The sequence below is a fragment of the Carcharhinus amblyrhynchos genome, chromosome 1 (genome assembly GCF_965287045.1).
Source record: "Carcharhinus amblyrhynchos chromosome 1, sCarAmb.v2.hapA, whole genome shotgun sequence".
NCBI lineage: Eukaryota > Metazoa > Chordata > Chondrichthyes > Carcharhiniformes > Carcharhinidae > Carcharhinus > Carcharhinus amblyrhynchos.
In genome coordinates, this window is record NC_137324.1 from 146382784 (window position 1) to 146671141 (window position 288358).

General features: G+C 44.6%; 3 protein-coding genes and 2 pseudogenes across 4 annotated transcripts; 4 read left to right on the forward strand and 1 right to left on the reverse strand.

Moving 5' to 3' along the window:
* The first annotated feature begins 10211 nt into the window (after positions 1–10211).
* Positions 10212–159143, forward strand: LOC145341565 (uncharacterized). The gene is made up of 38 exons (XM_080186569.1): positions 10212–10269; positions 11202–11429; positions 20156–20464; positions 20753–21064; positions 24695–25000; positions 27363–27389; positions 34656–34970; positions 39768–40079; positions 40778–41092; positions 45592–45906; positions 52004–52318; positions 53209–53514; positions 58906–59220; positions 60851–61165; positions 65369–65683; positions 69766–70080; positions 71149–71463; positions 72948–73262; positions 74726–75040; positions 78550–78864; positions 88038–88352; positions 94012–94326; positions 95260–95565; positions 98409–98723; positions 100156–100470; positions 106446–106760; positions 110373–110687; positions 111916–112230; positions 113715–114029; positions 118935–119249; positions 122079–122393; positions 126385–126699; positions 130198–130512; positions 130768–131082; positions 146289–146597; positions 149422–149466; positions 156964–157064; positions 158347–159143. Exons 1-38 carry the CDS (start codon positions 10212–10214, stop codon positions 158425–158427), a joined length of 10575 nt encoding a protein of 3524 aa, XP_080042695.1. The 3' UTR covers positions 158428–159143.
* On the reverse strand, positions 137916–142442 carry LOC145348393 (cytosolic Fe-S cluster assembly factor nubp2 pseudogene; annotated as a pseudogene).
* Positions 159144–206955: 47812 nt separating the features above from the next.
* LOC145350509 (interleukin-8-like) lies at positions 206956–213867 on the forward strand. The gene is made up of 4 exons (XM_080199708.1): positions 206956–207019; positions 211232–211367; positions 211474–211557; positions 213187–213867. Exons 1-4 carry the CDS (start codon positions 206956–206958, stop codon positions 213212–213214), a joined length of 312 nt encoding a protein of 103 aa, XP_080055834.1. The 3' UTR covers positions 213215–213867.
* A 20440-nt stretch (positions 213868–234307) lies between these two features.
* Positions 234308–247563, forward strand: LOC145350498 (alveolar macrophage chemotactic factor-like). Its single transcript, XM_080199700.1, has 4 exons — positions 234308–234371; positions 242221–242356; positions 244265–244368; positions 246887–247563. Exons 1-3 carry the CDS (start codon positions 234308–234310, stop codon positions 244353–244355), a joined length of 291 nt encoding a protein of 96 aa, XP_080055826.1. The 3' UTR covers positions 244356–244368; positions 246887–247563.
* Positions 247564–270860: 23297 nt separating this feature from the next.
* LOC145341703 (alveolar macrophage chemotactic factor pseudogene) lies at positions 270861–286453 on the forward strand (annotated as a pseudogene). The gene is made up of 4 exons (XR_013886447.1): positions 270861–270980; positions 275109–275244; positions 280075–280178; positions 286104–286453. The product of XR_013886447.1 is annotated as an alveolar macrophage chemotactic factor pseudogene (transcript).
* Positions 286454–288358: the final 1905 nt, after the last annotated feature.

The window sequence follows — 288358 nt, forward strand, 5'->3', positions numbered from 1 at the left end:
TTGTACTTGTGTATTTGCATGCCTACAGGTGTGCTTGTTTGTCTACAAGTATGCCTGTGCATTTGCATGCCTGCAGGTGTGGTTGTGCAACTGAATGTCTGTAGGTGCATCAGCAATTCTGTGCATCAAAATTCTGCCAGAGTGCTTGTGCTTCTGACTGTTTGCAGATGTGTTTATGTGGCAGCGTGGTGCAGGTCTGCATGTATGTTAGCATGTCTGCAGGTGTGCTTATGCGTCTGACTATCTGCAGGTGTGCTACTGCGTCTGACTGTCTGCAGGTGTGCTTCTGCGTCTGACTGTCTGCAGGTGTGCTACTGCGTCTGACTGTCTGCAGGTGTGCTACTGCGTCTGACTGTCAGGTGTGCTTGTGCGGTAGTGTGGCTATGGGTGTGCTTGTGTGTTTGAGCATCTGCGGGTGTGCTTGTGCATATGACTGTCTGCAGGTGTGCTTATGCATCAGCGTGGCTGCAGGTGTGCTTGTGCGTCAGCATGTCTGCGGGTGTTGTCGGGCGTCTGTGTTTCTACAGGTGTGCTTGTGCGGAGGCTTGGCTGCAGGTGTGCTTGTGCGTCTGACTGTCTGCAGGTGCACTTGTGTGCCTGAGTGTTTGCAGGTGTGCCATGCAGGTGTGTTTGTGCATATGAGTGTTTGCAGCTGCTGCTATGTGTACAAGTGTATGTAGGTGTGCTTGTGCATCTGAGTTTCTGCAGGTGCGCTTGTGTGTCTGAGTGTCTGTAGATGTGCTTGTGTGTCTGAATGACTGCAGGTGTGCTTGTGCATCTGAGTGTCTGCAGATGAGCTTGTGCGTACGAATGCCTGCAGGCGTATTTGTGCGCCTGAGTGTCTGCAGGTGTATTTGTGCGTCTGAGTGTTTGCAGGCGTATTTGTGCGCCTGAGTGTCTGCAGGCGTATTTGTGCGCCTGAGTGTCTGCAGATATGCTTGTGTGTCTGACTGTCTGCAGGTATGTTTGTTCGAAGGTTGGCTGCTGGTGTGCTTGTGCATCTGAGTGTCTGCAGGTATGCTTGTGCGTACAAATGTCTGCAGGCGTATTTGTGCGTCTGAGTGTCTGCAGGCGTATTTGTGCGACTGAGTGTCTGCAGGCGTATTTGTGCGTCTGAGTGTCTGCAGGCGTATTTGTGCGCCTGAGTGTCTGCAGGCGTATTTGTGCGCCTGAGTGTCTGCAGGCGTATTTGTGCGCCTGAGTGTCTGCAGGTGTATTTGTGCGCCTGAGTGTTTGCAGGCGTATTTGTGCGTCTGAGAGTCTGCAGGCATATTTGTGCGCCTGAGTGTCTGCAGGCGTATTTGTGCGTCTGAGTGTCTGCAGGCGTATTTGTTCGAAGGTTGCCTGCAGGTGTTCTTATGCATCTGATTGTCTGCAGCTGCATTTGTGCGTCTGAGTGCCAGCAGGTGTTCTTGTGCAGCAGCTTGGCTGCAGATGAGCTAGTGCATCTGAGTGTCTGCAGGTATGCTTGTGCGTGTGAGTGTTTGCAGGTATGCTTGTGCGTGTGAGTGTTTGCAGGCGTATTTGTGCGTCTGAGTGTCTGCAGGCGTATTTGTGCGTCTGAGTGTCTGCAGGCGTATTTGTGCGACTGAGTGTCTGCAGGCGTATTTGTGCGTCTGAGTGTCTGCAGGCGTATTTGTGCGCCTGAGTGTCTGCAGGCGTATTTGTGCGCCTGAGTGTCTGCAGGCGTATTTGTGCGTCTGAGTGTCTGCAGGCGTATTTGTGCGCCTGAGTGTCTGCAGGCGTATTTGTGCGTCTGAGTGTCTGCAGGCGTATTTGTGCGTCTGAGTGTCTGCAGGCGTATTTGTGCGTCTGAGTGTCTGCAGGCGTATTTGTGCACCTGAGTGTCTGCAGGCGTATTTGTGCGTCTGAGTGTCTGCAGGCGTATTTGTGCGTCTGAGTGTCTGCAGGTATATTTGTGCGCCTGAGTGTCTGCAGGCGTATTTGTGCGTTTGAGTGTTTGCAGGTGTATTTGTGCGCATGAGTGTCTGCAGGCATATTTGTGCGCCTGAGTGTCTGCAGGCGTATTTGTGCGCCTGAGTGTCTGCAGGCGTATTTGTGCGCCTGAGTGTCTGCAGGCGTATTTGTGCGCCTGAGTGTCTGCAGGCGTATTTGTGCGCCTGAGTGTCTGCAGGCGTATTTGTGCGTCTGAGTGTCTGCAGGCGTATTTGTGCGTCTGAGTGTCTGCAGGCGTATTTGTGCGCCTGAGTGTCTGCAGGCGTATTTGTGTGCCTGAGTGTCTGCAGGCGTATTTGTGCGTCTGAGTGTATGCAGGCGTATTTGTGCGTCTGAGTGTCTGCAGGCGTATTTGTGCGTCTGAGTGTCTGCAGGCGTATTTGTGCGTCTGAGTGTCTGCAGGCGTATTTGTGCGTCTGAGTGTCTGCAGGCGTATTTGTGTGTCTGAGTGTTTGCCAGCGTATTTGTGCATCTGAGTGTCTGCAGGCGTATTTGTGCGCCTGAGTGTCTGCAGGCGTATTTGTGTGCCTGAGTGTCTGCAGGCGTATTTGTGCGTCTGAGTGTCTGCAGGCGTATTTGTGCGTCTGAGTGTCTGCAGGCGTATTTGTGCGACTGAGTGTCTGCAGGCGTATTTGTGCGTCTGAGTGTCTGCAGGCGTATTTGTGCGTCTGAGTGTCTGCAGGCGTATTTGTGCGTCTGAGTGTCTGCAGGCGTATTTGTGCGCCTGAGTGTCTGCAGGGGTATTTGTGCGCCTGAGTGTTTGCAGGCGTATTTGTGCGTCTGAGTGTTTGCAGGCGTATTTGTGCATCTGAGTGTCTGCAGGCGTATTTGTTCGAAGGTTGCCTGCAGGTGTTCTTATGCATCTGATTGTCTGCAGCTGCATTTGTGTGTCTGAGTGTCTGCAGATGTGCTTGTGTGTCTGAGTGTCTGCAGATGTGCTTGTGTGTCTCAGTGTCTGCAGATGTGCTTGTGTGTCTGAGTGTCTGCAGGTGTGCTTGTGAGTCTGAGTGTCTGCAGATGTGCTTGTGTGTCTGAGTGTCTGCAGATGTGCTTGTGTGTCCGAGTGTCTGCAGATGTGCTTGTGTGTCCGAGTGTCTGCAGGTGTGCTTGTGTGTCTGAGTGTCTGCAGATGTGCTTGTGTGTCTGAGTGTCTGCAGATGTGCTTGTGTGTCTGAGTGTCTGCAGATGTGCTGTGCATCTGAGTGTCGCAGGTGTGTTTGTGTGTTTGAGTGTCTGCAGATGTGCTGTGCGTCTGAGTGTCTGCAGGTGTGCTTGTGAGTCTGAGTGTCTGCAGATGTGCTTGTGTGTCTGAGTGTCGCAGATGTGCTTGTGTGTCTGAGTGTCTGCAGATGTGCTTGTGTGTCTGAGTGTCTGCAGGTGTGCTTGTGAGTCTGAGTGTCTGCAGATGTGCTTGTGTGTCTGAGTGTCGCAGATGTGCTTGTGTGTCTGAGTGTCTGCAGATGTGCTTGTGTGTCTGAGTGTCTGCAGATGTGCTTGTTTGTCTGAGTGTCTGCAGGCGTGCTTGTGTGTCTGAGTGTCTGCAGATGTGCTTGTGTGTCTGAGTGTCTGCAGGTGTGCTTGTGTGTCTGAGTGTCTGCAGATGTGCTTGTGTGTCTGAGTGTCGCAGATGTGCTTGTGTGTCTGAGTGTCTGCAGATGTGCTTGTGAGTCTGAGTGTCTGCAGATGTGCTTGTGTGTCTGAGTGTCGCAGATGTGCTTGTGTGTCTGAGTGTCTGCAGATGTGCTTGTGTGTCTGAGTGTCTGCAGATGTGCTTGTGTGTCTGAGTGTCTGCAGATGTGCTTGTTTGTCTGAGTGTCTGCAGGTGTGCTTGTGTGTCTGAGTGTCTGCAGATGTGCTTGTGTGTCTGAGAGTCTGGAGATGTGCTTGTGTGTCTGAGTGTCTGCAGATGTGCTTGTGTGTCTGAGTGTCTGCAGATGTGCTTGTGTGTCTGAGTGTCTGCAGATGTGCTTGTTTGTCTGAGTGTCTGCAGGTGTGCTTGTGTGTCTGAGTGTCTGCAGATGTGCCTGTGTGTCTGAGTGTCTGCAGATGTGCTTGTGTGTCTGAGTGTTGCAGATGTGCTTGTGTGTCTGAGTGTCTGCAGATGTGCTTGTGTGTCTGAGTGTCTGCAGTGTGCTTCTGTGCCAGTGTATCTGTGTGTTTGCAGGTGTGCTTCTGTCTCTGTGTTTGCGGTTTGCTTGTGCTTCTGAGTGTTCTCAGATGTGCTTGTGCGTCTGAGTGTCTGCAGTTGTGCTTGTGCATATGAGTGTCTGCAGGCATGCTTGTGTGTGCGAGTGTCTGTACACCTGGAAGCATTCTGACAGACGGGTATGCACAAGCACAACTGCAGACACTCAGACACATAAATACACCTGATGACACTCAGAAGCACAAACACACTTGCAAACATTCAGTTGCACAACAACTTGTAGTTGTGCATCAGCATGGCTGCAGGTGCGCTTGCATGTCTGAGTGTCTGCAGATGTGCATATGGATATGAATGTCTACAAGTGTGCTTGCGTGTGCGAGTGTATGCAGGTGTGCTTGTGCGTAAGTGTGTCTGCAGGTGTTGTGCAACTGAATGTTTGCAAGTGTGTTTGTGCGTTAGCATGTCTGCGGGTATGTTTGTGCTTCTGAGTGTCATCAGGTGTGCTTATGTGTCTGAGTGTCTGCAGTTGTGCTTGTGCATACGCGTCTGTCAGTATGCTTCCAGGTGTGCAGTTATGGTTGTGTGATTATGTGTTTGCAGGTTTGCAGTGTTACCATTGGAATCCTTATAGAAGGGTGTTCCCTATAAAAGGGTGCAATGATTGATAGAATGGCCAGATGGAGTTCTGGACAAGCAGTACAGGGTTGTATTAGTGTCTGTGAACTGGTTGTGGTGACAGCTATCTGTATGTTGGGGCATCTTTTCACAATGTAAACATGATCTTACTCTTTTTCCAGGTCCATTGCCCCCCAGACTGCAAGGAGGTCCTGACTTGTGCTCGGGAAGAGTTGAAGTTTATCAGAATTCCTCCTGGGGCACCATTTGCAATCATAACTGGGATATGGTGGACGGCTCGGTTGTCTGCAGGCAGCTGAATTGTGGGGTTGTTGTGTCTGTGAACACTAGCTTTGCCCCAGGAGTAGATCCTATCTGGCTGGATAATGTGGAGTGTGTTGGGACTGAGGCCACCATCAGTGACTGCCTGGCAGGTCAGAGGAATATCACCAACTGCACGCACAGCCAGGATGCTGGAGTTATTTGCTCAGGTTAGTAGTGATGAGGCATGCTGCTGAAATGTTTGCAACATTCTTGCTCAGAGGATTCAGGAATGGCCCATACTCCATCCTCTGGTCGTCTTGAGTTAACTGATGAATCAAGAGGCTGAGTCGGTTCCTGCAGTTTCTGTGTAACAGGTTCAAGGGACTAAGCTTCTTCCTTTCCTTGTGTGAAAGTCTCAAAGAGCAGAATGGCTTCTTCCTTAGCTTTAGGTTCAAAAGTACCTCAATTTTAAAATTTTCCTAGTTCTGTTCAAATTACCCCATAACTCTTGCTCTTTCTTATCACTGTAACCTTCTCCAGCCAATAAACCTCAACTTCATGTTCAAATCCCTCTAGGACTCTTATACCCTTCCTATGCCTGTAATCTACTCCAGTTAATTAATGTTTCACCTCCAGTTTAAATTCCTGTGAGGCCCTCATTTCTCTATTTCCCTCTCCAGGACAGAGCAACTTTCTTGATTGACACCTCTTGTCCAGTTTAAATATTCTGTCCTTCTGTCACCAGTGCACAGTGGTAGCAGTATGTGCCACCTGGTGGTTTCTAAGCCACCTTAAACAGCACTTTTTCTTGCAGTCCCCTGTTGGCATTGTTCCTCCTTGAGGACAAGTCCGTCTTTTAACTGTAATTCATCCTGCTGGATATTGTAAGATGGGGTGTGTTCCCTCTAATATTTGTTTTAATTTCCTGCTGCTGCTTTGTGCTTGCACAAGATCCTCAGTCTTGCCCTGACTGACAGTGATGTTGTCTTCCGGGATGATGGTTGCCATGGCTCTTCTTCTCAGATGCCCTGCTTGGCCAATTTGTCTGCTTTTATATTTCTGGGGGGAAGTTCAATGGTGGGCCCTAACTTTAACAATGCCATACTCACAGCCATAGACAATCTGGAGGATATCTTTTAGTAGAGGTGCTGATGGTAAAGGTTTTCCTTCTGCCAAGACAAATCCTCTCACTTTCCAGAAAGTCTGTCACGCTGTTCCAGACATACATACTGTCTGAATGTATGTCTGCAGGTATCGAGAACTCATTGGCATAACTGATTACATAGGTTATTGTTGCTAACTTAGCAGCCTGGACAATGATTTTGCTTTGCAGCTTCAAAGCAAGCTCCACCACGGGTCTGCCTTTTTGGTCTTCCATATAATTCTTGCACTCTGTCTTTTATTTCCCTCTTCTACCATAAATGATCCAAAAATTTTTATTTTGCCTTCTTTGGTCCTCCCCACATCTGTTTTGGCACAAATGGTCTCTTAGCATCATTTGTTAGCACTATTTGGCAGTTATGGAACTCTACCATAATTCAGGTTGTTTGCTAAGAAGCTGGGCAATTTGGTTCATTTTACTTTAATGGTGTGGTCCTGAAGCATCAGAGTCCACCATATTATCTAGTTCTGGCTAACTGTGCCATCTTTAATTCATCTGCCCAGTTGCAACTGTGCGTTCTATTAATGTAGCGAGGGGATTGAGACCAGTGATGTAGGCAAAGTGAACCACCCAGAAAGTGCCAGGGGGTGTGTCTTTCACACCGAGAAACTCTATTCTACTGGGGATAAGAGCCGTGAGGCATAGACCTCTGGTCCGAGTCTCCTGTGACATTTTTGGAGAACTTGTTGCATCCATGGTGGCAACTTCTGATGCGTAGGGTAGTTGTGGTTCTGGCACCTGTGTAGTGCTGGAGTTTGCCAGGGCTCGTTTTAAATTAGAGAAACCCGTGTGTGCTGCTCTGTCCAGTTCCATGGGGCAGTTCTTTGTTAGCAATTCCGGTAGTGGGGAGACTTTGATGCAAAACCGTCAATGTGGTTCCTACAATATCCCACCAATCCTTGAAAGGATTATAGTGAGCTCACGTTTTTGGGCCAGGGCAATTGGGTTGTTGTCTGTATTCGCTTCCTTTCAATCTGGTGTTCGCCATAGGTCACCACAGTCCCTAAGTATATGACTTGTGGCTTCATGATCTGAGCCTTATTGGGATTGATTATTAACCAAGTGTTGTAAGGAGGGTCAGTAATTCATCGAGCAATTTTAAATGTGCCTCCCAGTATCTGTCTATAGGAGGAGGTCATCTATTTATTGAATCAGGCATTCTGGTCGGGAAAGGCCTTTAGCCCTTTGGCTAACTTTCGGTGGAAAATGGACGGGGAGTTGTGAATCCTTGGGCAAGCAGATCCATGTGTACTGTTGCCCTTGGACTCTAAAGGCAAATTTATATTGGTACTGCTGGTTTAAAGGCATGGACCAAAACCCATTGCTGATATCTGGAACGGTGAAATGTTTTGTCTGTGGGACTTGCCTTATTTTAGTCACAGGGCTGGTGCTACTGTTGGTGCTCTTAGTGTGGTTGTTTTATTCAGTTCCCTATAGTCAATTGTTAGTCTCCAAGAGCTGTCCGGTTTTCTAATAGGCCAAATTGGTGAGTTGTTTGTCGAAGATACCACGGATAAGACTCTCTGTTGTAGTAGTTGGTGGTTACCTTTGCACCCTTGTTCTTGGCTTGTTTTGGAAAGCAGTACTGTTTTTTGGGGTTTTGAATCAGGACCCTCTACAACTACTTCCCCCAACATGTGGTCACAGTCATGTTTGAGTGCTGTGAGTATGTGCTTCACAGTAATCTCCTGTGCACCAAACCATTCGTTATATCTGCAGGGTTTATCCATAATTCTCCAGCTGTACAACTGTCTGTATATCTCCCTGTAGCTACCTCAGTTGGTGCCTCACCTGTTTGGAGCATCAGCCAGACACAACAGTTTGTTGGGTCAAATGACAAATTACATTTACGCATGAAATCGGAGCTGAGGATATGTTCTGCTTCTGGGTGATGTTCACGAATATGGCTGGGTGATAACACATTATGTCCCCTTTCCTAACTTCTAATGTGTCTGTCTCCAATCCTTCCTGTAAATGCCCAGTGAACCCACTTAACATGATGGTTCTCCTGGTGTGACATGATGCACCGATTTCTGTGGATGTATTCAGGGTAGTGTGGAAGCTTCCTGTGTCCCACAGGAATTCGGTGGGGTAGCCTCCCATCTTGATGTCCAGCAGGGGTCTTCCTACATTGTTCCACCTTGTGTTACAAACCCAGATCGATGTTTTCTGGCACTGTCATGCCATTTGTTCAGTGTTCAGCTGAGGGTACAGGGAGAAGGGACACTTGGTTTCTTCCACCATGGCTATGGGGGCTTATCACACTGGTCCTTCTCGTGGCATATATCCCTGCTCTGGTCCTGTTCATGTGGATATTGGCAGGGTGCCCTGCATTCTCAGGCATGGTGGTCAGCTAGGCCATAATTGTAGCACCACCCGTGTTGTTAGCTGGAGTTCCCCTGGGGCTGATCTCTGCTTCCTCTTGCACAAGGAGCATATGAGGGTTAGTGACCTCTACCTCTTCCTCCATCCCCCCACTCATTCCTCTATACAAGGTTTGGCCCTTTTACTGGGAATATCTTTCTACCCTTATTTGCCTTAGACTTATCTATTTCCTGAACATTTCTCTCAAGCTCGGGCCATTCTCCCTAACACCCATGCCCCCATGTGGGTATTACCTGCGGGATCAAAAGTTTCACATGCCTTTCTATTCTCTTCAGTGGCTATTGTATGGAATCAGGCACAATGGGATGGAACACTTCCTGGATCAATGCATCTCCAGTGATTGATAAGAAGGAAATGACAGGTGGAATGAACAAATATTTTTCCTTCCATCTACATGATGGAGGATAGAAAAAACAGTAATAGATGTCGATCAGGAGGTGAAGCAGAGAGGAACTTGGTGAAATTACAATCCTAGGGAAGTGATGCTGAACATTTTAATTTTCCAAAATTCCCTAGATTTGGTAAAGTTCCATCAGAATGGAAAGTTGCAAATATAACTCCTCTATTTAAGAAAGGAGGGAGGCAGAAAGCAGGAAACAATAGGCCAGTTAGCTTGATATCTATTGCCGATCATTAAAGAGGCTGTAACTGGGTACACTCAAAGTAATCATGCGGAGTCCAGCATATTTTTGTGAAAGGGGCATCATGTTTAACCATGTTCATCATAATTAGTGTTCTTTGAAGGAGTAATATGTGCTGTGGATAAAGGGCAGCATGTAGATGTCCAGTAATTGGATTTCCAGTCGGTATTTGATAAGATGCTCCATCAAAGGTTATTGCAGAAAATAAAAGCTCATGGTGTAAACATTAACATATTAGCATGGATAGAAGATTGGCTGGCTGGCAGACACCAGACAGCATACATAAACGGATCTTTGTCTGATTGGCAGGATGTGACAAGCAAAGTCCTGCAGCTGTTTGTGCTGGGGCCTCAACTTTTTACAATTTACATCAGTGAATTAGAATATTTCTTAAATGGAGAATTATTGCAGAATTTATGCGTACAGAAGAAGCTAGGGGTTGTAGTATATGTGTCACAATAAGTTAGTAGTGCAGGTACAGCATATAACCAAAAAGGTGAATGGAATGTTATCCTTTATTACGAGAAGAATTGAACATAAAAGTGAGAATATTATGCATCAGTTATGCAGGGCACTGATGAGATGCATCACGAAGACTGCATGCAGTTTTGGCCTTCTCACTTATGGAAGGCTGTAAATGTGTTGGAGGCGATTCAAAGGAGGTTTACTGGATTGATACCTGGAATGAGCAGGTTATCTTACAAGGAGGGGGTAGACAGGCTGGGCATGTTTCCATTGGTGTCTTGAATAGTTGAGGGTAACTTGCCTGAAGTATGTAAGATCCCGAGCAGTATTGACACGGTGGATATTGAAATGATGTTTCCACTTGTGGGTGAGTCCAGAACCAGGAGACATTATTTTAAAATTCAGAGTTGTCCTTTTAGGACAAAGATTAGGGTAATGTTTTCGTCTGAGGGTTGTGTAACTCACAGAGCATTATGACAGAAAGCAGCTAGCAGAGTTAGCCTGGAAAGGTGTGGGAAGACAATTGTTGATATGCCAGCAACCTGAAGAAGGATCCAATAGGGTGGTCAAGGGAAAGATGGAGAATTGTGTAGCGAAAAAGCTAATGAATGAACATCTCATAGAATTCGATATAGGTGGGTTTGCGGGAGTACTAAGGAGAAGTGAAGTAAATTCGGGAGGGCTGTAGCATTACTTTTGGTTGATCCTAAGCAAAAGTGAATGAACTTTAGGTTTCGTAAGGTAAAGGAACCCTTACATCTAAGTGAAAAGCTAAATTGAGTTTACAGAATAAGTCTTGATATGCTGTAGCGTTGTTAAGTGTATTTACTTTAATCTTTTTTGATATATGATAAGGTTTGTTTTTGTTTAAAAATGTGAAAACTTGTGGTGTAGTTCTGTCAGTTAATTGCTGCCTGTTTATGTTCAGATTTCTTCTTTAAATGTTAACAGTGCCAAATGCAAATTTAATTGCCAAAATGTTTAGTTCCAGATTAGAGAAACACCATGCCAATGAGGTGTACTGGAATTTTCTGCACTGGGGCTCCTTCCTACCTCACCCTCAGCCAAATCCTCCAGTTGCTGCCCCATTCCTCCCCCACTCATTAATTTTCCAATCTGGATTCACATTATTTGATGTGGCCCTGTCATTTGTGCATGCTCTTGAAGGTACTCTCCCCTCATTCGCTCCCAGCAAACCAAGGGTCAGAGAAAAATAACGAGGTGTGCTCACGGCAAGGACTCATGCTGCCTTTGTAGAGCTCATTTCTTGCCCTCCACTAACAATAAAACAGACCAGACCAAAAAGAAAAACAAATACACACATTATGGGGCCTCAGAACTGGTCCCAGCGCTTTCCCAACAGAGTCTCCCTCAACAGTTGCCATTGCTGTTTGAGGGCTTCAAATCCCAATTGCTTATCCTGTGACCTTATCGGGGTCAGGACTCACAATTTGGGAACCGCTGGACTTGAAACTGTGGCCTTCTGACTCAGAGCTGAGAATGCAGGTACTTAGTATGACATTGGAGTGTGGAAAATGAAGAGTTATTTTTGTTTGTTCTGTTCCAGGAGCAGAATTGGTGACATTGAAAGATGGAGACAACATCTGTGGCGGGAGAGTGGCGATTTTTCACGACTCTGTTTGGGGAACAGTTTGCAGCGATTACTGGGACTTATATGATGCACACGTGGTGTGTCGACAGCTCAACTGTGGGAGGGCAATTCGGGCTACTACTGGAGCATCCTTTGGGCAGGGCAGTGGTCCAATCTGGTTAAATGAAGTGCTGTGTGATGGGAGTGAGTCAAGGCTTGATCAATGCATTGCAGCACCCTGGGGCGTGAATAACTGTCAGCACAGCGAGGATGCAGGAGTTCAATGTTCAGGTAACAGTGTTCTAACCCATTGATAATTAATACTCTCAAGATACTGCAAGGTATCACATGGTAAGTTGCTGCATAAGGTTAAATGTCACAGGATCCAGGGTGAAGTATCTAAATGGATACAAAATTGGCTTCTTGACAGAAGTCAGAGGATGGTTGTAGAGGGTTGTTTTTTCAAACTGGAGGCCTGTAACCAGCGGTGTGCCTCAGGGATCAGTGCAGGGTCCACTGTTATTTGTCATTTATATTAATGTTTTGGACGAGAATATAGGAAGCATGGTTAGTAAGTTTGCAGATGACACTAAGATTGGTAGCATAGTGGACAGTGAAGAAAGTTATCTCCAACTGCAAGGGATCTTAATCAATTGGGCCAGTGGGCTGACGAATGGCAGATGGAGTTTAATTTAGATAAATGCGAAGTGATGCATTTTGGTAGATAGAACCAGGGCAGGACTTACTCAGTTAATGGTAGGGCAGTGGGGAGAGTTACAGAACAAAGAGGGATACATGTTCATCGCTGCTTGAAAGTGGAATCACTGGTGGACAGAGTGATGAAGAAGGCATTTGGCATGCTTGGTTTCATCGGTCAGAACACTGAATACAGGAGTTGGAATGTCTTGTTGAAATTGGAATACTGTATACAGTTCTGGTCATCCTATTATATTATTAAACTAGAAAGAGTGCAGAAAAGATTTACTAGAATGCTACGAGCACTTGATGGATTGAGTTATAAAGAGAGACTGGAAAGACTGGGACTTTTTTCTCTGAAGCATAGGAGGCTGAGGGGGTAACCTTAGAGAGGTCATAAAATAATGAGGTTCATAGACAAGGTACACAGTCAATATCTTTTCCCAAAGGTAGGGCAGTCTAAAACTAGAGGGCATTGGTTTAACGTGAGAGGGGAGAGATACGGAACTGCCCAGAGGGGCAATTTTTTCACACAGAGGGTGGTGAGTGTCTGGAACAAGTTGCCAGAGGTAATAGGAGAGGCGGGTACAATTTTGTCTTTTAAAAAGCATTTAGATAGTAACATAGATACGATGGATATAGAGGGATATGGGCCAAATGCAGGCAATTGGGATTAGCTTAGGGGTTTAAAAAAAAGGGTGGCATGGACAAGTTGGGTCGAAGGGCCTGTTTCCATCCTGTAAACATCTATGACTATATCACAGTCAGATAGCATTGGATAAAATCATATAGAAACTAAGAGGAGTAGGCAGTATGAGGGAATGACTCCAGGTCTGTGCTGAGTTGGTCAAATTTGCTTATTGTGGTACAGGGCCTTACATGCACACAGAATTGAAATGGTTCAGGTTCAATCCCCACCCATGGCTGAGTTCCATAATTCCAGCCAGGATAGACAGTAAGGGGGCTGTTATTGGGCATTGGTAACTCCTTTGCTAGATATGAATGCAAATCAACCAAGGCTGCTGCTCCTGATGACTGTCTTGTGACCCTTTGGTTAGAGAGAGAGGGAGAGGGAGATAAATCAGTCAGGGTTGTGCTATGATAGTGCTTTAATGTAGTGCTGAATATATTTTTTAACTCAATTTATGGGATGTTGGTATAACTGGCTAGGCCAGCATTTATCACGCGTCCCTAGTTGCCCATGAGAAAGAGGCGGTGAACTGTCTTAACATCGAACATAAAACATAGAACACTACAGCACAAACAGGCCCTTCGGCCCACAAGTTGTGCCGATCATATCCATACCTACCAGGCCATAGAACTATCTATAACTCCCAATCCCATTAAATCCCATGTACTCATCCAGAAGTCTTTTAAAAAACCCCAGCGATTTCACCTCTACTACCACCGATAGCAGCCAATTCCACTCACTCACCACCCTCTGAGTGAAAAACTTACCCCTAACATCTCCTCTGTACCTGCTCCCCAGCACCTTAAACTTGTGTTCTCTCGTAGCGACCATTTCCGCTCTGGGAAATAGCCTCCGAGAATCCACCCTATCTGTACCTCTCAACATTTTATAAACCTCTATCAGGTCGCCTCTCAACCTTCGTCTCTCCAGGGAGAAGAGACCTAGCTCCCTCAACCTAACTTCATAAGGCATGCCTTCCAATCCAGGCAACATCCTTGTAAATCTCCTCTGCACCCTCTCAATAGCTTCCACATCCTTCCTGTAGTGAGGCGACCAGAACCGTGCACAGTACTCCAAGTGGGGCCTGACAAGGGTCTTATAAAGTTGCAGCATTACCTCCCGACTCCGAAACTCAATCCCTCGATTAATGAAGGCTAGCACACCATACGCCTTCTTGATCACATCCTCCACCTGCGAGGCCGATTTAAGAGTCCTATGGACCTGGACCGCAAGGTCCTTCTACTCCTCAACACTGCTAAGACTCCTACCCTTGATATTGTATTCCTTCATCCCATTGGACCTGCGAAAATGGACCACTACACATTTATCCGTGCTGAAGTCCATCTGCTACTTCTCCGCCCAGTCTTGCATCCTATCTATGTCATCGGCGAACTTACTAACCCATCCCTCCACTTCCTCATCCAGGTCATTTATGAAAATGACAAACAGCAAGGGTCCTAGAACGGATCTCTGGGGCACTCCACTGGTGACCGACCTCCATGCAGAAAAAGACTCATCCACAACCACTCTCTGCCTTCTGCAGGCAAGCCAGTTCTGGATCCACAAGGCCAAAGCCCCTTGGATGCCATGCCCTGTCACCTTCTCAAGAAGTCTTGCATGGGGGACCTTATCAAAAGCCTTGCTGAAGTCCATGTAAACCGTATCCACCGCTCTTCCTTCGTCAGTGTGTTAGTCACATGCTCAAAGAACTCAACTAGGCTCGTAAGGCACAACCTGCCCTTGACAAAGCCGAGCTGACTATTTCTGATCATACTAAACTTCTCTAAATGCTCATAATTCCTGTCCCTCAGAATCCTCTCCATCAACTTACCAACCACTGAGGTTAGACTCACCGGTCGGTAATTTCCCGGGCTATCCCTGTTCCCTTTCTTGAAAATAGGAACCACATCCACAATCCTCCAAACCTCCGGAATCTCTCCCGTCTCCATCGAAGACGCAAAGATCATCGCCAGGTCTTCTTGAACCATTGCAGAAACCTGAGGTGTAGGCACACCTACAGTGCTGTTATGGAGGAAGTTCTGGGATTTTGACTCAATGACAGTGAAGGAACAGCGATATATTTCCAAACTAGGATAGTGAAAGACTTGGAGGGGAACCTCCAGGTGATGGTGTTCCCATGTAACTGCTGTTCCTGTCCTTCTAGATGACTGCATGATTTCAAAAGTGCTGTCTCAGGAGCCTTGATGAGTTGCTGCAGTACATCTAGATGATACACACAACTGTCATTTTTTTTGTCGGTTGGGGAAGGAGTGAATGTTTGCATACCAATCAAGCGGGCTGCTTTGTCCTGGATGGTATTGAGTTTTTTGAGTATTTTTGGAGCTGCACTCATCCAGGCAATTGGAGCGTATTCCATCACTCTCATGACTTATGCTTTGTAGATGATGGATAGGCTTTCAGGAGAGAAGAGATGATTTACTCACCACAGTTTTCCTGGCTTCTGACCTGCTCTGTGGCCACCATATGTGAATATTTTAGTATATATCATAAAAGGTAGTGATGCAAACCAACATGGTACAGCTTTTGGAGCAGGTCAGCAACAGATCTCTTGAATCTTATTATTCTTTAAGAAAGAACCTTTCATTTAGTGCCACCAATCATTATTACATCATTTGATACATTGTATTAAGAGCAATAAAGTAACATTGTGGCAGCGAAGTAGATGTGCATAATGTGTTAGTAGTGGTGTTAGGAGTAATAATAACGATCACAAGTATGACGTTATGGACAATAGGGAAGCCAAAAAAGCCTGGGACAACACTGAAAATGGCTGGAAGATTTTGGACCAAATTCAAAAGTCAGACTCGAGAATCAGTAGTCTGAGAGTGATAAATTGAATGTGAAATTTCTCGGAATGGTAGGATCCGATTCCGAAAGTGGAATTTATTGGAACGATAGTTGACACAAAAAGCAGTTTTATATTGGCAATGTACTGTAAATGCAGATCCAAATCAGAACTGCAAGACTGCAAACCCATTATGTGTCTTGTGTTTTCCCACTAAAAAGACCTTGTGGGTGGAATTCACTATATGCAAGATGCTAAAAATCCAATACTGTATCCACAGAGCTCAGAAGTGGCAGAAGTCCATTAATGCAGTAGACTTGCATTCTTTTCCTTGACAAAAAATCGTTAAAGGAAGGGAAAAACCCTGGGAAACAAAATTTGTAAGAAAGAAATTTGGTCCTAAATCTTCCAGCCCAGGATTTTGTGACTTTTCCAATTGTCTACAATGTTGTATTTATGGTTGCTGTCACTATTTCAGACACCACAGCTAACACATTCTGCATGTCCTTATCTCTGCTGCCTTGTTACATTATTGCCCTCAACACAATATATCAAACAATTTAATAATGATTGTAATACATTTTGAAGGCAAAACAGCAATATATCTTACTCTGAATTCAAACGTTCAGGATATGGGATTTACTGAGTGTTGTGGGAAATTACCACTTCGGAGTCAGACTAGGGGTGCAACAATACAATTTCATTTAACAAAGTTTTGTGAAGAAAAGGCACTGGCACTCCGCAGTGCTGGGCAGCTATCTTCTCTCAATGATACAATAGGAGCAGTCCATCTTTGTACCCTTTACACAATAGGTGGACTGGACAACATTAACACATCGTTGTAATCAAGTAGGTGAACAATCATTTAACACATTGTTATAGACAGATACAGGCATGAACATTTCAATATCGCATTGTTCCATGAATGAATACATTTCTTTATCAATTACTTAGTTTCGGTCTATTCATACAGTATTTGGTTTTCCTGCATTTATGTATTCCCGTTCCCATTTGTGGCTAATCTCTCTATCAGACTCCATTGTCCCAGGACTATTTTTATCTTTTAAGGTGCCTGGCTTCCTGCAGTATTTGTTCCCTGTATGTTTAATTCAAATAATTGTCTGTCCTCTATATTTGAATTTCAAATAGTTATCTGCATTAAAAGTCAGTGCCTGCTTAATGTCTTTTAACCCTTCATGTGCCGGGGAACTATTTTATGTCAGGTATCCATCTTTATGATTTTTTTCCCCATCACACTGATCAACATGCCATGTGTTTTGTCATGGCCCACCATTGGCTGACGGCAGGAATTTTGGGTCCTGCCATTGTCAACAGGAATTTATCCCACGCCACTGAGCAACCTGAGGCAGGGGTGTGCTGTCGGTGGGACCGGAGGATCCTGCCAGTGTGAAGAGCCAGAAGGTTCTGTCCTCAAATTCCAATAATTTGGTGGCACAGTGGTTAGCACTGCTGCCTCACAGTGGCAGGGATCCGGATTCAATTCCAGCCTCGGGTCACTGTCTGCGTGGAGTTTACAGATTCTCCACCTCGTCTGCGAGGGTTTCCTCTGGGTGCTCCGGCTTCCGCCCACACTCCAAAAATGTGTGGGTTAGGTTGAATGGCCATGCTAAGTTGCCACTTAGCATTAGGGAGATTAGCAGGGTAAATATGTGGGGTTTACAGGGCCTGGATTGGGATGGTTGTCGAAGCTAAATGGCTCCCCTCTGCACTGTGTGTGGGGGTGGTGGGGGGGTGGGCAATCGCTCACTGGTTGGTGGGGGGCAGATGGATCTCCGGTGGGAGTCAGATGGCTCTCTGGCGGGGGAGCAGGGGGGTCCGCAGCCACTCTGGCACCAATCGGTGGGTGGGGGTGGCAGGGGTGGCGATCAGTTAGGGTAGTGGCGGGGGTGGGGTGGATAAAGATGACACAATGTGTGTGGGTAGTTGGGGGGGGTGGATATGGGGGACAGTGATGTGTGTGTGCACCATCGTTCCTGCTTTCTCTGCTTTCTGCAGCCTGGGAACAATCTGACATGGGCGCGCTTTTTCAAATTTTTTTCTAACTGTGCATGCGCAGTTCAGAGCACTGATCGTTTTGGCCGCGCTAACCTCGCCCACAGTGCAAATGGGACTGGAAATGTTTTTTTCAGACTGAGCATGAGGGGCGCCTGAAAGCAGATTTCTAAGTCGGATCTGCATTACGCCCAGATTCAGCACTTAGAATGAAAATGGTAAAATCGGGCCCACTGTGAGTTCATTTACTTAGACTAAGCAACATTTATACAAAGGTGGAAAGCTGAAAGAGATCAGCACCAGAGTTGTCACAGGCAAAAGTGAAACTAAAACTGGATCATATACCATCTTCCTTTCTAGTGATGTCATGCAGCTACCTCTTGAAAGAAGCAGCAAATATCTATCTACTCTGACCAGACCTCTCATGAATACCTCTATCAAATCGCCTCTCAACCCTTTTTTCTCTAAGGAAAAAAGTCCTAAATTCTTTGTAGTAGTGTTGATGAGCAGAAGGATCTTGGGGTCCGGGTCCACAGGACTCTTAAATCGGCCTTGCAGGTGGAGGAGGTGGTCAAGAAGGCGTATGGTGTACTGGCCTTCATTAATCGAGGGACTGAGTTTAGGAATCGGGAGGTAATGCTGCAACTTTATCAGACCCTTGTCAGGCCTCATTTAGAGTATTGTGCGCAGTTCTGGTCGCCTCACTACAGGAAAGATGTAGAAGCTATTGAAAGGGTACAGAGGAGATTTACAAGGATGTTGCCTGGACTGGGAGGCATGCCTTATGAAGTTAGGTTGAGGGAGCTGGGACTCTTTTCCCTGGAGAGACGAAGGTTGAGAGGCGACCTGATAGAGGTTTATAAAATGTTGAGAGGAATAGATAGGGTGGACTCTCAGAGGCTATTTCCCCGGGTTGAAATGGTCGCTACGAGAGGACACAGATTTAAGGTGCAGGGAGGGAAGTTCAGAAGTGATGTTAGGGGTAAGTTTTTCACTCAGAGGGTGGTGAGTGAGTGGAATCGGCTGCCGTCAGTGGTGGTGGAGGCGAACTCGCTGGGGTCTTTTAAAAGACTTCTGGATGAGTATATGAGGTTTAATGAGATTGAGGGTTATAGATAGGTCTGTAGGTTGGTAGGTGTTGATGTGATCGGCGCAACTCGTGGGCCGAAGGGCCTGTTTGTGCTGTAGTGTTCTATGTTCTATGTTCTATGTTCTTCAGTCTCTCTTTGTAACTGAAATTCCTCATCCCTGGAATAATTCTCGGAAGTGTTTTCTGCACACTCTCTAATGCCTTCACATAATGCCTAATGTGTGGTGCCCAGAAGTAGATGTGATACTCCAGCTGAGGCCGTACTAGTGACTTCTATAATTCAACATAACCTCCTTGCTCTTGTACTGTATGGCCTTATATAAAACTCAGGATACAATGTGCTTCATGAACTGCAATCGACGGGGGGAGGGGGTACAGGTCCATGAGCGGTCTGGGCGATGGGGGGAGGGGTCGGGGATGATCGATTGGGGCTGTATTTTGGGCCATGGGCCCCCACGATTGAAGGGGGGGATACTACAGGCTGCTGCACTAGGCCTGTGATGTTGCATTGCTAATACACATGTGCATCATCAGAGGCCTGCACATGTGCAGTACCTCTTACAGGCTTCTGCAGCGATCAACAGGTTTGCTCAGAATTTTGCAGGCAGAATGCATATGGTGGGGGCCTAAAAACGCACCCAAAAGACAGATCTGAAACTCTAATTTAAGTTGTTTTAACTTGGTTCAGTACTTAGACAGAAAATGATAAACTCGCCCTCAAAGTGTTCACTTAGCACCTCAACTGTGCACTTTACCTTGATGTGGGAAGACCTTTGTTAGTCTTAATATGCTCGGCTCTCCTTTCAACACTGTTTTACTACTTATGAGATTTGAGGATTCTTTTTATGTTGGCTGCCAGTCTCTTTTCAAACCCTCTTTTTGCTTTGAACCAAGATCCCTGGCGCTGTGAAACAGCAGTGCTAACCACTGTGCCACCGTGCTGCCCGTGTCAGAGCTGATTAACCCTTTTTGATGGTCTCCTGGCAGCCATTGGTTTAATAAAGTTATGTCTTTTTACAGAAATGCTGACTTTATAAGTCTTGTCAGTTTTCTTGACAGTACTGGTTATCTGGGATATCCCACCAACAGTGTGTTTGTAGGTGTGCTTGTGTGTCAGCATGCTTACGGTTGTGCAATTGTGGTTGTGTGATTGTGTATCTGCAGGTGTGCAGTGTACCATTGGAATCCTTAGGATTATAGGCCAACATAAAAAGAATCCTCAAATCTCATAAGTAGTAAAACAGTGTTGAAAGGAGAGCCGAGCTTCTTAAGACTAACAAAGGTCTTCCCACATCAAGGTAAAGTGCACAGTTGAGGTGCTAAATGAGCACTTTGGGGGCGAGTTTACATTTTCTGTCTAAGTACTGAACCAAGTTAAAACAACTTAAATCAGAGTTTCAGATCTGTCTTTTGGGTGTGTTTTTAGGCCCCCACCATATGCATTCTGCCTGCAAAATTCTGAGCAGACCTGGGTGTTCTCTATAAAAGGGTGCAATGATTGATAGAATGGCCAGATGGAGTTCTGGACAGGCAGTACAGGGTTTTATTAGTGTCTATGAACTGGTTGTGGTTTCAGCTATCTGTATGTTGGGGCATCTTTTCACAATGTACGCATCATCTTATTCTTTTTCCAGGTCCATTGCCCCCCAGACTGCGAGGAGGTCCTGACTTGTGCTCGGGAAGAGTTGAAGTTTATCAGAATTCCTCCTGGGGCACCATTTGCAATCATAACTGGGACATGGTGGACGGCTCGGTTGTCTGCAGGCAGCTGAATTGTGGGGTTGTTGTGTCTGTGAACACTAGCTTTGCCCCAGGAGTAGATCCTATCTGGCTGGATAATGTGGAGTGTATTGGGACTGAGGCCGCCATCAGTGAATGCCCAACAGATCAGAGGAATATCACCAACTGCACGCACAGCCAGGATGCTGGAGTTATTTGCTCAGGTTAGTAGTGACGAGGCATGCTGCTGAAATGTTTGCAACATTCTGGCTCAGAGGATTCAGGAATGGCCCATGCTCCACCCTCTGGTCATCTTGAGTTAACTGATGAATCAAGAGGCTGCAATCAATCAGCTCCTGCAGTTCCTGTGTAACAGGTTCAAGGGACTAAGCTTCTTCCTTTTCCTGTGTGAAAGTCTCAAAGAGCAGAAAGGCCTCTTCCTGTTTCTTAATGGATTGAGGAGATTAAAGCCATAGCAGGAGATTGATCCAATCTTGTTTCTTCCTTGACAGGATCTTTCCCTGTCAGACTGACGAATGGGAGTAACATATGCTCAGGGAGAGTGGAGATCCTTTACCAATCCACCTGGGGGGCAGTCTGTGATGATGGTTGGGATCTCATCGATGGAAACGTTGTCTGTCAGCAGCTGAAGTGTGGGAAGGCTGAGTCGATATCTGAGACTTACCACGGCCAGACAGATAGGGAGGTCCTGCTTACTGGTGTCAGCTGTAAGGGGATGGAGCGCTCCCTGGATCAATGCATTTCCAATCCCCTCGGTGCTAACCGCAGTGCCCAGTGTAAGCATGCTGGGGTCACCTGCTCAGGTAAGTCAGCAGCTTTCACTGCACTTATAATCAAGCAAATTGGTGTTGTGCACATCTCCCATCAATTCCCTTTCTCACTCGACCCTGTACTCACTGACCTACATTAGCTTTAGGTTCAAAAGTACCTCAATTTTCAAATTCTCCTAGTTCTGTTCAAATTACCCATGACTCTTGCTCTTCCTTATCTCTGTAACCTTCTTCAGCCAATAATCTTCAACTTCATGTTCAAATCCCCCCAGGACTCTTATACCCTTCCTATGTCTGTAATCTACTCCAGTTAATTAATGTTTCACCTCCAGTTTAAATCTCTCTGAGGCCCTCATCTCTTCTCTATTTCCCTCTCCAGGACAGAGCAACTTTCTTAATTGGCACCTCTTGTCCAGTTTAAATATTCTGTCCTTCTGTCAGCAATGCACAGTGGTAGCAATGTGTGCCATCTGCTGGTTTCTAAGTCACCTTTAACAGTGCTTTTGAAACCTGCGACTTCTGTCACCTGGAAGAAAAAGACATCAGAAACATGGCAGCATTACCAAGTGTCTATAGGTGTGCTCATGTGTAGGAGTGCTTGTGTGTCTAGGTGTGCAGATTTGCATGTGTGCCAGTTCAAGTAAATATAAAATCAGACACCCAACTCTAGGGAAAGGGGGCAGTGAAGATTGATAAAATGGGAATTTAGAGTTTTAGATATACCGTCATAGAAGGGATATTAGAATTATTGAAACGAGGCACTGATTGATCGAGTGGGAGAGTTCTAAAACAATATTATGGGATGGCTATCAGAGCCAATGAATTCAGTGTGATGACAGCTTTCTGTATGCAGTGATATCTGTTCACAACGTAAATGTTGTATTGCAGCTTTTTCTAATCCAAAGCCTCTCAGAATATGACAAAGACCTGACTTGTGTTCAGGAACAGTTGAAATTTTACAGAGACTTGGAAATATATTGGCTGTTCTTGTGGTACTGCTGGGTCAGATTCCTGGAATTCACTCCCTAACAGCACTGTGGGTGTGCTTGCACCACATGGACTGCAGCAATCCAAGAGGGCAGTTCACTAACCACTTCACATGGGTAATTCAGGTTGGACAATCAAAGCTCTCCCTGTCCGTGATGCCCATATCCCATGAATAGATAAAAACGTCATTGTAGATATCACATCAACTGTTACCTTGGTCTTATCGTACCAGATGTTACATCTGGAAACTTCTAATTCTGTTGTTCATACAGTTCTCTTTGAATCAGAAAGGTTCTGAGATCAATTTCTACTGCAGAGCATGAGCATGAAAAGAGTGGCTGGTTCCTCAGTGCAGTATTGAATAAGAATTAATGTTCAAGATCCAGACTTTTGGACAAGACATTAAATTGTTTGCTCTGGTACATAGAAACAGAAACCTGACACAATTTTGTAAAAGTATTCCTTGATGCAATTTCTGAACAATATGTATCAACAATCAATGTCACAAAAAGCAAATTACTTAGTCATTGCTATTTGTAAATAAAGGTAACGTTGCCATAGCCTCAGATGACCATAGACTGCTTCACTCTTTGAAGGAGAGAGCTGACTGGTGGTGATTTAATCTGAGGGTCACCACACTTCAGGCGAGGTGAAAGATTGAGAAGGCAGGCTTTTATGAATAACCTTAGCCAGTACAGGAATTGACCCCACACTGTTGGCATCACTCTACACCATGAACCTGTTGAAGGCTGAGCTGTAGTCAATAAATAGAGTCTGGCATAGATGTCTTTGTTATCCAGGTGTTCCAGGGTTGAGTGTAGGGCCAGGGAAATGGTGCTTGTTGTGGCGATAGGTGAGCTGCAGTGGATCCAGGCAAACTGAGAGGCTGGAATTGACTTGTGCCATGACTAACCTTTCAAAGCTCTTCATAAGGTTGGATGTCAGAGCCATTGGATGATAGTCATTAAGGCATGCTGCTCGGCTTTTCTTTGGTACTGGGATGAAGGTCATCTTCTTGAAGCAGATAGGGACCTCAGATTGGTGTAAAGAGAGGTTACAGATGCCTGCGAATACTCCTCCCTGCTGGTCCGCAGATCTGAGTGCTCGTACGGGTACCCCATCTGGGCAATTGCTTTTTGTGGGTTGGCTTTTGAGAAGGCTGCTCTGATGTCAGATATGGGTTCAGCTGAGGCTTCCAGGATGGAGGGCCTTCCAGGATGGAGGGCATGCTTTCGCTTACCTCTTGCTCAAAACTAGTATAGAATGCACCAGTGAGGGTGCATTGTTGCCAGCGATTGTACATGCCTTCATCTTTAGCCTGTTGTGTCTTGTACACTTTGCCATAGTCGATGAGAGTTTGTGTGGCTAGCTTGGGCCTCTATCTTGATTGTTTGGCATCTTTAATGGATCTCCGTAGATCATATCTGGATTTCTTGTACACCTCATTGGCTGTAAAGTACTTCGCTATGTCCAGCGAAAGTGTGATTTAAATGCACATCTTTTTTTCTTGACCTGATCATCACTGGCATTTGTTTCTCATCACCCTAATTGCCCTAGAGAAGGAGGCCCACAGCCTTGATCTGCTGGAATCGTTTTGGTGTAGATATACCAATAGTGCTGTTAGGAAAGGATTTGACTCAGCAAAGATAAAGGAAAGGCAACATAGTGCCAGAGCAAGATAGTGGATGACATGGATGAGAACTTGTATGTTGTGATGTTCCCATAGGTCTGCTATCCTACTAGATGGTAGAAGTTATGGGTTTGGAAGATGGTGTTACAGGAGGCTCGGTGATTTGCTGCAACACATCTTGCTGCAACTGGTGGGGGGAATGAATTCTAAAGGTGGTGCATGGGGAGCTGATCAAGCAGCCTCCTTTGTGTTGGATGGGGGTCAAGATTCTTGAGTATTGTTAGAGTTGCACTCATCCGGGCAAGTGGAGTGTATTCTATCATTCTCCTGACTTGTAGGTGGTGGACAGACTTTGGGGAGATGGGTGATGAGTCACTTGCTGCAAAATTCCCAGTCTCTGAACTGCTCTTGTAGCCACAGTATTTATATGGCTAGTCCAAGTGATGTTTTTGATCACACCAAGATGTTGATTGTGGGAGATTCAGCAATGGTTTTGTCGTTGTATGTGAAAGAAACGTGGTTAGATTGTTTCTTATTGGAGATTGTCATTGTGCGACATTTGAATGGCACAAATGTTACTTGCCACTTGTTCAAGCCTGAAAGTTGTTGAGGTGAACTACATCAGCACCTAAGGATTTATGAATGATGCTGAATGTTATGCATTTGTCAGTGATCATCCCCACTTCTGATGCTATGATCAAGGAAGGTTGCCGAAGAAGTAGCTGAAGATAGCTACATCTCTGCAAATAACATGAGGAATTCCTGCAACAATGTCTTGTAATAACAATCTGATTGTTTCATTGTCATCACAATTGAGATTGATATTTAATTCCAGAATAATTAATTAATTGAATTTAAATTCCACCAACTGTGATGATGGATTTGAAACTGTCTACCCAGAGCATTAACCTAAGTCTCCAGTCAAATTACCATGAATGCCTACAATTCTCTCAACGTTTTTAAGTTCATTTTAAAATTGACAGCTTTCTATAGATTATTTCAACCCAGTTTAATCATATTGTCCAATGTTCCCTTCTCCATTCCAGGACCAGTGCCCATACGACTAGTGGATGGTACCAACATGTGTTCTGGGAGAGTTGAAGTCTACCATAAATCCACCTGGGGAACGGTCTGTGACAATGGCTGGGATGTCAACGATGCGAACGTGGTTTGCAGAATGTTGAACTGTGGGACAGCCCTGTCAGCAACAAAAGGAGCTTACTTTGGTGAGGGGAGTGATGACGTCTTGTTGGATAATGTGAGGTGTAAGGGGACGGAGCCTGCTCTCGCTCAGTGCTCTTCCAACCCACCTTATTGCACACACAGGAAGGATGCTGGAGTGATCTGCTCAGGTAAGTGGAGTTACCCCTTCATTGAATCTGTTATTTTTTTCACAATATAGTTCTATAATGGCAGAGATTCCTGAACTATACATATTTCCACCCAAAGGCTAGAAGATAGTGCGGGTGTGCAAATTGTCTGACCAATCAGTTTGGCGAACATCACTTGGGGGTGGGGAGGGCATAGAATCTTAGAAGGGGGGGTGCATAGAATCCCTATAGAACAGAAAGAGATCATTTGGCCCATCAAGCCCACACCAATAACAATCCAATCCAGGCACTATCCCTGCAACCTCACACATTCACCCTGTTCATCCCCCTAACACTAAGGGACAATTTAGCATGGCCAATCAACCTAACCCGCACATCTTTGGACTGTGGGAGGAAACCGGAACACCCAAAGGAAACCCATGCAGACACAGGGAGAATGTGCAAACTTCATACAGATAGCCACCTGAGGCCAGAATTGAACACCAGTCCCTGGCGCAGTGAGGCAACAGTTCTAACCACTGTACTGCTGTGCCACCCTCATCTTCCTACTGAGAGGTTGAATCCTGGTCCTCAGCTTATACATGCCCCTGCTCGTGTTTTATTGTTGGAGGGCAAGCTTTTAAAACTTTGTCTGATTGTCCTCCACCTCCTAAAATGCAGCCTAGGAAAGAAGTCAGGGCCAAGGAACTGAGTTTGTGGCGGTCTTCAGGACATTTAGTTGAAGGCAATTTCTATTCATTCAAAACTGGAAATTGGACAAACAATGTGACAAACCAGACTGTATTTCCATCCCTATTCCAGGTCCGGTACCCGTACGATTGGTGAACGGTAACAACATGTGCTCCGGGAGAGTCGAGATCTATCGTAACTCTGCCTGGGGAACTGTTTGCGACAATGGCTGGGATATTAATGCAGTGAGTGTGATCTGCAGAGTGTTAAATTGTGGGACAGCCCTTTCAGCAAGGACTGGAGCATTCTATGGAGAGGGTACTGGTGACATCTGGATTACGAAGTGTCTTGGGACGGAGCCTGCCCTTGATCAGTGCCTTGTCAGCCCTGGGGTGGTGAAGAACTGCACACATAGCCAGGATGCTGGAGTGACTTGTTCAGGTTGGTGGGCTCACATAGCATGCTATTCTCTACTCACTCCCTGGGCCCAGGGAAGGGGGTTCTAATTACCAGGGCTTGTGCCTCGAGGGGAGCCCAACTCAAAGACCATGTAACCTGTCAATCAGGATGGCCAGCGTCTAAGGCAGCCAATCCGACTCATTGACCATCCCAGTTGATCGGCTAATTGGTCAATGATTGCTGTTGCTATGAACAAAAGCACTCATTGGTCAAGCAGTAGTGTGTGCCAAATTCCTTACTTACTTACCTCGCAGACTTCTACTTGCATAAAATTGTTCAACCCCACTGTGCCTACAGTTCCCAATCCTGGGGACCCAAGGATGTTGGGGGAAGGGCTAAAGGCAGGAATTGGGTGAGATAACAGAGACCTGGAAGCAGCAGAAACACAAGGCCCATGATTTCAATACCTTGGTCTGCTCACTTCCCATAACCTATAAGATCCTACCTAGTCAAGCCTCGCTTTCCTACTTGCATGTATCTTCAGTATCCTATCTAGACTGATACCACTCTTCCCTTGCTCCCTGTACTCATTAATACCCCACCCAATCTAATCATGTTTTATGATGTCGTTCTTTATACCTTTAATATCCCACCCACTTGAATCCAACTCTTCTGCTCATACTTTTAACTCATCCTCCTCAATGTTACTTTCCTGATCATTCCCCATATCCTTTAACATCCCACTGAGTTTAATACTACTTTCCCGCTCACACCTTGCACCCTATATTATCCCACCCAGTCTAATTACACTCTCCAATGATCGTAATAGAACATAGAACATAGAAAACTACAGCATAAACAGGCCCTTCGGCCCACAAGTTGCGCTGATCATATCCCTACCTACTAGGCCTACCTATAACCCTCAATCCCATTAAATCCCATGTACTCATCCAGAAGTCTCTTAAAAGACCCCAACGAGTCCTCTTCCACCACCACCGATGGCAGCCAATTTCACTCACCCACCACCCTCTGAGTAATCTTCCCTTGGTAATACCCAGTAATCGCTGTTCTTCATCAATCTTTTCTGACCTCTTGCTGCCCTTACTAACATGCAGTGAATCTGTGCCCTGTTTTTACTTTTTTGATAATAGTATAATGTGATGTATCCCCAATTTTCCAACCACGGCCCAACCTGAAATTCAAGTTCAAACAAACTTCATGAGTCTTGAAGCCTTGTGGAAAATCCAGACATGGAGCCCAATGGAAGTGCAGGTAATCCCAGAAATGTTGAACCTTGTCCCTTTCTCTTTTCCAGGTCCAGTACCCATACGGCTGGTAAATGGTAACAGCATGTGTTCTGGAAGAGTTGAGGTCTATCATAACTCTGCCTGGGGGACAGTCTGTGATAATGACTGGGATGTAAATGCAGCAAGTGTGGTCTGCAGAGTGTTAAATTGTGGGTCAGCCCTGTCAGCACAGACTGGAGCTTATTATGGAGAGGGGACTGGGGACATCTGGTTAGATGATGTGAGGTGTAATGGTACAGAACCCACCCTCGATCAGTGCTCTGCCAACCCTTGGGGGGTGAATAACTGCTCACATAAGGAGGATGCTGGGGTTACCTGCTCAGGCAAGTACAACACTTGTTCTTGTTCATGTTATATTGTCTTGTATCTTTGAGAGATATTTGCCAAGACCACAAGCCTTTAGTGCCGAGCCAACATGTCTATAGCAGGGTGCGGGGTGGTAAACTTAGATTGTGATTTATACAGGCGTTGGGTAGACAGCTGTACAGTGAAATAGTTTGGTATTGATACAGATCTATGGGAACAGCATTGGACTGTGGGAACAGTTTGGGACTCATATAGGCATATGGGGAAAGGATGGCACATGGGATTAGTTTGGGATTGAGATTGGCCTATGAGGAAAGAATGGGTGCAGGAATTAGTTTGGGACACTTACAAGGCAATGGGATGAGATTAGGTCAGTTGAATTGGATTGTGGTTTGATCCTGGCATGTGCAGATGGTATGGGCAGTGAAATTAACAAGAAGAATATATTACTCTTATACACCTTTACTATGGTAATATGTCCCAAGGCAATTCACAGTAGAGATTTTCAAACAAAATTTGACCCGGAGATAAATGAGGACATTAGGGCAGTTGAACAAAAACTTGACAAAATGGCAGATTTCAAAGAGCACTGTGAAAAGAAGGGAGTGAGGTAGAGAAGTAGTTGAGGGAAGTAATGGTCAGGTTTGGTACAAGCTGAAAGCCCAGCAGCTGTTGGTAGAGCAATTAGAATCAGAAATACGCAAGAAGCCCAATTTGGAAGAGTGTCGAGATCTTGAAGGATTGTGAGTTTGGAAAAGGGCAAAGAGCTAGGAAGGGAATCAGGTCCATGAAGATCGTGAAAGCAAAGAAGCATAGGTTTGGAGGCTACAGAGATGGGGAGCAGGTGTTGAAGGCCATGGTGAGATTTGAAGAAAATAATAGTAGGGCTGTAGGAAGCTACAGGCATGGGGAGGGGTGAAGGGTGAGGGCCATGGGGGAATTTGAAAACAAGGCTGAGAATTGTAGAGTTGAAGAAGATTACGGAAATAGAAAGGGTAGTGAGGCTAATAGAAATTTGTAGACTTGAAGGAGGTTTCAGATACAGGGGCCTTAGAATTATGGAGGGCTTTGAATAGAAAGGTGAGAATTTTGGAAGTGAAAAGTTGTTGGATAGGAGCTAATTGGTCACTGAGCACAGGGGTATTTGATGTGTGTTAGAACATGGAATAGCAGAGCTTGGATAGCTGTTTCAGAGGGTAGGAGTCTGAACAGGAGAGTTTTAGGGACCAAATCAGAAACTCTTAAGTTAGGCTATACCCTAACTATTTTTGATTTTGGTATTAGTGTGAGCATAAGACGTTTCACTCCTGGAGCACATCACAGCAGTGCAGAGGGAGGATAAAATGGAGGAGTTAGGGATTGAGTTGCTGTGGGTGGAGTTGAGGAATAAAAAGGGAGAGATTATGATGCTAGGGGTACGACAGATCAGCCATGATCTTATTGAATGGCGGGGCAGGCTCGAAGGGCTAGATGGCCTACTCCTGCTCCTATTTCTTATGTTCTTATACTATCGGCCACCCAACAGTCCGAGGTCAGTGGAGGAAGGTATTTGCAGAGGCATTTTAGATAGGTGCAGAAAGAATAAGGTCGTTGTAGTGGGTAACTTTAATCTTCCTGGAGTGGATTGGAAGGTGCCTAGAGCTGGAGGTACAGATGGGGAGGAGTTTGTAAAATGTGTGCTGGAAGGGTCCTTGGAGCAGTATGTAACTAGCCCGACTAGGGAGGGGGCTATACTGGATTTAGTGTTGGGTAATGAGCCGGGGCAGGTGGTTGAGGTTGAGGTAGGCGAACATGTGGCTAACAGTGACCACAAGTCTGTCTACTTTAGGATAAAAATGGACAGGGATGAGTGCCGTCCGAAGGGGAGGGTGCTGAACTGGGGGAAGGTGAGCTATAGCCGGATTAGGAGGGAGCTGAAGCACACTGATTGGGAGGGGTTGTTAGCTGGCAAATCCACGGTTGGTAAATAGGAGGCTTTCAAGGGCAAACTGATAATGTTGCAGGAAAGGCATGTGCCGGCAAAGAGAAAGGATGGGAAAGGCAGGATTAGAGAGCCGTGGATTACAGGGGGTATTGAAGACTTGGCCAGGAAGAAGAGAGAGGCATATGTTAGGTCGAAACAACTGGGAACGGAGAGAGCGCTGGAGGAATATAGAGAGAGTAGGAAGGAGCTTAAAAGGGGAGTTAGAAGGGCAAAAAGAGGGCATGAAATGGCTTTGGCTGATAGGATTAAGGAAAATCCAAAGGCATTTTACTCTTATATTAGGAGCAAGAGAGTGGTTAGAGGGAAAATTGGTCCTCTTAGGGACAAAGGAGGGGAGCTATGCATCGAGTCTGAGGGAATGGGGGAGATCCTGAATGAATACTTTGCATTGGTATTCACGAAGGAGAGGGGTTTGGTGTCGTGTAATGTCTTGGAGGGAGCTGCAGATCATTTGAAGGAAATATCCATTACGAGGGAGGAAGTGCTAGGGTTTTTAGATAGCATAAAAACGGATAAAGCTCTGGGGCCTGATGGTATTTATCCTAGGCTGCTTAGAGAGGTGAAAGATGAAATTGCTGGGCCTCTGATGCAAATCTTTGTCTCTTCTTTGGACACAGGTGAGGTCCCAGAGGACTGGAGGGTAGCTAATGTGGTACCGCTGTTTAAAAAGGGTAGTAGGGTTAACCCTGGTAATTATAGACCAGTGAGTTTGACATCGGTGGTAGGAAAATTATCGGAAAAAATTCTTAGGGATAGGATGTATAAGCATTTGGAGCGTTGCGATCTGATTAGGGATACGCAACATGGCTTTGTTCAGGGGAGGTCTTGCCTTACGAATCTGGTAGAATTTTCTGAGGAGGTGACAAAAACGGTTGACGATGGGCGAGCAGTTGATGTCATCTATATGGATTTCAGTAAGGCGTTTGACAAAGTCCCTCACGGTAGGCTGGTAGAAAAGGTTAAGGCACATGGGATACAAGGATAGGTAGCTAGATGGATTGAAAACTGGCTGGGCAATAGGAGACAGAGAGTAGTAGTGGAAGGGTCCTTTTCTGGCTGGAGGTCAGTCACCAGTGGTGTGCCGCAGGGCTCAGTACTGGGACCTCTCCTCTTCGTAATATATATAAACGACTTGGAAGAGGGCGTACGTGGTGTGATCAGCAAGTTTGCAGATGACACCAAGATGGCAGGATTGGCGGAGAGCGAGGAGGATTGTCAGGTGACACAGCAGGATATAGATAGGTTGGTATATTGGGCAGATAGGTGGCAGATGGAATTTAATCCTGACAAATGTGAGGTGATGCATTTTGGAAGGAATAATGCAGGGAGGAGTTACATGATAAAAGGTAGACCGATTAAGAGTATAGAAATACAGAGGGACCTGGGAGTGCTAGTGCACAAGTCCCTGAAGGTGTCAACACAGGTGGAGAAGGTTGTGAAGAAAGCTTACGGAATGCTAGCCTTTATAGGAAGGGGTATAGAGTATAAGAGCTGCCGTCTAATGCTTCAGTTGTACAGAACGTTGGTTAGACCGCATTTGGAGTACTGCGTCCAGTTCTGGTCACCTTACTACCGGAAGAACGTGGAGACCCTGGAGAGAGTGCAGAGGAGGTTTACCAGGATGTTGCCTGGTATGCAAGGACTGAGTTACGAGGAAAGATTGGGAAAACTGGGGCTCTTCGCCTTAGAAAGACGGAGATTAAGGGGGATCTGATAGAGGTGTATAAAATAATGAAGGGAATAGACAGAGTCAACAGTGGCAGGCTTTTCCCTAGATTGGGGACAACTATTACGAGAGGTCACGATCTAAGGGTGAGGGGGGAGAAGTATAATTTCGATACTAGAGGAAGGTTTTTCACGCAGAGGGTCGTGGGGGTATGGAACGCGCTACCAAGTAAGGTGGTGGAGGCAGGCACATTGGACTTGTTTGAGGTTTACTTAGATAGACACATGAGTGAAACAGGGATGGAGGGTTATAGTAGACGGTATTAAAAAGGGTCAGAGCCTCGGGACGACACTGGAAATGTAATACTGCATGTTAATGTTTTGTCTCTTTTAATCCACAGGTGTCGGTCCACCTTGTTGTCAAACGAGGGGCATGCACATGGTGGGTCGTGCGTGGGCTGCTCTTGGAGGTTTCGAGAGTGGCCTAGTACTTCGTGTCGTTGTGTGTGCTTAATCCTGGACCAGCAGACGGGCACCACAACAGCTCAGTGACTATCACTGCTAGCTGTGCAGATACATGGATTTGGGCCTGTGTCTGTGGGAGTTTGTGCATTCTCCCTGTGGTTGCGTGGGTTTCCTCCGGGCGCTCCGGTTTCCTCCCACACCCCAAAGATGTGCTCTTAGGCTGATTGGTGTACCAAATTGACTCTACACTATTCTCCCCTGAATCTGGCTACAGTGGGGGTACCATTTGCATACACACGGGGCAAGGTAGGTGTAGGAAAATGCTTTGTTGAAATGGCGGCACGGGCTCGTTGGGCCGAAGGGCCTGTTTCCTGTGCTGGGTTGTTCTTTGTTCTTTGTTCCAGGTGTGATTCTATTGACCCAGTAGGAAGTTTTTATGAAAACAAACTTGATTTAACAATACAGTTTAAATGTAGGAAAAATTACATAATCTTTACCATGTGTAGTACTAAAGTATGACACAGTATGATTCTTAACTGCTAGCTGTCTTTATTACATCCAATTTAAGTAATATTCCAGATAGATGTAAACGCCTCATCAGAATCACTTAGCAAAAACACACAGGCTTACATGAGTTGCCAGTCCTTAAGCCTTTTAACCCCTCTGCACACGGAGAGAGAGAGAGACACCTATCTTCTGACTCTCATACAGCAGCCTTCAGAGAAAGGCCTGTTTTCAAACAGAGAGAGGGAGAAAACATCTTTTGCCATTTGCAGACTTCTGGAAAGAGATAGGTATTTTCTAGCAGATCCCAGACTTTAATTTCCAGGGAGAGAAAGAGTTGCTGCTTCTTTTAAATTTAAACGGTAACCACCTACTTGTCTCCCTGTAAGCCTCCCTCCATTCACATGACTCTACTTGTCAAGCAGTCTAATTAAAGTTCTGAAATTCCAGGAGGCAACCCTAAAAATAACAAAACTGCATTAATTCAAATTAAAACAAACACCCCAATAATTAGGAGCAATTACTCTTCTGCAGGCTCAGCATGTGGGCTGCCACTGTACACAATCAGCACCGTAATCAGCTGTAGTATAAAACAGTCCCTTCACAAGAAACATGACACAAGTACATTTCTTAAAGGCACAGTATCTTCACAAGAACGTCAAGTCTAGATGTGACAAAGAGCAAATGTGTGGATTTTGACTGAAAGAGTTAGTGTTGAACTGGAGAAACAGTACCACCCAAATGATATAAGAGAGAGTCACATGACTGGAAGGCAGGATGCAAAAAGCTCATGCTTTGGACTAAGTAAGATCTCTAGTCTTGAGTATCTATAAATAGTTATATTCTTCCAATAAACAATTATTGCTCAACTATGTCTCTGAAGCCAATCACAAACAACATACACCAGATTTTAGTAGCAGATGAGCTGAGGCTGGAGCAGGGGTGACTGGTGTATGTGGGTTTGATGATGGTGAGTTTTTGGGATTGGAAGTTCTTCTCAGGATCAAACAGGGTGATGGGGCTGTTTTTGTTTTGGCATGAATGTGTCTCAGGGTGATTTAATTGAAGCATATGAAATTATAAAGATCCTAGAAAATGATTTGATTTATTATTGTCACAATTATTAGTATACAGTGAAAAGGATTGTTCCTTGTGCACTATACAGGCAAAGCATAGTGTACATAGAGAAGGAAAGGAGAGTGTGCAGGATGTAGTGTTACAGTTATAGCTAGGGTGTAGAGAAAGGCTAGAAAAGGCACATTTCCATTACCAGAGAGTTAACTATTAATTTAATTTATTTATTAATGTCACAAGTAGGCTTACATGAACACTGCAATAAAATTACTGTGAAAATCCCCTCGTTGCCACATTCCAGCGCCTGTTTGGGTACACTGAGGGAGAATTTAGCATAGCCAATGCACCTAACCAGCATGTCTTGCAGACTGGGGAGGAAACTAGAGCATCTGGAGGAAACTCAAGCAGATGTGGGGAGAATGTACAGACAATGACCTGAGCCAAGAAACAAACCCGTGTCCCTGGCACTGTGAGGCAACAATGCTAACCCAAATAATCGGCGTGATAAATTTAAAGTAATTGAGAAAAGAATTGATACATTTTTTTTAAAAAAGGAATGTTTTGCTAAATTTAGACATTTAATCTGGTTGCCTGTAGCCTTATTACTGGATCCCAAATGAACATTTAAACTGTTTTAGTTCAATGGAAATAGGTATAATCTGACTTTCATTAACCACCTAATTAATTATTTATTCTTCAATTACAGAGTAATTGAAGTCCTTCTAATAATTATCTGTTGCTGGCTGTTACACTAGCCACTAGTACTATAAAATAGTATGTTGCATTGTTTTGTAGTAGGTCATCAAATCACAAAATGACTTACTTTTAGATATGGTCTAAGTACAAAGCGGCAACTTGACCTTGTTAGCCTTTTGCTGAAGACAATTTTTCAAGGCTGTAAAGTTAAGCAGGCAAATGAAATCTGACTAAAATAAATGACAAAACCTAGGTCATTTTATGGAATAAAGAATTGAGGAGCATTTTTTTTCAGTCAGTGCTGGTGGGGGTCTGGGACTCGCTGCCTGAAAGGATGGTAGTGCAGAATCCCTCATCACGTTTAAAGAATATTTGAATGCACATTCAAAATCTGTAAACTGCAGATTTGTGGAGCGAGTGGCCTCCTTAAATGCTATAAATTTCAATGATTCTGTGAAAAGTATTGTCCAGCTTCAACATGAGGGATGGATTCTTGATTGACTGATCTTCAGTCTTCCTGATATTTAATGGAGGGAAATTACTGCCCATAACAGGATGTTGAACAAACAGTGACAAAGCAAAGGACATGTTATCATTTCTATTTCAGGTCCAGTACCTATACGACTAGTGAACGGTACCAACATGTGCTCTGGGAGAGTTGAGGTCTATCGTAACTCAGTCTGGGGGACCGTTTGTGACAATGGCTGGGATATAAATGCAGTGAATGTGGTCTGCAAGAACTTGAATTGTGGGGCAGCCGTGTCAGCACTGACTGGAGCTTACTATGGAGAGGGGATTGGAGACATCTGGTTGGATAATGTGAGGTGTAACGGAACAGAGCCAGCCTTTGATTTGTGCTCTGCCAATCCATGGGGGCAGAAAAACTGCACACACAGCCAGGATGCTGGAGCAAACTGTTCAGGTGAGTGGGCACGCTCAGTATACTACCTTTTATTATCATGCCTGGCCTCATCCCACTCTTCTGCTCATTCCCCATATCCTTTCATATCCTACCCAATATAATCCCACTCTCTTGCTCACTCATTTGCTGTCTATGGAATTTGCACTTTCTCCCCCCTGCCTGCATGGCTTTCCTTTGGGTGCTCTGACTTTCTCCCACAGTTCAAAGATGTGCAGGTTAGGTGGATTGGGCATGCTGAATTGCCCCTTGGTGTCCCATGATGTTAGGTTAAGAGGGTTAGAGGGCTAAAAGCATGGGAGTATGGGGATAGGGTGGGGGTGGGCCTGGGTAAGATCTCTTTTGGAAAGCTGATGGAGACTCGATATACCAAGTGACTTCTTCTGCACTGCAGAGATTCTATGACCTAATGATATTGAGAGGGATGAGAAGCAGAAAGTGATCCTGTTGACAGTCTGCAAGGTGCCGAACTTCTGTGTACCCAGATGTCTGACCTACTCAGATGTCCCTAACTCCAAAACCTTTAATGAATTGATGGATTGTGATTAAAGGCCATTATAATACTCCAGTGATACCACTTTAACATAGCAAGGAGAACTCCTGGGGAATCTGTCAACAAATTTCTGACCAGGTTACAAAAATTGGCAGAGCACTGTGAATTTGGGCCAGCCCTGAATAACATCTTGCACGATAGACTGGTCTGTGGAATTAACAATGTGATCGTCCAAAAAAAATTATTGACATCCAATTTGTATGTAAAGAAGGCTATTGTGATAGTTCTATCATTGGAGAATGCAAAGAAAGGAGCTTAGGAACTACAGGGGATGTCAGACAGCAGGGTCCTGGGGCCTCATGCAATGTCTATCCCTCAACAGAGAGCAGTGGTATTGATAAAATATCACAGAATCCCTTACAGTGGTGGAGCCCAAGTTGCATCACCAGGCAATTAAGGAAGGGCAGGAGACAGCTTTCAGACTCATAGGGAAAATATTCCAGAAGATTGTAGATGATGAGCTATTACAAGTGCTCTGGAAAACCACAATTGAGGGAAAGACACAGGATAGTCAAATGTGTGATATTTTGGAAAAAAAAGCAAAGCCAGTATTGGACCATGTAGAAAGCCCCATAACTACGAACAGGAACAATGCAATTAAATTGCATCACCATGACAATGGTTGCCTCTATGATGGTGGAATTGTTAGTGAATGGCACTCATTAAAAATGGAAGTGGATGCAGGGACTGAAGTTCTCCATGTTCCATTATAATAGAATTGAATATCAGGTACTGTGTATAACATGGGACTGACTGTTTTTGGCTTTGGCCAAAACAAATTTTTAAATGTTCCAAACGGAATCCCTTGGAATTAAGGGAGTAATTTGGGGGCCATACCAGGACAATGTCCAGGTGAGACAGAGTCATAATGTTAATGGAGAATGGTGACATCAAAGAATCATAGAGAATTATAGAATCATACCATGCAGAAGAGGCTCTTTGACCCATCCAGTCTCACTGACATGTGAAACACTTGATCTCTCACCTAATCCCATTTACTAGCAGTTGGCCCATAGCTTTGAATGTTATGATATGCCAAGTGCTCATCTAGGTACTTTTAAAATGTGAAGCAATTCACCTCTACCACCCTCCTAGGCAATGGATTCTAGGCAATCACCATTCTCTGGGTAGAAAGGTTTTTAGTCACATCCCCCCTAAATTCCCTGCCCCTCACCTTGAACTTACAGCCCCTTGTAACTGACCCTTCAATGAAGGGGAACAGCTGCTCCCTATCCACTCTGTCATGTCCCTCATAATCTTGTACAGTGTGATCAGGTCACCCTTCTGTCTTCGCTGCTCCAATGAAAACGATCAAAGTTTATCCAGCCTCTCTTCAGAACTTACATGTTCCATCCCAGGCAACATCCTGGTGAATCTTTTCTGCACCCTCTCCAGTGCAATTGTATCCTTCCTACAATGTGGTGACCAGAATCACACACAGTACTCCAGCTGTGGCCTCACCAAAGTTCTATACAACTTCAACATGACTTCCCTGCCTCAATTGGTAAAGGCAAATCTCCCATATGCCTTTTTCACCATACTACCAACATGCCCTTCCGTTTTCAGAGGTCTTTGGACAAACATACCAAAATCCTTTTGTTCCACAAAACTTCCTTGCGTTGTGCTATTCATTGAATACTTCCTTGTCAAATTACACCTTCCAAAGTGTATCATGTCACACTTTTCAGGGTTAAATTCCATCTGTCACTTATCTGTCCATTTGACCATCCTGTCTATATCATCTTGTAGCATAGACACTCTACCTCACTGTTAACCATTGGGCCATCTGCAAATTTACTAATCCTATCCCCATGTAGTTATCCATGTTGTTTATATAGATGACGAATAATAGTGGACTAAAACACATCCCTGAGGTACGCTATCAGATACTGGCTCCCAGTCAGTAAAGCAGCCTTCTGTTATCATCCTAGCTAATTTTGAATCCACTTTGTCAAAGTACCCTGTATTCCATGTGCATTTACCTTCTTTATAAGTTTCCCAAGTGGGACCTTGTCAAGGGCTTTGCTGAAACCCAGATAAACCACATCAACTGCACTAACCTCATCTACAGATCTGGTCACCTCCTAACAACATTCAATCAGATTTGTTGACGTGATCTCCCTCTGACAAAGCCATACTGATTATCCTTAATCAAGCCATGCCTCTCTTAGTGCAGATAGATGCTCTTCTTCAGAATTTTCTCCATTAGTTTCCCTACCACTGATGTACGATTTGCTGGTCTGTAGTTACCTGGCTTATCTCTACAACCCTTTTTAAATAAGGAATTACATTAACAGTTCTCCTGTCTTCTGGCACTTTCCTGTGGCCAGAGAGGATTTAAAATTTGGGTCAGAACCCCTGCAATCTTCTCCCTTGCCTCCCACAGCAGCCTGGGGCACAATTCACCTTGACCTGGAGATATATCCATTTTTAAGTCTGCCAATACCTCCAATACCTTGTCCTTCCCAATGTAAATTTGCATAAGAACCTCAATTTCTCTTCCTGAATTCCATATCTTCATTCTCATTCAGTTGGGTGAGGACAGACGTGAAGTATTCGTTCAACACTCTATCAGTGTTCTCTGGCTCCACCCACAGGTTCCCCCCTTAGTCCCTAATGGGCCCTATCCTTTCCCTGGCTATCCACTTCCCATTGATATATTTATAGAAGGTCTTGGGATTTTTCCCACTTTTATCAGCTAGAGCTCTCTCATATCCCTTCTTTGCTTTTCTAATTGTTTCTTGAAGCTCCACCCTACACTTTCTATACTTCACTTATGCCTCTGCTGATTTGCTTGTCTTGAACCTACCAAAACTTTTTCTTTTGCTTCTCATCTTATTGTGAATATCTCTGGTCATCCATGGTTCTCTGGGCTTGTTATATCTTCCTGTCACCCTAGAGGGAGCATATTGGGCTTGTACCCTTTCAATTTCCTTTTTAAAAGTTCCCCTGTTGATGTGCTGTAGATTTCGCCATAGTAGCTGTTCCCAGCCTACTTTGGCCAGATCCTGTCTTATTCTATTCAACTCTGCTCTCTTTCAATCCAAAAACTCATTTTGAAAATCCTCTGTCTTTGTCTATAATGAGCTTAAATTGTACCAAAGGTGGAGGTGAAGGTTCGCTTGAACAGTTTGGTGGCTACACAAATATTGTGTTGCATCAGGCCAAAAGCTAAGCAGTTGGAAGAGGAAAGTGCAGTTATAAGTGAAGTGGGCAAGTTTTTTCCGGGGTTGACACTGTAAATAGTACGGTTGGGACGTGGAACAGTGGTGAGCAATACAGAGTTTACATATTAGCCCAAATCTTTCAATTAGCATTGGAAAAGTTCTGACACAGAAAATAACACACACTTACCTGCCAGCCTTTTTCAGATCAGATTTCACATGTTGGCCTAAGACCTCCATCATAGAAAACCTCAGCATAGTGCTGGAGAGGTCAATCCACGCGTGCTCACCTCACCGCCTCCCCCGCCCAACCCCCACTTTTTACAACACTAGCTACCTTCAATGTTTGTGTCTCAAACCTGTGTTCTAGGTATGTTTCACATTAGAAAATGTTTTTTTATTCCTTGGATAGTGATTTAAATAGCTTTTGTCGGATGGTTCCCAGCCCAGATCAGAGGAAGTTAGCATTTCTGGGCAATGGCCAGGTAAACTTCTACATGGGAACTTTTTAGAAAGATTCTCAAGTGCATCATTGGATTACCACCCCAAATGCGATGCTGGGGCTCCTGGATGTTATGGGCCATAGACTAGGAGGCCTTGTGAGATGGCAGGATTGCATGGATGATCATGAATATATGTGAGGGAGCTTATATTGAGAGGGGGATTTAGGAAGGACAGGAAGACAGTGAACTCATGAAAGAGAACATGAAGAATGAGATGAAAATTGAAATTACAGAAAATGCTCAGTGCAGAGACAGAGGAAAGCAGTGAAGATATCTCAGTGATGGCGGGTGGTGAAGAATGAGGATTTTAACAAGAGGTAAGAGGGTAGATCAAGGTGAAATGCTGAAATGAGTAGTAGAGGGAAAGAACAAAGTGGGGTTTCTTTCTAAGAAGTACACTGCCACCGTGGTAGTCTTGGCAAGGCAAGCGAAGGAATGCTAGGCAGGGAAGCATCATTTACCCGTTAGTTTAATCTTGTCAAGTCTGTGATACCAATGCAGTCATGTACAATAAACTCAAGAATGACGAGGCCTTTTCTGTTCTGTGTGCAATTCTCAGCTAGAATTTCCTTATTCACAGGGCTTTTACCAATCAGACTGACTGATGGGAGAAATATGTGCTCCGGGAGGGTGGAGATTCTTTACAAGTCTGCCTGGGGGACAGTCTGCAATGATGGATGGGACCTCACTGACGGGGATATTGTCTGCAAGCAACTGGACTGTGGGAAGGCCTTGTCGGTAACTGGGGCCTACAAGGGACAAGGGATTGGAAAAGTGCGGTTGAGTGGTGTGCGATGCAGTGGAACTGAACCTTTCCTAAGCCAGTGCCTTGCAAACCCCTGGGGGAAAAGTACATGTTCCCACGCACGGGATGCTGGCGTCAGTTGCTCAGGTAAGACTAGTCTCCTTGGTAATCTTCATTAGTTCCCCAAGCAGGAATCTGTGCACTGGGCTCCTCCAGTCTGCAGAACTCCCAACCAGCTGGTGGAGACAGCATAAGAAGGAGGTGACTCAGCTCACCATACTTGCGGAACAACTATCCAGTCAGTTCCACTCTCACTTCACCGTTGTTATACTTGCCAATTTTTATCTATTTCCTCATTTAAAAGATTCTATTGAATCTGCTTTCATTGCCCTTTCAGGCACAATACTCCAGCAGGGTCAAACTGGTGATGGCAGCTGAAAGGAGGAACAGCATTTACTTAAATTATTGAAGGAGTTGATAGGTTAGATGGAAATAAACTATTTCCTCTGGTGGGCGAGATTCCAGAACAGGGTCTATGGTCTTTAAGTTAGCACTAGGCTGTTCATAGGTCCAGTCAGGAAGCACTTCTCCACTCACAGTGGAGGAGAAATAAGGAACCCTGCCATCAGAAAAAAAGCCTGTTAGTGCTGGAGGTCAGTTGGAACTTTTAATGTCAAGATAGATGATCAATATTGGATATGGAGCAAAAGCAGCTAAATTGATATTGAATGACAGATCTAATTGAATGATGGAAGATCCTAGTGGGCACAAATGGACTCCTCTTGTTCTTACATTACTCCTGTTGATAAATTCACAGATTAACAGTGTACCTATCTCTATTTCAGGTCCGGTGCCTTTGCGTCTGGTGAACGGTTCCAATATGTGCTCCGGGAGAGTTGAAGTCTATCATAACTCCAGCTGGGGCACCATCTGTGGTGATGGCTGGGATGTTAATGCAGCAACTGTCGTCTGCAGAATGTTGAACTGTGGGATGGCCCTATCAAAAGGGACTGGAGCCTTCTATGGAGAGGGGACTGGGGACATCTGGATGCATGATATGAGGTGTAGTGGGACAGAGACTGACCTCAAACAGTGCTCAGCCAACCCATGGGGAAAGAATAACTGTACACACAGGGAGGATGCTGCTGTGATCTGTTCAGGTGAGTGGGGTGCCAGCAAATAGGTTCAAAGCAGAGGAAATTGTAAAAAGACAACATTAAAGGTTCTTTAAGTGCATGTTTGAGGGAAAAAGCATGATTGGGTTGATGTCACAAATGCAAATAAATAGATATAATGTGATAGATTACAGAATATGGCTGCAAGGTAAAGGTGGCAGGAACTGATTATTTGGGGCTCCTTGATTTTGGAAGGGCAGTCAGAAATGGAAAGGAGGTGGGGTAACTGTTCATTAAGGATGAGATTAGCACAGAAATGAAAAATGGTATTGGTTCAAAAGAATTTGAACTCAAATCAATTCGGGTGGATACAAGAAATAGGAAGAAAAATAAGTAACAGATGGAAGCTATTCATAGCATCCCACCACCCTCTACAACAGTAGCTACAGTATAACAGAGTATTAATCAAGAAATAAATGTAATTTGGTACTGCAATAGCTTTGGGGAGTTTTAATCTTTATATAAATTAGGCAAGTCAAATCAATAAAGGTAATTTTGAAGATGAGTTCATAGAGTGCATTTGGGACAGTTTCTTTAAACAATCCCTTTGGTATACAGAACAGAACTGACCTTTTTAAATCTGATAGCGTGTTAACGGGATTAATTAATGATTCCATAGTATAGGATCTTTGGGGAAAGGATTATAATGTGATTGAATTTCATCTTCATTTTGAGGGTGAGAAACCTAAGTCTCAAACATAAATAAAGTATTTTACAAAGGATAAAACAAAAATAGAACATGCTGGAAAATCTCAGCAGGTCTGACAGCATCTGTGGGGAGAGAATAGAGCCAACGTTTTGAGCCTCGATGACCCTCTGTCAGAGCTCCTAATATCAGAGTTATTATGAAGACAGAGTTGGCTGAAGTGGACTGAGAAACTAAATTAAGATGTAAGACAGTAAATGAATAGTGGTAGACATTGAAAGAGATAATTCATAATTTTTGCATTTCATCGAGAAAGTATAGGGAAGAAGGAAGGCTAACTAAAGGTATTAAGGATGGTGTTAAATTGGAAGTAATTTGATGCTTCTAATATGTGTTGTGAAGAATAGTGGTACGACAAAAGGTAGAAATGTTTCAGAAATAGCAAAGGATGATTTAAAAAGAGAGAAAATTGATGGTAATAAACTAGCAAGAAATATGAAAGCAGATAGTAAGAGCTTCTGTAGCAAGTCTCTTCCTTTCTACGTAAATAATGTAAATGTTGGTCTCTTGAAAGATGAGACTGACAAACTCATAATGGAAAACTAGGAAATGGCATGGATGTTGAACAAATTTTCTTTCTTTACAATAAAAAACATTAATAACATCCCAATATTGGCAGAAAATCAGGGAGAGAAACAGAGAAAAGAACTTAACTATCATTATGTTAAGAGAAAAGTGCATGCAAACTAGTGGAACTAAATGCTCTTTAGCCTGATGGTCTGCCTCTTATTAAAGAAGAATTGCTGTAGAGAGGAGGCCTTTTGAAAGGGAATTCTCTTTTGGGTGCATGGTTGCACAGTGGTTAGCACTGAAGTCTCACAGCGCGAGGGGTCCAGGTTCAATTCCCGGCTTGGGTCACTGTCTGTGTGGAGTTTGCACATTCTCCTCTTGTTCTTCGTGGGTTTCCTCTAGGTGCTCCCGTTTCCTCCCACAGTCCAAAGATGTGTGGGTTAGGTGGACTCTCCATGCTAAGTAGCCCCTTAGTGTCAAGGGGGAACGAGATAGGGTAAAAGCATGGGGTTATGGAGATATTGCCTGGGTAGGATTGTGGTCAGTGCAGACTCAATGGGCCAAATGGCTTCCTTCTGCACTTGAAGATTCTATGAAAATCATGACTGAATCTGCCTCCACGATGCTCTTCAGAGTGCAGTCTAGATCTTAATGATTCACTGCATAAAAAGGGATTTTTTCATGTCAACTTAGATTCTTTCGGTTTATTCCGCCCAACTCAATGTCCTCTAGTTCTTGGCCCTTCTGCTAATGGGAATAGCTTTTCTCTATCTATTCTGTCTAGACCCCTCATGATTTTGAGCATCTCTATCAAATTTCCCCTCAATCTTTGCTTCTCAAAGGCAAAAAACTCCAACTTCTCCAATCTATCCATGTAACTGATGTCCCTCATCCCAGGAGCCATTTTCATAAATTTTTCCTACAGCTTTTGTTAATGCCTTCACATCCTTCCGAAAGAGTGATGCCCAGAATTTAACATGATAGTACTCTAGCTGACGCTGAAACAGTGTTTCATAAATGTTTACATAAATTCTTTATTTTTTCTCATTGCTTTGATTTATAAGTCCCAGATACCATACACTTTCTTAGCCTCTTTCTCAAGCTGCATTTACAATGATTTGTGCATATATACCACCTGGTCCCTCTGCTCCTGCACCCCATTTACTTTATATTGTTTTGCTTCATTCTCCCTACCAAACGTCACACTTCTCTGCATTAAATTTCACATGCCATGTATCTGCCTATTCCATCAGTTTGTCCACCTCCCTCAGAAGTTTGTCCTCCTCGCAGTTCACAATGTTTCCAAGTTAGTGTCATCAGTAGTTTTGAAGTTGTGCCCTGTACTCCTTCAAGTTTGACCCGGAGGTTTGGAAGCCCTGTTTGAAAGGTCCACCTCAATACAGAGCTGTTTAAAAGGCCCACCTCGATACAGAGGGACTTTGCATCCTAGTCATAGTAAATATTCCAGCCCTAACCTCTCACACCTCTTTACTCTCCAAACACTTCCCATGCCTCATCAATGCCACTTTATACCTCCCACTCAGCTTTATGGATCCTTGTGCCCCTCATGCCAAACTTCGTCCTTCCATACATCCTCTATAGTTCCCAATGTCAAGCTTTGACCTTCCACACATCTCCCACCCCAAAAGACCTAATGCCTCCCCATACCAAACTCTGTCCTTTGCACCACAATGCACTCGCATGTCCCCATACAGATTTTTGCTCTTCCACCTTCCCTATAGCCCCTCTGTCAAACTATGGCACTTCCCATGCTCATTGCCCCACTACACACCATCTAGAACCAGTGAACCCTACAGTGACAGTCGGATGCATAAAAAGGCTTTAAAAAAAGTAATTAATTTATAACTTACGGAGTTGGGGGTAAGGTGTTAGCGTGGATAGAGGATTGGCTGTCTAATAGGAAGCAGAGAGTTGGTATCAATGGGTGCTATTCTGGTTGGAGGTTGGTGACTCGTGGAGTGCCGCAAGGATCGGCGCTGGAGCCTCAAGTGCTTACCATTTATATAGATGATCTGGAGGAGGGGACTGAGTGTAGGGGACGAAATTTGCTGATGACACGAAGATGAGTGGAAAAGCAAATTGTGTGGAGGGTGTGGAAAGTCTGCAGAGAGATCTGGATAGGCTGAGCGAGTGGGCGAGGACCTGGCAGATGGAGTATAATGTTAGCAAATGTGAGGTTATCCACTTTGGCAGAAATAATAGTAGGAGGGATTATTATTTAAAAGGCGAAAAGCTGCAGCATGCTATGGTGCAGAGGGACTGGGGGTCCTTGTAAACGAGTCGCAAAAACCCAGTCTACAGGTGCAACAACTGATCAAGAAGGCGAATGGAATGCTGGCCTTTATAGCGAGGGGGATAGAATATAAAAGTAGGGAGGTATTGCTGCAACTGTACAGGGTACTGGTGAGGCCACAGCTGGAGTACTGTGTGCAGTTTTGGTCGCCGCACTTGCGCAAGGATATATTGGCCTTGGAGGGAGTGCAGAGGAGGTTCACTCGGTTGATACCAGAGATGAGGGGGTTGGATTATGAAGAGAGACTAAATAGACTAGGTCTGTACTCGTTGGAGTTTAGAAGGATGAGGGGGGATCTTATAGAGACATATAAGATCATGAAAGGGATGGATAGGGTAGAGGTAGAGAGATTCTTCTGGCTTAGAAAGGATAGCAGGACTAGAGGACACAGCCTCAAGATAAGGGGGGTGCAGTTTAGGTCAGAATTGAGGAGGAATTTCTTCACTGAAAGGGTGGTGAATCTCTGGAATTCTCTGCCCGTTGAAGTGGTGGAGGCTACCTCGCTAAATATATTTAAGTCACGGGTAGATAGGTTTTTGACAGACAAGGGAATTAAGGGTTATGGGGAGAAAGCGGGAAAGTGGAACTGATCCACTTCAGATCAGCCATGATCTTATTGAATGGCGGAGCAGGCTCGAAGGGCTAGATGGCCTACTCCTGCTCCTATTTCTTATGTTCTTATAACTTTCTGCTACATAGAAAAAAGGCATTTCACTACAAATTAATAAAAGTGTTACTAATCCCCCAGACCCTTTAAAATATCAATAATATAAACCACAAACTCTTGAAAAGACTTAAATCATGTAAACTGCTATTGTGAAATTGACAGTAGGGAGCCTAAGTTGCCAAGTTGGAGGGACTTGATATCCAAGCTAAAATGTCCAGGTAAACAACCCCATCAAGTGGGGCAGATTATCCCAAATCTGTTTAACCGTGTTCCCATCTCTAATCCAGGTCCAGTGCCTGTACGGCTGGTGAATGGTTCCAATATGTGCTCCGGTAGAGTGGAAATCTATTCTAACTCTACCTGGGGTACCATCTGTGACAATGGTTGGGATGTAAATGCAGCGAGTGTGGTCTGCAGAGTGTTGAACTGCGGGACGGTCCTGTCAGCAACAAAGGATGCCTACTTTGGAGAAGGAACTGGGGACATCTGGATGGATAATGTGAAGTGTGATGGTACAGAGACTGCCCTTGATCAGTGCTCGGCTAACCCACTGGTGAGGAATAACTGTTCACACAGGAAGGATGCCGGTGTAATCTGCTCAGGTGAGCAAATTTAACCCGGTCTTTATGTGTGTTTGATTTTAACTTGTCTGGTTATTCAAAATCTATCTTTCTGTGATACTGCCAGCCTCCAGATTAGTGATAAAAACCTTTCAATTCACTGTTCAGGTTTTTAGGTTATCAGGTTACACCTCGAGTTCAGGCCCCAGCATTATGTGTCCAGAGCCCAGTATTATGAGTCCAGAACCTTGGATTGTTAGTCTAGGTCTTTGGGTGACTTGGGTCATGAGGCCAGGCCCCTGTGCTGTGAGGCCAGGCTCCTGTGCTGTGAGCCCAGCACCTTGTGCTATCAGTTGCGGTCCCTATATATGAGTCCAGGTTTCTGCAAAGAAGGTGGAAATAGAAGGAAAGTAACCGAGTTCAAATTGTTGGAAATCAAATTGAGAGCTCAAGCTGCAAGCTTTGTTTTGTAAAAGAACAAACAATATATTAAAATGGCAACTTTTGATAACAAGAGTTCATTGATCAGAAAGATTAAAATTGGTAGGAGTTAGCATCTTTGGACATGGAGCTAACAATAGCCATTACTAAGCAGGTCGTAATTAAGATCCCAAGTAAAGACAAATGCAGGAACTCTTGAAAATGCTCGGTGAGCATTTTGTATACAGTCTAGAGTTATAACAGGCAGCAGAAGCTGAATTGAAACTAGACAAGTTCACTTTGGCAGAAAGAGAGGTGGGAAAGCTAAAACTGAGCTGGAGATTACAGACTGAAGAAAAGGAACAAGAGTTTCAGGTCCAGAAAGAAGGGGTGAATCCATAAACTCTGAAAGGAAAGAAAGAAAGACGAGCCTGAACTCATGCCAAGAACTGTCAACAAATTCACAGCAGGAACCCAAGCAAATGTTTCTGCAGTTCCTTTGAACTCTTGCCAGGAGCTGTAGGTGATCTGGGAATTCACATAGAAAACCCTTGCAAATGTTTATGGAATTTGAAAGAGTCAAATTGATTGATTTTGATCAATGGGTGCACACTCGAATGTACTTCCAATGGAATAAAAGTATTGGTGTTGTTACTGGAGTTCAGATATTGTCTTCCTCACAATATTAAAATATGCCTTTAGGAACAAAAAGCTACCTTAGCAAAGGCAACTGCCATGAGATTTTGAATTGATTCACAGACATCTGAATTACAGCAAATAGTCAAGAGTTTATATCTGTGGGAAAAGACCGGAAGGAGACAGAGGGAAAGGAATAGATCCTAAGGTAAAAGAGAAAAATGGGATAACCAATCCCAACCTTGGAAAGAAGTATTGTGGAAGGCAGAGTAGCGGAACCACACCCTGTCTGTTTTAATTGCGGCCATATTAAGGAATATATTTGGCATGCAAAGAAAACTGATGGGAATCTTCCAGCATAGCCTGTAACTGTAGTCACTAAAGCTATGACCAAAGTCACAAAAACCTATCAGAATTTTGTGTATAAAGGGGGAATGGCCGCTAGTTGTTCCAAAGAACTGGGAAGGGAGATTAACACTTTCTGGAATACTGGTTGTTTGTACACACTTTTAGCAGGGAGAATTGAAGATTTCCCATTCAGGAGCAGGACAAATTCCAAAATGATGGTTAAAAGTCTGACTGGTACAGACATTACGGTTGAGATCCACGAAGAGAGTGAACTTGTTACCAGGCTGGTGACAGTGGGTGCAGTTACAAGCTTGGCCATGCAAGCAGCCCAACTTTTACTTGGAAGGTGTTCCCTGGCAAAACTCAAAAACTGCAAAGAGAGGCTGAGAAAACTTAACAATTTCAGCAGCAAGAATCTGTAAAGTTGCAGACAACTGAAAAAGTTTCAGAAGCCTTACAGGGAGTTAGTTATACAATCCATGAAAGATAAATTGGCAAAGCCAGATCCCACAGACCTCAAGGAAATCCATAAGCAAGTCAAGAGACAGCAAGGGATGCACGCCATTTAGTCAGAGAGCTTGAGGGAAGTTACTCGTGTATTAAAAGGGCTGAAGACAAATCAAGTCAGGTGAAGGAGGCAGAAAAGGCATCAGCTAAAATGGCTGTCAAAAGTCACCTGACCTTTTACAACTTCAATATTTCTTCAGCGTTTAGAAAGCCTTAAAGTGAATTACAAGTGGATGTACCCCAACATTTGAAGTTCAATACGTATCTCCTGGGGTAAACAGAAACCCACTGACAATGATTTCACTGGGGGTATAAGTAGCTCTTTCCTATCTCTCAAAACTTGGAAGATTGGCAGCTATTTAATTCAAGCTGAGACATATAAAATGCTAATTATCTCAGCTAAAAGTCAATGAGGACTAGACCGCCTATCCAGGGTTAACCCAGTACTTAAGGGGTTAACATCCATTGTGGACCATAAGCTATAAGATCAGAATTAGGCCATTTAGCCCATCAAGTCTGTTCCACCATTCAATCATGACTGATAAGTTTCTCAACCTCATTGTCCCATCTTTTCCCCATAACCTTTGATCCCCATTGACATTCAAGAACCTATCCACCTCTGTCTTAAATATACTGAATGACCAGGCCTCCACAGCCTTTTGTGGCAATGAATTCCACAGATTCACCACCCTCTGCCTGATGAAATTCCTCCGCATCTCAGTTCAACGGGTTGTCCCTTTATTCTGAGGCTGTGCCCACAGATCCTAGTCATAAGAACATAAGAACATAAGAAATAGGAGCAGGAGTAGGCCATCTAGCCCCTTGAGCCTGCCCCACCATTCAATAAGATCATGGCTGATCTGTCGTGGCTCAGTTCCACATTCCCACCCTTTCCCTATAACCCTTAATCCCCTTGCCTATCAAAAACCTATCAACCCGCATCTTAAAAATATTGAGCGAGGCAGCCTCCACCACTTCAACGGGCAGAGAATTCCAGAGATTCACCACCCTTTGAGTGAAGAAGTTCCTCCTCAACTCCGTTCTAAACAGCCCCCCCTTTATCCTGAGGCTGTGCTTTCTGAGCGGGAAGAGCCTCTCCACCTCTATCCTATCCACCCCATTCAACATCTTATACGTCTCAATGAGATCTCCCCTCATTCTTCTAAACTCTAACGAGTACAAGCCTAGTTTATTCAGCCTCTCCTCATAGTTCAACCCCCTCAACCCTGGAATCAGCCTAGTAAACCTCCTCTGCACTCCCTCCAAGGTCAAAATATCCTTGCGTAAGTGCGGCGACCAAAACTGCACACAGTACTCCAGCTGCGGCCTCACCAGTGCCCTATACAGCTGCAGCAATACCTCCCTATTTCTATATTCAATCCCCCTCGCTATGAAGGCCAGCGTCCCATTTGCCTTCCTGACCACCTGCTGCACCTGCAGGTTGGGTTTTTGTGACTCATGCACAAGGACCCCGAGGTCCCTCTGCACCGTCGCATGCTGCAGTTTTTCGCCCCGTAAGTGATAGTCCTTCCATTATTCCTACCAAAGTGGACAACCTCACATTTGCCAACATTAAATTCCATTTACCAGTTCCTGGCCCATTCACCCAGCCTATCTAGATCCTTCTGCAGACTCTCCACACCCTCCGCACAATTTGCTGTTCCACCAATCTTGGTGTCATCAGCAAATTTCGACACCATACACTTGGTTCCCTCCTCCAGATCATCTATATACATGGTGAATAGCTGAGGCCCCAGCACCGACCCCTGGGGCACTCCACTAGTCACCAACCGCCAATCCGAATAGCACCCATTGACCCCCACTCTCTGCCTCCTATTTGACAGCCAATCCTCTATCCACGCTAACACCCTACCCCCAACTCCATGCCCCCTGACCTTCTGCAATAACTTCTTGTGAGGCACCTTGTCAAACGCCTTCTGAAAATCAAGAAAGGCCACATCCACCGGCTCTCCTCTATCCACCGCCCTAGATACATCCTCATAGAACTCCAATAAATTTGTCAGACACGACTTCCCCTGAACGAAACCGTGCTGCGTCTGCTCTACCAAACAATTCTACTCAAGATGCCTCACTATTTTCTCCTTGATCACGGATTCTAACATTTTTCCTACAACAGACGTTAAACTAACCGGCCTATAATTCCCCGCCTTTTGCCTGCCACCCTTCTTAAACAACGGCATAACATTAACCGTTTTCCAATCTTCCGGCACTTCCCTGGAATCCAGTGACGTTTGGAAAATAATGCATACTAATAGAAACATCTTCACATACTAATAATGCATACTAATAGAAACATCTTCGTCATGTCCACTATGTCCAGGCCTTTAGTATTTGGCTTGGGGTAGCAGCCATATTTGAGCTTTGACCTGTGGAAAGTTTGGTTGAGAATAGCCATTTTGTGCAGAGGACCTCCAGAAGTCAATTCCAACTCATAGCTCTCAGCTGAATTAATGATGAACTGCATGCAAGAGCTGGATTTTTCTCTTCCACGGGGAGTCACAGACCAAGTTGCTCAGAAATCATCACTAACACTCCTTATACATTTATGACTGTGTGGTCAAATTCCCCTCCAATACGATTTTCAAGTTTGCTGATGACACCACCATAGTGGGTCGGATCTCAAAGAATGATGAGAAAGAATACAGGAATGAGACGGAGAATCTAGAAAACGGGTACGGCGACAATAATCTCTCCTGCAATGTCATCAAAACAAAGGGATTGTCATTGACTTCAGGAAGCATAGAGGAGAACGTGCCCCGACCACATCAACGAGAACGAAGTAGAAAAGGTTGAGAGCTTCAGGCTTTTAGGTGTCCAGATCACCAATAACCTGTCCTGGTCCCGCCATGCCGACACTATAGTTAAGAAAGTCCACCAATGCCTCTACTTTCTCAGAAGACTAATTAAAGTTGGCATGTCAGCTACCAACTTTTACAGATGCACCACAGAAAACATTCTTTCTGGTTGTATCACAGCTTGGTATGACTCCTGCTCTGTCCAAGACCGCAAGAAACTACAAAAGTTCGTGAATGTAGCCCAAACCATCACACAAACCAGCCTCCCATCCATTGACTCTGTCTACATTTCCCACTGCCTAGGCAAAGCAGCCAGCATCATTAAGGACCCCATGCACCCTGAACATTCTCTCTTCCACCTTTTTCCGTGAGGAAAAAGACACAAAAGTCTGAGGTCACGTACCAACTAACTCAAGAAAAGCTTTTTCCCTGCTGCTGTCAGACATTTGAATGGACCTACCTTGCATTAAGTTGATCTTTCTCTTCACCCTAGCTATGACTGTAACACCACATGCCGCACTTTCTTGTTTCCTTCCCTATGAATGGTATGTTTTGTCTGTATAGCATGCAAGAAACAATACTTTTCACTGTATGTTAATACATGTGACAATAATAAATCAAATTGAATAATCTATTGGAAAAGGATTCAGAGATGTGCCATCTTTGATTGGCGAAGGGAGCTCCCACGACTTCCTTGGGTGGACTGTGGGGGGAGGGGTGGGGGAAGAGGAGGTTTCCTCAGGTTCCGATCGGGACACCCTGATAATTGAGCAGCTGAGTTTTGCCAGCGTGTTGTTACCCTGCCCCCCTGTATGACGCTGCAGAACCAGCCCCATTGATTTTTTTTCAGTAGTGTTGTAAGATCTGGAGAGAAAACCATTTGGTGGATTCGAGAGACAAACACACTGGTTTTCTCACTGGAAACAACATTCTGCCATTTTTCAGTAAGATTTCACTCAACATCTTCAAAGAATTTCACTTTTATAATTATTCTCCATCTTTATCTGCATTTTAAACTTTGTATCTGTATTTTTAATAAATTTATCACTGCTGCAATTTTCCGCAGTAGTTTAGCAATAAAGTTAACATTATCTTGTTTAAGAATAAAGCTTTGTCTGCTGGGTTAGGTTTAAATTGAAATACTCAAATTGAAAAAAGAGGGTGACAAACACATGTACACAAATTCTTAGCTCATGGATCAGTTCAAGGGAAAGCCTTTCTTAGGCTTTTTAATCAATGTAAAAGACCTGAACTGGTTGATTATATATGTAATATATTACACATGTATATTAATATATGATTATATAATTATCTGTGCTGTTGGTAGGAGACTGATAAATGGGCTAAAGTGTCCAGTTAATGAATCTAGTTAATCCAATAACAGTCCCAGCATGTTCTCATCTGTGTTCCAGGGCCAATACCGGTACGGTTGGTGAATGGTAGCAACATGTGTTCCGGGAGAGTTGAGATTTATCGTAACTCCATCTGGGGATCCGTTTGTGGCAATGGCTGGGATGTAAAAACAGCGAGTGTGGTTTGCAGAGTGCTAAACTGTGGGATAGCCCTATCAATAGAAAGAGATGCGTCCTTTGGAGAGGGTATTGGAGTCATCTGGTCTCATAATGTAAGCTGTGATGGGACAGAGTCTACCCTCGATCAGTGCACTGCCAACCCATGGTTGGGACCTAACTGCACACACAGACAAGATGCTGGAGTTACCTGTTCAGGTGAGTGTAGTTTTCTGCTGGGATAAGTGGGGTTCATAGAACAGTGCTGCATTTTTGGTGAGATGGAAATGGTTCCTTGCCAGCAACAGTGACAAGTTTCCTTGCTTAGGTGAGTTGGGGGGGTAGCTTTCACTGATTGGGTGAGTGCTCTGCTGTGGGTGGAGGTTGTTCCTGTGAGGGTGGCGGAGTTCTCTGCTTTGCATTTAATATGGCCTATGTGTGCACTGTTTGACAAACTAATTAGTTTGGAGGCCCTGTTTTTTCCCACATTCCCAACCAGGATTGGGGATTATCTGCCCTTCGTCTGGGTTACAAATTCATCAGTTATTTGCTCAATAAAATGTGTTGATCTTCGGGCAGATCCTGCGCAGATTCATCAGCAAAATACTGGGACTGGAAAGAGTTAAATTATTTAGACAGATTGTAGAAATGTGGCTTACGTTGAGTTATTTACAGAAAATTAAAGGAGATCTAATTGGATTTAAGGCATTTAATGGAGTAGATAGAAAGAATCAATTTCCACTGCTGGGAGAATCTGTAAAATAAGGGACTGAATCTCAGAGTGATGCAGCTCTGAAGGGGATGTCAGGGAGCATATCTTCACAGAAGGGAGTGAAATCTGGAATTAAAGCTTGGGATCAATTGGAATTTGCAAATTTTTGTTGGGAATGGCGGTTAAGGTTTGTGGAACAGAGCTGATAGTTGGAGTTAAGGTGAAGGTCTTCACCGATCCAATTGATTGTTGGGCAGACTTGAGGGGCTTGAAGGCCTATTCCTGTACTTAAGTAATCTCTTTGCTAAGAGTCTGCGCTTAGGCTCAAATGTCGTATTAATGACAGCAGTGTGAGTCAAGATGACACAAAAAAATTTAACCATATTTCCATCTCTAGGTCCTGTACCCATACGGCTGGTGAATGGTACTAACATGTGCTCTGGGAGAGTTGAAGTCTATCGTAATTCGATCTGGGGAACCATCTGTGATGATGGCTGGGATATAAAAGCTGCAAACGTGGTTTGCAAAATGTTAAACTGTGGCACGGCTCAGTCAGCAACAAGAGATGCCTACTATGAAAAGGGGAAAGGGGTCATCTGGCCTCATAATGTGAACTGTGATGGGACAGAGTATGCCCTCGACCAGTGCTCATGGGTGGGGAATAACTGCACATGCAGCTGGGATGCTGGAGTTATCTGTTCAGGTTAGTGCTTTTAGCATGTTCTTTGTGTGTATGGTAGTTTACAAGCTGACCTAGTGGAATTGAAGCTCTTGTTTTGTGTCTGAGTTAGCAGTTCAGGCCTCTGGATTACTGCAGTCCAGGCTGCTAGCACAGCCACTGGTCTCCTTGTCTAATAATGTACATTGACCTTTGAGGAATGTAGCACACATTCATCAGTACAATACTGGGGACTAAACTATAGAACCATACAATCCCTACAGTGCAGAAGGAGGGCAGTTGACCTATTGGGTATGCACTGACTCTCCAACAGAGCATCTTACCCAGGCTCACCCCACCCCCTCCCCTCTCCCTCCGGCCCTATCCGCCAAATCCTACACACTTATCCCACTAATCCCATGGTTGGCAAGTGGGAGGCTTTTAAGGGCAAAATGAAATGGTTGCAGGGGAGGTATGTTCCGGTTAAGCGGAAGGATGAGAAAGGTAGGATTAGAGAGCCGTGGATTACAGGGGGTATTGAAGACTTGGTCAGGAAGAAGAGGGAGGCGTATGTTAGGTCGAAACGACTGGGTACGGAGAGTGCGCTGGAGGAATATAGAGAGAGTAGGAGGGAGCTAAAAAGGGGAATTAGAAGGGCGAAGAGAGGGCATGAAATGGCTTTGGCTGGTAGGATTAAGGAAAATCCGAAGGCATTTTATTCCTATATTAGGAGCAAGAGAGTAGTAAGAGGGAAAATTGGTCCTCTTAGGGACAAAAGTGGGGAGATATGTATTGAGTCGGAGGGAATGGGGGAGCTCCTGAATGAATACTTTGCGTCGGTATTCACGAAGGAGAGGGGTTCGGAATCGTGCGGTCTGTTAGAGGGAGCTGAGGATCAGCTGCAGGAAATATCTATTACGAGGGAGGAAGTGCTAGGGCTTTTAGGTAGCGTAAGGACGGATAAAGCTCCGGGGCCTGATGGTATTTATCCCAGGCTGCTTAGGGAGGTGAAAGATGAAATTGCTGGGCCTCTGGCGCAAATCTTTGTCTCTTCTTTGGACACAGGTGAGGTCCCAGAAGACTGGAGGGTAGCAAATGTGGTACCGCTGTTCAAAAAAGGTAGCAGGGATAACCCTGGAAATTATAGGCCAGTGAGTTTGACATCGGTGGTAGGGAAATTAATGGAAAAAGTACTTAGGGGTAGGATGTATGAGCATCTGGAGCATTGCGATCTGATTGGGGATACGCAACATGGCTTTGTTAGAGGGAGGTCTTGCCTTACGAATCTGGTGGAATTCTTTGAGGAGGTGACAAAAACGGTTGACGATGGGAGAGCCGTTGATGTCATCTATATGGATTTCAGTAAGGCGTTTGACAAAGTCCCTCATGGTAGGCTGGTCGAAAAGGTTAAGGCGCATGGGATACGAAGTCAGGTAGCTCGGTGGATTGAGAACTGGCTGGGTAATAGGAGACAGAGGGTAGTAGTGGAGGGGACTTTGTCCGGCTGGAGGCCAGTGACCAGTGGTGTGCCGCAGGGCTCAGTACTGGGACCTCTCCTCTTTGTAGTATACATAAATGACTTGGAAGAAAGCGTAGGTGGTGTGATCAGCAAGTTTGCTGATGACACCAAGATGGCAGGGTTGGCGGGTACCGAAGTGGATTGTGAGGTGTTACAACAGGATATAGATAGGTTGGTGCAGTGGGCAGATAGGTGGCAGATGGAATTTAATCCTGACAAATGCGAGGTGATGCATTTTGGAAGGAATAATGTAGAGAGGAGCTATGTGATTAAAGGTAGACAAATTAGGAGTATAGAAACACAGAGGGACCTGGGAGTGCAGGTTCACAAATCCATGAAGGTTGCAACACAAGTGGAGAATGTTGTCAGGAAGGCTTATGGAATGCTAGCCTTTATAGGAAGGGGGATAGAGTTTAAAAGCTGCCGTCTAATGATTCAGTTGTATAGAACGTTGGTTAGACCGCATTTGGAGTACTGCGTCCAGTTCTGGTCACCTTACTACCGGAAGGACGTGGAGGCTCTGGAAAGGGTGCAGAGGAGGTTTACCAGGATGTTGCCTGGCATGGAGGGGCTGGGGTACGAGGAAAGGTTGGAGAAACTGGGACTGTTCTCCTTGGAAAGACGGAGATTGAGGGGGGACATGATAGAGGTATATAAGATACTGAAGGGAATAGACAGGGTCAATAGTGAGACACTGCTCCCTAGATTGGTAACAAATACAAGAGGACATGATTTAAGGGTGAGGGGGGAGAGGTATAATTTGGATATGAGAGGAAGGTTCTTTACGCAGAGAGTTGTGGGGGTATGGAACGCGCTACCGAGTAGGGTGGTGGAGGCGGGAACGTTGGACTCGTTTAAGGTTCAGTTAGATAGGCACATGAGTGAAACGAGGATGGAGGGTTATGGTAGGGGTATTAAATAAGGGTTAGAACCTCGGGAGACACCGGAAAGGCAGGCTTGTGATTAACGTTTTTGTCTTTTATTCCGCAGGTGGAGGTCCACCTCGTTGTCAAACGAGGGGCATGCACGCGGTGGGTCGTGCGTGGGCTACTCTTGGAGGTTCCAGGAGTGGCCTAGTACTTCGTGTTGGTGTGTGTGCTTGATCCTGGACCGGTAGAAGGGCGCCGCAACAGCTCGGTGACTAGCACTGCTAGCTGTGCAGATACATGGATTTGGGCCTGTGTCTGTGGGAGTTTGTGCATTCTCCCTGCGGATGCGTGGGTTTCCTCCGGGCGCTCCGGTTTCCTCCCTCACCCCAAAGATGTGCTCTTAGGCTGATTGGTTTTACCAAATTGACACTATTCTCCCCTGAATCTGGCTAAGTCAGGGGTTCTATTTGTAGACACGCAGGGTAGAATAGGTGTAGGGTGATGCGGCGGCACGGGCTGGTTGGGCCGAAGGGCCTGTTTCCCGTGCTGGGTTGTTCTTTGTTCTTTGTTCTTTGTTAATCCCCCCTAATTTACACATTTTGGGATGCTAAGGGACAATTTACCATGGCCAATCCACCTAACCTGCACATCTTTGGACTTGGAAGGAAAATGGAGCTCCTGGAAGAAACTCACTCAGATACAGTCACCCAAGGCTGCAATCAAACCCAGGTCCCTTATGGTGTGATGCTGCAGTGCTGACCACTGTGAGTTAAAAGATGAAGACAGATTGCAGCAACCTGGCTTGTATTCTGTTAAATGTAGAAAATCAAATATTTGAGATGTTTAAAGGATTTGATAAGTTAATAAAGAGAAACTATTTCAACTGGGAAGAGAATACAGAACAAGTATTTAAAATAAGAGGTCATTCAGAGGTGAAGTCAGAAATGACTTCACATGAAGGGGAGTAGAAATCTGGAATTCTTTCCCTAAAATAATTGATGATGCCTGGGACTAGTTGGAAATTGGTGCAGGGTCAAAGAGAGTGGAAATGATAAAAGGACAAAAAGCAAAAAATGTGCCTAGAGGAAGTGTGAATGGCAGAAACATGAACAATTGTGCTCTGAAAACAGAAGAGAAAAGCGAGCATAAAAGTGAACGCTGCGAAGATGCAGGAAATAAAATGCAGGATTTCTGATAAGAATTTGTTGAACCCAGTGTTGAGTCTGAAAGGTTGGAAGGCATGGAAGAAAGTTATTGGCAGTAATTGAGGAGAACATGGTATAGCAGAGTCAAAATTTTACAGCACTGAAAGAGACAATATTGTGATGATTTCTGCCTCTACCACCCTTTCAGCAGTGAGTTCCAGGTTCCCACCACCCTTTGGTGAGGTTTTCTCAAATCCCCTCTAAATTTCCTGCTCCTTCCCTTAAATATCTTCCCCTGGTCTCCCCTGGACTCTCTATCAAGAGGAAAAGTTTCTTCTTATCACCATCCCTCATAATTTTGTACACCTCAGCAATCTCTGCTCTAAGGAAGAGAACCTGAGCCTATCCAGTCTCTCTTCATAGCTGAAATACTCCATCCCAGGCAACATCCTGGTGAATTTCCTCTGTACCCTTTCCAGCGCAATCAAATCCTTCCTATGTGACAACCAGAACTGTACATAGTACTTAGCTGTTACCTAACCAGCACTTCATACAGCTCCATCATAACCACCCTGCTCTTATATTCTATGCCTTGGCTAATAAAGGCAAGTATCCCATATGCCTTCTTAACCACTTTATCTACGTGTTCTGCTGCCTTCAGGGATTTTTGGACATGTACCACAGGGTCCCTCTGGTCCTCTATACTTCTTGGTGTTCTTCCGTTCATTGTGTATTCCTTTACCTTGTTAGTTCTCCCAAAATGCGTACCTCACACTTTTCAGGATTAAATTCCATTGACGACTATTCTGCCTATTTGACCAGTCCATCCAAATATACCATCCTGTAATCCAAGTCTTTCCTCCTCGCTTTTTACTACACCACCAATTTTCACATAATCTGCAACATTACCTGTCATTCTGCTCGTCACATTATCGGAAGGATGTGATTGCATTGGAGTGGGAGCAGAGGAGATTTACCAGGATACTGCCTGGGATGGAACATTTAAGTTATGAAGAGAGGTTGGATAGTCTTGGGTTGTTTTCATTGGTGTGGAGATGCTGGCGTTCGACTGGGATAAGCACAGGCAGAAGCCTCACAACACCAGGTTAAAGTCAAACAGATTTATTTGGTAGCACAAGCCACAGGCTTTCGGAGCGCTGCTCCTTCATCAGGTGAGTCATGTGATGAAGGAGCAGCACTCCAAAAGCTTGTGGCTTGTGCTAGTAAATAAACCTGTTGGACTTGAACCTGGTGTTGTGAGGATTCTGTGTTTTCATTGAAGCAGAGAAGTCTGAGGGACAACCTGATCAAGGTGTACAAGATTATGAGAGACAGGGACAGAGTGGATAGCGAAGAGCTGTTCCCCTTCATTGAAGGGTCAGGCATGAGAGGGCATAGGTTCAAGATGAGGGGAAAGAGGCTTAAGGGGGGATGTGAGGAAAGCGTTTTTACCCAGAGAGTGGTGATGGTCGGGAATGTGCTGCTTGGGAGGCTGGTGGAGGCAGGTTGCCTCATATCCTTTAAAAGTACCTGGATGAGCACTTCACACATCATAACTTTCAGGGTTATGGGCCAAGTGCTGGCAGGGGGGATTAGGTGGGAGTTCAGGTGTTTCTAATGGGTTGGTGCAGATTGTTTTCTTTTGTTGTGTAAAGGTATGAAGGATGATGGAACCAAAGCAGATAGATGGAGTTAAGATTATGTTGAGTCATGTTCTGTATGAATGATAGTGGATACATGTGGGGATGGCCGGCCTCCTTCTGTTCCTAAGTCCTTGTATGTTCTCTGTGCTAACCCATATTGCTAGGAGACTCTCATTTGGGTTACGATGTGCTGGCAGTGACTCCATTAGATGTTCAGATAATCCCTGCCCATTTTAACTGTATAACCATGTCTATTCCAGGTCCAGTGCCCATACGTCTTGTGAACGGTTCAAATGTGTGTTCTGGGAGAGTTGAGGTCCTTCGTTTCTCCAGCTGGGGAACAGTCTGCGCAACTGGTTGGGATATTAATGCAACAGATGTGGTCTGCAGAATGTTGAACTGTGGATCAGCCCTGTCAGGAACACAAAGTACTATCTATGGAGAGGGGACTGGGAACATCTGGTTGGAAAATGTGACATGTGACGGGAGAGAGCTTTCTCTTGATCAGTGCCCTGCCAACCCACAGGTGGGAAATAACTGCACACACAGGGAAGATATTGGAGTGACCTGTTCAGGTGAGTAGAATGATTTACTTGGTGTCGAGTTGGTAACATGCTCCTTAAGTGTGTTTGTTTATTTCCCATTTCCTGGGCTACTAGCTGAGGCATCTGGCTTATTTGTCCAAAAACACTCTGACCTTGGAGGGGATGCAGCATAGAGTGAGTTGAATGATGCCAGGGACAGGAAGTCTTCAATTATAAGTACAGTTTACAGAGCTGACGTTTGGAATCCCCTGAATATGGAATGTTAAACAGTGACCTCATTGAAGTGTTGGTGAGTTTTAAGGATTTGCTACTGTTTATAGGGAAAGTTGGATTTTCATAGAATCATAGAATCCCTGTAAGTACAGAAACAGGCCATTTGGCCCATCAAGTCTGCACCGACCACAATCCCACCCAGGCCCTACCCCCATATCCCTACATATTTACCCACTAATCCCTGTAATGTATGCATCTCAGGACACTAAGGGCAAATTTAGCATGGCCAATCGACCTAACCCGCACACCTTTGGACTGTGGGAGGAAACCGGAGTTCCCATAGAAAACCCACGCAGACACGAGGAGAATGTGCAAACTCCACACAGACATTGACCCAAGCCAGGAATCAAACCCAGGTCCCTGGAGCTGTGAAGCAGCAGTGCTAACCCCTGTGATACCATGCTGCCCGTTGAGGGGCAGGAGATTTGAAGGGAATCTGAGAAAAGACTTCTGCATCCGGAGTGTGGTTGAAGTGTGGAGTGCACTGCCTGGGAAAGTTGCAGAGGTGGGAAACCTTACAATCTTTAAAACGTACATGGATGAGTTACTTGAAATGTCATAACATTCAAAGCTGTGGGCCAAGTGCTGGAAAGTGGGAATAGCCTAGATTTAATGTAGATTTGTCAATGCAAACTCAAAGGGCTGAAGGGTCTCTTCTATATTGTATGATTCTGTGACTTTAAAAGATGGATCTCATGGTTAGACCACCATTGTGGGGGAGAGTAGAAATTGCACAGGTCATTCTGAGGGCCCACCTCTCGGCAGTGAATCATTCATTGTCAGTATGAGCATCTGGAGGGTAACTGGAAAATACCAAATGTGGACAAATAGCCCAGTCAGTCCAGAATCCACCTTGCCTAAATCTCCAGCTCTGACCCCCAAAAAGCTATTCATGATGGGTATCAGATAGAAATTATAAAACTGTGTGTGATAGAGTCTTAATGGTTGAGGATACTCAGAATTACTGAACCAACATAGATAGATGGAGTTAAGATACAGATCAGCAATTACTTAATTGAAAAGCAGTGCATATTTGAATGGCTAAATGCCCTCCTCCTATTCTTCTGCTTTTTATGTTCTCTGTGCTAACAAAGAACAAGCAAAGAACAACCCAGCACGGGAAACAGGCCCTTCAGCCCAATGACCCCGCGCCGCCGCATCCTCCTACACCTACCCTGCCCTGCGTGTCTGCGAGTGGAACCCCTAATTTAGCCAGATTCAGGGGAGAATAGTGTCAATTTGGTAAACCAATCAGCCTAAGAGCACATCTTTGTGCTCAGCTACATCAGGAGGAGACTGATCCATAAAATACAGTATCCAGCTGAAATCTCTTGTGAAAATCCATGTGTCCCAGACTAGTTTAACATTGTTCTCAATTCTGTTGCAGGTCCAGTGCCTGTAAGGCTGGTGAATGGTAGCAACATGTGCTCTGGGAGAGTTGAGATTTACCGTAACTCTGTCTGGGGGACGGTCTGTGACAATGGCTGGAATGTAAAAGCAGCAAATGTGGTCTGCAGAGTGTTAAACTGTGGAACAGCCCTGTCAGCAGATCGAGGCACCACCTATGGAGAGGGAACTGGGGTGATCTGGTCATACACTGTAAGCTGTAATGGGACAGAGTCTACCCTCGATCAGTGCACTGCCAATCCAAGGGTGAGGACTAACTGCACACACAGCCAGGATGCTGGAGTTACCTGCTCAGGTCAGTATATTTATGTTATTCTTTGTTTGTGTTATTGTGCAAGTTGACTTTGTGGAATTGAAGCACTTGTTTTTTCATTAGGTTAGCACTCAGGCCTTTGGTGTGGCAGCTCTTACCCTGTATTACCAGCTCAGTGTCCTATCCCAGATTCAGAATTACTAGCCGAGGGTTCTGGGTCCCTATCCCAGGTGTTGGATTACACGCACAATTTTCTGTATCGCCCAGGGTCGGCATTAGTAGCTTTTGCATTTGTCCCAGTGTTTTGAATTATTAGATTTGCAGTGGAACCAGTGATGGAATTCCTGATGTGATTAAGGAAACTGACAGAGCATTACAAGTATGGCCCAGTGTTATTTGAAATGCTGAGAGACCATTTAGTATGTGGCATAAATTATTTAGCAACTCAAAGAAGGCTTTTAATAGACCCAAACCTGGACCTAAATAAAGCCATAGAAATAGTCATGTTTTGCAAAAATGAGGAGAAAGGAGCTGAAGAGCTGAAAGAGCCACAGATAACAATGTCCTCAGGCTTGGCTGAACCTCCTACCACAGTCCCTGGTCTCCAGTTGAATGTACTCACGTCCCCCAGTCTTGGATGAGGGTAAATGAGCAGAGAGAGAAACCAGGGATCCCCACAGTTCAAGAATGGCCAGCACACCAACATTGTGCATGCAGCCAGGGAGCCTGTCCCCAGCAAGGTTACGAAAACCAACAGAAATCAAAGGGTAAAGCCACCCCAAAATAGAACTTATCAGATAAGTCAGACTGAAGAAGAGCAACTAGTACAATAAATTGTATCCCACACCAAAATGCAGATCCAAGTCCAAGTGAATGGATACCCATTGAACATGGAGCAGTATCCATTGTAGGGGAACAAGAATTTAGAAGATTATTTTTGTAACCGATGGAGCAGCAGAATGGAACGTCTGATTGCATAAACCACACAAACATTTGCTGATGCAGAAAGAAGAAATGCACAGATTGAAAAGGAAGGTTTGGCAATAGTCCTCTTAGTGAAGAAGTTTCGACACTTCATGATCATTGAATATATTCAAGAGGTGGCTGGATACAGCACTTGGAGTGAATGGGATCAAAGGTTATGGGGAAAAAGCAGGATTAGCCTATAGAGTTGGACGATCAGCCATGTTTGTAATGATCTGTGGAGCAGGCTCGAAGGACAAAATGGCTTCCTCTGCTCCTATCTTCTACGTTTCTATAACAGACCACGAACCACTGTTGAGTCATTTTTCCGAACACAAAACAATTCCTCATAGCTTCAGTTCAAATACAGCAGCGGGTGCTATTGTTCAGCACTTATGAGTACATCTTGGAACATAGAACAGGGATACAGATAACCGATGCAGATGGTCTGAGCCTTAACACCAAATATGGACAAAGTTGGAATGGCGTTAAATTTTATGGATATTTTGTCAATCTCAGCCAAAAAAACTAAGACTTGGACATGGAACAGTCCCACATTGGCAAAATTAAGCCACATCATATTAAATATTTGGCACAAGAGTTAAAGCCATATGTGACAAAATACTAGGAACTAGGTCTCAAAGAAGGCACCATTCTTTGGGGAGCCTGGGTAGTTATCCCATGTCCCACCCAAAGGCCTAACCTTCAAAAGCTTCATAACAGCCATCCAGGAATCTTGAAAATGAAGATGTTAGTGAGAAGTGACATCTGGGGGCCTGGCATAAATGTGGGACATAGAGATGGTAAAGGCACATAGAATGTGCCAAGATGACTAGAGGACTCTATTTATGGGCTCAATGCTTCAGATATAATTGATGCCCATGCTTCGTAGATTGATATACACCGGATAGTGTCCTCCACATTATTTAACACGAGAAAAGGACATAGACAGTCTTTTAGCACTCATGGGATACCAGAAGTTTTCGTGACAGGCAATGCGACCCCATTTACCAATGGCGAAGTTAGGACATTCACGAAAACAAGTAGAATAAGACATGTCCATACAACTCCATATCATCCATCATCAAATGGCTTTGCAGAGCAAGCAGTCTCAAGTTTTCAAAAATAGAATGAAAAATAGACCAAGGGTTCTTTGGACACAAAATTGGCACAATTCTATTTTAGTTACAGGACAATGCCACATTTAATGACAGGTTTAATCTGGTACAACTACTGATGGGTAACGCCTGTGGAGCAATCTAAGCCTCACCTTCCTGAACTTAGTCAAACAATTGAAGAAAAGCAAGAAGCCCAGAAAAGGAGCCATGATGGACAAAAAGCTGATAGAATTATTTACTAGGAGACACTGTCCAAGTGAAAAAGTTTGGAGACTGCACCCCATGGATACCAAGAATGACCCTTTCAACAACAGGACCGGTGGCTTAAATGGTAAAAGCTGGGGACATGATCCGAAGAATATATATTGACCACCTACACTGTCGGGAGCTGTCAACAAAAGCAACTAACACAGTGAGCATGCCATCTGGGACACCAAGTATACCGATAGATTAAAGGATAAAGGAACTCAGCTAATGCGAGGCTCAAAAGTAGCATATGAGGATTCCACCTCCGAACTGGAAATGGAGGAAGCGGAACCTGAACCAAATATCATTGTTGAGAAAGATCCGCCTGCAGTAATACTTTGGCGGTCATCCAGAAAGAGACGCTCACTGACACGGTACATCCCACTTAACCAGGCGAAGCATGAAATGGAAAGAAGGTCATGAGCCAAAACAACAACTATGGCCCCGATGCCTTAAGAGTGAGGGGTGTCCTTGGAAATGGAGGAGCGGGAGTGTGTGATAACTTCCTGGACTTACATGGGGAATCCCTGATTGACCTTCCAGTCAAACTTGAATACAAATTCCCGTGGTGATAGGTATCTACCTAACAGGTGGAACTCATATTCTGAGCCCTGTATAAAGCAGGCTCCTGAGTGGATCCATTGTAGTATCATCCTGGATGGGACCTGTATGTGTTCACCACAGGCTTGTGGTTTTACCTTTACTTTGTGCAATAAAACACCGTTCCTGTATAGAGTCATGTAGGTTTACAGCATGGAAACAGGCCCTTCGGCCCAACTTGTCCATGCCACCCTATTTCTTCTAAACCTCTAAACTAATCCTAATTGCCTGCATTTGGCCCATACCCCCCTATATCCATTGTACCCATGCAAATATCTAAATGCTTTTTAAAAGATAAAATTGTACCCGCCTCTACTATTACCTCTGACAGCTTGTTCCAGAAACTCACCACCCTCTGAAAAAATTGCCCCTCTGGACACTTCTGTATCTCTTCCCTCTCACCTTAAACCTATGCCCTCTAGTTTTAGACTCCCCTGTCTTTGGGAAAAGATATTGACTATCTACCAGACTATCTACCAGACTAAACCTGTCATTATAGCTGACTCTTGAGTTATTACAAGAGGCATAGCTGAGATATATGGGAAATACATAGCCTTTTATGTGAAGCAAGTGAATTGAGTTGAAAGAAATGTTGTTCAAGTTGAGAACATGATCAATCAAGCTGAGAACATGTTCAGTAAAGTTGAAGAAGTTGGTGTGTGGTGGAAACTGCTAGGGCCGCCATTACAGGAAGAAATGGAAGCTGTATGTTGGGGAATCAAAATGCATTAAGATTGAATGATTCCGGTAAAAAGAAGATGGATCAGGAAATTGTTTTTCCATTCTTATTCAATTCACTTACCTAAAGCTTGACGTTTCTAACTTTTCCCAGTTCTGATGAAAGATCATCAACTTGTAACATTGACTCAGGCCAAGATCTTCCAGTCCCACTGAAAGTCAATGGAATTTCAACTGGTCCCATCCACAGCGATGCGGGAAAATCCTGGCCTCTGTTTTTCTCTCTACAGCGATGGTGTCTGACTGCTGAGTATTTTGTGCATTTTCTGTTTCTATGTCAGATTTCCAGAATCCACAGTATTATGCTTTTGATGTGGTTTTGTTGTGTAAAGATATGAAGGACAATGGAACCAAAGCAGCTGGATTGAGTTCAGATAGTATTTGATCATGTTCTAATTGCATGACAGTGGAGACACGAGAGGATCAGTGGCCTCCTTCTGTTTCTAAGCTCTCGTATTTTCTCTGTGCTAAACCATATTGGTTGGAGACTGGCACCTGGGCTACAGTGTGCCGGCAGTGACTCCATTAGAAGTTCAGATAATCCCTGCCCATTTTAACTGTATAACCATGTCTATTGCAGGTCCAGTACCCATTCGTCTTGTGAACGGTTCTAACATGTGTTCCGGGAGAGTTGAGGTCTATCGTATTTCCGGCTGGGGAACAGTCTGCGCAACTGGTTGGGATATGAATGCAACAGATGTGGTCTGCAGAATGTTGAACTGTGGATCAGCCCTGTCAGGACCAGAAAATACCATCTATGGAGAGGGGACTGGGAACATCTGGTTGGGAAATGTGACATGTGACGGGGGAGAGCTTTCTCTTGATCAGTGCTCTGCCAACCCACAGGTGGGGAATAGGTGTACCCACAGAGAGGATATTGGAGTGGCCTGTTCAGGTGAGTGGAGTAATTTACTCACTTAGAGTTGATAACATGCTCCTTATGTATGTTTGTTTGTAAACTCCTTTTCCTGGGCTATTAACCTAAGCATCTGGCTTATTTATCCAAAATCACTTTAACCTTGGAGGGGATGCAGTACAGATTGAGCTGAATGATGCTGGGGACAGTAAGTGTTCAATTACAAGTACAATTTACAGAGCTGACATTTCAAATCCACTGAATATGGAATGTTAAACAGTGACTCATTGAAGTGTTTGTGATGTTTTAAGGATTTACAATGGTTTATAGGGAAAGCTAGATTTTTCCTCCAACAGTGCGGAACAGAATTTGTCAATGGTGCCAGGTTTTGTCTCCTTCTTTGAGAGGAAACACTCATTAGGATATTCACGAAGGCACGTATATAATTGCTGTGGAAGATGGCGGGTGAACTATCAAAGCCGGAGCACTCTGATACTTTTGAACCCATTATGTATTTTAAAATGTTGCGTTGCCCCTAACATACATTGCGTACAAACATTGCAAAGCTCTCGAGGAACAGCAGGTTATGATGATTGCTAAGTAATAGGGAAGATGCTTCAAAATGGAGGCACTTTCTCATCAACATTTTTGTAGATTTTAGCTAACCAGGTGATTACTGACCAGTGAGTCCCATATCAGCGTAGGAAAACTATTATTCAAAATGTTGAAGGAAAAAAAATCTCCACTTGGAGAGGCAAGGTTTGATCAGGAATAGTCAGTATGGCTTTGTCAGTGAGATCATGCCGAATGAACTTGATTGAATTGTTTGAGAAGGTGACCGGGTGTGTAGATGAGGATAACGTAGTTGATTAAATTTATATAGATTTCAGCAAAGTTTTAGACAATGTGCCACAGGGGAGACTGATAAAGAAGTGAAAGCACATGGAATCCAGGCTAACTTGGCAAGATGAATCCAAAACTGGTTTAGTGGTAGGGGACACAGGATGATGATAGAAGGCTGTTTATGTGACTGGAGGCCAGTGTCCAGTGACGTACCACAGTGATCAAAATGAGGTCTGCTGAGGATGTGTTGACAGCTGATAATTAAGTTTGCAGAACGTAGAAACATAGTAATAGGAACAGAACTAGGCACATTCAGCCCTTCGGCCTGCGTCACCATTCAATCAGATCATGGCTGATCTCTTGTTGTTCTCAAATCCACCTGTTCCCCATATCCCTTTATCCCTTTTTTATGAGAAATATATCTATCTCCTTCTTGAAATCATTCAATGATTCAGACTCTACTGCGTTATGGGGCAGCAAGTTCCACAAATTCACCACCCTCTGCGAGAAGCAGTTCCGCCTCATCTCAGTTTTAAATCTACTGCCTCTCAATCTATGCCTGTGACCTCATGTTCCAGATTGCCCCATAAGAGGAAACATTGGGTCTACATTTACTTTATCAATCCCTTTTAAAATTTTATATACCTCGAACAGATCCCCTCTCATCCTGCTAAACTCCAGTGTGCAAGCCCAAACTGTTTAATCTCTTCTTATCTATCAACCCTTTCATCCCCTGAAGTATTTTGATAAACCTCCTTTGAACTGCCTCCAATACTACCACATCCTTCCTCAAATAAGGAGACCAAAACTGGACACAATACTCCAGATGTGGCCTCACGAACACCCTATATGATTGCAACAACACTTCTTTACCTTTATATTCTCGTCCCTTTGACACAAAGATTAGCAAGGTAGTTAATAGTGAGGAATAAGGCCTTACGTTGCAAGAAGACATAGACGGGTTGGTCAGATGAGCATATTGGGTGGGAGATGGAGTTAATCCTGAAAAGTGTGAGCTGATGCACTTTGGATGGAGTAACAAGACAAGTAAGTGAATGGCAGGACACTAGAAATGGTGCAATGGTGGCATAGTGGTTAGCCCTACTGCCTCATTGTGCCAGAGATACGGGTTCGATTTGAGCCTTGGGTGACTTTGTGTATGGAGTCTGCATGTTCTCCCAGTACCTGCAACGGATTCCTTCCACAGTCCAATGATGTGTAGATTGAGTGGATTGCCCTGGTTACAGGGATATGGAGGAGAGGAGGGCCTGGGTGGGATGTCTTTTTGAAGAGTCCGTGCAGACTCTGTGTTGGATGGCCTTTTTCTGCACTGTAGTGATTCTATGGTTCCATGGAGCTCACAGGATGAAAGTAATCTGGGTCATAGGCCCCTGAAGACAGAAGGAAAAGTTAAAGGATTAACTACCCTGCTCATCTTTGTGTCAAAGGAACTGGAGTATAAAAGTAGAGAAGTGTTGTTGCAATCATATAGGGTGTTGGTGAGGCCACATCTGGAGCATTGTTTGCAGTTTTGGTCTCCTTATTTGAGGAAGGATGTGGTGGCATTGGAGGCAGTTCAGAGGAGGTTTATCAAAATGATTCGGGGAATGAAAGAGTTGATTGATGAGGAGAGATTAAACAGTTTGGGCTTGTACTCGCTGGAGTTTAAAAGGATGAAGGGGGATCTGATTGAGGTAGATAAAATTTTAAAAGGGATTGATAAAGTAAATGTAGACCAAATGTTTCCTCTTATGGGCAATCTAGAACATGAGATCACAGGTATAGGTTGAGAGGCAGTAGACTTAAAACTGAGATGAGGGCGAACTTTTTCTCACAGAGGGTAGTGAATTTGTGGAACTTGCTGCCCTCTAGCATGGTGGAATCTGATTCATTGAATGATTTCAAGAAGGAGATAGATATACTTCTGATAAGAAAGGGATAGTTAAGAAGCAAACGGGACACTTTTCTTTTTCTGTTGTGACATAAATTATAAGAGCAGGGAAGTAATGTTGGTGCTGCACAGAACTTTATTTAGGCCACAGCTGCAGTGTTGTGTGCAATTCTGATCATCTCACTATAAGAAGGGTATGATTGCATTGGAAGAGGTACAGAGGAGATTCACCAGGATGTTGCACAGGATGGAGCTTTTGAGGTATGAAGAGGGGCTCAATATGCTCAGCTTGCTTTCTTTAAAACAGAGAAGGCTGATGAGGTGAATACGATTCTGAGGTATATAGATAGGAAGTAGTTGTTCCCCATAGTTGAAGGGTCAGTAACAAGGGGTGCAATTTTAAGGTGAAGGGCAGGAGATTTAGAGGAGATCTGAGGCAAGATTTATTTCACCTAAAGGGTGGTAGGAATCTGGAATGCAGTGCCTGAGAGGATAATGGAGGGGGAAACCTTATGGCCTTTAGAAATGATGTGGATGACACTTGAAATGTCATAATAATCATTTTTTTTTCTAAGCACTGCAAAGTGGGAATATGATGGATTTTGTGTAGATTTGTCAGCACACACTCGATGGGCTAAAGGCTTCTTCTGTACTGTACAACTCCATGACTCTAAAAGATAGATCTCACAGTTAGACTTCCACTGTGGGGGATGGTAGAGATTCCACTTGCCATTCTGGGGGCCCACCTCCAGGCACCTGAATGTTTCAAGGTCAGTATAAGCATCTGAAGGGTAACTGGTAAATTCCAGATGTTGGCAAATAGTCCAGTCAGTCTGGAACCCACCTTAGCAAAAATAGTCAGCCTTAAGAATGCCATTGTGAAAGCAGCTTGCTGGCTGGCACCAGCATTTCCAGGTGCCATCCACCTCTGTTCCTGCCTGTGGCCTGAAAATCTTGCCCAGCAAAATTAATTCCTCTGGTGGGAGCAATCTGGAATAAATGGATGCAATCTTTAAATTGGAGTCTGACCATTGATGGCTGAAGACAGGAAGCAACTCCTCACCCGCAGGATATTCAAAATCTCCAATTCTCTCCCCCAAAAAGCTATTCATCCTGATTTTCAGATAGAAATTTCAAAACGATGCATGATAGAGTTTTAATGGTTAAGGGTATTCAGAATTCCGGAGCTAATATGGGTGGATGGAGTTAAAAGCAGTTCAGATCTGAGGGGCTGAATGCCCTCCTCTAATTCTTCTGTTAGTTATGCTCCATGTGTTAACCCACATTGGGAGGAGACTGATCCTGGAAATACAGTATCCAGCTGAAATCTCTTGTGAAAATCCATGTGTCCCAGACCAGTTTAACATTGTTCTCAATTCTATTGCAGGTCCAGTGCCTGTAAGGCTGGTGAATGGTAGCAACATGTGCTCTGGGAGAGTTGAGATTTATCGTAACTCTGTCTGGGGGACGGTCTGTGAGAATGGCTGGGATGTAAAAGCAGCAAATGTGGTCTGCAGAGTGTTAAACTGTGGAACAGCCCTGTCAGCAGATCGAGGCACCACCTATGGAGAGGGAACTGGGGTGATCTGGTCATACAATGTGAGCTGTAATGGGACAGAGTCTACCCTGGATCAGTGCACTGCCAATCCATGGGTGAGGACTAACTGCACACACAGCCAGGATGCTGGAGTTACCTGCTCAGGTCAGCACATTTATGTTATTCCTTGTTTGTGTTATTGTGCAAGATGACTTTGTGGAACTGAAACAGCACCCAGCTGTCTGGATTAGCACTTGGGCCTTTGGTGTGGCAGCCCTTACCCTGTATTCCCAGCTCAGTGTCCAATCCCAGATTCAGCCGAAGGTTCTGGATTTGTTTCCCAGATGTTAGATTACTCACACAATATACTGGATTACCCAGTGTGTAGATTGCTATCCCACAGTTCGAGATTACCAACCCAGTATGTGTACTGGTAGCCCAGGCTTCTGCATTTCTATCCCAGAGTACTGGATTACTATACCAGTGCCTTAAATTATTAGCCCAGGGTTCTGGAATACTAGTCCAGGGTTCTGGATTACTACCAAATGTTCGGGTTAGTAGCCCAGTTTCAATTTGCAACCTGAGGGTTCTGAATTACTAGCCTAGTGTCATGGATTAGTGTTTAAATATCTGAATTAATAGGCTATTCTACATTTCTGTCAGAGGGTCCTGGATTACTACTGCCGAATTTGAGATTATTGGCCCTTGGTTCTCCCACTCCATCCTTTGCAGCTGGTCTCCTTGCCCAAAAGTGTTTAAAGTTTATTCATTTGTGTCACATGTCGGCTTACATTAACATTGCAATGAAGTTACTGTGAAAACCCCCAAGTTGCCACATTGCAGCACCTGTTCGGATACACTCGAAGAGCGTACCAGCTCTTCGAATATGTCCTCCTTTGCACAATTTTAATGAAAGGTGATTGGATTGTAACATTAATTCTGTTACTCTCTTGGCAGTTGTTGCCAGACCTGCTGAGAATTCCCTTCATTATCTGTTTTTATTTCAGATTTCCACCATCTACAATATTTTGTTTTTTCGGTTGTGTAAAGCTATTAAGGATGATGGAACCAAGTCAGGTAGATGGACACCCCATTCCAGAGCTCGTAAATGTTCTCTGCAGTAAACCATATTGATAGGGGATAGACACCTGGACAGAAATGTCCAGCTGATGACTCCATTGAATGTTTAATGAATCACAGATCACTTTAAACCTATTAACATCTCTGTTCCAGGTCCAGTGCCCATACATCTGGTAAATGGTCCTAATATGTGTTCCGGGAGAGTTGAGGTCTATCGTAACTCCAGATGGGGAACTATCTGTGCAAATGGCTGGGATCTTAACGCTACAAGTGTGGTCTGCGGAATGTTGAATTGTGGGTCAGCCCTGCCAGTAACACAAAATACACCCTATGGAGAGGGGACTGGGGACATCTGGTTGGAAAATGTGAGGTGTGATGGGAGAGAGATTTCCCTCGATCAGTGCTCTGCTAACCCACAGGTGGGGAGTACGTGCACACACACAAAGGATGTCGCAGTGACCTGTTCAGGTAAGAGGAGTGATTTGCTTGATGAAGATTTTTTTAATACGCTCCTTATTTGTGTGTGTTTGTAAGTTTCACGAGTGTATTGAAGCTTCCATTTCTGGATTATTAGCCCCGGTAACTCGGTTACTTGTTCAAATACCCGGTTGACTTTGAAGGGGGTGCAGCACAGATTCTGCAGAATGACATTGGGACAGGATGTATTCAATTACAACTGCAGTTTACAGAGGTGAGGTTTGGAGTTCACTGAATATGGAAGTATTGGAGTCGCCTCATTGAAATGTTTGAGGTGCTTAAAGTATTTGAAAGGTAAATAGAGAAGACTGGATTTTCTCTCCCACAACATGAACCAGAAGTTGGAACTGATTCTAATCCTGCCTTGGGAGGAAACGATTACTCATTGGGATTTTCATTGAGGTGCCCAACTAATTGGAATGGAGGGATGACATGTGACAAGCTGTAGACCCATTCAGACATCTACCAGTTCTGAAGAAACTGTAGGCTAAAATGTTTGCAGTGGAATAGGAAAGGCACTTCAATAATGACGCAACCTTTTCTCCAATTGTTTGAAAATTTCAAATAAAGGATAATCTCGCAGGTAGACCACCACTGTGGGAGAGGGGAGGATCTCAAAAGGATTTTTTGGGGGCCGACCTCCAGACTGTTAAACCATTCACTGCCAGCAGGGGAAACTGAAGACCAACTGGAAAATTCCAATCAGCTTCCTTTACTTGGAATTAATGAGCCTAATCATCTCCAAGTCCTATGGAGGTCAGCAGTCCAGCCACTCCTGAACCCACCTAGATTAAAATCTAAAATGGTTGGTATCAGGTACATCACTGGAACAACATCACGCTGGCTAGCACCATTGTTTCCAACACCATTCACCACCACTCCCAGCCCTGGCCTGAAAATCCTGTCCAGTTAAATTATTTCCTAAGGTGAGAAAAATTTAGAACAAGTGGACGTAATCTTTAAATTAGAGCCTATCATTGAGGGCTAATGGCAGGAAGCACTTCCTCACCCATAGGATAATAGAAATCTCCAGCTCTCTCTCCAAAAATTGTTTTGTGAATCAGTTGGAAAGTTCAAAATTAGAGCAATGAGAGTTTTGATGGTTTAGGATAGTCAATGTTACAGAACAAGGTGAGTGAATGAGTTAAGATAAATATCAGCTATTTTTAGTTGAAGGCCAGTGCAGACTTGAAGGGGGGAGTTTTCCTGTCCTTCCGGCCGTGGGAATTGTAGCGGGTAACGAGCCGACCATGCAAAGATCCTCGGCTGGATTTACTAGTTTTGGGGCGAGACATGCCGGAAAATCCCGCCCACAGAGCTGAATGTCCTCCTGTTCCATGTTATTAAATGTCCTCTGTGCAAAACCACAATGGGAGCAGACTGAAACTAAGCGACAGTGTCTAGCTGAAGGCTCTTGTGGAAGAAAGTCCATATAGTTCCAGACCAGTTTAACAGTATTCCCATTTCTATTCCAGGTCCAGTTCCAGTACGTCTGGTGAATGGTAGCAACATGTGCTCCGGGAGAGTTGAGGTCTATCGTAACTCCACCTGGGGGAGCCTCTGTGACAATGGCTGGGATGTAAATACAGCGAATGTAGTCTGCCGCATTTTGAACTGTGGAACAGCCCTGTCAGCAGATCGAGCTGCCTTCGATGGAAAGGGGACTGAGGCTATCTGGCCATATAATGTGAGCTGTAATGGGACAGAGTCGACCCTCGATCAGTGCACTGCCAAACGATGGGTGGGGAATAACTGCAGTCATGGGAAGGAAGCTGGAGTTATCTGCTCAGGTCAGGGCATTTAATGCAGTTTTTATGTGTGTGCGTGCATGCATCCGTCCCCTGGAATTCTAACGCCACCCCCTCAAAATATCGATGATTCTAGGAACTAACTGGAAATAGGTGTAGGTTCAAAAGGAATGGAAATGTTTAAAGAAGGACAGAAACAAAAGATGTCCAAAGGAGTTGTGAATGGCAGAAACATTTTGCATCTAAAAGCAAAAGCAAGAGAAGAAGAAGTATAAAACTGAACCCTCCAAAAATATATTAAACAAAATAGGAACAGTGTAGTTTATAAAGTACTGAATTAAAAAGTGAGTTGCTTTCCTCGAGCTCAAGTACACCGTGGTATAATGGAGAGGGCAGTCCCTTTGAAATATTAAAATGGTAGGAAGGAGTTGATGTGCTTGGTAATGGCTGAAAAGCCAGAGGATGATCCATTGAATATGGAAGCTTGTGTGGTGGAAAGCAAGAACAAGGGGAACCATCTCATGGTTCTGGGAGGAAGGGGAAATGAAGGAAATGGTGGAGTCCTGACAACCATGGTGGGGTGTGGGCCATTTTCAGAATTGCTGATATGATAGGTTGTATCATCAAATCCTGTGTGATGGAGATAGAGAAACTGAGTATAGAACTGTAGCCTTGCAGGAAGCAGGATGTAACAAAGTGAAGTCAAGTTGGTTGTAGGCTTCAGAAGACTTTTAATGGAAATTGGATGATTGCCTGTCCCAAAAAATGGAGACAGAGAAGTTGGGTAAAGAACAAGCTAGCGTTCGACTATGTGAATCTAATAGAAGGATGAAAATTGAAAACGAAATTGATGAAATGTTCCAGTTTAGGGCAAGAGCAGGAAGCAGACCTGATACAGTCAGCCATGTAGCAGAAAAGTGGGTGAGGAAGAAGGCCAATGTAGGACCTGACAGCTAATGTTTATCCCACAAAAAGATAAGGATCCTGTGATTCTTAATAGTAATGCCATTAATGTGAAGCAAGTGAGTTGAGTTAAAGAGATGTTGTTCAAGGTGAGAAGAAGACCAGCCAGCTGAAAAGGGTGGTGGCAATGGAAACTGTTTGGATTTCAAGGAAGAAATGGAGAGCCCTCAGATCATTTTATTGGGGAATCAAAAAATGGAAAGGTTTGATGTCCGTGGTTCAGGAAGATGGGAAGGATCAGGAAATTGTTTTCTCATTATCAACCAATTTCCTTGCTGAAAAACTGTCTAACATTTCCCAATTCTGATGAAAGGTGATTAGCTTGGCACTAACTCTGTTTTTCCTCTCTTCAGAGATGCTGCCTGACCTGCTGAGTATTTCTTGCATTTTCTGTTTTTGTTTCAGATTTCCAGTATTTTGCTTTCCATACATCTTTGATGTGTAAAATATTTGTCATAATCTAATTGAATGGCTGTCGTTCTACAAATATTTGACTGGCCTCCTCCTGTTCCAATGTGACCGTGGGTCCATCTGTATTCCAGGTCCAGTGCCCATACGTCTTGTGGATGGTTCCAACATGTGTTCCGGGAGAGTTGAGGTCTATCGTAACTCCAGCTGGGGAAGTGTCTGCGCAAATGGCTGGGATGTTAATGCCACAAACGTGGTCTGCAGAGTGTTAAATTGTGGGTCAGCCCTGTCAGTAACACAAAATACCCCCTATGGAGAAGGGACTGGGAAAATCTGGTTGGAAAATGTGAGGTGTGACGGGAAAGAGATTTCCCTCGATCAATGCTCTGCCAACTCAGAGGTGGGGGATAACTGCACACATACACAGGATGTTGGAGTGATCTGCACAGGCAAGTGGAGTGATTTACTCAACAAGGAGTATTTAAAAATACTCTTCATTCGTGTTAATTTGCAAATTTTCTCATGCGATTGAAACTTTTTTGAGGGTTCCCTTCTTCATCTGGAGGAGGGCAGCACCTGTGTAGCACAATGATACCAAGGACAGAAAATGTTCAGTTAGAAGTACAGTTTATAGAGACAAGACTTGGAATCCATTGAATACAGAGAATAGAATTTTACCAAAAAAAATTCTAATTCCAGGACAAGCGTGAAATAGGGAAGTTCTGACTTGTCTTTGGGTGAGTTCCAATCCAGTATTCAATTCACTTAGTGCAGGAAAAAAATGTCCAAACAATTCCTTGCCTGGAGGGGAAGGAACAGAGCTGAAGTCACCAGCAAACCTGCTGAAGCAGCAGAGGGCGCAATCCGCATGTGCGTATTTCTGTGGCTGCACATACATAATGGCAATGAGCAGATGCCTAACAGGTCTGAGAGACCTGTCAGGCCTCTGTTGCTGCAACCGGCCTCAACCAGCCCATCAACTCCCGCCAGCTTTTGTGAGCCCTGTGCCCCTGTGGCACTGTGGATGTCACTGCTGTCTCACAGCAGCAGGGATCTGGCTTCGATTCCTGTCTTGGTTCACCGTGTGGAGTCTGCATGTTCCCCCCATGTCTGCATGGGTTTTCTCCAGGCGCTCCGATTTCCTCTCACAGTCTGAAAAACATGATAGTTAGATGCATTGGCCATGCTAATTTCTCCTTCAGCGTACCCAAAGTCGCCAGAGTGTGGCAACTAGAAAATTTTCCTAGTAATTTACCTAGTCGCCCAAGTGTGGCGACTAGGTAATTATCACAGTAACTTCATTGCAGTGTTAATGTAACCCTACTTGTGATACTAATAAATCAATGTTAATTTTTAACTTTAAGCTTTAAATAAACCTATCCTGCCTGGAAATATTGCCGTCGTCCTCCCCTGCTGCCCAGAGCAATCAAACCACCCTCCTCCCTCTCCTACCGATTGCAACTGCCCCCTTCCCTTTCCCATTGACCAGCTCCCGGTAAGTGCCACCCCCAGAAGGTCTCACCGTACCCACCCCTCCCCCCACCCCCCCACTCAGGCCCCACCAGTTAACACTGCTCGGTGTGCAAGGGTACCTTGTGGGCAGTGCTAGGATGCCTGGTGGGCAGTGCCAATGTGTCAGGCTGGCACTGCCCAAGTGGCATCCCATCTTTCCCCCGACTTCCCTTGAGGATCCTGATTCTACCAGCAAAGCCGCCATCACTGGCCCACGTTGCTGGGAACCAGCTGTGATTCTTGCCAAAAAGAACCTCTCCTGGCAAGGCCACAGACTAAAGTGAGCCCAGATGACAGTGTGGTACTTGTGTGATCTTCCTGGCTCATCCCACTCATTGGCCAGTGGGGCACAATGGTAAGATAACCCCAGAATGATATCACTGAAGATGATATATTTAAACACATTTGATAAGGTTGGATTTTCCTTCCATCAGCAGGAAACAAACTTTGACATTGATTCCCAGGTTCCAAATCTTCCTGCAGGAGGAAACAGTCACTCATTTGGATTTACACTGAGACATCCGCCTAATTGGGAAGGTGGGAGCTGAACTACAGATGCATGGCTCTGGCTATAGATGAGCAGCAGCCTACGATGCTGAGGAATAGGGAATGTGCTTGAAAATGGAATCGTCCTCTCACCAATATATTGAAAATTTGAATTAAATGGTACATCTCACAGTCAAGTCACAGGTGTGGGGGATGGGAGAGCCTCAATAGGGCAACCTTGGGGCTCACCTCCAGGCCCCTAAGCTATCATCTCTGCCCAATCAGCGCATACCACATATGGGTGAACAGCCGAGCCAGTCCTAAACCCACCCAGTCAAAAATGGTCCAGGAGCGTCATTGGAAAGGAGCTCACTGGCTGGCACCAGAATCTGTTCCTACTCCTGGCCTGAAAATCTTGCCCAGAGAAATTATTTCCTCTGGTCAGATGAATCTAGAGCAATTGGGTGCGATCTGAAAATTACAGCTTGGGCCTTGAGAAGAAGCATTTCCTTGCCCATTGGATTGTAGAAATCTCCAACTCTCTTCTCCTTCGCCAAAAAACTGTTGATGCTGGGAATCAATTGGAAAGTTCAAAATTAAAGGAATAGGTTTTTCATGTTTAACGGTATTCACCGTTACACAATCATTTTGAGTTGATGGAGTTGAGATGCAAATCAGCCATGATCTTATTTAAGGGTTCTCAAACTGGGTTCTGCAGATCAATACAATTTAAGTTTTATGTGGTTTCGAGCTTGTCCAATCAGAATCTAGCTTCTTTTTGGGTGCACAAAAAATAGCATGAAACTCAATTCTACCAATCAAGGTGAGTGTGGACTGCGGAGCATAGTTGAGTGCAGGGCCTGCAGGGGAAGGAGAGAAGTTAGCAAGAGTGTGAGTGAGTGTGTGAGAATCTAATATTCCAGTTGAACCCATTTGAACCAAAGAAGCAGCAACACTCCACCCACAAAATTGACAAAAAGGCAAGAACTTTTTAATGACAGGAAATATATCCATATAAGAAATATAAAAAGGAAAGACTTGCATACGCTATGTTGTGTATGTTTCTACCTGTTGTGGGAAAACAATCAACTTTGTGGTTTGGTTCTTCAATGTCACAATGTTTCTCAGGAGTTCCTTCGGTATGCTTGAGAGATCAGAAGGGTTCCATGGCTGGAAATGTTTTGGGAAGCCCTGATCTAATGTAATCGAGGGATTGAGTTTAGGAGTCGGGAGGTAATGCTGCAACTTTATAAGACCCTTGTCAGGCCTCATTTGGAGTACTGTGCGCAGTTCTGGTCGCCTCACTATAGGAAAGACGTAGAAGCTATTGAAAGGGTACAGAGGAGATTTACAAGGATGTTGCCTGGACTGGGAGGCATGCCTTATGAAGTTAGGTTGAGGGAGCTGGGTCTCTTTTCCCTGGAGAGACGAAGGTTGAGAGGCGACCTGATAGAGGTTTATAAAGTGTTGAGAGGAATGGATAGGGTGGATTCTCAGAGGCTATTTCCCCGGGTTGAAATGGTCACTACGAGAGGACACAGATTTAAGGTGCGGGGAGGAAAGTACAGAAGTGATGTTAGGGGTAAGTTTTTCACTCAGAGGGTGGTGAGTGAGTGGAATCGGCTGCCATCAGTGGTGGTGGAGGCGAACTCGCTGGGGTCTTTTAAAAGACTTCTGGATGAGTATATGGGGTTTTATGGGATTGGAGGTTATAGATAGGTGTTGATGTGATCGGCGCAACTCGTGGGCCGAAGGGCCTGTTTGTGCTGTAGTGTTCTATGTTCTATGTTCTATGTAATGGGAGTTCAGACACGAAGGACTGAATGTCCTCTTACTGTTCGTATGGTCGTCTCGGTTTTCTGTGTTAACCTGCACTGGGGTGATTCTTGATCCTGAGCTCTTGTGAAACTCCCTTTCGGCCCACAACAGTTTAACAAACTAACTCTCATCTCTATTCCAGGTCCAGTGCCTGTCAAACTGGTGAATGGTAGCAACATGTGTTCTGGGAGAGTTGAAGTCTATCGTAACTCCATCTGGGGGACTGTCTGTGACAGTGGCTGGGAGATTAATGCAGCGAATGTGGTCTGCAGAGTGTTGAACTGTGGGACAGCCCTGTCAGCAGAAAGAGGTGCATCCTATGGAAAAGGGACTGGGGTCATCTTGCGGTATAATGTGAGCTGTGATGGAAAAGAGACAAACCTTGACCAGTGCTTTGATAACCCACAAGTAGGGACTACCTGCACACACATTCATGATGCGGGAGTGTCTTGCTCAGGTGAGTGCATTTATGCTGTCCCTTGTGCATGTGTTAGTTTGCAAGCCAACCTAGATAAATCAATGCTCTTATTTTTCAACTCAGATTTGCCAGCCCAGGGGATTCCTGGTCTAGTATTGCTGTCACCTAGCCCAGGTTTTTGATCACTGACTCAGGAATCTGGACTCTTTATCCAATAATCTATATTGGCCTTGGAAGGATACTGCACAGATTCAGCAGTATGAAGCTAGGGACTCTGAGTTTAATGATGCAGACAGATTGCTGCAATCTGGCTTGTATTCTGTTAAATATAGAAGGTGAAATATTGGAGATGTTTAAAGGATTTGATAAGGCAAAAGGAAACTATTTGAAAAGAGAATACAGAACAAGGCACCATAAACATAAGATGAGTGCCAGGTCATTCAAAGGTAGTGTCAGGATTTATTTCTTGACACAAAGGGGAGTGGAAATCTGGAATTCTCAACCCCAAATATTATTGATTAGTGAACCAATCGGAAATTGGTGTAGGGTCACAGGTAGCGAAAATGTAAAGGACAAAAACAAAAGTTGAGTGCAGCTCTAACAACACAAGAAACTCAACACCCTCCTGAACAGAGCAACTCACTTAATTGGCACCACGTCCTCAAACATTCACTCCCTCCAACACAAATGCACAGTGGGAGAAATAAGTACCATCGACAAGTTGCACTGTGGACACTTTCCAAGCTTCTCAGACAGCACCTTCCAAATCCATGATCAGGAACAAGTAATAAGGGCAGGTGACTCATAAGAACATAAGAACATAAGAAATAGGAGCAGGAGTAGGCCATCTAGCCCTTCGAGCCTGCCCCGCCATTCAATAAGATCATGGCTGATCTGTCGTGGTTCAGTTCCACATTCCTGCCCTCTCCCCATAACCCTTAATCCCCTCTCTTATCAAAAACCCATCAACCCGCGTCTTAAAAATATTTAGCGAGGTAGCCTCCACCACTTCAATGGGCAGAGAATTCCAGAGATTCACCACCCTTTGAGTGAAGAAGTTCCTCCTCAACTGCGTTCTAAACCGCCCCCCCCTTTATCTTGAGGCTGTGCCCCCTAGTCCTATTATCCTTTCTGAGCGGGAAAAGTCTCTCCACCTCTATCCTATCCATCCCATTCATCATCTTATACGTCTCAATGAGATCTCCCCTCATTCTTCTAAACTCTAACGAGTACAAGCCTAGTTTATTCAGCCTCTCCTCATAGCTCAACCCCCTCAACTCTGGCGTCAGCCTAGTAAACCTCCTCTGCACTCCCTCCAAGGCCAAAATATCCTTGCGTAAGTACGGCGCCCAAAACTGCACACAGTACTCCAGCTGCGGCCTCGCCAATGCCCTATACAGCCGCAGCAAGACCTCCCTACTTTTATATTCAATCCCCCTCGCTATGAAGGCCAGCATCCCATTTGCCTTCCTGACCACCTGCTGCACCTGCAAGCTGGGTTTTTGCGACTCATGCACGAGGACCCCAAGGTCCCTCTGCACCGTCGCCTGCTGCAGTTTTTCACCACGTAAGTGATAATCCTTCCTACCATTATTCCTACCAAAGTGGACCACCTCGCACTTGCCAACATTAAATTCCATTTGCCATTTCCTGGCCCATTCGCCCAGCCTATCTAGATCCTTCTGTAGACTCTCCACACCCTCCGCACAATTTGCCTTTCCTCCAATCTTGGTGTCATCAGCAAATTTCGACACCCTACACTCAGTTCCCTCCTCCAGATCATCTATATAAATGGTGAATAGCTGAGGCCCCAGCACTGACCCCTGAGGCACTCCACTAGTCACCATCCGCCAATCCGAATAGCACCCATTGACCCCCTCTGCCTCACCACCATCTGGAAGTTCCCTTCCAAGCCACTCACCTCCTGACATTGAAGTGTATCAGCATTAGCACTTTGTTAAGGGAAAGTAAGAATGGGCAATAAATGCTGGCCAAAACAATGAAGGCCACATTCCTAAATGAAACACTTGTCCAGAAGAGGTATGAATGGCAGAAACGTGAACAACTGCCATCCAAAAGCAAGAGAAGAGTGAGAATAAATCTGAACCTTACAAAGATACAGGAAAAGAAATGGGGACAGAGGTTCTGATCAGAATTTGTTGAACTTAGTGGAGAGCGTGAAAGGTTGTAAATTGCCAGATTAAAAGATGAGTTACTTTTGCTCGAACTCAAGTTGAGTTTCATTGGAACACTGCAGGAGACTGAGAGCAGAAGGTCATTGCAGAAGCAAGGTGAGAATTTAAAGGATGAATGACTGGAATTCAGGAGTATGGTTGTAGGCTGAAGGGAGGTGTTCTGAAACATGGTCTATGTTTAGTGTTACCAATGTAGAACAGGCCATGCTATGAACAGTGTAGATTCTATACAAATTAAAAGTATAGATCACCCGAAAGGAATATTATGATCTTGGACTGTAAGATGTGAGGCGGATGTTCCTCCAGCACTTTCATGCTAAGGGGTGATATAAAGAGCCTTTTTTATGAGTGATTAAGTCGGCCGTTAGGGAGGACAATTCATTCGGAATGGTAAAAAAGGAAGAGAAGGACAGGTGTGTTTGTGAAGACAAAGTAAAATTCATTGAATCTTGTGTCTGGTGTTGTGGATCATGAGCATATGGGGAACCCTATTATCATTCTGGGATGGAGAGAGTGTCAGAAGCCCTGTCATCCATGGGGCAGACTTTGGTTGAGAGGAAAAAAAGTCAATTCAAAAGAGCTGGCACGGAAAGTTGCGTCATCAAAATCCCTGAGGTGAAGAATCTGTGAGGGTGAACTTAGCTCCTTACAGGAAGTAGGATGCAAAGAAGTGTAAGGAAGATGTCTATAGGAAAGCAACAGTGATTCTCCGCCTCGGCACTGGGCTGTATTTGTGTTCGTCCCCAGAATTCTCCCCAGTGCTCCTTGAGTGTTGGTCTGTCTGAGAAGTAATAGCTGCCTGAGTGCTCACCTCTGATATTCCCCTCAGAGGTGATGGCACCAGGTCCACGCTTATGTAGATTTGTTGTAAATGGTGCCAACATGACCTCATGCCAGTGCCAGCTGAATATTGAGTGCAGCCTCAATATCTGGAGTGCTTGCTCACTTATGATATGCTGATGTATTTAGATGAGGTTCCTGCCTTTCCCCGGATTGTTTCACATCACTCCACTGGCGAGATTAGCTCCAAATCAGAAAATGTCATTTCGCAGGCGAGAATTATGTTTTCGGAACACTCTGCATTTTGATCCCATGCCGCCATTCTCGTGGACTGTGAAGATCCTGCCCAGTGGTTCTATCAAGCAACCCCAGGCTGCTGTTCAGGAGTAAAGAAACATCTTCAGAGGTCATTGGACAGCATCCTCAAGATGATCACGCACCAACATCATACAGGCATTCCTGTCTAGCAGTCGATGTCACTAAGGGAGAGCAATTTCCATTGCTCAGCATCATGCACGGGAAGAGTGGGAACAAATAAAGGAGTAATGTTCAACCTTAAAAATGTTAATGAAATAACACTGCTGGAAGCCACAAAAGGTGACGGTGACGATGAATACATAAACAAAAGCTCAGTCATAAAATGAAATGCAGCTGTGTGAAAAGACAGTGAAATAACTCACAAAACATACTTCCAAAATGCACAAATAACAACTTTCAATGCTAAAACATGAGGATAATCATGAGACTAGCAAGAACAATTAGCATGAGGTGACAACCTTTATGTTTAAGTTTATTAGTTAGTGTCAGAAGTAGGCTTACATTAACACTGCAATGAAGTTACTGAGAAAATCCCCAAGTTACCACACTCTGGTGCTTGTTCGGATACACTGAGGGAGAATTTAGCATGACTGATGCACCTAACCAGCACATCTTTGAACTGAGGATTTCCACGTGTTAGATGACTGTGCTCCCCAATAACTCATAGAAACACTGCTCTGTAAAGAGACCAACTCAGTGTAAAGAACAAAAGGGAAAGTCTGTGGTAGAGAACAAATAGAGTAACTGACACAAGGAATGATGGACATGGCAAATTGGTGTTGGTGATAGTGGAGTCTGGGTATTCTGGTGGTTCAGAGTCAATGCTTTCACTGCCACAGCCTGGGCTCATTTGTCAGTGATAAATAGTTAACTAAATGGAGAAACATTTCTTTTGTGGAAGGGACCAGGAGGAAGGCAATTGGTAAAGTGATGATGTTCAGTTGATTGGAAAAGTCACTTAGACGCTTTGATCACTTTGATACACAGATGCACTTATATATGTGTTGTCCTCCTAACATTCTCACATTGTGCCTTTGTTATTGTCACTCTTGTGGGACTAAAGATAAGATGAAATTGAGCAAGACTTCATGAAACTGAGGGATAGGATGGGAGATCATCAACGATGCTACTGTCGGGGTTGGGGTGGGGTCGGGGGAGGGGTATGGTGTGATTAATTTTTCAAACTTCCTACAGATGTCAGGGTTGTACTTTGATATAGTGGTAGGGATAGAGACAGCCTGCTAACTGCCATACATAAGAACAGAACATAAGAACATAAGAAATAGGAGCAGGAGTAGGCCATCTAGCCCCTCGAGCCTGCCCCGCCATTCAATAAGATCATGGCTGATCTGATAGTGGTTCAGTTCCACTTACCCTCCTGCTCCCCATAACCCTTAATTCCCTTATTAGTCAGAAATCTATCTACCAGTGACTTAAACATATTTAACGAGTTAGCCTCCACTGCGTCAATGGAGAATCCCAAAGATTCACTACCCTCTGGGAGAAGAAGTTCCTCCTCAACTCTGTTTTAAATTGACTCCCCCTTATTTTTTGAGGCTGTGCCCTCTCGTTCTTGTTTCCTTTCTAAGTGGAAATAATCTCTCTACCTCTACCCTGTCTAGCCCCTTCATTATCTTATGTGTCTCTGTAGGATCACCCCTCAGCCTTCTAAACTCCAACGATTACAGGCCCAATCTACTCAATCTCTCCTCATAAGCTAACCCCCTCATCTCTGGAATCAACCCGGTGAACCTTCTTTGCATTCCCTCCAAAGCCAATATATCCTTCTGCAAATAAGGGGACCAAAATTGCACACAGTACTCTCGTTGCAGCCTCACCAGTACCTTGCAGCAAGACCTCCCTGCTTTTATACTCCATCCCCCCTGTTGTCTGAGTTGACTCCAGAGGTCCATGACTTAGTGAGTCTTGGCTAAGAGTGTCTTGCTCAGGTCACAGGCAGAGGAGATTTGAAGCTGCAAGGCAACCTTTGGAGCTTCCGAGTGACGACCCTGGGGTTTCTGATTGACATTTCTCTTCACTCTGGGTGTCTGAGACCCCCCTCCCTGTCTCCTTGAAGAGAAGTCAGGAGGCCTGGAGAGAGGTCAAGGTACTCTATCCCTCTTGCCTAACTTTTATTGGAATACACCCATGTTCACCGTTCCCATGTTCAATTCCATTCCCATATGCTTTCACAGCAAATCTTTCAGAAACTGTTGGAACTAGGTCTCCAAGGCAGCCACCATCCTTTATACAGAGGCTCTGATGTGCTCGTATGCTAGAGCCATGACATTAATCAGAAATTGGATGGCCTCCTCCATAGAAAAACATAAACAAAGAAAAACAGGAATCATGTTAAAGCTAAAGAGGAAGCATGTAAATTGGCTTGAAAATGCAGCACACCTGAGGACTGGGAGAAATTTAAAACCCAGCAGGGAAGGACAAAGGGTTTACTTCAGAAGGGGAAAATAGAATACAAGAGTAAGCTGGCAGAAAACATAAAATCTGACTGCAAAACCTTCTATTGATATGTGAAGAGAAAAAGACTGGTGAAGCCTAATGTGCATTTAGAATCAGGTGAATTTATAATGGGCAACTTGGAGATGGCAGACCAGCTGAACAAATATTTTGGATCTGCCTTCACTGAGGAGGACACAAATAACTTTCTAGAAATACGAGGAGACATGGGTCAAGCACGAAGGAAGAACCAGAGGAAATCCTTGTTAGTCAGGAAATTGTATTGGGGAAATTGCTGGGATTAAAACCTGATAAATCCCCAGGGCCTGATGCTCTGCATCCCAGAGTATTCAAGGAAGTGGCCCTAGAAATAATGGATGCATTGGTCATCATTTTCGAGCATTCTATGCACTCTGGAAGAGTTCCAGTGCATTGGAGGGTAGCTAATGTAACCCCACTTCTCAAAAAAAAGGGGGAGAGAAAATGGGGAATTATAGACCGGTTTAACATCGAGGATGGGGAAAATGCTGGAGTCAATTATTAAGGATGTAATAATAGAATTTGGAAAGCGGTAAGAGGATCAGTTGAAGATAGCATGGATTCACAAAAGGGAAATTGTGCTTGACAAATCTTCTGGAATTTTTTATTTGATAAGTAGAGTGGACAAGGGTGAACCAATGCATGTTGTGTATCTGGACTTTCAAGAAGATTTTAACAAATTCTGACATAAGAGATTGGTGAGCAAAATTAAAGCTGGTGGTATTGGGGTTAATGTATTGACGTGGACAGAGAGGTTGGCAAACAGGAAGCACAGAGTGGGAATAAACAGGTCCTTTTCAAATTGGCAGGCAGTGACTAGCAGGGTTCCGCAGGGTTCAGTGCTGGGACTCCAGTTATTCACAATATACATGAATAATTTAGATGAAGGAATTGAATGCAATATCTCCAAATTTGCAGATGACACTAAGCTGGGGTGGCAGTGTGTGCTGTGAGGAGGATACTAAGAGGCTGCAGGGTATCTTGGACATGCTGATTGAGTGGGCAAATAGTTGGCAAATGCAATATAATGTGGATAAATGTGAAGCTATCCACTTTGGAGGCAAAAACAGAAGACTATTATCTGAATGGTGGCAACTTAGGTAAAGGCAAATTGCAAGGTGACCTTCGTGTCATGGTGGAACAGTCGCTGAATGTTGGCATGCAGGTACAGTAGGTGATGAGGAAAGCCAATGGCATGCTAGCTTTCACAGCAAGAGGATTTGAGTATAGGAGTAAGGATGTCTTGCTGCAATTATACAGGGTTTTGCTGAGGCCACACCTTGAGTATTGTGTGCAGTTTTGAGGAAGGACATTTTTGCTACTGAGGGAGTCCAGCGAAGATTCACCAGACCAATTCCTGGAATGGCAGGACTGACATATAAAGAGAGACTGGATCGACTGGGCTTGTACTCACTGGAATTTAGAAGAATGTGAGGGGATTTCACAGAAACATATAAAATCTTGATGGGACTAGACAGACTGAATGTGGGAAGAATGTTCCCAATGTTTGGGAAGTACAGAACTAGTGGTCAGAGTCTAAGAATAAGGGGTAAGCCATTCAGGGCTGAGATGAGGAAGAAGTTCTTCACTTAGAGAGCTGTGAACCTGTGGAATTCTCTACCACATAAAACTGCTGGGGTCAATGCTTTTGATGTGTTCAAGAGGGAGCTGGGCATGGCACTTGTGGCTAAAGGGATCAAGAGGTATGGAGAGAGTGGGAGAAGGATACTGAAAGTGCACAATCAACCATGATCATATTGAATGGTGATGCAGGCTCAAAGGGACAAATGACCTACTCCTGCACCTATTTTCTATGTTTATATATTTCATTCAAGTCTGTTGGCAACATTTGAAAACTTTGCCTGATGTTTCCCTCCCTCTCTTTGCATCTGCAACTTGTCTCAAAGGGCCAATTGTAGAGGCTTGTCATCAGACTTGGACACTGCAAGAACTGGTATCCAGCAGTCCTCCGAGTGCCAAGAGCATGACACCAATTGCCCTCTACCTGCTGTGCACAGGTGTCCATGAGGTGATCACCAGATTGTGAACTCTAGCCTCCAGAATTAGGACCCACTGAAGTGTGTGTATCTGCTCTGGCAGAAGGTGCCGGTAAACACAGTTTTCTACAGATGGATCCCATCAGAGGTGTATTGGAAGCTGGGCTGGGGCTGAGTCGCTGTCTGGAATTTAGCCCCTCATTCTCTCTCTTCCTACACAGGATGGTCCTCTTTTGCTTTGAATAGACCTCCCAGGCCACCAAGGCCAGGTGAGCCAGTCTCCTGCTCCCAGGCCTCTGAAAGAAGCCTCTTCTTGGTGGTCTGCAGGAGAATCTCCAGGGAGGCCTTGTTGAACCATGGAGCAGAGTGTTAATCCTTTTGGGTGTAATTTTGTGCATTGTCACAACAGCTGGTCTGCAGTGAGTGAATGTGTGTATGGGTGCTGTTCAAATATGTCACCAGGACCTTTGAACTAACGGCAGGGCAGATGAATTACAGGATGTAATTGTACAAATTCCTTGCTGATGCATTATTAATGAGCCGCAAAGCAGAAGATTTATTGTGAAAATCCAATCCACCGCCCAATGAGAATCGCACTGATTTTCAGGCCTGCCCCTGCATCTATTCTCCTAAACATTAAATTCCATTCCAGCTCTTGCTTTGGTCTCCCCTCCTGTGTTCCACTAGCCCACCCAAGACAAATCTCCGTTTTCCCACCTTCCCAATGGGCACCTGTCTTAGCCCAGAATCAGAGAAGCATGGAATTATCACAGCACAGATGTTAAAGGTAGCAGTATCTACTTTGCTTAGAATCATTGATGAGGTGAGGCTTACCAGCTGCATGCCATTTATATACAATTGTGGAATAGACTGTTCTAATTATCTGCTAGCAGGGCACTTAAAGGGAATGTGATTCCTGCAAGCTTGCCTTTTATTGAGCATTCATTAGATGCAAGTTAATGCAAATGTGGTTTCTGACATGTATCAGGAGGAAAATAACTCACCATCAAAGTTAAGAGAACAGAATTCCAAACACATTTTCTGATGGTGGAAACTGATTTTTGCAAACACTCCAAATATTGTGTCTCACCCGCCGTGCTTCTCACTGCTGGAGGGTGTGGAAAATTCCACCCAACATTTTAAGTCTAATATGACTCTCTTTGGGTAAGGCTAATAAAAGTTACTGAATCAAGGCAAGTAGATAGAATGATGGAACAGGTTGGAGGGGTGAAAAGGTCTCCATCTGTTCTTGTGTAACAGGTTTGAGGGGCTGACATGCCTCCTCCTGTCCCTAACTTCTTACGTGATCTTTGTGTTAACCAATATTGGGAGGGACTTGATATCCAAGCTAAAATGTCCAGGTAAACAACCCCAGTGAAGATCCTGATTATCCCAAATCTGTTTAACCATGTTCCCATCTCTATTCCAGGTCCGGTGCCTGTACGGCTGGTGAATGGTTCCAACATGTGCTCCGGTAGAGTGGAAATCTATTCTAACTCTACCTGGGGTACCATCTGTGACAATGGTTGGGATGTAAATGCAGCGAGTGTGGTCTGCAGAGTGTTGAACTGCGGGACGGTCCTGTCAGCAACAAAGGATGCCTACTTTGGAGAAGGAACTGGGGACATCTGGATGGATAATGTGAAGTGTGATGGTACAGAGACTGCCCTTGATCAGTGCTCGGCTAACCCACTGGTGAGGAATAACTGTTCACACAGGAAGGATGCCGGTGTAATCTGCTCAGGTGAGCAAATTTAACCCACTCCTTATATGTGTTTGATTTTAACTTGTCTAGTTATTCAAAATCTAGCTTTCTGTATTACAGACACAGCCTCCAGATTAGTGATGCAGACCTCTTGATTCATTGTTCAGGCCTTTGGATTACTAGCATAGGCCTCTAGGTCAGGCCTCAGGGTTACGAGTCCAGGGCTCTGTGTTACGTGTCCAGAACCTTGTACTTCTAGTCTAAGTCTTTGGGTGACTCGCCCAGGCCCCTGTGCTGTGAGGCCAGGCCCCTGTGCTGTGAGGCCAGCACCTTGTGCTACCAGTTGCGGTCCCTGTATATGAGTCCAGGTTTCTGCAAAGAAGGTGGAAGTAGAAGGATAGTCACAGAGTTTGAATTGTTAGAAATCAAATTGGAAGCTACAGCTGCAAACTTTGTTTTGTAAAAGAAGAAACATTAAATTAAGATGGCAAGTTTTGATAACAAGAGTTTATTGATCAGAAAGATTAAAATTGGTAGGAGTTAGCATCTTTGAACATGGAGCTAATAATAGCCATTACTGAGCAGGTAGTAATTAAGATCCCCAATAAAGCCAAATGCAGGAACTCCTGAAAATGCTAGATGAGCATTTTGAATACAGTCTAGAGTTATAACAGACAGCAGAAGCTGAATTGAAAATAGACAAGTTCACTTTGGCAGAAAGAGAGGTGGGAAAGCTAAAACTGAGCTGGAGATTACAGGCTGAAGAAAAGGAACAAGAGTTTCAGGTCCAGAGAGAAAGAGTGAATCCATAAACTCTGAAAGGAAAGAAAGAAAGACTAGCCTGAGAAAGAGAAAAGGAGCTAGGGGGACTGGAATTTCCAATAGAGAAGTTGGAATTGAAGCAGCAAGTATAGCAAGATAGAGACCAAAGACAGCTTGAATCTGCAGGGAAGACTGCAGTTTGTCTAATGACAGCCCAAACCCCGTAACTCCTGATACAGGCCTCAAAACACTAAAATTCTCCAAATGACTTTCCGAATTTGAAGAGAGGGATGTAGAATCCTTCTGAATGCTTTCCAAAAGTAGTAGCTCAGGTGCATTTACTTCAGGAAGTGTGGACACTGATAATACAGGGGCAGTGAACAAGAAAGCCCAAAGAAATCCTTTCCACACTGTCTCCTCAAATGATACAAAATGATTAAGGATATAATCCCAAGTGCTTCTCAACTCGTGCCAGGAACTGCCAGTAATCCGGAAATTCACAGCAGGAACCCAAGCAAATGTTTCTGTAGTTCCTTTGAACTCATGCCAGGAGCTGTCAGTGATCTGGGAATTCACATAGAAAACCCTTGCAAATGTTTTTGGAATTTGAAAGAGTCAAATTGATTGATTTTGATCAATGGGTGCACACTCGAATGTACTTCCAATAGAATAAGAGTGTTGATGTTGTTACTGGAGTTCATATATTGTCTTCCTTACAATATTAAAATGTGCCTTGTGAAAAAAAACCTCAGCAAAGACAGCTGCCATGAGATTATGAATTGATTCACAGACATCTGAATCACAGCAAATAATCAGAGTTTATATCTGTGGGAAAAGACCAGAGGGAGACGGTGGGAAAGAAAATAGATCCTAAGGTAAAAGAGAAAAATAGGATAACCAATCCCAGCCTTGGAAAGAAGTAATGTGGAAGGCAAAGTTGCAGAACCACACCCTGTCTGTTTTAATTGCGGCCATATTAAGGAATATATTTGGCATGCAAAGAAAACTGATGGGAATCTTCAGCTTGGCCTGTAACTGTAGTCACTAAAACTATGACAAAAGGCACAAAAATCAGGAAGTTAATGGAGAGATAGGATTTATGGCCATTTGGAAAGATGCAGTTTAATCCGGGATAGTCAGCACGGTTTCGTGAGAAGTAAGCCCTCCCTCACAAATTTGATTGAATTCTTTGAGGAGGTTACTAATTGTGTCGATGAAGGTTGAGCAGTTGATGTCGTATATATGGATTTTAGTAAGGCATTTGATAAGGTTCCCCGTGGTAGGCTCATGAGAAAGGTAAGGAGGTGTGGGATAGAAGGAAATTTGGCCAATTGGATAAGTAACTGGCTGTCTCCTAAAAGACAGAGGTGGTGGAGGGAAAATTTTCAGACTGGAGGCCAGTTACCAACTGTGTACCACAGGGGTCAGTGCTGGGTCCTCTGCTATTTGTGATTTTTATCAATGACTTGGAAAAAGCGGCTGAAGGGTGGGTTTGTAAATTTGCTGATGACGCCAAGATGGGTGGAATAGTGGATGAGGTGGAAGGCTGTTGCAGGCTGCAAAGGGGGATTGATAGGATGCAGAGCTGGGCCGAAAAGTGGCAGATGGAGTTTAACCCTGATAAATGCAAGGTGATTCATTTTGGTAGGACAAACATGAATGTGGATTACAAGGTCAACGGCAGGGTTCTGAGGAATGTGGAGGACAGAGAGATCTTGGGGTTCATATCCACAGATCTCTGAAGGTTGCCACTCAAGTGGATAGAGCCATGAAGATAGTGGATAGTGTGTTAGCATTTATTTACAGGGGGTTTGAGTTTAAGAGCCGTGGGGTTATGCTGCAACTATACCAGACGCTGGTGAGACCACATTTGGAATATTGCATTCAGTTCTGGTCACCTCACTATAAGAAGGATGAGGAAGCATTGGAGAGAGTGCAGAGGAGATTTACCAGGATGCTGCCTGGTTTGGAGGGTAGGTCTTACTAGGAAAGGTTGAGGGAGCTGGGGCTTTTCTTTTTTGAGCAGAGGAGAATGAGAGGCGACTTCATAGAGGTTTATAAGATGATGAGGGGAATAGTCAGAGTGGACGTGCAGAGACTATTTCCTCGGGTGGATGTAGCTGTTACTCGGGGACACAACTATAAGGCTCATGGTGGGAGATATCGGAGGGATGTCCGAGGTAGATTCTTCACACAGAGAGTGGTTGGGGTATGGAATGCACTGCCTGCTGTGATAGTGGTGTCAGACACTTTAGGAACTTTCAAGCAGTTATTGGATAGGCACATGGAGCACACCAGAATGATAGGGAGTGGGATAGCTTGATCTTGGCTTGGATGTAGCTCAGCACTATATTGAGGGCCGAAGGGCCTGTACTGTGCTGTACTGTTCTATGTTTCTATGTTTCTATGATTTGTGTATAAAGGGGAATGGCCGCTAGTTGTTCCAAAGAACTGGGAAGGGAGATTAACACTTTCTGGAATACTGGTTGTTTGTACACACTTTTAGCAGGGAGAATTGAAGATTTCCCATCCAGAAGCAGGACAAATTCCAAAATGATGGTTAAAAGTCTGACTGGTACAGACATTACGGTTGAGATCCACGAAGAGAGTGAACTTGTTACCAGGCTGGTGACAGTGGGTGCAGTTACAAGCTTGGCCATGCAAGCAGCCCAACTTTTACTTGGAAGGTGTTCCCTGGCAAAACTCAAAAACTGCAAAGAGAGGCTGAGAAAACTTAACAGTTTCAGCAGCAAGAATCTGTAAAGTTGCAGACAACTGAAAAGGTTTCAGAAGCCTTACAGGGAGTTAGTTACACAATCCATGAAAGATAAAACGGCAAAGCCAGATCCCACAGACCTCAAGGAAATCCATAAGCAAGTCAAGAGACAGCAAGGGATGCACGCCATTTAGTCAGAGAGCTTGAGGGAAGTTACTCGTGTATTAAAAGGGCTGAAGACAAATCAAGTCAGCTGAAGGAGGCAGAAAAGGCATCAGCTAAAATGGCTGTCAAAAGTCACCTGACCTTTTACAACTTCAATATTTCTTCAGCATTTAGAAATCCTTTAAGTGAATTACAAGTGGATGTACCCCAACATTGGAAGACATTTAGAATTCAATAAGCATCTCCTGGGGTAAACAGAAACCCATTGATAATGGCTTCACTGGGGGTATAAATAACTCTCTCCTATCTGACAAAAATTGGAATATTGGCAGCCATTTAATTCAAGCTAAGATATATAAAATGCTAATTACCTCAACTGAAAGACAATGAGGACTAGACACCAGTTCTGGGTTAACCCAATACTTAAAAGGTTAAAGACCATAGTGGACCATAAGATATAGGAGAAGAATTAGGCCATTTGGCCCAGTTCATCTGCTCCACCATTCAATCATGGTGGATAAGTTTCTCAACCTCATTCTCCTACTTTTTCCCCATAACTCTTGATCCCCTTGCCATTCTAGAACCAATCCATCTCTGTCTTAAATATACTGAATGAGCTGGCCTCCACAGTCTTCTGTGGCAATGAATTCCATAGATTCACCACCTTCTGACTGAAGAAATTCCTCCTCATCTCAATTCTAAAGGGTCATCCCTTTATCCTGTGCTATGCCCACAGATTGGAGTCGTGCCTACTAATGGAACTGTCTTCCCCACGTCCACTCTATCCAAGCCTTTCAGTATTCAGGCATAGCAGCCATATTTGAGCTTTGATCTGTGGAAAGTCTGGCTGAGAAGAGTCATTTTGCGCAGAGGACCTCCAGAAGCCAATTCCAACTCATGGCTCTCAGCTGAATTAACGGTGAACTGCATGTGAGAGCTGGATTTTTCTCCTCCACCGTGTACCACAGAACAAGTTGCTCAGAAATCATCACTGATCTATTGAAAAAGGAATCCAGACAGGTGCCATCACTGATCGGGCGGGACTGAGGGGAGCCCCTGAGATCTCCTTGGGTGGGCTGGAATGGAGTGTTGAGGGTGGGGGGGGGGAGCAGGTGGCAGGGGGGCGGCGGGGGGGCAGTGGTTTCCTCAGGTTCTGATAGGGACAACCTGATAACCGGCAGCCGAGTTTTACTGGCGTGTTGTGATCCTACCCCCCTGTATGACGCTGCAGAACTTGCCCCATTAATTTTTTTCGGCAGTGTTGTAAGATCTGGACAGAAACACACTGATTTTCTTACTGGAAACAACATTCTGCTATTTTTCAAGAAGATTTCGCTCAACGTCTTCGAGGAATTTCACTTTTGTAATTATTCTCCACTTCTATCTGCATTTTAGACTTTGTATTTTTGTAGATAAATTTATCACTGACCTGCAATTTTCAACAGTCGTTTAGCAATAAACTTACCATTATCTTGTTTAAGAATAAAGCTTTGCCTGTTTGGTTATTTTTAATTTGAAATACTCAAGTTAAAAAAGAGAGTGACAATCACATGTATACAAATTCTTAGCTCATGGACCACTTCAAGGAAATGCCTTTTTTAGGTTATTTAATCAACATAAAAGGCCTGAAAGAGTTGAAAGCAATAAACTATTTCCGGAGTTGAACCCATAACACAAGTCAATAAAATTAGAGAAAGGCCTTTCTATAGTGATGTCAGGAAGTATTTCTTCTCACAGGATGCAATGGAAATCTGGAACTCTTTCACCAAAAAGCTCTTTTTGCTGCAGTTGACTGGAAATTTCAAAATTGAGATTGATAGATTTTTGGGGTTTCGGTGTTTAAGAACTATGAAATTAGGCACATGAATGGACTGACAATACAGATAGCCATGACCTATAATGTATAGACACAAGAACTGAATAGTCTGCCCCAGTTCTAATGTTCTTAAATTTTTCTGTACTGTTGGTAGGAAACTAATACCTGGGCTAAAGTGTCCAGTTAATGAATCTAGTTAATCTGAGATCTTTCCAAACATGTTCTCATCTGTATTCCAGGACCAATACTGGTACGGCTGGTGAATGGTAGCAACATGTGTTCCGGGAGAGTTGAGATTTATCGTAACTCCAGCTGGGGGACTGTTTGTAACAACGGCTGGGATATAAAAACAGCGAGTGTGGTTTGCAGAGTGTTAAACTGTGGGATAGCCCTATCAATTGAAAGAGATGCGTCCTTTGGAGAGGGTATTGGAGTCATCTGGTCTCATAATGTAAGCTGTGATGGGACAGAGTCTACCCTCGACCAGTGCACTGCCAACCCATGGTTGGGACCTAACTGCACACACAGACAAGATGCTGGAGTTACCTGTTCAGGTGAGTGTAGTTTTCTGCTGGGATGAGTGAGGTTCATAGGACAGTGCTGCATTCTTGGTGAGATGGAAATGGTTCTTTGCCAGCAACAGTGACAGGCTTCCTTGATTGTGTTTGGGTGGGAGGGAGGGGGAGTGCAGCAGCTGAATGTGGGAGTGAGGTGGTTGGCTTCTCTGCTTGGGTGAGGGCTTTGTTGTGGGTGGAGGCTTTGTTGTTCCTGTCAGGGTGAAAGAATTCTCTTCTTTGCATTTAATGTGGTCTTTGTGTGTACTGGTTCACAAACTAATTAGATTGGAGGCCCTGTTTTTTCCCACAATCACTACCAGGACTGGGGATTATCTGCCCTTCGTCTGGGTTACAAATTCATCAGTTATTTGTTCAATAAAATGTGTTGATCTTGGGGCAGATCCTGTGCAGATTCATCAGCAAAATACTGGGACTAGAAAGAGTTAAATTATTAAGACAGATTGTAGAAATGTGGCTTACATTGAGTTAAATATAGAAAATTAAAGGGGATCTAATTAGATTTAAGGCATTTAATGGAGTAGATAGAAAGAATCAATTTCCACTGTTGGGTGTGCCTGTAGAACAAGGGACTGAACCTTAGAGTGATGCAGCTCTGAAGGGGATGTCAGGGAGCATATCTTCACAGAAGGGAGTGAAATCTGGAATTAAAGCTTGGGATCAATTGGAATTTGCAAATTTTTGTTGGGAATGGCGGTTAAGGTTTGTGGAACAGAGCTGATAGTTGGAGTTAAGATGAAGGTCTTCACCGATCCAATTGATTGTTGGGCAGACTTGAGGGGCTTGAAGGCCTATTCCTGTACTTAAGTAATCTCTTTGGTAAGAGTCTGCACTTGGGCTCAAATGTCGTATTAATGACAGCAGTGTGAGTCAAGATGACACAAAAAAATTGAACCATATTTCCATCTCTAGGTCCTGTACCCATACGGCTGGTGAATGGTACTAACATGTGCTCTGGGAGAGTTGAAGTCTATCGTAATTCGATCTGGGGAACCATCTGTGATGATGGCTGGGATATAAAAGCTGCAAACGTGGTTTGCAAAATGTTAAACTGTGGCACGGCTCAATCAGCAACAAGAGATGCCTACTATGAAGAGGGGAAAGGGGTCATCTGGCCTCATAATGTGAACTGTGATGGGACAGAGTATGCCCTCGACCAGTGCTCATGGGTGGGGAATAACTGCACATACAGCTGGGATGCTGGAGTTATCTGTTCAGGTTAGTGCCTTTAGCATGTTCTTTGTGTGTATGGTAGTTTACAAGCTGACCTAGTGGAATTGAAGCTCTTGTTTTGTGTCTGAGTTAGCAGTCCAGGCCTCTGGATTACTGCAGTCTAGGCTGCTAGCACAGGCCACTGGTCTCCTTGTCTAATAATGTACATTGACCTTTGAGGAATGTAGCACGCATTCATCAGTACAATACTGGGGACTAAACTATAGAACCATACAATCCCTACAGTGCAGAAGGAGGGCAGTTGACCTATTGGGTATGCACTGACTCTCCAACAGAGCATCTTACCCAGGCCCACCCCACCCCCTCCCCTCTCCCTCCGGCCCTATCTGCCAAATCCTACACACTTATCCCACTAATCCCCCCTAATTTACACATTTTGGGATGCTAAGGGACAGTTTACCATGGCCAATCCACCTAACCTGCACATCTTTGGACTGTGGAAGGAAAATGGAGCACCTGGTAGAAACTCACACAGATATAGTCACCCAAGGCTGCAATCAAACCCAGGTCCCTTATGGTGTGATGCTGCAGTGCTGACCACTGTGAGTTAAAAGATGAAGACAGATTGCAGCAACCTGGCTTGTATTCTGTTAAATGTAGGAAATCAAATATTTGAGATGTTTAAAGGATTTGATAAGTTAATAAAGAGAAACTATTTCAACTGGGAAGAGAATACAGAACAAGTATTTAAAATAAGTATCAGGTCATTCAGAGGTGAAGTCAGAAATGACTTCACACGAAGGGGAGTAGAAATCTGGAATTCTTTCCCAAAATAATTGATGATGCCTGGGACCAGTTGGAAATTGGTGCAGGGTCAAAGAGAGTGGAAATGATAAAAGGACAAAAAGCAAAAAATGTGCCTAGAGGAAGTGTGAATGGCAGAAACATGAACAATTGTGCTCTGAAAACAGAAGAGAAAAACGAGCATAAAAGTGAACGCTGCAAAGATGCAGGAAATAAAATGCAGGATTTCTGATAAGACTTTGTTGAACCCAGTGTTGAGTCTGAAAGGTTGGAAGGCATGGAAGAAAGTTGTTGGTAGTAATTGAGGAGAACATGGTATAGCAGAGTCAAAATTTTACAGCACTGAAAGAGACAATATTGTGATGATTTCTGCCTCTACCACCCTTTCAGCAGTGAGTTCCAGGTTCCCACCACCCTTTGGTGAGGTTTTCTCAAATCCCCTCTAAATTTCCTGCTCCTTCCCTTAAATATCTTCCCCTGGTCTCCCCTGGACTCTCTATTAAGAGGAAAAGTTTCTTCCTATCACTATCCCTCATAATTTTGTACACCTCGGCAATCTCTGCTCTAAGGAAGAGAACCTGAGCCTATCCAGTCTCTCTTCACAGCTGAAATACTCCATCCCAGGCAACATCCTGGTGAATTTCCTCTGCACCCTTTCCAGCGCAATCAAATCCTTCCTATGTGACAACCAGAACTGTACATAGTACTTAGCTGTTACCTAACCAGCACTTCATACAGCTCCATCATAACCACCCTGCTCTTATATTCTATGCCTTGGCTAATAAAGGCAAGTATCCCATATGCCTTCTTAACCACTTTATCTACGTGTTCTGCTGCCTTCAGGGATTTCTGGACATGTACCGCAGGGTCCCTCTGGTCCTCTATACTTCTTGGTGTTCTTCCGTTCATTGTGTATTCCTTTACTTTGTTAGTTCTCCCAAAATGCGTACCTCACACTTTTCAGGATTAAATTTCATTGACCACTATTCTGCCTATTTGACCAGTCCATCCAAATATACCATCCTGTAATCCAAGTCTTTCCTCCTCGCTTTTTACTACACCACCAATTTTCACATAATCTGCAACATTACCTGTCATTCTGCTCGTCACATTATCGGAAGGATGTGATTGCATTGGAGTGGGAGCAGAGGAGATTTACCAGGATACTGCCTGGGATGGAACATTTAAGTTATGAAGAGAGGTTGGATAGTCTTGGGTTGTTTTCATTGGTGTGGAGATGCTGGTGTTCGACTGGGATAAGCAACATAAGATGCCTCACAACACCAGGTTAAAGTCCAACAGATTTATTTGGTAGCACAAGCCACAGGCTTTCGGAGCGCTGCTCTTTCATCAGGTGAGTCATGTGATGAAGGAGCAGCACTCCAAAAGCTTGTGGTTTGTGCTAGTAAATAAACCTGTTGGACTTGAACCTGGTGTTGTGAGGATTCTGTGTTTTCATTGAAGCAGAGAAGACTGAGGGACAACCTGATCAAGATGTACAAGATTATGAGAGACGGACAGAGTGGATAGCGAAGAGCTGTTCCCCTTCATTGAAGGGTCAGTCATGAGAGGACATAGGTTCAAGATGAGGGGAAAGAGGTTTAAGGGGGGAATGTGAGGAAAGCGTTTTTACCCAGAGAGTGGTGATGGTCAGGAATGTGCTGCTTGGGAGGCTGGTGGAGGCAGGTTGCCTCATATCCTTTAAAAGTACCTGGATGAGCACATCACACATCATAACTTTCAGGGTTATAGGCCAAGTGCTGGCAGGGGGGATTAGGTGGGAGTTCAGGTTTTTCCAATGGGTTGGTGCAGATTGTTTTCTTTTGTTGTGTAAAGGTATGAAGGATGATGGAACCAAAGCAGATAGATGGAGTTAAGATTATATTTAGTCATGTTCTGTATAAACGATAGTGGATACACGTGGGGATGGCCGGCCTCCTCCTGTTCCTAAGTCCTTGTATGTTCTCTGTGCTAACCCATATTGCTAGGAGAGTGGCACTTGGGTTACAATGTGCTGGCAGTGACTCCATTAGATGTTCAGATAATCCCTGCCCATTTTAACTGTATAACCATGTCTATTCCAGGTCCAGTGCCCATACGTCTTGTGGACGGTTCAAATGTGTGTTCTGGGAGAGTTGAGGTCTATCGTTTCTCCAGCTGGGGAACAGTCTGCGCAACTGGTTGGGATATTAATGCAACAGATGTGGTCTGCAGAATGTTGAACTGTGGATCAGCCCTGTCAGGAACACAAAGTACTATCTATGGAGAGGGGACTGGGAACATCTGGTTGGAAAATGTGACATGTGACGGGAGAGAGCTTTCTCTTGATCAGTGCTCTGCTAACCCACAGGTGGGAAATAACTGCACACACAGGGAAGATATTGGAGTGACCTGTTCAGGTGAGTAGAATGATGTACTTGGCGTAGCGCTGGTAACATGCTCCTTAAGTGTGTTTGTTTGTTTCCCATTTCCTGGGCTATTAGCTGAGGCATCTGGCTTATTTGTCCAAAAACACTTTGACCTTGGAGGGGATGCAGCATAGAGTGAGTTCAATGATGCCAGGGACAGGAAGTCTTCAATTATAAGTACAGTTTACAGAGCTGACGTTTGGAATCCCCTGAATATGGAATGTTAAACAGTGACCTCATTGAAGTGTTGGTGAGTTTTAAGGATTTGCCATTGTTTATAGGGAAAGTTGGATTTTCATAGAATCCCTGTATGTATCGAAACAGGCCATTTGGCCCATCAAGTCTGTACCGACCACAATCCCACCCAGGCCCTACCCCCATATCCCCACATATTTACCCACTAATCCCTGTAATCTATGCATCTCAGGACACTAAGGGCAAATTTAGCATGGCCAATCAACCTAACCCGTTCATCTTTGGACTGTGGGAGGAAACCGGAGCACCCATAGAAAACCCACGCAGACACGAGGAGAATGTGCAAACTCCACACAGACATTGACCCAAGCCAGGAATCAAAGCCAGGTCCCTGGAGCTGTGAAGCAGCAGTGCTAACCCCTGTGATACCATGCTGCCTGCTGAGGGGCAGGAGATTTGAAGGGAATCTGAGAAAAGACTTCTGCATCCGGAGTGTGGTTGAAGTGTGGAGTGCACTGCCTGGGAAAGTTGCAGAGGCGGGAAACCTTACAATCTTTAAAACGTACATGGATGAGTTACTTGAAATGTCATAACATTCAAAGCTGTGGGCCAAGTGCTGGAAAGTGGGAATAGCCTAGACTGAATGTAGATTTGTCAATGCAAACTCAAAGGGCTGAAGGGTCTCTTCTATATTGTATGATTCTATGACTTTAAAAGATGGATCTCACGGTTAGACCACCACTGTGGGGAGAGTAGAAATTGCACAGGTCATTCTGAGGGCCCACCTCTCGGCAGTGAATCATGCATTGTCAGTATGAGCATCTGGAGGGTAACTGGAAAATTCCATATGCAGACAAATAGCCCAGTCAGTCCAGAATCCACCTTGCCTAAATCTCCAGCTCTGACCCCCAAAAAGCTATTCATGATGGGTATCAGATAGAAATTTCAAAACTGTGTGCGATAGAATCTTAATGGTTGAGAGTATTCAGAATTACTGAACCAACATAGATAGATGGAGTTAAGATACAGATCAGCAATTACTTAATTGAAAAGCAATGCATATTTGAATGGCTAAATGCCGTCCTCCTATTCTTCTGCTTTTTATGTTCTCTGTGCTAACCTACACCAGGAGGAGACTGATCCCTAAAATACAGTATCCAGCTGAAATCTCTTGTGAAAGTCTGTGTAGTCCCAGACCAGTTTAACATTGTTCTCAATTCTGTTGCAGGTCCAGTGCCTGTAAGGCTGGTGAATGGTAGCAACATGTGCTCTGGGAGAGTTGAGATTTATCGTAACTCTGTCTGGGGGACGGTCTGTGACAATGGCTGGAATGTAAAAGCAGCAAATGTGGTCTGCAGAGTGTTAAACTGTGGAACAGCCCTGTCAGCAGATCGAGGCACCACCTATGGAGAGGGAACTGGGGTGATCTGGTCATACAATGTGAGCTGTAATGGGACAGAGTTTACCCTCGATCAGTGCACTGCCAATCCAAGGGTGAGGACTAACTGCACACACAGCCAGGATGCTGGAGTTACCTGCTCAGGTCAGTATATTTATGTTATTCCTTGTTTGTGTTATTGTGCAAGTTGACTTTGTGGAATTGAAGCACTTGTTTTTTGATAAGGTTCGCTCTCAGGCCTTTGGTGTGGCAGCTCTTACCCTGTATTACCAGCTCAGTGTCCTATCCCAGTTTCAGAATTACTAGCCGAGGGTTCTGGGTCCCTATCCCAGGTGTTGGATTACTCGCACAATTTTCTGTATCGCCCAGGGTCGGCATTAGTAGCTTTTGCATTTGTCCCAGTGTTTTGAATTATTAGATTTGCAGCTGAACCAGTGATGGAATTCCTGATGTGATTGAGGAAACTGACAGAGCATTACAAGTATGGCCCAGTGTTATCTGAAATGCTGAGAGACCATTTAGTATGTGACATAAATTATTTAGCAACTCAAAGAAGGCTATTAATAGACCCAAACCTGGACCTAAATAAAGCCATAGAAATAGTCATGTTTTGCAAAAATGAGGAGAAAGGAGCTGAAGAGCTGAAAGAGCCACAGATAACAATGTCCTCAGGCTTGGCTGAACCTCCTACCACAGTCCCTGATCTCCAGTTGAATGCACTCATGCCCCCCAATCTTGGATGAGGATAAATGAGCAGAGAGAGAAACCAGGGATCCCCACAGTTTAAGAATGGCCAGCACACCAACATTGTGCATGCAGCCAGGGAGCATGTCCCCAGCAAGGTTACCAAAACCAACAGAAATCAAAGGGTAAAGCCACCCCAAAATAGAACTTATCAGATAAGTCAGACTGAAGGAGAGCAACTAGTACAATAAATTGTATCCCACACCAAAATGCAGATCCAAGTCCAAGTGAATGGATACCCATTGAACATGGAGGTAACACAGGTGCAGCAGTATCCATTGTAGGGGAACAAGAATTTAGAAGATTATTATTGGCATTTTACCACTTAAGTTAAGTGACAATAAGGCAAGATTGACAACTTATACAGCAGTATAAGAGTGTAAGTGTGTAATGGCATTACGCATAATAGGGACCATTGTAACCTTAGTCACATATGGGCAACAGTTAGATTGATGATGGCTCAAGGGCCAGGACACATCATTTTGGGATTTGCCTGATTACAAAAATCTGCTTCAATTGGCAGCAAATTTTCAGGATGGGTAATGGTAACTTATAAGAGGTAATAGATAAAAGGGTCTAGGGTAAACACTAATGTAGACCCAGACACCCAACCGAGATTTTTAAAGGCAAGACCAGTTCCATATGCTCTGCGAGCAAAAGTAGAGATCAAGGTGAAATGATTAGAAGAATTGGGCATTATTCAACCCATGCAATTCTCTGAAAGGGTTGAATCAGTTGTTCCGGTACTAAAGCCAAACAATACAATCTATCTCTGCGAGACTATGAAATACAGGCAGGATAGTTAGTGAGCTTTTGCAAGCCCAGACAAGTCATGGAGTTACAGACAATATGACATGAAAGCAAGATCCCGGTTGAGACCATCCTCATGTGTGTGGAACTCGGCTATCAGTTTCTGCTCAGCGATTCTGCGTTGTTGTGTGTTGTGAAATCTCACTAACCGTCTTGGCTGGAGCCAATACACATCTCTTTAACCTGTGCTTAACCCTCTCTCCACTCACATTGTCTGTACCTTTAAGACTTGATTACCTGTAAAGACTTGCATTCCAACCATTATTTTGTAAATTGAGTTTGTGTCTTCCTATGCCCGGTTTGTGAACAGAACTCCCACTCACCTGATGAAGGGGCAGTGCTCTGAAAGCTAGTGGCTTGTGCTACCAAATAAACCTGTTGGACTTTAACCTGGTGTTGTGAGGCTTCTTACTGTACTTATGCCAGTCCAATGCCGGCATCTCCACATCATGATTATAAAATGACAGTGGACAGATCATCTCGTCGGATGCTCAAATAAGGGATTTGTATGCAAAATTGTAGTGATGCCAGGTCTTCACAAACTTGGATATGAGCCATGTTTGCCTCCAATCAGATTTGGAGGTAAGCGTGGCTCATATCTAACTTCGGAAGGTGTGGAAGGCCTACAGGCCTGTTCCTGTGCTGTACTGTTCTTTGAAATGCAAGCGTCATCAAGAAAATACATGCCATTAAAACGCACAATGGGATGTACGAATACACTCGTCTACCTTTTGGTGTATCATTGGCTTGTACCATTTTCCAAAGAGTAATGGACAGCATACTGAGGGGAATATCCAGAGTCGCAGTTTATCTCGACAATATTCTGCTCACAGGAGCCACTGTCAAGGGACACCGTGAAAACTTAGAGGAAGTCTTGTGATGATTTTCGGAAGTCAGGAGCAGACTAAAAAGGGAAAATTGCACTTTCCAGGCATCTGAAGTAACTTACCTCGGTTATAGGGTCAATAAAGATGGCTTACACCCAGTTTAGCAAAAGGTAAGAGCGATAAAAGAGACTCCAACACCAAGGAACATGACAGAATTTAAATCATTTCTTGGCCTCGTAAACTATTATGGAACGTTCATTCCAAACTTGGCGACCTTACTGGCATCCCTATACACGCTGCGAAAGAAAGATCAGAAAGGGCATGGCAAGAACCACAGGAGAATCAAACATCAATGCATTGATAATGCATTTATCTACTACAGCACACAAAGAAGCCACTGGTTATTACATGTGACGCCTCTCCATATGGAATAGGTACAACGCTGTAACCGATGGAGCAGCAGAATGGAACGTCCAATTACACATGTCACACAAACATTTGCGAATGAAGAATGAAGATATGCACAGATTGAAAAGGAAGGTTTGGCAATAGTCCTCTTAGTGAAGAAGTTTCGACACTTCATGATCATTGAATATATTCAAGAGGTGGCTGGATACAGCACTTGGAGTGAATGGGATCAAAGGTTATGGGAAAAAAGCAGGATTAGCCTATAGAGTTGGACGATCAGCCATGTTTGTAATGATCTGTGGAGCAGGCTCGAAGGACAAAATGGCTTCCTCTGCTCCTATCTTCTACGTTTCTATAACAGACCACGAACCACTGTTGAGCCATTTTTCTGAACACAAAACAATTCCTCATAGCTTCAGTTCAAATACAGCAGTGGGTGCTATTGTTAAGCACTTTTGAGTACATCTTGGAACATAGAACAGGGATACAGATAACTGACGCAGATGGTCTGAGCCTTAACACCAAATATGGACAAAGTTGGAATGGCATTAAATTTTATGGATATTTTGTCAATCTCAGCCAAAAAAATTAAGACTTGGACATGGAACAGTCCCACATTGGCAAAATTAAGCCACATCATATTAAATATTTGGCACAAGAGTTAAAGCCATATGTGACAAAATACTAAGAACTAGGTATCGAAGAAGGCACCATTCTTTGGGGAGCCTGGGTAGTTATCCCATGTCCCACCCAAAGGCCTAACCTTCAAAAGCTTCATAACAGCCAACAAGGGATCTTGAAAATGAAGATGTTAGTGAGAAGTGACATCTGGGGGCCTGGCATAAATGTGGGACATAGAGATGGTAAAGGCACATAGAATGTGCCAAGATGACTAGAGGACTCTATTTATGGGCTCAATGCTTCAGATATAATTGATGCCCATGCTTAGTAGATTGATATACACCGGATAGTGTCCTCCACATTATTTAACACGATAAAAGGACATAGACAGTCTTTTAGCACTCATGGGATACCAGAAGTTTTCGTGACAGACAATGCGACCCCATTTACCAATGGCGAAGTTAGGACATTCGCGAAAACAAGTAGAATAAGACATGTCCATACAACTCCATATCATCCATCATCAAATGGCTTTGCAGAGCAAGCAGTCTCAAGTTTTCAAAAATAGAATGAAAAATAGACCAAGGGTTCTTTAGACACAAAATTGGCACAGTTCTGTTTTAGTTACAGGACAATGCCACATTTAATGACAGGTTTAATCCGGTACAACTACTGATGGGTAACGCCTGCGGAGCAATCTAAGCCTCACCTTCCTGAACTTAGTCAAACAATTGAAGAAAAGCAAGAAGCCCAGAAAAGGAGCCACGATGGACAAAAAGCTGATAGAATTATTTACTAGGAGACACTGTCCAAGTGAAAAAGTTTGGAGACTGCACCCCATGGACACCAGGAATGATCCTTTCAACAACAGGACCGGTGGCTTAGATGGTAAAAGCTGGGAACATGATCCGAAGAATATATATTGACGACCTACACTGTCGGGAGCTGTCAACAAAAGCAACTAACGCAGTGAGCATGCCACCTGGGACACCAAGTATACCGATAGATTTAAGGATAAAGGAACTCAGCTAATGCGAGGCTCAAAAGTAGCATATGAGGATTCCACCTCCGAACTGGAAATGGAGGAAGCGGAACCTGAACCAAATATCATTGTTGAGAAAGATCCGCCTGCAGTAATACTTTGGTGGTCATCCAGAAAGAGACGCTCACTGACACGGTACATCCCACTTAACCAGGCGAAGTATGAAATGGAAAGAAGGTCATGAGCCAAAACAACAACTATGGCCCCGATGCCTTAAGAGTGAGGGGTGTCCTTGGAAATGGAGGAGCGGGAGTGTGTGATAACTTCCTGGACTTACATGGGGAATCCCTGATTGACCTTCCAGTCAAACTTGAATACAAATTCCCGTGGTGATAGGTATCCACCTAACAGGTGGAACTCATATTCTGAGCCCTGTATAAAGCAGGCTCCTGAGTGGATCCATTGTAGTATCATCCTGGATGGGACCTGTATGTGTTCACCACAGGCTTGTGGTTTTACCTTTTGTGCAATAAAACACCGTTCCTATATAGAGTCATGTAGGTTTACAGCATGGAAACAGGCCCTTCGGAACAAGTTGTCCATGCCACCCTACTTTTTTTAAACCTCTAAACTAATCCCGCATTTGGCCCATATCCCTCTATATCCATCGTACCCATGCAAATATCTAAATGCTTTTTAAAAGATAAAATTGTACCCGCCTCTACTATTACCTCTGACAGCTTGTTCCAGAAACTCACCACCCTCTGAAAAAATTGCCCCTCTGGACACTTCTGTATCTCTTCCCTCTCACCTTAAACCTATGCCCTCTAGTTTTAGACTCCCCTATCTTTTGGAAAAGATATTGACTATCTACCAGACTATCTACCAGACTAAACCTGTCATTATAGCTGACTCTTGAGTTATTACAAGAGGCATAGCTGAGATATTTGGGAAATACATAGCCTTTTATGTGAAGCAAGTGAATTGAGTTGAAGGAAATGTTGTTCAAGTTGAGAACATGATTAATCAAGCTGAGAACATGTTCAGTAAAGTTGAAGAAGGTGGTGTGTGGTGGAAACAGCTAGGGCCTCCATTACAGGAAGAAATGGAAGCTGTATGTTGGGGAATCAAAATGCATTAAGATTGAATGATTCCGGTGAAAAGAAGATGGATCAGGAAATTGTTTTTCCATTCTTATTCAATTCACTTACCTAAAGCTTGACATTTGTAACTTTTCCCAGTTCTGATGAAAGATCATCAACTTGTAACATTGACTCAGGCCAAGATCTTCCAGTCCCACTGAAAGTCAATGGAATTTCAACTGGTCCCATCCACAGCGATGCGGGAAAATCCTGGCCTCTGTTTTTCTCTCTACAGCGATGGTGTCTGACTGCTGAGTATTTTGTGCATTTTCTGTTTCTATGTCAGATTTCCAGAATCCACAGTATTATGCTTTTGATGTGGGTTTGTTGTGTAAAGATATGAAGAATAATGGAACCAAAGCAGCTGGATTGAGTTAGGATAGCATTTAATCATGTTCTAATTGCATGACAGTGGAGACACAAGAGGATCAGTGGCCTCCTTCTGTTTCTAAGCTCTCGTATTTTCTCTGTGCTAAACCATATTGGTTGGAGACTGGCACCTGGGCTACAGTGTGCCGGCAGTGACTCCATTAGAAGTTCAGATAATCCCTGCCCATTTTAACTGTATAACCATGTCTATTCCAGGTCCAGTGCCCATGCGTCTTGTGAACGGTTCTAACATGTGTTTCGGGAGAGTTGAGGTCTATCGTATTTCCGGCTGGGGAACAGTCTGCGCAACTGGTTGGGATATGAATGCAACAGATGTGGTCTGCAGAATGTTGAACTGTGGATCAGCCCTGTCAGGACCAGAAAATACCATCTATGGAGAGGGGACTGGGAACATCTGGTTGGGAAATGTGACATGTGACGGGGGAGAGCTTTCTCTTGATCAGTGCTCTGCCAACCCACAGGTGGGGAATAGGTGTACTCACAGAGAGGATATTGGAGTGGCCTGTTCAGGTGAGTGAAACGATTTATTCACTTAGAGTTCATAACATGCTCCTTATGTATGTTTGTTTGTAAAGTCCTTTTCCTGGGCTATTAGCCTAAGCATCTGGCTTATTTATCCAAAAACCCTTTAACCTTGGAGGGGATGCAGTACAGATTGAGCTGAATGATGCTGGGGACAGTAAGTGTTCAATTACAAGTACAATTTACAGAGCTGACATTTCAAATCCACTGAATATGGAATGTTAAACAGTGACCTCATTGAAGTGTTTGTGATGTTTTAAGGATTTACAATGGTTTATAGGGAAAGCTAGATTTTTCCTCCAACAGTGCGAAACAGAATTTGTCAATGGTGCCAGGTTTTGTCTCCTTCTTCGAGAGGAATGTGCTACAGGGGAGACTGATAAAGAAGTGAAAGCACATGGAATCCATGCTAACTTGGCAAGATGAATCCAAAACTGGTTTAGTGGTAGGGGACACAGGATGATGATAGAAGGCTGTTTATGTGACTGGAGGCCAGTGTCCAGTGACGTACCACAGTGATCAAAATGAGGTCTGCTGAGGATGTGTTGACAGCTGATAATTAAGTTTGCAGAACGTAGAAACATAGTAATAGGAACAGAACTAGGCACATTCAGCCCTTCGGCCTGCTTCACCATTCAATCAGATCATGGCTGATCTCTTGTTGTTCTCAAATCCACCTGTTCCCCGTATCCCTTTATCCCTTTTTTATGAGAAATATATCTATCTCCTCCTTGAAATCATTCAATGATTCAGACTCTACTGCGTTATGGGGCAGCAAGTTCCACAAATTCACCACCCTCTGCGAGAAGCAGTTCCGCTTCATCTCAGTTTTAAATCTACCGCCTCTCAATCTATACCTGTGACCTTATGTTCCAGATTGCCCCATAAGAGGAAACATTTGGTCTACATTTACTTGATCAAAATTTTAAAATTTTATATACCTCGAACAGATCCCATCTCATCCTGCTAAACTCTAGCGAGTACAAGCCCAAACTGTTTAATCTCTTCTGATCCATCAACCCTTTGATCCCCTGAAGTATTTTGATAAACCTCCTTTGAACTGCCTCCAATACTACCACATCCTTCCTCAAATAAGGAGACCAAAACTGGACACAATACTCCAGATGTGGCCTCACGAACACCCTATATGATTGCAACAACACTTCTTTACCTTTATATTCTTGTCCCTTTGACACAAAGATTAGCAAGGTAGTTTCTAGTGAGGAATAAGGTCTTAGGTTGCAAGAAGACATGGATGGGTTGCTCAGATGAGCATATTGGGTGGGAGATGGAGTTAACTCTGAAAAGTGTGAGCTGATGCACTTTGGATGGAGTAACAAGACAAGTAAGTGAATGGCAGGACACTAGAAATGGTGGAATGGTGGCATAGTGGTTAGCCCTACTGCCTCACTGTGCTAGAGATGCGGGTTCGATTTGAGCCTTGGGTGACTTTGTGTATGGAGTCTGCATGTTCTCCCAGTATCTGCAACGGATTCCTTCCACAGTCCAATGATGTGTAGATTAGTGGATTGCCCTGGTTACAGGGATATGGAGGAGAGGAGGGCCTGGGTGGGGTGTCTTTTTGAAGAGTCCGTGCAGACTCTGTGTTGGATGGCCTTTTTCTGCACTGTAGTGATTCTGTGGTTCCATGGAGCTCACAGGATGAAAGTAACTTGGGTCATAGGCCCCTGAAGACAGAAGGAAAGGTTAAGGGATTAACTACCCTGCTAATCTTTCTGTCAAAGGGACTGGAGTATAAAAGTAGAGAAGTGTTGTTGCAATCATATAGGGTGTTGGTGAGGCCACATCTGGAGCATTGTTTGCCGTTTTGATCTCCTTATTTGAGGAAGGATGCGGTGGCTTTGGAGGCTGTTCAGTGGAGGTCTATCAAAATGATTCGGGGAATGAAAGAGTTGATTGATGAGGAGAGATTAAACAGTTTGGGCTTGTACTCGCTGGAGTTTAAAAGGATGAAGGGGGATCTGATTGAGGTAGATAAAATTTTAAAAGGGATTGATAAAGTAAATGTAGACCAAATGTTTCCTCTTATGGGCAATCTAGAACATGAGATCACAGGTATAGGTTGAGAGGCAGTAGACTTAAAACTGAGATGAGGGTGAACTTTTTCTCACAGGGTGGTGAATTTGTAGAACTTGCTGCCCTCTAGCATAGTGGAATCTGATTCATTGAATGATTTCAAGAAGGAGATCGATATACTTCTGATAAGAAAGGGATAGTTAAGAAGCAAACGGGACACTTTTCTTTTTCTGTTGTGACATAATCTATAAGAGCAGGGAAGTAATGTTGGAGCTGTACTGAACTTTATTTAGGCCACAGCTGCAGTGTTGTGTGCAGTTCTGATCATCTCACTATAAGAAGGGTATGATTGCATTGGAAGAGGTACAGAGGAGATTCACCAGGATGTTGCACAGGATGGAGCATTTGAGGTATGAAGAGGGGCTCAATATGCTCAGCTTGCTTTCTTTAAAACAGAGAAGGCTGATGAGGTGAATACAATTCTGAGGTATACAGATAGGAAGTAGTTGTTCCCCATAGTTGAAGGGTCAGTAACAAGGGGTGCAATTTTAAGGTGAAGGGCAGGAGATTTAGAGGAGATCTGAGGCAAGATTCTTTTCACCGAAAGGGTGGTAGGAATCTGGAATGCAGTGCCTGAGAGGATAATGGAGGGGGAAACCTTCTGGCCTTTTGAAATGATGTGGATGACACTTGAAATGTCATAATATTCAGTTTTTTCCTAAGCACTGGAAAGTGGGAATACGATGGATTTTGTGTAGATTTGTCAGCACACACTCAATGGGCTAAAGGCTTCTTCTGTATTGTACAACTCCATGACTCTAAAAGATAGATCTCACAGTTAGACCTCCACTGTGGGGGATGGTAGAGATTCCACTTGCCATTCTGGGGGCCCACCTCCAGGCACCTGAATGTTTCAAGGTCAGTATAAGCATCTGGAGGGTAACTGGTAAATTCCAGATGTTGGCAAATAGTCCAGTCAGTCTGGAACCCACCTTAGCAAAAATAGTCAGCCTTAAGAATGCCATTGTGAAAGCAGCTTGCTGGCTGGCACCAGCATTTCCAGGTGCCATCCACCTCTGTTCCTGCCTGTGGCCTGAAAATCTTGCCCAGCAAAATTAATTCCTCTGGTGGGAGCAATCTGGAATAAATGGATGCAATCTTTAAATTAGAGCCTGACCATTGATGGCTGAAGACAGGAAGCAACTCCTCACCCGCAGGATGTTCAAAATCTCCAATTCTCTCCCCCAAAAAGCTATTCATCCTGATTTTCAGATAGAAATTTCAAAACGATGCATGATAGCGTTTTAATGGTTAAGGGTATTCAGAATTCCGGAGCTAATATGGGTGGATGGAGTTAAGATATAGATCAGCAATGACTTAATTGAAAAGCAGTTCAGATCTGAGGGGCTGAATGCCCTCCTCCAATTCTTCTGTTAATTATGCTCCATGTGTTAACCCACATTGGGAGGAGACTGATCCTGGAAATACAGTATCCAGCTGAAATCTCTCGTGAAAATCCATGTGTCCCAGACCAGTTTAACATTGTTCTCATTTCTATTGCAGGTCCAGTGCCTGTAAGGCTGGTGAATGGTAGCAACATGTGCTCTGGGAGAGTTGAGATTTATCGTAACTCTGTCTGGGGGACGGTCTGTGACAATGGCTGGAATGTAAAAGCAGCAAATGTGGTCTGCAGAGTGTTAAACTGTGGAACAGCCCTGTCAGCAGATCGAGGCACCACCTATGGAGAGGGAACTGGGGTGATCTGGTCATACAATGTGAGCTGTAATGGGACAGAGTCTACCCTCGATCAGTGCGCTGCCAATCCATGGGTGAGGACTAACTGCACACACAGCCAGGATGCTGGAGTTACCTGCTCAGGTCAGTATATTTATGTTATTCTTTGTTTGTGTTATTGTGCAAGATGACTTTGTGGAATTGAAACACTTGTTTTTTGATCCAGGTTAGCACCCAGCTGTCTGGATTAGCACTTGGGCCTTTGGTGTGGCTCCCCTTACCCTGTATTCCCAGCTCAGTGTCCAATCCCAGATTCAGCCGAAGGTTCTGGATTTGTTTCCCAGATGTTAGATTACTCACACAATATACTGGATTACCTAGTGTGTAGATTGCTATCCCACAGTTCCAGATTACCAACCCAGTATGTGTACTGGTAGCCCAGGCTTCTGCATTTCCATCCCAGAGTACTGGATTAGTATGCCAGTGCCTTAAATTATTAGCCCAGGGTTCTGGAATACTAGTCCAGGGTTCTGGATTACTACCAAATGTTAGGATTAGTAGCCCCGTTTCAATATTGCTAACTGAGGGTTCTGAATTACTAGCCTGGTGTTACTGTGAAAACCCCCAAGTTGCCACATTGCAGCACCTGTTCGGATACACTGAGGGAGAATTTAGAATGGCCAATGCAATCAGTACATCATTCCGACTGTGGGAGAAACCCAGAGCACCCGGAGGAACCCCATGCAGACTTGGTGAGAACATGCAGACTCCACACAGACAATGATCCAAGCCAGGAATTGAACAGTATCCCTGGCACAATCAGGCACTGTCAGTCAAGCTGAAGAGGGTGGGGCCGATGGAAATCCTTTGGGCCTTCATTCATGGAAGAAATGGAGACCCTCTGACAGTTCTATTAGGGAAATCTGTCCATGGTGAAGAGAAGATAGATACGGTCTGGAAATTGTACTTTTTCTATTCTCACCAGGGGAATTGGTTCTGCAAGCTTCCATACCAGCTCTTCGAATATGTCCTCCTTTGCCCAATTTTAATGAAAGGTGATTGGATTGTAACATTAATTCTGTTACTCTCTTGGCAGTTGTTACCAGACCTGCTGAGAATTCCCTTCACTATCTGTTTTTATTTCAGATTTCCACCATCTACAATATTTTATTTTTTTGGTTGCGTAAAGATATTAAGGATGATGGAACCAAGTCAGGTAGATGGACATCCCATTCCGGAGCTCATAAATGTTCTCTGCAGTAAACCATATTGATAGGGGATAGACACCTGGACAGAAATGTCCAGCTGATGACTCCATTGAATGTTTAATGAATCACAGATCACTTTAAACGTATAAACATCTCTGTTCCAGGTCCAGTGCCCATACGTCTGGTAAATGGTCCTAATATGTGTTCCGGGAGAGTTGAGGTCTATCGTAACTCCAGATGGGGAACTATCTGTGCAAATGGCTGGGATCTTAACGCTGCAAGTGTGGTCTGCGGAATGTTGAATTGTGGGTCAGCCCTGCCAGTAACACAAAATACACCCTATGGAGAGGGGACTGGGGACATCTGGTTGGAAAATGTGAGGTGTGATGGGAGAGAGATTTCCCTCGATCAGTGCTCTGCTAACCCACAGGTGGGGAGTACGTGCACACACACGAAGGATGTCGCAGTGACCTGTTCAGGTAAGAGGAGTGATTTGCTTGATGAAGATTTTTTTAATATGCTCCTTATTTGTGTGTGTTTGTAAGTTTCACGAGTGTATTGAAGCTTCCATTTCTGGGTTATTAGCCCCTGTACCTGGGTTACTTGTTCAAATACCCGGTTGACTTTGAAGGGGGTGCAGCACAGATTCTGCAGAATGACATTGGGACAGGATGTATTCAATTACAACTGCAGTTTACAGAGATGAGGTTTGGAGTTCACTGAATGTGGAAGTATTGGAGTCACCTCATTGAAATGTTTGAGGTGCTTAAAGTATTTGAAAGGTAAATAGAGAAGACTGGATTTTCTCTCCCACAGCATGAACCAGAAGTCGGAACTGATTCTAATCCTGCCTTGGGAGGAAACGATTACTCATTGGGATTTTCATGGAGATGCCCAACTAATTAGAATGGAGGGATGACATGTGACAAGCTGTAGACCCATTCAGACATCTACCAGTTCTGAAGAAACTGTAGGCTAAAATGTTTGCAGTGGAATAGGAAAGGCACTTCAATAACGATGCAACCTTTTCTCCAATTGTTTGAAAATTTCAAATAAAGGATAATCTCGCAGGTAGACCATCACTGTGGGAGAGGGGAGGATCTCAAAAGGATTTCTTGGGGGCCGACCTCCAGACTGTTAAACCATTCACTGCCAGCAGGGGAAACTGAAGACCAACTGGAAAATTCCAATCAGCTTCCTTTACTTGGAATTAATGAGCCTAATCATCTCCAAGTCCTATGGAGGTCAGCAGTCCAGCCACTCCTGAACCCACCTAGATTAAAATCTAAAATGGTTGGTATCAGGTACATCACTGGAACAACATCACGCTGGCTAGCACCAATGTTTCCAACACCATTCACCACCACTCCCAGCCCTGGCCTGAAAATCCTGTCCAGTTAAATTATTTCCTAAAGTGAGAAAAATTTAGAACAAGTGGACGTAATCTTTAAATTAGAGCCTATCATTGAGGGCTAATGGCAGGAAGCACTTCCTCACCCATAGGATAATAGAAATCTCCAGCTCTCTCTCCAAAAATTGTTTTGTGAATCAGTTGGAAAGTTCAAAATTAGAGCAATGAGAGTTTTGATGGTTTAGGATAGTCAATGTTACAGAACAAGGTGAGTGAATGAGTTAAGATAAATATCAGCTATTTTTAGTTGAAGGGCAGTGCAGACTTGAAGGGGGGAGTTTTCCTGTCCTTCCTGCCGTGGGAATTGTAGCGGGTAACGAGCCGACCATGCAAAGATCCTCGACTGGATTTACTAGTTTTGGGGCGAGACATGCCAGAAAATCCCGCCCACAGAGCTGAATGTCCTCCTGTTCCATGTTATTAAATGTCCTCTGTGCAAAACCACAATGGGAGCAGACTGAAACTAAGTGACAGTGTCTAGCTGAAGGCTCTTGTGGAAGAAAGTCCATATAGTTCCAGACCAGTTTAACAGTATTCCCATTTCTATTCCAGGTCCAGTTCCAGTACGTCTGGTGAATGGTAGCAACATGTGCTCCGGGAGAGTTGAGGTCTATCGTAACTCCACCTGGGGGAGCCTCTGTGACAATGGCTGGGATGTAAATGCAGCGAATGTAGTCTGCCGCATTTTGAACTGTGGAACAGCCCTGTCAGCAGATCGAGCTGCCTTCGATGGAAAGGGGACTGAGGCTATCTGGCCATATAATGTGAGCTGTAATGGGACAGAGTCGACCCTCGATCAGTGCACTGCCAAACGATGGGTGGGGAATAACTGCAGTCATGGGAAGGAAGCTGGAGTTACCTGCTCAGGTCAGGGCATTTAATGCAGTTTTTATGTGTGTGCGTGCATGCATCCGTCCCCTGGAATTCTAACCGCTCCCCCCTCCAAAATATCGATGATTCTAGGAACAAACTGGAAATAGGTGTAGGTTCAAAAGGAATGGAAATGTTTAAAGAAGGACAAAAACAAAAGATGTCCAAAGGAGTTGTGAATGGCAGACACATTTTGCCATCTAAAAGCAAAAGCAAGAGAAAAAGAAGTATAAAACTGAACCCTCCAAAAATATCGCAAACAAAATGGGAACAGAATTTGTTGAATCCAGTGTAGTTTGTAAAGTACCGAATTACAAAGTGAGTTGCTTTCCTCGAGCTCAAGTACACCGTGGTATAATGGAGAGGGCAGTCCCTTTGAAATATTATAAAGGTAGGAAAGAGATGTGTTTGGTAATGATCGAAAATGATGTGGAGATACCAGCATTGGACTGGGGTACGCAGAGTAAGAAGTCTCACAACACCAGGTTAAAGTCCAACAGGTTTATTTGGCAGGACAAGCATTCAGAGTCTAAGGCTCCATCATCAGATGAGTGAGGAGTTCTGTTCACAAACATAGAAACATAGAGCATTACAGCACAGTACAGGCCCTCAATGTTGTGCCGAGCTATGTCCAATCCCAAGATCAAGCTATCCCCTCCCTATAATTCTGGTGTGCTCCATGTGCCTATCCAATAACCGCTTGAAAGTTCCTAAAGTATCAGAGCATATACAGACACAAACTCAATTTGCAAGATAATGGTTAGAATGCGAGTCATTACAGGCAATCAAGTCTTAAAGGTACAGGCAATGTGAGTGGAGAGAGGGCCAAGTGCAGGTTAAACATGTATTGTCTCCAGCCAGGGCAGTCAGTGAGATTTTGCAAGCACAGGCAAGTCAGGAGGGTTATAGAGAGTGTGACATGAGCCCAAGATCCTGGTTGAGGCCGTCCTCATGTGTGCGGAACTCGGCTGTCAGTTTCTGCTCAGCGATTCTGCATTGTTGTGTGTCGTGAAGGCCGCCTTGGAGAACGCTTATCGAAGATCAGAGACTGAATGCCTGTGACTGCTGAAGTGTTCCCCGACTGGAAGGGAATGCTCCTGCCTCGTGATTGTAGAACGGTGTTCATTCATCCATTGTCGTACCGTCTGCATGGTGTCCCCAATGTACCATGCCTCGAGACATCCTTTCCTGCAGCGTATCAGGTAGACAATGTTGGCCGAGTCGCAAGAGTATATATCGTGTACCTGGTGGATGGTGTTCTCACATGAGATGATGGCATCCATGTTGATGATCCAGTACGTCTTGCAGACATTGCTGTGTCAGGATTGTGTGGTGTCGTGGTTACTATTCTCCTGAAGACTGGGTAGTTTGCTGCAGACAATGGTCTGTTTGAGGTTGTGCGGTTGTTTGAAGGCAAGAAGTGGGAATATGGGGATGATCTTGGTGAGATGTTCGTCTTCATTGATGACGTGTTGAAGACTCCGGAGAATATGTCATAGCTTCTCTGCTTTGAGGAAATACTGGATGACGAAGGATACTCTGTCTGCCATGTTCCGTGTTTGTCTTCTGAGGAGGTTGGTGTGGTTTTTCGCTGTGGCACATCAGAACTGTGATCAATGAGTCAAGCGCCATATCCTGTTCTTATGAGGGCATTTTTCAGCTTCTGTAGGTATCCATTGCAATCCTCCTCATCTGAGCAGATCCTGTATATATGGAAAATTTGTCCATAAGGGATGGCTTCTTTAACGTGTTCAGGGTGGAAGCTGGAGAAGTGGAGCATCGTGAGGTTATCCGTGGGCTTGCGATACACTGAAGTGTTGAGGTGACCATCCTTGATGGAAATGCGTGTGTCCAAGAATGCAACCAATTCCAAAGATTAGTTCATGGTAAGTGTCCATCAGACACCACACAACCTTGCCATAGCAACTTCTGTGAGACGTACAGGATCATCGACACGGATGCCATCATCTCACATGAGAACACCATCCACCAGGTACATGGTACATACTCTTGCGACTCAGCCAACATTGTCTACCTGATAAACTGCAGGAAAGGATGTCCCAAGGCAGGGTACATTGGGGATACTATGCAGACACTACAACAATTGATGAATGAACACCACTTGACAATCATCAGGCAGGAGTGTTCCCCTTCAGACACGGAACACTTCAGCAGTCACGGGCATTCAGCCCCTGATCTTTGGGTAAGCATTGTCTGAGATGGCCTTCATAACACATGACAACGCAGAATCGCTGAGCAGAAACTGATAGCCGAGTTCCGCACACATGAGGATGGCCTCAACTGGAATGTTGGGTTCATGTCACACTATCTATAACCCCCACGACTTGCCTGGGCTTGCAAAGTCTCACTAACTGTGCTGGCTGGAGACAATACACACTTCTTTAATCTGTGCTTGGCGCTCTCTCCACTCACATTGTCTGTACCTTTAAGACTTGATTACCTGTAAAAACTGGCATGCCAACCAATATCTTGTAAATTGAGTTTGTGTCTGTTTCTGCCCTGTTTGTGAACATAATTCCTCACTAACCTAAAGAAGAAATGAGACTCTGAATGCTTGTGCTGCCAAATAAACCTGTTGTTCTGAGACTTCTTACAACGACTGAAAAGCCAGAGGATGATCCATTGAATATGGAAGACGGTGTAGTGGAAGGTGAGAACAAGGGAGACCATCTCATGGTTCTGGGAGGGAGGGGAAATGCAGGAAATGGTGGAGTCCTGACAGCAATGGTGGGGTGGGGGGTGTGCGGTAGACAGAGGGGAACCGGTGGATGTGGTGTTTCTAGATTTTCAAAAGGCATTTGATAAAAGGCCTCATAAAAGGTTGCTACAGAAGGTTAGGGTGCATGGAGTTGGGAGTACGGTGTTAGCGTGGATAGAGGATTGGTTGTCTAATAGGAAGCAGAGAGTTGGTATCAATGGGTGCTATTCTGATTGGCGGTTGGTGACTAGTGGAGTGCCGCAGGGATCGGTGCTGGGGCCTCAGCTATTTACCATTTATATAGATGATCTGGAGGAGGGGGCTGAGTGTAGGGTGACAAAATTTGCTGATGACGCAAAGATGAGTGGTAAAGCAAATTATGTGGAAGGTGTGGAAAGTCTGCAGAGGGATCTGGATAGGCTGAGCGAGTGGGCGAGGACCTGGCAGATGGAGTATAATGTTAACAAGTGTGACGTTATCCACTTTGGCAGAAATAATAGTAGGAGGGATTACTATTTAAAGGGCGAAAAGCTGCAGCATGCTATGGTGCAGAGGGACCTGGGGGTCCTTGTGCACGAGTCGCAAAAACCCAGTCTGCAGGTGCAGCAGGTGATCAAGAAGGCGAATGGAATGTTGGCCTTTATAGCAAGGGGGATAGAATATAAAAGCAGGGGGGTCTTGCTGCAACTGTACAGGGTACTGGTGAGGCCGCAGCTGGAGTACTGTGTGCAGTTTTGGTCGCTGCACTTGCGCAAGGATATATTGGCCTTGGAGGGAGTGCAGAAGAGGTTCACTAGGCTGATAGTGGAGATGAGGGGGTTGGACTATGAAGAGAGACTAAATAGACTAGATCTGTACTCGTTGGAGTTCAGAAGGATGAGGGGGGATCTTATAGAGACGTATAAGATAATGAAAGGGATGGATAGGGTAGAGGTAGCGAGATTCTTCCTGCTTAGAAAGGATAGCAGGATTAGAGGGGACAGCCCCAAGATAAGTGGGGGGGCAGTTTAGATCGGAGTTGAGGAGGAATTTCTTCACTCAAAGGGTGGTGAATCTCTGGAATTCTCTGCCTGTTGAAGTGGTGGAGGCTACCTCGCTAAATATATTTCAGTCACAGGTAGACAGGTTTTTGACAGACAAGGGAATTAAGGGTTATGGGGAGAAAGCGGGAAAGTGGAACTGATCCACTTCAGATCAGCCATGATCTTATTGAATGGCAGGGCAGGCTCGAAGGGCTAGATGGCCTACTCCTGCTCCTATTTCTTACGTTCTTATTTTCAGAAGTGCTGATATGGAAGGTTGTATCATCAAATTCTATGTGATGGAGATGGAGAAACTGAGTATAGAACTAGCCTTGTAGGAAGCAGGGTGTAACAAGTGTAGTCAAGCTGGTTGTAGTTTTCAAAATACTTTTAATGGAAATTGGATGATTGCCTGTCCCAAGACATGGAGACAGAGAAGTTGGGTAAAGAACGAGTTAGCGTTCGGCTATGTGAATCTGATAGAAGGATGAAAATTGAAAACCAAATTGATGAAATGTTCCAGTTTAGGGCAAGAGCAGGAAGCAGACCTGATACAGTCAGTCATGTAGCAGAAAAGTGGGTGAGGAAGAAGGCCAATGTAGGACCTGACAGCGAATGTTTATCCCACAAAAAGATAAGGATTCTGTGATTCTTAATAGCAACGCCATTCATGTGAAGCAAGTGAGTTGAGTTAAAGAGATGTTGTTCAAGGTGAGAAGAAGACCAGCCAGCTGAAAAGGGTGGTGGCGATGGAAACTGTTTGGATTTCAAGGAAGAAATGGAGAGCCCTCAGATCATTTTATTGGGGAATCAAAAAATGGAAAGGTTTGATGTCCGTGATTAAGGATGGGAAGGATCAGGAAATTGTTTTCTCATTATCAACCAATTTCCTTGCTGAAAAACTGTCTAACATTTCCCAATTCTGATGAAAGGTGATTAGCTTGGCACTAACTCTGTTTTTCCTCTCTTCAGAGATGCTGCCTGACCTGCTGAGTATTTCTCGCATTTTCTGTTTTTATTTCAGATTTCCAGTATTTTGCTTTTCATACATCTTTGATGTGTAAAATATTTGTCATAATCTAATTGAATGGCTGTAGTTCTACAAATATTTGACTGGCCTCCTCCTGTTCCAATGTGACCGTGGGTCCATCTGTATTCCAGGTCCAGTGCCCATACGTCTTGTGGATGGTTCCAACATGTGTTCCGGGAGAGTTGAGGTCTATCGTAACTCCAGCTGGGGAAGTGTCTGCGCAAATGGCTGGGATGTTAATGCCACAAACGTGGTCTGCAGAGTGTTAAATTGTGGGTCAGCCCTGTCAGTAACACAAAATACCCCCTATGGAGAAGGGACTGGGAAAATCTGGTTGGAAAACGTGAGGTGTGACGGGAAAGAGATTTCCCTCGATCAATGCTCTGCCAACTCAGAGGTGGGGGATAACTGCACACATACACAGGATGTTGGAGTGATCTGCACAGGCAAGTGGAGTGATTTACTCAACAAGGAGTATTTAAAAATACTCTTCATTTGTGTTAATTTGCAAATTTTCTCATGCGATTGAAACTTTTTTGAGGGTTGCCTCTCCAATAACCCTTATTCATCCAGAGGAGTGCAGCACCTATGTAGCCCAAAAATATTCAATTAGAAGTACAGTTTTCAGGGACAAGACTCGGGTCCATTGAATACAGAGGAGAGAATCTTACCGAAAGAATTCCAAGTCCAGGATGAGCTTGAAAATGGGAAAGTTCCTGACCTGTTTTTTTGGACAAGTTCCAATCCAGTATCCTATTTACTTAGTGCAGGAAAAAATGGACTAAACCAATCCTTGCCTGGGGATGAAGGGGCACAGCTTAACTCACCAGCAAACGTGCTGTTGCAGCAGAGGGTGCCATTGCGCATGTGCGTACTTCTGTGGTTACAGATACATGATAGCAACCAGAAGAGGTGTAACTGGTCTGAGAGACCTGTGAGGCTGCTTCAACCAGCCTAGAACCAGCCCCTTCCCCACCCCCAGCTGTCACTGGGGTTCACAGCAGCTTGCCTGGAAATATCATCCCAGTCCTCCCTGCCACCCAGGGCGATCTCTCCCCCCCTCATTCCCCCACCGATTGTATGCAGAATGACAACAGGGTCCCCCTACCTACTCATACCAATCACAACTTCCCCCGCAACCAACTGGCCCACAGTACACCTGGCTCCCTAAAGGTCCCATCCCTTGCCACCGCCTGGTGGGCAGTACCAGAGTGCCTGGTGGACAGTGCCAGGGTGCCTGGCTGGAACTGCCCAAAGGGACACCCTGCCTTTCCCCTGACCACCCCAGGGTTCCTCAATGGCTTCTGGTTCTACCAATGAGGCCATCATGATTGGCACATATTACTGGGGACCAGCTGTGATTTTTGTCAGAGTGAACCTCTCCTGGAGAGGCCACAGAGACAAGTGAGCCCAGAAGATAGTGTTCTGAACTTGCTAATTGCATATTAAGGATACGTACATTACATTTAAATAATTTATTCAACATGAAATGGGTGCAAGGCTGACCTTGCTGGATATCTAGTGCTGATAAGATCATCAGAGGAGAGAAATTGGGTATGAATCTGATTTATTGGCTTTCACATGATCTTACTGAATCACTCTGCCCATCAGCCAGCAGGGCACAGTGATAAAATAGCCCCAGAATGTTTAAAAGTGATGTCACTGAAGATAAGATATTTAAACAAATTGATAAGGTTGGATTTTCCCTCCATCAGCGGGAAACAAGCATTGGCATTGATTCCCAGGTTCCAAATCCTCCTGCAGTAGAAAACAATCACTCATTTGGAGTTACACTGAGACATCCGCCTAATTGGGAAGGTGGGAGCTGAACTACAGATGCTTGGCTCTGGCTATAGATGAGCAGCAGCCTATGATGCTGAGGAATAGGGAATGTGCTTGAAAATGGAATCGTCCTCTCACCAATATATTGAAAATTTGAATTAAATGGTAGATCTCACAGTCAAGTCACAGGTGTGGGGGATGGGAGAGCCTCAATAGGGCAACCTTGGGGCTCACCTAAAGACACCTAAACCAGCACCTCTGCCCAATCAGCACCTACCACATGTGGCCAAGCCAGTCCCGAACCCACCTGGTCTAAAATAGTCAGCACCAGGAGGGTCCTTAGAAAGGAGCTCACTGGCTGGCACCAGAATCTGTTCCCATTCCTGGCCTGAAAATCTTGCCCAGAGAAATTATTTCCTCTGGTCAGATGAATCTGGAACAATTGGGTGCGATCTGAAAATTACAGCTTGGGCCTTGAGAAGAAGCATTTCCTTGCCCATTGGATTGTAGAAATCTCCAACTCTCTTCTCCTTCGCCAAAAAACTGTTGATGCTGGGAATCAATTGGAAAGTTCAAAATTAAAGGAATAGGTTTTTGGAGTTTATGGATATTCACCGTTACACTATCATTTTGAGTTGAGATGCAGATCAGCCATGATCTTATTTAAGGGTTCTCAAACTGGGTTCTGCAGATCAATACAATTTAAGTTTTATGTGGTTTCAAGCTTGTCCAATCAGAATCCAGCTTCTTTTTGGGTGCACAAAAAATAGCATGAAACTCAATTCTACCAATCAAGGTGAGTGTGGACTGCGGAGCATAGTTGAGTGCAGGGCCTGCAGGGGAAGGAGAGAAGTTAGCAAGAGTGTGAGTGGGTGTGTGAGAATCTAATATTCCAGTTGAACCCATTTGAACCAAAGAAGCAGCAACACTCCACCCACAAAATTGACAAAAAGGCAAGAACTTTTTAATGATAGGAAATATATCCATGTAAGAAATAGAAAAAGGAAAGACTTCCAGACACTATGTTGTGTATGTTTGTCTTTATTGTGGGAAGCTTGTACATATTTGTGCCTATTGCAGGAAGGTTTGTGTATGTTTTTACCTATTGTGGGAAGGTTTGTGTATATTCCTACCTATTGTGGGAAAGTTTGAGTATGTTTATACCTATGATGGGAAGGTTTGTGAATGTTTGCATCTATTGTGGGAAAACAATCAACTTTGTGGTTTGGTTTTTCAAGGTAATAATGTTTCTCAGGAGCCCCTTCAGTATCTTCAGAGATCAGAAGGGTTCCATGGCTGGAAATGTTTTGGGAAACCCTGATCTAATGTAATGGGAGTTCAGACACGAGGGACTGAATGTCCTCTTACTGTTCGTATGGTTGTCTCGGTTTTCTGTGTTAACCTGTGCTGGGGTGATTCTTGATCCTGAGCTCTTGTGAAACTCCCTTTCGGTCCACAACAGTTTAACAAACTAACTCTCATCTCTTTTCCAGGTCCAGTGCCTGTCAAACTGGTGAATGGTAGCAACGTATGTTCTGGGAGAGTTGAAGTCTATCGTAACTCCATCTGGGGGACTGTCTGTGACAGTGGCTGGGATATTAATGCAGCGAATGTGGTCTGCAGAGTGTTGAACTGTGGGACAGCCCTGTCAGCAGAAAGAGGTGCATCCTATGGAAAAGGGACTGGGGTCATCTGGCGTTATAATGTGAACTGTGATGGAAAAGAGATAAACCTTGACCAGTGCTTTGATAACCCACAAGTAGGGACTACCTGCACACACATTCATGATGCGGGAGTGTCCTGCTCAGGTGAGTGCATTTATACTGTCCCTTGTGCATGTGTTAGTTTGCAAGCCAACCTAGATAAATCGATGCTCTTGTTTTTCGACTCAGATTTGCCAGCCCAGGGGATTCCTGGTCTAGTATTGCAGACACCTAGCCCAGGTTTTTAATCACTGACCCAGGAATCTGGACTCCTTATCCAATAATCTATATTGGCCTTGGAGGGACACAGCACAGATTCAACAGTATGAAGCTAGGGACTCTGAGTTTAATGATGCAGACAGATTGCAGCAATCTGGCTTGTATTCTGTTAAATATAGAAAATGAAATATTGGAGATGTTTAAAGAATTTGATAAGGCTAGACAGAGAAGCAATGGAGTTCGACTCGAAATGTCAGCTCTTCTGTCTCCTTACAGATACTGCCAGACATGCTGAGATTTTCCAGCATTTTCTCTTTTGGTTTGATTCCAGCATCTGCAGTCATTTGCTTTTATCCTTAGACAGCACCTTCCAAACCCATTATCAGTAACATCCAGAAAGACAAGGGCAGCTGACTCATGGGAGCACCACCATCTGGAAGTTCCCCACCTAGCCACTCACCTTCTGACGTGGACATATATCACGATTTTTCAAGGGAAATTAAGATGGCAGTAAATGCTGGCCAAGAAAACAGAGCTCACATTCCTAAATGAAACACTTGTCTAGAAGAGGTGTGAATGGCAGAAACATGCACGACTGCCATCCAAAATCAAAAGTAAGAAAAAAACGAGAATAAAACTGAACTGAAAAAATGGGGACAGAAGTTCTGATCAGAATTTGTTGAACCTAGTGTAGAGCATGAAAGTCTGTAAATTGCCAGATTGAAAGATGAGTTGCTGTTACTCGAGCTCAAGTTGAGTTTCATTGGAACACTGCAGGAGACTGAGAGTAGAAAGGTCATTGTAAAAGCAAGGTGAGAATTTAAATGATAGATGGCTGGAATTCAGGGTTACAGTTGTAGGCTGAAGTGAGGTGTTCTGAAACATGGTCCATGTTTAGAGTTACTAATGTAGAACATGTCTCACTGTGAGCTGTGTAAATTCTATACAAATTAAAAGTATAGATCATGTGGAAGGGATATTTTGGGTCTTGGACAGTAATGTGTGAGGCTATAAAAGGGCAGGTGTTACATCTCCTGCACTTGCATGGTAAGGGGCTACATAAAAAAATGTTTATGGGTGACTGAGTAGGCCATTGTATCGAGAGGACGGTCCATTCGGAATGGCAAAAAGGGAAGAGAAGGAAAGGTGTGTTTATAAAGACAAAGTAAAATCCATTGAATATTGTGTCTGGTGTAGCGGATCGCAAGGATTTGGGGAACTCTATTATCATTTTGGAATAGAGAGAATGTCAGGAGTTCTGCCAACCAGACTTTGGCTGATGGAGAAAAAAGGCAATTCAAAAGGGTTGGTTTGGAAAGTTGCATCATCAAAACCCTGGAGGGGAAGCATCTGAGAGGATGAACTTAGATCCTTACAGGAAGTAGGATGTAAACAAGTGTAAGGAAGATATCTGTAGGATTCAATGGGCTTATAGTGAGTATTGTTTGATAGCCTCTGCCCAGAAATGGTGACATAGAAGTTGGTTAAGGAAAGGTCGCTGTTGGGCCATGTCAATACAAGAGAAGGATGAAGTTAGGAAACAAAGTTGATGAAATATTCCAATTCAGGGTAAGGGCATGAAATATCCTGTTGTTTAAGGTGAGAACATATTCATTCAAGCTGGGAACATATTCAATCAAGCTGAAGAGGGTGTTGCTGATACAAACTGCTTGGACCTCCATTCAAGGAAAAAATAGAGATCCTCAGATCATTATGTTGTGGGAATCAAACTGCAGGGAGATTCTATATCCAGAGCATATGGCGGCACTGTGGCTAACACTCAGTGCCTCACAGTATCAGGAACCGGGTTTGATTCTGGCCTTGGGTGACTGTGGAGTTTACAAGTTCCCCCCGTGTCTATGTGGATTTTCTCCAGGTTCTCCAGTTGCCTCCCACAGTTCAAAGATGTACAGGTTAGGTGGATTGACCGTGCCAAATTGCCCTTGATGTTCCAAGATGTGTAAGTTTGAGGATTAGTGGAGTAAATGTATGAGGTTATGGGGGCAGGACAGGAGTAGTTCTGGGTAAGATTATCTGTCACAGAGCTGGTGCAGGCTCAATGGGCCAAATGGCCTCCTTCTGCACTGTAGAGATTCTGTGATTCTATGATGAAGAGAAAACAGGGAGGGTCTAGAAATTGTTCTTTTTTCTTTCTCACCTGATTCAATTGCTCAAAATCTGTCACTTTTTTAGTGGCGCGATAGTCTGATCATTCCCACTGGTGAGATCTTCCAGTCCTGCCAATGGTGACCTTCTGCCATGGATTCTCTGGCAGCAGAGGGTTTGAACAATGGGAAACTCTGTTGAGTGTGGTGAGCCACTTCCTTTGACAAGGTCCCACATGGGAGACTTATAAAGAAGACAAATGGGATACATAGTAATTTGCTAAAGTTGGTTCAAAGTTGGCTCAGTTGTAGGAGACAGAGAGTGATGGCAGAAGGATGCTTTAGTGACTGGAAACCAGTGTCCAGTGGCATACCACAGGGATCTGTGGTGGGCCTCTTATTATTCATCATTTATATAAATGACATTGATGGCTATGTGGATGACACAAGGATTGGACATGTGGGTAACAGTGAGATGAAGCGTCTTGGGCTACAAGAAAATATAGACGGAATGGTCAAATGGGCAGATAAATGGCAGATGAAATTTAACCCTGAAAGTGTGAGGTGATACATTTTTGAAGGAGTAATTTGACAAGGAAGTATTCAATGAATGGTAGGACACTAGGAGGTTCTGTGGAACAATGGGGCCTTGATGTGTTTTTCCGCAAACCTCTAAAATCAGAAGAGCACGTTACTAGGCTGGTGAAAAAGGCATACGGGACACTTGCCTTTATCAGCTGTGGCAAAAATTACAAAAGCAGGGAAATCATATTGGAGTTGTATAGAACTTTGGTGGGGCCACAGCTAGAATATTATGTACTGTTCTGGTCGCCACATTATTGGAAGGACGTGATTTCATTGGAAGGGGTGCAGAGGAGATTCACCAGAATGCTGCCTGGGATGGAACGTTTAAGTTATGAAAAGAGGTTGTGTAGGCTTGGGTTGTTTTAGTTGGAGCAGAGAAGACTCAGGGGTGACCTGATCAAAGTGTACAAGATTATGAGAGACAGGGACAGAGTGGATAAGGAGCAGCTGTTCCCCTTAGTTAAAGGGTCAGTCACGAGGGGACATAAGTTCAAGTTGAGGGGCAGAGAGTTTGGGGATGATGTGAGGAAAAACCTTTTTACCCAGAGGGTAGTGATGGTCTGGAAGGGTGGTAGAGGTGGGTTTCCTCGCACCCTTTAAGAAGCACTTGGCACATCATAAAATTCAGGGCTATGGGCCAAGGCCAGCAGGCAGGATTAGATGGGAATTCAGGTGTTTCTATTCTGTGGATTCGATGGACCAAGGGCCTCTTCTATGACTCCATGACTTCCGTCATCGCAAAACAAGCTGCAAAGAACACAGAAAAATCCACCCAAGGTTTTTCAGTTCTGAAGACAGATCATCAACTTGCTATGTTAATTCTGTTTTCCTCCATGCAGATGCTGCCAGGCTGGCTGAGCATTTCCTGCAGTTTTTGTTTTTATTTCAGAATTCCAGCAAATTCAGTATTTTACTTTTGATACATTTTTTGTTGCGTTAAAATATGAAAGGTAAGAGATCTAAGGCAGGCAAGAATTAAGGTACAGTTCAGTCATGATCCAGTGGAATGGCTGTTTTGACACAAGGGGCTGACTGGCCTCTTCCTACTTCTAAACACCGATGTATTCTCTGTATTAACTCATATTAGGAGAAGACTAAACGCCTGGGCTACAATGTCCAACTGAGCACTCCATTGAAATTTCAGTTAATCACAGATCACTTGAACTATGTACTCATCTCTGTTCCAGGTCCAGTGCCCATACGTCTGGTGAACGGTTCTAACGTGTGCTCCGGGAGAGTTGAGGTCTCTCGTAACTCCAGCTGGGGAACTGTCTGCGCAAATGGCTGGGATCTTAATGCTGCGAAGGTGGTCTGCAGAGTGTTGAATTGTGGGTCAGCCCTGTCAGTAACAGAAAGTACACGCTATGGAGAGGGGACTGGGCACATCTGGTTGAAAGATGTGAACTGTAACGGAAGCGCGATTTCCCTCGATCAGTGCTCTGCCAATCCATGGGTGGAGGATAACTGCACACACAGGCAGGACGTTGGAGTGATCTGTTCAGGCAAATGAAATGATTTATTTGGCTTTGATATCTTAACATGCTTCTTATGTGTGTTTGTTCACAAACTTCACTTGTGTGATTCAAATTTTCAATTTCTGTGTTACTTGTCCAATAACCCTTATTGATCCTAGAGAGATTGCAACACAAATTCAGCAGAATTATACTAGCGACCGTTCAATTACAAGTACAGAGACAAGGCTTGGAATCCATTGAATACAGAACATTATACAATGATCTCATTGTTTGAGATGGGTAAAGGATTTGATACAGTAGATAGAGAAGGCTGTACTTTCCTCTAGCACTGGGAAACACAAGTTGGCACGGATTCCAAATCCTCCTTTGGGAGGAAACCATTGCTCATTTTATGAAAGTGCCCACTTAATTGGCATGGATGGTGATCGGTGAACTCTCAAAGCTGGAGGGCCACTCAGAAACCTTTTAGCAGGCCAGTAGGCCGCAATGGATGCTAAAGAACATAGCTGAAACTTCAACATGGAAGCATCCTCTCAACAACTTTTTGACTGATGTAATTTTTATTTAAATCTCGCACTAGTGTACCACTGCAGGGGAGGGGAGAGTCACTACACAGCTGCTTGGGGCTAAATTGCTCAGTGCTAGTGAGAAACTGAGGCCAACTGGAAAGTTCCAGCTGGCATCTTTTTATTGTGGTTGATAAGGTTTTAAGAAGCCTAATCAGCTACGTGGCTTATGGGTATGAGCAGCTCTGTCAGTCCAGAACTTGCCTCCTCTAAATTGGTCAGCGTCAGGGAAGTCATTGGAAAGTACCATGATGGCTGGCACCAGCATTTTTGGGCACTATTCATATCTGTCCCCATCCCTGGTCTGAAAATCCTGCCCAGAAAAATTATTTCCTGTGGTGGGATGAATTGAGAATAAGTGAGCGTAAAATGAAAATTAGAGCCTGGCATTGAGGGTGAGTGACAGGAAACACTTCCCTTCTATAGGATAGCAGAGAACCCCAACTCTCTCACCCAAAAAGCTGTGATACTGACAATCAGTTGGAACTTTCAAAACTGAGAGTGATAGCTGGTTTATGGTTAAAAGTACTCATAGTTACAGTATGTTACCATTGGTTGTCAATGGAATGTACAGGGCCTTGATGAGACCATACCTGGAATACTGTGTGTAGGTTTGGTCTCCTTTTTTGAAAAGTGATGTAATTGAATTAAAGAGAGGATAGAGAAGGTTCACTTGCTTCATTCCTGGGGTGAAGATATTATCTTGTGAAGAAAAGTTAACCAGGTTGGGCCTGTACCCATTCGGTTTAGAAGAATGTGAGGTTACCTTATTGAAACACGTAGACCCCTGATGGGGTTTGATAGGGTAGATACTTGAGGAGGTTTCCGCTTGTGACGGAGACTAGAATTGGTGACAGTTTAAGAATGTGAGGTGCAGCATTTAAGATAGTGTTAGGAGAATTCATGTTCTCAAAGGATCATCAGTAAATGGAATTCTCTTCCACATTGTGGTAACATAGCCTCTTGAAGGGGGAGGTCCTTGAGGGCCACATGATCAGGCAGAACCCAATGGAGAGGCTGCAGTGGAAGCTGAGCCAATCAGGAGCAAGGGTCAGGGAGGAACCGTAGTTGGAGCCAGGGAGGAGAAGAGAGTAAATGTGTATTGTAATTCTGTCACACTCTTGATTCTATATATATGTATATTTATATAAAATCAGGAGTGTGACAGAACCACAATAAACATTTATAAATAAACATTGTTGTTAATAATTCAATTGGTGCTTGAAGCCACTATGAGTCGCCTTTGAAGACACTACACTGACGATGAGGAAAAACTTTGTTAGTCCATTGGGAGAACATAGTGTGCAGCTAGAGGGGGAAGAGAGTGAGCGTTGAAGCTATGAAGTGACAGGTACATACGCCCTTTCTTTCCCATCCATGACATCCCAGAGGTCTTAGCATCAGACAATGGCACAGCAATTACAGTGGAGGAGTTTCAAAGATTTGGTAAGTCAAACAGTATTTACCATGTTAGGTCCGCCCATTACAACCCAGCTTTTAATGGATTAGCAGAATAAGCTGTACAACTGTTCAAGTCATCAATTGGGAAAGCAAGTCCACAGGCCATTGATTTTATGTTTGACAAGATACTTGTTGTCTTACAATACCACACCGAATGCAACCACAGGGGTTGTGCCAGCTGAATTATTAATGGGATGCCATTTGGATTTGGTATTTCCGAAGGGTAGAGGGTAGAGGCTAGAATAACCTTCCAGAAAGAAAATCATGACTTGAGAGTTTTCCAAGTTAACGGTTTAGTTATAGCCAGGAACTTTGCAGCTGGACCAACATGAGCAGCTGGCAAAATTGTGGAAAGAGCGGTCCTGGTCTCCTATATTGTAGAAGTCCATGGTCGTTGTGCAAAAAAGCATGTGGATCATCTGAGGAAGAGAGTTGGACTTGATACAGAGAATCAATGGATGTGTCCTACTGCAGACTCATGTGTACAAATGGCTGAACCTGGATCCCAGATGTAAATGTGGAGCCAAGGCAACCAGCGGTTTCAGAAGCTGAGGAGGATGTCGACCCCAAATTGATGAGTTTGCCTTTTGCAAAGGACCACCTTGATTCTGTATTCATCAAAGTACCAGTACTGAAATAAGACATTCCTCCAGGGTCTAGAAGTCTTCTAACCAACTGAATTGTGATGAGTTTTTCCAGCTGTACCCATGATGTGTGGTGTGCCATGCATGTGTATGTTCACTGATGTTCCTTTTTGTTTCAGCCATATGTGGACTCAGGAGTTAGTGGGGAAAGAGTGTAGTAAAATGGCCCTTTGAAATAGGCGATCCTTGAGGACCAGTTGATTAGGCCGGACTCTATGGAGAAGCTGCATAGGGAGCTGAGCCATTCAGGAGCAAGGGTGCATGCCCTGGGTCAGGGAGGAACCTCAGTTGAAGCTAAGGAGGAGAGAGAGTAGACATATGTTATATTCTATCAGATACTTCAAAGTACATATATAAATATTGTTGTTAATAAATCAATTATTACTTGAAGCCACTATGAGTCACCTTTGAAGATATGACACACATGAAACAGTGGAGGCTGGGCTATTGAATTTATTCAACTCAGAGTTAGACAGATATTTGATATCCAAGGGAGTCAACAGTTAGGGAGGCAGACTGCAAAGTGGAGTAGAGACCACAGCAAGATCAGTCATGATCTCTTTAAACGACATCACAGATCTGTAAACCTGAATGGCCTACTCCTACATCAAAGTCCTATGTTCCTAAGAAAGGTCACTGGATGCATTTGAGATACAGATCAGCAAGGATCTACTGAGTGGCAGTATAAGCTCAAGAGCTGAATGTTCTCCTCCTGTTCGTACGTTTCTAGATGTTCTCTGTGCTAACCTGCAATTGCAACAGACTTAATCCTGAACTACAATTTCTGCTGATATCTATTGTGAAATGCCATCTGGTCCCAAACCAATTTAACCACGTTCTTATCTCTCTTCCAGGTCCAGTGCCTGTACGACTAATGAACGGAAGCAACGCGTGCTCTGGGAGAGTTGAGGTCTATCGGAATAACGTCTGGGGGACCGTCTCTGACAATAGCTGGGATACACATGCAGCGACTGTGATCTGCAGAATGTTGAACTGTGGGACAGCCCTGGAAGCAAATAGAAGTGCGTCCAATGGAGAGAGGACTGAGGTTATCTTGCTATATAATGTAAGCTGTGATGGGACAGAACCTGCCTTTTATCAGTGCAAAGCCAGTCCATGTGTGGGGAATAACTGCAGGAATATGACAAACGCTGGAGTGATCTGCTCGGGTGAGTGGAGTTCCTTGGGATGATGTTTGGTGGTATTTGGTGATATTTAGGTGTAGGTTAGTGTGAGGTTGATAGTGGGGTCTCAGGTGATGTTGGGAAATCTGGCACTCCCACAATGATATTGGGGGCGATCTATAGCACGAATGTGATAGAGGAGAACATAAGTATTTGTTCAAGGCAGACTGATATCTAGACCTGCTCTGTAACGCCACCCATTGTATGAACCAGTTTAACGGTGTTCCATCTCTGTTCTAGGTCCAATATCAGTGCGTCTGGTGAATGGTAACAACATTTGTTCTGGGAGAGTTGAGATCTACCAGAATTCCAGGTGGGGAACCATCTGTGACAATGGCTGGAGTGTAAACGAAGCGAGTATGGTCTGCAGAATGCTAAACTGTGGGACAGCTCTATCAGCAACGAGAAATGCCTACTTTGGAGAAGGGACTAATGACATTTTGTTAGATAATGTGAAATGTAAGGGGACAGAGCCTGCCCTTGATCAGTGCTCTGCCAACTCACAGTTGGGGACTAACTGCACCCACGGGAAGGATGCTGGAGTGATCTGCTCAGGTAAGTTGAGTGATCCCCTCAGCTTTTTCTAAAGTAAGGTAATTCCCTATGAATGTGCTGTACTGAGGTATAGGGATTGTCGCTCTCTCGCCACACCCCTTAAGAACCCAACCAACCTAACCTCCCTTTCCAGCTCAATCCCCACAGTGTGATTTTAAGAATTATTTTATAGGACATGGGAGTGGCTGGCTACGCCACCATTCATATTGCCCATCCCTAATTGCCCTTGAAAACGTAGTGGTGAGCTGCCTTTTTGAACCACTGCAGTCCATATGATGTAGGAGCACCCCTGGTGCAGTTTGGGAGGAAGTTCTAATTTTCCACCAGGCTAATCCCAGTCTCCACTTCACTCCCTACTCCTTCTATTGTCCTATTCAATCAAATCCCACCCTCCTACAGACTTCCTTTACTTTAATATCATAACTCCTGCTCAATCCATGCAACATTTAAAACCTACCCAATCTAACTTTAATGTCCCATTTGTTCCACACAAGCTTTAAATTCCCAGTTGGTCTAATTCCACTTTTGCACTCACTCTCCAATCCTTGAATATTCCACTCTGGCCTCTGCTCCATCCTCACATCCTGTGTAATTTTACTGGGCTACTGCGAGTGTGGTTGGTGATATGGGTGTGTGTAGGGACATCTTAATAGCATTTCCAATTTTTTTTTTGAGTACAAATAGTTTACTTTTTAATTGAACGTTTCGATGGATGCAACAAAAGGACATTACTGGTCCAGTATTCAAGTGTTTCCATTCTGGAAGAAACATTGAACATTGTGTTCTTGCATCTCAAGTGTAGGAGCTCTTTATGCTTTTATTTCGCAATTCCCCAACCCCAACAATTCAAAGTGCATACAAGCAATACTCAGGCAGGTACTTCCCAGTAGAATACTCACTCCGAGTGCCGATACCTCAGACACTCTACATTATGTGTCCCTGTAGAGCTCCCATATTGGGAAGCCTTAAAAGGCTTCAATTAGCGAACTCCTATTCCAGCAAGTCCAACTCATGGACCTCGTTGAAGACATTACAGCCTCCCCCTCTAGGTCTGAGGAATGGCGGCATATCTACCACCTTGCGAGATCTTTTCTGTATTTCAATCCTGGGTCTGGTTACTCCTGCTCAATCTCAGAAGTGATTGGGGAGTAATGGATTGGAACTCACCTTTTCCTTCGCAACATGAGTTCACTTGCTTCACAGGCAGCAAGGAGGTTGAGGCAGCTAAGTCGACTGTGTCCATTTCAGACTCAGAGGTTACCGTCAGTGGAGATAAAGAGCAGTAGCTGGAGATCCTGGAATTCCTTCTGAAGTTCCCAATGTGCTGGGTATTGATTGTTCTGGCATTGCTTGGGGTTTCATGTCTTTTAGGTGATTGAGGTATGTCCATAGGATGGCATCTCCTATGGACTTTTTAGGAAACTGGTTCTATTCTGTCCTCAACTGTGCTTTTTAACCATGCGGGTTTTAACCACACTGCCATAATCTTCCCCCCAGGTTCAGGAAGATCGGACTCAACCTGCTACAGAGTCATCTTCCCGGGATTTATTCTCTCTGCTGGTGGTGGTGGTGGTGGTGGGGTCTGCCAGGCTGTTAGATGATGGGTGGTATGGTGTTGTCCTAATATATTGAATTCCATTCGACTTCATGAAATTCGCAAATTCTTGGCTAGTGGAGGACCGTCCATTGTTGGAAACCAGCATCTCTGGGACCTTATGTGTCGCAAAAGAGGGGCAACTTTTCCCCTGTCACCCTTGTATTTGATTCATTTACCCTGTGTACATCCATTCATTTGAGTGAGCATTTTCCATTACCAGGAACATTGAACCCATGAACAGGCCAGCATAGTCGATATGTAGCTGAGTCCATGGCCTTCCCAGCCATTCTCAAGGGTGCAGGGGAGTTGCTGGTGCTAGCTTCTGCTCTTATTGGCATTGCTGACACTGCTCACGAACACAGCTATGTCTGTAAACATGCCTTGCCATCAGACATAGTTCCTTATGAGCATTTTCATATTTGTCACTCTGGGTGAAGTTTGGCCAGGGCTGTTGGCTCTGGTTCAGGATGACAACTCCAGAGGACATAGGACTATGCTGTCTTCCATGGTTAGCTGCTCTTTCCAACTCCAGTATGGGTGAAATGTAGTGAATTTGTTTCTCCCATCACTATTAGCTGTTTTAATTTTGCAAGGACTGGGTCTTTTTGCATCCATTACCGAATATTCTTCGCTGCTACTGGGAGTAAGTTCATTGTCATCACCAACTGGATACAACTGGAGGGGTGTCTGCTAATGGAAGCCAACTCAAAGCATCTGCCTTGGCTATTCAGCCTCCTGGACAGTGTTTCAATCAGTGATGATAAGCGGCCAGGAATAAGGTCCATTGTCAGATTCAGGCTGATGCTATTGGTGGTACTGCCTTGCCTTCCTTTAGCAGTCCTAGTAGTGGCTGATGATAAGTAGATATTGGTGAAATTTCTTAACCCCAATAATGACTGCCAACCCTTCTTTTTCAATATGGGTGTGTTTATGTTCTATAATAGCCAAGGTCTGGAAGCATTTGCAATTGGGCATTCATCACCATTTAGCCACCTATGTGCCAATACCGTGCCAATTCCATATGGGGACATACTGCAGGTCAGCAATAGTTCTTTCCTGAGACAGTAATGTGCCAGAATGTTCAATGAGGAAAGCTGTTGCTTTACTTTGCTAAAAGCCAAGAATTGCCTGGAAGTTCATTTCCAAGGTTGGTCTTTTTTTAGTAATTGATGTAATGGGGCTAGGATAGAAGCAAGGTTGGGTATAAATCTTCTGTAATAGGTTATCAACCCCAGAAATGATCTTAGTCCTGGATGGATGTGAGAGCTGGGGCACCTTTGATCGCCTGCACCTTGTCTTCCAACAGGTGTAGCTGAGACTTGTCTACTCCAAACTCTAGATAGGTCACTGGGGGACCTGGATTACACATTTTTCCCATGCCTGCTTTGGAAAATCACCTCAGGACTTTCTCTAGGTGTCCCTTATTCATTTTCCCTGTTATGAGGATGTCATCCGGATAAACAGCCAGAGAAAGGCCTTGTAAGATATTTTCCATCATTCAGGCTGATGATACCCCAAATGGCAATCTTGCATATTGGAAAAGTCCTTTGTATGTACTAATTATTAAATATCTCTGGGAGTTCTCATCTAGCTGTAATTCTAAGTAAGGCTCATATCATGTTTTGAAAATGACTCAGCTAACTTCGCACATAAGTCTTCCATCTAAGGAATCAGGTATTTATTCAGTTGCGAGAAATGGTTTATCATCTGTTTAAAATCTCTGCAAAGGTGACTGATCAATTCGATTTCAAAATTGGTACGACTAGTGCTGCTCTTTCCACAAGTCTCCAGGTTTCAGTTTCAACTTTTTCCCATAAGGCAAATGGCACTGGGCCTTGTAAAATCATAGAATCACTTCATGGTCATCATGTAATGTTGTCATTGTTCTTTCAATTGTCCCTAGGTCTTCTTGGAAAACTTCAGTTGTATTTAAATAGGCCTTCACAAGGCATTCACTATTTTAGCCAATTCAGGTGGATCTCTCGGAACCTATTTCGCCCCATTGTGCTTAGCTCCAAGCCCTCCACTACACTCATGGGTAACCGAGCCAGTAGCAGACAGGAGCAGAGGTTGTAGCCACAATTCACAAAACCTCCCCTGCATAGTTTCTCAGTCTTGCTGAGGTATTAATTAAAGTTAAGGGTTGGAGTCTAGAGCGAAATCTACAGAACACTGATTTTCTTGCCACCTGTCCATAAATGGACACCTGTATTGACCTCTATTAATAGCAGGTGTCTATTTATCAATGATGTTCTCTTAATTGGGTCCAATTTGGACAGCAAAATGCAGTTTAATTGCTTTAAGTCAGATGTAGGGGACCTTTTAAAGGTATGCACTTTCCTGGCTATCGGTCGTAGCCTCAATCTACATCTCGAAGGCCTGCTTTGCTGTTTTGCCTCAGCATGCCATCAGCAATTAAAATGCATTGCTGGGAGGGATTCTGAGGGGACTTGTCGCAGTTTTGTCAAAGCTTGGTTTTGCTTTGATGCTGGACTGTGGGCAGACATGGGTTTAAGTATATCTGGATACTCCCTGAGTGAGGCTATGTAATTGCCTGTGCTCAAGTGGTGATCTCTTAACTCAGTTGAACTGGCAAAGGTGTCCACTTCCCATGGGATATCTTGCAACTCATTTGCTCCATTTGCAGCATTTTCCAATGATAAGGCCAGTTGTTGTGCCTGTTTGAAGTCTAGTTGAGCTTCAGATAATTGGCATTTGTGAACAATTAGATTATTAATCCCACATACTAGACGGTCTCTAATCATCTTGTTAAGGGTTAACCTGATTTCACGTGCTTTTGCCAGGCACCTTAGCCTACTTAGGAAACCTGTAACTGATTTTTCTGGTTCTCTGGCTGCCGAATAAAACCAATAATGGCTCAGGATCAGAACATAGAACATTACAGCGCAGAACAGGCCCTTCGGCCCACGATGTTGCGCCGACCAGTTAAAAAAAAACAACAACAATGACCCACTAACCTAAACCAATCCCTTTTCGTCCATAAACCTGTCCACAGACCTCTTAAACGCCCCCAAACTAGGCGCATTTACAACTGCAGCAGGCAGGGCATTCCAATCCCTCACCACCCACTGGGTAAAGAACCTACCCCTGACATCTGTCCTATAACTACCCCCCCTTAGTTTAAAGCCATGCCCCCTCATGCTAGATTTTTCCATCAGAGGAAAAAGGCTATCACTATCCACCCTATCTAAACCTCTAATCATCTTATATGTTTCAATAAGATCCCCTCTTAGCCGCCTTCTTTCCAGCGAAAACAACCCCAAATCCCTCAGCCTCTCCTCATAGGATCTCCCCTCCATACCAGGCAACATCCTGGTAAACCTCCTCTGCACCCTCTCCAAAGCCTCCACATCCTTCCTGTAATGTGGGGACCAGAACTGCACACAATACTCCAAGTGCGGCCGCACCAGAGTTGTGTACAGTTGCAACATAACGCTACGACTCCTAAATTCAATCCCCCTACCAATAAACGCCAAGACACTGTATGCCTTCTTAACAACCTTATCTACTTGATTCCCAACTTTCAGGGATCTATGTACACATACACCTAGATCCCTCTGCTCCTCCACACTATTCAAAGTCTTCCCGTTAGCCCTATACTCAACACATCTGTTATTCCTACCAAAGTGAATTACCTCACATTTCTCTGCATTAAACTCCATCCGCCACCTCTCGGCCCAGCTCTGCAACCTGTCTAAGTCTTCCTGCAAACTATGAAACCCTTCCTCACTATCTACCACACCTCCGACTTTGGTGTCATCAGCAAATTTACTGATCCACCCAACTATACCCTCATCCAGATCATTAATAAAAATCACGAACAGCAGTGGCCCCAACACAGATCCCTGAGGCACACCACTTGTAACCGAACTCCATGATGAATATTTACCGTCAACCACTACCCTCTGTCTCCTATCCGCTAGCCAATTCCTAATCCAGTTCCCTAGATCACCCCCAATCCCATACATCTGCATTTTGTGCAGAAGCCTACCATGGTGAACCTTATCAAACGCCTTACTAAAATCCATATACACCACGTCCACTGCCTTACCCCCATCCACCTCTTTGGTCACTTTCTCAAAAAACTCAATAAGGTTAGTAAGGCACGACCTACCCGCCACAAAACCATGCTGACTATCTCCAATCAACTCATTACTCTCCAAATAACTATAAATCCTATCCCTAATAATTTTTTCCAAAACCTTGCCCACAACAGAAGTGAGACTCACCGGTCTATAATTCCCGGGGAAGTCTCTGTTCCCCTTCTTAAACAATGGGACAACATTCGCTAACCTCCAATCATCTGGTACTATACCAGAGGCCAACGACGACCTGAAGATCAGAGCCAGAGGCTCTGCAATCACTTCTCTTGCCTCCCAGAGAATCCTGGGGTAAATCCCATCCGGACCAGGGGACTTATCTATTTTCAGACCCTCCAGAATATCCAGCACATCCTCCTTATCAACTGTAACACTGTCAATTCTACTCCCCAGAGGTGGTATTCTCTAACTAGTTCAGTTAATTCTTGAAAGGTTTTTGTATCCAGTGCTTCAAATAACTCCGAATGACAGCAAATGCTGAAGCCAGGAGAATTACTCTTGATTTTCCTCTGCCACAATGTTGTTTGCCTTAAAAAATTGGTACATTTGTTCCACATATTGGGCCCAATCCTCAATGGCAGGGTCAAACAAGTCTATTTTCCTGAATAAAGACATGATGCGTAAGAATGGCTTACCCTAGCTTAGGTTGACTGTTGCAAGCAAGATCCTTAAGTATCATGCTTGACCATGTCACCACTAAAATAAATCCTGAGAGGCCAATGTCCCTTCACCAAAACTGGTTTATTTACAATGGTTTGCAATACTCAGGCAGGTACTTCCCAGTACAAAGTATTCGCCTCGAGTGCCAGTGACCTGGACACTCCACATTATATGCTCTGATTAGGCAGCTTTTCCAGGCCTCAATTAGGGAGCTCATGTTCCAGCAAGTCCAACTCATGGACTTCACTGAAATCATTACGCTTGGAAGGTTTCAATGAAATTGTGCCCCGCTTCCACTCTATGCAACAAGTGATATCTAAAGGGACACACTCTAAAACTGGAAGTCTAGATTGCTGAGCAAGTGCTTCTCTCCCTTCTCTGGAAAACACATTACTGCATTCTAAACAGCTGGGGCAAACAAAGGTACTCCTGTTTTTAATTATTACCATCACTGGTTATCCAGTTTTCTTGCAGGATGTCAATTCCCACCTTAGGTCTCCTGTAGACACTGTTTGAGGTATTGTAGCCAACAGAGCTCCATTAGTCTTAGACTGATAAAGCATTTCATGACTGAGATGTGTTCATCAGAGGTCCCAGGTAGCATGTCTACAATGAGTCGGCCAGCTCTCCCATGCCACATTGGAAATAAACTGCCTGGTAAGAATTGTTTTCTTCAGCGCTCTCCTTCCCACATCATCTTCTGGAGTCTCCAAGAGGAGGCCAATTTACAGCAAATACATTGTTTTATATACATCTAAATAAACTGGTACCAACCATCATCACATTGAAGTGCACTGCTGTTCAAAGCATTTAGCATCTGAGGGATGCACAGATCAATGTCCAGAGTTCCAACCCTTTTCCCGGCATTTCTTAGTGCAAGTGCTAACTCTGTTATTATGCTACTTTTCTCAACTCTTCCTTTGCCAGGAAGAACCAGCAGGGTATGGTCAACAGCTCAGTTAACTTTCCTGCCGTTATATTGTCTGCTTCTGCGCGACAGGCGCAGAGTGTTTTGAGATCTTTTACACATCTCCTCTGAAAGACAGCATCTCCTACAGCATAGTACTTCGTCCTGATATATCAGCTGCAATTTTTATGCTCAAGTGCTGGAATGGGATTTGAACCCATAACCCGGAGGCTTCAGAGGCGAGAGTGCTACCAACTGAGCGACAGCTGAACCAATGAACAGAGAGAGGAATTAGAAGATTACTCAGTAATCAAACCTGCACATCCTGCTGGCAGGTGAGAATTCTCCATGTGACAGGAGCCAAGGAAGGCAGTCTTCTCAATACGAAGTGGAAGGTCATAACATTAAGTAGTTAAAATGGCAATTAACTGTAATTAGTGATGCTTTTACAAATTGATCAATGGCAGATGGGAACAATAAGGCTTCAGGACACTGTGTAGTAAAAAGAGGCATCAAGGAGGTGAAAGTTCAGTGCTGCCTCTGTCAGCCAGCCACAGCGTGAACTAATGTAAAATGGAAGGGATGGTTGTGAACAGAGGACATTGTCAATTGATAGCAGATGTAGTTTAAAACTGACAGTAGTAGTGGAGCGGGATAGAGGTGTCAGCATTAATGGGGATGGCATGTAACATGACAGCACCAACAGAGGAGGTGGGCAATGGTGGCAAAACTACAGAAGGGGCATATAAAGGTGTCAGCACTCATGGGATATGTGCTGCAAGAGTGACAGAGTGGGCAGTGACACTTGTTTCTAAGGGACAAGATAGGAAAATGATTTTGAGGAGATAGGCCATGAAAAACAACAGAACCGAGAGAAAGCCCAGCTACAGTGGGCCTGATCCATCTAATCTGTGGTGACTACAAGGGCAGGTCAAAGGTTAGAAAGGCTGTGGCACGTAACTCACCTCCTGATTCTCCAAAGCCTGTTCACAGTATATTGATTTTGATTTATTATTGTCACCTGTATTAGTATACAGTGAAAAGTACGATTTCTTGTGCGCTATACAGATGAAGCATAACATATATAGAGAGGGAAAGGAGAGAGTGCAGAATGTTGTGTTACAGTCATAGCTCGGGTGTAGAGAAAGATCAACTTAATACGAGGTAGGTCCATTCAAAAATCTGATGGCAGCGGGGAAGAAACTGTTTTTGAGTCAGTTGGTATGTGCCCTCAGACTTTTGTATCTTTTTCCCGATGAAAGAATGTGGAAGAGAGTATGCCGGGGGTGGTGGGCTCTTTGATTATGCTGGCTGCTTCTTCAAGGTAGCAGGAAGTGTAGACAGAGTCAATGGATAGGAGGCTGATTTGCATGATTCACTGGACTTTGTTCATGATGCTTTGTAGTTTTTTGCGGTTTTGGACGGAGCAGGAGCCATACCAAGCTGTGATACAACTGGAAGGAATGCTTTGTATGGTGCACCTCTAAAAGTTGTTGAGATATTTAGCAGACATGCCAAATTTCCGTAGCCTCCTAAGAAAGTAGAGGTGTTAGTGAACTTCCTTAACTATAGCACCAGCATGGAGGGATCAGAACAGGTTGTTGCTGATCTGGATACCTAGAAATCTGAAGCTCTTGACCATTTCCACTTTATCCCTGTTGATGCAGATAGGGGCACGTCTTCCACTGTGCTTCCTGAAGTCGAAGACTATCCCCTTCATTTTGATGACATTAGGGGAGAGATTATTGCCTTCGCACCAGTTCACCAGATTCTCTATCTCTTTCCTGCACTCTACCTCATCATTATTTGAGATATAGAACATAGAACACTACAGCACAAACAGGCCCTTCGGCCCACGAGTTGCGCCGATCACATCAACACCTACCAACCTACAGACCTATCTATAACCCTCAATCTCATTAAACCCCATATACTCATCCAGAAGTCTTTTAAAAGACCCCAGCGAGTTCGCCTCCACCACCACTGACGGCAGCCGATTCCATTCACTCACCACCCTCTGAGTGAAAAACTTACCCCTAACATCACTTCTGAACTTCCCTCCTTGCACCTTAAATCTGTATTCTCTCGTAGCAACCATTTCAACCCGGGGAAATAGCCTCTGAGAATCCACCCTATCTATTCCTCTCAACATTTTGTAAACTTCTATCAGGTCGCCTCTCAACCTTCGTCTCTCCAGGGAAAAGAGTCCCAGCTCCCTCAACCTAACTTCATAAGGCATGCCTCCCAGTCCAGGCAACATCCTTGTAAATCTCCTCTGTACCCTCTCAATAGCTTCTACATCTTTCCTATAGTGAGGCGACCAGAACTGCGCACAATACTCTAAATGAGGCCTGACAAGGGTCTTATAAAGTTGCAGCATTACCTCCCGACTCCTAAACTCAATCCCTCGATTAATGAAGGCCAGTACACCATACGCCTTCTTGACCACCTCCTCCACCTGCAAGGCCGATTTAAGAGTCCTGTGGACCCTGACCCCTAGATCCTTCTGCTCTTCAACACTACTCAGACTTCTGCCCTTGATAGTGTACTCGTTCATCCCGTTGGTTCTGCCAAAATGGACGACTACACATTTATCCGCGTTGAAGTCCATCTGCCACTTCTCTGCCCAGTCCTGCATCCTATCTATGTCCTGCTGCAACTTTTGCCATCCTTCCAGACCATCCACAACACCACCAACCTTAGTGTCATCAGCGAACTTACTTACCCATCCCTCCACTTCCTCATCCAGGTCATTTATGAAAATGACAAACAACAAGGGTCCCAGAACAGATCCTTGAGGCACTCCGCTGGTGACTGACCTCCATTCAGAAAAAGCCCCATCCACAACCACTCTCTGCCTTCTTCAGGCAAGCCAATTCTGGATCCACAAGACCAAAGGCCCTTGGATCCCATGCCCTCTCACCTTCTCAAGAAGTCTTGCATGGGGGACCTTATCAAACGCCTTGCTGAAGTCCATGTACACTACGTCCACGGCACTTCCTTCGTCAATGTGTTCAGTCACATTATCGAAGAACTCAACTAGGCTTGTAAGGCACGACCTGCCCTTGACAAATCCATGCTGACTATTCCTGATCATGTCAAACCTCTCCAAATGTTCGTAAATCTTGTCCCTCAGAAGCCTCTCCATCAGCTTACCAACCACTGAGGTCAGACTCACCGGTCGGTAATTTCCCGGGCTATCTCTGTTCCCTTTCTTGAAAATAGGAACTCCATCCGCAATCCTCCAATCCTCCGGAACCTCTTCCGTCTCCATTGACGACGCAAAGATCATCGCCAGGGGCTCTGCAATCTCTTCCCTCGCCTCCCACAGTATCCTGGGGTACATCCCATCTGGTCCAGGCGGCTTATCTATGACCCACAACAGCGGTGAAAATCAAGTTGGAGGGGAATTTGGCCACAGTCATGGGAGTATAAGGGGCCGAGGACACAGTCTTGTAGGATACCGATGTTAAGGATGATCGTGGAGAAGGTATTGTTTCCTATCCTGACTGACTGCGGTTTGTGTGTTTGGAAGCCTAGGATCCAGTTGCAGAGGGAGGAGCCGAGCCCAGGGCCACAGAGTTTGGAGATGAGTTTTGTAGGAATAATGGTGTTGAAAGCTGAGCTGCAGTCAATAAAAAGGAGCCTGACATAGATGTCTTTTTAATCTGGGTGCTCCAGGGTTGAGTGTAAGGCCAGGGAGATGTTGGCTGCTGTGAACCTGTAGTGGATCCAGGCAATCTGGGAGGCTGGAATTGATTTGTGCCGTGACCAACCATTCACAGCACTTCATAATGATGGATGTCAGAGCCACCAATGATAGTCTTTGAGGCACGCTGCCAGGCTTTTCTTGGATACCAGGATGATGATTGTCTTCTTGAAGCAGATAGGGACCTCAGATTGGTATAAAGAGATGTTAAAGATGCCTGTAAATACCTCCACTAGCTGGTCCGTATGAGATACGAATCAAGAGTATGATCGAATACTCTTCTTTTGCCTTGAAGAGTGCAGCTCCAACAACAGAAGAAGCATGACACCATCTGGGACAAAGCAGCCTACTTGGTTGGCATTCCATACACAAACATTTACTCCCTCCACCACTGATGCTCAGTGCCAGCAGTGAGTACCATCTACAGAATGTACTACAGGAACTCATCAAGGCTTCTTAGGCAGGAGCTTTCAAACCCACGATCAATACCATTTAGAAGGACAAGGGTGGTAGATACATGGGAGTGCCACCATCAGAAAATCTCCTTCCAAGCCACTCATCATTCTGATTTGGAACTACATTGCTGTTCCTTCATGGTTGTTGGGTCAAAATCTTGGAACTCCCTCTCGACAGTTCTGCTGATGTACCTGTACCACAAGGTCTGCAGTGGTTCAAGAAGGCAGCTCACCACCACCTTCTCAGGGGCAACTAGAGATGGGCAATAATAGCTGGTGAAGTTAGCAATGCCCATGTGCCATAAATGAATTTTTTAAAAAGTATAACTGTAGGCAACAATCAAATGGACAAGTGGCCTTTTTCTGAGCTGTACATGCTCTGACACCATTCTAAGTTTTCTGAATATGATTGCCTTTCTCACAGTTTCTTCATCGTAGATTGTGACCTCTTTTGTAATTTACAACAGCATGACATCACTGAAAGGGAAATGTAGATTTCCAGAAGGCATTTGACAAGGTACCGCACCAAAGACTGCTGCATAAGATAAAGATGCAGAGTGTTACAGGTGATGTATTAGCATGGATAGAGGATTGGTTAACTAACAGAGAGCAAAGAGTGGGGGTAAATGGGTGTTTTTCTGGTTGGCGATCTGTGACTAACGGTGTGCTTCAGGGATCAATGTTGGGACCACAATTGTTTATGATTTACATAAATGATTTGGAGTTGGGGACCAAGTGTAGTGTGTCAAAATTTGCAGATGCCACTAAGATGGGTGGAAGAGCAAAGTGTGCAGAGGACGCTGAAAGTCTACAAAGGGATATAGATGATCTCAGTGAGTGGGCGAGGGTCTGGCAGATGGAGTACAATGTTGGTAAATGTGAGGTCATCCATTTTGGCAGGAATAACAGCAAAATGGACTATTATTTAACTGGTAAAAAATTGCAGCATGCTGCTGTGCAGAGGGACCTAGGTGTCCTTGAGCAGGAATCTGAAGGACTTGGTTTGTAGGTACAGCAGGTAATTAAGAAGGAAAATGGAATTTTGTCCTTCATTGCTAGAGGGATGGAGTTTAAAAACAGCGAGATTATGTTGCAGTTGTATAAGGTGCTGGTAAGGCCATATCTGAAGTATTGTGTACAATTTTGGTCTCCTTACTTGAGAAAGGATAAAGTGGCATTGGAGGGGTTGCAGAGGAGATTCACTATGTTGATTACAGATTGAGGGGGTTGGCTTATGAAGAGAGACTGAGTAGACTGGGACTACACTCAGAGGAATTCAGAAGAATGAGGGGAGATCTTATCAAAACATATAAGATTGTGAAGGGAATTCATAAGATAGAAGCAGGGAAGTTGTTTCCACTGGCGGGTGAAACTAGAACTAGGGGGCATAGCTTTAAAATAAGATGAAGCCAATTTAGGACTGAGTTGAGGAGGAACTTCTTCACACAAAGGATTGTGAGTCTGTGGAATTTCCTGCCCAGTAAAGCAGTTGAGGCTACCTCATTGGATGTTTTTAAAGCAAGACTAGATAAATTTTTGAACAATAAATGAATTAGGGTTATGGTGAGCAGACGGGTAAGTGGAGCTGAGTCCACTAAAAGATCAGCCATGATCTTATAGAATGGTGGAGCAGGCTCAAGGGGCCAAATGGCCTACTCCTGCTCCTAGTTCTTATGTTCTTGTGTGTCATGTAATCCCATCTTAGTTTCACTTTTGCTTTGAGAAGAGCGCTGACATCTTGCATCCTCATAGCTGTGTGTAAATGTTTTTATGTGCATCATCTTAATAGATAAACTCACAGTGTGTTTAAAATCGCAATGTGTTTACAGTATGAGTGATTGGTGCCTTTGTATCTTGTATAGTAAATAGGCTGAAAGTATTATATCATTATAATGACATGACAGTCAGTTGGTGCATGTCAACTAGAACATCCATGTTACAAGAAACTGTCCAGAGAAAAGTAAACTCCAAGAGGTTTAAACAGAATTTAAGGTCTGAATGTGTTCTAGTGAGAGGGAAGAACTGAGGGAGATCAGGATTAGTAGAGAAGTGGCACTGGGAAAATCGTTGGGATTGAAGGCGGATAAATCTACATCCCAGAGTACTTAAGGAAATGGCTCCAGAAATAATGAATGCTTTGGTGGTCACCTTCCAGGATTCTATAACTCTCTGGAACAGTCCCTGCAGATTGGAGGTTGGTGAATGTCATTCCAATATTCAAAAGGGAGATAGAGAGAAAACAGGGAATTATAAACCAGTAAGCTTAACACTGGTGGTGGGGAAAATTCTCAAATCCATTATCAAGGACTTTTTTGCAGAGCACTTAGAAGGCAGTGGTCAGATCAGACAGAGTCAGCATGGATTTATGAATTGGGAGATCACGCTTGACAAATCTGTTGGAATTCTTTGAAGATGTAACTAGTAGAGTTGACAAGAGGGAACCAGTAGATGTAGTATATGTAGACTTTCAGAAAGTGTTTGACAAAGTCTCGTGCAAGAGATTATCATGCAAGGGATTGGAGGAAGGGTATTGAGATGGATAGAAAACTGATTGGCAGAGAGGAAACAAAGAGTAGGAACTAATGGGTGCTTTTCAAGTTGGCATGCAGTAACTAGTGGGGTGCCACGGGTATTGGTGCTGGGACCCCAGCTATTCACAATATATATTAATGATTTGGATGAGGGGACAAAATGTAATATCTCAAAGTTTGCAGATGATACCAAGTTGGGTGGGAGGGTGAACTGTGACAAGGATGCAGGGATTCTTCAGAATGATTTGGATGGGTTGGATGAGTGGGCTAAACAATGGCAGATGCAGTATAATTTGGATAAATATAAGATTATTCACTTTGAAAGCAAAAACAAGAAGGCAGATTACTACCTGAATGGCTGTAAATTGGGAGAGGGGAGTATGCATCAGGACCTGAGTGCCCTTGTGCACCAGTCACTGAAGGTAAGCATGCAGGTGCAGCAGGCAGTAAAAAAGCAATTGGCATGTTAGCCTTCATTGCAAGAGGTTTTGAGTACAGGAGCAGGGATGTATTGTTGCAACTATACAGAGCCTTGGTGAGGCCACACCTGGAGTATTGTGTGCAGTTCTGGTCTCCTTTTCTGAGGAAAGATGTTCTTGCTCTTCAGGTAGTACAGCGAAGGTTTACCAGACTGATTCCGGGGATAGCAAGTCTGATGTATCAGGAGCGGTTGACTAGGTTAGGATTGTTTTCACTGAACTTCAGATGAATGAAGGGGAATCTCACAGAGACTTGTAAAATTCCAACAGGTCTAGACAGGATAAATACAGGCAGGATGTTCCCGATGGTGGTGGGCCCAGAACCAGGGATCACAGTCTGAGGATTCGGGAAGTAGTTGATGCCAAAATACTGAATGCATTCAAGTTGCAGCTGGATATAGTACTTGGGATAAATGGGATTAAAGGTTATGGGGAAAAGGCAGGATTAGGCTATTGATTGGCTGATCAGCCATGATCTTAATGAATGGTGGAGCAGGCTCAAAGGGCCAAATGGCCTCCTCCTGCTCTTATTTTCTATGTTTTTATGTTACAGAGTGGGTGGCCTAGATCTCAGTCTGTTCGCTAATGGCAACTTATGATGTTTAAATGCTCACTGATAACCTCACCCAAGCACATAACCCCCAAACTCCAAACCCATTCCCACCTCAGATCCATAATTACAGTAAACTCTAGATCGTTCTAGTCAAAACCAGAAAGGTTTCTAACATTTCTTGATCTCTATTCCAGGTCAAATACCCATCCGGCTGGTGAACGGTACTAACGTGTGCTCTGGGAGAGTTGAGATTTATCGTAAATCTACCTGGGGGACCATCCATGGCAAAGACTGGAATGTAAACGCGACAAATGTAATCTGCAGAATGTTGAATTGTGGGACAGCCGTGTCAGCAAATACCCAGTATGGAGCGGGGACTGGGTACACCTGGTTGAAAGATGTGAAGTGTGATAATACAGAGATTTCCCTTGATCAGTGCTTAGCCAACCCACAAGTGGAGAAAAGCTACAAGCACACACAGGATATTGGAGTGACCTGTTCAGGTGAGTGGAGTTCTCTGCTTGACTGAGTGGGTTCTCCTTTAGGAGAGCAGGATTCTCTTTTTGGTTGAGTGGCTCAGTTCACCAATATATACTGGAAAGCTGATGTCAGAGCAAGGAGCTCTCAGCTGCAGTACAATAATGGATTGTTCCAGCAGTTTTGATACTTTAAAATTCACATGTTTAAATCCATCCATGACCCTTTCTTCAAAGTTAATTTATTAGTCACAAATAAGGCTTATATTAACACTGCAATGAAGTTACTGTGAAATTTCTCGAGTTGCCATCGTTCGGGTCAATGCACCTAACCAGCACGTCTTTCAGAATATGGGAGGAAACCTGAGCATCCAGAGTAAACCCACGCAGACACCGGGAGAACATGCAAACTCCATACAGAAAGTGAGCCAAGCTGGGAATCGAACCCAGGTCCCTGGCGCTGTGAAGCTGCAATGCTAACCATTGTGCTACCATGCCATCCCCTCCTCTTTACTCTCTCCCTCTGTAACTTACACTGGATCTTTGATTCACATTCTACTGTCCAGATCACTCCAGGGCCCTCATCTATTTCCTACCTCCAATTGTATAATTCTCACCTTCCCTGTTCAAATGCTTCATTGACTCCTATCTCTCCCTGTCTTTGCAAACTCCTCCAGCCCCAGTGTTCCACATCCTCCTGTTCAAATCCCTTGATGGCCTTTGCCCCTGCCTGTCAGTAAAACCTCCTTTAGCCCTACAGCACTCTGAAATTTCTGCAGTATCAGGTACCTGGTCAGGTACAATGTCAGATACCTGGATCTTGCATTCTGGAATCACTTCCCCAAACCTTTCTTTCTCTCCTCCTTAAGATGCTCCTTAAAACAAGTTTTCTGAATCATCGACCGTTTTGCTGTTCCAGACCCTTCAACAGCACCAAATTATATTCATATAACAAGGCACTGTTCTTGACAGTGGTGTCCATCCATCCAGGTAAAGTGATGGACATGCGACAAATCCACTGGTAATGCAGTAGTTAGGAATATTGCACTTTTGCTGATGGTTGAAGAGAAGAATCTGAAAGAGGCAGGTTCTGCCACAAGTGCACATATGAGGCAGTTATTAGGTGGTATTGTGGGAGTGCTGTTTTTGGTATGGGCATCTGTTATCAATCTGCTGTTGCCCTGATCTGCATAGTGGTTTCACTTTGCACACAGGCCATGTCAGCACCACTCTCATTTGTTGGCTGCCATGAAAATTAGATTTCAGCTACAAATTACTTAAAGGCGTATTGAATATTTTAAAAAAGATGTGTTTTTTAAATAAAAATGCAAGACATTGAGCAAAAGATATCTGATAATGTAAAGTGACTCTTGAAGAGTCAAATTGTGTGTCACCATTGATTCAATGGAACTCAAATTTGCTAACCAATTTCAAAGTAGTTAGTTTAGTGTGATTGAGCCCTCGCCTTTATTAAGGCCCTTAGCTGATTACTTAATGGCCTTTCTCCATTCAGCCTCAATTTTTAGGCTGGTGGGTGCCCAATGACTGAGGGTAGGAAACTGAAAACTTCTCACTCTTAGTCTCAGATGGGGAGGGAGATGTTTGCCCCAGTCAGAAGTTGCATGAAATCCAGAAGCAGTGGAGGTTTGTTCTTCAACTCAGCGAAGTAGTTTTCTGGCCAGAAACCGGCTGAAGCTGAAAAACCAGAAAATTGAATTTTCTTAATCATAGCAGTATTGAACCTTTCACTTCCAATCCTTGTGCTAAAATGTCAGATGTGTTACATTGTAGGTTATGTACACAAGGCTGTATTCCTCAGGGGTGATCTAATTTAGATGTTTAAAACTATTAACATATTTGATATGGTAGGTAGAAACTATTCCCTGTGGTGAAGAAGACCAGAACAAGGGGATAGTTCCTTAAAATTAGAACCCAGCTATTCAGGGCTGATGAAACATGTCTTATACAAAGGGGAGTGGGGATTTGGAACTCTGTGATGCTTGGAATCTTCAAAACTGAGATTGATAGATTTATATTAACTAGATATATGAAGGTTTATAAAACTGTGGGTGGATGGAGTTAAGATACATATCAGCCATGATCTATTTGACTGATGGTGACTCAAGGAGTGGGTAGCTACTTTGTAACAGGCCTGATGGGCTGAATGACCTCCTCATGTTGCTGCGTAAACATGCTCAAGGTACTGATTGGACCTCCTCTCTTCCTGTGCATTATGTTCTATTAACTTCTTGTACTTACATAACAAACTTGAGGAGCTAAATGGTCCACCTCCTGCTCTTGTGTAACTGACTCAAGGACTGAGTGGCCTCCTCCTGTTCTTCTATAACCAATGCAAGGGACTGAATGGACCTCCTATTCCTGTATCCCTACCTTCCCTTTTCTCTTTCCTCTTCAATCACCTTCCTGTTGTTTTAGAAGCCCTAATGAACTTGGTTTCAGTCCATGAATCCCCTGCAATATTTCCTCCCAAATCCTCTCATTGGTCATCTTGTTCTACCACCACCCCTACCCCACCCCCCCACCATCTTCCAGAGCTCCTTTTTTTTGCATGCAGGTAAGATCCGCTAACTTCAGCTTTCCCTGGCTCTCTATCAGGGAGACCAAAGGTTGTGATGATGACGCTGACACTTTAAGAACAGGAAGCCTGGTTTCCTTCTGTGTCGGGAGCACACCAACTGAGATCAATTACTCAACATAGACTAGGGATGGCACCTCATTCTTTACTGGTGTGTGCGTGTGTATGTCAGCTGCTCATTGACTGGTAAAGAGTAATAGGAGGCATAGATTCTCAAAGGACATTATGTAACAACTTTTTCTTTCTGTTTTTCAGGAGTTCCCAGGACTCGAGATCAGAAAACTTGCCTTACCTCTGAAGGTGTGTTGAAGAAGAATAACATTTATCTTTCTATCAGGACCTGTGTGCCACTTGCTCCCTTCAGAACACCCACTCTGGGCATTTCTGGCAAGCAGGAGAGCATTGCTCTGCCCTTTGAATGCACGCAGAGCTGGTGATGTTTGCTGGAAGGGAGTTGAGGTACTGGCCACCATTGCATCTGGCCAGTTCCTTTAGAGGAATTAGGAGGCCACCTACAGGGAAAGGGTGTGTAGATAGTTTGAGTCATGTTGAGATCAAAAAGAAGGTAGTATAGGTGTTCTTGAGAAGCATTAAGATAGACAAGTCCCCAGGGCCTGATGGGATATACCCCAGAATACCGAAAGAAGCAAGGGAGGAAATTGCTGGGGCCTTGAGAGAAATCTTTGTATCCATACTGTACACAGGAGAGATCCACAGGATTGGAGAGTAACCAATGTTGTTCCTTTAAGAAGGGTAGCAAGAATAATCCAGCTAATTACAGGTCGGTGAGCCTGACGTCAGTGGTAGGGAAACTATTGGAGGAGATTCTTCAAGATAGGATTTAGTCCCACTCGGAAATAACAGGCCGTATTAGCAAGAGGCAGCATGATTTTGTGAAGGAGAGGTCGTGTCTCACTAACTTGATCGAGTTTTTCGAGGATGTGACGAAGATGATTGATGAGGGTAGGGCAGTGGATGTTGTCTACATAGACTTCAGTAAGGCCTTTGACAAGGCCCCCTGGTGCAGAAGGTGAAGTCATGTGGGATCAGAGGTGAACTGGCTCAGTTATGGAAGACAGAGGGGAGCAGTGGAAATGTGTGTTTCTGAATGGAGGGCTGTGACAAGTGGCATTCTTCACGAACCAGTGCTGGGACCTTTGTTGTTCATAATATACATATATGTGATTTGGGAAAAAATATAACTGATTTGGTTAGTAAGTTTGCGGACAACAGAAATGTTGGTGGATTTGCAGATAGTGATGAGGACCATCAGAGGATACAGCAGGGTATAGGTCAGTTGGAGACTTGAGCGGAGAGATGGCAGGTGGAGTTTAATCTGGACAAATGTGAGGTAATGCACTTTGGAAGGTCTCGTACAGATAGGAAATATAGAGTAAATGGCAGAGCCCTTAAGAGTGTTGATAGGCAAAGGGATCTGGATGTATAGATACACAGGTCTCTGGAAGTCGCAACGCAGGCATATGGCATGCTTGCCTTCATCAGCCAGGGCATTGACTTTAAAAATTGGCAAGTCGTGTTGCAGCTTTATAGAACCTTAATTAGGCTGCATTTGGAATATAGTGTTCAATTCTGGATGCCACACCACTGAAGGATGTGGAGGCTTTGGAGAAGGAACAGAAAAGATTTACCAGGATGTTGCCTGGTATGGAGGGCAATGGCCAAGAGGAGAGGTTGCAAAAATTGATTTGTTCTCGCTGGAATGATGGAGGCTGAGGGGTGACCTGATAGAATTCTACAAGATTTTGAGGGGCATGGACAGAGTGGATAGTCAAAAGCTTTTTCCCAGGGTGGAAGAGTCAATTACTAGGGGCACAGGTTTAAGGTGCAAGGGGCAAAGTTTAAAGGAAATGTACAAGGTAAGTTTTTTACACAAAGGGTGGGTGCCTGAACTCGCTGCTGGGGGAGGTAGCGGAAGCAGATTCGACAATGAGTTTTAAGGTGCGTCTTGACAAGTACATGAATAGAGTGGGAATAGAGGGATACGGTCCCTGCAAGGGTAGGGGAAATTTAGTTAAGTCCGGCATGGTCGATGCAGACTTGGAGAGCCGAAGGGTCTGTTCCTGTTCTTTATACTGCTGAAAGCATAATTAGTATAATGGGAAAATCTAGTACTGACATCAGGAGAAATGTCCTTGCTCAGAGGGTTGCGACTCTTTAGAATTTTCCACTCCAAAGGCCTTTGAGTGCTAAGCCATGCAATATCTCGAAGACTTGAGACTGATTTTCAGTTACTAAGGGGCTTAAGGAATATGGGAATCGGATAGGAAATTGCAGTGGTGATACAAATTTCTCATGATTGAATTGAATGGCCTCCTGTTCCTATGGTGTTTGACCCTGTATCTAACCCTGTGCTGAAACTTCACTGGGCAGTGTAGATCTTTACTCTGCATCTTATCTATGTTGTGCCTGTCTTGGAAGTATTTGATGCAACATTTCAGAGGAAGCTTTACATTATATCTGGTCCCTCACTGGGAGGGAGCAATATCGGTTGTGGGGGAGGAGGGGGAGGTGGGTATAATTTAAGCAGCCCTAATCGCTTCTCAAGCCACCTATCCATAAACTGGAAGGTTTGATGTGATCCAATTTCTATTAGTAACTCCACAGCAAACTCAAGCTGGGATGAATTCAAAGGGTTACTTTCAAAGGCAGAAGGAGGGTCACAATGTTGCCTCTCTTGTTGCATTCAGACAGTAAAAGAGGAATAGAGGAAAGGAAGATTGACACTGCAGAGATAATTGGGAAAACAGATATGTTTCCAGAGTCCAGAATCAAAGTCCTGTGAGTTATTCTTTCACGGAAAATGGGGTTCAGTTACATTTTTGGTGATGTTACTTCACATCCTGGAATAAGCATGCAGGATGAATCAGTCCTGTAGGCGATGGTACAGATTTTCCAGTAGAAGCTGTGTAGGTGGCCTGGTGTCTAATCTGGAGCGGAGTTTCTCATCTGCAATACTGTTGTTCATCCATCGTCATCGATGAGGACCTCAACACCATTAGTCATTTTAAGGCTGGTTGCGGTGTGTCCAAAGATGATTGATCAGACCAATTCGGACATGGAATGTCCTGGCACATATTGGACAGACTTGTGTAGACATTGTAGTTGTTGCGCTGGTGGCTTTAGACTTGTGTAGCTCACGCTTAAGTTGTGCTTCAGCAATACACCTTGCTTCGTGAGCTTGACAGCCTTTGTGGATGAGGCAGTGTCAGTTAGGGCGGTTTTGTGTCAGCATTTCCCAGGTGGTCGTGTCAATGTGAAGCGACTTCAGGGAGGCCTTGAGTGTGTCTTTGAAATGTATCTTCTGCCCTCCATGCGAGCATCTTCCAGCAGAAAGTTCCCCAAAAAGGAACTGCTTGGGTACGCACTCGTCTGACATACGGATGACATGACCTGCCCACCGGGTCTGCGCTCTCATCAGCGGTGTGTAGACTGATGGTAGACTTACTCTAGAGAGAACTTCAGTGTCTGGTACTTTGTCTTGCCAACGGATGTGTAATATTCTGTGAAGACAAGTAACGTGGAAATGATTGAGCTGTCTGTATGCCTTCGATACACAGTCCACGTTTCACAGGCATACAGGAGGGTAGTGAGTACCGCGGTGCTGTAGACCTTCAGTTTTGTTGCTGGGCTGATTCCTCGACGTTCCCATACAGTGGAGCACAGTCTACCGAAAGCAGAACTTGCCTTTGCTATTCTGCAGTTAACTTCTGTGTCAATAGTCACTGCTTGGGAGAGGGTGCTGCCAAGATAAGTGAACTGGTCCACTGCCTGTAGTTTCTGCCCTTTGATTGTGATTATGGGTTCTGTGTACGGTGTATGAGGAACAGGCTGGTGCATGACTTCAGTCTTTTTAATGTTGATGGTGAGTCCAAAGTTGTCACAAGCAGTGCAAAATTTGTCCATACTGACTTGCATCTCTGGCTCTAAGCCAGCATATAGGGCACAGTCATCGGCAAAGAGGAAATCTCTCAGAACAGTCTCTTTCACTTTGATAATAGCTTGAAGTCTCCTCAGGTTGAAGAGCTTCCCATCCACTCTGTACTTGAGGCTGATTCCAGCAACACTGTCCTGGAAGGCATCATTCAGCATGGCAGTAAACGTCATGCTGAACAGTGTGGGTGCGAGCACACAGCCCTGTTTGATGCCATTGGTGACTGGGATTGCCTCAGAGGATTCTCCACTATCCAGTACTCTGGCCATCATGGAACTGGCGTACTATCTGAATGAATTTGGGAGGGCAGCCGAACTTTGACACGATCCTCCACAGGACTTGTCGGCTTACTGTGTCGAAGGCTTTTGCGAGGTCAACAAAGGTTATGTAGAGCTCGCGATTCTGCTCCTGAAGTTGGCACGCAGCAAAAATCATGTCAGTTGTCCTGCGAGCTTTGCGGAAGCCACATTGTGACTCTGGAAGCAGGCCCAGCTCCAGATGAGTGATCAGACAATTTAGCAGGACTCTTGCAAGGGTTTTTCCTGTGATGGAGAGCAGCGAGATTCCTCGGTGGTTGTCACATACTTGCCAATTGCCCTTCGTCTTGTAGAGGTGTACGATGGAAACATCTTTAAATTCCTGAGGAATGGATCCTTGCTTCCAAAAGGACTGGAACAACTTGGTGAGCTTCTCGCTAAGTGCCGGGCCAGCAGCTTTATAGATCTCTGTGGGTATGGCATCTGCCCCTGGGGCTTTGCCATTGGATAGCTGCTGACAGCTTTCGTGACTTCGGCTATTACCGGTGGATCATCCATGGCACTGTTGATATCGACCTGGGGAATCCTGTCTATTGCCTCATCGTTAATAGATGACGGTCGGTTGAGGATGGCTTCAAAGTGTTCAGCCCATCTCTGCAGGATCTGAGCCTTCTCTGTAATGACAGTTGTACCATCTGTACTCAGGAGGGGGATCTCCTGAGAGATTGAGGTCCGTAGAGAGTGTTGAGGGCTTCACAGAACCGTTTCAAGTTGTTTCTGTCAGCGTATCCCTGTATTTCATCTGCCTTGGTGCTCAGCCAGGCATCCTGCATTTTACACAGTTTATTCTGGACTATCCTGCGAGCACTGGTAAAAGCATTTTTCTTGGCAGCTGATATTGGGTCATTCTGACAGGGCCGATGAAGATGGTGCTTTTCAACAAGTAGAGCCTGTATCTCCTCATCATTCTCATCGAACCAATCATGCTGCTTGCAGGTAGAGGGCCTGAGCATCTTCAGCGCAGATGTATGGAGAGCATCCTTAAACCTTTCCCAGTTGTCCTCAGCGCTGCAGGTATAGGTCATCAAGCTTGATTTCTAAGTCTTCAGCCAGTGTTGAAGATCTGCTGGGTTTCTTTAGCTTGGCCACATTGATTCTTTTCATAACCTTGCTTCCTTGTGGTCGCCTCTTGGGTCTGATGTGGAGCCTCATTTTGGAGACAATGACCCTGTGATCTGTCCAGCAGTCAGCACCACACATGGCCTTGGTCACTCTGACATCCTGCCTGTCTTTTCTCCTGACAATGACATAGTCGATAAGATGCCAATGCTTAGAGCGGGGGTGCATCCAGGAGGTCTTGTTACGGGTAGGCAGACGGAAGGTTGTGTTGGTGATGAGGAGGTTGTGTGCTGCACAGGTCTTCATTAAGAGTAGGCTGTTACTGTTACACTTGCCCACTCCATGTCTCCCAATGGTTCCCTGCCAGATTGCAGAGTCAAACCCTACTCTTGCATTGAAATCACCAAGCAAGATCAGCTTGTCGATACTGCTCACTGCTGATAGTAGGGCGTCTAGTTCTTCGTAGAACTTGTCTTTCATCTCATCCGGGTTGTTCATTGTGGGGGCATAGGTGCTGATCAGGGTGGCTTGACTTCTGTTCTGTAGCGGAAGCTGTAATGTCATAAGCCAGTCGTTCCCACCCTTGGGTAGACTATCAAGTTTCAGAACAAGGTGACTGTTGACGGTGAATCCAACTCTAGCATTACGACGCTCATCACTGCCGCGACCGCTCCAGAAAAATGTGTATCCATCTCCAGTTTCAGTCAACTGACCTACATTGGCAAGACGAGTTTCGCTCAGGGCTGCAATGTCAATGTTGTATCTTGCAAGCTCTCTGGCAACTAAGGCTGTTCTTATCTCTGGTCTGTCTGATGTAGGGTTGTCCAAAAGCGTGCGCACATTCCAAGTGCCAATGATGAGCGGTGTCACCTCATGTTTTATTTTGTTCGTTCGACTGCAAGATGGGATCCCCGCCAGCTGCGGTAAACTGGCCTGGGTATAATGAAGTAGGCAATGTTTAGGGCACCTTTTCTAGCCCTTTCCTCATTCTACGGAGCTGAGCAGTGCATTCCTGAAGAGGACTGCTCCGTCGCCCCGGTAGACGCCGAGTTCCACTGCTGCTTCGGTCAGTGGAAAACGACCATTAGACCTGAGCCGCCTGCGTGCAGGTCCGTGACTACAGCTCCCAGTGTATCCATACCTGCTGCTTCGTCGCTCGCCCATCGCCACAGGACTTCAAGGGTTGAACAGGACACTGATGATGATGATAATGGTGTCGAAACTCGCGCTTGATTTGGATTAAAGTGAGGTAGAGTTGCGCAGCGTCAGCCTCACTCTCTCTTCCCAATTCACATCTAGATCCAGTGGCAAGACATGAGTCAAGACAGCTGGAGGTGGGACTAGCTGCAGTGGATGACCAGGATGTCTTCTGTGTCTTGTCCGCTCTTCGCGTTCCACGACGCTTGCAGAGACTGCCTTCTTGACCGTTGGACCTTCCATTGGTCTCGTCTGCTCAATCCACCGGACTCTGTCTTCACGTACTGGGATAGATATCTCCCTATCTCACCAAGGGTTGAGACCCGTTGGCTACCCTCACCTGGTTTAGCCGGCTTGTCGAGGACATTGCCTGGGGTGTGGCCGCTATCGCACGCAAACAGCTGCGGGGAGCCACAGGTGAGAGCTGAGTGCCAGGTGGGGACAAAAGATGGACAAACCACCCTGAAAGGAAGCGACATGTTCCCCCACCAAAGATACTACCCCTCCCTGACACCCCATACACGCCCAATACTACCATTAGCTTGACAGTACATTGCAATACTACCATTAGCTAGATAGTACTTTGGCAAATTGACTTTTCAATGTAACAAGACAATATTATTGTTCCACATATCAGAGGTCCATGTCACATGACTCCCAGCTCTTCTCACTGTCTTTGACAAGAGATTTGTATTCCTCATCAGGTCCCTGAGATTGGTAAATTTCTCAACCATTAAGAATCAAAAGAAATGTGTGGGGCCCTTTGTCCTAGCAGACAAGTAGACTCTAGATGGTCAGTCTGGGTTATAAAATTCAGCTGGCCTTTGTATAACTCTCTTTGAATTTAATCTGTGCAACCCACAGAGGGGTCATTAGTGTTTCTTCAGAGATAATAAGAGGAATGATTTTCCAATCATGCCAGGTAACTCCCTTTTATTCAAATGTCACAGGCTAATAGGTACAGTTTTTGCAATATAAATGAGCATATCTTTATTTCATTTTTAAAAAAAAATGCAAGGTGAGGTCTTAATCCCCTCATCTGTGGAATTCCCTTCCTAAATTTTGCCACTTCTCTTTTTTTTAAGACATTACTTGAAATTTGCATCTGTGACTAAGCTTTTGATCATCTATCCTAATATCTAATTTTCTGACGAGGTGTCAAATTTCATTTGAAAATCAGTCTTGTGAATTCCTTTGAAATGTTTACTATGTTGAGGACACTATATAAATGTAAAATGTTTCCTTTACCACAAATCATTTCTTGTTTTCCAGATTTTGATCAGAAACGAGTTGGTGGAACAGTGCATTACTCTTTGACTGGTGGACATCTTTGTTCCTCTGATCCCAAGGTGATAGACACTCTGAAGGAAATGGTGAGTGTTACCTGTCCCTAGGAAACTGTTGAATTTCAATATCTGTCTTCTCCTGACTTATTAGGTTGTAGGATGAATGTTACTAATTGATCCCTGCGACACTGATCTAGTCTCAGCTGGATTTTTTTAGTGTCATAGAATTTTTCCGGGACAAAAACGGACGCTTCACCCCATCATGTCTGTGCCAGCCATCAAGCATCCGTCTATTCTACTTCTGTTTTCCAACACTTAGTTCTTGGCTTTGTATGCAAAAGCGTTTCAAGTGTTCATCTAAATGCTTCTTAAATGTTGTGAGAGTTCCTGCTTCTATCACCCTTTCAGGCAGTGAATCCCAGGTTCCTACCACCCTCTGAGTGAAAATGTTTTTCCTGTAAATCTCCTGCTCCTTACATTACATTTATGTACCCTCCCCCAGTCCTTTGGTTATTCACTCTTCTACTAAGGGGAAAAGTTTCTCCCTGTTTACTCTCTCTATAATACTCATAATTTTGTACTCCTCAATCAGGTCCCCATTCTCTGCTCTAAGAAAAACAATCCCAGCTTGTTTAGCCTCTCTTCACAGCTGAAGTTATTGGAAAAAATTCTGAGGGACAGAAATAAGGATTAATCAAGGATAGTCTGCTGCTTTCAATCCCGATTCTCGCGACCTTTGCGAGCATAAGGGGAAGATGGGAAGTTGTCTGCATCATTAATCGAGCACATTAATGTAATTAAGGCATTCATTAATTTGTGTTTTGAAGTAAAGAGATTTTTGGGTGATTGGCTGGCCATTGGGAACTGTGTAAAACTGAAAAGTTCTATCCTGTCAGGGACAGGGTCAGGCAGTGTTGAAAATGTTTTTTTTATAAAAATGGAGTTTTGATGAAAATCTACTGCACAGCAATGTAATTTTAATAACCTTGACACTTCCTATCTTATCCTGGGTTCCAGCTCTTTATCTACCTCAGCCAATTTGAAGGTGTAGATTGTTTCCTCTAAAAAAAAATGATTCACATGTGGCAGCCACAGTAATGTCTGAACCAAAGTCCACTTTCAGCCTCATCTGCAACACTCCTCCCACAGTAACTTCCTCTGCATGGAGTACTGAAGGATGTGGTCATTGTGATTCATGTATCCCTGGGACACTGGTCCACTCCAAGTGGTTGTCTCCCTGTAGGTATTGGAGGGCTGTGTTAGTGTTATTAATCTATCCACAAGGTCACATCTTACTCAAAATCTTTGGATTTGGTGAGCGGCTATAAACAAAAAATGTTAATATTTTCTTCTCCCTCTTCATTTGCAGATTATTTCAATTCTATCATCCATCCCCGGGAATCAAATTGTGAAAGCGGACGTTAACCCAAGAAGCAAATGCAGTCTGTGAAAATAAGTTTGGAAGTAGACAACAGAGTTGAAGCCTTCCGTTTTATAGCCAACTTTAACAAAATGACAGGAGAGGAAAATTGGAAGCTGTGTAGTCTTCAGATCTTGAACACTGTTTGCTAAACCCCACATGCGGACTATGGTGCATGGTCTATTTAATAACGAGGATAATTCTGTTCTCTGCACAACCAGCTGGCTCCTGCCTGTGATAAGCCACTTCAACCTCCACTCACTCGATAATCCTAACTATAATACTGGACTCTGTCTGAGGAGGAGAATTCAGAGTAATGGGCTAGACAGGTAGAAAAGAGTGGCTAGGTTGCAACTGTTAGTGATTCAACTATGTATTAATTTTCAGCTTTCACCTGTAAAGGGAGATTCAGCCTTAATCATATTTGTTTTATTTCACTAAAATAAATGCAGTGATGAGCAAGTTTAGATAGTGAAACTGAATTTCTTACATTGAAACAGTGATGACACCTAATAAAGCACTTTCTTGGCTATAAATTTGCCTGAGGTGGTGAAAGATGTTGAAACTGTACAAGTTCATGTCTCAGTGGAAAGCAGAGACACAGCTTCAGTGGACGATAGGAACAGAAGAAGAAATTAGTTTTATGGGCAATTTTGTGAGCAGCTTGAGGATGTTCACCACTGTACTTCAAGATTGTAACCTTTTTTGAATTTGATGCTTAATAAATTATGAATATCTACATTCAATGTTGTGAACCCTTTTGTTTATGGAATTACTTTATACATAGGCCATAATCCAGCCCACCTTCCCAGTGCCATTACAGACGAAATGTTGTTCTGTCAAAGAGAGACGTATACAATTTTGAATTTGATTTCCACAATCCAGCTCGATACTCACTAATGCCAGCACTGAGGGAATGCTGAGGGTCCCTATACTGTAGGACCTGAGCCTTATAATCCAGACTAACACTTCCAGTGACCGTGGGTATCATACAATAGAACTGCAGTCCTTCAGATGATGTGTTAAAGTAGTGTCCTTACCAGGACACTGCAACTTTCCCAGTATCCTTGAGATAATATTTATTCCCCAATCATCATCATGGAAATAGGAACCGAGGAATGTAGAATCATTAATAGTAGCCGACTGGTTAATAAGACCATTAAAATGGAAACTAGGCATTGCTTTAATTCACAAGGGATTGAATAGTAAAGTCACATGCTAAATTTTTTATCAAACCTTTTTTTAGACCACACTTGAGTAACTGCACTCAATTCTGTTCTCCATATGGGCAGCATATGGCACAGTGGTTAGCATTGCTACCTCAGTGCCAGGGACCCAGGTTCAATTCCGACCTTGAGTAACTGTGTGGAGTTTGCACATTCTCCGCAGGCTGCATGGGTTTCTTTGAGTTTCCTTCCACACACCAAAGATATACATGTTAGGTTGATGGGCCAAGCTAAATTGACAGTTTTAGGTGTAAGTGGAATCCTTAATGGGGTGGTAAGATTTTAAGTTGACATTAAGGCACTGTCAGGACTGGCAGCATTCAGTTAAATGACTTTTAAAATAAGTTCATGAGCCAACAAGAAGGAATTTACACATATGAGATGCAGTAATTGATTCAAACAAGTGATTATGATTGAAAAACATATGCTGATATTTTGAATGTATTATTGATTTAAAGGAATATTCACTTTAGTCAAAAAGTATTTTACTGCAAGGCATCATGGTGGAAGTCATTAGGGCAAAGCCATACTTTGGGAAAATATGCAAGTTTCATCAGTAAAAGGAGATGGGAGAGCATTTAGAATACCGTTATATTTCATGAAAATGGTTTAGTCAATGTCCAGGCAAGATGGATGGTGCCCAGATGTGGTGTTGTGAGTTAATGTGGTTAAACAGTTTAAAGGAACCCTTGAGAACATTTATTTGAACTCTGGGTTTTTGATTTGATTAGATTTATTATTGTCACATGCATTAACATACAGTGAAAAGTATTGTTTCTGCACACTAAACAGCCAAGGCATACCATTCATAGAGAAGGAAATGAGAGTGTAGCTAGGGCATAGAGAAAGATCAACTTCATGCAAGGTTGGTCCATTCAAAAGTCTGACAGCAGCAGGAAAAAAGCTGTTCTTGAGTTGGTTGGTCCATGACCTCAAACTTTTGTATCTTTTTTCCAATGAAAGAGAGAATGTCCGGGGTGCATGGGGACCTTAATAATGTTGGCTGCTTTGCTGAGGCAGCAGGAAGTGTAGACAGAGTCAATGGATGGGAGGCTGGTTTGCGTGATGGATTGGGCTACATTCATGACCTTTTGTAGTTCCTTGCAGTCTTGGGCAGAGCAGGAGCCATACCAAGCTGTGATACAATCAGAAAGAATACTTTCTATGGTACTTCTGTAAAAGTTGATGAGAGTCATAGCTGACATGCCAAATTTCCTTAGCCTTCTGCAAAAGTAGAGGCATTGGTGGGCTTACTTAACTATAGTGCTGGCATGGGGGGACCAGGACAGGTTGTTGGTGATCTAGATACCTAAAAACTTGAAGCTCTCGACCCTTTCTATTTCGCCCCCATTGATGTAGACAGGAGTATGTTCTCCTCTATGCTTTTGTTGACATTGAGGGAGAGATTATTGTTGCCATACCAGTTCACCAGATTCTCTGTCTCTTTCCTGTACTCTGTCTCATCATTGTTTGAGATCTGATCCACTACGGTGGTGTCGTCAGCAAACTTGAAAATCAAATTGGAAGGGAATTTGGCAGCACAGTCATAGCTGTATAAGGATTATAGTAAGGGGCTGAGAACACAGTCTTGTGGGACACCAGTGTTGAGGATGATTGATTGTGGAGGTGGTGTTGCTGCATATCTTACTGATTGCGGTTTGTGGGTTAAGAAGTTCAGGATTCAGTTGCAGAGGGAGGATCTGAGGCCCAGGCCATGGAGTTTGGAGATGAGTTTTGTGGACATAATAGCGTTGAAGGCTGAGCTGTAGTCAATAAAAAGAGTCTGATATAGATGGCTGAGCATTTTGGCTGCTAGATAACCAGGGTGTGGGGTCAGCCAAGCTTTAATCAAATTCTCATCCTGTACATGTCCTCCGCATGAGGTAATGAAACCTTGCCTGTTCCATGCTGTCATATAGTCATGAATTATGTATGGAGAAGAGAAGGGAAAATAATAGCACCAGAAGCAATACAGCAAACTCTGTTGAAAGTATAGCATTGACTAACCCATACAAGTAGAAATAAGATGATCAATGTAATTGGAAATTGTTGGTGGTGGAAAGGAATGAGGAAAATGATAGCGAAATTCTGTGAAAGATGTTTGCAGTGTGCCCTGGTGGAAACAGGTCATCATTGCAAGGTTAAAATGGCAACCAGCTGAGACCCAAAGGACTATGGGAATATCTGCAGATGGATTTTACAGGATCACTTCCTGGGGTGAAAGGGAAGACCTATTGTTTAGTCATTATTGATCAGTTTACTTGATGGGTTGAAGCATTCCCATGTAAGAGATGCCACAGCCAAAACTGTACTTTTGATATTGGCAAATGAGATAATACCTAGGTGGGGAATGCCTCTTCATTTAGACTCAGGCCACGGATCTCACTTCGCAGGGAGAACTTTAAGAGAAGTTTGTCGAATGTTAGGGGTAAAACAAAGATTTCACATACCATACCACCCACAGAGCTCAGGATTGGTAGAACGAATGAATCAATCACGGAAGAATAGTTTAGCCACTGCCATTTTAGAAGAAGGAAACAATAGGGTACAGGCTTTGTCTGCAATATTGTTATGACAGAAAGCTACTCCATCTTGAGAAACTGGATTAACCCCTTTTGGACTGATGACTTGTAGGGTAGGAGGTAGAGAACTTGAGATAGGCAGAGAAGCAGTGTTTCAGTGTATATGAGATTTGGTAAGCTATTTGCATTCGCTCAAAAAGCAGTTAATAACTCAACAACAGCTCAGACATTGGATAAAATTGGCAGAGGAGAACACTCCTAAGTTACCTGCCCCAGGGGATAAGGTAATGGTAAAACTCATGACAGACAACAAAGGGCTGGGAATCCAATGTAGGTGGGGGGGACCTTTTAACGTAATTGTCACAGGACAAACATGATGAGAAGCACAGTCCACGATGGTGACACTGGATACAGCTGAAACCATATCCTGATGAGCACTCCAGCAAGAACGAAATTGTCCCAGAGGGTGGATAATCTTGTAGAATAGCCTTTGTAGCCATATTACTGATGATAGGGTTAATTTGGATTTGCAGATGAGTTATTATGGCACTGGGAAATCAGGGTAATATTACAATAGGGGCAGTAGGGGCACTTTGTTTGTGTTTACTGAATTTGTATGAAGATATCCTGAGAACTTTACAGAACATAAGAGCCAACAATCAAGCCCCAAGATGGATTGTCAAGCTCAAGACTTGAAATTTAAGGCAACATAATCGTGTCATGGTTCCATAAGTGAATTTTTATGTTCTTTAACACTGACCAATAGCTGGGAGATATAAAAGAAAATTTTGAGATCAGCAGGTGATAATTATTAAAATGATTGTAAACTTCCCTATTCTTTTGTTGTTGACTTTATTATGTTTCAAACAGATAGTCCTTTGGGAATTGCTTACTAATAGTTATCTGCCAATATATCTGAATGTTGGATTTGCTTGCACATTCCTATACATGCTGAGGGATGAATAACTCTCCATCCAGTGCCTCTGTCATGGTCAGATTTAATTGTGTGAGATCAGCTTACTCAGTCTTTTCGAAATCATGAAATAGTGGCATCAGATTTTCCTAGAGATTGTGGTAGAGTAGACTTTTATGGAACTAGATCTTGTATAAGTGGGCCAGGTCACGTAACTAGTTCTTCATCTGTTTTTAACAAATCCAGTCCAGCATCCAGCCTTATTTTGAATGAAACAGATTCTAAACCAAGTGTCAAGAATAAAGAAGGTTCTGGAGGAGACTTGGGTGCAAGCAAGTGTCAATACTCAGTGGACTAATCTAAAGTTGCCATTTTGCTCAGTGCTTGGGAGTTGAAATAAGTGTGGGAGTTCAGGAAAGTGGGGGAAGGGGTACGGCTGTGTCTTTTTTTCAGTGCATCCACAGGTTAGTGGAGCCAGTTGCAGGAGGAATGAACATGCCTGTCTGACATCACAGGTAAGTGACTGGTAGGTGAGCCCTTCAGTCTTCTACCTTTCTGACTTTGGAAATGAAGATTGGGTAGGGGAACAGAAATTGTGGAAAGTAAAGATTGGTGATATAAGTAAAAACAAATTTAAGCAAAGGTACGAAATTATTTGATTTATTTCCTTTTAAAAAAAGTCTTCTAAAGTTTTAAAACATAAAAGGGTTTAGCCATGATAGGAGAGCGCAAAGCTGTGGTTTGCTCTTTTTGCTCTATGTGGGCAGCCAGGCACAACTCCAGTGCCCGGGGCCAGTATGTGTGCAGGAAGTGTGTCCAGCTGCAGCTCCTGGAAGCTCATGTTTCAGAGCTGGAATGGCAGCTAGGGACACTGTGGAGCATCCATGAGTCTGAGAGCAATGTGGATAGCATGTTTAAAAAGTGGCACACCACAGCCGAAGGGATCTGAGGAAGGGAGGGAATGGGTGACCACCAGGCAATCTAAAAAACAAACAGGTAGGTCAGGAGTCCTTTGGGATCTCGGTCACAAATCAGTAGTCTGTTCTGGAGGCTGATGAGGGCACTGGTTCCTCCAGAGTAAGGGCACAGCATCATTATATTAAAGCAATCAAGTCAAAGGGAGTGTAGTTGTACCAAGTTTCAAGGGAGTAAGGCAAGACTGGATTTGATTTGATTTGATTTGATTTATTATTGTCACAGAGATTAACATACAGTGAAAAGTATTGTTTCTTGTGTTCTATACAGACAAAACATACCGTTCATAGAGAAGGAAATGAGAGAATGCAGAACATCATAGCTAGGATGCAGAGAAAGATTAACTTAATGCAAGGTAAGTCCATTCAAAAGTCTGACAGCAGCAGGGAAGAAGCTGTTCTTGAGTCAGTTGGTACATGACTTCAGACCTTTCCCGACAGAAGATGGAAGAGAGAATTTCTGGGGTGCATGGAGTCCTTAATTATATTGGCTGCTTTGCTGGGGCAGTGGGAAGTGTAGCCAGAGTCAATAGATGGGATGCTGGTTTGCGTGATGTATTGGGCTACATTCACAATATTTTGTAGTTCCTTGCAGTCTTAGGCAGAGCAGGAGTCATACCAAGCTGTGATACAACCAGAAAGAATGCTTTCTGTAAAAGTTGGTGAGAGTTGTAGCTGACATGCCAAATTTCCTTAGTCTTCAGAGAAAGTAGAGGCATTGGTGAGCTTTCGTAAGAATAGTGACGACATGGGGGACCAGAACAGGTTGTTGGTGATCTGAACACCTAAGAACTTGACGTTCTCACCCCTTTCTACTTCATCCCTGTTGATGTAGACAGGGGCATGTGCTCCTTTATGCTTCCTGAAGTCGATGACAATCTCCTTCGTTTTGTTGACATTGGGGGAGAGATTATTGTTGCTGCACCAGTTCATCAGATTCTCTGTCTCTTTCCTGTACTCTGTCTCTCATTGTTTGAGATCCGACTCACGACAGTGATGTGTTCAGCAACTTGAAAATCAAATTGGAGGGGAATTAGGTGTATAAGAAGTATAGTAGGAGGCTGAGAACACAGCCTTGTGAGGCATTGGTGTTGAGGATGATTGTGGAGGAGGTGTTGTTGCCTATCCTTACTGATTGAGGTCTGTGAGTTAGGAAGTTCAGGATTCAGTCACAGAGGGAGGTGCCAAGGTCCATGCCAGATGAGTTTAGTGGGAATAATAGTGTCTACTTAATAGTAGGGAATAATAGTCCCTACTTTAATGCCAGGAGTTTGGCAGATAACATGACTGATGTGTGGAATTGTAATATAGTAGCCATCACAGAGACATGGTTGAGTGAAAGACAGGATTGACAACTCAACTTCCCCGGATATAGAATCTTCAGGAGAGACAGGGGAGGGGATAAAAGGGGAGGAGGCATTGCATTATTAGTTAAGGAGTCAGTTACTGCAGTAAGGAGAAATGATACCTTGAAGGGGGCAGCGAATGAAGCTTTGTCGGTAGAGCTTAGGAATAAAAAGGAGCAGCCACATTGCTAAATGTTTATTATAAACCCCCAGGCAGTGAGCAGGAAATTGAGGAACAATTATTTGCCAAATTTGCGGAGGTATGTAAAAATAATAACAAAAGGGTAGTTATAGTATGTGATTCAACTTCCCCAGCATTAACTGGGATAGATGACATGTTAAGGGTTTGGTTGGAGTGCATTCCTTGAAATGTGTACAGGAGAACTTTTTAGGCAAACATGTAGAGGGTCCAACATGGGAAGGATCTGTGCTGGACCTAATTCTGGAGAATAAAGCAGAACAGGTGGTTGAGGTGGTGGTGGGGGAGCATTTTGGTGATAGTGGTCACAATATGGTACAACTTAAGCTTGCTATGGACAAAGGAATAGACAAGCTGCAAAAAAATGTTTTGGACTGGGGAGAGCAAAGTTTAATAAAATAAGGCAGGATCTGGTCAAGGTAGACTAGGAGGAGCTTTCTGTGGGGAAATCTACAGAAGAGAAGTGAGGGACATTCTAAAAGGATATGGAGAGGATGTAAGCCCAGCATGTTCTGTCTAGGGGGCTAGGATTGAGTAACAAGCCCAGGGAAAATTGGATGACTAGAGATATTAAGGATGAGAATGATATGATGAGAAGGAAACTAAAGGATTTTAGCAGGTCCAAAGGGACCAAATCAGCAGATACATTAGTGAAATACAGAAAGTGAAGGGTGGATCTTAAGAAAGCAATTAGGAAAGCAAAGAGGGAAGATAAAAAAGCCCTGGCTGGTAAAAGTAGGGAAAATCCCAAGATATTCTATGAATATTTCAACGCAAAGCAGATAACCAGGGAAAAAATAGGACCCATTAGGGGCCAAAGAGGAAATCTGTGGGTGGAGCCAGAGGACATTGGTAAAATGTTGAATGAATGCTTCACCCAACAGAATGAAGATGATGCTATGGAATTTAGGCAGACTGCGAGGTTCTTGAGCAAATTGCCTTAGGAAGTAACAGGGTATTGGAGGTGTTGGCAGGCTTTAAAGTAGACAAATCTCCAGGTCTGGATGAATTGCGTTCCAGGCTGCTATGGAAGGCAAGGGAGGAGACAGCATGGGTTCTGACCAAAATCTTTAATTCCCCTCTGAATTTCAGCAAATCATTTGACAAGGTCCCACATGGGAGACTGAGAGACTGAAGAAGGCAAATGCATGCTAGATACAGGGTAATTTGATAAAATGGATTCAAAATTGGCTCAACTTTCAGGAGACAGAGGGTGATGAGTAAAGGCTGCTTCAGTAACTTCAAGTCAGTGTCCAGTGGAGTACCATAGGATCTGTGCTGGGTCTCCTATTCATAGAATCATAGAAACCATACGGTACAGAAAGAGGCCATTTGGCCCATCGAGTCTTCTCCGACCACAGTCCCACCCAAGACCTACCCCCACATCCCTACATATTTTTACCTACTAATCCCTCTAATCTACACATCTCAGGACACTAAGGGGCAATTTTATTATTCATCCTTTATGTACGTAACATAGACAATTTTGTGAGGAGAGGGGGCGGGAGGTAGAGTTAGTAAATTTGTGGATGACACAAAGATCGGCCGGATGGTTAACAGTGAGGCTGAATGTCTCAGGAGTAATTTGACAAGAAAATAGTCAATGAATGGCTTGACACCAGAAAGTTCTGTAGAACAAAGGAATTTTGGCATGTTTATCCATCGATCTCTGAAGACTAAAGAATATGTTTGTAGGGTGGTGAAATAGGCATATGGGACACTTGCCTTCAGCAATCGAGGCATGGATTACAAAAGCAGGGAAGTCATGTTGGAGCTGCATAGAACTTTACTGAGGACACAGCTAGATTAATTATCCTCAGAGAATCAGCATTAGATCTCTAATCTCACCCATTGTTACAGTCACTTTGTCTGCTGCATGCAGGCGTAATGAAAGAAAGACAAAACCGACATTCATACAGCACCTTTCACAATGTTGGAAATCACTTTAGAACTAATCAAATACTTTTGAGTTAGTTATTGTGTGACGATACTGTGCCTTTAAGAAATGTAGTTGTGTCATGTTTCTTGTGCAGGATTTGTTTTACCAGTCAGTTTTATTATTGGTGCCATTTTTGTCTGTGAGTGGCAGCTCCTGTTGATACTGTGGAATTATAATTGCTCCTAATTGCTGGAATGTTTGCTTTAATCTGGGTTAATGCAGTTTGGTTATTTTAGTGTTTTCCTAACGGTTTTTCAAAGTAGACTTTGATTAACTTAATTGACAGGAAAAATCATGTGATTGGGCAGCATTAGGCTTACACAGAGAAATCAAGTCAGTTGCTGCTTGGAATTGCTAGAGAGAAGTGCCTCGTATTTTCCCTCTGGATTTGGAGACTGGGATCTGCCATAAAATAAGTATTTTCTCTTTGGAGACTGCTATATGGGAGTCTGGAGACAGGTGTCTTTCTGTATCTGTCCAAAGGGATAAAAGGCAGAAAACATAGCACCCATGTGAGCATACCTATTTTTTGTGCTAACTGATTCTGAAGAAATATTTATGTCTGCGGGGATATCACTTACTATGTAAGCTATGTACAGGTGGTTAGCTGTTAAGAATTATACTGTATCATCTGTAAGTATTTTAATTGATAAAATCCATGCTAATTCTTTTAGTTATATCTTAACTGTGTTGTTAAATAAAGTTTATTTTAATTAAAGTTTCCTAGTAGGCCAATTAAATCATACCAGAAACAAAACGCCTTATGCACACCCTAATGCCAAAATCAAAAACGATCGAGGCCTAGGCTAACTTCATAACATACCTTGGAGTTTCTGATCTGGTCCCTGATAATTGGTATAATATTGGTATAATGTGGACAATGTTATCCAATGATAGAGTTGGCTAAAACTGACAACCTATGCTTCTAATATGCAAATTGTATGTCATTCTGGATGGATGAGATAAATTGGGCTTTATGGCCTTTGTCATCCATAATTATCTTGTGAATAGAGGGTCAAATCATGACGGATGCTTTGTTTATTTTGTTGCTATTGGAAATTCACTGTTGGTAAGTTTTGTGGTGTGAAATTGTCAGGATAGGAGTGCATAATAGGCTGAGAGTGAATTAGTAACCTGTTTACACTGCAAATGTTTCTGAAGAGACTTTTCTATTGACTTCAAATCTTGTCCATTTACCTGTTATCTAGTCTACTTTGGTGCTTTTGAGTTTAATGAGGAATGAAATACCATTATAAATATGTGTTGTGAGAAGCAGCCATCAACAGAGTGTTTGGATTTTCTGATATAGAAGCACAGATACAACTGTACATCATTTCATCTTTTATCTTCAGACCTCTTAAATGTTGTGTCCCACAGAGACACCTGAAGGTTCCAATGCATCTCTTTGACAATGCAACTTTCCCTTGTTCAATCAGCCCAATTTGTTGCTCAGGAGCCATTTGATCTTTCTGAAAAATAGATCCAGAGATTAAATGGGTGAATAGAATCATTGATTGGGTATTTGGGCAGTGGAATGGGAAAGGGAACAGATTGGAGAGAGTGTATATGTGGTGTAGCAGTATGTTATTTTTGCCTGTTCAAAGATATGGCTCTTCAGATCTATGTTGCCAGATCTCCTGTCTCCATAACTAAAGAGAGTGAGAATCCAATCATTTGACCACAGGATGTCACAAGGAGCATCACTCTGTCCCAGAACTGGACTGTGAAAGACTTTCACTTGAGCCACAAGCATTTGGCAGAGTTCCCCCCACCACCCCTTCCCTCCCACCCTGGCAGAGATCCCCCCTTCCCTCCCGCACTGGCAGAATTCTCCCCTTCTCTCTCACCTTGTCAGAATACCCCTGCCACTTCCCTCTCACCTTGTCAGAATACCCCTGCCACTTCCCTCCCATCTTGACAGAGAGCCTGCCTTCCCTCCCAGCCTGGCAGAGTTCCCCGCCTTCCCTCCCAGCCTGGCAGAGTTCCCCGCCTTCCCTCCCAGCCTGGCAGAGTTCCCCGCCTTCCCTCCCAGCCTGGCAGAGTTCCCCGCCTTCCGTCCCAGCCTGGCAGAGTTCCCCGCCTTCCGTCCCAGCCTGGCAGAGTTCCCCGCCTTCCGTCCCAGCCTGGCAGAGTTCCCCGCCTTCCGTCCCAGCCTGGCAGAGTTCCCCGCCTTCCGTCCCAGCCTGGCAGAGTTCCCCGCCTTCCGTCCCAGCCTGGCAGAGTTCCCCGCCTTCCGTCCCAGCCTGGCAGAGTTCCCCGCCTTCCGTCCCAGCCTGGCAGAGTTCCCCGCCTTCCGTCCCAGCCTGGCAGAGTTCCCCGCCTTCCGTCCCAGCCTGGCAGAGTTCCCCGCCTTCCGTCCCAGCCTGGCAGAGTTCCCCGCCTTCCCTCCCAGCCTGGCAGAGTTCTCCTCCATGACTGATTGATTGATCTCTGACATCAGTTCCCACCCCTTACTGATACATCCTATAACTGAACTTCCCAACTGACACCCCTGCCCTGACTTATTGCCCTCTGACACACGTTCCCAGCCATAAATGTGACCCCTCGGCTGACACCACCCCCCCCGGGCCTGACCCCCCCCGCCCCCCGGCTGACTGACTGATTGCCCTCTGACACGTTTCCACTTGTGAATGACACCACCAGATTGCTGCCCCCTTCGACTGATATCCCTTCGACTGACACCCATGACTGACTCCGTGACTGATACCCCGTGACTGATACCCCATGACTGCTACCTGTTACCCTGAACTGGCCTCCTGACTGACTGCCCCTGATGACTCTCCGACCGACATCTCTTCTCTCAGTGATTGCCCTCTGATTACCCACTTCCTCCCCCTCCCCCAGCTGATCCTCACAACTGACGTCCCTGTCTGAGCCCCCAACTTCTGATCTCTCCCTCAGCTAGCCCCAGGAGTGCATTGCTCTTTGCAATCTCACCCGGCCTGAATCAGAAGGTCACAGGTGTCGTAGGATCACCTGGGTTCAAAGCTAAACAATTATGTGCAGAGTGGCAATCTGACTCAAATGTCACTCCAAGGGAAATGATGGCCCTTAGCTCAAGCAGGACGAGACATAGCCTCTGCTGCCTTGCCAATCCCAAATCAATTACATAAAAGTGTTGGAGAGATAAAACCTGGCCAATGAAAGTGCTTGGCTGGTGATTGAGTGGATTATCAGAATGATGAAAGCTTGTTTTTGCTGCTGTGGGGGGTTTAGTGAGGATCTGTAACATGCTCCAGGCAAAGGATCCACAATTGTGAAACTCCTCACAATTTTGCCATTTAAGAAGGACTATTGCTTGACATAGTGAAGAGGAGGCTTTACTTACTGGAGGAACATAACCTTCAGAAAGCAGAATATCAGGACAGCAATCACTTCATTAACAAAAGAGAAAATGCTGGAAAATCTCAACACGTGTGGCAACATCTGAAGGAGAGCAGATGTTTTGAGTCCAGATGACCCTTTGTCAAAGTTGACCCCCTTTTTTGGATTGAACAATAGGAGTTGTTGTTCACAAGACCACTATGAGGAAGTCCTTCATGGATACGCAAACAGAAAATGCTGGACAACCTCAGCAGGTCTGACTGCATCTATGGAGAGGAAACAGAGTTGCCAGACCTGCTGAGATTTTCCAACATTTTCTGTTTTTATTTCTGATTCCAACATCTGCAGTAATTTGCTTTTATTCCGTAGCCCTTCACGGAGCTCTGGAAAAATTAATCATAAGCATAGAAGATAGAACATTACAGCGCAGTACAAGCCCTTCGGCCCTCAATGTTGTGCCGAGCTGTGAAACAAATCTAAAGCCCATCTCACCTATACTATTCCAATATCATCCATATGCTCATCCAATGACTCTTTAAATGCCCTTAATGTTGATGAGTCCACTACTATTGCAGGAAGGGCATTCCACGCCCTAATTACTCCCTGAGTATGATACTTTTGCATGTTCAAAGAAGTGGCTATTCAGTTCTATGTTCCGAGATCCCCTGTCTTACTTATTCACATAGCAGTGGCACCACTCTCCTGCTCCTATCATCATCTAAAGCCGATCCATTTCCTCATATTAAGTGCCACAATGTGACAACAGGATTCAGCAAGCAATCACGAACTAGCACGTTTTGGAATTCAGTACAATCAATTCAGTTGTTCATTCAACATATTAACAGCCAGTTTTAGTTTACTTTAATATTAAGATTTTAATTGGAACTGCATTATGTTGTGAAATGAAAAGTTTTGGCAAACCTGACAAATCATGACCTATTGACAGTGTTTTTTTTAACTGCACTTTGAGTGATGCAGCAGTGCTAAGTATTTAATTATCCATATGAACAATCTGTAATAAACAGGCACCTATGCATGTCTACATCCCCTGTGCAAGTTGGAGCTTGTTGGAAGAGTTAGTGCCTTAAATCCCACTATTCAGCGCAACATTTGGACTAAACTCCAGATAACAGTAAAGATTTAAACTAAGACAATTGTGTGCGTGTGTGTGTGTATGTGTGCGTAATGCAAGAATAATAGTTACACAATTCAACTAGCAGGATGTGACTAATGATATCTCCTTGTGATCTGTCCTATGGCCTCAGCTTTTTATTTGTATTTATGGAACACATTGAACGACAGAATTGAGATCTGTATAATGCATGTATTATAAAGCGACAGGTTAAAATCTGTGGTAGAGGGAGACATGAAAAAGTATGATCCACTTTGGAGCTTTGAAAGATTGATTAGAGTATTTTCTAAGTGGGAGGAATCCAGGCACTGGCTGAGCAGAGAGATTTAGGTGTTCACATACAGAAATCACTACAAACTCCCACAAGGGGAAACAACCTCTCAGCATCTACCCTGTAAAGCCTCCTGAGAATCCTATTTGTCTCAATAAGGTCATGTCTCATTCTTCTTTGAAACCCTAATGAGTAAACGCCCAACCTCTTCCCATGAGAAAATCCCTTCATACCTAGGATCAAACTAGTAAACTTTTTCTGGACTGCCTTCAATGCTAGTATTTCTTGCATAAGAGGATCAAAATTATTCACAATATTCAGGTGTGGTCTAACTAGTGCATTGTATAGTTTTGGCAAGACTTATTTGTTTTTATACTTCATTGCCTGAGAAATAAAGGCCAACATCCCATTTGTCTTCCCCATTTCTGCTGAACTTGCATGCTAGCTTTTTATGCACAAGGACCCCTCTATCTCCCTGCACTACAGCTTTCATAGCATCATACAATCCCTATAGTGCAGAAGGAGGCTATTCAACCCATCAAGTCTGCACCAACTCTCTACAGAGTATCTTTTCTAAGACCACCACCTCATTCTATCTCCGTAACCCCATGCATTTCTGGAGTCTTCCACCATTTAAATAATATTTGGCTCCTTTAGTCTTCTAACCAAAGTACATAACTTCACCCACTCACTTAACCTATCTATATCCCTCTGTGGACTCTGTGTCATCCTCACCTCTTGTCTTCTCATCTATTTTTGTGTCATTTGCAAACTTGACAATGCCCCTCTTATCTCAACTCTATCATCTAATCTGTTAGCCAATCCTTTATCCATGCTATTATACTACACTCAACATTCTTAACTCTTACCAAATGTTTGATAGAGTCATAGAGGTTTACAGCATGGAAACAGCCCTTCGACCCAACTTGCCCACGATGCCCTTTTTTAAAAACCCCAAGCTAATCCCAGCAGCCGCATTTGGCCCATATCCCTCTATACCCATTGTACCTATGTAACTATCTAAATGTTTCTTAAGAGATAAAATTGCACTCACCTCTACTACTACCTCAGGCAGCTTGTTCCAGACACTCACCAACCTCTGTGTAAAAAAATTACCCCTCTGGACACTTTTGTATCTTTCCCCTCTCATCTTAAACCTACGCCCTCTAGTTTTAGACTCCCCTGCTTTTGGGAAAAGATATTGACTATCTACCTTGTCTATGCCCCTCATTACTTTATAGACCTCTGTAAGGTCATCCCTCAGCCTCCTATGCTCCAGAGAAAAAAGGTCCAGTCTATTCAGCCTCCCCTTATAACACAATCCATCAAGTCCCAGTAGCATCCTAGTAAATCTTTTCTGCACTCTTTCTAGTTTAATAATATCCTTTCTATAATAGGGTGACCAGAATTGCACACAGTATTCCAATTGTGGCCTTACCAATGTCTTGTACAACTTCAACAAGACGTCCCAACCTCTGTATTCAATGTTCTGACCGATGAAACCAAGCATGCCAAATGCCTTCTTCACATTCTGTCCACCTGTGACTCCAGTTTCAAGGAGCTATGAACATGCACCCCTAGATCTCTTTGTTCTGTAACTCTCCCCAATGTCCTACCAGTAACTGAGTAAGTCCTGCCCTGGTACAATCTACCAAAATGCATCACCTCGCGTTTATCAAAATTAAACTCCATCTGCCATTCTTCCGCCATCTCAGTGAATCCTAATAAATTCATCAGGCATGATTTTCCCCTTCCTGAAGCCATGCTGACTCTGCTTGATTATATTAATTATTTCTAAATGCTATGCTATTACATCCTTTATAATGGACTCTAATATTTTCCTCTAGTGGGCAAGTCCAGAATAAGAGAGGCATAACCTTAACATTTAGAGCTGTAGCTCTTCAGGAGTTATGTAGAAAATCAGCTCTCCAAACTGAGGATAGTAAAATGTAGCTCACTTACGTAAAAAGCTATTGAGGCTCTAGCAATTCACACAGCGGGTGGTGAGTGTCTGGAACAAACTGCCAGAGGTAGTAGTAGAGGCGGATACAATTTTGTCTTTCAAAAAGCATTTAGATAGTTACATGGGTAAGATGGGTACAGAGGGATATAGACCAAATGTGGGCAATTGGGATTATCTTAGGGGTTTAAAAAAAAGGGCAGCATGGACAGGTTGGGCTGAAGGGCCTGTTTCCATGCTGTAAACCTCTATGACTCTAATTAAGAATTTCAAAATGGCGTTTTGTTGGGCAAAAAAAATTAATGGTTATGGAATTGAGGTGGGTGAATGGAGTTAATAGGGGCAGATCTCTGGGGCTGCTAACTCAGCTGAGAATCCCGATGGCCCATTGAATTGGGCGTCAGAACTTGGTGCTGATCCTGTTTCCAGTCTCCCCCTTCTGTGGCTGTTAAAGTCAAATTCTCAGCCAGAATCGGTGAAAACCTGAATACTATTCATTTAAACCTACCATGCCCATGTAACTATCTAAATGCTTTTTAAAAGACAAAATTGTACCTGCCTCTACTACTATCTCTGATAGCTTGTTCCAGACACTCACCACCTGTGTGTGAAAAAATTGCCCCTCTGGGCACTTTTGTATCTATTGGGACTTTTCCCTCTGGAGCGTAGGAGGCTGAGGGGTTAACCTATAGAGGTCTATTAAAATAATGAGGGGCAGAGATCACGAGATAGTCAATATATTTTCCCAAAAGCAGGGGAGTCTAAAACTAGAGTGCAGAGGTTTAAGGTGAGAGGGGAAAAATACAAAAGTGCCCAGAGGGGCAATTTTTTCACACACAGGTGGTGAGTGTCTGGAACAAGCTGTCAGAGATAGTAATAGAGGCTGGTACAATTGTCTTTTAAAAAGCATTTAGATAGTTACATGAGTATGATGGGTATAGAGGGATATGCGGCAAATGCGGGAAATTGGGATTAGTTTAGGGGTTTTAAGAAAAAATAAGGGCGGCGTGGACAAGTTGGGCCAAAGGGCTTGTTTCCATGCTGTAAACCTCTATGACTCTATAAATGTATTTGAATGTAATTTGGGGAATGGAAGTCCAATTCAATGGCCTCCAGAGATGATCACCATTCCCCCCCCACCTTCCTGACATATGTGGGCATCAAACAGTACAGGTTCTGTTATTCTGATATCGTGGGTATGTATGAAGAATAGAACCACTGAGATGCAGCTGTCTTGGGGAAATCCAGAGATTTGATTCAGTTTTATATCACTAACGTTATATGGTCAATGCGTGCAATATGTATTCAGTCAAATAATAATTGGTCAGATAAAAGATGTAACATGAAATGTTTCCTGCAGTAATGTGAGAATGGGTTATTCTTGGTTCACTTCTTACGATGGAAGAAAAAGCAGGAAGTGGTCTTGACTGTCAGTTGAACGGCTGATCCATGACTCCAGTGAAATCACATGCGTTGGGAATTAGGGCCAGCGTAATTCAAATGGGGGGAAGAGAAAGCTAAGCCAGGACTCTACCATCTCGCTGTTATTGAATTGGTGCAGGCGAGCGTCCGACAGCAGAAATCTACGTTGACCTTGGGCAGGAATTTCCAGTCTTGCCTGAGCGAGGCCGTAAAATTCCACTCCTAGGCTCCGGCCTGAGAGACGTTGCCAGTGTCAATGAGAATCTCTCTGACTTTCCTGTTGGCAGCAGTATTTTGATTTAATTGCAGCCAATATGTCAGTCGTAGCAGCATGAAGCTAGTTTCCTCGGGGCTTTTGCAACTTACTGAATAATAATATTAAGGCAAGATAGAGACAAAAAGAAATACAAAGTAATGCAAACCTTTCAACTCTTAGCTGTGGACTTGTTCACCTTGAGTTAATTTTTTACACAAGTTTCAGGAAATCGCAGATGATGTAAATGGAAATGCTCAAGCGATAAGACTGACCACAGTGTTTAATGAAACTGTCATTAAATTGAAACAACATTGTGCAATAAGTTGGCTCTTGTTTCATCATGTCTCATTAAAATTCTGATTTATTGATTCATGCATGCCAATGTTCTTTCATTTCAACCACTCTTATCCAGTTGCTGGAAGAACTCTTACAACTTTATTTCTCGCTCTTTCTAGCTGTAAATTAGTCACTTTTACGAAGAGATTTACGTGAGTAAAATGACTTGTGACCCAAATATTCATTCACAGAATGTGAGTGGCACTGGCTAGGCCAGCGTTTATTGCCCATCCCGAGTTACCCTTCAGAAAGTGTTGGTAAGCTGCCGACTGAAGCTACTGTAGTCTCTGAGGTGTAGGTAAACCACAATGCTATTAGAGAGTGAAGTCCAGGATTTTGACCCAGCGGCAGTAAAGGAACAGCAATATATTTCTACGTCAGGATGGAGAGTGACTTTGAGGGCAACCTCCAGTTGGTGGTATTTCTGGGTATCTGCTCCTCTTGTCCTTTTAGATGATAGTGGTCTTGCGTTTAAAAGGTGCTGCCTAAGGAACATTGGTGAGTTCCTGTAGTGCATTTTGCAGCTTGTAACTATGGCTGCTGCTGTTCACTGGTGTGGCAGGATTATTTATTGAAGGGGTAGCAATTAAGCAGGTTGCTTTGTCCTGAATGGCGTCAAGCTTCTTGAATGTATTTGGAGCTGCACCCATCCAGGCAAGTGGAGAGTATTCCATCACACTCCTGACTTGTGCTTTATAGATGGTGGGCAGGCTTTGGAGAGTCAGGAAGTGAGTTAGTTGCACAGGATTCCTAGCTTTTGACCAGCTCTGGTAGCCACAGTATTTATGTGGCTAGTCCAGTTCAATCCCTAGTCAATGATAACCCCCAGGATGTTGATAGTGTGTGTGTGTGTGTGGGGGGGAGTGGTGGGGGGGGGGGGGGGGGTGGTTCAGTGATGATAATGCCATTAAATGCCAGGGAGTGATGGTTAGATCCTCTCTTGTGGGAGATGGTCATTGCCTGGCACTTGTTTGATGTGAATGTTACTTGCCAGTTATCAACATGAATGTGGATATTGTCCAGGTTTTGTTGCATTTGAACATGGACAGCTTCAGTATCTGATGAGTCATGCTGACCCTTACGCAGTCATCAGCGAACCTACCCACTTCTAACCTTATGATGGAAGGAAGGTCACTGATGAAGCAGTTGAAGATGGTTGAGCTGAGGGCACTACCCTGAGGAACTCCTGCAGTGATGTCCTGAAGTTGAGGTGATTGACCTCCAACCACCACAACTATACTGCAATGTTCCCTCTGATCTATCCAGGCATCAGCCTCATCTTCAGCCCAGTTATCTCCATTATGGCCCTTGTGGTGCTGTGGCTGTCATTCTGGCTTCTCCCTGCTTCTCTTTTGAGGGCCCTCACTGGCTTCGGGGGCCATCGCTTCAAAGTGTAACTTTTGTTATCTAGAATCTAACCATCCAGCACATTGGGTCCGTTAAACACATTTGACCTGCGTATCTAGTACAGACCTGCAGAATTCTGCAATGGTGATCGCATACCAATAGGACATTTAAGGAGTAACAGTCTTTCCTGTTTCTAAATGTACAGAGTTAGGCTGCCGGAGGTTTATGCTGATGTGAGTGCAGTCCATTGCTCCCTGAGCCCCTTAGAAAAAGGAGCAATCACTGTCAAAATCTGACTTGTTCAAATTGATGTGACAGTCCATGGAAAAAGCTAAATACTGACCTGCCCTTCAGAACATTGCATCAGTAAAGTTCTTAATGCAGTGGTTCAGCAAGATCTGAGGTGCCACAGAGGTCTCCACAGGCTGCCTGGATGGACCCGGTAGCAAAGAAATTCAATGCCAAAGCGATCTTGACAGCTACTGGCATTGGGTGACCACCCATGCAATTAGAGGGTACCTCTCCTGCCAGCATCTCATAGCTCCCACTTACCTGATGAAGAAACAGTGCTCCAAAAGCTAGTGGCTTGTGCTACCAAATAAACCTATTGGACTTTAACTTGGTGTTGTGAGACTTCTTACTGTGTTTTCCCCAGTCCAACACCGGCATCTCTACATCACAGCATCTCATCTCCCAGAGAGGGGTCACTGACACTAGAGAGCCTCTGTCTCCTCCAGCAATATGTGTCAGATATTTGAAGGTAACTCATTCTCTGCCTATAAACCCAGTTGGGTGAATAAGTCCTTACTCTGCACTTCCGTGATTACAGCATCCTGCCTTCATCAACTCCTCACTCCGACTGCATCTGTCACCCTCATGTATCTCCAGTGCATCCTGCCCCTGTCCCTCTGGTCTTCTCCTTCTCCAAATCCTTCTCTTCTATGGAAGTTGTATCTCCCACAAAGACCATTATCCCCATCTTCTTAAAACTAGACTGGCTGAGGTGCAGGAGTGGCACTAACTGCATTTTTCTGCAGGCTCATTCAAACCTTAAAGCAAGGATGTACCCAGGAATCACAATTTCCAGTAGCAAATGAATACTGCACTCAAAGCAGCCTGGTGAGGCAGTGGTTTTGTTGCTGACGTGGTAAACCAGAGACCCAGGGTAATGTTCTGGTGATTCGGTTATGAATCACACAATGGCAGATCCAATAAAATGATGACCGTGAAATATGCAAAAACCCATCTGGTTCATTAATGTCCTTTAGGGAAGGAAACCTGCCTTCCTTACTTGGTTTGGCCTACACGTGACTCCAGATTCACAGCGATGTGGTTGACTTTAATTGCTACCTTGGCTGAGCAAACCTCTCCTTTTTTCCTGGCCCACCACATGAAAGAACTTTTTAAAAACTGCTGACGTGAAACAAAGGACCCAGCTGCTGCTCTAACACATTTTATGGCAGTCAATTACACGTTTAATTAGCTTAACTGTCCAAATTAAAACAATTTGATTATGGTGGACAGGCTCTCAATTTCTAGTGCTACCCACCTTGCACACTATTATATACTGATATAATATGGGAATGTGTCCTGACATTATCACATCTAATAATACATTGGCATGGGTACAGTACACATCTGTTTGTGCAGTCAGCCTATTGCCATGGATACCTTAAAAGATGTTTCCTCAGAGGTGGTCATGAGCATATTTCTGTATGCATGTATTTTCTTACCCACAGAATGAAAAACTCAATTTAAAAATAACTCAGCAGCAAAGTCTTTCTACTTATTTCACTGTATTGCTCTGGGAGTTACCTAAGAAAAGATAGGCTTGCATGGACACACACACACACATTTTAAATCTAGATTGGTCCATTTTTGGTGCAGGCCTGTTATGTTTTGAAGTTGAGGTGTCGCATTGTTTGAAGTGGAGGTCATGAGATTGGAACGTTTTCTCTGGCTGTGATTGCTTCCATTGTTGAATTGCTGGAGTTTGCTTCAACAGGTGAGCCCTGTGCATCATTTACAGGGAGAAGATGTCCCTTTCTTCTGGTTCTACAGGTATGTTAGTTTCAAGCTGCCTGGTTACTGCAGAAACCCTGGCTGTTTCTAAGTGCCTTCTTCTGCCTCTCCCTGGATTGAAGCTTGATCTATGTGGATGTCTCAGTTCCTTGCTCTTTTTCGGTCAGCTGAGGTGGCCACTCTTATCATGTGATCTGTACAAAATGCTACGTCATCCCCCAGATAAAGCATTGACACTTCAAACAGCCGTTCTCCCATCTGTGATGCCTAGCCTCTATCCTGGCCAAGGCACAATTTACATTCTTACAATGAGGCATCCACAAGACTACTTTATCTCCTGGACAAGATCACAGTCAGCTATACTTAGGTTAATGATTGTCTTTTGCCTTCTCAGAAGAAGAGAGTCTGGTTGAAATCCATAATTCTGTCTGGTAACTTGGAGCCATTTTCAAAAAGTCTTTAAACTCATTCCAAGACTTATTATAAAAATGTGTGACATTTTAAAACAGTTTCTAGAAAATTGTAACATCTTAACTGCACACTGAAACATTATAAAGAACAAAGAACAAAGAACAAAATCAGCCCGGGAAATAGGCCCTTCGGCCCAACGAGCCCGCGCCGCCATCTCAACACCACCAGTCCCCCTTTCCACCCACGACCCTTATCTAATGTTTTATGGCCATCCAGATTGAGGGAAACTGATTTAGGGACAATTTATTCCTGCCAATCAGCCTAACAGCACATCTTTGGGGTGTGGGAGGAAACCGGAGCACCCGGAGAAAACCCACGCAAGCACGGGGAGAATGCGCAAACTCCCACAGACACCGGCCCAAATCCATGTGTCTGCACAGCTAGCAGTGATAGTCACTGAGCTGTCGTGTTGCCCAGCACCTGGTCCAGTTTAGGCACACACTAACGACATGAAGCACTTGGCCAATCTCGAACAACCAAGAGCAGCCCCAGTATGACCCATCGCCTGTATGCCCTTCATTGGACACAAGGCGGACCAACTTAAAACCTGTGAATGAAAAGGGAAAAAAAAACATTATTATTGTATCATATCCATTTACCTTACCAGGGATGCCCCAATGTTAATGACCCTTATTTAAAACAATCTCCTATATCCACCCATCTCCAACCCACTCATGTGCCTAAGTTACTCTTAAATGACTCTAGCGTGTTTGCCTCCACCACCTTACTTGGCAGAGCATTCCATACCCCCACTACCCTCTGTGTGAAAAACCTCCCTCTAATATCTGTGTTGTACCTCTCCCCCCTCACCTTAAGTCCATGGCCCCTTGTGCTACGTGTCTATCATAGGAAATGGCTTACCTCTGTTTACTCTATCTATACCCTTCATAATCTTATATACCTCTATTAGATCCCCCCTCAGTCGGCGTCTTTCAAGGGAAAAGAGCCCCAATTTCTTCAATCTTTCCTCATACCCCAGTCCTTCCATACCAGGCAACATCCTGGTAAACCTCCTCTGCACTCTCTCCAGAGTCTCCACGTCCTTCTGGTAGTAAGGTGACCAGAACTGTACGCAGTACTCCAAATGCAGCCTAACCAACGTTCTGTACAACTGCAACATTAGACTCCAGCTCTTATATTCTATACCCCTTCCTATAAAGGCTAACATACCATAGGCTTTCTTCACCACACTCTCCACTTGCACTGCCACCTTCAAAGACTTGTGCACTTGCACCCCCAGGTCTCGCTGCGATTCTATACTCCTTATGGGCTTACCCTTTATCATATAACTCCCCCCTACATTATTCCTGCCAAAATGCATCACCTCACATTTATCCGGATTAAACTCCATTTGCCGTATATCTGCCCAATGCACCAGCCTATCAATGTCCCGTTGTATTGCCAGACACTGCTCCTCACTGCTCGCCAATCCAGCCATCTTGGTGTCATCAGCAAATTTGCTGATCACACCACTTACTCCGTCTTCCAAATCATTTATATACACTACAAAGAGAAGAGGTCCCAGTACTGAGCCCTGTGGCACACCACTAGTGACAGACCTCCAGCTAGAAAAGGACCCCTCCACTACTACTCTCTGACTCCTCTTTGCAAGCCAGTTCTCTACCCAACTAGATACCTGACCACATATCCCATGAGCTTTAATCTTCTCTACCAACCTACCATGAGGGACTTTGTCAAACGCCTTACTGAAATCCATATAGACGACATCAACGGCTCGTCCTTCGTCAACTGTTTTTGTCACCTCCTCAAAGAATTCTACCAGATTCGTAAGTCAAGACTTCCCCTTAACAAAGCCATGCTGCGTATCCCTAATCAGATCACAACGGTCTAAGTGCGCATACATCCTATCCCTAAGAATCCTCTCCATCAACTTGCCTACCACTGACGTTAAGCTCACCGGCCTATAGTTACCCGGGTTATCCCTCCTACCCTTTTTAAACAGCGGTACCACGTTCGCTATCCTCCAGTCCTCTGGGACCTCACCTGTGTCCAAAGAAGAGCCAAAGATTTGCGTCAGAGGCCCAGCAATTTCATCTCTCGCCTCCCTAAGCAGCCTAGGATAAATGCAATCGGGCCCCGGAGATTTATCGGTTTTAATGCTACCTAAGAGCCCTAACACTACTTCCCTCGTTATCGATAGATCATTCAATTGGTCTACCGCTCCCTCAATGACCGTACTAGACATCAAGCCCCTCTCCTTCGTGAATACCGACGCAAAGTATTCATTCAGGATCTCCCCCATTCCCTCTGCCTCTAAGCACAATTCCCCTCGTCTGTCCCTGAGAGGCCCGATTTTACCCCTAGCCACCCTTTTGTTCTTAAGATAGGAGTAAAACGCCTTTGGATTTTCCTTAACCCTACCTGCCAAAGCCATCTCATGCCCCCTCTTTGCTCTCCTCACTCCCCTTTTGAGATCCCTCCTACTCTCTCTGTATTCCTCCAACGCTCTCTCCGTTCCCAGCTGCTTAGACCTGACATACGCCTCTCGTTTCTTCCTAACCAGGTCTTCTATATCTCTAGTAATCCACGGTTCTCTAATCCGACCTTTCCCATCCTTTCTCCTAACCGGCACATGCACCCATTGCAGTTTTCCCTTGAAAGACTCCCACATGCCTAACGTGGTCTTGCCTTCCAACAGCCTGTCCCAGTCTGTATCCCTAAGCCCCTGCCTAATCCGGCTGTATCTAGCCTTCCCCCAATTTAGCACCCTCCCCTTAGGACAGCTCTCATCTTTTTCCATTCGTATCCTAAAGTAGACGGAGTTGTGGTCACTATTAGCCACATGTTCGCCTTCTGCAACCTCAACCACCTGACCCAGCTCATTGCCCAGAACTAAATCCAGTATTGTCCCCTCCCTAGTCGGGCTATCCACGTACTGCTGCAAGGATCCTTCCAATTCACATCTTACGAATTCCTCCCCGTCTGAACCCCCAGCTCTAGGCACCTTCCAATCCACCCCAGGGAGATTAAAATCTCCCTCTACAACAACCCTGTTCTTCCTACACTTATCCAAAATGTCCCTACATATACCCTCTTCCACTGCCCGCGGGCTATCGGGCGGCCTATAGTACACTCCTAGCATAGTAATGGCCCCCTTCCTATTCCTCAACTCCACCCACAGAGACTCAATTCCTAACCCCTCCATGTTATCCTCCCTCTGCACCGCTGTGATCTGCTCCCTAACTAAGAGCGCCACTCCCCCTCCTCTTTTCAAACCTCTCCTATCACGTCTAAAACACTTATACCCTGGAATATTTAGCTGCCAGTCCTGCCCCTCCTTTAACCACATCTCCGTCACTGCCACCATACCTAAATTTCTCGCGAACATTAAGGCCTTAAGTTCATCTGTCTTACCCGTTACACTCCTCGCATTAAAACAGATGCACTGAAGACCCTCAGGCCCACTTGGATCCTCCTTCTCCTGGGAGATTTTCCTATCATCTAGACTTCCCTGACCTCCAACTCACTCCCACGCCCAGTGCCTGAGCTGTCTCTCTCCTCCCCACCCCCTGCCTAAACACTCCAGCCAACCTCCCAGCTTAAATATGTGTCCCCTTCCCATTTAAGTGTTCCCTATCCCTCTTATTCAAGTGCCGTTTCTTTGCAAAGGCTTCCCAATGGTCTACAAAACTAAAACCCTCTGTCCTGCACCAATCCCTCAGCCACTCATTCAGCTGTAGGATCTCATTATTTTTATCCCTGTTATTACTGGGCACTGGCAGCAGCCCAGAGATCGCCACCCTGGAGGCCCTACACTTCAGCCTGGCTCCCAACTCCCTGAACTGCCTACGTATTTCCCCCCTACTCTTCCTTCCTACGTCCTTCTCTCCTACGTGTATAATTACATCTGCCTGGGTCCCTTGGCCCTTCAAGATTCCCTCTACCCTCTCCGACACATCCTGTACCCCTGCTCCAGGGAGGCAGACTACCATCCTGGAGTCCCGCTTTTGCCCACAGAACCGCCTATCAATTCCTCTAACCCTCCCATCCCCCACCACTATCTCACATCCAGCCCCCTTCCTTCCCTCTGAGGCATTTTCCTCTTCCCCTCGTGCCCTTTCCACCTCAGTTGGCACCTTACCCCTGCTATCTTGAGAGACTACCCCTGGGGTGGCCTTTGGAACATTACTCCTCTTCTTTTTCCCCTTCCTAACTGTAACCCACCAATCCCCCTGCCAGGCTCTCGGATCCCCTCTTGAACAAACAAAGAACAAAGAACAACCCAGCACGGGAAACAGGCCCTTCGGCCCAACGAGCCCGCTCCGCTGCATCACCCTACACCTATTCTACCCTGCGTGTCTATGAATGGAACCCCTGACTTAGCCAGATTCAGGGGAGAATAGTGTCAATTTAGTAAACCAATCAGCCTAATAGCACATCTTTGGAGTGTGGGAGGAAACCGGAGCGCCTGGAGGAAACCCACACAACCACAGGGAGAATGCACAAACTCCCACAGACACAGGCCCAAATCCATGTATCTGCACAGCTAGCAGTGCTAGTCACCGAGCTGTTGCGGCGCCCGTCTACCGGTCCAGGATCAAGCACACACACCGACACGAAGTACTAGGCCACTCCCGGAACCTCCAAGAGCAGCCCACGCACGACCCACCGTGTGCATGCCCCTCGTTTGACAACGAGGTGGACCTCCACCTGCGGAATAAAAAGACAAAAAATAGGAATGTGGTTCCTATTCATTATCGCCTCATTTTCCCGAACTAAAAATAAATCCTCCAGCCTCAACTCCAGTTGCCTAACCCAGGCCCTCAAACGCTGCAACTCCAGACACGTGGTGCAGATGTGGACTCTCCGGAGATGCTGTGTCTCCAGGAACTCCCACATATTGCACCTTACACAGCTGACACGCCTCCCCATGGACCCTGCCATTTATTTGACCACCCTTAGGCCTATGGGCACAGTTAGAAAAATTTGACCAGTAACTCACCTTGCCTAAGCCTGTCTCGCCTAAGCCTATCAACGGACGTATGTCAGGAAATGCGCTTCCATCTGCTGCTGTGACCCGACCATCGTCAGATTGGTAATTTCTTGATGGGTATTAAGTGAACATCCAGGTCATGCATCCAGTACTATTTACCAATTCTTTTTAGAACCTGCTCTTGGAAAGATAGGAATTCAGAGCTCCTGCACTGACTGAAAGGACAAAGTAACCATTCTGTGGCTGAAGTGATTTGGCTCACCATAATCTCTGAGACCTGTGCTGCTTTGGCTCTCAAATGACAGAATTTGTATTTGAGGTGTCAATGTTTCAGATTCAGAAAGGAAAGGTCAAGCTTTTGTTCTTGAGGGAAGCAGGTCCACGAAGGCAGAATCCAGACCCTGTAAAACAAAGTGTCCTCAGCAATGACTACCACACACAGAAACATTAACATGGCCATTTAAAACAAGAAGATGTTCACTGGCGTCTTAAGTTATCCAACATTAATGAAAGAGGATCATACCTTGTGATAGAACATTATTATAAGCATGTTCAAGCCTACGTAGGGAAGCAGTGGAATATTTTATCACATTTTCTAGAACAGCAATTGCCCTTTCTGGCACTGGGTTTACATCACATCTTGATGGCAAATAAGGTGGCTTAATGTTTCTACTTCCTTTTGAAAGGACAAATAGTCAAAGAAAATGAAATAACTCTCTGATTCTAAAGTACCTACTGGGACATATGAGTGAAGTACCTCAATCACTGAAGTGGTGTAAGAACACACAATTTTGGCAGTATTGAGAAAACATGGTGATAAAATAATAAAGATCACAAAGGAGTTTTTTTTTCATAATTATGCAACATGTGGAGACTGATTTGCATAAGGTATTACCATGCCTGAGGTAAAATGTGTCAGAATATTTTCTCAGTAATAAAACAAAAAGATTAACAATTCATTAACCATTAAAGAGAAAGGAGAACAAAGGTTCAGTGTCTGTCAAGAACATATTTAAGTCAGCTTTACTGAGTGTTTTGTTTTTATTTCTGCCACAAGCTCAGTTCTCAGTTTATCTGTAGGCCTGAAATAATATTGGCACCGTAAACATATATTTACTTATCATAGTCACCTTACCCTCAGAACGCCAAGATTCAGAGATATGACCTTCCAACAAAAATATTAGACCTTGTGCTCTTTGAATCATAGAATTCTACAGTGCAGAAGGGGGCCATTTGACCTATCAAGTCTGCACCAACCACAATCCCACCTAGGCCGTATCTCCATAGCCTCATGCATTTGGTTGTTGGTTACAACTTCCCATTGCTACTATGGCACTGCAATATTTTCAACATTTGATTAAAAAATTGCATTTACAAACATTCCCAGAACTTTCCAACCTTCAGACCCATTGAATTAATTTTGAAGTGTTCCAAATTTGGCACGCCCAATCGTCCAAGATGGCAGGCAGGAATCACTTCCAGTGAAAAGGACCTACATCAGTGGCAGAATCACATGCCCACAGCATTCTAAGTTTTATAGAATATATCTAAATTAATGACTGCATTTCTTGTAGGATCTACTTTCCATTTTGGACTAACCCAGTGCTTCATTCCACATGCTGGTCTCTCCTAGCCCAACACAAAGTTCATTGCTGCCAAGACTCTCACCAGTGTACAATGCTTATTATTGTTGACCACTGTACGAGGAATTTTCTGAGGTGTTCCCTGGGGTACCCTTTATTTGTTGAGTTCATTCAACCAATACATAGACTGCGAAAGACAGTATATAGTTAAGGAATGAAAATGAATTTATTTGCTAATGCATGCACCAGGAGGGAGACACAGTCAATGAGGGTTGACCGTCCTCTCTGAGCTAATATTGCAAGGTAAAATTATTATATTACTGTGATTATTTCAATATCCCACTCAGACTGGAGAGCTCAATCACAATATTACACATTATTACCTTAGCCAAGGTACAACAAAAATAGGAGACTATTAGCTTATTGCCCATGTAGGTTCCTCCTCCTCCTTTACCTAGGAAACCTAACCCACATCAGTTCTGCTAACCAAGGCCATAGCTAACATCTGCAAATTTTAAATTCCTTTATCGGCTTGAGAGACTGCTCTAGCCTCACACCCCACGAACAAATTTGCTCCCTTAAATGGCAGGCCTATGACTAAACTTGTTTTCACATATCCAAAAAGAGATAAGAAAAGCTGCCTTTCTGTGCTCCATTGTACTAAAACAAGTTGGTCTGTTTCCCATCATGCTGCATTCAGAATGAAGTTGGCCAAGGTGGTCAATACATATATATTGAAAATACAATTTACGTTTATAATACTCGGTTAATTTGTGGTTATACAGTTTATAATACCTTTGCATATTTTGTTGCAGGCACATTGTAAATTCTCACAATATATAAGGCACTTTATAATGATCTTAACCTAGTCTACTTATAGTAAAACTAAAATGAAGGACCTCATACTAAGAGTTCTGTACTACCCTCCATCAGCCACTTTTTGATTTCAAAGTATTTTAGATTGTGTTATATTATCCTAGAAAATTTACCTATTTCTGCAGAGCTACAGGTTCCCTGGTTCTTGGTGTTGTTGTTATTTTCTTGTTAAGTAACCTGGATTGTCTCATTGGGTTTTTTTTGAGGGAAGAAGATGGAGTGAGCATTGAGGAAGACAGAACAGGAGAAGAGAGAAGAGCCGGATATTGAATGGAAGGCCACTCTGAGAGGGTCTTCAGGGAACACCAGCAACTTCACCTACCTGCCTCTTTTTTCAACAAGAAGGCAACTCAGTGAGTTACTTCACAAAGATGTCATAAATCCAGCATCAAACCAGGAAGAGGCAGCACTGCCTCTGAGTCCCAAGGTCACAGTGATCCTCAACTTTTCTACCATATTGAATTGTGCACTCCCTATACCTAGTCTGGTGCCTTTTTCAATCACCGGGGATTCCATTTCTTCAATGTATAACTGCTTTGCAATTACAGAAATTAAATTGTGCCGTTTTCCTGGCAACAGTCTGGACTCTATGCCGTCTTTATTTCAACTAGGTCATCAAGTTACAGATTGGCTGCTGGACAAAATACCAGGAGCCTGCACACAGCCACAGAGTGCGCCCACAATTAAAGTCATGCTTCTACAAAGAACACCACTGAACACGTACTGAGTTGCTCAAGTAATGTTTTCTCTGCCTGGGCTGTTCCAGAGGGGCAGACACCTCAATGGGGTATCCAGGTCCACTGTCATCTGTTTCATGCTCCACAGCTATGCCATTCTAATGGATCAACCCTGACCACCAAATCAGCAGAAGTAAGTAAAGAAGAAGAAGCAGAAAGTGGAAAAAGAGGGAGAAGAGATGGAGAGAAAAGAGATGACGACAGAGTAAGAAGAGAGGTGGCAACCATTAGAGTCTCTATCTGTCTGAGTGCTCAATAGGAAGCTCATTGAGGAGTAAAATTAACCATTTCACAAAGCTTACCATTTTCCTCAAAAATACCATCCGCTTGCCTTCCTTCATGATCAACAAGGTTTCTCTCAAGTTTCTCTACAAAGGGAAGCACAAACCATCAAATCAAATCACAAAATTCATGGAGCAAAATATGACACCATTAATTTATTTTTAAATGATTAATCAGCCTTAAGCAAACCCTGACTACTTTATTTTGCATGTTTCTTTCACTACTCTAGAGTTCTTGTGAGTTATTTCTCCGGGGCTTATATACCAGAAGGTGAAAGGCTCCTGTCCTAATAAAGAGGACAGTTCTGGGCTGAGGTGGATCAGTTGCAGACTGCACAATCTTGGCTTAGGCTGTGGAAATCAGGTCTGGTTGGTTGTGTGGCAGTTGCAAAGGCAGTAATGGAATATCTAGACAAGGGAGCAGACATGTTATAACCTTGAGAGAAGGCAGCAAGCACCTTTCCCATGGAACTAAGGTAACGCTCCAGTAGTTTGTGTCTTTTATAGTTGTGCTGAAGAACAGTGCAGGAGCAATGGATGCAATTACAACAATGGATTCAAAGTCAATAAAACAGCCATCAAAAGCACAGTCTGTATTCTAAGTCTACCTGCAGTCATGTTGTTACAGCACTAAACAAAATAGTTAATTTTCAGGTGATTTTGTAATTATCACATTGCTAAGTGTGGGACCTTGATCACTACATAGGGAGATTAGTCAACCTGTGGAAAATAATAGTTTCTACTGTCTACAGGAAAAGATTGTTGAAAGATGCTCTGAATTATATTACTCATGCATGCAAGTTTTGTAAATCAAGCTATCTTTCAACACTTTTTCCTTGCCCTCATCAGAAAAGGCAGCTTCCCATGTACAATGCTACTGGCTCCAAAGTAATGAACGCTTAACCTTACGTCTGTAGTGAATGTGGTGCAATATAGCTAAGGGCTAGATTTCAGAACTGGCTCAAAGGTAGAACTTCTGTCTGTGTCTCGGGATCAGATTCCTCTGCAGGTTTGAACATGTTGCCAGGCTGAGGATACAATACTGCTCTATCAGCTGTGCTGGCCCCAGATCAGATACCCTCCCAGGTAGGTGAAGAAAATGCCATGACACTATTTGATGAGCAGAGGGATTCACCTCCTTTCAGCAACAGGACCCTTAAGCAATACCATCAAAAACAAATGATCCAGCAATTGTTTCACTGTTGTTGCGGAATCTTGTGTGAAAATTGGCTGTCACTTCTCCTACTCTGCAATAATAACTATTTCAAAAAACTTCAAAAGCTTTGGGATAAATATAATGGTGTAAAAGGCACCTTATGTATAAAATCACTTTCTTTGACAAATCACTCTTTGGGATACACAAAGAAAAATATGTGTTGATCATCATGAACTCCTTGGGAGTTATTTTAGTGAAAGCATGAAAACATAAGAACGTAAGAACATAAGAAATAGGAGCAGGAGTAGGCCATCTAGCCCTTCGAGCCTGCCCCGCCATTCAATAAGATCATGGCTGATCTGTCGTGGCTCAGTTCCACTTTCCGGCCCTCTCCCCATAACCCTTAATCCCCTCTCTTATCAAAAACCCATCAACCCGCTTCTTGAAAATATTTAGCGAGGCAGCCTCCACCACTTCAATGGGTAGAGAATTCCAGAGATTCACCACCCTTTGAGTGAAGAAGTTCCTCCTCAACTCCGTTCTAAAACGCCCCCCCTTTATCTTGAGGCTGTGCCCCCTAGTCCTACTGTCTTTTTTCAGTGGGAAGAGTCTCTCCACCTCTATCCTATCCATCCCATTCATCATCTTATATGTCTCAATGAGATCTCCCCTCATTCTTCTAAACTCCAACGAGTACAAGCCTAGTTTATTCAGCCTCTCCTCATAGTTCAACCCCCTCAACTCCAGTATCAGCCTAGTAAACCTCCTCTGCACTCCCTCCAAGGCCAAAATATCTTTGCGCAGGTGCGGCGCCCAAAACTGCACACAGTACTCCAGCTGCGGCCTCACCAATGCCCTATACAGCTGCAGCAAGACCTCCCTACTTTTATATTCAATCCCCTTCGCTATGAAGGCCAGCATCCCATTCGCCTTCCTGACCACCTGCTGCACCTGCAAGCTGGGTTTTTGCGACTCATGCACAAGGACCCCGAGGTCCCTCTGCACCGTCGCCTGCTGCAGTTTTTCGCCCCGTAAGTAATAGTCCTTCCTACCATTATTCCTACCAAAGTGGACCACCTCGCACTTGCCAACATTAAATTCCATTTGCCATTTCCTGGCCCATTCGCCCAGCCTATCTAGATCCTTCTGCAGACTCTCCACACCCTCCGCACAATTTGCCGTTCCCCCAATCTTGGTGTCATCCGCAAATTTCGACACCCTACACTCGGTTCCCTCCTCCAGATCATCTATATAAATGGTAAAAAGCTGAGGCCCCAGTACCGACCCCTGGGGCACTCCACTAGTCACCATCCACCAATCCGAATAGCACCCGTTGACCCCCACTCTCTGCCTCCTATTTGACAACCAATCCTCTATCCACGCTAACACCCTACCCCCAACTCCAAGTCCCCTGACCTTCTGCAATAACCTCTTATGAGGTACTTTGTCAAACGCCTTCTGAAAATCCAGAAAGACCACATCCATCGGCTCTCCTCTATCGACCGCCTTAGACACATCCTCATAGAACTCCAGTAAATTTGTCAGACACGACTTCCCTTTAACGAAACCGTGCTGCGTCTGCTCTATCAAGCAATTCCCTTCAAGATGCCTCGCAATTTCCTCCTTAATGACGGATTCTAACATTTCACCTACCACAGACGTTAAACTAACCGGCCTATAATTCCTTGCCTTTTGCCTGGCACCCTTCTTAAACAACGGCGTAACATTAGCCGTTTTCCAATCTTCCGGCACTTCCCTGGAATCCAGCGACGTCTGGAAAATAACCACCAATGCATCCACTATAACCTCCGCCATTTCTTTCAGAACCCTCAGATGCATTCCATCCGGTCCTGGGGACTTGTCCACAATCAGCCCCTCCAGTCTATCGAGCACCGCCTCTCTAGTAACAGTAATGTCATTAAGACCCTCCAGTCCTACCACCTTTCCATCGCTAACACCCGGCAAATTATTCACGTCCTCCTCCGTGAAGACAGAAACAAAAAAGTTATTCAATACCTTAGCCATATCCCCATCCCCTACCACTAGGTCCCCTTTCTCATCCTCTAAAGGACCAACGTTCACCCTAGCCAGCCCCTTCCTTTTTATATATTTATAAAAACTCTTGCTATCCTTTTTTATATTAAGCGCTAGCCCAGCTTCATAGTTTCTCCTACCCTCCTTTATCAACTTCTTTGTCAATCTTTGTTGACATTTAAACCTCTCCCAATCCTCTTCTCGCCCACTACTCTTAGTTACTCTAAATTCCTCCGCTTTTAATTTAACACTTTCCTTCACCTCCTTCGTTATCCACGGCTTATTACCTCTCCTCCTACAGTCCTTTTTGACCATCGGAATAAATTTCTGCTGAGCACCAAGAAAGATCTCCTTAAAGATCCTCCACTGCTCCTCAGCAGACCCTCCCTCCAACGCACTCCCCCAGTCCACATTCGCCAATTCTTCTCTCATCCTACCATACTCCCCTCTGTTCAAACAAAGGACACGTGTCCGGGAACCCACTTTCTCCTCCTCCATCTGCACCAGAAACTCCACCATACAATGATCACTCTCTCCAAGAGGATCCTTCACCGCAAGGTCCCTAATTCTACCCGCCTCATTACATAGCACCAGATCCAAGATAGCTCGCTCCCTCGTCGGCTCCAACACACACTATTCAAGGAAATTATCCCGGCAGCATTCCAAGAACTCCTCCTCGAGCCCACCGCGTCCAACATGGGTCGACCAATCAATACGCAGATTGAAATCCCCCATAACTACGGCCGTCCCATTCCTGCACGCCGCACTTATTTGCGCGTTAACAGCCCGCCCCACCTCCAGATCATTATTCGGGGGCCTATGGACGACACCCACCAGCGTCTTCCTCCCTTTGCTGTTCCTAATCTCCACCCACAACGATTCCACGTTCTGCTCCTTGGCTCCAATATCATCCCTTGCTACCACCTTGATGCTATCCTTAATCAGCAGAGCTACGCCCCCCCCCTCTTTCCTCCTGCCTATCCTTCCTAAACACTTGATACCCTTGGACATTCAGCTCCCAGTCCCTGTCACCTTGCAGCCACGTCTCTGTAATGGCCACCAGATCATATCCATTTGTGCTGATCTGCGCCACCAGCTCATCCACTTTATTCCGAATGCTTCGTGCATTCAGATACAGCGCTTTCATCCCAGCCTTCACCTGGACCCTATTTGCCGTAACGCCACCAACCATACTCACGCCCCCTACTCCCTTTATTATTGGGACATCCTCAGCCTCTACCCTTACCTGTACCCTCTCCTTAACTTTAGACCTCGTAAGGTCACCTACCCTCGCACCCTCCCCCCCCCCCCCCAATTAGTTTAAAGCCCTGTCTACAGTCCTCTTTACTCGATTCGCCAGCACTCTGGTCCCAGCACGGTTCAGACCAACCCCATCCTGCCCGAACAGGTCCCACCTACCCCAATACTGGTGCCAATGCCCCATAAATTCAAACCCATCCCTCCCACACCAATCTCTGAGCCACCCATTCACTTCCTTAATCCTGTCAACCCTACGCCCGTCTGCACACGGTTCAGGCAGTAGCCCAGAGATAACCACCTCGTCGGTTCTACTTTTTAATTCCATTCCCAGCTTTTCATACTCCCTCCCCAGATCCTCAGTCCGCACTTTGCCTACGTCGTTGGCACCAAAACAAGCATGCCTGATTGCATGTTTAACATCATCATGCCATGTTGCTCCTAATTGCTGATTTCTCTAATCTGAGCTTGATAAATAGCCACCTGCAGGTTTAGAACTCAAGTGCAAATTGAACACAATTTTTGTGGAGTTATGTAAGTCTAAGCCACCCACAGAAGGTGTAGAATGTGCTAGCACATAGTTCTACATTTCAAGATATCCCAGGAACTGTGTGGGAGGTGCACAGGTTTTCAGTTGAGACACTGGAAGTCCAGAGAAGTAGTATTCGCAACCGGGTACGGATTCCACCCTGCTCTCCTATCTTTCCTGTTTTCTCTTCTCGAGCATCCACAGCTCTTCTGCCTGGCCTCATATCCTCCTTCCAACCCGACTGCAGGTGAAGATAATCTCAGCAAGATACCCGTAGCCCAAGAATTCCTTTTCCCTAGTGCCTCCTGTAAGCTGATCAGTGCAGTTGATTAGATATTTACACAAAAGCAAAATACTGTGATGCTGTAAATCTGAAACGAAAACAGGAAGTGCTGGAAATATTCAGTAGGTCAGGCAGCACCTGGAGAGAGAAGCAGTGCTAATGGCTTGAAATTTGCACCCCCCTCCCCCTGCCGCCTGCCATGGGAATCGCAGCAGGCGAGAGGTGGACAATGGGAAAGTCAGTTCACCTCGGGCAGGAATTTGTAGTTTTGGAATGAGCGAGGCCATAAAATCTAATGTTTCTTGTTCGGGTGACTGTTCATGAGTCTTTTCAAGAAGTTGTTTGTACTCTAGCATTGCAGTATTTTAAAGATGCATGAGAACAGCAGGTAAAACTTGCTAAAATGTCTGAAACAGCAGAAGTTTTGAGGTGGAGCTAATTCTGTTTCTCCCAACAGATTCTGGCTGACCTTCTTAGAACATCACTTAGTCTTTTTATGAACTGTTCTTTGAAAATTTACAGTCCAAATGTTGATAGAATATTGGGGAAGTTTTAACAAAACGTCCCAGACAGTCTTTCAATATGTCTCAAAAGATCTCTTCAAAAGTGGAGCAGCAAGCAAGCAGTAGAGTGACATATAGTGTTAATTAGTCTGTGAAATTCTCCACAATAGTTGCTTTACTCCCAATCAGTTGGTGCCTGTTGTATATTAATCTTTGTTTAATACAAATTTATCAATCTCACATAGGGCTGGTATACCAAACATGGGTTTGGTTCATTTAGGGTTGCTCAGCAGACAGATTGCGCAGCAATCTAGGATTGCTCGGCAGAAAGATTTATTATAAAGTTTCAACAGCTATTGTTAACAAGACCATATGGCCACAATTCCTCGTCAGCTTCCAGAGTGTGGATAATCTGTCCACTTCTTTAAAAATTAAATCCCACCCCTTGACCAGCTCTCAGCAAGCTTTCCAACAGTCTTAATTGTCCTCATTTGGGGGAGGAGTGGGATAGCTGTCTCTCCTTCCCCTGCCCTGATTATTATCGCTGTGACCAGGATCAGCACCTTGAAATGAACCTGCTGCCTGGTGTCAACATTTTTTGGGTTTTCCTATCTCCATTTCAACATTCAGAAGGCCCCAGGAAGTTTTCTGCCATATTTCTTCTTCCAAAAATATGTGTGTGGTCATGATGTATCTTCCTTTTAAGAGATGCAAGCTGTGTTCAAGTGGTTCATAAGCAATTAACACCCAGACTTTTAAAAACATTATTTCATAGGATGTGGGTGCGGCAGAGTAGGCCAGCATTTATTGCCCGTCCCTAATTGCCCTTGAGAAGGTGGTGGTGAGCCAACTTCTTGAATCGCTGCAGCCCATGTGGTGTAGGTACACCCACAGTGCTGTTAGGATGGAAGTGCCAAGATTTTGATCCAGTGACAATGAAGGAATGGTGATATATTTTCAAGTCAGACAGTGAATGTCATGGAGGGGAACTTGCAGGTGGTGGTGTTCCATGTACCTGCTGCCTTTGTGCTTCTAGGTGGTTGAGGTTGTGGGCTTGGTAGGCACTGTCAAAGGAACCTTTATCCCCAACTGGTGTACAAACAGCAACTTGGGCAGTGCTGGTAACACAGTTATAAAAATGGAAATAATACACCTTATTGTGCAAATATAAACCAAACAGCCTGTTTCAGTCTACGACTAATGTGTTAATCCTGCTGATTCCACTCTTTAAAACCAAAGTTAATGTACCATATACTCCTTTGTTGCACATTTATTCATCACCATAAATGGGCCATGTGATATTCTGTTGCTCTCCAAATGCACTGTAATGAAATACTACTTTTCTTCTCATCGATTGTTTTGTGTTATGAACTCTGTAGGGGAACCATAAACCAAAATAACCAAATTTACTGAATGACCCCCAAATGAAGAAATTACCAACAAGATTTCACTTTTTGTAACTTCTTTTTATATGATTCAGATTAAACATTAATTAACAGGCAAATAATACTTCAGATAGAAAGTGGCATTTCTGTCAAAATAATTGATCCAACAAAGAAATGTCTTTCACAAGACAAGCATCTATATCAGATGGCACTAGATCGCTACAAAGTTCCTCAATATGCCGTTGTTTATTCACGCTGGTTAGGTCATGAATCCTCTCCTGCAACAGCTTTCACCACTGGGTTTCATGGGTATGATTGTGTTCAATCAGGCACACTTTCAGCAACACACGCTCCCTTGGGTCACAACAGTCCTGATTGTGTAGCTTTCCAGAGTTGTTTTCTAACCAACCGATAATATCACAGCTCATGGTTTGGCTACTTCTGGGAAAGCACCCAGCTCTTAAATCTCTCCAAGCTCTTTACACAGCTCTTCAGTTTTAGACCTAAACCAGCTCACGTTGTGTCCAACAGCACCTGTCTCCCTTTCTGCCAAACAAGAAAACTGTCTTCATCCTCATAGCAATTGGTGTCATCTCACAAGAATTCTTTGTATTCCTCTTGCAGTCTCATCTGTCTGTGTTTGCACTGCCTTCACCCTCCAGCCCCTCTGTTTGTAGCTCTCTACTGTGTGTTTGCCAGCAACTCATGTTCTTTCTTAACTTCGTTCCTGCTTTTACTCCTCCCAGGTCAATTCACCAGGTTATTGGACCAGTATTTCGTATTGAAGAAAAATCTAATTGGTCCCTTTACAATTGATGCAAACATTTAAAAGCCCTTTCCAAACATTCTTAAAAAGAATTACAGATTCCCCAGATATTTTCTTTACTACTTCTGGGTCAAAAGTTGTCACATTTGTGTATTGCTTTTCACTGAGCTTGATATAATAAGTTATCTTTATGGATTTAACAGTGGTAGCCTCACCTTATTCAAAGGATAAAATTTCAATGTACTTCCTCACTGGTCTGCAAGAACTGTCTTCATTCTGACTTTCCTTCTGTTTTATTTTTTTCACTGAATGCGACTCCGGCTGGAAAAGGGGTATTGGTTGCCAATCATTAATTTCTCTTGAGAGTTTGATAGTGAGACACCTCCTTGAACCTTGCAGTCTATTTGATATGTGTGCACCCACAGTGCTGTTAGGAAAGGAGTTCTGGGGTTTTGACACATCAGTCACTGTGAAGCTATGGTGGTACATTTCCAAGTTAGGTTGACTTGGTGGGTGTAATGAACTAACTGTGGGTTGTGGGTTTTACACACAAAAAAAGACAGGGTTTGCTCTCATAGATTAAAACTAACAACAACAGATTTATTGCAGGAACTCTTGCTTGTGCAGAGGACAAACTGAAAGTAAACAGCAGCCTGTACAGCACCCTAATGATATCACCATAAAATTGCAAGATCAATTCTTAAAACAATCTGCAGCCACTTTCTTTTAATTACTGGGACATGAGCATCTCTGGCCAGTATTTATTGCCCACTCCTGTTGTTCAGAAGGCAGTAGAGAGTCAATCACATTGTTCTGGCTCTGGAATCTGATGAGGTAAAGGCAACAGATTTCCTTTCCAAAAGGACATTAGTAAATCAGATGGGTTTTTTCAACAATTGACAATGGTTTCATGATCATCAGTAGATTCTTAATTCTAGATATTTTTATTGAATTCAAATTCAACCATCTGCCATGGCGAGATTCAAACCCGGATCTAATAATGGTCTAGCAACAATACCGATAGGCCATTGTCTCCCCTTAAGTACATAATAAAGGAGAATCTGTAGGTGGTGAGAGACCTATGCATATGGGTTGGAAAATGCTGCTGAGGGAGGCTTGACTAGTTGCTGCAGTGTGTCTGGTGGATGGTATGTACTGTTACTATTGGTGGTGGAAGGAGTGAATGTTTAAATAGGTAGAAGGCGTGTCAATCAATCTTCTGCTTCATCCAAGCAAGTGGAGAGTATTCAATTGCACCCCTGACTTGTCGATGGTGAAAAGGGCTTTGCGGAGTCAAGAGGTGAGTATTTATTATAGAATTTCAAGCCTCTGATGTGTTCTTTTAGCCACAGTGTTTATATGGCTGACCCAGTAAAGATTCTAGTCAATGTTAACACCCAGAATTTTGAAGTTATGGGTTTCAGAGATGGTAATACTCTTGAACATCAAGGGGAAATTGTTAGATTATATCTTGTTGGAGATCTTCACTCTCATGCTTTTATATGGTATAAATCGTGCTTGCCACTTACCAGTGATTGCTCTCCAGGTCTGTTGCATTCAGGCATGACATACTTCTCTGGAAAGTTGCCACTGTTACTGAACACTGCAATGATTAGCAAACAGTCTCATTTTTGAGCTTATGTTGGAAGGGAGTCATTATTGAAACAGTTGGCTATGGTTGTTGAGCTTAGGACATTATATTGAGGAACTCCTGCACCAAAGTAATGGGACTGAGATGATTGGGCTCCAACCATCTTCCCTTGTGCTAGATATTATTCCGACTAGAGGAGTGTTTTATTCCTGATTCCCATTGACTTCAATTTTGCTGGGGATCATTAATGCTGACCTCAGTTAAATGCTGCCTTGATGTTAAGGACTGTCGGTCTTAGATCTCCTCTGGAATTCAGCTCTTTTATCCATGTTTGAACCAAGGCTGTAATAAGATCAGGAGCTGAGAGACGCAAGCAGAACCCAAACTGCGCATCGCTGAGCAGAGTTTTTGCTGCATAAGTGCTGCTTGATAGCATTATTGATGATCCCTTCCGTCATTCTGCTGATGATCAAGAATAGACTAATGGGAGAGGAATTGACGAAATTGGGTTTGTCCTACAATTTTTCACATTTCTGAGTGGATGTCGGTGTTGTAGTTGTACTGTAACAGCTTGGCTAAGGACACAGCAATTGGAGTGTAATTGTTGTGTCTTGTGTCTTCAGCTGCTTTTTGATATAAGAACATAAGAAATAGGAGCAGGAGTAGGCCATCTAGCCCTTCGAGCCTGCCCCGCCATTCAATAAGATCATGGCTGATCTGTCGTGTCTCAGTTCCACTTTCCTGCCCTCTCCCCATAATCCTTAATCCCCTTGCCTATCAAAAACCTATCAACACGCGTCTTAAATATATTTAGCGAGGCAGCCTCCACCACTTCAACGGGCAGAGAATTCCAGAGATTCACCACCCTTTGAGTGAAGAAGTTCCTCCTCAACTCTGTTCTAAACTGCCCGCCCCTTATCTTGAGGCTGTGCCCTCTAGTCCTACTGTCCTTTCTGAGCGGGAAGAGCCTCTCCACCTCTATCCTATCCATCCCATTCATCGTCTTGTACGTCTCAATGAGATCTCCCCTCAACCTTCTAAACTCTAGCGAGTACAAGCCTAGTTTATTCAGCCTCTCCTCATAGCTCAACGCCCTCAACTCCGGTATCAGCCTAGTAAACCTCCTCTGCATTCCCTCCAAGGCCAAAATATCCTTGCATATCACGTGGAGAGAATTGAATTGGCTGAGGTCTGGTATCTGTGTTGCTGAGGACCTCACAAGGAGGCCGAGATGAATCATCCACTTGGCACTTCTGGCTGAAAGTTGTTGTAGATGCTTTGGCTTTATCTTTCGCTGATGTGCTGGGTTCCTCCGTCATTGAGGATGGGGATATTTGTGAAGCCTCCTTCCCCATGAGTTCTTCAATTATCCACCACATTTATATTGGATGTGGCAAGACTGCAGAGCTTAGACATGATCTGTTGGTTGTAGATTTGTTTTCTTTGATCATATGCTGCTTTCGCTGATTGGCATGCACATAGTCCTGTATGTAGCTTTACCAGGTTGATTCCTCAGTTTTAGGTATGCCTGGTGTTTCTCATGGCATGCTCACCTACAGTCTTCATCAGGTCAGTGTTAATCACCTGGATTGGCACTGCTGATAGAGTGAAGAATATGCTGGGCCATGAGGTTACAGATTGTGTCTGAGTACAGTTCTTCCACTGCTAAATCAGAAGTGATGTATTTCATGAGATGGATGTCTCCTTGATTATACACTGATGAAGGTATGGGGCTTCTGCAGTTCGTGGATGAAATCTACAAGGTGACCTGCTAAATACCATACCTAAATAGGCATGGTCAGGCTTCAATAAATTTTGAAAATATATGGACTTTCCAATGAAAAATAGATCATGAGTTTTAACAGATTGACAACATTAAATTTGGGGACTTCTGGATCAGTGCTCACATTAAAATTGCTCATATGGACAGATGTTTCACAGACAGAGATCAGATTTCAGCTGGTTTAAAAAGTCATTGGGAAAAGTCATTTCCTGAGCCTTTATAGAACAAATGGAGCATTCCCTGATGACGCAAGAGAAGCTTCAATGATTGTTGTATTTTGATATGTTTCAGATAGTGGACATTTCTGTCAATTCAGTGGAAAGTTTAAAGACCAGCAGAATATGGATAAAAACACTTTATACATCTCTGGTTATTATAGCAGAAGACAGAATTAGAACTTTAATATTGGCAAATTAACTTCAAGAATGTCCGTGTGTGTGTGTGCATTCGGAGGATGCAGAAAGAGTAATTGAGATGATTTGTCTGAAGGGGTTGGGGAAAAGGCATATAGGTGCAAAATGAAACTACAGTCAAGTGTATTTATAAGTACATAAAGACCAGGGAATTTGCATTAGGGACCTTTCTTTTCAACAGTTAAATTTCAAAGTGAAGTAAGGAATGTTTACAGCTTATAAAGGCTTCATAAATAAACGAGAAGAAATGTCTCAACACCAAGTTAAAGTCCAAGAGGTTTATTTGGAATCACAAGCTTTCAGAGCACTGCTCCTTCATCAGGTGCTTACAAAAGCTCACATTCCAAATAAACCTGTTGAACTTTAAGTGAGACTCCTTACTGTGCCACCCCAGTCCACATTATAAGTAAACAAGGGAAGGTTAGTTTTATTCATTGTGGGGCATGGGTATTACTGGCTGGCCAACATTTATTGCCCATCCCTAAGTGCCCAAGGGGAGTTTATATTTTGTTTGACCTGAACATGGAGGCATAGGGAAACATGAAAGATTTTTATAAATTAGGAAATGTTTGGGTTCAAAAAAGTGCTGAACATAAGAACATAAGAAATAGGAGCAGGAGTAGGCCATCTAGCCCTTCGAGCCTGCCCCGCCATTCAATAAGATCATGGCTGATCTGTCGTGGCTCAGTTCCACATTCCCACCCTCTCCCCATAACCCTTAATCCCCTTGCCTATCAAAAACCCATCAACCCGTGTCTTAAAAATATTTAGCGAGGCAGCCTCCACCACTTCAACGGGCAGAGAATTCCAGAGATTCACCACCCTTTGAGTGAAGAAGTCCCTCCTCAACTCCGTTCTAAATCGCCCCCCCTTTATCTTGAGGCTGTGCCCCCTAGTCCTACTATCCTTTCTGAGCAGGAAGAGTCTCTCCACCTCTATCCTATCCATCCCATTCATCATCTTATACGTCTCAATGAGATCTCCCCTCATTCTTCTAAACTCTAACGAGTACAAGCCTAGTTTATTCAGCCTCTCCTCATAGCTCAACCCCCTCAACTCCGGCATCAGCCTAGTAAACCTCCTCTGCACTCCCTCCAAGGCCAAAATATCCTTGCGTAAGTACGGCACCCAAAACTGCACACAGTACTCCAGCTGCGGCCTCACCAATGCAGGGAAAAAGGATATTTAAGGACAGATGTTGAGATAATTTGTTGTCAGCTACATGGGAAGACTTCCTGCAGGCAAACAGCTCAGGGCTGGGAGAAGCTGCAATTTGAACCAACCATCCAGTCAATCCAAAAGACCCTTGACTGTGAAAAGCAGTCTTGTGTCTGAAGATTTCTTGGATTCCCAAAGCAGAGTTGGTTTGAAAGGTTGAGTGTATACCTTGGTCAAATGATAGCAGCTTTGTCTCATGTAATACTGGATTTCTAGAGCTATACACCCAAATGGGAAGACCTGGGAAGTGTTTACTTGTAGGTATGACCAAGTAGGAAGTCTTTTGGGGGGAAAGTTTTATAAGACTAATTTTAACTTTGTAACTATAATTTTGGAAGCTTAAGTTTTCTTTTTCTCTTGTTAATAAACTTTTAACTTTTAATTTTACAATCTCAAAAGTAATAGCGGACTTCTTTCTGCTGAAATCAGCATTTCTCATTTTCAGAATACAAAATAAAGCATGTGGCTTCTAAGTCAAGTCACCCTTTGGGATTTGGTTTGCTCAGCAACTAACATCTGCTGTGGTGATTACACAGGAGATAGTTATTAAGTGCTTCAGTTGTGACTCAAAGTAACATTATGCAGTGAACTGCCCAAAGTGGTAAGCAGGGCTCTTGAAATAACCCATAATGAAGAGAATTCTGAGGGAGAGGATAAAGTAAATGATATATGCAAACAAATGATGACTCAAGGAGTTTTAGTCCTGCAAAGAACATGCTGATCATGGACTCCTTTAATTGTGCAATACCAGATAGTTCCAACAGTGTATGGAACAGATTGATAACATTAAAAAACCAGCACCTCAGAGGAATTATATTTGGAGGGGTGTCTGCATCAAAATAAGTTACAAATTAGCATAAATAAAGTGATCACATTTTATAGAATTCTATAAGATCACAACTCAGCCTTCTACACTGCAGAGAAAAAAGTCCCAGTCTATCCAGCCTCTCCTTATAACTCAAACCATCAAGTCCAGGTAGCACCCTAGTAAAACTTTTCTGCATTCTTTCTAGTTTAATAATATCCTTTCTATAATAGGGTGACCAGAACTGCACAGAGTATTCCAAGTGTGGCCTTACCAATGTCTTGTACAACTTCAACAAGACGTCTCAACTCCTGTATTCAATGTTCTGACCAATGACACCAAGTATACTGAATGCCTTTTTCACCACTCTGTCCACTTGTGACTCCACTTTCAAGGAGTTATGAACCTGTTCCCCGAGATCTCTTTGTTCTGAAATTCTCCCCAACACCTTACCATTAACTGAGTAAGTTCTGCCCTCGTTCAGTCTACTAAAAAGCCTCACCTCGCATTTACCTAAATTAACCTCCATCTGCCATTTGTCAGCCCACTGGTCCAATTGATCAAGATCCTGTTGCAATTGGAGATAACTTTCTTCACTGTCCACTACGCCACCAATCTTGGTGTACTGCCAGATTACCATGCAAGAGCAATCTCATTTCAACTATTTCAATCAGAAGATAGAGTTTGGAGGACTTGGGAGTATTTTTAGAGAAATGGGGAGAGAAATCAAAGATCAAGTTAGCCTGGTAAAAGGTTGTAAACCTTTAAAAGAGGCATCACTTGATGTAAGGATCAGGATGGAGTTACTCTTCTCAGACAATGGCAACAAGAATGCCACTGACCAGAAACAAATGGTCAGAGATGACTGAGGAGTCTGCAGCATGATATAAAGTTCAGAACCTGGATCCAGTGCAATGAAGGTGATCTACTGATCTAACCAGGTCCGGAACTTCAACCAGAGATGCAGTTTAATTTGCATCTCGTTGCCAATCCTCTGTCAATCTATCTTCATCACATTATTCCTCACAGTAACAGCAACAGCACCCTATCATTCACCTTCCATGCATTTTCACACTTCCCCATTTATCCATCCATGACTGCCACTCACCCCAATTCTTCTGCAATGGATTCTTCTGCACCTCAGCCACCTCATCCAATTCAAAACTCTTATCCTCAGCTGCATGTCTGTACCATCCATGATGCATCTGGCTGATGGTCTGATGCCAGAAAAGAGAGCTCGAAATGCGAGAGAGAGAGAGAGGACTAGCAATGGCCTACTATAGATAATGCAGCTAATATTAGCAGAAGACGCAGCCATGGAGATATCTGCATTTCTGACTATTGTAGGCAGAGCTGCTACATGCTGACAGAATTAAATATTTCTGATTCACATCTCATCCAAGAATCAATCATGTTGACTTGATTTCTGCACAGAACAAAATTTGATTACATTTTTCATGCTAAGCTATAACATTATTTCATTCCCATGATTAAATCATATCCATCCATTCTTTCTTCCCATATTATTGCACAATAGATAACAGCCAATGACCTTTTCAAATGATAATTCCTCAGGGTTGTGAACAGGTTCAGTGCGGGCTGTGTGCATGCAGGCAGTGTACAGGCTGTGTGCAGGTTATGACCAGGATGTGTGCTGGCTGTGTCTGGGCTGCATGCAGGCTGTATGCAAGCTGTGCCCGGACTGTGTGCAGGCAGCATGCAGGTCGTGTGCAGGCTGGTCCGGATTGCATGCAAGCTGCGTGCGGGCTGTGTGTAGGTTGTGTACAGACTGTATGCAAGCTGCGTGCGGGCTGTGTGTAGGTTGTGTACAGACTGTATGCAAGCTGCCTGCGGGCTGTGTGCAGGTTGTGTACAGACTGTATGCGAGCTGTGTGCAGGCTGTCTCTGGGCTGTGTTCAGGCTGTCTCTGGTCTGTGTGCGGGCTGTGTCCAGGTTGTTTCTGGGCTGTGTTTTTTGGCTGTGTGAAGTTTGCAGAATGAGCTGCATAGTAGTGAGAATTCCTCTGTGGAACTTCAACTGTGACATTCAATTCAATCCTTGCAGGTTTGCACAAAGGCTTTTCAATTTATTTGTTCACAAAGTTTATTAAGTTGCTTTACTTTTCTGTGTTCACGTTCTTGTTTATTGAATGCCAATTCATGTTTTTTGTTGCTTGATGATGAATGTGAGACCAATTGATGTAATGGATAGATAGTTTGTTATGGGTCAGTGTGGATGGGGAAGGGAGTGGCGCTGGGTTAAGATAGTTACTTTGCTCCTTGCATCACACACAACGTGAATGCTTGCTCTGCCATTGATTGCTCCATTATTATATGTCTTGTCCTCCTCCTCTTCTCTGTTGGATTCCACATCAGGTGAGTGGTGCTGAGTGTCTCATTCATTCTCCACCTCTGGCCCTCATTGCTGTGCAGAAAGCAATATATTACAGTTCTCCTCAAGAGCCTCGCTGGTAAGTACTGATTGACTGGTCCAGGCACCTGAAGTACATGTTGATGTCTTCCTCAATAATATATCTGGATGTTATAATGCTGTTGTTGTTGTTTTGCTCTTAGGGATCTTTGGTAGAATTCCTCAGAGAAACCATCCGCCAGATTTAAGACTACTTGCCAGCTTATTAAGGGTGTTTTCAAGTATGAACACATTATTGTCGATACTCTGGTGTGAACACATTGTGAATGTTAGATACTGTATGAGTGGATCATGGCAGATCCTATGAAATATGTCACAGGCCAGCTTGTTGCTGCACAATCAAAATGAATCTGTTGCTGAATCTCTTGAATCTCTTTATTGCTCAGGTGCTTCGACTTCTACGTGAGTTCAATCGATGGCGTCCTTTACCTTTAGGGAGTAACTAGCAATGTGAATCTGAGAGCCTACCCATTCTGACTATTTTCATAGAACAATAGAAATGATACAGTAGAGAAAGGGGACATTCAACCCATCTTGTTCATGCTGATCCAAAGACACCCTTTCTAATCTCATCTTCCTGCACATGGCCCGTAGCCCTGCAACTTGCAGCACTTAAGGAGCAGAATCAGGTACTTTCAAAATGAATTTAGGGTCTCTGCCTCCACCACCAACTCAGGCAGAGATTTCTGGACACCCAACACCCACTGCGTAAAAATGTTTTTCCTCATGTCCCCTTTAACCCTTCTGCCACTTTGCTTGAATCTATGATCCCTGGTTTTTGCACTTTCTGCCAAAGGAAACAGCCTGACCCTGTCTACTCTCTCTCTATCCCTCAGAATTTTGTATACCTCAATCATGTTAACCTTTTCTATTCCAAGGAAAACAATCCCAGCCTCTCCAATCTCTCCTTGTGGCCACAATTCTGCACCACTGGCAATGTTCTAGTAAATCTAATCTGCACTCCCACCTTAGCAATTCCATCTTTCTTGTAATGTGATGACCAGAACTGCATGCAATAGTTGGGGCCTCACCAGTGTCTTTTTATATTGCTATGGGCTGCATGGTGGCACAGTTAGTACTGCTGCCTCACAGTGCCAGGGACCTGGGTTCAATTCCCAGCTTGAGTGACAGTCTGTGCAGAGTCTGCATATTCACCCTGTGACTGCATGAGTTTCCTCCGGGTGCTCCAGTTTCCTCCCAAGGAAAGATGCGCTGGTTAGGTGCATTGTCCATGCTGAATTCTCTCTGTGCCAGAGTGCCGGAGTGTGGCAACTAGGGGATTTTCACAGTAACTTCATTACAATGTTAATGTAAGCCGACTTATGACACCAATAAATAAACTTACTTTTATATTCTATGCTCTGCCAATAAAGGAGAGCATTCCATATGCCTACTTTACAATCTTATCTATCTTTTAGGAACCTGTGCACTTGCACACAAAGATCTCTCACTTCATCTATCCCTCTCAATATATTCCCATTTATTGTGTATTCCCTTTTATTGTTTGACCTCCCTCACATTTATCAGAGTTGAACTCCATCTGTCACTTTCCTGCTTATTCCACTGATATATCTATTCTGCATTATCCACTGCACAGCCAATTTTTGTGTCATCTGCACATTTCCCAATTGTGCCCTCTATGTTCAAGTCTAAATCATTAATTTAAAGAACAAATAGCAGGGGTCCCAACACTGAGCCCTACGGAACACCGCACAAAACAACATTTCATTCGGAAAGGCAGCCACCGACCATTATCCTTTGGATCCGATTCTCCACATTACCGTGTGCCCCATGGGCTCTACATTTTTGACCAGTCTGCCATGTGGGATCTTGTAAAATGCCATGTAGACAGGATCTACTGCACTACCCTCGTCAATCCTCCTTGTCACTTCCTCAAAGAATTCAATCAAATTTGTAAGGCATGACTTTCCCTTAACAAAGCCATGCTGCCGAGCCCTGACTAGGCCATGTCTTTCTAAATGGCAGTTTATCCGATCTCTCAGGACTGATTCCAACAATTGACAAATGACACAGATGGTTTACATAATTCCCAGCCCTGGCAAACAATCCATCAGTCACCTGCTGGGGTTAACATTAATTCCCTTGGTATTTCATTTCAACAATGTTTTCAATTAAATATGTTTCATTCATTGTGACAATCATGGATGATTTGCTGGGAACCACACAGTTATGCAATATTCATGGTGACTAAAGATACTAAGATAATAAATACAGTAGCTTAGCAGTGAACCATTAATTGCAAATGAAGGCAGCAACAGTGTGAAGATACGCAACATTATTCAAGTAAACCACGATGAACAGCAAGGTTGCTCCAACTGCCTTCACTTTCTTTGTACTCTATATAGTTTTCACAGAAGGTAAGAAATTGCATTTTATATAGCAGCACTGTTTACAGTGTTCCTGTATTCACAGAAGGCAAGTAATCAGTTATTTTCCCGAATCAAAGTAACAAAGCTGTTGCTGACACATTTTACCATGTTTAATTTTGCTTAGAGATATTGGGGGAAAATGGAGATTTATGAGGCAGTTCTCCCACCCCGCCGCGCTAATATTCTAGTGCAGTGGGGTGGGAGAATCTCACGGCTGGGCATGCAAGGGATTCGCGCATACAACGCTGGATATCTGGGACTGGGAAATGCACACATGGTGGAAATGCATGCGCTAATCTTGTGAATTGGCAGACGTGCAATTCCCCCGGCTTGCTGTGCTAAAAAATTGGCACAGTGGGATGGAAGCATCGCCCCCACAGTTTTTTTAAATTTTGGATAGATTAAGAAATCTTCTAGTGGCACTTGTACAAATCTGCTGTCCTCAATAAAATTGGTGATTTTACACTGAACACAAGCCTTTCACGTTGGCTAACCATAGGCTTGCTGGCTGCTGCTTTTATACTGCACGCCTTCGCCAAACTGGCGAATTGCGGACCCAGCATTCACCTTGGAACTGTTGGGAAGAAGGATTCCATGATTTAAAAGGCTCTTGATTGCTAGAAGTATTTCAGTTGCTTTCCTGCAGACCTACAGTACTCACATTCCACCCTGGGGAAAGCTAGGATATGGGCAATGGATGGATTTGAGACCAGGGAGAGATCAGCCATAATCTGATTGAATGGCAGAGCAGGATCAAAGGGCCGAATTTGCCTACTTCCTCTCCTAATTCCTATGTTCCTAGAAGTGGACAGCTTCACCGAGCCCCTGTGATATTTCCACCAGGCACATTGCAGAACTCACCTCATTTGTGACAAGGCAGCATTGCCTTAAACACTCTGCTAAAAGTGTGAAACTAGATTGTGTGCTGAGGTTTGCAGCTGGGGTTGAATCCATAATTTTTTGTTCCAAAGTCGGAGCCAGCTTAGCCAAAATGGTCCTTCAGAAACTACAGACAACATGCAATATGTGTTGAGAGTTCACAGAAACATTACCCTTTTTCAGCAAAGTACAGTTGTCAGTAAGCCATAAGTTTCAGAGGATTAATTACCAAGGATGCGTCATTACAAAGTCCATGGCCTTTTCAATCTGTTTTCCCACTGGCTAGCTTGGTCGTCAAATCATCTTGGATAGTGTATGTGATTACTGAATAAGTGAGTAATTGCTTAACACTGATGTAATGAGGTAGATCCCCATATTCACAGAATGAACAGAAGGTGAACTGCCAAAGCATATTGTATTATAGAACCTATTATAGAACCTGCCTTATTTTCATCTATTGAAATCAATGTGGTCCTGGTGAAATTTTACCTCATTTTACCTGTGCTATCCAATTTCCTGAACACTGTTGTGGAAAGTAAAAATAGGAGAAAACTATCTCCACCCAAAATAAATGATGACTGACTGGTCTATGAGATGGAAAATTAAGTGGAAGATAAGAGTATGTTTGACACTAGCAGATACAAGAGGGAAAAATTTGGTTTTTACGTCTCCATTTCAGATGACATTATGCAGACTCTGTGTATCAAAGAACAAAAAAAAACAAAAACAGCCCGGGAAACAGGCCCTTCGGCCCAAAGAGCCCGTGCCGCCATTTTAACATTACCAGTCCCCCCTCCACCCATGACCCTTATCTACTGTTTATGGCATTCCACATTGAGGGAAAACTAATTTAGGGACAATTTATTACCTCCAATCAGCCTAATAGCACATCTTTGGGGTGTGGGAGGAAACCGGAGTACCCGGAGAAAACCCACGCAAGCACGGGGAGAATGCGCAAACTCCCACAGACACTGGCCCAAATCCATGTGTCTGCACAGCAATCAGCGATAGTCACTGAGCTGTCGTGTTGCCCAGCATCTGGTCCAGTTTAAGCACACACTAACGACATGAAGCACTCGGCCAATCTCAAACATCCAAGAGCAGCCCTTGTACGACCCATCGTGTGTATGCCCCTCATTGGACAACAAGGCCGACCGACTTAAAACCTGTGAATTAAAAGAGAAAAACATCATTATCATACCACATCCTTTTACATTACCAGGGACGTCCCAATGCTAATGAACCTTATTTACAACAATCTCCTATATCCTCCCATCTCCAACCCACTCATGTGCCTGTCTAAGTTACTCTTAAACACCTTCAGCGTGCCTGCCTCCACCACCTTATTTGGCAGAGCATCCAGTCCCCACTACGCTTTGTGTGAAAAACCTCCCTCTAATATCCGTGTTATACCTCTCCCCCCTCACTTTTAGCCCGTGGCCCCTCGTACTGTGTGTCTCTAACATAGGAAATAGCTTACCACTGTTTACTCTATCTATACCCTTCATAATCTTATATACCTCTATTAGATCCCACCTCAGTCGCCATCTTTCAAGGGAAAACAGCCCCAATTTGCTCAATCTTTCCTCATAACCCAGTCCTTCCATACCAGGCAGCATCCTGGTAAACCTCCTCTGCACTCTCTCCAGAGTCTCCACGTCCTTCTGGTAGTAAGGCGACCAGAACTGGACACAGTACTCTAAATGCGGCCTAACCAACGTTCTGTACAACTGCAACATTAGACTCCAGCTCTTATATTCTATACCCCTTCCTATAAAGGCTAACATACCATAGGCTTTCTTCACCACACTCTCCACTTGTACTGCCACCTTCAAAGACTTGTGCACTTGCACCCCCAGGTCTCGCTGCGTTTCTATACTCTTTATAGGCTTACCCTTTAACATATAACTCCCCCCTACACTATTCCAGCCAAAATGCATCACCTCACGTTTATCCGGATTAAACTCCATTTGCCATACATCTACCCAATATACCAGCCTATCAATATCCCGTTGTATTGCCAGACACTGCTCCTCACTGCCCGCCAATCCAGCCATCTTGGTGTCATCAGCAAATTTGCTGATCACACCACTTACTCTCTCTTCCAAGTCATTTATATACACTACAAAGAGAAGAGGTCCCAGTACTGAGCCCTGCGGCACACCACTAGTGACAGACCTCCAGCTAGAAAAGGACCCCTCCACTACTACTCTCTGTCTCCTCTTAGCAAGCCAGTTCTCCACCCATCTAGATACCTGGCTTTGTATCCCATGAGCCTTAATCTTTTCTACCAACCTACCATGAGGGACTTTGTCAAACGCCTTACTGAAATCCATATAGACAACATCAATGGCTCGTCCTTCATCGACCGTTTTTGTCACCTCCTCAAAGAATTCTACAAGATTTGTAAGGCAAGACTTCCCCTTAACAAAGCCATGCTGCGTATCCCTAATCAGATCACAACGGTCTAAGTGCGCATACATCCTATCCCTAAGAATCCTCTCCATCAACTTGCCTACCACTGAAGTTAAACTCACCGGCCTATAGTTACCCAGGTTATCCCTCCTACCCTTTTTAAACAACGGTACCACGTTCGCTATCCTCCAGTCCTCTGGGACCTCACCTGTGCCCAAAGAAGAGCCAAAGATTTGCATCAGAGGCCCAGCAATCTCATCCCTCGCCTCCCTAAGCAGCCTAGGATAAATGTAATCGGGCCCCGGAGATTTATTGGTTTTAATGCTACCTAAAAGCCCTAACACTTCTTCCCTCGTAATCGATAGTTCCTTCAATTGGTCTACCGCTCCCTCGAAGACGGTACCAGACATCAAGCCCCTCTCCTTCGTAAATACCGACGCAAAGTATTCATTCAGGATCTCCCCCATTCCCTCGGACTCTAAGTATCCCACAAGGGTTGGTAGTGTCACAACCATTACCTGAATGGCTCATGCCCATTTCTTCAGTGAAAAACCATATGGGCCGCTCGTGTATTGGCCTGCTGTGCTGTCTTTACCCAAGGAATGTATTCTACTTAGTGTTGTTTGAAGGGGTGCCGCACAAATAAACCTCCCCCGCCCCAAAAATGTTTTTCTTTCAGTAACTGGGAATGAATTTAGAGTGCTACAGTTTACTGGTATAGGACAGTAAGCTTTCAAACAATAATATATTTCTAAGGATCTTGGCTGACTGCTGGCTCTGGAGGGTTAACTGTCGGGGAACCTGATTTGAAGGTTTTACAGCAGTAGAATCAAAGGATGAACAAATAAAAGAGGAGAAAAGATGTGAAAATTAGATTGATTAATCCTGTGTATTTTAAAATTCTAGTTGCATCTCTCAGAAGCGTGGGAATGAAACTGCGTTGCCGATGCATCAAAACAAACGCTCATTTCATCCATCCAAAGTTCATGGAAAATATTGAAATAGTTCCAAGTGGTACCCATTGTGGAAAAGTAGAGATCATGTAAAGTGTTTATATTGCAATCCAACTGCTTTTTATTGGAAAATCACATTTATATATTATTGGATTATAGGCTAATTGGGTGGATGACAATTTGCATTTATTTCAGAGCTACCCTTCGAAGTGGTAACCAAGTCTGTTTGAACCCTGAAGCCCAGTGGGTGCAGAAAATAATTAAGAGGTTGATCAAAAGGTAAGCTATCAATGTGTGGAAGGGCAAGGGTCAGGAAATAGGAAAGCGTTCCTTTCCGTCTCTCTACCTCCCTACACCTCTCTACTTCTATACCTTCCTATACCTCCTTTGTCTCTCGACCTCCCTACATCTCTCTGCCTCTCTACCTCCCTATACCTCTTTGCCTCCCTACCTCCCTACACCTCCCTACCTTCATACACCTCTCTGCTTCCTACTTCCTACACCTCTCTGCCTCTCTATCTCCCTACACTCCCTGCCTCCCTGTCTCTTTGCCTCTCTACCCCCTTACACCTCTCTGCCTCACTACCTGCCTACACTTCTCTGCACCAATTTCTCTAAACCTCCCTGCCTCTCTACCTCCCTACAGCTCTCTGCCTTTCTATCGCCCTATATCTCCCTGCCTCTCTACCTCCCTGCCTCTCTATCTCCCTACACTTCTCCACCTCTCTGCCTCTTTATCTCCTTACACCTCTCTGCCTCTCCACCCCCTATAGTTCTCTGCCTCTCTACCTCCCTAAACCTCTCTGCATCTCTATCTCCCAACAACTCTCTGCCTCTCTATCTCCCTACACCTCTCTGCCTCTCTATCTCCCTACACCTCTCTGCCTCTCTACCTCCCTAAACTTCTCCACCTCTCTACCTTCCTAACCTCTCTGCCTCTCTATCTCCCTACGTCTTTCTACCTCTCTACCTCCTTACACTTCTCTGCCTCTCTACCTCTCTACACCCCTCTACTTCCTGACACCTCTCTGCCTCTCTACCCGCTATGCCTCTCTACCTCTTTCACTTCATACAACTCCCTGCTTCCTACTTCCCTATACCTCTCTGCCTCTCTACCTTCCTACATCTCTCTGTTTCCGATCTTCCTATGTCTCTCTATCTCTCTATATCCCTTCTCTACCTCCCTGCATCTCCCTGCACCTCTCTGCCTCTCTATCTCCCTGCACCTCTCTGCCTCTCTATCTCCCTGCATCTCTCTGCCTCTATCTCCCTGCACCTCTCTGCCTCTCTATCTCCCTGCACCTCTCTGCCTCTCTATCTCCCTGCACCTCTCTGCCTCTCTATCTCCCTGCACCTCTCTGCCTCTCTATCTCCCTGCACCTCTCTGCCTCTCTATCTCCCTGCACCTCTCTGCCTCTCTATCTCCCTGCACCTCTCTGCCTCTCTACCTCCCTGCATCTCTCTGCCTCACTATCAGAATTTTCTTCTGTAGGACATTCCATGAAGGGGAGGTGATGGCCTAGTGGCATTATCACTAGACTATTAATCCAGAAATGGGTTCAGATCTCGCCACGGCAGATGGTGGCATTTGAATTCAATAAAAAATATCTGGAATTAAGAATCTACTGATGAAACTATTGTCAATTGTTGGAAAACCCCACCTGGTTCACTAATGTCCTTTAGGGAAGGATATCTGCCATCTTTACCTAGTCTGGCCTACCTGTAACTCCAGAGGCACAGCAATGTGGCTGACCCTCAACTGCCTTTGGGCAACCAGCCACTCATTAGCCACGAATGAATAAAAAAAAATGAAACCTACCTTTTTGATCATCTGACATGACATCTCCTGATTTTACCTACCTGAATTTGTCATTCTCTAATCCTTATTCATTCTATAATGTTCTACAGTTCCAAGAAGACAGGTGAAGTTCACTGAAAAGAAACACAGTGGGTGAACATCAAGAGCCTGAGATTGACTGAATGAGGGATTCACATTTGCTTATCACTTTATACAGGCATACTGTGGGCTTCAGGCAACCAGTTTAACTGAACAAAGGTCATTGCAAATCTGCTGCATTTATATATTAGATATTTTAAGCATACAAACATTTGCTATTTACTACAACTTTATATTACACAAATCCCCTTCAGGTGGAAGTGATATGGTATTTACTGTCTGCTGCCTTTACAATGCAGCATTGGAGGCAACCTCAAAGTAATTGTATGTTTGCAATGCACTTGTTAATCCATGTGGAAATATTGGTAGGTTGAAAATTGCAGCCAGAGCAGCTAGTAGTGCTGCCAGCAGGGTGCATTATGCATGTTGCCACTGGCAGACAGAAACCCTCTTGAAACATGCCGACACCATCAATTTCACCATTCCAACCTTGATTACATCTCTGACAAAATTCTACTTCGGTTAGCTATTTGAATGTAACTACTGTAAACACATATGTTCATTTACTGCCAAAGAGGAACACTTCTGATAATGCTGTAGAAATATTCTCAGAATGATTAATCACATTTTCAATCTTTTTGTTGTACTTTATTTAATATGAATACATTTTAAAACCTCATTTTGAACCATAATAAAACAGGTTTTGCTGATGCCATGCACTTCTTCCATTGCATATTTCCTGTTACTTTTTAGCTGCTATACTTTAAATTGAAAATATACCTAACAAAAGTAAGGAAAGAGGCTAGAAAGATCTGTGGCATTGGGAGTGTGTTTGACATTGATGCATACTATTCCTATTTATAAAATGGCAGGTCTTCCAATACTCTACTGTCAATGTTACATTTATGAATGTTAGGCAGAATCTTGTGAAACACTCAGAAGTGGAGAATGGGGCAGGCAGGAGCATTTAACTCAGCAGGAGGCAAAATGACAGCTTCTTGATGGCAGGGTGAAAGTAAATGGCAGGATGAAAGTAGGTTACTGAATTGGTAACAAATTGAGCAGAAATCATGCTTTCTGACAGCAAGTGTCAGCATCCTTTTTATTAGCATCTCACATAGTGTGCATCAGGTAAAGGTAAAGTAGTCTCCCTAGTGGGTGTGGACAAAGTAAGAGCTATTTTTTCTTGTATGGGTAGCTTGTTTAAACAATTGGGATCAGGGAGAGGGGAAAGGGGTAAGGCTGTTGGAGTGAGGCGGGGGGGGTGGTCACAGTCAAAGGGGAATAGGGTAAAGCTGATCAGGACATGAGGGAGGGTCCAAAAGACAGTGCTGACCAGATTGACTGTCTTGTGTTGATAATTGACCTCAGGGAGCCGAGGTGGGTCAAGGATTTCCAGTGTAGTTAGGGTGCAGCTGCAGAGGAACCTACAGAAGGTGGATCAGGATGAGTCAGATTTGGTACAAAGAACAAAGAACAACACAGCACGGGAAACAGGCCCAACAAGCCCGCACCGCTATCTTAACATTGTGAGTCCCCTCTTCCACCCATGACCCTTGTCTATGCTTATGGCACTCCACATTGCAAACCAGATTGAGGGGAGACTAATTTAGGGACAATTTGTTACACCAATTAGCCTAAGAGCACATCTTTGGGGTGTGGGAGGAAACCGGAGCACCCGGAGAAAACCCACGCAAGCACGGGGAGAATGCGCAAACTCCAGCAGACACCGGCCCAAATCCATGTGTCTGCACAGCAAACAGTGATAGTCACTGAGCTGTCATGTTGCCCATCAGCTGGTCCAGTTTAAGCGTACACTAACGACATGAAGTACTAGGCTACTCTCGAAATATCCAAGAGCAGCCCTCGCACGACCCACCATGTGTATGCCCCTTGTTGGACAACAAGGCGGACCGAAGCACCTGTGGATTAAAAGAGAAGAACATCAATAACATGCACATCTTATGCAAACATTCAAGGGAGGCAGATTTACTATGAAACACACCGTGCCTAAATACAAGGCCCTGACCAATAGAGCCAAGGGGGAGTGTGTGTGGGCACCAAGCAGAGCGACATCAGATTGGTCGAGTCCCCTTAGAATGGGAAAAGACTGATCTGAATGTTGCAGTGAAGGGAGAGAGGCAGCCATCATGGCGAATATCTCCTCTGCTTTACTGAACTTGTTTTGTGAAAATGCAGCCAGTGGCAGGTTTCTCGATCTCGCCCCAGGGCTGAGGAGGGCTGGGCAGGTCATAGCCAGACAGCCAGTAGTAAGCGGTCAAGGTGAGAGGCGGGTTCCAGTGGGGCCAGGCACACTGGCAAAAAAAGCGACGAGGTGTTGAGTTAGCCAGCTGATTGGGGCTTGGGGTTTATCTCCATTGCTGAGCAGGAGCGAATAAGAATATAAGAACATAAGAAATAGGAGCAGGAGTAGGCCATCTAGCCCTTCGAGCCTGCCCCGCCATTCAATAAGATCATGGCTGATCTGTCGCTGCTCAGTTCCACATTCCCGCCCTCTCCCCATAACCCTTAATCCCCTCTCTTATCAAAAACCCATCAACCCGCGTCTTAAAAATATTTAGCAAGGCAGCCTCCACCACTTCAACGGGCAGAGAATTCCAGAGATTCACCACCCTTTGAGTGAAGAAGTTCCTCCTCAACTCCGTTCTAAACCGCCCCCCCTTTATCTTGAGGCTGTGCCCCCTAGTCCTACTGTCTTTTTTGAGCGGGAAGAGTCTCTCCACCTCTATCCTATCCATCCCATTCATCATCTTATATGTCTTATCAATCCCCAAGGCTGGGCAGGCCAACCTGGCAGCCAGCAGGGAGGCAAGCTGAGGTATAAGAAGAAACTTTGAAACCCTACAGTGCAAAAACAGGCCATTCGGCCCATCGATTCTGCACTGACCATAATCCCACCCTGACCCTACCCCCATATATTTACCCATTAATCCCTTTAACCCAAGTATCTCAGGACACTAAGGGGCAAGTTTTTAGCATGGCCAATTAACCTAACCCACACATCTTTGGACTGTGGGAGGAAGCTGGAGCACCCGGAGGAAACCCACACAGACACGAGGAGAATGTGCAAACTCCACACAGACAGTGACCTAAGCCAGGAATCGAACACAGTTCCCTGGAACTGTGAAGCAGCAGTGCTAACCACTGTGCTACCGTGCCACCCTGAATGAGGCACCACAAGGGCTGGGCAAATTGGCAAAATGGCCATGAAAGAAGTGCTGAGCCAGTCAGCTGGTTGGGACTCGGGGTACAAAGCCACCATCAAGCAGCGAGGAGAGCAGGGGCAACTTGAATCCAAGGGCTAAGGACAGCTGGGCAGGCCATAACCAGGCAGCCAGCAGCGAGGCACCACTGGGGCCAGGTAAAGAATGCCATGAGGATATGAGCCAGCAGGTCCATACTCGGCGTAGCCATCGAGCAGCGAGGGGAGCAGGGGTAACTTAACATCCAGGACTGAGCAGGGCTAAAAAGTCTGTTATTTCAGAGAATTCATATTCATCAAATACAAGAAAGATCAGTTAATACAAAGCGATACTATCAATCTGGCAGTCAAAAACGCAATGTTGAATGTGAGGCAAGAGGATGAAGCTTGGCAAAAAGACAGTTTGTCATTTTACTTCAAAAAGTTCAAAGCACATTCATCCCCAAGCACCAAAAATGTGGGGTGAATTATCTGATGACAAAGACTTGCTAATTTCCAGAGCTACCACATCACCTGAAAAAGTTGAACAAGAAATGGAATCTGAAACGGAAATGGAACTACAAGATATTTCTTTTGTTGAAGTGAAGGTAGAAACTTATGACCAACATCTGTTCCACTGAGTAGGATAGAATATTTTGTATTAAACCAGAAAGTACAGGTAATGGGGAAAGTTTGAGCGGAATTTGAGGTCGGAGGCCAAAAGCAGATTAGAAGTTTTCATAAGTTCCTTTTCTGAGGGTGAAGAAAAATGGGAACCTAAAAATTGGTTGAAAATTAAAAATTGGTAGAAACCTCAAAGATAGGCTACGTTATATTTGCAAATTATTCCCTGACCTTAGTAAAGAGGAAGAAACATTTGTCGACAGGTACTCTAATTGGAGAAGGTATATTGCTGGTCATGAGACTTCCAATACTCATATTAAAGCAATATGTGTGTTATTATCTGGAAGAATTGATTCTGTGTTATTAGTTCAGTTTGGAAAGGAGTGTTCTTATGGGAGGAAAGTTCTGAGAGGTGTTGTTGCCACAGTCAAAATGCTGTCTTTGGAGCTGCCTGTAAGAGGACATGATGAGTAATCATTGTCAACTCAAAGAGATAGCCTTTTAGCTTGTCTTGACTACTTCAGTGAATATGGAGCATATGGAAAAGTTATTGATATTGTGGCTTATTGCGTGCGCTAGAAGGGGAGATGGTAACAGTTGTTGAGATTATCCACAGTGTGAGATGAGGTGATGGTAACAGTCATTGAGATTATCCACTCATCCTTCTAAACTCCATTGAGTACAGACACAGAGTCCTCAGCCATTCCTCATTCAACAAGTTCTTCATTCCAGAGATCATTCTTGTGAACCTCCTCTGGACTCTTTCCAAGTCAAGCACATCTTTCCTTAGATATGGGGCCCAAAACTGCTCACAATACTCCAAATGGAGTCTTACCAGAGCCTTATACAGCCTCAGAAGTACATCCCTGCTCTTGTATTCTACCTCTCTTGACATGAATGCTAACATTTCTTTTGCCTTCCTAACTGCTGACTGAACCTGTACATTAACCTTAAGAGAATCTTGAACAATGACTCCCAAGTCCTTTTGTGTTTCTGATTTCTTAAGCATTTTCCCACTTAGAATATAGTCTATGCCTCCATTTCTCCTTCCAAAGTGCACAACCTCACACTTTTCCACATTGAATTCCATCTGCCACTCTCCTAGCCTGTCCAAGTCCTTCTGCAGCCCCCCTGCTTCCTCAATACTACCTGTCACCCTACATATCTTTGTATCATCTGCAAACTTAGCAACAGTGCCTTCAAATCGTTAATGTATATTGTGAAATGTTGTGGTTCCAGCACTGATCCCTGAGGCACACCACTAGTCACCAGCTGCCATCCTGAGAAAGATCCCTTTATCCCCACTCTCTGCCTTCTTCCAATCGGCCAATCCTCTATCCATGTCAGGATCTTACCCTTAACATCATGGGCACTTAACTTATTTAACAGTCTCCTATATGGCACCTTGTCAATGTCTCAGTGTTAAGCAATGCTTTGTCTCAAGCTATATCTCTTGTCCAGAGGTAGACTGAGTGTCGACCAATAAAAGATTAACAGAGTTGTTCGTGATTTAAAGTTGAAGCCTCTTAAATAAGGGCCTGTTCATTTCTTCCTGTCAAGGTTAACAAGCGATATTAGCTCTTTTTATTCTGCCGCCCAGAGAGGTAGACACGATTCTTATTCCCACAGAACATTAAGAATCAAGTGTTACTAATATAATTCTAATTGTAAAAGTTACAAATTTGGTGTTCCAGATCACATTTCCAGCCTAACATATCTATTAATGAACTATTAATACTTTCATGGTCTCACAATTAGGCTGTCTACTTAACCAATCTGGCTGATTTCCAATGAAGCTACTTTAGTTTTTATTAAAATGGCTTCTATTAATTTTAGCAGAAAACATTTAAGCACATATTAATTCAAACCACAAAATGATAGTCACACTAAAACTAATGTTTTTGAACCTATCGACATGACTACCTCTCCGTGCGATGCTCTCCCTTGGCAGGCAAAAGTAGACACAGCTGTTTGATGTTTTCCCAACCCACAGGAGATAGGTTAGCGATAGGCAGGAAGACAATGGAATGGCCATTCATTTTATTTAATAAGCCCCCTCGGCAATTAAATATATTAGTGGTGGAGATCTTTAAAATCTAAACCCACGTTGATGAATGGCTACAATCCTGGCAGCATTCATGACACTTTCATGCTGTATCAGCCAGCTATTCCTGCCATCACTGAGATCCACAAAAAACTAATAACTTGGTGCTTGTCCCTTTGAACACTGGGGCTTATTGTTTATGAATTCCAGAGAGAGAGGTCCTGTGGGAAGGAGAATTGAGGACCGTAGGAGAGTGTGTGCTTGTATGTCCCAGGCCCATACAGCACAGCCCTTGGGCCCCGTTGCCAGTAGTGTCAGGCCTTGCTCTGTCAAACCTGTGTGGAATCTGGTGTGCAACAACCATTCTACATTAAAGGAATTCACACACAGGCATCTTCCACCCCTTCAAATGAAGTTTTGGACCTGGAATGTCAGGACCTTCATGGACCACCCTAACAGAGACAGGCTGGAACACCGAGCTAACAGTGCCCGACAGCTCAGGCGTTTCAACCTTGGCATCGCCGCCCTTAGTGTGACCCAACAGGCAGGGGAAGGTCAGCTCATGGGGCAAAGTGATGGTTACACATTCTTCTAGAAAGGTAAGTCAGAAAAAGTTTACTGCCTTATGAGTTTAGCTTTGTCATTAAAAACAAACTATTTGCCTGTTTCAGAGAGTTTTCTAGTGGGGCAAATGAACACCTCACGACCCTTTGGCCCACTCTAGCCCAGAACTAGTGCACCACACTCCTCAGTGCATATATCCCAACAGTGGAAGCTATAGACAAGTCCAAAGAGGAATGTTATTCTAACCTTGAATAATCCAGAGTCCTAAAGGGAAACGAGTTGATCACCCTTGGCAGCTTGAACCCAGAGTTAGAAAGGACACGGGCCTCTGGGGAGGAATAATCAGCGAGAATGGGTAGGGAAGTTCAACACCAAGGCTATTCTGCTCCTGACAAAATGCCTAGAACACCGCTTTGTCATAACCAACACCTTATTCCATCAAAGAGACAAGTACGTGGCTTCATGGCAACATCCTCACACCAAGCATCGGCATCTAACCGACAAACTCATTGTCTGAGAGAGGAATGTGTGTATGAATGCATGAATGTGGGTATTGCCTGAATCATGACAGGAGCCAATGACTGCTGGACAGACCACTGACTAATCCGCCTTGTGATCAACATCAATGTAGCCCCAAAACAGTGACGGCAACAGAAACAACACTGCAAAAAATCAATGCTGAGGCACTGATCCAGCCAGCGCCACACGACCAACATGACAACTCCTGGTGACCCAGAGATGCAGAATCTCCATGGCATCTGGTCTTCTCTTAGGACCTCCATAGTTAGAACCTGTGAAGAGATCCTTGGTCACTCGACCAGGAAACACCAAGACTGATTCGATAGTGATATTCAGGAAATCCAAAAGCCGATAAGCTGCAAGCTTATGGCTTTTCTGAACCTGAAACAGCAATTCAACTTGAAAGCAGCTTTACAGGTGGTTGAAGGCTGAGGTCGAACATAAAACCCACGACCTAAAGAACAGATGAAAAGTGGAGAAAATGCAGGAGATCCAGCAGTTAGCCAGCAAATGTGATTCACGCGGCTTTACTAGCACAGTCAAGACTACCGACAGCCCAAGGCCCCACACCATTGCTGGTCAAGAACAGAGAGGCAGTAAACACCCACTGGAAGGACAGCTTCAAAGATCACCTTAACAGAGACTCTCAACTCCATCCAGCAGCATGCCACCTGCCACCACCTCAGCACAACCCCAAGAGAAGGCCATTGGACAGCTAAAGACCAATATCTCCAAAGCTCTATAATATGGTGGAGAATACATGACCTAATTTCCTTATGTGGAAGGGGGAAAACACACATGCCAGGAGAACTCAGAGATGCTATAATTGTAACCATCTTTAAGGAATTAAATGCCTTATCGCTGTGGCTGAAGAGTTCCTCCAGAGTTGCAATGTGGATTCTGCCCATTAAGAGACACAAATGGATGTGCTCTTCATCAAGTGGCAACTACAAGAGAAATGCAGGGAACAGCACCAATTCTTGTACGTGGTTTTCTTTGCCTCACAAAAGTCTTTGAAACTATCAACCATGAGGAATTACGGAGCATTGTCCTGTGTATTTCAGATATCTCCAAATGTTTGTCACCATCCTCTGCCTGCTCCACATGCCATGCAAACTGTGATACTGACCAGCAGATCCACCACAGACCCAATTCACATTTGAATTGGGGTCAAGGAAGACTGTGTCATTGCATTGATGCTTGTTTGATCTTCCTTGCTGCAATGTTCCATAAGGAGTCCATTAGGCCCATCCACTAGGTTCACACAGCCAGTCTCATCCAATCCATTTAGAGTTACTAGACTTAGTCAGAAATGAATATTAGACACATCATATGAACTGACAAGTCTGTTCATTTTCGTTCTTTATTCTTGTTCAGATGTTAATGTTATTTACTAATACTTTTCTAATCATCGTTAATATTCTAATTGTTATTGCTGCTGTCCTTAAATCATTTCATTATAAATCATTTGATCCTCTTTTAATTTTTAAAGTATCAGTCGTTCAAATATTTCCAAAGTAGAAAATGATTATCTCAATTTTTACTTAAAGGCCCATAAAACTTCTGACTAGCGGCAGAAAGCCATGGGCTGCCAAAAATAGTTGATATTTTTGTGCACTTACATGCTTTCAAAAATCATGATGTAACTCCCGGTGGAAGCCGCAGCCTTTGGCCTTCAGCGATAGGGAATCTGGCGGCCCCAGTGTAGCACAGGAGGGCACTAATCATGTCCCATTATGACAGGGCCAGTTTGGGAATGCCCATTGAGGCCTTGCTTGGAAATTGCAGTTTTCGTATTGAAGACAGAGATGGCAGAAGGATTCCCTGCTATTATAAAGGTACGTTGAAGCTTTTTCATTGTATTATCTTTTCTTTTTTGGGTGGCACGGTAGCACAGTGATTAGCACTGCTGCTTCACAGCTCCAGGGACCTGGATTTGATTCCCGGTTCGGGTCACTGTCTGTCTGGAGTTTGCACATTCTCCTCGTGTCTGTGTGGGTTTCCTCTGGGTGCTCCAGTTTCCTCCCACAGTCCAAAGATGTGCGGGTTAGGTTGATTGGCCATGCTAAAATTGCCCTTAGTGTCCTGGGATGTGTAGGTTAGAGGGATTAGTAGGTAAATGTGTAGGGATATGGGGATAGGGCCTGGGTGGGATCGTGGTCGGTGCAGACTCGATGGGCCAAAGGGCCTCTTTCTGCACTGTAGGGTTCTATGTTTTATTTCTTTTAAGTAGTTATTCCTATTGTTACTGGCTCATTTAAAATGTAATTTTTAATTTTATTTTCATGATTGAAGATGAGGATTATTTAATAACGTATAAATGAACAATGAAACTACTTTTAAAATCGACATATTATTATATAACATTTTGTGTGACATGCTTATAAGTGTATATTTTTACTATGAAAATTAAAAAATAATTGGGAATAAGAGAAGTCAGAGCTTCTCATACCATGATTTGGATTGTTTGTTGCAAGATGTTGACCAAAGGAGAGTTCACAGTTTGGGCTGTGGAAAATCTAAACCACCATCATTACTATTCTTCTGCCTTGTTTAGGAAGGGGAGGAGGGGAGGGAGAGGGGAGTGTTAGTGTGAGCAGGCGGGTAAGTAGAGCTGAATCCACAAAAAGATCAGTTGTGATCTTATCGAATGGCAGAGCAGGTTCGAGGGGCCAGACAGCCTCCTCCTGCTCCTAGTTCTTATGTTTCGACATATTAATTATGCATTTTACAATGTAGCCTGATTCTTTTCTCATGATCTCTGCACCTATGTCAAAGCCTCAAAAGAGCTTCAGTGACCTTCAGAAGTCAGGCGAAAAGTGTAATGTCATGTCATGTGGTGGAACATGACTTCAGAACAGGGCAATCAGCATTGGTCTCTCAGATGCGCTCCACATTGCGATCCTCCCACACTCAGTCACAACTGCTTATCCCTGTGGCCATTAAAGAACTGACGTGGCTGTTTGTTAAGAGGAATTATACCTGTGGGGACATTTGTGTCGGTGACCTTCTATTGAGTTCCCGTACTTGCCTTGCTGATTATGACCACCAAGAAAGCTCGATTTCGCTTCCACAATCTGTCCGGTCCTTTGACATCCTTTTGGGATTGCACGACTAACAATCCTTATGCATCACTCAGGCCCCCACTTCCAAGGCCAGACTCCACTACACGAAGAGTGAGTTTGATTGCCAGCGATCATACAGCCTCGCTCTCAAAGGTCTCACTACTATCTGGTCTTCTGATAGCTTCTACCCCAAGGGATTAGGGTCTTGTAACTATTAGGATCAGTCCAGGTAGCACTGAGGAGTTTACGTCTCAGCCAGACTTGTCATATCTGTTGGTATGCCCAGGAGAAATCTCTCCATACCCAGTGTTGACTTACTTTTTGCCAAAACTTCACATTCTGGGACCCAATGCTTGTTCGCAATGCCTCGTTCTGGCTTTGAGGGGGCAAAGCCTACAAGACCCTCCCTGTCGATTGGGCCGGCAACTGCACCATAGATCACGTGATCACCGAGGCCTTTGTGGTCAAGCACTTATTCATCTACTCCCTTCACAATTATTTAGGGGTTCGTGAAGCATCAGGAATGGTCAGTTCCAAACCCACTGGTCACCCGTAACACCAGCTTTCATCAGTTTGTCCGGGCCCTCCTCCCAGGTCTTGGGGTTTCAGAATTAGAAAAGACTATTATTAATATTTCTGCTACCACGGAAATAATTGAAAACTGCACCGTGGGAGCCATTCAGAGCCTGCAGTCGGAAATTCAGTCCCTTTCTAAGGTGGTGCTACAGAACTACATGGCCCTCGATCTCCTATTACAGTGCAGGGGGTAGTGGGCATGTCAGTCAATGAGACATGCTGTTTTGTGGCACAGTGGTTAGCACTGCTGCCTCCCAGTGCCAGGGACCTACATTCTATTCCCAGTTTGGGCCACTGTCAGCATGGAGTTTGCACATTCTCCTTGTGTCTTCATAGGTTTCCTCCGGGTGCTCCGGCTTCCTCCCATAGTCTGAAAGACATGCTAGTTAAATGCATTGACCCAAACAGGTACCAAAGTGTGGCAACTAGGGGAATTTCACAGTAACTTCATTGCAGTGTTAATGTAAGTCTTACTTGTAACAAAGAACAAAAATAGCCCGGAAAACAGGCCCTTCGGCCCAATGAGCCCACGCTGCCATTTTAACATTACCCCCTCCACCCATGACACTTATCTATTGTTTTATGGCATTCCACATTGAGGGAAACTAATTTAGGGACAATTTATTACTTCCAATCAGCCTAATAGCACATCTTTGGGGTGTGGGAGGAAACCGGAGCACCCGGAGAAAACCCACGCAAGCACGGGGAGAATGCGCAAACTCCCACAGACATTGGCCCAAATCCATGTGTCTGCACAGCAAACAGTGATAGTCACTGAGCTGTCGTGTTGCCCAGCATAACTTTAACTTTTACGTTAATGAGGATCGTAGGATTGGGATCGATGTGCATACCATTCAGGAACAGGTGCATCTTTTGCACTCAGTTGCTCAGGGAAAACTGTTTGACTGGTGGAGCTGGTTCCCTCACCTCAACAGTGGTTTGGAGATTTTTAAAGCCTTTCTCAAGTACCTTATTATGGGCCAGGCCTTGTTCATCTTGTATGTTGTTATTCAGCTTGCCTCTTGCTGCATCTGTTCTATCTGCCACTCTCATTCTTTTGTCCACAGCCTAGTCCACCCATCTCCTTCCAGTCGTCCCAGTTAACAAACTGATCATGGAAGAATTTAGAAAGCTGATCCGTGTAGATGTAGGAACCCTGGAGGATCCATAAGGTTGTCCTTAGAGGACAAAAAGGAAGTGTGGAAGTTAAAATGCTCGAATTAAAAATGTAATGCCTTCTCTGTAACAGCTCTGTAACAGCTAGTAAGAATGTTATCAGTTGCAGATCTTCAAAGGAGTCTGTCTGGTTTCAGGCACACAAATGCATATCTCCTCTTGCGCATGACTCATTTTATGAAAAGCTGTGTTGTGATCAATCAGTTATGATACCATAGTCTCTCCCCCACATAGAGTCATAGAGATTCCCAGATGGAAACAGGCCCTTCAGCCCAACTTTTTCATACTGCCCAGCTTTTACCAGTAAGCTAGTCCCAATTGCCTGTGTTTACCCCATATCCCTCTCCACCCAACTTACCCATATAACTATCTAAATGCTTTTTAAAAGACAAAATTATACCCACCTCTACTACTGTCTCTGGCAACTTATTCCAGACACTCTCAACTCTCTGAATGAAAAAATTGCCCCTCTGGACCCTTTTGTATCTCTCCCCACTCATCTTAAACGTAATGCCCTCTTGTTTTAGATTCCCCTACCTTGGGAAATGATGTTGACTATCTTCCTTATTTATGTCCCTCATTATTTTATAGATTTCTTTAAGATTTTCCCGAATCCACCTACGCTTCAGGGGAAAAGGTATCCGTCTATCCAGCCTCTCCTTATAACTCAAACCATCAAGTCCTGGTAGCATCCTAGTAAATATTTTCTGCACTCTAGTTTCATAATATCCTTTCGATAATAGGGTGACCAGAACTGTATGCAGTATTCCAAGTGTGGCCTTACTAGTGTCTTGCACAACTTCAACAAGATGTTCCAGCTCCTGTACTCAATGTTCTGACCGATGAAACAAACATGCCAAATGCCGCCTTCACAACCCTGCCCAAGTATGACTCCCTTACAAGGAGCAATGAACCTCTTTGTTCTGTAACACTCCCCAATGCCCTACTATTAACTGAGTAAGTCCTGCCCTGTTCAATCTACCAAAATGCATCACCTCATATTTATCCAAATTAAACTGCCATTCATTGGCTCACTGGCCAATTAATCAAGATCCCGCTGCAGTCCTAGATAACCTTCTTCACTGTCCACAATACTACCAATCTTAGTGTCATCTGCAATCTTACCAACCATGCCCCTTAAATTCTCATCCAAATCATTAATATAAATAACAAATAACAGGGGACCCAGCACTGCTCCCTGAGGCACATCACTGGTCACTGGCCTCCAGTTTGAAAAACAACCCTCTACAACCACCTTCTCTGTCAAGCCAATTTTGTATCCATTTGGCTATCTCACCCTGGATTCTGTGAGATTTAACCTTATGCAACAACCTACAATGTGATATCTTGTCAAAGGCCTTGCTAAAGTCCATATAGACAATGTCGACTGAACTGCCCTCATTTACCTTCTTGGTTACCTCTTCAAAACACTCAAATTTGTGAGGCATGACTTTCCACTCACAAAGCCATGCTGACTATCTCTAATAAGTCCTTGCCTCTCTAAATGTCTGCAGGTCCTGTCTCTCAGAATATCTTCTAACAACTTACCCACTATAGATGTTAGGCTCACCAGCCTGTAGTTCCCAGGCTTTTCTCTGCAGTCCTTTTTAAACAAAGGCACAACATTTGCCACCCTCCAATCTTCAGGCACCTCACCTATGACTATCGATGATTCAAGTATCTCTGAGAGGGGACCCGCAATTTACTCCCTAGCCTCCCACAACGGGTTGGGATTCATTTTATTGGGTTCTGGTGATTTATCTACCTTGATGAGCTTTTAAGACTTCCAGCACCTCCTTCTCTATAATATGTACGCTCCTCAAGATATCGCGATTTATTTCCCCAAGTTCCCTAACATCCATGTCCTTCTCAACATTAAATACTGATGAGAAATATTCATTTAGGGTCTCATCCATCTCTTGTAGATCTGCACAGAGATGACCTTGTTGATCCTTAAGAAGCCCTGTGATCTCCTTAGTTACTCTTTTGCCCTTTATGTATTTGTACAAGCTCTTTGGATTCTCTTTTGCCTTATCAGCCAAAGTAATCTCATGTCCTCTTTTTGTCCTCCTGATTTCTCTCTTAACTCTACTCCGATCACCTCTATACTCTTCAAAGGATCCACTTGATCCCAGCTGCCTATGCATAGCATATCCCTCTTTCTTCTTTTTGACCAGGGCCTCAATATCCCAAGCCATCCAGAGTTTCCTACTTCTACCAGCCTTGCCTTTCACTCTAAAAGGAATGTGCTTGCCCTGAACCCTGATTAACACACTTTTGAAAGCCTCCCACTTATCAGATGCCCTTTTGCCTGCCAACAGACTCCCCCAATCAATTTTTGAAAGTTCCTGTCTAATACCATCAAAATTGGCCTTGTCCCAATTTAGAATTTTAACTTTTGGGCCAGACCTATTATTCTCTATAGCTATTTTAAAGCTAATGGGATTATGGTCACTTATTGCACATTTTGCTATCATAGGCCTCATAGGCCTCTCATCTACATAATGTGCTTTCATATCACCACAGTATCTGACCCTTTTCCAGATTATTCTTGACATCAATGACACCTCGACCTTCATATTAAGATTGTGGGACAGACCTCATTCACATGTTGAGCAGGAGCATGTCTTGTTTATTCTTGGCTGTGTAAGACTGAGGCAGAGGTATCCTTCTATCTTGTCTGCATTCTTAAAAGTTGAAGGTGTAGTGAAGGGGAGATATGTCCATGCATGGAGAAGGATGGCATATTGTGCAACTGCATGTGCTCTCTGTCTCCCGACAGGGAGTTCATACGATGCGCCGATACTCAAGAGTTTGTGTCTGCTGCTGTCAGTCAACCATGGTTTAAACTTTCAGAGTGTACATCCGCCAAGCTGACCGGTAAGTGTGAGCACCTTACCACCCCATCGTGATGAAGCTCTACCGCATTATTGCCCTGACACTCAAATATATGACCTTGAAAGCCTCTCACCCTGTCACTGTGTCTATTGCAGGGACAAGGCTATCGTCACAAAGTCAGGGTGCAGTGCAGTGCACCCATTCACGTCAGCACTCACCAGGGTGACTGATTCTAACTCCAAATGGTGATTTCTGATGGGTAATACAGCCTGTGGACATTCTGTGGAAATGTACATCATTACCTTAGACAATGTGGAAGGAGGCAATGGGGTGAGAGTGAAGATTAAGTGTTCTCTTTATTATCAATGATGTGTTTTCTTGAGGGCTTCATGGTGTCTGAGCATTGTGGGCTTGGCAATGATCAGGGCTGGCCATGAGGGCACACTGTCTGTGTTAAAGTGGAGGCATCATAACGTCTGGCAGGCAAATGTTTGACATCACATTGCTCAGGTGGTCCGCACCCATATTAAAGATAAATGCAGCCCAAGACCCCTATCTGAGGGTGTCAATCTCAGTGTGATTGGAGGATTGCACCACAGACAACTGAATCATCACTAAATGGATTCACAACAGCGGAATGCCATTGGCTGCCTTGTCCCAAGTGTGAATTATGTAATTCACCAGCAATATTACACAGAGTGCATTGTTCCAATGCCTCAGAATTAAAAACAGATAGCTACAAACCCATTGAGGATCGTGCAACAGTCCCTGCCTCTTGTAAGGAGCCATTTCAACTGGGATACTGGAGAAAGTTTGAAGGGGCAGCACCTTCTGATGTCTGATGCCACGATGCCCTCCTCCAGTTGACACCTCATCTCAGCAAGGACAATGCTTCTGTGTCTTCATCATCCTTCAGTAAATAACATTTCAAAACGGATTGATAAAGTAAATGTAGACCGAATGCTTCCTCTTATGGGGCAATCTAGATCAAGCAGTCATGGGTATAGGTTGAACATAAGAACATAAGAAATAGGAGCAGGAGTAGGCCATCTAGCCCTTCGAGCCTGCCCCGCCATTCAATAAGATCATGGCTGATCTGTCGTGGCTCAGTTCCACTTTCCCGCTTTCTCCCCATAACCCTTAATCCCCTCTCTTATCAAAAACAAAAAAGGCTGAGAGGTGGTAGATTTAAAACTGAGATGAGGGGGAACTGCTTCTCGCAGAGGGTGGTGAATTTGTGGAACTTGCTGCCCCATAACGCAGTGGAGTCTGAATCATTGTATAGTTTCAAGAAGCAGCAAGATATATTTCTAATAAAAAAAGGGATAAGGAGATATGGGGAACAGGTGGGGAGGTGGATTTAAGACTAGGGTGAGATCAGCCATGATCTGATTGAATGGTGAACCAGGCTCGAAGGGCTGAATTTACCTACTTCTGCTCCTAATTCCTACGTTCCTATGCTCTAATGTAGAGGATGAAGACAATGTGAGGCTGGTGTGTAACTGTTCACTCTCATATTGAAGTATATAGTTGAAATGAGAGGAATAGCTAAACTGGTGTTCCTGCTGGCCCATGATGGAGGACATTTGTCCAAGAGAGCACTCACTGCAACTTGTCATCTTCCTGGTAGAATCTGGTAAGTATGAAGACCTCACACACGAGTTTGCCTCATCTGACCCGTACTATGGTCTCTTCCCTGCAATCTCGGCTTCCTTGAACTCAACACTCTGATCTTATTTAATGTCCTCCTCATTGGAGGAGGCATGCAACTCCTCCATGTCAGCATCCTGTCAGTCCTTCCACTTGTGCAGTGCCAGGTTGTGCAGCGCACAGCGAGCCATGATGATCCATGAGACCCTTACAGACTGCACTGGAATGATCTACTAGATCTGTCCAGGCATCAGAACCACATCTTTAGGATCCCAATGGTGTGCTCCACCAATGCTGGGGTAGGGGCCTGAGCCTTGTTGTACCTGCTCTCTGAGGTTGACACATGGGCATTATTAGCTATGTCCTTTCTGGGTACCTTTTGTCACTGAGAAGCCAACCCTGCATCCTGTGTGGTCCCTCGAAGATGTCCAGGGTTTCCAATTGACTCAAGGTGTACAAGTTGTGGATTCTTCCTGGCAATCTCTTGCAAAACATGCCTGGTAAGTATTTTTATGTCATGAACCCTTCAATCACAGAAAATGTTTCACCTTCAAGGAAGAAATTTTCTGGAAGAATTTGTGATTTTAAAAAGACACGGGCAAGATTTTCCAGCCTTCCCACTGGTGGGATCTTCCAGTCCCACTGCCGAAATTGACCCCCACAATGAAATGAGTGAGCCATGTAAATTGCCTTTGACTTCGGCAGGACCAGGAGACCCTGCCAGTGGCCAATGTTGAACCACCTCAGCCACAGAAAAAGTCAATGCTGGAAACTCGCGAGCTCTTTCCCAATGGCTTAGTGCAGGAATCTGCTATTCCTGAAAAAAAATATCCTTTCACAAGATAAAGAAATTAAACAGTTCTACAGAAACTGGAAACCACTTGATCCTAGTGGATTGTATACAAATGGCGGGGGTGGGGGTGTCATGTTGTATTTTGTGGCTTTGATAAACATCCTGCCTGGAAAAGTTATTTAAAGTTGCTTTGCGATGAGAAGGACCAACTGTTTGTGAGGAAGATGCAGTCTTTTCACAACCCAGGGTCAATCCACAGCTGAAAGTGAATAGAAGCTGTTCCTAAATTGCTCTACTTGCTGAAATTGACCCTCAAGCCCAGCTGAAAAACAGTGCAAGATCAATGCTGAGAGGTTCACTGTAGAAGAACTTCACCATCTATCCTTCTTCCTTTGAACCATTGAAATGTAACCTTTGGCAGAACTCCCCTATATTGGTTGTTGTTTTGGCATGTGTACTTGTGTGTGTGTGTGTGTGTGTGCGTAAATGAGGGAGACAGGGTACTTCAAAAGAGTAATTATTTGTTTTCTTAATAAGTTTTTTTTCTTACTGTACATTAACATGCTTTGTCTTTCTATTTGACGAAACTGGTTTTATAATAAACTAAGATTTGTGTTGCTTAAGAGGAAATCTACTCATTGAGTGGTCATCTTTAGATTAGTAGGAAAAGTATGTATTTAACATGTAATTGTGACCCATGGAGTAGTGGGACCAGAAGCAGGGAGTGTACTCCCATCCTGGACATAATGACTTATCTTGCCTAAAACATTTTAAGTGCCGAATGAGAGTGAAAATGGGAGAGATTCGCACCCCCCCTCCTCCTATTGGGCAAGCTCCCAGATGCTATCTTGTGGCACTTAGAATAAGAAAATTGGCAAATGTGAGCTCAACAGTAGAGGGAGTGAGCGAAGCTTATTCACACCAGGAAGCCAGCTGAAGACTGCGAGCTACGCTTTTGCACATATGCTCTGATCTCCTAGTGCACTGTGTACAAGTCTACAAAGTGCATTGGGAAATTTGTCACCTTACCCCATCCCTCTGGGCATCACCCCTACCCCGATCGTTCCCCCCAGAATCGCCCCTCCCGGCCAATCGCTGGCCTCGATGCCCCTGGCTGATCGTCACTCCGGCCAAATCCCAACACAGAATACGCCCCCAGCTTCCATGTCATGGCCCTCCCCCCATTTTAGGACCAGTCCCTTTAGGGCCTGTGCCCCTTCAGGCCCCCATTCACAAGCAGGCAGTGCCAGCATGCCAGGCTGAAACTGCCATGGTGTTGCCGGGCTGACACTGCCCAAGGGGCACGGCCCACCACTGACCACCTGGAAGGCTTTAATGCCCTCCAGTCCTAGCAGTGAGGCCATCACGTCAGGACCCCATTCGTGGGGACCATATGTGATCCTTACTGGTGAGGACCTCCATGAGCAAGATTGTTAAAGCAAGTGAGCCTGGACAATTGCATCTGGGATGCACTAACGATATTAAAAATGACCTAATAAATATCTCTATCAGCCTCATGCACATCCTAGGCATGAGGCCAATTTACGTCGGCAGAACAGGGCCGGTAACATGTCAAAAGGCGAAAAACCACGTGTGCCAGATTTTCACCTCTTGAGTGATCTTTCTGGCTCACCATGCCAATCAACTGGCATAACAAACCGGCAAGATCACCTTCTTAAGGTAACAGAGCAATGCTGTCACATTTGTTATGACTCTGGGTGACTTCTACACTCTGAACAAGCATTTAAAACCAGGAAATTGATGAGTGCCACATTACAGGATTGGCCTTGCATGAATGGGCATCATTGCTTTATTTTCCTGATTCCCCGCACTGTCATTGAAAGGATCCTAACATGTGTCAGCAGTGACACTGTCCTGATTTAGGAATACATGGTTCATTTGGGTATGCCTTTAATTGCCACCCCTCATCAGGTGGCATCACTGCATGCGCCTGCCCTCCAATCCGCCCTCACCAGTACAGCTTCTCCTCATGCCATCACCTCAGGCTGGAAGATGGTGGTGCTGAACTCTCAGTGCTGGACCAGTTTAGTGATCTCAGTGAGTATGGAAACCCCTCCCATCTTCCCAGAGTAGTTGAATATCCAGGCTTCCTGGCACATGCCTCTCAATCCTCCCAGTGTGTTCCTTGATCACATTGTGTTTGAGGTGCATGTCCGTTTGTTAGCTCTTGAACATTTTGAAGTGGATCTGTCCCATTTTCCCATCCTGAGGCCACTTACACAGTTAAACATATGTCCACCCCCTCCCCTGCCCACACCCTTAGATACCCCCTCAATGCCCTTTTCCCATCTGAAGGCTGCATATACCTCCATTGACAGAGTGTGCCAGCTGCCACACCCCCCTCCCCCATTCTGATTCCAGAAACCCCCCACACTGAGACAAGTGATATTATGACCACGTCCCGTGCACAACACAGTGGTACAGCTGAGACTGGTCTGACAAACCCTCCCTGGACTCGGACAAGGACTAGCTTCGCAAACTCAACACTATAAACTGAAGAGCTTCTTTATTAAGAGCGCCTCCCGTTCTGGACCCATGTAGCTTATGTCAATTTTTAACATTCTCTCTTCTCATCCTGGCAGTGAAGATGCTACCCCCACCCCCCACCCCCCCATCCTTCCCCTGCCCCCCCCCCCACCTCAATTATGTGTCTGAGTGCAACATTCCCCACTGATACCCTTCAATGCAGCCCCAGCCCTGCAGCCTGTGAGAAGGTTGTCTGTGACCTCCCCCCCTGGATAATGATGGGCTGCTGCGTGTGAAACTTGTCATTCTTTCTCACAAGGGCTGTGTGATGCAAGGAAGGCAAACTAACTGCAAAGTGCGGACGGCGAGGTGCATGTACCATTATGTCCTAATTGCACATTGCCAGGGTGATCCAATGTGGGGGGAAGGTTCTGGAGAAGAGACTTTACGATGAGATGGTGAGTGTATTGAAATGCTGGTCTCGGTGTAATGAGGTGGGAAAGGTGGCCTCCCATTGACGGCTGGAATTCTCAGTTATGACCTGATTTTATGACAATGTAAAACTGATTTTTGGCCTTTCTGTGATATTTTCTGCTACTGGTTGCCACGACGCCAGCAGCAAATAGGAGCAGAAAATTCCAGCCAAAGACACTGAGGCTGGGAGAACCACCTGACTGCTCCACGTTCCAGAGTCCACAGTAAATGGAGGCCTCCATTTCAAACTCCAGAGGCAGCCCCTGGCCTTCTTTAGTGCCTGGTGTGCCGATATGTACATGTGAACGTTGGTGCCAAATTGTTCCATCTGCATCCTTCACGAGATGCAAGTTAGTTTCCCTCCAGCCTCTGGTGGGAATCACGTCCTGTGATGGTAGGTGGGAGTGAAAGATCCCACTGTCCTTTTACACTGGCAGGAAACCGACTTTTCAGCTCCCTCCACATTACCCCCAGCCCTCCATCAGGATAGGGGGCAGCACAATTCTACCCATCATCAGATTTAGTCAGAAATTAACCAGCCTATCAGAGGACAAGTCTATTCTTTTAGCTGTTCACATGTTGATGTCATCTATTGGTATTTGTATTTTTTTATCATTATTAATATTCTAATTGTTTTTATCCTACTTTATCCTTAAGTTATATAGTTAGTAATCATTTGGACCTGTTTCAATTTTAGCCATGTTAATGGTACAATTATTTCTGAAGTAAATTAATTACCACAATTTTTACTGCACTTTAGGCAATAATTAACTCATGTTCCCTTCAAGCTTTGAGCAAACAATCTTAATTGTTTACAGTGCTGTTGCAATAAAAGTTCACTGTTTCTCTTCCAGTCCTATCTGCGCTTTGGCATGTATTCCTGGGGGTGGGTAAGAGGCATTTTAGTATTGGACACTATGGGTCCGATTTTACCATTGCATCACACCCATTTTCGGGCACGAAAACACGGTAAAGTATTTGTTATCTTTCACTTCAACATTGTGCAAGTTCCTGTATTTAAGCCAAGAAATTCTGGTGATAACAGAATAGTGAAGAGTGAGGCGCCGTCTACAGCAGCACAATAGTGAAGGAGTAAAGAATTTTCTACAACTAAAGCACAATGAACAGCAAAGTTGCTGTCATTATCATTACTCTCTTCGTACTGTTCCTGTCATCCACACAATGTAAGGTTATTCCGAGAATGGTATTGTATCTTTAACTTTCATTCAGTCGCCTCACTGTTCTACTCATCTGCTCAGTTGGAGACGCTTTGCTCTTCACTGAACAGCAAGTGAGATTAAGCTCAGTAAGAAAATGTTTCAGTGTTGTACATGTGTGTTTGTTCATGTTTGTGGGTGTATTTGGGCAGAATTTTACACTGCCCGGGTGGCAGCATGCCTGACCTGGGAGTGCATGAAATTGTGCTTGAAGGTATCGGGCACACACCCGCACACCATTCACACACTTGGATGATATTTTGGTCGGTGAGCGTGGGCAGGGGTCAGTAGTGGTCCATTGAGAATCACAGGGCCACTCGAGAGGATAAGTTCTCCCACTGACCAGGCCATGCAATATCGAGGTTGGCAAGCAGGCAACACAAACAATCTGTTTCTCATTTGAGAGCAGGCCGAGAGGCAGCTAGAGTAAAGGCAGGCTGAGCAACGAGAGGTTATAGGGAGTTCAGTGGGGATTTAGTTTTGAGCATTTTCTCTGAATTCTGTGGAAGGTTCAGCATAGAATCCAGAAGTTTCAGAACATTGCTGTCCACTGACATTGGAGATTTCACCTTTCTGTCACAATCCATACATGGCTCAGCCTCATTTCCATCTGTTTAGATAGGTATGGAGTACTCAGCAGGGCTGAGGAGGAGAACACAGGATAAAGAGAGAGGCATAGGCAAAGGATGTTCAGGCCAACAGGGAGGGAAAGGACAACATTCCCGTACAAGATGCCACTACCCAGCTGCAGAGTGTACAGAAAGTGATCTAATTACATTAACATGACCAGCGTCCAGTGCTGCAGGAGGCTACAGCTTTCAAAAGAAGCCAACACAACCATTTGCCAAATGATTGGGCTGGAACTAGTCTCCAGTTGTGCGAATATTACAATATCCAACCCTTCAACAACCAGAGAAACATAGAACATTACAGCGCAGTACAAGCCCTTCGATGTTGCGCCAACCAGTGGAACCAATCTAATGACCCTCTAACCTAAACTATTCCAGTGTTATCCATATATCTATCCAATGACCATTTGAATGCCCTTAAAGTTGGTGAGTCCACTACTGCTGCAGGCAGGGCATTCCACGCCCTTACTGCCCTCTGAGTAAAGATTGTGTGTGTGTTTGTGTGTGCACGTGTTTGTGTGCATGTATGCATGATTGTGTGTGTCTACATGTTTGTGTATATTTTTGTCTATGTGTCTGTGTGTGTGTGTTTTTGTCTTTGCCTGCACATGTTTCTGTGTGTGTGTGTTTGGATGTATTTCTCTGTGTGTAAGCGCACATGTGTTTGCATATATTTTTGTCTGTGAGTGTGCATGTTTGTTTGTGCATGTTTTTGTCTGTGTGCATGTTTGCGTGTGGTTTTGTTTTTGTGTGTGGGTACATGCTTGTGTGTGTTACTGTGTGTGTATGTGTGTGTGTACCTGTTTGTGTGCATGCCTGTTTGTGTGTGCACCAGTGTTGTGCATGTCTGTTTGTGTATGCCCGCATATGTGTGTGTTGTGTATGCGTGTGTTTGCATGTGCATTTGAGTGTATATGGTGTTTGTGTGTGTATGCGTGTTTGTGTGCTTTTTGTCTGTATGTCTGCGTATGTTTGTGTCTGCATTTGTGTGTGTTTTTGTCTGTGTGTGTGCATATTTCTGTGTGCATATGTTTGTATGTGTTACTGTGCGTATGTGCGCACATGTTTCCATATATTTTTGTCTGTGTGTGCATGGTTGTGTGTGTGTGTTTTTGCCTGTGTGCATGTGTGTTTGTGTGTGGTTTTGTCTGTGCATGTTTCTGTCTGTTTCTGTATGTGTGCGCACATGCATTTGTGTGTATGCTTGTTTGTGCGTGCATGTGTGCATGTATGTGTGTGTTTGTGTGTGTGTGCTTGTTTGTGCATGTTTGCATCTGTTTTTGTCTGTGTGTGTGCGTGTTTGTGAATTTTTGTTAGGGTGTGTGCGTGTTTGTGTGTGTGTGTGTATGTGTGTGCGTGTTTGTGTGTGTGTGTGTGTGTGTGTGTAATTGTGTGTATGTGTGCATGTTTGTGTGTGTGCACATGCTTGCATGTGTTACTATGTGTGCACGCGCATGTGTTTCCATATATTTTTGTCTGTGTGTGTATTTGCGTGCAGTTTTGTGTGTGTATGTGTGTGCGCCTGTGTTTGTGTGTGGCTGTTTTTGTGTGCACGTGTGTTTGTGTGTGTGCGTGTATTTTTGTGCGCATGTGTGTATGTATTTTTGTCTGTGTGCGTGTTCATTTGTGCATGTTTGTTTTTCTGCATGTTTTTGTACATTGTTGTCTGTGTGTGTGCATGTGTTTATGTGTCTGTTTGTATGTGTTTTTGTCTGTGTGTGTTTCTGTGTGTGCAGGTGTTTATATGTGTGCCTGCTTGTGTGTGCGCGTTTGTGTGTGTATGCATGTTTTTGTCTGTGTATGTGTGTTCATGTGTGTATGTTTGTATGTGTGTGTGTGCTTATGTGCATTTTTGTTTGAGTGTGTGCATGTTTCTGTGTGAATGTACATATTTGTGTGTCTTTCTGTGTGTGTATGCGTGCTTATTGATGTGTATGCCTGTTTGTGTGTGCCTGCCTATTTGTGTGCGTGCATATTTTTGTCTGCATGCCTGTTTGTGTGTGCATTCTTATATATGTGTGCATGTTTGTGTGTGTGTGCGCATGTTTGTGTGTGAGCATACATGTTTGTGTGTGTGCATACATGTTTTTGTGTGCCTGTGTGTTTGTTGCATTTTTGTCTGTGAGTCTGCACATGTTTGTGTGTATTAGCATGTGTTCTTCTCTGTATGTGCGCATGTTTCTGTGTGTGCATGTTTGTATGTGTTACTGTGTATGTGTTACTGTGTATGTGTGTGTATGCATGTGCGTGCTTGGATATGTTTTGCTTGTGTGTGTGAGTGTTTGTGTGTGTGTGTTTTTGTCTGTGTGTGTGAGTGTTTGTGTGTGGTTTTGTCTGACTGTGCATGTTTCTGTGTATGTGTGCATGCTTCTGTGTGTTTCTGCATGCGTGTGTGTGCCTGTTTGTGTGTGCGCAGGCGTTTGTGTGTGTGTATGTTTGTGTGTGCATTTGTGTGTGTATGCATGTTTGTGTGTGTGTATGATTGTGTGCGGTTTTGTCTGTGTGCATATGTGTGTTTCTGTGTATGTGTGTCTGCATGTGTATGTGTTTGTGTGTGTGCATGTGTGTTTGTATATTTGCATACACATGTGTATTGTGTATGTGTGCATGCTTGTGTATGTGTGCATATTTGTATCTGTTTTTGTCTGTGTGTATGCGTTTGTGTATTTTTGTTTGTGTGTGTGTATGTCAGTGTGTGCATGTGTGTTTGTGTTTTTGTCTGTATGTATGTGTGTTTGTGTGTCATGTTTGTAAGTGTGTGCGTGTTTGTGTGCGCTTTTGTCTGTGCATGTGTGCATGTTTGTGTGTGTTTCTGTGTGTGTGTGCATGTGCGTGTTTGTGTGTGCATGTGTTTGTGTGTGTGCTTGTTTGTGTGTGCGTGTGTGCATGTGTTTGTGTGTGTGTGCACATGTTTTTGTGTGAACTTGTGTGTGTATGCATGTTTGTGTGTGTGTTTCTGTGTGTTTTTGTCTGTGTGCACATTTCTGTGTGCGCACGTATTTTTATGTTTTACTGTGTATATGTGTGCAAGCGTGTTTCCATATATTTGTGTGTGTGTGTGTGTGTGTGTTTGCTGTGTGCGTGTGCATATTTCTGTGTGTATACCTGTGTTTGGGTGTGTGCTGTTTTTGTGTGCACGTGTATTTGTGTATGTGTGAGTGCGTCCTTTTTTTGTGTCTGCTGTTTGTGTGTGCATGCATGTTTGTGTGTGTGCATGTGTGTTTGTGTTTTTGTCTGGTGCATGCATGTTTGCGTGAGCATGTTTGTGTGTGTGCATGCTTTTGTCTTTTTGTTTGTGCGTGTGTACTTGTTTGTGTGTGTGCGTTTTTGTGTGTGTGCCTGTTTGTGTGTGTGTGTGTGCGTGTTTGTGTGTGCGCATTTCTGTGTGTGTGTGTTTGTGTGTGTGCATTTGAGTGTGTATGCATGTTTGTGTGTTTGCATATATTTTTGTGTGTTTGTGTGGTTTTGTCTGTGCGTGTGTTTATGTATGTTTCTGTGTGTATGTCTGTTTATGTTTACCCCATTCCAACGCCGGCATATCCACATCACGTTTATGTGTGCCCATGTGTTTGTGTGCATGCTTATTTGTGTGTGCATGTGTATTCGTGTTCTTGTCTGTGAGTATGTGTGTTCATGTGTCATGTTTGTAAGCGTGCATGTTTGTGTGTATGTGTGTTTGTGTATGTTTCTCTGTGTGTGCATGTTTATGTGTGTGCGTGTTTGTGTGTGTTTCTGTGTGTGTGTGCATGTTTGTGTGTGAACCTGTGTGTGTGTGTGCCTGTTCGTGTGTGTGCCTGTTTGTATGTGCACCTGTTTGTGTGTGTGCATGTATGTATGTGTTTGTGTGCATGTGTGCAAGCATGTTTGTATGTGTATACATGTTTGTGTGTGAGCGTGTTTGTGTGTATTTTTGTCTGTGTATCTGCACAAGTTTGTGTGTGTGTTTGTATATGTCTTTGTCTGTGTGTATGCATCTTTGTATGTATTACTCTGTGTGTGTGTGCGCGTGCACATTTCCATATATTTTTGTCTGTGTGTGTATATTTGTGTGTGTGTGTTTTTGTCTGTGTGTGCGTATTTCTGTGTCTGTGCATGTATGTTTGTGTTTTTGTTGTGTGCGTGTTTGTGTGTATTTTTGTTTGTGTGTGATTTTGTCTGTGTGTGTGTTTGTGTGTGTACCCATGTTTGTGTGTGTGCCTGTTTGTGTGTGTTTTTGTCTGTGTGTGTGTATGTGTGTTCATGTGTGCATGTTTGTGTGTGTTTGTGTGTATTTTTGTCTATGCATGTGTGCCTGTTTCTGTGTGTGTGCATGCTTATTCGTGTGCGTGCCTGTTTGTGTGTGCATGCCTATTTGAGTGTGTGCGCACGTGTTTATGTGTGTGTGCTTGTATGTGTGTTTGTATTTGTGTGTGTGCATGCGTGCATGTTTGTGTGTGTGTGTTTGTGTGTATGTATGTTTGTGTGCGGATGTGTGTATTTTTGTCTGTGTGTCTGTACATGTTTGTGTGTATGTTTGTGTGTGTTTTTGTCTGTGTGTGCATGTGTTTCTGTGTGTGTGCATGTTTGTATGTGTTACTGTATGTGTGTGTGTGTGTTTGCATATATTTGTGCCTGTGTGTGTGCACGTTTGTGTGTGGCTTTGTCTGTGTGTGGGTGATTTTGTCTGTGTGTGCCCGCGCTTATGTGTGTGTACATGTGTTTGTGTGCATGCCTGTTTTTGTGTGCACGTATGTTTGTGTGTGCATGCTTGTTTGTATGTGTGCATATGTGTTTGTGTTTTTGCCTGTGTGTGTGCATGTTCCTGTGTGCACGTTTGTGTATGTGCTTGATTGTATTTTCGTCTGTGTGTGTGTGTTTGTGTGTGTTTTTATCTGTGTGTGTATTTCTGTGTGTGTGCATGTTTGCATGTGTGTGCGTGTGTATGCACCCATTTGTGTGTGCGTGTGCAAATACACACAAATATGCACACACACACAAATACGCACACACATACACACACACAGACAAAAACACAGACAGACAGACACACAAACATGTGCACACACAGAGACAAAAACACACAAACAGGCACACATACATAAACACACACAGACAAAAACAGACACACAGAGAAATGGTATGAATGCACCTGCACACACACAGAAACACACACAGAGACAAAAACACACACAGACAGACACACAAACATGCACACACACAGAGACAAAAAAACACACAAACATACATACACAATATCACACACACAAATACGTGCACACACAAATGCAGACACAAACATACACAAACTCACAAACAGGCACACACACACAAACACACAGACAAAAACAGATACAAACACACACACACAAACACGCACATGCATACAAACAGTTACACACACAAACACATTAAAACACACACACACATAGAAAAAACAGACACAAACATGCACACACAAACAGGCATGCTGTGTGTGTGTGCCAGTTTGTGTGTGTGTGCCAGTTTGTGAGTGTATTTTTGTGTGCTTATGTGTGTGTGCGTGTTTGTGTGTTTGGCTGTGTGTATTTGTGTCTGTTTGTGTGTGTGTGTGTGTTGTGTACATGTTTGTGTCTGTTTTTTCTATGTGTGTGTGTTTTTTGTGTATGTGCATGTGTTTGTGTGTGTGTGCCTGTTTGTGAGTGTGTGTGTGTGTTTGTGTGTATACATGTTTGTGCCTGTGTTTGTGTGTGTGTGTACTTGTGTGTGTGTGTTATTGTGTATGTATGTTTGTGTGTGTTTTTGTCTCTGTGTGTGCACATGTTTGTGTGTCTGTCTGTGTGTGTTTTTGTCTGTGTGTGTGTATGTGTGTGCGTGTGCGTGCGTATATGTATGTGTGTATGTGCATGCCGGTTTGTGTGTGCATGCTGGTTTGTGAGTGTGTGATTGTGTGTGTATGTTTGTGTGTATTTTGTGTGTTTTTGAGTGCATGTTTGTGCATGTGCCTGTTTGCATGTGCGCGTGTGTTTGTGTGCATGTGTGTTTGCATGTGTGCATGTGTGTTTGTGTTTTTGCCTGTATGTGTTTGTGTGTACGTGTGCATGCTTGTGTGTGTGCTTGATTGTGAGTATTTTTGTCTGTGCATGTGTGCGTGTTAGTGTGTGTTTTTGCTTTTGTGCATGTGTTTCTGTGTGTGTGCATGTTATGTGTGTGTGTCTGTGTATGTGTGTGTATGTATGTGTGTGTGTATGTATGTGTGTGTGTATGTATGTGTGTGTGTGTGTGAGTACGCACACCTGTTTCTGTGTGAGCGCCGATTTATGTGTGTGTGCCGGTTTGTGAATGTGTTTTTGTGTGTGTGCGTGTTTGTGTGTGTGTGTGTGTGTGCTATTGTGTGTGTTTGTGTGCATTTTTGTCTGTGTACCTGTTTGTTGTGTATGTGTATTTGTGTTTGTTTTTCTGTGCGTTTACGTGCTTTTGTGCACATGCATGTGTTTGTGTGTATACCTGTTTGTGCTGCAGGTGCATGTTTGTGTCTGTTTTTGTCTCTGTGTGCATGTCTGTGTGTGCTGGTTTGTGAGTGTGTGTTTGTGTGTGTATCTTTTGTGTTTTCATGTGTGTGTGTAATTTTGTGTGTGCATATTTGTGTGTGCGTGTGTTATTGTGTATGTGTGTGTTTTGTGTGTGTTTTTGCCTTTGTGGCTGTTTGTGTGTGTGCCTGTGAGTGTTTGTGTGTTTGTGTCTGTTATTCTGTGTGTGTGTGTGTGTGCGTGTGTGTGTGTGCGTGTTTGTGTGTGTGTGCATGTTTGTGCATGTGTGTCTGTTTGTGTTTGCATGCGTGTTTGTGAGTGTGTGTTTGTCTCCATTTTTGTCTGTGTGTGCGTGTTTGTGTGTGTGTTTGCATGTGTGTGTTTGCATGTGTGTGTGTGCATGTTTGTGTGTGTGTGCATGTTATTATGTATGTGTGCGCTGTTTGCGTGTGTGTGCGTGTTTGTATCTGTTTTTGTCTGTGTGTGTTTGTGTGTGTGTGTGAATGTTTATGTGTGTTTTGATCTGTGTGTGCATGTGTGTGTGTGTGTGTGTGTATATCTGTGTGTTTTTGCCTGTGTGTGTGTGCTGTTTGTGTGCGTGTTTGTGTGTGTGCGTGTTTGTGTTTGTGTGTGTTTATGTTTGTGAGTGCATAAAAATCCTTCTTACAATGTTTAAGGGTCTGTAATCTTTTCCTATTACAGGCACAACTACCGTGAGCGCAACAGTGCAGCCGAACTGCAGGTGCATTCATGCCACTTCTCGGGTCATCAGTCCAAGGAAAATTAGGCATATTGACATGTTTCCAATGACTCCCAATTGTCCACACATAGAAGTGATGTAAGTCTTATTGATCAACTGTTGATGAATATAACGTATTTATCAATGAGCAGTATGTTTACTTTCCCATTGTTCGTGGGTACCCCAGGGTACAAGCACCATTAAATGTATAGTGGGACAGGAACCAGCGAAATGAAAGAGTAAGAGAGAAAATAGCCTAATAATGGGCCCGATTTTACCAAAAACTCCCAGCCGTTTTCGGGCGCGAAATCGCGGTAAATTCGGGCGTCGGGCCTGTAACGCGATCTGCACCCGAAACCGAGCAGATCGCGCATTTACCGACACCCGATTTGGGTGTGGATCCAGTCAGCACCCCAATCGGGCGGCCCGATGATTTAAATGCATTAACCTACATTTAAATCGACTTAATGAACCGCGTACCCAACTCTGCTGCCAAATCCCATTTTACCGTCTTCGGATCCGTTTCGGATCCGTGCTGTTACCAACCTGCAGAATAAAAATCCGAAGCGGATTCCTATTCAGCAGGGGAACCTCCGAAGCCCATCCTCCTCGAACGCCCTTCGCAGACCCCCCGCTAACCACCCCGGCAGGCATGCCCCCCCACTGTGAACCACACCCCCCTCCCCCCGGGAGGCAGGCCCCCCCCTTGGCTGAGCACACCCCCGACGTACCTGGATTGTTGTTCTCCCTCCACCATCTTTCTGACCTGCACTTGTTGATGTGGAGATGTTGGTGTTGGACTGGGGTGAGCACAGTAAGAAGTCTCACAACACCAGGTTAAAGTCCTGTTGGAAAGTCCTGTTGGAGTTTACCCTGGTGTTGTGAGACTTCTTACTGCACTCGTTGGAGAGCCTGCAGCACCTTCTTGGCCTTCCGCTGGCATCTGCCGGAGTTGGGGGCAGGCTCAGATGGATCTCTGGTTTGGGAGGGGGGGGGGGCAGGTGGGTGGAGGATTGGGGGGTGGGGAGGACAGACTTGGGAGAATCTGCCTCCCAGGGTGGTCCAATTGCGGCTCATCCTCCCCCCACCCCGGCTCTCTCTGGTTTGTCTTTCGCACCCGGGCGCGCTGTTTCAGATTTTCTTCGAACTGCACATGCGCAGTTCAGAGCTCTGATCGTTCCGGCAACGCTAAGCCCCGCCCACAGCACAGAGCGGACCGGAGCCGGCAAACAGCGTATGGGCACGCTGGGACGAGGATTCCGGACTCGGATCCATTTTACGTCTGGATCCGGCCCTCAGCCTCCGATGGGTAAAATCTGGCCTAACGTTTCACACATGGGCCTCCCCAAAGAGTACCCCTGATTCTCAGAGCCCTGCTGTCCTGCTCCTTCTGGGACCCGCTGTCTGGGCCTCGCCCCCTTCTGTTCACTGATTGGTTCTCTCCCACATTCACTGCTGATTGGCTCAGTATTGACAATACACTGAGCCAATCAGCAGCATACATGGGGGGGAAAACCAACTAATGATTGGTTGAATTTCCCTCTTGAACAATCTCCCGTTGCAACTTACCTGTCTGAGCGGCAGTTTCCAAACCTGCTCCAGGGGCTGCTTTGTGGTTGACCCTTACTTTGGACAAGTCTATCTGAGAGCATGATATCTGGAGGAGGATATCTTTAATTCTCCATTCCCTCTCTGTCCTCTCCATCCTTGTATTCATTTTCACGATGATCAAAAGAAACTCGACAAACGGCTCCTCATCATTCTGTCAGGCACTTTACCAACCTTCTGACTTCACCAATTTTAGATCAATCCCTGTTTCAGTTTGCAGAATAGCAGCTGTCCAATATCACCACTTTAACGTTGCACCATCATTCTCGTTTGCTGTTTGTTTGGCAGATTAATCAGCCACTCAAGTTTGAAACACATTGGATACGAGAAAGTAGCTGTACAGATAGATTGTATTTACAGTGTGGGACGTAACTGAGATTATTTTACAATTCTTTACAGAGCAACTCTTAAAATTGGGACAAAGGTTTGTTTGGATCCTGAAGCCCCATGGGTGAAGAAAATGATTGACAGGTTTTTGGAGCAAAATTGAGAGAATTTTCTGCGTAAGTTTGTATTTTTTGTGTGTCAGTGAAGAGCAGGGTTAAGGATCTTGTTTCACGTTTGCACACATTGCGCAGAGACAGGGACAGTGTAAAGGAATAGAGGACTAAGTTCTCCCACAGACCCAGGACCCCAACACTTGGATCAAATGGGGATCCCAGGTCTGAATTTGCCAGGAACGAGACTTGCGCAGGGATATTCCTGCAGGCAGCCTCCTACTTGTCCATCTCCAAGACTGTTGTCTAATTAAGGACAGCGGGAGACCCCAATGCTGCAACCGCACCCCCCCCCCCCCCAACCCCCCTGCACACCCAGCCCCCTACTCTCTTCTGGTTACATTACTCAGTCTGTGATACCTTTAGTTTTTGCCTTTATCCCATATTCCCAAAGGTAGGCTGCCCAGAGCAGCATGTCTGAAGCCAGTCTATTGTGAGGGAAAGAGCAATTCCAGTGAAAAAGCAGCCAGTCCTCTGTTTGCAAGTCCTGTGCAGACAAACTGAACTGTCAGGAGTGCTGGAGCTCTGCAACAAGAGTTAAGACCTTTAGAATCCAAACTTACAAATGGTACTTTCAACTTTGAATTCGGCTGGCATCTGCTTCACAGCCAGGATGTTCACTTCTGCTGATGTAGTGGGTGGCAAACGCCTCCTGCTCGGTATCTGGGGATACGGCATCCTGAGCAATAGCAATGAAGCCACCCAGTGCTGCTCCATGTTGTACGGGTGGGAGTTGCTGGAGTGCTGTTCTTGCCTCCACAGTGTAATGGTGTGTTATTGCTCCAACTCTCCATCTCTCTCTCCCTTACTGAGCCATGCCCCTCAGTGCTGGCTGAAACTGATTAAAGTGACCTGTGCACACAGGTTGGCTGAGTTCAGAAGCTGAGGCCCAGGAATGAATTGGTGATGATGTCCAGGCCTTTCCATTTCCAGCACATGCATCATTTTCGATTGTTAACAAATTGCTGTCCCATCAACCCATCAAAGATCATGTGTGCGTGCTTGTCCTCGTACCCTAGTGCCAAACAGAGACGGTCCCAGCGTTCACTTTATCATGCAGAAATCAACGTCATTCAAGCAACATCTCAATTCTTCCTCAGTATGTTCTATTTTCTTGAATGCCCTTGAGGACTTCATTTCCTTTGGTAACACATGGCAGAATTCTCCCATGACCGTGTCAGCGGGTTCAATGGGGGGGACTGGTGGGGAGGGTGGGGTAGGAAGAGTGGGGCAAGGGGGGAGTCAGTTTTCAGCTGGAAGCCCAAAAATTGGTTTTATGCCATCGCCAATTTCCTGTGGGACCTTCCACTGGAGCTGCCATGGCAACACCCCACAGGGGAGCAGCACGAAACAGAAGGCTTAACTCTCCACATCCAATTCTCTGTAATCCCAGGGGAAAACACACTGGTCCAGAATGTTAACATGAAAACACTGCAGATGCTGGAAATCCAAACTGAAAACAGAAAATGCTGCATTGTCTCAGTAGGACCGGCAACATCTGTGGACAGAGAAACAGAATTAACCTTTCGAATGCAGACTCAGTTTTTCATTCCACAGGTGTTCTCGGGCCTGTTGAGGCTTTGCAGGGTTTTTTATTTGAATTCCAGTCCAGAACACATCTGGTGTGCAGATGTTAGTCTTACATTTCAGCCCTTGCTAACATCACGGACATCTGAGGAGAGGCTGAGAGGCCTGCAGTGACCACCAAACCAGCCTGAACTGCCACTAAAACCCTCATGGTGTGTGTACCTGAGCTGGTGGAGGGTGCCAGAGAGTGTTGCTGTGCCTCATACACTGTGGAACTCTTTGCTTCGTCTGTCTCCTGCCCCTTCCTAGGCTGTGACTGGGACTGGGGCTGGGTAAGGATTCCTCCACCTCCTCCTCCTCAGGTCTTGGTTGTTTCCTGGATGCACCTGTAAGTGAGAAAGGAGAGTGCAAGTAACAGAAACAAGGTGGCAGCATGTTCAACCCTCAATGAACAATTCTAAAGAACATAAGAACATAAGAAATAGGAACAGGAGTAGGCCATCTAGCCCTTCGAGCCTGCCTCGCCATTCAATAAGATCATGGCTGATCTGAAGTGGATCAATTCCACTTACTCGCTTGCTCCCCATAACTCTTAATTCCCTTGTCTATCAGAAATCTATCCACCCGTGACTTGAACATATTCAACAAGGTGGCCTCCACCACTTCAATGGGCAGAGAATTCCAGAGATTCACTACTCTCTGAGAGAAGAAGTTCCTCCTCAACTCTGTTCTAAAAATTCTCTTTCTCCACCCTGGGACATAATGTCGCAAGTAGCAGAACTCCACCCATAATGATCGATGTCTTTGCATCAAATTCCTTTGTAGAATATGTTAAGACAGTCTTAAAGACACTTTTAAAAAACATGGGTAAGATGTGAACCAGTACTCCAGCAGAAAATGAGACTCCTCTTGTTTATTCGGAAATATTTCTGAACTGATGTATTTAAAATGTATTCTTTATGACTTCATTAATTCATGTATTTTCTGCAATTCAAAGTGAGGATGGTTACAAGGAAAGTCCAACATCACAACTGGCAAGAATCAGAAAAGCAGCCTCCTCCATCCCCTGCACAATCTCTGGAAGTTCACCTCAGTGTTTTACTGATCACTGCTTGTCACTGCCATCAACAAGAGTAAAACACAGTCTGATAGATTTTCAGCTAAACTCCATTAAACAGTAAAACCTTGCTCAAATTAGGGGGTCTCAGCATTTAAATTAACTCAATTATACCCAGTACAACAGTAACCTGATCAAGAACAAGGAGGAATTGGGTGGGAAATAGAACGATTGAATTTGATATTAGAATTGGGACTCTGAAATCACTGTCACACACTTACTGCCAGGGTTTTTTAACACATGATCCACAAAGAGGAGAGATTACTTCACAGAAAAAGTGACTATTGCATTATCCATTATTATTCTAACCAATATTATTTTGAACAATACTGTAATTCATCACATGTTTCTACAAGATTAAACTTTGTGCGTGCTGCATTTTAGTTTCTAAATTCTGATACCTTGGCTGCAATCCTTGAAATGCCCATTCTGAATGATTTATACTCCCTGGGAGACTTGTAAACAGGGGGGTCTCACACCCAGGACATAAAACAACCTCGGATACAGTTCCACTTCATGCGGAAAACCATTATTAACTCACTACACAATAGTAAATACTCGTGACACCAGTTGCTTGGTGAGGCCTGCTTAAAGGAGCTCATTCCCGGCTAGTCAGTCCATTAAACAAATTCTTCAGCATGACATCTTTTGTTTTGCATGAATATACTTTACTTAATCAAATATCATACAAATCCTACAGTACAGAGAGAGGCCATTTGGCCCATCGAGCCTGCACCGACCACAATCCCACCCATTCCCTACCCCCATATCCCTATATATTTTACCCACTAATCCCTCTAACCTACACATCCCTGGACACTAAGGGGCAATTTTAGCATGGCCAATCAACCTAACCCACACATCTTCAGACTGTGGGAGGAAACCGAAGCACCCGGAGGAAACTCATGCAGCCACGGGGAGAATGTGCAAACTCCACACAGAGTGATTCAAGCCAGGAACTGAACCCAGATCCCCAGAGCTGTGAAGCAGCAGCACAAACCACTGTGCTACTGTGCCGCCCAATATCTGAAAGAACATTACAAATATTTCAAAATGGCCATCACACACAGTGCAATAATATTCAGGTTTTCAGCACAGGTCATAAGAACATAAAAAATAGGAGCAGGAGTAGGCCATCTAGCCCTTTGAGCCTGCCCCGCCATTCAATAAGATCATGGCTGATCTGTCATGTCTCAGTTCCACATTCCCACCCTCTCCCCATAACCCTTAATCCCCTTGCCTATCAAAAACCTATCAACCCGCATCTTAAATATATTTAGCGAGGCAGCCTCCACCACTTCAATGGGCAGAGAATTCCAGAGATTCACCACCCTTTGAGTGAAGAAGTTCCTCCTCAACTCCGTTCTAAACCGCCCCCCCTTTATCTTGAGGCTGTGCCCTCTAGTCCTACTGTCCTTTCTGAGCGGGAAGAGCCTCTCCACCTCTAAACTATCCATCCCATTCATCATCTTATACGTCTCAATGAGATCTCCCCTCATTCTTCTAAACTCTAACGAGTACAAGCCTAGTTTATTCAGCCTTTCTAGTTTATTCAGGTCTTGGACAATGACCTCCCCCCATTGCTACATTGTGGTATTATCACTGGAGTAGTGATCTAGAGACCCAGAGCAGGATCTGGGTTCAAATCCCACCATGGCAGATGTCATCAAACCCATCGGGTTAAATAATACCCTATAGGGAATGAAATCTACCATCTTTACCTGGCCTGGCCTATGTGTGACTCCAGAGCCTCAGCAATGTGGTTGAGTGTCAAATGCCATCTGAAATGGAGGGCAGTTAGGGATGGACAATAAATGCTGGCCCAGTCAGCGATGCCCACATCCTATAAATGAAAAAAAGACGTGCATCCCTCAGCACCTAGTCCTGGGCTTTGGACTGTTGACTTACCATGACTGACTAAGTCTCATTTCCCTGGCTGCAGCAGTGATGTCCTTATGGGCTGTGATTTTATCCCCATTTCTGTCACTGGTCTCATGGCAAACAGGGTAATCCCTTGAATCAGGTTATCTGGTTGTGTTTCAATGTCTTATCCTGCCATGCACAAATGCACCCATATGTTTCATTTCCTGCGCTCAGCAGGTGTATGTCTCCAGGTGCATATCAACAATCTACATCTTGATAAGACATCAAGAAAGCCATTCGCATATAATCAGATAGACCCTTGTCTTTGACAGTTGTTGTAGGCAGGCCATCTGGATACAATTGGTAAGATGGCCACTACCTTAAAAAACATCTGTGCGTCCATATGTATATGCACGTGTGTCTGAAATATGTGCATGTATGTGTGTGTGTGTCTGTCTGTCTGCCTGTCTCTGTTCAGTTCAATTGTCTTTAATTTTAAAAAGTCCAATATGATCCTGAGTGATCATGTCTTCATTCAGAATTCTCCCTTTTTCCTGATTTCCTCCTCACTCCATCTTCCTCCCAGCGGTGAACTCCACACTGGTCTGAATATCAACTAGATTGCATTTAACTTACAAACAGGTTGAAATGGTCACTACGAGAGGACACAGGTTTAAGGTGCGGGGAGGAAAGTACAGAAGTGATGTTAGGGGTAAGTTTTTCACTCAGAGGGTGGTGAGTGAATGGAATCGGCTGCCGTCAGTGGTGGTGGAGGCAAACTCGCTGGGGTCTTTTAAAAGACTTCTGGATGAGTATATGGGGTATTATGGGATTGAGGGTTATAGATAGGAGTTGATGTGATCGGCGCAACTCGTGGGCCGAAGGGCCTGTTTGTGCTGTAGTGTTCTATGTTCTATGTTCTAGAACTACCAGAGATATCAAAATGCCTTACAGCAAAACAGAAATACCAGATCAACGGGAAAATTAGAATGATTTTCCTACAACCCTCACCACAGGTGCTGTGATCTTAAATGTGCCCAATATGAAAATAGCTGAATCCAGGTCCATTCCCAGGGTCAAGGCATTGACAGTGGCTGATGAGTTATGTTAATGATGGTGTTGTGTACCTTTACTGATCTAATTCCTGCACCAATGGGAATTACCAGCAAGGCACTGGTGACTGTTTGAGATAACAAGTGACTTGCTGCCTTCATTCTAATTCATTCAGCTCTAATATTCACACCCACATTCCAGGAGGTTTGAACAGTTGTTGGCAGCTCCTACAATCTGAAGGGACTGACATTCCCTCCTCCAGCTGCTTCTCCTCTAAGCTATACAAAATATCCTGAAAAGGATGTGAAATGCAGAATGATAGTTGTTGCCACATCATTTACACACAATGTCAATTCTCCTGCCTGCTTCAGACTGAAGCTTCCTGTCTGCGCTGGGGATCTTGTCATCAAGCATATATCAAAGGGAGTGGAGATCATGTATCAATTCCAACTTCCTCATCCAAATCTCCCAGATATTGACGCACACACAGAATAATGAAGACACTCTGTGCCAGTTCTTATCTCTATCTGTTATCATTGTGAATCATGTGTTAAACAACTTGTGATTGTTGGCAAAGCCGTGTAATTGCATTGTAGACCAGCAGTAAAACCAATAACTTCCAATATTGGAAACATTTACTTCAATTATTTATAAATTGATCCCTTTTTAACAATGTGAATAAAGAATGTTGTTATGTGGACAGCTTGTAAAATGATGTAAAGTCATCAGTTGTATTTATCTCACAATCTATTCCATGCTAATGTGACTGAATTCACAAGACAATATTTTATTTAATATACTAAAGTCATGTTAAAAATTGTACCAGAAAACTACTTTGCAATCTGACCCATAATAATGTTAAACGATTTTTCAATGTAAGATTAACACAATGATCAAATACATTTGGAATCCGTCATTGCATTGTGTTAGTCTCCTAGAATGAGTAAATAAAGGAATGATGAATACAAGAATCCATGGAGCAGTTAATGTTTGTCACATTCAGGGGACAATTATTATTGAAGCCCAAGAACAAATTGTGTGGCTGGAATTCTGAATCCCCCCCACCTCTCAACTGGCTGGCAGGGGCAATAGAATCAGGTCACATGGTGAGGACAACATGCTCATCAACGATCCAACTCTGCTAGGATTTTACTGCACCGAGTGGTGAGGTTGCAGGCTCAAGGGCTGTCCAGCCATGCCCCTGTGCCCAATGGTAACTGCCCACCAGCAAAAAGTGCCAACTCCCTTGTTGGCCTCCCCTAATCTACAGCCACCTCACACCAGTGCCTGCTTTACCTTCCAGTATGAGCTTGTCCATAGCTCCTTGTCAGAGACTGATTGCAATTCCAACAGTGGCCAACACTTCTGATGGCGCTGCTGGAACTGGAGAGCTGCCAACTTTCTGATTGGCCAGCAGGTTATGGAGGCAGTGCACAGTACGCAGAAATGACAGCTTCAGGCAATTAATTATCTGGTGATTGGAAAATTCAGTCCTGGCTTCCTGGGCTGGCGGAAAGACACACTCCTGTCTTTTCATGGGACTGCTGTTATATTGATAAAATATACATTATTGAATATCAACACAAACAAGCTCCAGGAAACATGACTTGTCACATTCAAACTATTTATATAAATGTGGATAAGAATAGCAAGTTAGTAAATATAGAAGTTAATCCAAGTACAGCAAATAACACACAGTGTACAAATACAAAATAATTTGTTCAAGACATACTCATAAATGCAGAATGATCCACTGTGTAAATATAAAATGTCACAACAGTGATGAATATCATATGACATGACAATATCAATTACATTTTACGTATTAGCAATGATACAAAAATTGCATTACTAACTCCTGGGGATAATTTGACTTGTGACAATAGAGTAAAATCGGTGACGCTAAATCAGCCATCTGTTAAATATTTCTCCTGATTCCATTCCCATTGGCTTCAGTCAATTATTTTATATTTTATCCTTTGAAGCTCCTTGGAAAGTTTTCACACAATCACAGAATCAGTCTGCACTGAAGCACCTGACTTCCCTAATCCCATTTACCTGCTCTTGGCCTTGAATGTTATGATGTGCCAAATGTTTATCTATACTGTCTAAAGGATGTGAGACAATTCACCAGCACCATCCTCCCCGATAGTGCATTCCAGAGCCTCTGGGTAAAAACATTTTTTCTTACATCCCCCTGAACCTCCTGCCCCTCACCTTGAACTTGTGTCACCATGTGACTGACCCTTCAACTAAGGGGAACAGTTGCTCCTTATCCATTCTGCCCATGTCCCTCATAATCTTTTATATCTCGATCAGGTCACCCCTCAGTCTTCTCTGTTCCCATGGAAACAACCCAAGCCTATCCAGCCTCTCTTCATGACATAAATGTTCCATCCCAGACAGCATCCTGGTGAATCCCCTCTGCACCTCCTCCAGTGCAATCACATCCTTCCTATAATGTGGCAGCCAGAACTGCACACAGCACTCCAGCTGTGGCCTCACCAAAGTTCTATACAACTTCCATCACCATCTCTCTGCTTTTGTAATCTATGTTTCAATTGATAAGAGCAAGTGTCCCATATGCCTTTTTCACCACAATACCAACATGCCCTTCTGCCTTCAGAGATCTATGGACAAACACACAAAGGTCCCTTTGTTCCTCAGAACTCCCGAATGTCATGTCATTCATTGAATACATCCTTGTCAAATTACTCCTTCCAAAGTGAATCACCTCACATTTTTTAGGGTTAAATTCCATCTACCACTTATCATGGTGACACAGTGGTTAGCACTGCTGCCTCACAGCGCCAGGGCACATGGATTTGATTCCCGGATTGGGTGACTGTCTGTGCAGAGTCTGCAAGTTTTCCCTGTGTCTGCGTGGGTTTTCTCCAGGTGCTCTGGTTTCCTCCCACTGTCTGAGAGACATGTCAGTAAGGTGCATTGGCCATAGTAGATTCTCCCTCAATGTACCCGAACAGCTGCGGAGTGTGGCAACTAGGGGATTTTCACAGTAAGTTCAATGCAGTATTAATGAAAGCCTACTTGTGAAACTAATAAACTTTAAACTACCTGCTCATTTGACCATCCTGTCTATATCTTCCTGTAACTTAGGGCACTCAACCTCTCTGTTAGAATCAACCTTTGTGCCATCTGCAAACTTACTAATCCTACACCCCCCCCCCACCCCCCAACGTGTGGTATGCCACAGGACACTGGCTTTCAGTCACTAAAGCATCCTTCTGTCATCACTCTCTGTCTCCTACAACCAAGCCAATTTTGAATCCAACTTATCAAATGTATTTGCCTTCTTTACAAATCTCCCATGTGGGACCTTGTCGAAGGCTTTGCTGGAATCCATTTAAAAACACTCTCCTCATTTACACCCCTGGTCCCCTCCTCAAAACAAAAAGTCAATCAAATTTGTTAGCATTGGCCTCCCTCTGACGAAGCCATAAGGACTATGATTAATCAAACTTTGCCTCTCCAAGTGGAGATAAATTCTCTCCTTCTGAATTTTCTCCAGTAGTTTTGCTACCACTAGCGTGAATCTCACTGGCCTGTAGTTCCCTGGCTTCAGTAGAGGAACCAAATTAGCTGTTCTCCAGTTCTCTGGCGCTGCTTCTGGGTAAGAAGTCTCACAACGTCAAGTTAAAGTCCAACAGGTTAACTTGGTAGCAGAAGTCACTAGCTTTCGGAGCGCTGCTCCTTCGTCAGGTAAGTGGAAGTTCTGTTTACAAGCAGGGCATATAAAGCCATAAACTCAATTTACAAAATAATGGTTGGAATACAAGTCTTTATTTTGTAAATTGAATTATTTTGTAAATGTTTTTATACTTTTATAACCACTATTTTGTAAATTGAGTTTGTGTCTTTATATGCCCTGTTTGTGAACAGAACTCCCACTTACCTGATGGAGGAGCAACGAGGGCTCCAAAAGCTAGTGGCTTTTGCTACCAAATAAACCTGTTGGACTTTAACCTGGTTTTGTGAGACTTCTCACTGTCTTTACTCCAGTCTAACACTAGCATTTCCATATCATGACTTCTTCTGTGTCCAGACAGGAATTAAAAATTTGGGTCAGAGCCTCTGCAATCTCCTCTGTTGCCTCCCACAAGATCCTGGGACACAATTCATCTGGACCTGGAGATTTGTCCACTTTTAAGTCTGCCAACACCTCCAATACTTTGTCACTCCCTATGTCAATTTGACTGAGAACCTTGCAGTTTCTCCCTGATTCCATACCTTCATCCTCAATCTCTTAGATCAAGACAAATGTGAAGTATTTGTTCAATATTCCACCATCCTATATTTCAATATCCTCTGGCTCCCCCCACAGACTGTCCCCTTGGTCCCGAATGGGCCCTACTCTTTTCCTGGTTATCCTTTTCCCATTGATGTACTTATAGAACATCTTGGAGCTTTCCCTAACTCTACCAAGAAGAGCTTTCTCATTTCCACTCTTTGTTTTCTTTATTGCTTTCTTAAGTGCCACCCTGTACTTTCTGTACTCCACTAATACCTTTGCTGATTAGTTTTTCTCGCACCTGCTGAAGGTCTCTCTTTTCCTTCTCATCATATCCTGAATATCTTTCCATGATTCTCTGGGCTTGTTACTTCTTTCTATCACCCCAGAGGGAACATGTTGGGCCTTACCCTCCCCATTTCCTTTGTGAACGTCCCCCTCACTGTTCTTCTGTAGATTTCCCACAAGTAGCTGTTCCCAATCTACCTTGGCCAGGTACTGTCCTATTTTACTAAAATAAATTCTACATTTAAAGGGCTGGAATAAATCCAGACATTGAATCCCCTGGACTTCATTCCCGTTGGAAACATGTGACAATTGTCAGGTCAAGAGCCTGCTTTACTAATGGGTGGGTTTTGGTAGTGGGTTTTGGTGGTGGGTTTTGGTGGTGAGTTTTGGTGATGGGTTTTGGTGATGGGTTTTAATGGTGGGTTTGGTGGTGGGTTTTGGTGGTGGATTTTGTTAGTGGGTTTTGGTGGTGGGTTTGATGATGGGTTTTGCTGGTAGGTTTTGGTGGTGGGTTTTGTTAGTGGGTTTTGGTGGTGGGTTTGATGATGGGTTTTGTTGGTAGGTTTTGGTGGTGGGTTTTAGTGGTGGGTTTGATGATGGGTTTTGGTGGTGGGTTTTGTTAGTGGGTTTTGGTTGTGGGTTTGATGATGGGTTTTGGTGGTGGGTTTGATGATGGGTTTTGGTGGTGGATTTGATGATGGGTTTTGGTGGTGGGTTTTGTTAGTGGGTTTTGGTGGTGGGTTTTGGTGGTGGGTTTGATGATTGGTTTTGGTGGTGAGTTTTGGTTGCCAAGGCAGTTCCCAAGCCCCACACTTGAACTTGTCCTTCCTCCTCCTGTTCAATACAGCTCAAAACAACACAGCAAAGCCCTACCCACAAATCTCTTTGCAGACAACTTACATTCCCATCTGAGCAACCAACACCCACACTCACCATCAAACTATTTTCCTCTCACACAGTGCGTTATAGTCACCACCCTCATATGCTGTCCTTCTCTCTTCCACACATGAGCTATTATAAACGCTCACAGTTCTCTCCTTTCTCATCCTTCAGGTTGACAGTTTTGCCAGAGGCAGTTACCTGGCAGCGACAGGCCCTTCTGATAATCTAATCCCACCTGATCCACTGAGAAGGAAGGGTCTACGTGGGAACCTGGCAATGAGACATGTTGAAGGAGCTGATTTTCTGACTGATAAAATAAAAAGAGTTAAAAATTAAACTTAATTGGTTTTTTAATTATCGTATTAACTTATCAGACAGATCAAAAGACTCCTTAATCCTGCCTCATAGTAACGCAGGAGAGGACAAGGTGATGTCAGGATCCGAGCCAGATTTTAATTTCATGCGATTTCACTCCCACTTGCATCCTATATTTCCAAACTGGAGAAATGCCCTTGTCAAGTTGTGGGATTCTAAATACCAATAAGAATATAAATAAATGTTAAGGACCAGCATGAACAGACATGCCACTCATTACCAGTAACACATCTTCTGTTCTCTTTGAAACCACCAACTTTTAACTATATTTACATTTACACTGCCATAAAATCACAAACATTAAAGCAAGAAAGTTGGGGTAGAATTTTCCCATCTTGCCCCCAGTGTGTTTTGGTAGTGGGTTTTGGTGGTGAGTTTGGTGGTGGGTTTTGGTGGTGGATTTTTTTGGTGGTTTTGTGGTGGGTTTTGGTTATGAGTTTTGTGGTGGCTTTTGGCGATGCGTTTTGGCAGTGGGTTTTGTTGTTGGTTCAGTGGTGGATTTTGTGGTGGATTTGGCAGTGAGTTTTGTGGTGGGTTTTGGCAGTGGGTTTTGCTGGTGGGTTTTGCTGGTGGGTTTTGGCGGTGGGTTTTGGCGGAGGGTTTTTTGGTGGGTTTTGTGGTGGGTTTTGGCAGTGGGTTTTGCTGTTGGGTTTTGTGGTGGGTTTTGTGGTGGGTTTTGCTGGTGGGTTTTGGCGGTGGGTTTTGGCGGAGGGTTTTTTGGTGGGTTTTGTGGTGGGTTTTGGCAGTGGGTTTTGGCAGTGGGTTTTGAACAAAAAAAACAAAAGAACAAAAAGAACAAAAAGAACAAAAACAGCCCGGGAAACAGGCCCTTCAGCCCAATGAGCCCGGGGCGCCATTTTAACATTACTCCCTCCACCCATGACCCTTATCTATTGTTTTATGGCAATCCACATTGAGGGAAACTAATTTAGGGACAATTTATTACTTCCAATCAGCTTCCAATCAGCTTCCAATTACTTCTAAGAGCACATCTTTGGGGTGTGGGAGGAAACCGGAGCACCCGGAGAAAACCCACGCAAGCACGGGGAGAATGCGCAAACTCCCACAGACACCGGCCCAAATCCATGTGTCTGCACAGCTAGCAGTGATAGTCACTGAGCTGTTGTCTTGCCCAGCATCTGGTCCAGTTTAAGCACACACTAATGACCTGAAACACTAGGCCAATCTCGAACATTCAAGAGCAGCCCAAGTACGACCCATCGCGTGAATGCCCCTCGTTGGACAACAAGGCGGACCGACTTAAAACCTGTGAATTAAAAGAGAAAAACATTATTATCATACCACATCCTTTTACATTACCAGGGACGTCCCAATGCTAATGAACCTTATTTAAAACAATCTCCTATATCCTCCCATCTCCAACCCACTCATGTGCCTGTCTAAGTTACTCTTAAACAACTCCAGCGTGCCTGCCTCCACCACCTTACTTGACAGAGCATTCCATACCCTCACTACCCTCTGTGTGAAAAACCTCCCTCTAATATCTGTGTTATACCTCTCCCCCCTCACCTTAAGCCCATGGCCCCTCGTACTGTGCGTCTCTAACATAGGAAATAGCTAACCTCTGTTTACTCTATCTATACCCTTCATAATCTTATTTACCTCTATTAGATCCCCCCTTAGTCACCCCAATTTGCTCAATCTTTCCCCATAACCCAGTCCTTCTATACCAGGCAACATCCTGGTAAACCTCCTCTGCACTCTCTCCAGGGTCTCCACGTCCTTCCGGTAGTAAGGTGACCAGAACTGTACGCAGTACTCCAAATGCGGCCTAACCAACGTTCTGTACAACTGCAACATTAGACTCCAGCTCTTATATTCTATACCCCTTCCTATAAAGGCTAACATACCATAGGCTTTCTTCACAACCTTCTCCACTTGTACTGCCACCTTCAAAGACTTGTGCACTTGCACCCCCAGGTCTCGCTGCGTTTCTATACTCCTTATGGGCTTACCCTTCATCATATAACTCCCCGCTACATTATTCCGGCCAAAATGCATCACCTCACATTTATCCGGATTAAACTCCATTTGCCATATATCTGCCCAATATACCAGCCTATCAATATCCCGTTGTATTGCCAGACACTGCTCCTCACTGTCCGCCAATCCAGCCATCTTAGTGTCATCTGCAAATTTGCTGATCACACCACTTACTCCCTCTTCCAAGTCATTTATATACACTACAAAGAGAAGAGGTCCCAGTACTGAGCCCTGCGGCACACCACTAGTGACAGACCTCCAGCTAGAAAAGGACCCCTCCACTACTACTCTCTGACTCCTCTTAGCAACAGTTACTGTGTTTACGCCAGTCCAACGCCGGCATACCCACATCATCCTCTTAGCAAGCCAGTTCTCCACCCATCTAGATACCTGACCACATATCCCATGAGCCTTAATCTTTTCTACCAACCTACCATGAGGGACTTTGTCAAACGCCTTACTGAAATCCATATAGACGATATCAACGGCTCGTCCTTCGTCGACCGTTTTTGTCACCTCCTCAAAGAATTCTACCAGATTCGTAAGGCAAGACTTCCCCTTGACAAAGCCATGCTGTGTATCCTTAATCAGACTGCAACGCTCTAAGTGCTCATACATCCTATCCCTAAGAATCCTCTCCATCAACTTGCCTACCACTGACGACAAACTCACTGGCCTATAGTTACCCTTTTTAAACAACGGTACCACGCTCGCTATCCTCCAGTCCTCTGGGACCTCACCTGCGTCCAAAGAAGAGACAAAGGTTTGCGTTAGAGGCCCAGCAATCTCATCTCTCGCCTCCCTAAGTAGCCTAGGATAAATGCCTTCAGGCCCTGGAGATTTATCAGTTTTAATGTTACCTAAAAGCCCTAACATTTCTTCCCTCGTAATCGATAGTTCCTTCAATTGGTCTACAGCTCCCTCGATGACCGTACCAGGCACCAAGCCCCTGATGCAAAGTATTCATTCAGGATCTCCCCCATTCCCTCGGACTCCAAGCACAATTCCCCTCGTCTGTCCCTGAGGGGACCGATTTTTCCCCAGCCACCCTTTTGTTCCTAACATAGGAGTAAAACACCTTTGGATTCTCCTTAAACCTACCTGCCAAAGCCATTTCATGCCCCCCTTTTGGCCTCCTAACTCCCCTTTTGAGATCCCTCCTACTCTCTCTGTACTCCTCCAACACTCTTTCCATTCCCAGTTGCTTAGACCTGACATACACCTCTCGTTTCTTCCTGACCAGGTCCTCGATATCTCTAGTAATCCACGGTTCTCTAATCCTACCTTTCCCATCCTTCCTCTTAACTGGCAAATGCCTTTCCTGCACCCATTTCGGTTTTCCCTTGAAAGACTCCCACATGCCTAACGTGGTCTTGCCTTCCAACAGCCTATCCCAGTCTGTATCCCTAAGCCCCTGCCTAATCCGGCTGTATCTAGCCTTCCCCCAATTTAGCACCCTCCCCTTAGGACAGCTCTCATCTTTTTCCATTCGTATCCTAAAGTAGACGGAGTTGTGGTGACTATTAGCCACATGTTCGCCTACCGCAACCTCAACCACCTGACCCAGCTCATTGCCCAGAACTAAATCCAGTATAGCCCCCTCTCTAGTCGGGCTATCTACGTACTGCTGCAAGGATCCTTCCAATACACATCTTACGAATTCCTCCCCGTCTGAACCCCCAGCTCTAGGCACCTTCCAATCCGCCCCAGGGAGATTAAAATCTCCCACTGCAACAACCCTGTTCTTCCTACGCTTATCCAAAATGTCTCTACATGTACCCTCTTCCACTGCCCGCGGGCTATCGGGCGGCCTATAGTACACTCCTAGCATAGTAATGGCCCCCTTCCTATTCCTCAACTCCACCCACAGAGACTCAGTTCCTAACCCCTCTATATTATCCTCCCTCTGTACCGCTGTGATCTGCTCCCTAACTAACAGCGCCAATCCCCCTCCTCTTTTCAACCCTCCCCTGTCATGCCTAAAACACTTATACCCTGGAATATTTAGCTGCCAGTCCTGCCCCTCCTTTAACCATGTCTCTGTCACTGCCACCACATCTAAATTCCTCGTGAACATCAAGGCCTTAAGTTCATCTGTCTTACCCGTTACACTCCTCACATTAAAACAGATGCACTGAAGACCCTCAGGCCCACTCGGATCCTCCTTCTCCTGGGAGATTTTCCTATCATCTAGACTTCCCTGACCTCCAACTCACTCCCAATCCCAGGGCCTACTGAGCTATCTGTCTCCTCCCCACCCCCCCTCCATATTAGTTTAAACCCTGCCGAAACACTCCAGCTAATCTCCCAGCTAAAATATGTTCCCCATCCCACTTGTATAGGTGCCCTTCCCTCACAAAGGCTTCCCAATGGTCTACAAAACTAAAACCCTCTGTCTTGCACCAATCCCTCAGCCACTCATTCAGCTGTAGGATCTCATTATTTTTATCCCTGTTATTACTAGGCACTGGCAGCAGCCCAGAGATCGCCACCCTGGAGGCCCTGCACTTCAGCCTGGCCCCCAACTCTCTGAACTGCCTACGTATTTCCCCCCTCTACTCTTCCTTCCTACGTCCTTCTCTCCTACGTGTATAATTACATCTGCCTGGGTCCCTTGGCCCTTCAAGATTCCCTCTACCCTCTCCGACATATCCTGTACCCCTGCTCCTGGAGTCCCGCTTTTGCCCACAGAACCGCCTATCAATTCCTTTAACCCTCCCATCCCCCACCACTATCTCACATCCAGCCCCCTTCCTTCCCTCTGAGGCATTTTGGTCTTCCTCTCTTGCCCTTTCTACCCCAGTTGTCGCCTTACCCCTGATATCTTGGGAGACTACCTCTGGGGTAGTCTTTGGACCATTACTCTTCTTCTTTTTCCCCTTCCTAACAGTAACCCACCCCCCCCACACTCTGGGATCTCCACGTGACTGTGGTTCCTATTCATTATCACCTCATTCTCCCTGACTAAAAATAAATATTCCAGCCTCAGCTCTAATTGCCTAACTCGGGCCCTCAAACGCTGCAACTCCAGACATTTGGTGCAGATGTGGACTTTTGGGAGGTGCGGTGTCTCCAGGAACTCCCACATATTGTACCTAACGCAGCTGATGCGCCTCCCCAAGAACCCTGCCATTTATCTTTGGTGGGTTTTGTGGTGGGTTTTGGCGGTGGGTTTTGGTGGTGGGTTTTGGCGGTGGGTTTTGTGATGGGTTTTGGCAGTTGGTTTTGTGATGGGTTTTGGCAGTTGGTTTAGGCAGTGGGTTTTGGCGGTGGGTTTTGTGATGGGTTTTGGCAGTGGGTTTTGTGGTGGGTTTTGTGGTGGGTTTTGTGGTGGGTTTTGGCGGTGGGTTTTGTGGTGGGTTTTGTGGTGGGTTTTGGTGGTGGGTTTTGTGGTGGGTTTTGGCAGTGGGTTTTGGCAGTGGGTTTTGGCGGTGGGTTTTGTGGTGGGTTTTGGCGGTGGGTTTTGTGGTGGGTTTTGTGGTGGGTTTTGGTGGTGGGTTTTGTGGTGGGTTTTGGCGGTGGGTTTTGTGGTGGGTTTTGTGGTGGGTTTTGTGGTGGGTTTTGGCGGTGGGTTTTGTGATGGGTTTTGTGGTGGGTTTTGTGGTGGGTTTTGTGATGGGTTTTGGCAGTGGGTTTTGTGATGGGTTTTGGCAGTGGGTTTTGTGGTGGGTTTTGGCGGTGGGTTTTGTGGTGGGTTTTGTGGTGGGTTTTGTGGTGGGTTTTGGCGGTGGGTTTTGTGGTGGGTTTTGTGGTGGGTTTTGTGGTGGGTTTTGGTGGTGGGTTTTGTGGTGGGTTTTGTGGTGGGTTTTGGCGGTGGGTTTTGTGGTGGGTTTTGTGGTGGGTTTTGTGGTGGGTTTTGGCGGTGGGTTTTGTGGTGGGTTTTGTGGTGGGTTTTGGCAGTGGGTTTTGTGGTGGGTTTTGTGGTGGGTTTTGTGGTGGGTTTTGGTGGTGGGTTTTGTGGTGGGTTTTGTGGTGGGTTTTGGCGGTGGGTTTTGTGGTGGGTTTTGTGGTGGGTTTTGTGGTGGGTTTTGGCAGTGGGTTTTGGCAGTGGGTTTTGGCAGTGGGTTTTGTGGTGGGTTTTGGTGGTGGGTTTTGTGGTGGGTTTTGGCGGTGGGTTTTGTAGTGGGTTTTGGCGGTGGGTTTTGGCGGTGGGTTTTGGCGGTGGGTTTTGGCGGTGGGTTTTGTGGTGGGTTTTGTGGTGGGTTTTGGCAGTGGGTTTTGGCGGTGGGTTTTGACAGTGGGCTTTGGCAGTGGGTTTTGGCGGTGGGTTTTGTGGTGGGTTTTGACAGTGGGCTTTGGCAGTGGGTTTTGGCGGTGGGTTTTGTGGTGGGTTTTGACAGTGGGCTTTGGCAGTGGGTTTTGGTGGTGGGTTTTGTGGTGGGTTTTGGTGGTGGGTTTTGTGGTGGGTTTTGTGGTGGGTTTTGGTGGTGGGTTTTGTGGTGGGTTTTGGTGGTGGGTTTTGTGATGGGCTTTGGCAGTGAGTTTTGGCAGTGGGCTTTGGCAGTGAGTTTTGGCAGTGGGCTTTGGCAGTGGGTTTTGTGGTGGGTTTTATTGTGGATTTTGTGGTTGGTTCGTTTTGTGGTGGGTTTGGTGGTTGGTGGGAGCAGAGACTTCAGGATTCCAGCAGGAAAAAAACATCAGAAACCCTCCGGCATAAAATCACGTTCCAATTCTCCCAGTGATGAGTTAATGGTGGATTGACCTTCCCACTGGCTGCTAACATGAATGCCATTTGCATTAATATGCATTAAATCAGCTGCCCATTGGCATCCCATCAGGCCTTTCAATATTGTGTCACACCAGCAGAAAATTATGTCAGTCTAAAACCTGACTGCAAATCAGTGGTCCTCAGTTCACCAGAGACTTCAAAGTGAATGCAACAAAGCCTATCTGCCTCAGTGCCAAAGCACTCCTGATACACTGTTCCCTCACACTACTGGAGCAGACTGGATCTGCCCTCCATCTCCAAGCCGAGCTGGTCTTGATGGACAGCGCCATGCTGCTGGATTCATGGACCCTCATGTATCACTCCTCGGATCAGTACTGTGCTGTTAGTCTCAAACAGACACGGAATAGAAACATAGAGCTGGATTTTCCAGCCTCACTCATTCTGAAACCATAAAATCTCACTCGAGGTCAACAGACCTTCCTATTGTCTGCTCCTGGCCCGCTCAGATTCCCCTGATGGGCGGGGTGGCAGATAGGAATTGCTAAACAGAAATGCACCGAGTCAATCAAGTTCAACTCTACAATCCTGGTAGCTATACTCTACAGCAATATTGGAATTGTTGATGTGTCACACCAATTAATCTTTATCAATGAGACAACAGTGGACCCAACCTCCCCTAGACTGGCGGAGCGAATCCTTTGCCATCTCACCCCTTAAACACCCCCTTATTGCAGCTTTCGCTGGAAAAAGGGAGAGAGGCTTACCACTTTGCAACCCAGCCAGTCTATGCCAAAGCTGCCAGGGACGAGCATTGCTGGTCCTGTCTCAGCCAGCCTGAACGAGGAAGGTTGGGATCCTGGCGAGGGTAAGATCTTCAGATTGGCAATCTGACGGAGATTGTTGCTCTGAGGAAGTTACGGGGATTGGGTTCTACTTGATCAGGAATAATGGTGTCCCTCATAGAAAAGGGCATAAAAGATAATGCTTTCTGCTGCACTGACTTGTAGATTATCCCCATCGCTGATACAGCTTTTTGTGTTGCTGTAAGAGGCAGCTTGATCTTCCCACACACAGTCACAGGAACACAGAACAGCACAGCACAGGAAACAGGGCCTTTGGCCCCACAAGCCCGTGCAGTTGTGAATCTGGAATTCACAACTGCACCAAGTAAGTCACATGTCATATTTACTGAAATCACACCTTTCTTTGGGGAATGAACTAGATTTGGTTGTGGTACTGTAACGGGTTATGTTACTGGAAGGCCAGACGAATGGACCTAAAAACAAGACCATGTCTGGAATGTTCTGGCCATTCACGCCCTGTTGCCACTGCAAGCGAGGACGGATAATCTCCATTCACTGCAGCAGGGACAGAGGATCGAGCCAGTGTGAATGACCAAGGAATTTTGGCCCATGTCTCAGTTTCTGCCAGAAGGAAGCACAGACCTGCACTCCATCGCTGGAGCTATGGGTGAGGATTCACTGTGGCTCAACCTCACTCCAGATGTCTCTTCTCCTCAAAGAGTCAAAGAGAGTCCTGTGGGTACCCAAAGGGAGGAGCGCTGTCAAGTAAACGTTGCCAGGGGCTTTTACCCTGGACTCTGAGGGTGCCCAGTTGTTCGGACACCTCTCTCCCTATGACCCCTACAGCAGGGTGCATCTGCCCCAGAGCAGGAGACACAAGGACTTGTCCTCCAGAACTTGCCACTCGCCAAGCCAAGTTCTTCCAGTACAGTTACAACACTGGCATTTACCCGACAACGTGGAAAGTTGCCCAAGTATGTCCCATAACCAAAAAGCAGGACAAGTCCAACCCCCAGTCACTACCCAATCAGTCTACTCTCAATCATGAGTAAAGTAGGTCATCAACAGTACTATCAAGGAGCACCTACTCAGCAATAACCTGCTCAGTGATGTCCAGTTTGGGTTTAACCAGGGTCGCTCAGCTCCTGGCCTCATTACAGCCTTGATTCAAACATGGACAAAAGAGCTGAATCCCAGAGATGAGGTGAGAGTGACAGCCCTTCACATCAGCATTGTAAATAATTGCTGTCACTTTGTAAATATATGAATCATTGAGCTTCACTGAGCTCTCCTGACTTTCTGTTGCTGCTGTTCCTGCTATTGTGTGACACCTCCAATGCAGGAGCAGCCCAGGCTGGGTCTGTGCCCCCTGAATTATTCCTGCGAGTGAAGGCATCCCTCTTCACCGAGGCCCTTGTGAGCTGAGTGTGAGACGCTCACTTCACACCGTTCCCTTTCCCTCCTTTCTGAGCCGCTGGAGGGACCATTCCCTTGTCGGGATAGATTTTCTGGCTCAGTTTTCCTGAGGGCTGACCCTCAGCACGGCTAACCCAATCGCCCTCCTCCTAGTAGTATTTCTTCAGCTGGACATCAAAGTTATGGACTCAGTGCTCTGTCTTCGCATGAGGGTTCTGTGTGTGACTCTGGAAATGGTGTCCAAGACTTTCAATCCTCCTCCTGTAACCATCTCCCCTTCCTCCCCATCACTAGTGATTCCCGCCTCCCCCACCCCCCCGCAACCCCTAGTCTCACCATCACCAGCTCATCAGTCACTCTTGAACTCCCCCACCACCCCCTGTAAGGCTATATGGTTTCTCCCCCGCTTCCCCCCACCTTTGTCTTCCCACCCTCTCGGTGTCCCAGCCCTGCCCACACAGTGGTCAGACGCCTTATCTCCATGGGGACCAGGCCGTGGCTTTCTGCTGAATCTTCTCTCGGCAGCTCAATGCCATGTTGGACTAGCTTGGAGGGATGGATGATATGTCAGGAGGGATATTCTGTTTGGCTCCATATTTGAATTGCAGTAGTGATTTGCATATCAGATTCCAAGCAGCCTTCAGTAGGCATGCCAACCTGCCCTTAACCCATTGTCACAGTCCATAATGCAAGTTTCCACCTTCATTTCTCACTATCAGAAACCCGATTATTTTCATTATTGTATTCTCCAACCCAAACCTGCCAGCAACTTCACCACTGGCAGGAGGGGAACATTCCGGCACCTGACAGCTCTCTGTGGAGTGAGTCAGTCAGTCCTATTCCCCCACACTGTCCTGCCATCCAACAAGTTTATTTCTCTAAGGAACCCATCCAATTTCCTTTTGAAATCATTGATCACCTCTGGCTCCCACCACCGGCACAGTCCAGGCCTAAGAACTTCCATTGGATGTTTCTTCTCTCCATGTCACCTTGGAGTAGCAGCATCCAGCTGTCACCTCAATGACGGTAAAAGAGGAGCCTGTTCACAAGTAGAGTTGAATTGTAGGAGGGAATGTTAACATGTTCAAACTGAAGGCCTGTGCCTCAGGGATCAGTGCTGGGTCCACTTTATTTGCCATTTATATTAATGATTTGGATGAGAATTTAGGAGGCATAGTTAGTAAGTTTGCAGATGACGCCAAGATTGGTGACATAGTGGACAGCAAAGAAGGTTATCTAGAATTTCAATGGGATCTTGATCAATTGGGCCAGTGGGCTGACAAATGGCAGCTGGAATTTAATTTAGATAAATGTGAGGGATTGAACTAGGGCAGGACTAAATCAGTTAATGATAAGGCACTGGGGAGAGTTATAGAACAAAGAGATCAAATGGTACATGTTCATAGCTCTTTGAAAGTGGAGTCACAGGTGGACATAGTGATGAAGAAGGCATGCTTGGTTTCATCGATCAAAACATTGAAAACTGCAGTTGGGATGTCTTGTTGAAGTTGTGCAAGACATTGGTAAGACCACACTTGGAATTCTGTGACTAGTTCTGGTCACCCTATTATAGAAAGGATATTATTAAACTAGAAAGAGTGCAGAAGAAATTTACTAGATTGCTACTGGGGCTTGATGGTTTGAGTTATAAGGAGAGGCTGGATAGACTGGGACTTTTTTCTCTGAAGCGTAGCAGGCTGAGGGGTGATCTTATAGAGGTCTATAAAACAATGAGGGGCATAGGTCAGCTAGATAGTCAATATCTTTTCCCAAAGGTAGGAGAGTCTAAAACCAGAGGGCATAGGTTTAACGTGGGAGGGAGAGATACAAAAGGGTCTAGAGGTGCAATTTTTTTACACAGAGGGTGGTGAGTGGCTGGAACTAGAGGTAGTAGTAGAGGCTGGTATAATTCTGTCTTTCAAGAAGCGTTTAGAGAATTACATGAGTAAGATGGGTATAGAGAGATATGGGCCAAACGTGGGTAATTGGGACTAGCTTAGGGGTTAAAAAAAGGGACGGCATAGACAAGTTGGGCCAAAGGGCTTCTTTCCATGCTGTAAACTTCAATGACTCTATGATTCTAATAGGAAGCTAGTTTCATCCAGTCCATTCAGAGTTACTCAGACTTAGTCAGAAGTGAGCCTCAGGCACATCGTATGAGAGGACAGTCAATTCATTTTTTGTTGTTTATTCTTGTTCACATGTAGAACATAGAACATAGAACATTACAGCGCAGAACAGGCCCTTCGGCCCACGATGTTGCGCCGACCAGTTACAAAACAATGACCCACTAACCTAAACCAATCCCTTCTCGTCCATAAACCTATCCACGGATCTCTTAAACGCCCCCAAACTAGGTGCATTTACAACTGCAGCAGGCAGGGCATTCCAATCCCTCACCACCCTCTGGGTAAAGAACCTACCCCTGACATCCGTCCTATAACTACCACCCCTTAATTTAAAGCCATGCCCCCTCGTGCTAGATTTCTCCATCAGAGGAAAAAGGCTATCACTATCCACCCTATCTAAACCTCTAATCATCTTATATGTTTCAATAAGATCCCCTCTTAGCCGCCTTCTTTCCAGCGAAAACAACCCCAAATCCCTCAGCCTCTCCTCATAGGACCTCCCCTCCATACCAGGCAACATCCTGGTAAACCTCCTCTGCACCCTCTCCAAAGCCTCCACATCCTTCCTGTAATGTGGGGACCAGAACTGCACACAGTACTCCAAGTGCGGCCGCACCAGAGTAGTGTACAGTTGCAACATGATGCTGCGACTCCTAAATTCAATCCCCCTACCAATAAACACCAAGACACCGTATGCCTTCTTACTAATGCCTTCTTACGTATGCCTTCTTTACTGATATTTATATTTTTCTCATCGTTTTTATTGCTGCTGCCCTTAAATCATTTCATTTGAAATCATTTGGACCTGCTCCAATTTTTTAAAGTATCAGTTTTGTTAATAGAACATAGAACATAGAAAAACTACAGCACAAATAGGCCCTTCAGCCCACAAGTTGCGCCGAACATACCCCTACCTACTACGCTTATCTATAACCCTCCTTCTTACTAAGTCCCATGTACTTATCCAAAAGTCTTTTAAAAGACCCTATCGAATCCATCTCCACCACCACTGCCGGCAGCCAATTCCACTCACCCACCACCCTCTGAGTGAAAAACTTACCCCTGACATCTCCTCTGTACCTACTCCCCAGCACCCTAAACCTGTGCCCTCTTATGACAGCCATTTCAGCCCTGGGAAAAAGCCTCTGAGAATCCACTCGATCAATACCTCTCAACATCTTATACACCTCTATCAGGTCACCTCTCATTCTTCATCTCTCTAAGGAGAAAAGACCGAGCTCTCTCAACCTATCTTCATAAGGCATGCCACCCAATCCAGGCAACATCCTTGTAAATCTCCTGTGCACCCTTTCAATGGCTTCCACATCCTTCCTGTAACGAGGCGACCAGAACTGAGCACAGTATTCCAAGTGGGGTCTGACCACGGTCTTATACAGCTGCAGCATTATCTCCCAACTCCTAAACTCTATTCCTCGATACAGTACACCATACGCCTTCTTAACCACGTCCTCTACCTGCAAAACTGACTTGAGCGTCCTAATGGTACAAATGGCCGGTGAGTTTGACGTCGGTGGTAGGGAAGTTAATGGAAAAAATACTTAGGGGTAGGATGTATGAGCATTTGGAGCGTTGCGATCTGATTAGGGATACGCAACATGGCTTTGTTAGAGGGAGGTCTTGCCTTACGAATCTGGTGGAATTCTTTGAGGAGGTGACAAAAACGGTTGACGATGGGAGAGCCGTTGATGTCATCTATATGGATTTCAGTAAGGCGTTTGACAAAGTCCCTCACGGTAGGCTGGTAGAAAAGGTTAAGGCGCATGGGATACGAGGCCAGGTAGCTAGGTGGATTGAGAACTGGTTGGGAAATAGGAGACAGAGGGTAGTTGTGGAGGGTACCTTGTCGGGCTGGAGGCCAGTGACCAGTGGTGTGCCGCAGGGCTCGGTACTGGGACCTCTCCTCTTTGTAGTCTACATAAATGACTTAGAAGAGGGAGTAGGTGGTGTGATCAGCAAGTTTGCTGATGACACCAAGATGGCAGGGTTGGCGGGTACAGAACTGGATTGTCAGGTGATACAACAGGATATAGACAGGTTGGTGCAGTGGGCAGATAGGTGGCAGATGGCGTTTAATCCTGACAAATGCGAGGTGATGCATTTTGGAAGGAATAATGCAGAGAGGAGTTATGTGATAAAAGGTAGGCCGATTAGGAGTATAGACGTACAGAGAGACCTGGGAGTGCAGGTCCACAAATCCATGAAGGTTGCGTCACAAGTGGAGAACGTTGTTAGGAAGGCTTATGGGATGTTAGCCTTTATAGGAAGGGGCTTAGAGTATAAAAGCTGCCGTCTAATGCTTCAGTTATACAGAACGTTGGTCAGACCGCATTTGGAGTACTGCGTCCAGTTCTGGTCACCTTATTACCGGAAGGACGTGGAGTCTCTGGAAAGGGTGCAGAGGAGGTTTACCAGGATGTTGCCTGGCATGGGGGGACTGGGTTACGAGGAGAGACTGAAGAGACTGGGGCTATTCTCCTTGGAAAGAAGGAGATTGAGAGGGGACATGATAGAGGTATATAAGATACTGAAGGGAATAGATAGAGTTAATAGTGAGAGACTGCTCCCTAGACTGGGTACGAACACAAGAGGTCATCACTTAAGGGTGAGGGGGGAGAGGTATAATTTGGAGGTAAGAGGAAGGTTCTTTACACAGAGAGTTGTGGGGGTCTGGAATGCGCTACCGAGTAGGGTGGTGGAGGCAGGCACGTTGGACTCGTTTAAGATGCAGTTAGATAGGCACATGAGTGAAACGAGAATGGAGGGATATGGTAGGGGCTATTAAATAGGGTTAAACCTCGGGAGACACCGGAAGGGCAGGCTGTAAGATTAATATTTTTTGTCTTTATTCCACAGGTGGAGGTCCACCTCGTGTCAAGCGAGGGGCATGCACACGGCGGGTCGTGCGTGGGCTGCTCTTGGAAGTCCAGGAGTGGCCTAGTACTTCATGTCGGTGTGTGTGCTTGATCCTGGACCGATAGACGGGCTCCACAACAGCTCAGTGACTAGCACTGCTAGCTGTGCAGATACATGGATTTGGGCCTGTGTCTGTGGGAGTTTGCGCATTCTCCCTGTGGTTGCGTGGGTTTCCTCCGGGTGCTCCGGTTTCCTCCCACACCCCAAAGATGTGCTCTTAAGCTAATTGGTTTCCACCAAATTGACACTATTCTCCCCTGAATCTGACTGAGTAGGGTCCCATTCGTAGACACGCAGGGTAGAATAGGTGTAGGGTGATGCGGCGGCGCGGGCTCGTTGGGCCGAAGGGCCTGTTTCCCGTGCTGGGTTGTTCTTTGTTCTTTGTTCTTAAATATTTCCAGAAATAATTAATTACCTCCACTTTCATTTAAGTTTAGGCAATAATTATCTCATGTTCCCGTAAAGCTTTGAGTAAACAATCTCAGTTGTTTACAGTGCTGTTGCAATAGAAGTTCACTCTTTCTCTTCCAGTCCTGTGTGTGTGCTTTGGAATGTATTCCTGGGGGTGAGTAAGGGAGTTTTAGTATTGAATACAGTGTAGGTCACTGCCAGCTGCTCCTTAACTGCCCCACTGTCTGCAGCAGTGGCTCCTTTGAGAATGCCACTGAACAAAGCCCCAGCAACATCTGGGTTGGTATCCCCAGCTCATAGGATTATGTACGACCCAGAAACAGACCATTCGGCCCAGCCAGCCCTTGCTGGTACTTACGTTCCACTTGACTCTCCTCACATTTTTCCTTCAGTCAGTCTATCATCATAAACCTCTATTCTCACTGCATTCCTCTCCTCCACTGCTTGTGTCAACAGAGCTTCAAAAATCCATACAACAATGGACATTTATAAAAGAGAAATCATTTTTAACTCATTTGTCAAGAGTTTTTTGAAGAAATATTAAGCCTTGGTAACAAGTGGGACGTACTGACCTCTGCCTAGCAGAAACAGACGTTCATGTAACTGTAGTGATCCTCTGAAGCTCTTTATTTTGTAGATGGTTTGACTGATAAACAAGAACTCTTATCTGATCAATCAATAACTAATTGTGTTTGTTACCTTTCGCTTCAATATTGTGCAAGTTCCTGTATTTAAGCCAAGAAATTCTGGTAATAACAGAATAGTGAAGAGTGAGGCGCCGTCTACAGCAGCACAATAGTGAAGGAGTAAAGAATTTTCTACAACTAAAGCACAATGAACAGCAAAGTTGCTGTCATTATCATTACTTTCTTCATACTGTTCCTGTCATCCACACAAAGTAAGAAATTGTTTTGAGAATGGTAGTTTATCTTTAACTTTTGTTTAGTCACCTTACTGATCTGCTTAGCTGAGGGCTGTTTGCCCGGTTATTGTTCACATGGAGGTTGGGCTTCATAAAGTCACATTTTAGTGTGTGTGTTTTTGTATGCATTGAGTGTGTGAGCTTGTGTGCAAGTGTGGTGCCTGGGTGTTTGTGTATGTGGTATATACGTGTGTGTTACTGTGTATGTGTATGATTGCGAGCGTGGTGTTTACATATGTGTGGTGTATATATCTGTTTCTGTTGTGTGTATGTATTTGGTGTGTGTGTGGTTTGTGTGTGTGATTGTGTGTTTGTGTGTGATGTTTGTATCTGTCTGTGTGTGTGTCGTGTATGTACCTAGTGTATGTGTACCTGGTGCATGCGGTTGTGTGTGTGATGTGTGTGTTGTATGTATGTATCTAGTGTGGGTGGCTATGAGTTTGTGTGTATGGTGTGTGTGTATCTGTGTGTGTGTGTGTGTGTGTGTGTTTATGTGTTTGTATGTTTGTGTTTATGTGTTTATATGTTTGTGCGCATGTTTGTGTATTTGTCCGTGTGTGTGTGTGTGTGTGTGTGTGTATTCAACTGAAAGAAAAAGCACAAAGACTGGTAGTAGGAGAGGGGATTGGAAAGAATATAAAATATATTAAAGAATGACCAAAAGATTGATAAGAAGGGAAAAACTCAAGTTGGAGAACAAGCTAGCTAGTAATATAAAGACAGCTAGAAAGAGTTTCTATAGTTTTGTTTTAGGGAAAGAATTAACAAAGAGAATGTTGGTCTCATAGAAAATGAGTCCGGGGAGTTGATAATGGAAAATAGGGCAATGGGGAATGAATTGAACCAATACTTTGCATCAGCCTTCACTAGAGAGGATACAAGTAGCATTCCAGAAATAGCTGTAAATCAGGAAATGGAAGGGAGGGAAGAAATCAGGAAAATTACAATCACCAGGGAAGTGGTACTGAGCAAATTGTTGGGTCTACAGGCTGATAAATCCTCGGATCCAGATGGACTTCACCCTCAGGTCTTTAAAGAAGTGGCTAATGAGATAGTTGATGCATTGGTTTTAATTTTCCAAAGTTCCTAGATTTGGGAAAGGTTCCATTAGAGTAGTAGCAAATATTCAAAGAAGGAGGAAGACAGAAAGCAGGAAACTACAGGCCACTTACCGTAACTTCTGTTATAGGGAAAATGTTAGATGACTTTATTAAATATGTTGTAGCAAGATGCTTGGAAAAATTCAAGATAATCAGGCAGTGTCAACAAGGGAAAGAGGAGTTCTTTGAGAAAGTAACATGCCCTGTGGATAAAGGGAAACCGGTGGATGTACTGTACTTAGATTTCCAGAAGGCATTTGATAAGGTGCCCACATCAAAGGTTATTGTGGAAAGCAAAAGCTCATGGTTTAGGGGTAAAATATTTGCATGGATTAAAGACTGGATAGCTAACATGATAAGAAGTCTCACAACGCCAGGTTAAAGTCCAACACCGGCATTTCCACATCATAGCTAACATGAAACAGAGAGCATAAATGGGGCTACTTCAGATTGGCATTATGTGACAAGTGGTTTGCCACAGGGATCAGTGCTGGGGTCTCAACTTTTTACAATTTATATAAATGACTTGGATGAAGGGACTGAGGATATGGTTGCTAAATTAACTGATGACACAAAGATAGGTTGGAAAGTAAATTGTGAAGAAGGCATAAGGAGGCTATAAAGGGATATCAATACGTTAAGTTACATGGGCAAAACTCTGGCAAATGAAGTATAATATGGGCAAATGTAAAATGGTGCATTTTGGCAGGCAGAATAAAAAAGAAGCTTATTATCTAAATACAGATTGCAGAGCCCTAAGGTTCAGAGGGATCTGGATGTCCTAGTCCATGAATCACAAAAGGCTAGTATACAGATACAGCAAGTAATTAGGAAAGCTAATAGAATATTATTGCTTATTGTGAGGGGAATTGATTACAGAAGTAGGAAGGTTATACTTCTCTTATACAGGGCATTGAAGAGACCACATCAGCAGTATTGTCTGATCTCTTTATTTAAGGAAAGATGTAAATGTGTTAGAAATGACACCAAGATTGGGGGAAAGGCAAATTGTGCGGAGGGTGTGGAGAGTCTGCAGAAGGATCTAGATAGGCTGGGCGAATGGGCCAGGAAATGGCAAATGGAATTTAATGTTGGCAAGTGTGAGGTGGTCCACTTTGGTAGGAAGAATGGTAGGAAGGACTATTACTTACAGGGCGAAAAACTGCAGCAGGCGACGGTGCAGAGGGACCTCGGGGTCCTTGTGCATGAGTCGCAAAAACCCAGCTTGCAGGTGCAGCAGGTGGTCAGGAAGGCGAATGGGATGCTGGCCTTCATAGCGAGGGGGATTGAATATAAAAGTAGGGAGGTCTTGCTGCAGCTGTATAGGGCATTGGTGAGGCCGCAGCTGGAGAACTGTGTGCAGTTTTGGGCACCGCACCTGCGCAAGGATATTTTGGCCCTGGAAGGAGTGCAGAGGAGGTTTACTAGGCTGATACCGGAGTTGAGGGGATTGAGCTATGAGGAGAGGCTGAATAAACTAGGCTTGTACTCGTTAGAGTTTAGAAGAATGAGGGGAGATCTCATTGAGACGTATAAGATGATGAATGGGATGGATAGGATAGAGGTGGAGAGACTCTTCCCGCTCAAAAAAGACAGTAGGACTAGGGGGCACAGCCTCAAGATAAAGGGGAGGCGGTTTAGAACGGAGTTGAGGAGGAACTTCTTCACTCAAAGGGTGGTGAATCTCTGGAATTCGCTGCCCGTTGAAGTGGTGGAGGCTGCCTCGCTAAATATTTTTAAGACGCGGGTTGATGGGTTCTTGATAAGAGAGGGGATTAAGGGTTATGGGGAGAGGGCGGGAAAGTGGAACTGAGCCACAACAGATCAGCCATGATCTTATTGAATGGCGGGGCAGGCTCGAAGGGCTAGATGGCCTACTCCTGCTCCTATTTCTTATGTTCTTATGTTCTTAAATAGTTCAGGGAAGGTTTACTAGACTAATATTAGGAATGGGCAGGTTGTCTTATGAGAAAGGATTGGAGAGATTAGATTTGTATTCATTGGAGTTGCGAAGAGTTAGCAGCGACTTGATTGAAACCTGTAAGATCCTGAGGGGTATTGACAGGGAAAGTGTGGAGAGGATGTTTCCCCTTCTTGGAGAATCTAGAACCAGGGGTTCTGATTTACAACCGAGATGAGGAGTTTTGTCAGAAGGTTGTGAGTCTCTTCATCAAAAGCAGTAGAATCAAAGTCTGTGAATATTTTTAAAGTAGAGTTAAATAGATTCTTGATTAACAAGACGGGGAGGGTGAAAAGTTATCAGGCAGGAATGTGAGATTGAAGTTTCAATCAGATCAGCTGTAATCTTATTGAATGGTAGAGCAAGCTCAAGGGGCCAAGTGACCTACTCTTGCTCCTAATACACATGTATGTCTGTAACGTGTGTTTGATTGTTTAGCTGCTTTTGAAGGGACTAGTGAATTCTGTACTGCAGAGTTTATTTGCCCTGTTATCATTGGGGAATCTTGACAGAAATATGAGCTTCTTAAGAATTTCCAAATGTTATTATAGTCTTGTGAGTTCAGGGAATACTGGGTGAGTGGGATGGAACAGGAGGGATAGGTGATGAGTGGGAGAGGGCAAGTAGGGGGGTAAGAGATGAGGCAGTTGCAGTGTAGTAGGTAGGAGGTAGTAGGCAGAGAAGCTTAGAGGAGGTTGAGGTGAGGGAGTTGCGAGTACTGACAGGGGCATGAAAGGGGTGAAGTGGGTGAGGTTGGGGCTTTACACTGATCTCCATAACTGATGTCTCTTCAGATGGAGCAGCACCTTTTAACTTGGCTGCCTCAGCCATGTCCATCTTCACATCCAGACAATCCCACTCTCCTGGAGATGTGAATCCCACCCAGCTGTCCTGCTGGGTGGGATTGAGGGGTCTGGAAAATTGCTGACTCCCCATTTCCACCTCCATGTTGAAAACATCAGCAAAAACAGATAAATGGATATTTCTTTGAAGTAAAAATGCTCCTTACAATGTTTAAGGGTCTGTAATATTTTCCTGTTTCAGCCACAACTACCATGAGGATAATAGTGCAGCTACGTTGCCAGTGTACCAGCACCACTTCTCGGTTCATCAGTCCACAGAAAATAAAAGATGTTGACATATTTCCAATAACTCCTTATTGTCCAAATGTAGAAGTGATGTAAGTCTTACTGATCAACTAACAGTTTGTGAATATAATGGTATTTATTAATGATCAGTACGTTTATTTTCTCACTGTTCATGGGTACCCCAGGGTGCAAGTGATACAGAACATCGTTAGGTGGAAATTGGGACAGGATCCAGAGATTTAAAGGACTGAAGAGAGAAAAGAACAGTACTGCAGGAAAGCGTAACAATCTGGTGGCGGAAAGTTCTTAAAGCAGGAACCAAGGCTTTTATTGGAATCAGTTTGATACCAGTTGGGAACTGGGAAGGATAGGGTTATGAGTATGGAGTGAGGCGGCATTAACCATTTATTTCCTGGGGACCATGTTAGAGACTGAAGTAGAGACAGGAGCCGGGCAGACTAACATGGCTGCTATAGCAACTGGGGCTCTCTGGATTGTTGCTGCTATGGTATAATATGAAGTGCAGTAAGTTCCCTTCCTCACTGACAGCAAAATAAAATACTGCAGGTATTGGAAATGTGAAATAAAACCGAAAATACTGGAACTGTGGCGAGACACCTGCGTCTCCTCTTTTCTGGCACTTAAGGCACTTAACAGGCCAACGATAGGCCTTTTCCTGGGTTCAAGGACCCAGAGGTGGGTAGTTCCTCTGTACTCAGCAGCTCCACCAGGGAGCACTGGCTGCTGCTGGTACAACATCCATCCAAGTCTTTGATCAAGAAAAGGCCCAGGCACAGGTAAGTGATGGCAGGAAGGGGCGATTTGGGAACATGGGAGTTGGCTGCAAGGGCACACCATAAAATATGGGAACAGAAGTAGGCCATTCAATGAGATAGAATCATAGAACCCTACAGTGCAGAAAGAGGCCCTTCAGCCCATTGAGTCTGCACCGACCACAATCCCACCCAGGCCCTACCCCCCATATCCCGACATATTTTGCCCATTAATCCCTCTAACCTAAGCATCCCAGGACACTAAGGGGCAATTTTAGCATGGCCAATCAACCTAACCCGCACATCTTTGGACTGTGGGAGGAAACCGGAGCATCCAGAGGAAACCCACACAGACACGAGGAGAATGTGCAAACTCCACACAGACAGTGACCCGAGCCAGGAATCGAACCCGGGTCCCTGGAGCTGGGAAGCAGCAGTGCTAACCACTGTGCTACCATGCCGCCCAGTTATCTTGAATTATGTGAGATGATAATCCTCAACTCCACTTTCCTGCCATATCCCCATTACCCTTGGTTACCATACTGATTAAAAGCCTATCTTAGCCTTAAACATACTTAACAACCCAGACTCCACCGCTCTCTGTGGTAAAGAATTCCACAGATTCACTAACCTCTGAGAAGAATTGCTTTAACATTTAAATGTTTTAATTAGATGGGGCCTTATTCTGAGATTATGCCCTCTGGTCCCAGACTCTCCCACAGAAAAACATCCTCTCAGCTTCTACCCTTTCAAACCTTCTGAGAATCCTATATGTGTCATTAAGGTCACCTCTCATTCTTGTAAATTCCAATGAGTACAGGCCCAACCTACTCAACCTCTCCTCATAAGAAAATCCCTCCATAACCGGGATCAATCTAGTGAACCTTCTCTGGACTGCCTCCAATTCCAGTATATCTTTCCTTAGATAAGGGGACTAAAACTGTTCACAGTATTCCAGGTGTGGTCTAATTAGTACCTTGTAGTTTTACCAAGACTCCCCTGCACTTATACTCTGTTCTCTTTGAAATAAAGACTAATATTCCATTGGCCTCCCAATTACCTGCTGAACTTGCATGCTAGCTTTTTGTGATTTATGCATGAGGACCCTTAATTCCCTCTGTACTGCATTTTTCTGCAGACTTCCTCCATTTAAATAATGTTCAGCTCCTTTATTCTTCCTACCAACTTCACAATTTCCTACATTATATTGCCGAATGTTGGCTTTCACCACTCCATCCTTTCCTGACATGGAGTTCCTCAATCAGGCACAGAGTGACTCTCTCACAGGAAGCCTGCAAGAAAAGACATCAGGGTTTGATCGGCTAGCTGTCTGCACAGCAAGCCTGTTAAGTGCCTTAAGTGCCAGAAAAGAGGAGACACAGGTGTCTCACCACAGTTCCAGTATTTTCCAGTACTGGGTTATTACCAGCAGTGACAGGCTGCGGCCCTTAGGTGGGCTTTAATTAACTGGGCCTCAATCGGTGGTAGTGTGAGAAGGCCATCTACAGACCTTCCCCCCACCTTGGATGCCGGATGACATGGTCCCGGTCTGCCACTTTCCAATCTGTATAAATGCTTCCCCTTCACCAAACTCCCCAGGGCACAAAATTCTGCTCAACGTTTCAGATCAATGACCTTTCATCAAAGTTGGAAAAAGCTTCCTTATATTTTTAATCATTTGGAGCTCTTATGGCACAGTAGTAGCATCCCAACCTCTGGACCAGGCATTTTGTGTTCAAGTCCCACTTCAGAACTTGATGGTGATGGAAGGTGCACTCCTAACTTGGCCAAGCAGGTTGGTTCTCAGCCTAAAATACTTCAGATCCACCTAATGGTATCTGATTTGATTGGATTTACTATTGTCACGTGTATTAGTATACAGTGAAAAATATTGTTTCTTGTGTACTATACAGACAAAACACACCATTCATAGAGTAGGGGAGAAGGAAACGAGAGAATGCAGAATGTAATGTTCCAGTCATAGCTAGGGGCTACAGAAAGATCAACTTAATATGAGGTAGGCCCATTCAAAAGTCTGATGGCAGCAGGGAAGAAGCTGTTCTTGTGTCGGTGGTTACGTGACCTCAGACTTCTGTATCTTATTCTCAATGAAAGAAAATGGAAGAAAGAATACCGGGGTGTGGTTAATTATGCTGGCTGCTTTGCCGAGGCAGCGAAAAGTGTAGATTGAGCCAATGGATGGGAGGTTAGTTTGCATGATGCATTGGGCACTTTGTAGTTTACAACACTTTGTAGTTTCTTGCAGTCTTGGTCAGAGCAGGAGCTATAACAAGCTGTGTTACAACCGGAAAGGATGCTTCCTATGGTGCATCTATAAAAATTGGTGAGAGTTGTAGCTGACATGCCAAATTTTCTTAACCTCTTTAGCTGGTAAGAATGAGAGTTTCCTGGTCAGCTGTAGTGCAGCACACAGCCACAGCAAATCACTGAAGTACTTTGCAAGCATCATCATGGACCATCCAATGGAAGTCCATGGTTGACAACACTATTGTAGAGCAGGCTTGTCCATATTTCCATATTATCCTCACTCAAAGGCCAATGAGAACATTTCAGAAAAATAAACTGATCTTCAAACTAAAATATCTGAGTTTAAAGAAAGAAATGATTTCTGAATGAAAGTAATATAATACAAGTGCAAGTTGTTTAAAAAAAAAGTAAATAATTTTAAAACGACCATTGTCTGAGACAGGGCTCTGTGTATGTGGACGGGGACAATAAGAAGTCTCACAACACCAGGTTAAATCTAACAGGTTTATTTGGTATCACAAGCTTTTGGAGCACTGCTCCTTCCTCAGGCAAGCAGAAAGTTGGGTTCACAAACACGGCATATATAGACAAAGACTCAATTGCAAGATAATGGTTGGAATGCGAGTCTTAACAGGGAATCAAGTCTTTACACATACAGACAATGCGAGTGGAGAGAGGGATAAGCTCAGGTTAAAGAGGTGTGAATTGTCTCAAGCCAGGACAGTTAGTAGGATTTTGCAAGCCCAGGCCAAATGGTGGGGGTTACATTTAGTGTGATATGAACCCAAGATCCCTGTTGAGGCTGTCCTCGTGTGCGGAACTTGGTTATCAGTTTCTGCTCAGCGACTCTGCGCTGTTGTATGTCTTGAAAGTCGCCGGGGATGGGGATGGGGATGGGGATGGGGATGGGGATGGGGGTGGGGGTGGGGGTGGGGGGGGGGGGCTGGGGGGGTGGGGGGGGTGGGGGGGGCTGGGGGGAAATGGAAGTGTGAGTAGGTGTATATTGATGTGCAGGGATAAGACTGAGTGAGAAATCTGAGATAGGGCATAAAGCAGCCTTACACTCACCACCACACACTCACTCAGGCATGCACTCTCACTCTCCCACTCACTCATACACTCTCTCCCTCTCATACTCACTGTCACTTTCTCTCCTCACACGCACACAATCTCTCACACACAGTAGTAAGCATTTCCACCCACAACTTCTCCCAGTGTGGGGCTACACAATGTCTCACGCATGGGCCTCAGAGCCAATGCTTCATCAAAGAGTTCACTGACACCTGCCGGGCTCTGGGTTCCTGTTCTCCCCCAAGCTCCATTCTCTGGATTCCTGCTCCTCTGGGGCCCTGCTCTCCGACTCCCTCTCTGAACTTTCCATCCTTGTACTCCTGAACTGCTTTCACGTTGATCATGATGTGGAGATGCTGGCGTTGGACTGGGGTAAACACAGTAAGAAGTCTCACAATACCAGGTTTTGACCGCAAAGCTGCCTCTTCGAAGAGCTGTACTCAGACAGCCGGGGAGCTTGGCTGATCCTGCCCCTTCCTGCTGTTGGACTTTAACCTGGTGTTATGAGACTCCTTACTGTGTTCACGATGATCAACAGAAACTCGACAAACGGCTCCTCATCATTCTGTCAGGCACTTTACCAACCTTCTGAGTTCACCAATTTTAGATCAATCCCTGTTTCGGTTTGCAGAATAGCAGCTGTCCAATATCACCACTTTCACTTTGCACCATCATTCTCGTTTGCTGTTTGTTTGGCAGATTAATCAGCCACTCAAGTTTGAAACACATTGGATACCAGAAAGTAGCTGTACAGATAGATTGTATTTACAGTGTGGGACGTAACTGAGATTATTTTACAATTCTTTACAGAGCAAATCTAAAAATTGGGACAAAGGTTTGTTTGGATCCTGAAGCCCCATGGGTGAAGAAAATGATTGACAGGTTTTTGGAGCAAAATTGAGAGAATTTTCTGCGTAAGTTTGTATTTTTTGTGTGTCAGTGAAGAGCAGGGTTAAGGATCTTGTTTCACGTTTGCACACATTGCGCAGAGACAGGGACAGTGTAAAGGAATAGAGGACTAAGTTCTCCCACAGACCCAGGACCCCAACACTTGGATCAAATGGGGATCCCAGGTCTGAATTTGCCAGGAACGAGACTTGCACAGGGATATTCCTGCAGGCAGCCTCCTACTTGTCCATCTCCAAGACTGTTGTCTAATTAAGGACAGTGGGAGACCCCAATGCTGCAATTGTCCACACCCCTTCCCCCTCCTCAGTATCTTCTGGTAGCTTTACCAGGCTGGAATTCTCCCAGAAAAATTCTAATTGTTGAATTTGTGGGAAAACTGGAGTAATTCACGTTGGTTTTTTCAGTGGAACCCAGAAGGACGGGGTGGTGAGGATTTGTCAGTAATGGCCAAAGGGGTGTAAAGATGGTTGGTGGAGACACAGAGGCAGACACGGACCCTGAGGGTGGGAGGGAGGAGGTCAGGGAGGTCAATGGATTGTTTAGGGGGGTAGAGAACTTGTATGTTCACCTGGAAATCATTAAAGGAGGATGATTTGGGCTGAAGGGTAATGGAGGGGAAGTTATAGGAGATGGCCCGGGCTGGGGTTATGGTGATGAGAAAGGACATGGTGACAGGGTGGAATTGAGGGGAAGCTGTGGGTTATCACTCCAAAAACAAAGGAAATTGCAGCTACGTGTTGGCCGAAGCAGGTACTGCAAGGGGCACTGGTCAGCACAGTGAACAACTCCAAGAGTTGTTCAGTAACCAGCATTGGAAAAGCTCGGACCCCAAAGATGCCTCTTCAAAGAGCTGTACTTAGAGAGCGGGGGAGCCTTGGTTGATCCTGCCCCTTCCCGCTGCAGACATGTGTCTGTGCGGTGACCACCCAAATGTGTAACCCAATCTGAATTACCACTAATACCCAGGGGGTAGCTCAGAGGCAGAGTCGGTACCAGGAACCTGGGTTCAATTCCCACCTTGGGTCACTGTCTGTGCAGAGTCTGCACATTCTCCCCATGGTGAGAACGTGCAGCAGGGGCTGGGTCTGGGGCTGGAACTGGAGCTGGAGCTGGGGCTGAGGCTGGGCCTGGGAATGGAGCTGGAGCTGGAGCTGGGGCTGGGTCTGGGTCTGGGGCTGGAACTGGAGCTGGAGCTGGGGCTGAGGCTGGGCCTGGGAATGGAGCTGGAGCTGGAGCTGGGGCTGGGTCTGGGTCTGGGGCTGGAACTGGAGCTGGAGCTGGGGCTGAGGCTGGGCCTGGGAATGGAGCTGGAGCTGGAGCTGGGGCTGGGTCTGGGTCTGGGTCTGGGGCTGGAACTGGAGCTGGAGCTGGGTCTGAGGCTGAAGCTGGGGCTGAGGCTGGGGCTGAGGCTGGGGCTGGGAATGGCGCTGGAGCTGGAGCTGGAGCTGGGGCTGGGCCTGGGTCTGGGTCTGGAACTGGAGCTGGAGCTGGGTCTGAGGCTGAGGCTGGGCCTGGGAATGGAGCTAGAGCTGGAGCTGGGGCTGGGTCTGGGTCTGGGGCTGGAACTGGAGCTGGAGCTGGGGCTGAGGTGAGGCTGGGGATGGGGATGTGAATGGGGATGGGGATGGGGATATGAATGGGGATGGGGATGGGGATGAGAATGGGGATGGGGATGGGGATGAGAATGGGGATGGGGATGGGGATGAGAATGGGGATGGGGATGGGGCTGGGGATGGGGATGGGGATGGGGATGGGGATGTGAATGGGGATGGGGATGGGGATGAGAATGGGGATGGGGATGTAAATGGGGATGGGGATGGGGATGGGGATGGGGATGGGGATGGGAATGTGAATGGGGATGGGGATGGGGATGAGAATGGGGATGGGGATGGGGATGGGGATGGGGATGGGGATGGGGATGGGGATTGGGATGGGGATGTGAATGGGGATGGGGATGGGGATGGGGATTGGGATGGGGATGGGGATGTGAATGGGGATGGGGATGTGAATGGGGATGGGGATGGGGATGAGAATGGGGATGTGAATGGGGATGGGAATGGGGATGGGGATGTGAATGGGGATGGGGATGGGGATGGGGATGGGGATTGGGATGGGGATGTGAATGGGGATGGGGATGGGGATGGGGATGGGGATTGGGATGGGGATGTGAATGGGGATGGGGATGGGGATGTGAATGGGGATGTGAATGGGGATGGGAATGGGGATGGGGATGGGGATGTGAATGGGGATGGGGATGGGGATGGGGATGGGAATGGGGATGGGGATGTGAATGGGGATGGGAATGGGGATGGGGATGGGGATGTGAATGGGGATGGGGGTGGGGATGTGAATGGGGATGGGAATGGGGATGGGGATGTGAATGGGGATGGGAATGGGGATGGGGATGGGGATGTGAATGGGGATGGGGATGGGGATGGGGATGTGAATGGGGATGGGAATGGGGATGTGAATGGGGATGGGGGTGGGGATGTGAATGGGGATGGGAATGGGGATGGGGATGTGAATGGGGATGGGGATGGGGATGGGGATGGGGATGTGAATGGGGATGGGGATGGGGATGGGGATGTGAATGGGGATGGGGATGGGGATGTGAATGGGGATGGGGAATGGGGAATGGGGATGGGGATGTGAATGGGGATGGGGATGTGAATGGGGATGGGGATGTGGATGGGGATGTGAATGGGGATGGGGATGGGGATGGGGATGGGGATGGGGATGGGGATGGGGATGTGAATGGGGATGGGGATGGGGATGTGAATGGGGATGGGGATGGGGATGTGAATGGGGATGGGGATGGGGATGGGGATGGGGATGGGGATGGGGATGTGAATGTGAATGGGGATGGGGATGTGAATGGGGATGGGGATGGGGATGGGGATGGGGATGGGGATGGGGATGTGAATGGGGATGGGGATGGGGATGTGAATGGGGATGGGGATGTGAATGGGGATGGGGATGTGGATGGGGATGTGAATGGGGATGGGGAATGGGGAATGGGGATGGGGATGTGAATGGGGATGGGGATGTGAATGGGGATGGGGATGTGGATGGGGATGTGAATGGGGATGGGGAATGGGGAATGGGGATGGGGATGTGAATGGGGATGGGGATGTAAATGGGGATGGGGATGGGGATGTGAATGGAATGGGGAATGGGGAATGGGGATGGGGATGGGGATGTGAATGGGGATGGGGATGGGGATGGGAATGGGGATGGGGATGGGGATGGGGATGTGAATGGGGATGGGGATGGGGATGTGAATGGAATGGGGAATGGGGAATGGGGATGGGGATGTGAATGGGGATGGGGATGTAAATGGGGATGGGGATGGGGATGTGAATGGAATGGGGAATGGGGATGGGGATGGGAATGGGGATGGGGATGTGAATGGGGATGTGAATGGGGATGGGGATGGGGATGGGGATGGGAATGGGGATGGGGATGGGGATGGGGATGTGAATGGAATGGGGAATGGGGATGGGGATGGGGATGGGGATGGGGATGTGAATGGGGATGGGGATGTGAATGGGGATGGGGATGGGGATGGGGATGGGGATGGGGCTGGGGATGGGGATGTGAATGGGGATGGGGATGGGGATGTGAATGGGAATGGGGATGGGGATGGGGATGTGAATGGGGATGGGGATGGGGATGGGGATGGGGATGTGAATGGAATGGGGAATGGGGAATGGGGATGGGGATGTGAATGGGGATGGGGATGTAAATGGGGATGGGGATGGGGATGTGAATGGAATGGGGAATGGGGATGGGGATGGGGATGGGGATGGGGATGGGGATGGGGATGTGAATGGGGATGGGGATGTGAATGGGGATGGGGATGGGGATGGGGATGGGGATGTGAATGGGGATGGGGATGGGGATGTGAATGGGGATGGGGATGGGGATGTGAATGGGGATGGGGATGGGGATGTGAATGGAATGGGGAATGGGGAATGGGGATGGGGATGTGAATGGGGATGGGGATGTAAATGGGGATGGGGATGGGGATGTGAATGGAATGGGGAATGGGGAATGGGGATGGGGATGGGAATGGGGATGGGGATGTGAATGGGGATGGGGATGGGGATGGGGATGGGGATGTGAATGGAATGGGGAATGGGGATGGGGATGGGAATGGGGATGGGGATGGGGATGTGAATGGGGATGGGGATGGGGATGTGAATGGGGATGGGGATGTGAATGGAATGGGGAATGGGGATGGGGATGGGGATGGGGATGTGAATGGGGATGAGAATGGGGATGTGAATGGGGATGGGGATGTGAATGGGGATGGGGATGTGAATGGGGATGGGAATGGGGATGGGGATGGGGATGGGAATGGGGATGTGAATGGGGATGTGAATGGGGATGGGAATGGGGATGGGGATGGGGATGTGAATGGGGATGTGAATGGGGATGGGAATGGGGATGGGGATGGGGATGTGAATGGGGATGTGAATGGAATGGGGAATGGGGATGGGGATGTGAATGGAATGGGGATGGGGATGTATGTGGATTCCTCCTCCTCCTCATTGGGCCTTAGTTGCTTCCTAGAAGCACCTTTAAGTGAGAAAGGAGAGTGCAAGTGACAGCAGCAACTGCTTCCAACGTAGAGGCTCATTCAACCCTCAGGTCTACATCGAATACATGAGTCCTTACTTGGTGGGCTGCCAAGGCCGAGCTCCTCATCGTCAATGGCTCTTTCCCACTCAAACCCCGCGAGCACTGAAGCTCTTTCCTCGGACCTGGTTAGAGCCCTGAGATGCGGCCGTCCCTCTCCTGTCTCCTCCCCTCGATTGTGCTAAAGCCTCTCCTGCTCCGAGCAGAGGGCAGATGACTGGGGAAGCCTCTTTCCTCAGGTGCAGCATTGAATTTGCTTTCTTCACTGGAAAACTGAGCTCACCTGTGTACGGCATGTCAATATTGGTGTGATTTGGGCAAAGGTTGCGGAACAGCTCCCTCCAGGGCCTAGAGCACATAGACACAGAAGGGGAAAGCTCAGATTTCCATGTGAAGACTGCCGGTTCCCTTTGCACCCAGCCTGGGTCCCTCACCCTCCCCACTATCTCCATTCCCCGCAGTGTCCCATGTATGTTGAAGGATGCAGGAGCACAGTGGTTACACCACTGGAGTGTGAAATGGGGCTGTGAGGTAGCTCATGCTGCTCGCTGCCAGTGACCGCTGGACCGGGACATATTGCAATCTTTGTAGGTTGTGCAACTATGGATATGACTTGTCCAGGTGGAGCGAATCAGGATGTCCATCCCCTTGCGACACTGGGTTGTTGGCCGCCTGTGTAGCCCCTGTGCTGTGCAGCCACCTGCACCCATGCAACATTAGTCACCTGGCGCCTACCATCAGACGAGTACAGGACATGGCTCCTGGCCTCAACATGGTTGAGGAAGATGCAAAGGGAAGCACCTCTGAACGCCAGGTGCTGAACCATCACTTCCCCACCCTCACATCTCTCCTCAATAGATAAGGATTCCAGGCACCATTAAAACTTGGTGCCCAGATACAATGGCAGGATAGATACCATTAGACTCAGCCCAGCGTAGAAGACAGCACAAAATACCCAGATACATAATTAATGAGGTTGGAGCTGGAGGATATGGTGCAGTTTCCCAACAGCCTCTGCAATGTGGAACATTCTCTGTCTCCACCCTGGGACATAATGTCGCAAGTAGCAGAACTCCACCCATAATGATCGATGTCTTTGCATCAAATTCCTTTGTAGAATATGTTAAGACAGTCTTAAAGACACTTTTAAAAACCATGAGTAAGATGTGAACCAGTACTCCAGCAGAAAATGAGACTCCTCTTGTTTATTCGGAAATATTTCTGAACTGATGTATTTAAAATGTATTCTTTATGACTTCATTAATTCATGTATTTTCTGCAATTCAAAGTGAGGATGGTTACAAGGAAAGTCCAACATCACAACTGGCAAGAATCAGAAAAGCAGCCTCCTCCATCCCCTGCACAATCTCTGGAAGTTCACCTCAGTGTTTTACTGATCACTGCTTGTCACTGCCATCAACAAGAGTAAAACACAGTCTGATAGATTTTCAGCTAAACTCCATTAAACAGTAAAACCTCGCTCAAATTAGGGGGTCTCAGCATTTAAATTAACTCAATTATACCCAGTACAACAGTAACCTGATCAAGAACAAGGAGGAATTGGGTGGGAAATAGAACGATTGAATTTGATATTAGAATTGGGACTCTGAAATCACTGTCACACATTTACTGCCAGGGTTTTTTAACACATGATCCACAAAGAGGAGAGATTACTTCACAGAAAAAGTGACTATTGCATTATCCATTATTATTCTAACCATTATTATTTTGAACAATACTGTAATGTTTCTACAAGATTAAACTTTGTGCGTGCTGCATTTTAGTTTCTAAATTCTGATACCTTGACTGCAATCCTTGAAATGCCCATTCTGAATGATTTATACACCCTGGGAGACTTGTAAACAGGGGGGCCTCACACCCAGGACATAAAACAACCTCGGATACAATTCCACTTCATGCGGAAAACCATTATTAACTCACTACACAATAGTAAATACTTGTGACACCAGTGCAGGAGCGCAGCACTAGGTGGTCAGTCTGTTGAACAAATTTTGTAAGAAGTCTCATAACACCAGGTTAAAGCCCAACAGGTTTATTTAGTGGCAAAAGCCACTAGCTTTCGGAGCACTGCTCCTTCGTCAGGTAAGTGGGGGTTCTGTTCACACTGTGAACTGTGAACAGAACTCCCACTTACCTGACAAAGATCTGGGTTTCAATGTCTTAGATATCCTGCCAATCTTGACTTCTTCCAAATCGTTTATATACATTAACAATTTGGAAGAAGGAACTGAAGGTATCGTTGCTAAGTTTGCAGATGATACAAAGATATGTAGAGGGATATTGAGGAAGCAGGGGGCTGCAGAAAGACTTGGACAGGTTAGGAGGATGGGCAAAGAAATGGCAGATGGAATACAATGTAGAGAAGTGTGAGGTTATGCACTTTGGAAGGAGGAATGGAGGCATAGACTATTTTCTAAATGGGGAAATGCTTAGGAAATCAGAAACACAATGGGACTTGGGATTCCTTGTTCAAGAATTGTTTAAGGTTAATGTACAGGTTCAGTCAGCAGTCAGGAAAGCAAATGCAATGTTAGCATTCATGTCGAGAGGGCTAGAATACAAGAGCAGGAATGTATTTCTAAAGCTCTGGTTAAACCCCATTTGGAATATTGTGAGCAGTTATGGACCCCATATCTAAGGTAGGCTGTGCTGGACTTGGAAAGGGTCCAGAGGAAGTTCACAAAAATGATCCCTGGAATGCAGAATTTGTCATATGAGGAACAGTTGCGGACTCTGGGCCTGTACTCATTGGAGTTTAGAAGGATAAGGGGGGATCTTATTGAAACTGACGGGATACTGTGAGGCCTGGATAGAGTGGACATGGAGAGGGTGTTTCCATAGTAGGAAAAACTAGAACCAGACGGCACACCTTCAGGCTAAAGGGACGATCCTTTAAAACAGAGAGGAGGAGGAATTTCTTTAGCCAGAGAGTGGTGAATCTGTGGAACCCGTTGCTGCAGCAGGCTGTGAAGGCCAGGTCATTGATTGACTTTAAGACAGAGATAGGTAGTTCTTGATTAATAAGGGGATCGGGCGTTATGGGGAAAAGGCAAGAGAATGGGGATGAGAAAATATCTTCCTGATTGAATTACGGAGCAAACTCCCAAAAAGCAGGAGCGATGATGCACATAAGAACATAAGAACGTAAGAAATAGGAGCAGGAGTAGGCCATCTAGCCCTTCGAGCCTGCCCCGCCATTCAATAAGATAATGGCTGATCTGTCGTGGCTCAGTTCCACATTCCCGCCCTCTCCCCATAACCCCTTAATCCCCTCGCTTATCAAAAACCCATCAACCCGCGTCTTAAATATATTTAGCGAGGTAGCCTCCACCACTTCAACGGGCAGAGAATTCCAGAGATTCACCACCCTTTGAGTGAAGAAGTTCCTCCTCAACTCTGATCTAAACTGCCCCCCACCTTATCTTGAGGCTGTGCCCTCTAGTCCTGCTATCCTTTCTAAGCAGGAAGAATCTCTCTACCTCTACCCTATCCATCCCTTTCATTATCTTATACGTCTCTATAA

What these genes read in the sequence shown, in the direction of transcription:
- LOC145341565 (XM_080186569.1), top strand. Translation starts at nt 10,212, where the DNA reads ATGGAGAATTGTGTAGCGAAAAAGCTAATGAATGAACATCTCATAGAA. An exon ending in TGCCGGTGTAATCTGCTCAG is followed by an intron (nt 45,907 to 52,003) that starts GTGAGCAAATTT and finishes TCTGTGTTCCAG; the next exon opens with GGCCAATACCGGTACGGTTG. An exon ending in TGCTGGAGTTACCTGCTCAG is followed by an intron (nt 61,166 to 65,368) that starts GTCAGTATATTT and finishes TGTCTATTGCAG; the next exon opens with GTCCAGTACCCATTCGTCTT.
- LOC145350509 (XM_080199708.1), top strand. Translation starts at nt 206,956, where the DNA reads ATGAACAGCAAGGTTGCTCCAACTGCCTTCACTTTCTTTGTACTCTAT. An exon ending in TGTGGAAAAGTAGAGATCAT is followed by an intron (nt 211,368 to 211,473) that starts GTAAAGTGTTTA and finishes CATTTATTTCAG; the next exon opens with AGCTACCCTTCGAAGTGGTA. An exon ending in ATTAAGAGGTTGATCAAAAG is followed by an intron (nt 211,558 to 213,186) that starts GTAAGCTATCAA and finishes AATGTTCTACAG; the next exon opens with TTCCAAGAAGACAGGTGAAG.
- LOC145350498 (XM_080199700.1), top strand. Translation starts at nt 234,308, where the DNA reads ATGAACAGCAAAGTTGCTGTCATTATCATTACTCTCTTCGTACTGTTC. An exon ending in GTTCCTGTCATCCACACAAT is followed by an intron (nt 234,372 to 242,220) that starts GTAAGGTTATTC and finishes TTCCTATTACAG; the next exon opens with GCACAACTACCGTGAGCGCA. An exon ending in TGTCCACACATAGAAGTGAT is followed by an intron (nt 242,357 to 244,264) that starts GTAAGTCTTATT and finishes AATTCTTTACAG; the next exon opens with AGCAACTCTTAAAATTGGGA.